The sequence below is a fragment of the Pogona vitticeps genome, chromosome 1 (assembly GCF_051106095.1).
Source record: "Pogona vitticeps strain Pit_001003342236 chromosome 1, PviZW2.1, whole genome shotgun sequence".
Lineage (NCBI taxonomy): Eukaryota > Metazoa > Chordata > Lepidosauria > Squamata > Agamidae > Pogona > Pogona vitticeps.
This window is the reverse complement of record NC_135783.1, coordinates 98,333,391-98,588,470: the sequence shown is the minus strand read 5'-3', so window position 1 is coordinate 98,588,470 and position 255,080 is coordinate 98,333,391. Positions and strand designations below refer to the sequence as shown.

Here is a 255,080-nt window from a genome sequence, read left to right as displayed (position 1 = left end):
CTCACAGTTAGTTTCTGTGAGGGAAATAACCTGAAAACATCTCATCAGCTATACAGTGGCTAGAGTCACATTATATTTAGAGATGTAATCTAATTAGTCACAGAAGAAAAGAAACAGTGAAACCAGTGCTAAGCTTGTTCTTTCAAACATCCCTCCAAACCACCACCACCACCAAATCTTACTCTGAGAAGAGAGCTTCAAGAGAAACAACATTATTGAGAAAGCACTAAAAATTAATTATGAGTCAAATTCATTTTGCTCAGTTTCTTTCACCTGCAAAGAGCTTTGTAGACATAAGTAGATTTTCCCCTCCCCACATTTACTCTGATTTCATGGCCGAAATTCTGATTCTTTCAGTGCCTAATCAACGGAAGCAGCTTTAAATTATGATCAAAAGACCTCTTTGAAAAGACATTAAAAAGAGGTTATTTTTACATGACATTAAATGTTGCGAGCATTGATTTCACACCTAGAATATTATGAAGGCTGAATTGTTATACATCCATATATAAACTGAAATTATATTATCTCTGAAGCCGAGGGGTATTGTTTGGACTGTGGACAATAGGAAAGAAAAGTAGCTCAGCAACAAGAAAACCCTTTCTCTGTTTGCTTGACACAGAGTCAGCTTAAAAATAATGTAGGATATGAACAGTGTAGTATTATGCCAGCGTTAGAAAAAGGCATATCAGTATCCATGTATACAATTTCATGTGAACACGAGGCACCTTTCTCTTTCACTTCATGTACATGTATGTATTAGAAATTGGGTCAGTAGCATAAATTTTCCATGCGCATACAGCAGAATACTTGTATACAACAATATTGTTGTAACAGCGCTGGTCCACCATATTTTGCTGCCTGAGGCAACACAGCATGGCATGAAAAGAAATAAGGGAAAGCTCTTGATTCCACTAAACTTAGTCCTTTTTGTCTTGCAATTGATTAGCATCAGGTTAACACAGGCTTTGTTTGCAAATTAGATTATTTAAACAACATGTAGTTCGGTTCTCCTTTAACTGAGCATTTTGGGAGCTATTCCCACTGCTGCAACCTACCAAAATGAACCCAGTAGGAACTTGGCTTGCCTTGACTTTTCCTGAAATGTAATGACCTGGCTGGCTCAGCCTGCTGATCATCTTAGAATGATCTCATTGACCACCTGGACTTGTTCAATCTAGCTTGCTGCTTGCCTTATAGACTTTAAACTCACAACCAGGACCTTCCCAAATCATATGATGAACGGCACAGCTCAGATTACGGTGCTCCCCTTTAAGATACGTCCTTTGGACATCCCAGTGGGGTCTACTATAGAGATGGGCATGAACCCCTGGTTCAGCAGTTCAGCCCAGTTTGTTTACTACTGCAAGAGGTGTTTAGTGGTTCAGTGCCTCGTCCCTCCAATGGCGCCCACTCAGAGATAGTGACCTAATTTCACTGCCCTGCCTCCTCAAAATGCTGTCTCTGAGTGGGTGCCCACCATAATACAGTACAATCCTAAAACATAAAATGGACAGACAAATGAAATAACTCGCGATACCACAGTGCTTCCAAATAAGGCAGCGAGGGAAGAGGCCAAACAATTCAGGTGAGTTCAAAAGCCTTTCTAAAGAGCAATGTCTTCAGCAGCCTTTTAAAAATGTCAGGGGAGGGAGCCAGGTCCAGCTTGACTGGAAGTCAATTCCAAAAAGTTTGTGCCACTGCTGAGAAGGCCTGATTTCTCAACAATTTCCGGATTCCTTTGGAGTGGAAACCTGGAGGAACATAGCCTGGCAGAATCTGGTGGCACAGGAGGAAGACCTAGGGACAAGATGCTCCAACAAGTAATGGGGTCCTAAACCATGAAGGGCTTTATAGGTGAGCATCAAAACCTTGAACAGGTGATCACTGCCGATGAGCCAGGATCATATTTACTCATACCTGCCACCAGCCTGGCAGCTGCATTCTCAACCTGCTACAATCTTCAGGTCAAGCTCAAGCTATGTGAAGCCTCACACAGGGAACATTACAGTAGTCAGTCCTGGAGATCGGCAGCACATCCAGCAACATCTTGAGGGCTCCCTCGCCTAGGTGGGAGCACAGCTGGGCTGGCGATGAACCTTAGTTGGTTAAAAGCTGACCTGGACACAATGGCAGTCTTGGAATCCCAAGAGAGAGCTGGGTCCGGGAGAATACCCAGGTTCTGACCTTGTTCCCTAAGTGGGAGGTCTGTACTATCTACCCTGAGAAGAATGCCCCCAAGCCTTTAGAGCCACCCCCACCCTGCCTGAAGGATGATCTGTCTAGTCCTGGTTAAAGTTGAGCCTGTCGGCCTGAGTCCATTCCAACACAGAAGCCAGATACTGCTCCAGCATCTGGCCAGCATCCACTGCAAAGGTAGAGAAGGAGAGATAGAGTTGCATATCATTAACATACTGATCACACCACACTTCAAATCTCCTGATGACCTCCAGCAGCAGCTTAACATAGATGTTAAAGGGCATTGGGGAGATTGACAAGTTCCCTGGGAACTTCACCATGGGGTCCAAGGGGCTGACAGCTCATCCCCAAGTTGCACTCCCTGGACACGTCCCCCAAGGAAGGTTGATCACCTTGCCCGTGAAAGGTATGCTGGTGATTGACCTCTAGTTGTTAAGGCTGTCTGTCGCCACATCCATATGGGACATCCATCTCTGAACTGTGAAGAATGTATCTTTGTTAATCTGCCCATGGACCTGATGGGGTTCATGTATAAATAACATCCCTGGAAAAGGCAGGTACCATGCTCAGGACACTCTGGCATTAACAGCCAGATGTCACCTTCCCCAAATAAATTGCTTATACTCACATATCCCCTTGTGATGTGAGGACCAGCAGGGGACCCTTATGAGCAGAACATCTGGGCACATTCGGGCAATATGATAGTGAAGATAGGAATCTTGCCATAACATTAGCTACACCCGGAGGTCATTCATTCCAGTAAATGCTATATAGACTGGCGAGGTGGTTCATGCTTCCAAGGGAGGGCCATTGTCGCAACGGATTTGGAAGGTAATGCTTTCTCCCCAGTGGGACCACTGGTTATCCCAGTTGAATGAAAGTGCTCCGAAAAAGGAGGAAGAATATTGCAAAGATGTGATCAAGGGAAGCAAAAGGGCTCTTTTCAAAGGAGTAATTTGTCACCCCACGTGTCACCAGGCAACACAGCCCACATACAGTATTGTCCTTCTCGTTGTCTTGTTAAAATGTGATTCCAGTGTTGACAAGGAAGTGTTTGACGTGTCTGTCCATTACTCAAAGGAACACCAGCTACAGATTTGAGAATCAAGGGACTCGGTCTTTAGAGACCATAATTTTCAAGAGAGACACATCACTAATAACAGACGAAGGGAGGCAACCCCCCTCCCCACTGCAGCCCTCTGTGCAATTCTCAAAACCTGTTCTGAACAGCTCAGAACCTATCAAAAGCTGGATTTGGGACAGTATGGGAGACTTGGGGGGGGGGGGGAGGAAGAAGAAAATAAAGTCCTGCTGCAACTACCAGTTTGACACTGGATCTAGCCCAAAGGGCTTATACAGTCATTGCTAAATTTCAAATTCAGATTAGTAACTCAAGTACAGTCCATACTAGAGCCTCTGAACCTCTCATGGATTCATATTTATTTCAAATGCAGTTGCTGTTCTGTGATCACCTGCATTCAGCCTTCAATTATAATCACTGAAAAATACAAAGAAACCAGATGTTTTAGCACACAGACACGCACACACGCACACACACACACCTCAGTGTTTATGGCATTAAGAATCTCTCAGACGTTTATGACTCACCATTCTTCAAAAAGTAACATTTTTCTTTGGGAGAGGGTCAAGCTTATCAACTGTTTGTTTATTAGCAAAAATCCCATAAGCACACTAAAGTTGGTTTTATATGTAGGAACCAAGCAGTCTTGTTGCATTGTTTTATTAGTTTGTTTACTTATTTATTAATTTCCCTTTTCTTTTAAAAAAAATCAAAAATCAAAACAAGATAAAACAATTCTTAATAGAGGTTCATATGAGAACCTTCTTAGTTACAAAGGTTTAAAAGTTCAACTATTGCAGAACTGTGTATTCTTCCAGGCAGGCTTTCTTCAAAATCTGCCTTTAATCCTGCAGTCAATAATATTGATCATCTGGAAAATGAAAGTTCAGCTCCCTACCCCTTTTGCTTAGCTTACCTAGAAATCAATTGACCCAAAATACAATCAATGAAATTTCCCTCTGATGTCAATAGAACCTTTCTACACAATTAACTATCCACATGGGCAACGTTCCTATTGATAGGTATTGCTAATTGCAATTAGATTTGATGCATCCCAAGATTTCCGTCATCAGATCTCAAATTCACGCTGCCAAGGGAACTGCTTCAAAAGCTAGAGGGCTGAGAAGCACATCTAAGCTTTAAGAATTTCATTATAGTGCCAACTTTTTATCATTACTTCAGTTTTTGTAGTAAAACTGTTGGCTACAGCTAATCATTTCATTTACAGAATTAATACATTTCCATAGGCAATATGAACAGTGTACAGCAGAGCCTGGGTTTAATTTTGAGCCAGTTTCACACATCCAATTTGTATACAATGCTATAACATAACTGGAAGTACTAAAATAAAAGAAACTGCCTCACAACTTGCATATAGTCAGTATCCCTTAGCACTCCAGCGCTCTTATCTCACTTGTGGTTAGACAACAGAATTTCAAGTTAAGGCTAGAGCACTGTACTGTACTGAGTGGAAACAAAGGTTGGAAACATTTGTGTTTTTTGTATTGTTGTTGTTGTTTTAAGATGAAACTCTCAGAAACCCCAACCCCAGCTTGTCTACTGTCTAGGGGTTGTAGTCAACCCTGCAGCTTTTCCAAGCTCCAGAAAGTACTTCCTTCTGTTATTCCAGCTGCCCAGGAGTGCCTTCCTATCAGCCTTCCCAATTATACGAATCGTCAAGGAAATATCTCTGATTAGTTTTTCAAGCAGAGATATGTATGGAGTTGAAGATTATTTGGTACACTTAAATGTCACAAAACACACAATGCTAGGCCATGTATCGTAAGATCATCTTGTTGACTGTCATGAAATGAAAACAGACCTTGGCAGCTTTTCTTGATCTTTAATTCAAAAACTGTACTTGGGAAGATGAAATTTAAAATGTAGTGGATAAAGCATACTAGGCTAGTAATGAAGTGAGAAAAAGAAAGGCCAATGATGGTTCAGTAACTGATACTAATGAAACAATCTGTACTGCTTTGAAGAAAAATGTGTATCTGCTAGTTCCTCACAGCTAAGTCTGAGGTAAACACTGTCCATCTGCAACTGCTTTCTACTGCTTTTCAAGCTTATTATCTCTTTACATTGAATGGTGGTATGGTTTTTGAGGAAGAGCAATGCATGGATCTCGATAGCTGAATCTGAGGTCCGTACCAATAAATATGAAGAGAAAATTTGTTGAAGAAAAATAAAATTCTCCATATCATACAGATGTAGAGGCTTGCTTATTTGCAGTGTATGTCTTGAAACCCTCAGAAGCAAAGATGTCTTAGACTTCCATGTGCATGTTTTGTGCCGTGACTGCCAGTCCCATGCCTAACATTATTACAGTGCCTAGCAGTATTAAAATTTGCTTTCTGCATGTCATGGGAGCGCATCGCTATTGATGTACTGCCTGCATCCTCTCCTGGCTACTGAGATATGGGTGGACATTGTTGGTGTGCTGTTCTTTGATTGGTGTCTGTCCGTAGTGTTGCCATGGTCACAAGCAAAATGTCTATTGCTGTTGTTCTGTTCTTTGTTGTTTTATAATGTGATTTTATTCCCATCTTCTCTGCTGGAATATTTTAGGATCCCAGCTAGTCTGCACTGCCTTTAAGGTAGTATAAACTAGCTTATGAAATTTGCTTACCCTATGAACACCTTAGTCAAGCCCTAGTATAAAATTGATTAACTTGGTATATTTGAGCATTCTTTTTTTAAGCACAAGCAACCAAACAATCCAAAGGCCATTAATATATATACATATTCTGATAAATATCCTGTTAAAAAAGTAAATATTTGCTGTTGATACCAGAGATTAATTTTTCAATTCACATGGAAAGGAGGGACAATTTAGGATATTTTATCCAGAGGTTTGCCACAAGATGTCAGTATTAGCAAAGTGCAGGAAAACCTTCGTTTCTAGAACTAGCACACAAAGAAAGTTATTGAAATATGTATCTTCTGCTAAATATGATGTTCTAGAAACATGTGATGGAAATGTTAAAAAAAAATCCTTTTAAACTGAACAGTGAAAGGAAGGAGATAAAGCAGCCATCTTCAAAGACAGAACATATACATTATGTGCAGTGCTTACATACATAGTTACCGTGATATATCTGAAACATTCTCTGAATCATCCATTCATAACACTTTGTTCATTCCAGGTGCATTGCTGACAATTTTGTTTCTCCTCATATTCAATGGAATGTCTCATTTCCCAGAATGTTATTAATACCACTGTTGGTCCTTGGACAATTCTACTGAAATCAACTTATAAAGGAACATTTTGTCCCTAGTGAACAAGGGCATTATAATGGCTCTTGTGAAACAAAGCAAAATAGCACTAGCTTTGAGTGCTGCTAGAGATATTATTTGGGACTAAGTACCTCCTGTGCTGCTAATGTATGATTTTATGTTATTTTATCAGCAGGTTCACCAAGAACCAAATGATATCCTGTGATAGACTTTCCAAATCTGCACCAGACTGGAGCAGGCTATGCTAACGAGAAAGCAGCCATTTTATGTGTGATGAGCTGAGATATTTTAGAGGCAGTTTGGTACTGTCTCAAGTTATATGGTATATAACGGTATATATACCGTTACTGTAACTTTACAATTACTCATTTAATTACTCTTTACCCCTCCCCCAAAACAAACTAATTACAAGTGAACATGTTACGTATAAACAGCAGATTCCAAGCTCTGATCCTGAAGCATTCCCATTGGGAATGCTTCAGGATCAGAGCTTGGAATCTGCTGTTTATACGTAACATGTTCACTTGTAATTAGTTTGTTTTGGGGGAGGGGTAAAGAGTAATTAAATGAGTAATTGTAAAGTTACAGTAACGGTAATGTAAAAAGTAGTTGCAGAGTTATTTCTTAGGTGTGAATAGTAATATTTTCTAGTTATTCTCAAAATCTACCTTCAAAGGGTACTTCTAGATGCAATTTGACAGGTCTTGTGCCATTTTGTTATCAATCAGAATAGGCCAGAGACATATTTCTTGATAATGTCTATAAAGTTTTGTAAATATTTGAAACGTGCAATATCAGAATTGGCTGCTGGAATAAGAGAGTGTTTTTCTGACCTACTGGTAACAATGTAACATGTTAATAACAAGCAATTCTGCAACTTTTAAATAAATTAGAGCAACAATGACAATATTGGCGCCATGGTTGACAAGAAATGATATAATTTGTTCCTTTTTAAAAAAGAAATAATGCTTGGAGCTCTGTTCTAGATGAGGGGCTGTGTGAGCAATAACAGGCAAAATACAACCAAAATTGTGCACATATTCCATTTTTTCCTTCTTGAACAGATTTATTTTAATATACAAATGAGAAAAAGAGAAGAACTAACAGGAAAAACGTAAGTTGCTTACAAGTGGAAGGCAGTGATATCTGGGCCTCATGTAATATTCCATGCAGGGCAACTGAGTCTTAAAAGCCACATCAGGAAGCACCAAAGGCAAACAGATAAGCTTTGTGAGAAAGAACATATAAATGTGGGATATGGTGTCTTGTTGTATTTCCTGTTTTAATGATTCCTGAGGGCAATATTAGGAGTCCAGAGATGTCACCAACATAAAACTAAGCTTGGAAGCTGGTCAAATTAAAATCGAATCCAGGACATGGATTGCAATTCTCATGTACTTATCTCCCTGTTGGTCTTGCACCATTGATCCTGCAAGACACCTTAAAGTCAAAATGGGTTCAGTCAATTGAGCAAAAAATAGCCTCTTTGGGTCTCTCTAGGTTGACTCTGTAAACCATGGGAATGGAACAGGCAAAGAAAATCATTAAGCAGTGTACTGAGGACGTCAAGAGACAAAATGATTTAAGCAGTGCCCCAGGATTCTACTTTAGGGATGACAAATTATACAAGGTTATACCAGCACCTTATTTTGCCCAGTTGGAGTAGGCATGGAAGGCTGTTTACTGTGGCCCGGCTTAACACACTGCTTTCAGCAGTGCAGGAGCGCCTTTGCCCATGTGGAATGGAGCAGATAGAAACAACTGAACACATCCTGTTGTGGTGTACATATTACAAGGAAGTATGTAAAGAACTTGTTTCCCCTTTGATTGGCTGATTTCTTGGTTGTACAGAGCAACAATGTATGCATGTGCTGCTGTCTGACTCCAATCCCATGCTTACATATAGTGTTGCCAGATTTCTTCCTGCTGCAATGGGCATTAGAAAAACGACCCTAAAAGTGGATCAGCCTCTGTAGTTACAGCATGGTTTGCTAGACATTTTGGAATTGCTTTAGGGGAGATGTTTTGATGCTGTTGTTGTTCACTTCAGAACCAATTATTGCTTTGCATTCGATCCCAACAATTTTGTATACTTCTGTATATTTATATATTTTGATGTTTTATTTGTGGCTGGTCTTTTGACCATAATAGAGTTGTATCTGTCTATCTATTTTAATGAGAAAATAGGAATGGAGTTAATTTATGCCAAGGGTTTGTTAAAGTCAAGTCAATTCGTGGCTGATGTTTTATGCACACTTAGTATGTGTGGGACTTTGTTTTAAGCAGCAAGTAAACATAAACATATAACTTAACTTATATGCAGAATACATCATGCGGAAGGCTGGACTGGATGAAACCCAAGCCAGAATTAAGATTGCCGGAAGAAATATCAACAACCTTCGATATGCAGGTGATACCACTCTGATGGCAGAAAGTGAGGAGGAATTAAAGAACCTTGTAATGAGAGTGAAAGAGGAGAGTGCAAAAAACAGTCTTAAACTCAACATCAAAAAAACTAAGATCATGGCCACTGGTCCCATCACCTCCTGGGAAATAGAAGGGGAAGACATGGAGGCAGTGACAGATTTTATTTTCCTGGGCTCCATGATCACTGCAGATGGAGACAGCAGCCCTGAAATTAAAAGACGCCTTCTTCTTGGGAGGAAAGCGATGACAAATCTTGACAGCATCTTAAAAAGCAGAGACATCACCTTGCCAACAAAAGTCCAAATAGTCAAAGCTATGGTTTTTCCTGTCGTGATCTATGGAAGTGAGAGCTGGACCATAAAGAAAGCAGACCGCCGAAGAATTGATGCCTTTGAATTGTGGTGCTGGAGGAGGCTCTTGAGAATCCCCTGGACTGCAAAGAGAACGAACCTATCAGTTCTAAAGGAAATCAACCCTGAGTGCTCACTGGAAGGTCAGATCCTGAAGCTGAGGCTTCAGTACTTTGGCCATCTCATGAGAAGAAAAGAGTCCTTGGAAAAAACCTTGATGTTAGGAAGGTGTGACGGCAAGAGGAGAAGGGGACGACCGAGGATGAGATGGCTGGACAGTGTCTGCGAAGCAACCAACATGAACCTGACACAACTCCGGGAGGCAGTAGAAGACAGGAGGGCCTGGCGTGCTCTGGTCCATGGGGTCACGAAGAGTCGGACACAACTAAACGACTAAACACACACAAACATATGGGCCACCACCTTGATGCCAGCATGGTATAAAAACTGTGGTTTACCACCCCAGGAAGAAGCAGCTGTTTACAGCTGCCACACGTTACCATCTCCTCCTCCTCTTCCTTCTTCTTTGTTAACTGTGATTTAAGTTTTTATACTTAACGTGTGGCTTATACTTAGACAAAACAACCAAATCTTGTAACACCCTAAAGTACTAGGGAAGAACAAAGGAAAGTCCAAAGCTGTACAGTGAGAGGGACTGAAGGAAGCCCCAGCCTTGATTTTTGCAAGGGCTGAGCAGGGCTGCTGAGGAACAGGACATTTTGCTCATTAGCAGGGTCACCATAAATCAGAGGTGACTTGGCAGCACATAAACAACAACAAAGCAGGAGCTGGAATTCTAGTCTATCCCATTGGCAACGACACCTGCAACGGTATTCAAAATGTTTCTGTGCTAGGAAACCAGCACCTATTCCAATGAAATACTTGCAACTGAAGCATCAATGAACAGTGTCAGTGCTTATTACTAAGGAGGTGCAACATCCGTAGGCTAGCTGCAGATTGGATTAGCACTGGATATCCAATAATACGTATGCGGCTCTTTAAGGTGACAGTCCTGCTTTAAAGAACCAGGATTAGGCATACAACCCAGGAGCAATTATTGACAACACAACTCTTTGCAGGTTTTGTGTGAAGGAATAATAGTCCTCTCAAGTTAGTTAGTTCATTCCTTGATTAAATTTGTTGTCAATGTGAGTGACCTTTTAAAGGCTGCAATATTTTACACTCAGTAATATTTTAAAGGCTTGCAATATTTTACACCTGTGACAAGGATGATGATAAAGAGTTAGAATTTATCCAATGAGTGTGCACAGAACTTCAGTATTTAAGTTTAAAGTTCAGTAATAAATGCAAATTAAACTTTCCATTCAAGTGTACAGTATTTTTACTTTGTTTTTTTTTTGTATTTTTCACCTATTTAGATGGTGAAACTTTTATTTACATTGAGATAAATGATTATTTGCTAATTACTGTAGATCAAGCTATCATTAAAGGCACAGCTTTTCACCACATAAAACATCACACATATTTTGCCTTGAAAGCGGGAAAAGAGAGTAATATGCTGAAAATCTGATACAAACACACACGTGTGAGTAGATCAAACAGAAGATTTTATTATATTTATGGTAATGTGTGTGTGTGATTACCTAATCTATGTATTTAAATAAGTCATGTGTTGGAGGATTATGTAAGAGTTAAACTGAAAAAAAAATAGAGTTCAGGGAAAATATGTACCTAATCAGTAATTCTAATTGTGATCCTAGTCTTTCTTCATAAGCGAACAGGAGGCAAGGAGCATGTGTATTGAGAAATGTATCATTTTGGCTTACCTCAGCAAAAAAAAGAAATGAGAATGTTTAAGAGGGGGGATGCCTTAATCTCGGGCCTCAAATGGAGTTCACATCTTTTCAGACCAGGCTCCTTTTGATCTCAGAGATAATTAAAGTGATAATTAATCCTTCATCTTCTTATGTTTGCTGTTTCCTCTGTCATGCCTTAATGACTACTTACACAAAAGGAAGAAGACAGGCTTCCTTTTCTATTGACTGGCAGCTGTGTCCCTATAATTGTCACTTGGATGTCCTTAGGTTTTGCTTATTATAGCAACAAGATGTCTCTCCATCATTACTTGAGACTTGTCTCTCCTCATTAGGTTCCAGTTCATGTCTGAGTAATAGAGTAAGAGGGTTTCTAAATTGTGGGAGAGACAAAGGACTAAAAAAGATTTTCTTCAGGCTATGGAGACTATGTATTCAAGACTGAGTAGGGAGAAATGTTAAAGAAGCATCTTCTACTCACCTCATTCCATTGCTATTTGATAAATTTCCATATTGTCATTGTTATGTACTGCTTCTAAAGTATGCTGTCAAGTTTGTGCAGATGAATGAATAACAACCCTATTTGTTTATATTAAAGATTTCAGGTGCATTTATATCCATCTCAATAAGCAGTCAGATTGCAATCCTAAACATCCGACCAGAAGCAGAGACATCTTTTAAAAATAGAAAATCGGATTTCCATAGACAATTTTTTTTAACAACAATGTGATTCTATACATATCTATCAAACAAGTATGTGTAGGATGTAGCCATAGAAACTACTTCGTCTTGTAAAAAATATTTCTAATTCCAGAAGACTAATGTTCAGCCCCAGACATCTTTTTTTTAATGATCTTGTTGAAGTACTAGTTTGAGGGCAATATTTATCTTGTTGCTTTTTAGTAAAGGTTCCCCTTGACATTTAGTCCAGTCGTGTCCGACTCTAGGGCACAGTGCTCATCCCTGTTTCCAAGCCATAGAGCCACCGTTTTCTCTGAAGACAGTTTTCTGTGGTCACGTGGCCAGCGCGACTGGACACAGAACGCTGTTACCTTCCCACCTATTTATCTACTCGCATTTACATGCTTTCGAACTGCTAGGTTGGCAGGAGCTGGGACAAGTGACGGGAGCTTACTCCATTGTGTGGATTCGATCTTACGACTGCAGGTCTTCCGACCCTGCACCACAGAGTCTTCTGTGGTTTAACCCGCAGTGCCACCACAACCATGTAAAAAGTGTTGCTTTTTACATTACTTAAATCTTACGGCTTACTTATAATGTTATTTTTATGGATGTCCAATATAGGGATAAATATAAGAGTTACAAAGTCACATTACAATGCTTTGGAGTGGATAATACCTTTACTGGATTACTACAAAACTGCAATTAAGGTGAGTTTCAAATTCTGTAGAACTCTTCTTCAAGCAAATATGGAGTGGAATTTGAGACTAAGGCAATCGTTCCGAACATTTCACTAGATGTTATACCTGTGGCTCTTCAAAGCAGACTATCAGCAAAGCAAAACAGAATTGGCAAGTTTGAGGAAGTAGATGTTAAACATATCACACTACTGAAATGTACACTATGAAGACTGAGACTAATTAACCAAGAAAACAGCAAGGACAGGAAACATCTTTTTCATTATTTGGATGTTACATTTAGCCCAATTGTTGCCATAGACCCAAATTTAGCTATCTTTCACCAATGAAAAGTTCTGGAGAATCTGAAAGCTTGCCCTATTTGTAACTTTTAAGTGATCCAATAAAGGTATCATCCTAGTCTTGACACAGCCAGATTGTTAACTGGGGCTGGTTACAGGGAACATATAACTCCCCTGTTACAGCAGCTGTACCGTACTGGCTGCTGATCCATTTCCGGGCAGAATTCAAAGTGCTGGTTTTAAACTATAAAGTCCTAAACAGCTAGAGTCTGAGCTATTTAAAATATTTTTATCACCCTTATGAAGCATTAAGATAATCAGAGAAGACCTTTCCCTCAGTCCCACCAATATCAGAGGAGTGCTTGATGGGGACGCGGGAGAGGGTCTTCTCTGTGGCTGCTCCTAGACTCTGGAACTCCCTCCCACAGGAGGCCAGATTGGCCCCATATTTGCTGTCCCTCTGCAAACAAATATTTTTCTATTCAAGCAGGCTTTCCTTTAAATAACTGGTTGATTTTTATTTTTTTTAAGAGAGCATTTTATTCTCTGTTTTACTTGTATTTTTAATATTGCTCTTATTATGAGATGCAATATTATATTTCGCGAAGGCTTTCACAGCCTGGATCTAATGGCTGTTGTGGGTTTTTTGGGATCTTTGGCCGTGTTCTGAAGGTTGTTCTTCCTAACATTTCGCCAGTCTCTGTGGCCGGCATCTTCAGAGGACAGCACTCTGTGCTCTGGAGTTGTCCTCTGAAGCTGCCAGCCACCGAGACTGGAGAAACGTTAGGAAGAACAACCTTCAGAACACGGCCAAAGAGCCCGAAAAACCCACAACAACCAATATGATATTTGTTTAATTATTTCTTAATATTGTAATAATTTATTATTTGGCTCTTAACTTTGTTTCTTTTAATGCTGTAATGCCTTTGATTCATATAAATATTTTAAATAAAATAAAATAAACGTATTAGACTTCCATAGAAATAACATTGTACAGTAATTAATAATTATGTGCTATCGAATGAACTTGCAACTTCTGGTGGCCTTTTCTATAGTTCCCTAGGTATAAAGAAAGCAGAAGAGGTTTACTTATCCCTTCCTTTGGTGGCTCTTTGGAACTATGCAGCTTGCCCTAGGTTGCCCAGGTTGGCTGCTGCTGCTGCTTCTTCTTCTTCTTCTTCTTCTTCTTCTTCTTCTTCTTCTTTGGCAGAGGAGTGTGAGCAGATTGTGATTTTTATTGTGAACCATGATATCCACATGCATATATTTTATTATTTTGAAGTTAAAAGGATTCACTGATGCAACATTTGGGGAATTGTTATGGGCTTTGTTACACTCCAGAAACCACAGTTCAATACAAATTTTGTTCCTCTGACGGTCCTGGTTTATGAGGTGTGTGCCATTTTAGAAAATGGCTTCCACAGACATGCCAATTAGAGCAGAACCAACTGTCTACCCAATTTATTTTTCACTTCTATATAATCCAAGTGAAATAAGCCCTAATAATGACTTCCTATTACAATTCCCATTAATGCAATATTTTCTTAGCAGCTTTGTATCATTTAGTTAATGTTCATTTAGCAATCCTTCTTCTGCACCTATCAATGATAGCTTTATCGTTTTTTAAAATAAATAATTGAGTAACATCTCTTTAATCTTTCTACAATGAATACATAATTAACAATGGGAGCAAATGCTTTAGGAGTTTGAGGTCACGACAACTGAGGCTGATTCCATTAGACAGCAATGGGATGTCATTGTTATCAATAAAGAAGTCCATGTTCAGATGAGAAAACTTCATTCACAGAAGTGGGCCACAGGAAATGATCACTCTTCCATTAACAGAGGGTGACTTGCAAGTATTAGCTTAAATGAAGGTCATAACTGACACTGTCAATATTGAATACAATAATGATTGAGGAAAACCACCAATGCGGTTTTATTAAAATAACGAATTAAAACTATATTGTTTCACCCTTTGTTATAGAATTAAGCTTTGCTCCCATCAGAGGATTTTAGCTAATTTGTAACATTGTTCTTCCCTCCTTCATTTCTTTCAATTTTTTTTAAATCCCTGTAACATAACAGAGAATGTTTCCAAAAACACAATGCTACATTGTTACATTCAGGTACAACATTGCAAGGAATGCAATAGTATATCTCATTGTTTATCCCAGCCACCATCAATTACAAAGTGTTATAACTAATTCATTTCTAGCTCACATTCGCCAGCTTTCTGATCGTTGAAGCTTCTTCTGCTCCCAACCTTGTTTAATGTGAAGAAAAAAAAGATACAAACACTTTTGTTGGATGTTGCGGGCTTTTGGGCTCTTTGGCTGTGTTCTGAAGGTTGTTCTTCCTAACGTTTCGCCAGTCTCTGTGGCCGGCATCTTCAGAGGATGCCAGTGTTCTAAGAGATTATCTTCCTCCTCTGAAGATACCGGCCAAAGAGCCTGAAAAACCTACAACAACCATTAGATCTCGGCAGTGAAAGCCTTCGCAAATACATTTTTGTTGGAATCATCTATGTACAACATTTTAAAGAAAACCATAACTAAAAGGTGCACTCTGAGAATACTCCAAAAATAAAATTATTATTTTAAAATACAAAATAATTTTATTTATCCAAGCTCATAAACAATAAGCAATCTATCAGGTAAACATAATTGAGCTGAAGTTGAAATGATATTAAGCATGCAGTGGTGCCTCGCTTAATGGGCGCTCCATTTAGCGATGAAATCGCTTAGTGGTGACTTTTTCAGAGCGTTTTTGTGCTTCGTTTAGCAATGGTCACTATGGGCGATTTTCGCTTAGCGATGGTTGGGACCATGCTTCACATAGCGATTAAATTTTGGGTCCCCTGTTTCGCTTAACGATGGTTTAAACAGCCTCATGTTTGCTGTTTTTTAAATGTTTTTCTGTTGTTTATAAAGTTAAAGTTTACTGTTTAAAATGTTTCAAATCATAAAGTGCACTTAATAAACCCTTTGTTGACCAAATGTGACTTTGTTCTGACTCTTTTTTAATTTGTTGTTGTATTTTTCCCCCATTGAGATGCATTGAATAGGTTTCAATGCATTTCAATCGGGGAACCGCGTTTTGCTTAGCGATGTTTCCTATGGCGATTTTCGCATAAGGATGGCAATTCGTTCCTATTGGAATGGATTATCCAGTTTTCAATGCATTTCAATGGGAAACCACATTTCGCTTAGCGATGAAATTGCTTAGCAGCAATTTTTTGGTATGAATTAACATCGCTAAGCGAGGCACCACTGTATTTCTTCTTTCTGTTCTGAATCGCATTCACCACCATTCAGATTCTACAGATGATGCCAGTGTTCTAAGAAATTATCTTCCTCTCCCTCCATTTTCCCTGCAATAATTGTATGCACTACTCTAAGTCACTTTTTTTCCCAAAGGAACTCAATTATTGTACTTTCCTCACAGGGTAGCTGCTCCATCCCCTTGATCTTTCTGCATTCATTCCAGCTCTACAATGCCTAGTCTGAGCTGTGGTGACCAAAACTGTACACAGCATTCTGCATGTGGTCACACAGTATATTTGTAAATTGTGTCATAATGTTGATAGTCTCACTTTGAATCCCTGTCTTAATTATGTCCAACACAGTTTGCCTTGTTCACAACAGCTGTACATTGAGGCATCAAGCTATCCATCATAATCCCAAATTCTTTCCCTCTTTCTCATTAAATGAAACAAGGTACTTGACCAAAGTCTAGGCTTAGATGCAGCCCCTGATGGGTTTGACCTGAGAAGAGCACATACCCTGCAATTAATCCTTAACAGTCATAAATGTACTTAAAACTTATGGTAAAACTTACCCTACCACTGCACAAGTATGGATGACTTCAGTATGTAATACAGTATGTATTGGTCTTTAAAGTAGCTTTCTCTGCTTGGCAGAAACGTAGGATTTTGTGTACAAACAGACTCCAGAATAAGCACAGTAAACATGGACCCCTAATAATCCTCTTTCTTTGAGATTGGATTTTGTGATATACTAATGTAATAAGCTCCACTGAATTCTATAGACACAAGCAGAACTGTGGTTTTGCTATCTCTTTCCTTTTACATTTAATATACCCAACCATGTTGGTCTTTTCTCAATATATAGTTAAGAAAGAAAGAAAAACTAAGGGCAAAGAAATACCAATGAGGAAAGTGACATACAACAAAGTGGGGTGGAAAGGGAAGTAATGCTCTTCTAGATACAGTATTGTTTTTACACTGCAACCACACATCTTTTCCTCTGGACAGAATGGAGTAAATTTGCATTAGATCATACAGTTAATTGAGAACTAATTGAAGGCAGTAAGGCTTCAATCATGTACAGATATCCACTGAGATAGTAGGGTTTATATCAGGATAAACACTCCTCATATGTTGCTGACTGACGTCTGTGGAAGTAACTCATTTGAACTCAGGTGGACTTGTTTGGAAGCAACCATGTACAGGGTCAAGTAGCATTAAATATTTCTATAGACTGCTTTGTCTGGCAGTAAGTAAGAAGAATGTTTATTTATTTTATGTGGAATTTTATTTATATATTTTTATATTGTAGCCTATTCATTACATTATGTACACTGTTGGCCTTATATAGCTCTTTCTAACATGCGCTATGTATTGCTGCCTTGAATTTCTGAAAAAGAGAAAGTAGGAGCTGAAATTGCCTTTTCTTCTCCTGCATTATGTTTTGCAAGACTTATAATCCTCATTCATTTGTTTAGGTTCGTATGAAAGCTTTTGTGAAGTGATGAAACATTTAAGAATGCATGTCACAGACAGATGGACATAAGAAAGGCCTTTAAATCCCATCACTCGTTTCTCCTTGGCAAGCTCCTCTGTTAGAAATGCTGACGTAAAATGTAATAATTTTGCAGTGATGAAAATGAAGAGATGACTCAGATGAAGAGCAAAGCTAATTTATTGACCAGCAGTGGTGTACCACCCACAGATTTCTAAGAAGGCACCTTCTGTCTCTCCTCCCTCAGATAACCACTTCCCATCTTAATTACTGAGTACTCTGAAATACATTCTCCTTCCCAACTAACAATGTAGCCATTTCTAAGCAGGAAGTTCCCCAAGGCAAGTAATTTATTCTATTTCAGCCAGGCAATAAAAGCTGCTTGCATTAAATAGCTTTAAGTGTGATGGTGAAGATGATTACTATTATTGTTGTTTTCAGCAGTTGGCTAAATCTTAGGGATTATTCACATTTTTTCATCCATATTATAAACTCCAGCCACTGCCACCATCACCCCTATTTTAAAAAACAAAACTGGCATGCTATATTGGAACAAACAAGTCATCACAAATAAAACAGTTGATTTTAATAAGCTGGATATTTTTATTTTTTAAATAAAGGACCAAACAAACAAACAAACAAAAAACACCCCACCAAAAAAACCCCAACCCCATGCCTTATAGAAGCTGGAGCTCCATCAACAAGCAACCTTAGAAATACAGAATGTATAACAATTGTAAAGTACCATTAAGGCAAGAAATTAAAATAGTATAGGAGCAAGATCAGGTGATCCTTCTCTATATATTAATTTCAATAACATGCTAATTGCTGCTAATCTTCTTCTTTAAATTAAAAAATCTGTGATTTTGCAAACATGTCATCACACCCACAAATTCTTAGGACTTCACTTCTAATTTTTAGGCTTGACACTTTGTCCACCACAGGCACCAACAATGCTGAGAAATAAATGCAGTATAATAATAGTAATACAATATAATCTGCATAATAAATTATAGCAATATCAGATTAGATCTTGGAAAAATTCTCTTTTTAGATTGCATATCACTCCCAGAATGTGCCAGCCAGCTTGGCCAGCTTGGCCATGGCTGAAAGTGGCAATGCAAAGAAAAAAAGCTACTGAGAGACAGTGGTGTCTGGTTTCATTTCACACCTCATAACAACTTATGACTCCTGTTTAGTATTAAGTTATTTTGAAGCTAGGTTCTGTAAACAGCAACATAATTAAAGGAAACAACAAAGGAATAAGATGTGGCAATATAGAGAATGGCAGACTCTACCTTTGAGCCTTGTTCTGAAAAATGAGTCTGGTAATTGAGAAGGAAAATAATAGCAGATAACAACATAATTAGACCCTGATGTTGGGAAAGGGTGAAGGCAAGAGGAGAAGATGATGATAGAGGACAAAATGGTTGGACAGTGTCATTGAAGCTGCCAACATGAGTTTGATCCAACTCCAGGAGGCAGTGGAAGACAGGAGGGCCTGGCGTGCTCTGGTCCATGGGGTCACAAAGAGTCGGACATTACTTAACCACTAAACAATAACAACAACAAACAAACAACATAATTATTACCTTTGGTGATCATTTAAGTATCCTTGACTGATATTTATCCATTGATATGGCTATCCAGCATGTGTATATGTTTTATCTCAGCTGTTTCCCTCTAGATGTAATCTGAGTTGTTCCTAATCATGACTAGCAGTGCAGACCCACAGTACAGCATCTTTTCCACTCTGCAGTGTCAAATGCATTGGTCTTCCTATCTCTGATGTCTCAGATATCTCAGTGGAAGTGAAGTGTTGAGGAAAACTCATTCTTACATATTGTATATCAATTTAGACTTCAGCAAGGAGAAATAACAATAGTTCCAGAACAGGAGAAGAGGGCAACATTTTCAGTCTTGTTCAAGGCCTCTTTATCAAAGTTGCTGTCATCCAGAATGCTACTATAACAGCAAAAGCTGGTGATATGTTAGCATGTATTGGAATATAGACTGATTATTTTTCAATGATTCAGAACATTTGAGTTTATGAGGTGCAGAAGTGTTGTCCTAGGATTGGCAAGTTATTTTCAAAAGGTGCAGGAAATTTTTTTTAAAGTGAATGTAAGGTACAAATACAGCTTGATTTTCATTATTTACAAAATAAGCCTAGTTTGTTTGGGAACACTGCTACTAATAAGATAACAAGACAGAAATAACTCATTCAGTTTCATGCCAGTTTTCACAAGAAAGAGTAAACAACAGAACAATTATGTAATGTGAACAAGAAAAAAATGACATACATTTTACAATGCCACTTGTGTTGTGTTTTACCTACAATGTTAATTAACAAAGAAATACCACAAAATATACATGTATAACTGTGTTAGTCAAATGAGAAGAATAACGGATTGTACAATGGAAGCATTTACAGAATATTATAAAAGGAGAAAAATACAAATATTATTTTAAGAAGTTTGTTTCTTGAAAAACAAGTAGAGAAAAAAGAGTGGCATTTGTTTTATGAGGCTTTAGCCACAAATCTGTAAAAAATAATAGTTTCAAGAAAGGGCACAATTATATGTTATCCTGTAACACTATGTATCATATATGACTTACATCTGATATGACTTACATCTGATGGTTGTTGTTCGTTTTTTGGGCTGTTTGGCCGTGTTCTGGAGGTTTCTCTTCCTAATGTTTTGCCAGTCTCTGTGGCCAGCATCTTCAGAGGACAGGAGTCTGTGTTCTGGTGTAGTGTGTGGGATAGTTGAGTATTTGTAGCTGTGGGATCAGCTTTTTGTCCTTTTCAGGATCCCAGAGGCAAAAGCCTTCAAGAATACATGACTTACATCCCTTGGCTACCTTAGCAGATTGATCTTACAGCAGACTGCTATACTTGCCCTGGACAGGAGAACGGGAATGCTCTCACAGAAATAAGCTCTGCCACCTGGCAGAGGTGTCATGGTGATGCCCTAGCCTTACTAGATAAAGCCTTGTTGTCTTTGACTTAAAACAGGACTATAAAAACAGGATGGAAATACCTAGAATATTATTGGACACACATGCCTTGTTTTCACTGAATGGAGAGACATCTTATCCAAAGAGGATGTAAAGTATGAGGGAGAGTGGAACTGGAGCCGGGGAAATGTCCTTTGAGCAGCAGAAAGATAACAGCAGGGCACTGAAAGCCAGCAATAGATTTTAAATAAGGCTGGGAGAGAAAATGTTTTTCAGTGTGTGTTAACAACATGCTTAGAGATTTAAGAAAAGATAAAATGAGAAACATTTTTATTATAAGAACTCCAATGTTCTTTCTTGTATTTTTAAGATTTAAAGGCTTTTTGGAGTTACACTGCTTTTTATTTTTAAATGAAGTGTTATAGAGAGGAACTGAATATCTCTTTAATGTGCTTTTTAAATGTGTCCTTTAAATAAGCTTTTTTTCTTTTTCATTCAAACATGATGAAAGTTCTTGTCTGGACATCTCTTCAATACTTTTGGATTTTATGTTTTTCATATGGAACCTAGAAGATGTAGAAATAAAACTTGTATAGAATTAACAAGTTTTGAAATTGCCTGGAATTATTGCAGCAAAGGAAATACTTATAACTGGATACCCAGATGAGTTCAAAAATGCTTGTCACTACTTGTGCGGTTTCATTCTGGGGTTAACCCTTTACTGGGATAATGTCAGGTATGGTGAATCATGGGCTTCTGTTCTTTGGCTGGGAGAATCTATAAATCTCTGTAGGACTCCTGAGGGAGTCAGGCATCCTTTTGAGTATCTGACATATTATCAAATGAAAATGAATAACATGTGTGTTTACCAACTTTAGGTCATAACAAATAATCATTTTAGAACTGCAGAGCCGGAAGGGATCCTATGGATCATTGAGTCCAGCCCCTGTCAAGGGGGAAATCTCCTGATGCAAGACTCAGAATTAAGGACAGGTAGTGAGATTGCCATGATTGCTTGCGATACTAAATCTTTTAGGGTGTTCAAGGGGGCGATGCATTGAAAAATACCCCAAAAGGATCTCTCCAAACTTGCATATGTACACTGACTGATTCTGAGCTGGCAGCAACTGACTGGGAAAAGGATTTTAGGACTGTCACAGACAGTGTGATAAAATGTTAACCCACCCAGGATGTTGTTCCTACAGAAAATACAAACATTATGTTGGGCATCGTTAACATCTGCTGCTTGGTTCATGTACCAGAAAACTTCTACATTAAGAGAAAAGAGAGCAAGCTACTAGGCTTAGTGACTTTTGCACTTTTTCTTTTGTTTATCATATGCCCCAGGTCCAGGACAGAGGACAGATTCCACATAAGGTTACCTCCCATCTGTTTGTGAGTTGCAGCTTCCATTCACCTTTAAAAGAGGAAGGAGTGGGGATGTGGTAGCAGCGAAGAGTTTAAGGTTTTGGATACCAAATAAGCTCCTTCATCAGCTGTTCATGCAAGCTGACTGTGGAAAGAAGCTTTATGCTTATATATAGTCCATTAGACCTGAGGAGTAGAGAATCTCCTGATGAATCAGCTGAAAGGTTGAAGGGTTTTTAAAAAAAATTCTGTTACATCCCCCCCCCAAAAAAAACAAATAAAAATGAAAGAAAAAAACTTCTCACACAAAATAGAACTCAGGTACTGCACATGCTAGATAAAACCAAAGAAGATCTGACAACAGACCAAAATGAAGAAGAAGAAAATGCAACTCCAAATTTGGGTTCATTTCTAATATAAAGCCTTTGTACCACCTAAACTTTTTCTGCAATCCCTTTGGCCCTTTCTAACTGCTACCGTTAACAATGTATCCCACTCAAAGACTGCTTCTGTGTCGATTGATTGTGATATCACTGTGACAACAGGCCAAAAATTTTATTATTCATTTTGGAGAGGCTAAAAGCTTATGCCTGACATTTACTATATGAATGCAGTCTTCTTTTGCCTACATCATTCACAATGTAATTTGAGTTATCAATGTCCATAATCACTGGAGGGGAAAAAAAGAAAATATTTTGCAGATGTTACTCATTTATGAGTCACTATATTACAGTAAGACTCCTTCAGTGGGGTTCATAGAATATAAATGGCTGCTATGAATTTCCCTCCACCTCTAGGAAGTAAGACCACCTACATCACAACTGGAACTAATGTTGAAGAGAAAATATCTCAAGGTTGGTGCTTCATAGGTCATTGGGGTGGGTGGGACAAACTATGTCCAACTGTGATCAGAAACCCCTCGGCTGGGCTGTCACAACAGCTATCATTTGCTTCTCTCCTGTCCATTGAACCAATCTCAAGATTACCTACCTTGACATCCCTGTCATGAGTTCAGATTCAGTGTTGCTTACTGCTAAGGAAGTGTTCATAGAGTTGGATGGATACAGCCTTTTGCAGGCTGAACCATTTTGATATAAGTACTGTATAATGGACACTTTCTCAGGGGACACAACTAAAAGTTGCCTGATTATTTCACAGGGCTCACAGGAGGGTGGGGGACTTAGTCTTAAAGGAAAGCTTGAGCCCCATGCCACTCCCATGCCACCATTCCAGGGTTTCTGAAGAAAAGTGGTAGTGGTAGGATACATGCAGAAAGGCCAGGCTGCACTGTTGTTTCTCTGGATGAAAAAACAACAGAGCTAAGAAATATCTTTGCCTCCATGGCTGGCCATCAGGCAGCAGATTTTAGATGTCATGAAAAGGTAATAAAGTAACAATCATTTCCTTTTTTTTTTCATTATTGTATTTTTACTCTTAGAAATGGGGATAGGTACTTGTGTGATTTTCTGCCTCATGGTCAATATAACACTGTCAGTTTTGAGTGCTATGCACTTTGATTTAGGTGAATGGAGGTGAGGCACCATTTACTGCTTTGCCTCAAGCACCAACATTTATTTGGTCAGTCCTCTTTGCCCAGCACCACAGGAAATCACCTTCTGAGTCTCTAAAACAATACTAGCAAGGCACCAATGGTACAACTATTTTATTTATTTATTTATTTATTTATTTATTTATTTATTTATTTATTTATTTATTTATTTATTAGACTTATAGGGCAGCTCACAACAGATAGAATAAAATGATAGTAATATTACAGCAATTTTACAACATTTTTTTAAAAAAAACTACCTATGTTTTATGTGTTCATTCAATCACATCCTTTTCTTCTTCCTCTTTAAAAATTGTGTGAGTAAGTAAGAAAATAAGACAGGAGATAAGAGTATTTTTATTCATGGGAAGAATCTGTATTTTCCCAAGTTATGGAGCAAATGAATGAGAGAGGGCATGTATGTGTGAAAGACAATGTTTGGATGCTTGCTCTGGGGCAGGGCAGAGGAATACTTGCCTATGCATGTAAGCATGTACATGTGATATGTTTCTATCAGTATCAACTTTTCCCTCTGGATCTGCCTAATATTGGCTACAGTACCTCCTGCCCTATCAACAACAGTCACTGCCTGCCACTACTCATTGCCTCCCATGTCTAAACTTTCTGGACAAAGCTGCACAGTCCCAGAAGTTCCTCCAGAAGAAGGGAATGGTAAACCACTTCTGGAACTCCTGGATAGCCCAATGGTTTAGGTATCTGGCTGAGCCAGAGTTTGAGAGTTTGATTCCCCTCTGTGATTCCCTGTTAGGACAGGAGGGAGGACCCTCAGGCTCTTCTAGTTTTGCAATTCAAGGATGATGGTGATAAGGATTGAGTACTCCCTACCTAGAAAACCATGAAAAGGGCTGCCATAAGTCAAGATTGACTGGGCAACACATAATTATTTATTAGGGTTGTCAAGACTATATCCCTCTTCCTATAACTAGCAACAACAGCAAGCACCACTGACAGGGCAGAAACAGATCTCATGCGTCTTTCCCCCTCTCATTTAGCACGCTAGTCATGCAGTTATTTTTACAAAGGGACAAAGGGGTGCTCCCGTGAGGCAAAGGGGGGGCTGCTCACCCAACCCTAAATGTATAGATTATCCAAAGATGCGCTGGCAGGCAGCTCTGTGTTGTAGTGGCACGTGTCATGCGGGCAGATGGCACTTCTCAGGCGCCCACCACCCAGATCCATGAAGTCAACAATTCCATGGAAAGGGATTCCAGGTAAGCATGCCTAGGATTACAGTCCAAGACTTTGGGGCGGAAGATCAACCGAGGGCAAGAAGGACAAGCTGGTGAAAAGCGGGGGCGTGGCTTCCGAGAAAGCGGGGGGGGGGGCAGAGAGAGAGAGAGAAGAGGAAGAGGAGGGAAGGGAGCAAAAGATGCGCGGAGAATCCCGGCGGCGAGGAGGCAGAAATGCCCCTGAAAGGCTTTTGCAACCAATGGGACAGGCGAGCGGGAGGGCTTAAGCAGGTGTGCGCCCGCGGCGGCGCCAAAGAAGTGGCCGAGGAGCCGCAGCGGCGCTTCGTCTCTCCTCAGCCTCCGTCGAGCTCGCCAGCGAGCGAAGCTTCTCCTCCCTTTCCCTCCACACCCACCCACCGCTTTTCCCTTTTCGACGCCTCTCCCCTCCTCTGGCGCGGAAGCCGCGCGCAAGCCCAGCCCGAATGAGCCGAGCGACCATGGCGCGCGAGAGGTAAGCCTGAGCAAAGCTTTCCCTTCGGCGAACAAGACGGGGCCGGAGGTGGGGGGGAGAGAAGAGAAGGCGGAGGCGCGCGGAAGAGCGCGAGGATGGAGAGAGAGAGAGAGCTCGGGGGGTGTCCCCAATATGCTAGAACCGGACGGAGGCGAAGGAGGGCGTGTGCATTTTTTGTGGGGGAGGTCGTGTCTTTCGCGAGGGAAAAGTTGTGGGGCTGGCGGGATCCGGCATTGTGTTGCCTGGGTGGCCCCCTGGGATGCTGAGGAGGCGGGTATGCTTCCGGGTTCACACCTTTCTTTCCCTCCCGCCCTCCTCTGTCAGCCCTCAAAGGACCCCGGCCCGGAGACTTCGCCTCGCCTGCACAGACCACCCAAGCGCCCCACACACACACACCGTGGCTTCCTGTCCGGCCTGGGGAGGTCGGAGCGGTCCCTCCCTCAGGCGTGGAGCTGCTTCGGGAGCAGAATGCCTTCACTGGCTCGCGCCGAGGTTTGCAGAGAAAAATAAACCCAAACAGGGGGGAAAGTCCCAGGGAATGCCCTCAGGTAAAGGTTCGGCCACTGGACGCCAGGGGGCGTTTCGCCTCTTCCGCGGCCTCGCAGTCCCCGCCCCGCGCCTTGTTTCCCCTGGCCCTCTCCGCCTGGTTGCGCGGAGGATCTTCTTTTGTATGTGCGGGGGTGGGGTTGGCGGGGGGGGGGGAGGAAAGCAGCCACGGAGGAACTAATCTTGCGGCGAGGGGGGGGAGGAGAGGGAGCAAGAGGGGAAGGAGGCTGATGTGAAAGGAGAAACCCAGCCCAGAACTTTGGGGGAAGAGAGCGAGAGGCCGGAGCGTAAGCTTGTAACGTGTACGTATGGAAACCCAGCCGAAGGAGGATAAAGGAGATGGACAGCTATATATGTATATATATACAGTATATACAGTACAGTATTTGCTAAAGCAGGGCGTGAGCCTTTATATTGACTGTCGCAAGAGCTGGATTTGGTCTTTCGAGGATTTGTGGATAACGATATTTGTGCTTTTTTAAAAAATGTATCTTGGTAACTATTCCGCCGGTGGGAATTTCTGTAGGGGAGGTGGAAGGGAGAGGCATCTTTTGAATAAGTCGTGGTCCCCTCTCTATGGGATTCTAAAATGTAAGTAATAGGCCGCCATCTTGAACTGTTTCATGCAACAGAAAATGAAATCCTAGTTCCTAGGTTGCCTTTGCTTTCCCTTCCCAGTGTTTTATTTCCAGGGTTGCTGTGTAAGTTGCTGCAATATTATGGTCTGTTAATTCTTAATTCCTTGTAAGATCGGATATATTAATGGCATGTATTGAATGAGGAAATAAAAAAAAAAACACCAAAACATATATGCTCTGTTGCCTGCTTTCTCCTTTTGGTTAACAAAAAAGAAAAGGAAAAAAAAAGAATCTAATTAGATGAACTTGATGATCATAAATTAGAATGCCTGGTACCAGGAGTAGAATTCAGTAGAATTGTGTGCTGTTTGTTTTGGACAAAGGAAATTGTTTTCCAGTGGCAGGTATCGATGATGATTTAAATCTCTCTTAGTGAATATTGCATTACTTAGGTGGGCTTACTTTACATTGTCATATTCCTCAGAGACTATATTTAAAACTTCCATAGCCATTAAATTGGCATATAGCCAACTTCTCTGTCACATAAACCTCTAAAATGTAATTAAGCAAGAAGTAAAAAGTGATTGATCTGCTTAAGATAAGTTAGCCAACACTTCTAAAGACTCCTGTCATAACAAGAATTGGTCTGTACTGCAGATTATGTGTTCAAAAAAAGACAAATGCTCATTTAAAATTGTAATTGTTGTACAGAAACATTTGTCTTCAATGTGTAATGCATCCTTTCCTCTTGACATACAGATTGCTTAATACGTACCTTTAGGGGCTGTGATGTAATTTTACCAAACAACTTCCCCTTTTAATAGAGACATATTATTTTTATAATTCAATGTAAAACGGCTGTTCTTAGAGTTAGAAACATTTTGATGCAGAGATGCAGCTGTCATTGAATACACCACTCTTAATGAGTTTTCAATTCTGCTTTATTGTAGAAATATAAAGCATTCTTTATTTGCATAAGGCAAGCCGATTGGCTGTTGAAATGGAGCAGTGATGAAGTGTATAGTGATACATAGTAAACAGGTGAAAGGACCAGGCTTATTATTTTTTTAATTTATTCCAATACATCCAAGATAAGTTATTGTTATTTTTAAGGTAATTATTTATTTCTTTGTATTAATGCTAAACATCCATTGATAAACACAAAATGTGAATACAGTGGTGGTTAAATACATGATTATAAAGAATGCAACATAAGTATTATTTTGATTTTACCATACCTTTATAAAAATACTTGGCTGTCATCATTCTTGTGTGAAAGAAAACTCACTGAACAAAAAGAGGAATTTAGTATTATCAAATTGTGGCTGTATTTATATGGGAGAACAAGATTTGAAGAAATCAGCCTTGTGACATGCTGATGTACATGCTAAAAAGAAAGGTTCAAAAATAATCTTACAAGACTGAAATTTTAAAAGCTGAGTTTATGTGTAGGACGTGGAATAGAAAGATGATAGCCTCTGTCTTTATTAAAACCACTGCTATGAATATAGCTTAAATACAATACTGCCTTTTCAGGTAAATACCGTCATACCACCTCTCTTCTGAAAGAAGTAGTTGTAAGTGCTAGATATTATATCTTCTCTCACATTTCCCACAATGAATCATTTTTTTCATGTACCTTACACAGAAAATATATTTTATAGTAAATATTTCATTTGATAGCTTGGATGCATACAAAGGATTTTATTGCTTGTTACTCATTGTAATAATATTCATTACTGCAATATTTATTACTAGAAGAGCTTCTGCAAACATTTTAGATAACGGAGTTAAAGCTGTCAGTCCTGTCTCCTGAGTCATTAAACAGAAGTGTGAGGGTTTTATTTTGTTTTGGGTTTTTTTTTGCATTTCTCCCCTCGTATACTTAGTGGCAAAACTTCTGTTTAGAATCACCAGATTTATAAAGCTGGTTATGGTTTGCAGAAATGTTGGAGTATGTTTTTACACAATAGCTCCTCCTAAGACATGATGCTGTATGATGCCGCTGACCAAAGTGCTGAAGCAAGACAGCCATCTTGATCGTTATTAAATATAATTGAAAACACGCTCAAGTTCTAAAATGCAAGAACTGCTAGAGTAAGTCAATACATCATTAATTTTATTCTCAGTCTTTTGACATGTTGTACTTATTGCACAAGGCTGGCTTGGCAAAAGGCAGATTTATTTGCCTGCTGCATCAGCTTTTGCTCTTGGATGGGAGATGCTGTGTTGGTACTTTGTCCATGTGGGTATACAGTATTATCATATCATAAGAAGGTCCACTTCTCTCTTGTTGTAATCCAGCAAACTAGATTGTCACAGTGATAGTTTTTTAGGTGTGAATTATTTTCATACGCTGGGAAATTTGAAAAGCCATGGCCAAAGCTGACACAAAAGCTTCTCTGCAGTGACAATGGAAATCTGTTGAGTGAGGGCTGCCTAAATGTTTCGGCAGAATTGTGCATGAAAGGACAGTAAAGTTGCTTAAAGATAAAGGGCTGACATAGTTCAAAATGCAGACTCTGCATTTCTTTTTTGCATGTGGAAGGGGAGCTCTTAGAAGCAGAGTATAGTACAGTATAATGGTGCTTTCCTTTTTTTCTAAAACAACACCATGCTAGTTCCATAATTTTAATGCTCTTTTTGGTTTATGAATTATAAATATCTCTCACAAGACTCTTCAGCATTTTGCATCTAAAAATAGAATGAATTGATAGTCAGGATTTTCAAATTAAAGGCCAAAGGTGACAAACAAGACAAAGGTCATACAGCTCATTTTCAAGCAATCAGTTTACACTTAAACAAAAGGCTAACAATACAATATATAATATAAAGCCTCTCTTAGCTGAAAAATATAGGTTATGTTGCACTGCCAGCAACAGATATTTACAGTTACTGAGAAGAGTAATGAATTTGTACAGGCCAGCTTGCAGCAAATATTCCTATAAAAAGAGCATAAATTTCAGTATTTCTATTTTAATGATACAATTTCAATGTACATCTTACAATGATTTTACCTATACACACATATTTCTGCATTATAGATTTCTTTATTATAATCCATGTGTTGTCACCATTTTCCCAAGTTATACTGAACAGGTGGATTCACCTGAACTCTGAAAGTTGGTACTTAAAATTAAAATACATTGGTGAGAGAGAAAGAACAAAAATGCTTCTAGGAATGACTTTGTTATCCTTTCCAAATTGATAGCAATTAAACTCTTCAAAATTGATGAAGGCTTTAATTAACAAAAGTTTAAGCCTCAATAGATCTGTTAGTGCCACAAACTGGGGTTGTTTAAAACTGGTTGTGTGTTTTTGACATGTTCCTCCAAGAAAAAATGTTAAAATTATTGACCTATGCTATGCTACTTATGTCTTGAGTTACTTCCTAAATTTTATAATATATGACACATTACTCACTTTAAATTTCCAGATGTTAGGTTTTTCTTTAATAAATGGAAAGTACATTCATAAAACTGTGCAAGAACAATACATTATGTGAAATGATCACTTCTTCCTGAACCATGAACGTCAGTATATAGTGATATTTTTACTGGAATCTTTTTAAGATAAGGCATGTATGACAAAAATGTTCACATCCTTAATCTGTTTTTTAAAGACATCTGTCAGTTATTCACAACCTATGAAATAACCTAATTATGAATTTAAAATAATACCTAATTTCTCCAATTTTACTACTTTGATGTGAATATTTTTATAATTAAATTGAGACAATTTAATTTTTTATTAATACAGTTATTTTTACTTTTTAAAGACATGTTAGCATTTGTAGACTAAAAGATACAGCATGTGAATGCTGATTAATCAGCATGTGAATGCTTGCTACCTATTTTTCTTCACTAAAACAATACATAAAACAGTAGTGAAATACTAGGATATCTTTAAAAATTATAAAATGAAAATCTTCCTATTTAATTTCCTACTATTTCTGATAGACATAAACAGAACATAAGTTAAAATGCTATGTCCCCCTTCTAATAATATTTACATATTTCGACATGCTATTAATTATTACACAACAAATTCTGCAACTATATAAGCAAAGTTATTTAAGCAGTGTGTTGCTGAGCAGGTTTACATCCTATATTTGTTTATTCAAATACGGTATATTGTGTTCACTGGGGTTACTCAAAAGTAGACATGTTTCAAAATGCAACCATTGTTTTGATCTCTCTTTTGAGATAAAATGAAAAGTTAATCTATAATACATATTCTAAAATTATACATAAATACAGCACTAACTGGACTAATACTTTGGTTGGCTCAGATATTTTTAAATGTTTTCATATAGAGCAGGTTAACAAGAAATTGATATTTTTCGTTGTGTCCCTGATAAATGGTGATGCATACCGGATCAATTTAAAGATGAATGTTACTATTATTTAAGGGCTATAAACTGCTTTTTTAATACCTAATTTTCTTATTGCTGAAACCATCCTGTGAAATAAAACAAAATGCATAGTTTATTTTCCTTTTTAAAAGATTAGATGGAAAATTATGTAGTGCATAGAGGACACCAGAGTCAAAATAAATGGGAATTTGATGCCTGCTTGGAAAACTATAGAAAATGTAAATGCACATTTTTGTACATAAACATCTTATACATATATTCGTATTAATATTTTATATTCATATTTAGATGATATATTATAAACACTGAAATAGTAGAAATAGTGTTGGTCATGTTAATGTAAAATGTTGTGATCAATCTGCAATTGTGGCTTTTGTCCCAACACATTTCAGTTTTAGCCTCTTATTAAGTAAATATAGATTGGATCTATTCTAGGTACTGTAGAATGGATAGTTCTATGGAGCACCTTTTGTAACACAATTTAATTTTAACACTGCTATTAAAAACAAAAACACTTGTAGTTCCATTACCACTGAGAGATCTGGATCTTTGCTATCAATTAAAAGATTGCATTCATTTTTATACTCATTTAAGTGATTGGACTTTATAATGGATGGGTGCCTTTCTGTAGCCTGCATATAGCTTCATTTGACTTTCATTTACTTAAACGACTGTTATAGTTTAACAAGAAGCAGAGGTGATCTGTCCAAAACCAAAAGAAAAAGAGCACGGAATAGTGACTTAATTACATTCATTGGGAATATCACAGGGTTATGTTCAGTAACTATTATGATCTGAGCAGTGAAAGTATAAGGGTGCAGTCTGATCAAACTAATATATGACTCTCATGAATTTCAATGGAAATGTTAAGATTGTACATATCTTTCCTGCTGTTCAAACCAAATAATCTTACATTTGGCTAGATTATCCATCTGTCCTTTAATTTTCAGTATCCTCCCAGTGGATTTGCATTTCTAGTAAAATTTAAGACAGTAGGCAACTCACATTGTCTCACACCTAGGATCACATCATAAAAAAATTTGACTTCAATTATCTAATTACTAAGAAGTGGAACATGTTTAACCATTGCAATTGGCTCAATTACACCAGTCCTTCACTAAATTACAGATCCTTAACTGGAGTACTACTTCTAAGTCTGTTATTCATTTTAAGATGATTTTGACAAGGCTTGTTCTTGTGTTTTTTTGGACATCAGAAAACAAAAGCAGCAAATTGTACTTTTAGGATATGGATATTAAAATGCATTTCCTGTGTGTTATTTTTAAAACATTTCATAGTTAAACTATTATTGGTCTTTTTCTTTCATTAACTCTAAGCAACAAAGCACTGGTGTTAATTTTTTTAAAAATCTCTAGGGTTCCTTTGGAGGTTGTAAAATGAGAATTTGCAAATAATCAAAACATTGTCATACAATTTAAATGGGTTAACTGGAATTTTTCCACATAGGAATAAGAATGTAACAAACAAATACTGTTTATGGGTTTTTAATATGAAATTTGTTTAACTCTTTTTAAGTACTTTAATAATGTATTTTTCTTAGCTTTTATACTCTCCTTTTTTGATACTGTAAGCTGCCTTGGATCCTTTTTAGGAGAAAGGTGGGATAAAAACAAAAGAACAGCAAACCAAGTAAAATAGAAGTTTAACTAAATATAAGTTTAACATAAATGTAAACTGTTTAGTACTTCTGGGAGACTTAGTGATAATTATTTTGCTTTTCATACTTCTGCTATTTCTTTGTCTCAACTGCTTCAATTTTTTAAAGTGAAAAATAGGCAAAACCTTTTTTTTCGTGTGCAGCCTAAAAAATAATCTCTTGTGGCTAATGTATAGTACTGTGTAGATCAAATCAAATTGAAGTTTTAGAACTCTACTCTGTAAACTTAAATATGTAATATAACATTTCTGTTTTATAATTGTTATTCCGTTTATATTTGTTATTCAGTATCTGACACTTTTAGCACTACACACACATACTATTAATACATTGCTTTACCAGTTGCTATAGTTTCAAATAACATAGAATTTTGCCACAGTCAGATAGATAGTTTACTCTCCAATGTCAAAGTGAAACAATGTGATGAATATACCTTGTGCTAGAGATAGAAAAAGTAAAGTAGCAAAGTGTAATTGCTAAATCTGTTTCCAGTTTTTCAACTCTTGAATTTGTCAGGGGATATCTAATAAATAAACACCAAATAAAACATTTCTGGTATTCTTTCTTACTTTAGTCTTCTGTGAAGTACTCTCTGGAATTGTTTCAGGAAAGTAATGATTAAGTGGTCAAATCTGTGCTGCCTTGACCTACACTCCCTGCTAATATAGTCAGGATTTTATTTCACTTTTCTATCTAGGTTCTTAGTTTCTATGAGAAATTATCCCAAGCTATTTTTAACTAGTTTGAAACTGGTAGAAAAACACACACATGCATACAGGCTGCTTGAAAGTTATTAACTTGCAAGTGCTTTGGATTAGCTAGTTTATATTGATCTATATAACATTATGCAGTATGCAAAGCTTGGTGAAATAGGGCAAGTGGAACTTGGCTTGCAAAGAAAATTGGAAGGGAATTTGGTAGAAATTATATTGTCTGCTGATAAATTCAAGAGACTTGTCCATCATTTAAAAAAAGCAGAAAACAAACCAACCAACCTATCTTTACCTCCAAATTGTGTAGCTTTCTGCTGTTTACAGTTTTCAGCCTTCTGATATTTTGACTTTAAGTATGGAAAGGTAAGCTTTAACATGCAAAATGAAACTGAGCTGTTTCTTGAGAAATAGGAACTTGATTTGAATTATTCAAAGCACATAACCTGAGTACTGTATCTTGGCTCTGTGAATCTTACACAGTAAAGATTAATTCTTCCCTTTGTCTATAAAGATTAATTAAAAATTTTAGATAAACATCCCCAAAGGAGAATACTAAGGAATGCATAGGACTGTACCTTACAAGATTATCCTTTTTCTGTATTGTTAGAAGGGGAGATACTGTTTGGCAGTAACTATTTAATAGTTAAAATAAGCTCTAGCATCAAGTAGCTGTAGTGCATAGAAAACAAACTAAAAATCACTATTTCACCGAAACCATGTAGTTTTCAATATGTTCAAGTCTAGTTGATTGGCAAAAAAACTGAGTATATCACAGTTCTTTATGTTAAGGTAGAATTACTTCCTTATTTGTGAGCCATAAATTTAACCTGTAAAAAACCAACAACACAAGATTGTTATATAGAAACCAAAGTCCTTGGAATGAATTACAAGATTTTAAAACTCCATTGACACCAGAATTATTGTCAGTCTGCAGACTTTGAACCAGATCTTGTGATCTAGGTCCCTTTGATTTGAGTAGATGGACATGGATCCCTATTAGGTTTTTTAAAATTGTTTGTAAAAGCTTAAAAGAAGATGTTGTTGGAAGAAAATGTTTCAGAAATTGAAAGGAAGCCATACAATGCTTTGAAATAGTTATTTAAATTATCAGTGATGGAGGGGGACAAAAAAAACATCTTAATAGCTATCACCTAGGGACATTTTGTGCAGTCCATACATTTAGAAATGGCTTCTTGAAATGTCACCTGATCCACCTGCATCAACCTAGTAACAATACAAATAACCTTTTGACTCAAGATTGCTGTGAAATAAAGTGTGTGGTATGCTTGAAAATTTGGACTTTGCAGTTGGCCAGAGTGAATTTCAGGGAATGTTCTCTGTGCATGACCTGACTGTGACTGAACGACTGAATGTATTTAATATTGTATTGATCACTACCTGAAGGATAATTCCAGTGACCAGAAGACTTTGACCTGCTTCTGCAGTTATTAAGTGAATAATGCATTGTGCTATCAAGTTCCCACCAGGTACTGTACTTTGCTTGTGGTTGGGAACAATTAAAGGACAACTGCTTTCATTATTATTTTTAAGTGCATATCTTCCTTCCTTCAGTGCATTAGTCTGATGAGAACACCACCTGGTTGCTTAATTGTGTCTAGGTAAGTTTCAACCTGTTAAAAGTTTACAGGTCACTTCATAGAGATGAGAGTTGGCATTTTATGGTCTTCTAATGAGCCATTAAACTGCAGAAGAGATAATTAAATACAGTGCTCTGCCAGAATTAACATAGTAGTGACTGCAGCTCTTTGATTTCTAGGTGCCTCAGAAGACTATGAAATCGTTCTGGGAAGTCTCTTCAGATCCAGGTTAGTACTTCATGTTCCCCTGTCCTCACTCTGCAGCTCTCTTGCTTATTTCCTCTTTGAATGAAATTGGGTGGGAGGTGGGGAATTTTCTTAAGTTGCAAAAAATCTAGTTTAACTAGGGAAAGAACATCTCCATCTATAGGACTTTCTCAAGGCTTGACTGCCGTCCCCTTGGATTTGGACAATATTTGAATCCTAAACAGATTTCTAAATGGAGTTCTGATGATTCTTCTGCAGGTCCATGTGTCTTACAGAATTTCTCTCCAAAGGAGGGGGCTTTCAGAGCCAAAGGGGATGGGACATCTTCACATTAACTACTGCAAAGTATGATTCTTTTGAAAGATGGAAGAATGAAAGGCTCCCACCCAGGATGACATGATGCCAACAGTGGTGTAAAAAGAGAGGAAATATATTCCAGAATACCGTTACGAATGAAACGTGACATCAGAAACTCCTGTAATGTCTTGCAGAAAAGCCACCCTGATGTAGAAAAAACACATTCTTCATGGAACAATATTGTGTAGGTGGCATGTCCTAATTCTGGCATATCCATTAAGCCCATGTGATGAGTTTGTGCTTCCAGGGCAATTCTTTCAATCTCATTTCAATCTCATTTGTTTACCAAGAGGTAGGTCAGTGTTAAAGAGACCATGCCATCTGAGGACTCCCAGATAAAGTGTGCCAGATACTCTCCTTTTATTTTTCTGGTCTGCTGCTCTCTACTAAGGATTCTTAGGTGCTGTATAGCTCAGTGGTTTAGGCATCTGGCTGCAGAACCAGAGGTTGGGAGCTCAATTGCCCGGTGTGCCTTCCCTGACACACTGGGACCATAGGGTCCCTTCCAGCCCTGCAGTTCTACAATGATGATAATTAGATCCTGATCTTGTCTACCCTGTACCCCATGTTTGCTTAAGTTCCCTGGAGGTGGATGGAGGCAGATGAAAATGTAGGGGAGAGAAGCAACTGGAATGGCAGTGCCTTCCATATAAGTTATCTGAACTCTAAAGATTTGTTTTTTTCTGTCTTCAGCGGTCAGTGCTCTCGTTTGGAATGCAGCTCATTGACTAGAGGCGTTTGCAGCTAATTTTTTCACTCTTTGACAGATGCCCTCTCCCGGTGGCAAGGTGAAATCTAGGGGTTGGGGAGAGAGGGCCTGATGCCTGCACACAGATCTCAGGTCGCAGTGAACGGCTGCTACCTTATCTCCACTCATGACAATTTTCAAATCGAGTAACAAGTTGATTGCTCCCCCTTCCAAAATGCTATCTTCAGCCCAGACTGGCTGTATCAAGCCTGTTATAATATCTAAGAGATAAGGGCCGATCCTCTCTCTTCTTTGAGCATCCTTGCTCCGAGGCAGGGCGCTGGCTCGACTGAGCTGCAGAGGAGGGGACAGCGAGCGAGTCCCTCCTCATTCGTGGTTGTGCAGCCTGAGAGAAAAGCAAGAGCTGAAACAAGATTGGCCGTGTGTGTCTGCTTGCACCGCCCCCTAAAAAGTCTTGCGGGAGGGGGAGTAACACAGGTAGCTGCTGCGGACGCCGGCTTTTATCTTCCACCGCCGAGCTGGCGCAGGCTATTCCTTTCCAGCGTTCTTCTCGAAACTAGTTTACAGGGTCAAACTCGTTCTCCCTCATCTATTTTCAGAATTTATTGGCCAATAAAACGCAAAGAATCTCCTGGCCGGCCAGTTTCCCACTTTTATTGCTGCAATCCTACAGGCACTTGCGTGAGAGTAAACACGGTACGGTACTTGCTCACGAGTTTACTTCTTTAAGGACTGCGCTGAGCTGTGGTTTGTTTTCGAGTCCATTCGGCAAACGTCTGTAAAACCTAGTTGATGTTAGCGAAGCTTCCTTACTCCCCACTGTAAACAGACCTCTTCCAATCACAGCGCGCTCCAAAAACTATTCAGTCTAGCGGTTGGAAAGCCGCACGCTTCAAGAAGAGAGGGGGGGGGGGGGAAGCGGCCAGTGCAGCCAAGGCCCCTCGGTAGCCGGGGCCGGAGATGCTACGGGGTCCTAGTGCCCTCTTTCCCCGTTTGTCGTTTGAAGCCGGGCTGCTGTTTTTGGTCGCCTCAGGCACAAGGTGCTAGCCATGAAGTTGGGTGTCTTTGGGGCCGACTCCCTTGACAAAGGCTGTTCGTGAAGAGAGAGATGTTCGGTGACTTTCGGCTTACTGGTGCCGGCATTGCTTTAGCTCAGTGAACACAGCTTGAACAATCCTTGTGTCAGAATAATTTGACACTCAGCGTTTCTCCAGCATTTTCGTTTCCCAGCCCCCTTCTTTACGTCAACAACACAGGGAGAACCGTGTTGTTTATTTTACATAGTTACGTATTTAAAATATCTTTGCTCCGCCTTTCTCCTAAGAAAAAGGACCCAACTCCTGTTAAGTTTCTGTTCCTTGAACTCAGTGGAACTTTCTTCTGAGTAGACATTTGTAGGGCGACAGTTTTAACCTTGTGGAGCTTATGGGTTTGGTTCCTCCTTTAATGCCGCCTAGAGTGGTCTGGCAGTCCAGATAGGCGGGGTATAAATCAAATCACATAAATAAATAAATGCCAGCGCAAGTTTTGGAAAGAAACAGGCGCAGTTAATTCCGGGCTTGGTTTTGTGCAGAAACACGCTATTGAACGAGGTGGAAATGATATGATGAATAAAGCAAGGTGCACGGCTTGCAACACGCCTGGCATAGGAAGTCCCGTGTGGTTTAGTATTGTACCTATGCAAAGAACTGAAGACCGCATTAAGTAAAGTCACTGTCTTCCGCCTGCCCTGGGAGATGAGACGCCCCCGCGTAGAAGAAGACCCATTAGGTGGTACACCGACATCCCCGCGCGTTCCACGAAGGTTCGTGCGGCAGGAGCAACGGGAATTCGGGGACTCTGCATCCCTTTGAAATAGGATCCTTTCGCTGAGCGGGGTGAGAGCAAGCCAGCGAGGAGCGGGGGAGGGGGCCTCCCTCCGGTATTCCCATGTGAAGATTTAGGAACCTAATTTCCACTGAAAGGTGACAACCCTACAGAGTTCTTGGGATTAAACGAACGAAACCAGGGGCGCCTGTGTTAATACTCGCATTCTTTGGAGACCTAAATCGAATAAAGCTGCAACAAAGCTGAAGCACCTTCACTTAGAAGCCCATTGATTCACTCCTCTGTGAACATGGTTGACATTTTAGTGCATCCTTCACTGTTGCAGAGTGCCACGAAAGGGGGAGGAAAAATGCTTTAGGCTTTGCGGAGCTACAGGTCTCTAGTCCGGTGGCTGCGCCAGACAAACACGCCGAGCTCTCTCTCGCCAGTTTTCGAAAAGAATGAAGAGAGATCGGGTCACTGTTTTACTTTTAATATCGGCACCCTTAGGTACTTTGTTTTTAAATGCTGGAGGGAAAATCTTGAGCGGAATCGGGCAGGGTCGTTGTTTACAAAGAAAACGGAAGGTCGTGTAACGTTCGTAGAAGGGGTTTCATGCCTTAAAAGTTCAATCTGAAATTATGTTCAGGTTGACACAGAGTGAAGGATGCCGCCATTTTTTCGATTACGAAGATGCGGCGCCGCTCCCTCGCGAGGAAGCGGAGGAGCGCAAGGCCACGTGCTCTTTCCCACTTCCCATTTGTTTCAATGGGCTTTGAATGGTTTGGTATTTATAATCGTGGAGGGTTTCAGAAACAATGTGGAGAGACTCGACGCAAAACAACTTTTATTTTGCTAACAAATGATTTTTTTTTCTCAGTTCGACGAAGAAAATTACTCCGCAACCATCGAGATTTTGCGCCCGCGGTGACAAAATTAGTTGTCATATCTGAAATACAATTTTTAACGCTTTCTAAAAAGGCTCCGCCTGGTCGAACCGGGCGCGGAGCTAGTCATTGGCTACGGCTAGAATGCATGCCGGGAAGGAAGCCCGCCATTCTAAGCTACCTTGAGGCTGTGGACATAGTTCAGCAGTGTATTACCATTGCTGGATGTCGTTGCCTTGCATTTCAGAGCACATCATTTTTTTAATTTTAGTTTTATTTTGCGAGACAGCACTGCTAGTTTCCGAGGAACACCTGCTTCTCGGTCCAAGGCGCGCTTCTTTGTAAAGTGGCTCTGAGGAAAATAGGGCTTAAGTGCCAGTAAATCTCACGTTCCCTCATATTCTAAAACTTGCCCGAGGCGATCGGGCAACAGACGACGATCAATTATAGTCTCCCCTGCGGTATTTAAAAATTGCCTACTCTGTTCACCTTCATGGGAGAAATCAGCTACTTTTCAACATCAGCGCAGCCAGGAAGCGCTGTATTTCCGTAATAGTCTACTCCGAAGTAAATTTTAGAGAATTCTTTGGAAGTCACTCGCAGGAAAGTGGGTATGCAGTTACAACAAGCGGATACATGAGGAATCAGTCTTTCTTCCAAGTCAGGAGGAAGTCCAGGATTTCCACAAACATTAACACAAATGGCATCATGCGCACGTACAAACGGCTTCTAAACTGGTTCAAAAGCTTTTAGAATGGCATGGATGGCGGTGGTGGTCTACTGTGTGTTAATCTAGTGGAAGACTTCTCAGAATATTGTACTATAGTCCTTACGACTTGTGGAAATAGTGCAAGATGCCTCTTCAGCGTATGTGGCTCCTGTTGTCACCATGTAAAGAGTGAGTTCGTAATAAATATGTAAATACTGTACGTACAGGCGCAGGAACTCCCGACGACAGGGCAACTTGCCGACATGTTCGCTGAGGCAACCATCTTATTGTTTCGTGAGGAAAGAAACAGACCCGGGACGTCGATAGTTGCGCTGAACTATGCGAAGTAACCCAAAAGGGTGCCTCTGAACATGTGCCGATTGCATCATCATCATCATCATTTAGGGGGGCTGGGATTTTTCTTTCTGACATAGTGTATAGATTCAGGAGGCGATGGTGAATCCATTGGTGCCCGGAAGTCTTCCCAAGGAAGCAGGGCTTTGCTGGGCGCCGGAGAGTCTGGGAGGTCAGCTTTGCAATAGGCCAGGTTCGGAAGGCTGAACCTTCATTAGGACCCTCCTGCCGGTCAGAAGCCGGGCGGGGGCGGGGGAGAAAGGACGCGGTCTGCCTGGACAGCACAGGGAACGGCCGCTCCGGGTCTCCGCGTCCAAAAAGCACACCGGACGTTCGTTCTCTTCCCTGCCACCCCAGGCAAGGCAGCGGGCGCGGTCTCCCTTTCGTCGGACCGCGGAGACGTCGAGGGAGGCGATCAGTGGCTATCGTTCACGTTAGCTTGACCTGGTGCTGTTAAACCACGGTGCCACCTAAGGAAATGCCGAGGCGGCTCCTTCCAAAGGCCAGTCCGTGTCAAAAGCTTCCTCTACTTAGTCGGAACACGCGCTTTGTTGGGAAGCGTCGTGGACGGGCGGGGGAGAGAAACCGGAAATAAACGTCCAAGCAAGAAGCTGGACGCCGCTGCTGGTTGAAGGGGAATTGCCCCCCCTCCCCTCCCAAGCTCGATCCAGTGCGCGCGCCAGAGAGTGACAGGGCAATTTTAAATATGTAGGTTTGGTCTAATCTTAAGCAAGTAGAATTTAGATTCCCTCCCCCTCCCCCGCGTATGGCTGGGAGGTTTGGCTTGTTGTGTGCTTTATCTCTGTTTTTTTGAGGCGGATGAGATGGATTCCGAGGGTTGCGAGAGTTCCCAGCTGGCGAGGGCTCTCTACCTTGCATGCAACTTAAAAGGCTGATCTCCTCTGCAGGAAATGAATGAGCTGATAACATCTGACACCAGCGACCAGTTCCTTGACCCCAACCTTAATTCCGCTAATACTGGAGGCCTCCAAATTTTAGAAGTCCACTGGGCATAGCGCACACCGTAGTTTTGAAAACCAACTGTTCTTGTGTAGTGCCGCCTGCCTGTTCCCATGAACGTCGTAATTGCGTCTAACTTGTCCCACAGTTGACATTTTCCGAGCTTTTAAGAATGCAACACAGTCTGAACAGCAACACAGATCTTGCTGGGGGGAAAAAAACTGAATTTCTCTATCAAATTACAATTCTTTAGTATCTTTGATACCTGTGTGGAATATTTTATTAGCACATCCTAAGGATACAGGAATGTAGGATGGTTAGTTCTTCATGGCTGATCTACCTTTTGAACTGGAGGCATTGTATTTTCAGTCTAAACGCATACAGACATCGATATGACAATCCTATACATAGGTATTGTTCTATTCATTTATTTCCCTGTCACTGTGTTTAGCATTTTGAGGTGGGGGGGGACATCATGGAAGGCACAGCCTTCTACACAGCTCATAGAATATAACATGTGCTGGAATATTTTGCCTTCATGTACATCTAAAAAATTTTGGAAAATGAGGCACTCACTGGAGAGTACGTATCTTGGGTGCTTGGGGAATTCTTAGATCAACAGATATTCACCATGCCACAAGGTTGAGTGCATTGGTCTCTTACAGCAAAAAGCAGGGTGCATATATTCTGGTGGTCTTGGGTCCCCTTCACCAGTGGCATACAATCATTGTAGACACTTATAGTCTAGCCTAACATGATAATAATTGCGTGCCATGGTGTCAGTTTGATTTTTGGCCACCCTTATTGGATAATACAGTACTCAGAAGTGATTTACCATTCCCTTCTTCTGGAGGCACCCTGGGGCTTTGCAGCTTGTCTAAGGCCATACAAGTTGGCTGATGCACAGTGGGAAATTGAACTCCCAACCTCTGGCTCTACAGCCAGACACTTAACTCACTGAGCTATCCAGCCACCTCCTGACTAACCAAACCCTGCAAAATTTGCTCATCTCTAGTGCTCTAGTTGGGCACTTTGATGTACAGATTCCACTAGCAAGTGGAAGTGTGGATGTTTTTCCTTTCAACTTCACCATGCTGCATCTGCCATAAGATGTATGTGTCAAATTTTCTGGCTCCATTGTTTTTAACAGGTATAAAAATCTAATCATCTTTTTTACTCTCCCACACACCGTTTTCTCCTGTTTTCCAGCACTTCAAGACCCTTCCTTTAAATCACTTTATCTTTTTGGTTATGGATGTGTCCCTCTGTATAGTGATATGGCAAAAATATAACTCAGCTCAGAACTGTATAGCCCTCTTTATACTTATTTTGGAGGTTAGAACTACCAAAACTGACTGGACTTTACAGTAAATGTGAATAGAGACCAGACGGCATGCCCTATTAGCGTTGTATTAAACGCTGTGACTGAAGAGGATCCCCCACGTGACTGAATGGGTGGGTGAGGGGGATCGCGCGTGCCCTTTGGTGGGCAGGGGCATCCACCGAAAAGGAAGAAGGCTGGCCGGGAGGCGGGGCGATAGGAAACGCAGGCGCGACTCGAAAGGGGAAAGCAAGACGCCTTCCAGTCCTGGAATCATTCATAGGGAAATTTAGGGTCGGAGGCGGCAAAGCCATCTCATGATTTAGGGTGGCTGCCGCCTTTAACCATCTCAATCGTATTTTGATTTTTAAAAAAAAATAAATCAAAATTTTAGTTATGTTAAGTTACCTCCCTCACGGGAGGTAAGCTAAAAGATGAGCACCTTGTTATCTTGAGGAAAATAAAATAACCCAACAGGAGAGAGACTGACAACTTTTTTTTCTCCCTGGAAAATACCGAGGGGAGAGGAGTAAATAGGCCCCTTTATGTAATGCGGAGGGCCTTTCCCCCTGTTTGTTCAGACTGCCTGTCGCCAGTTCTAAAACAGCAGCGGCCAACCTTGCAATTTCCTAAAAGGGTATTGAGGGGAAATCAGCCGACGGGTGAGCGCGAAGGGTTAGGGTTCGAGGAAGAGAAAATACAACTAGGAAACCTGTCAAGCCGCAGGCGGCCAGCCTTCAGTTTGCTCTGATAGAAGAAAGAAATAGGAGATAGCTGGCTGCCGTTGGCTGACAGGGCAGTCCTGGACGTACCTATTCCGGCGTAAAGTCCCACTGAATTCAGTAACACTGGATCTACGAGTGCCGCCTAAGGAGCAAAGTTCCGACTTGCTATCGCCATGTACATCGCCCGGAATGAATACATAAATACAATAACGGCTTTCGGAGGGCAATCTCGAACGCACTTTTCTCGAGTGGAAATTCAGAGTAAACAAATGGGACTTATAAGCAAAATGCTTAAACCAGGACAACATAGGGCATAGAGCGGGGGATAGAAGAGTCCTTGAATATTTAAAATATTACGTGTTTCCCTAAAAGAAAACACGCGCGGAATATCAGTCCTCTTACTTTGGATGCAATCATATAACTTTCGGGAATAAGTCGACTTATTTCTGAGTGAATATGCCTAAGGTTTCTTGGAGCGGGTGTACTTTAGATTGTAGCGACGCGGTCCGCCCTTCTTTCTAAGCAGCCCTTTGAAAGTGGATTAATTTGGAACTACATCGGGGCGTATTTTAAAAATAATAATGGGGTGGGGAGTGAGGCAGAGTGTCTTACCGAGCAAGGTATGTCTTTGTTGTTGTTTAGTCGTTAAGTCGTGTCCGACTCTTCGTGACCCCATGGACCAGAGCACGCCAGCCCCTCCTGTCTTCCACTGCCTCCCGGAGGTATGTCTACTCAGAAGTAATTCCACTGAGTTCTGCGGGGGGGGGGGAAGAGAGACATACGTGGGTATACTATAATAATACTACAGGGCAGAAGACTTAATATAGTTGAGCTTCCACGCGCGTGCGCCCGGGAGTTTAAACTGCATTTTGCCGGGCCAGTTTGTGCCTTTTCCTTTTGCTTTCCTCCTCCCGCACACGTTCTTCTTCCCTATCTACTCCCACCCGCTCTTGCTTCCTCTTCCCTGACAAATACTGTTTTTCCCTCTCTTCCACCGTCCTCCCGCCTCCTGGAGAACAATCGTTGCTGAGCGAGGTTCACTGTAATGCTAGGCTTGCCAACTGCTCTCTTATTTAGGAAGTAATTAATCACATCCCCTCCCCGTTACGAGATGGCTGGGGAAACCCGTGAGGCGCAATCCCTGCTCTCACCCCCCCCCGCGCACACGCACGCGCACACACACACACACACGCCTGAATCCTTTGAAACAATGGACCGCCTTCCCTTCGGAACCGAACTAAGGTGCCACGGTGTTTCTGGGAGGCGTTTCGTAACTGAAAAGAAATGAACGCTTCCCCCCCACCCACTCCCCCGATAGCTTGCATCGTAGATCAAGGCACCATGCTTGCGTATCACACGTTTAATAACAGTATTTATCTGCAGCGCACATGACTGATAGGTTAACATTTGTTTAACTTTACGGAAGTTTCTGATTGCTAAGAAGAAGTGGACTTTTTAAGTTCACGTGGTCCGTACCGTTGCAGTGGGCTCAAAATGAGCTTGATATTAACGGGAACACTCTGGGTGATATACGCCCCACCCAAACATTACCAATATGTACCTTTTTTTTAAAATTGGCTGTGCATCGCCTACCTTGATTGGATAAGGCACTACTAGAATTTACATTTATCGCTCCTGGCCCCTCTTATCACGTTTTGATTTTAATGACACTTCTGTGCAGCTCTGCTATTCTGTGCATGCTTGCGCGGGAGGGGACTCCGTTAAATTCAGTTGGGTATGTTTCTTAACTGTAAACTTCTGACAGCCGGATCTGATGTAAGTTAGCGTTTGCTCCGTGGAGTTTACTCCCATATAAGTGTGCATAGGAAAGACTGAGACTCTCCCCTCCCCTCCCCCAATTCGCGGGTTTCAAAACTATATGGATAGCATTCAGATGCTAGGACCCTAAGCATAATCTTCAAGGAAGTCCTAACTAAATGCAAGAAACGATTGCAAGTGTGTTTAGGATCGCCTTTCCCTTGAACCGGTTTCAGTTTAGGTACTCTTGTTTACTAGTTTGCGCATGAGCCGCAGAGATGAGGCTTTTCAGTGCCTTTGCGGGATGCCGCTGTCTCCACGAGCTACACCGGCGTCACATTCAGCCATTGCTGGGTCCATAGCGCGGGGGCCACGGAAATCATCGGCTGTGTAGACAAAGCTATTAATGCATGTGCGAATGTTCCTTCCTGGGTTCCGACAAAGGTTCCCTCCCATCCTTCCAGGCGCCCTCCGGATCTACGTAGAGAAACGTGCCAGCTCGCGGCGAGGCGAGCGTGTTTTGAAATTTCGTTGTTCATTCATAAATTATTCCGGCGTGTCAAACCAGCTTGAAATGCCGATTGGTTACTCCTTACTCTTGCCAAACCCCATCCGAGGACCCGAGGTGAAATTAGTCGCAAGAAGGCATGTAATTGACCGAGTCACGTGTGTGCAGGGGCCCAGAAACCGAGCCGGGGCAGAAGAGGTGGAGGGGGGGCGAAGAGGGGGGGAAGGAGGAGGAGGACTCAGATGAGGGAAAGCCCATTAGACTATGCGAGCGAAACGGGATCGTTCAAAATCAAGATGTTAAGCCGATTCAAACGATTGCTCCTCGCCCGCAAGGGGGGACTTTTCGTCTTGGGGAAAAGAGGGCGTGTAGGGCAACATGGCCGAAAGCCCCCCCCCCCATTGCTTTTCTTGGGCTGCCATTTAAAAAAAAAGGCACTTTCCTTTCCCCCTCCCTTTTTTTTCTAATTTTAAGGGGGGGGGAATTAATACAAGTTGGTCGTTCCGGCGGAGAGTTGCGTGGGGAAAGTGTGTGTTGGGGGACAACACATTACCGCGGGCGAAAACTCCCCAAGTGCTCCGCACCGCCCACTCCGATTCACCCAACTTGAAAAGCTTTCCGAGGGGGGCTTTTGTTCGGATTGTTCCCGTGCGATTGAGCAAGCAGTTGTGGAAGGGCGGGGGTGGCGGGCGAGTGAGCAAACTTTGAGTACACCTGCCCCCCTTTTTTCTACTCGCCTCTCTCTCGGAGCGGTTCCTGCGCAGAGGAAAGGGAGGTGGGATTGGCTGGAGGAAGAAGAGAGGATGAGCGCAGTTTGAAAATAATACGCGGCTCTTGCCGCGGCTGCTTTATGGGCCGTTCCAAGTGGTTGCGCAATCGCCTTTCCTCCCTCCCTCCCTCCCTCTCTCTCTCTCTCTCTCTCCCGGCTCGGTCGCCCCCTCCTCCCTCTTCCTCCCTCCCTCTCCTGGCCGGCCAAGACTCATTCGCCTGCGAATTCCTCTAGGGAGGGATGGGATCGGTGCTCAACCAGCAGTACCCAAGTAAAGTATCGCTTTCTGGGGTGGTTTATGTGGCTGAAAGATGGAGTTAAAGGGCAGAATCACACGTATGTACAGCACAACGTGGGCTGAGCTGCAATATGTGTGTGGTGTGTGGAGAGAGAGGCAAAAAAAAAAAAGCAGGCTGAGTGAGTCACAGCAGATGCTGCCTTTCCCTCGACGGTGCCCTTAAGCGTTGCTTTTGAAAGAAAGAAAAAATGCCATTGTGTTTCCTCCCTACACGCTGTTGGTGTGTTTAATGTTTTCGAGCGTAGGAAAGGGGGGGGGGGAAGAGGTTGATTTCGTAATATTTGTACGTGCGTGCATGTGTTTTCTGTTCTCTGTAGCAATCGTTCTTGTACAACCGCCAAAGGGGATGTTACTAAAATGTAATTCTCTTCCTTTGTGTGTGTGTATGTCCGTGTGTATGTACGTCCGTTCTTTTTCTTCTTCTTCTCCGCCATCCCACTCGGAATCAGCGGGGGCGCGTAAAGGTGGAGATGAGCCCGGGAAATTGCCGGAACAAGAAGAAGAAGAGGAGGAGGAGGAGGAGGAAGAGGAGGAATCCCAGGTTTTGCATGGAACAGGCCATTGCAAGTGGTTTAATGTGCGAATGGGGTTCGGATTTATTTCCATGATCAACCGCGAGGGAAGCCCCTTGGAGTCTCCGGTTGATGTCTTTGTACACCAAGTAAGCACGTTTTTTGTTGTTTTAGTCCCCGGTCTCACCCCTGTTCCCTGAACTCCCCCTTTCCCAGTTCTGTTTAGCGCCCTGGGGCTCCGTGTTACCTAAGGAAACCTCGCATCTCCATACTTCCCGTAGGTCCTTGTGCTGCCTGCTGTGTTCAAAACAAAACAAAACAAAAAAAACCCCCAAACAAACAGCTTCATAGAGGGATTGCGTTTGCCACTCTGTATCAGAGGGCTGACTGGCCGTACTGGGGGTGGGGGGGAAACCACCGTGTCTTCTTAGCAGGTTTATACTAGGCACACTTCCTTTTGTTTCTGTGCTCTTTTAATACATGGCATAGGATTTCATTATCTTTCATTGTTCACTTGTTCATCATCCGGTAGATTCTATACAGAAGTGATAGTGGGGGGGGGGAACAAGGCACTTGAGAGCTGTTTAATTCCCTGCATTCTTAACCGAGAATAAGGCCTGTTAAACACAACACAGTATTATGCTGAGAACTTTCTTTGCTTTGAAAATTATTAATGTGCTTGTTAAAAAGAACACTTCAGTGAGATGCGTACTGTAGCTGGGTTTTTTTTAAAGTGGCCATTTAAAACCACGAAGTATTAAGATTGTAATTATTTTGCCTCACTGTCGTTGGGAAATGAGAATAGCATGTATAGTGCAGCATAGTACTTCAAAGTATCATTTGCAGTTTCTGTCCTTTCCCCTGGAAACTATTCTGAAGAGAACAAGGCCACTCTTTGCTTAAGAGAAGCACAGCAGCACGAGGTGGCCATTGTCATGCATACATATGTATGCAAATATGTGCGTGTTTGTATGCATAGTGTGTGTATCAAACTTAAGACTGTGAGTACTTAAAACCACAAATTAACTCTAAAATGTTATTGTGGTTAGTGGAAAACTGGCAAATCATGTTGAACTGATACACACAAACATAGATTTGATAAGCTTTTGAGCTTTCTCTTGTATACCTAAAGTCTAAACAACAGAAATTAGCATTTGAATTGTACTGAATTTTTTGCAACATATATTCTGTGTGCTCAGAAGGGAGAATTTATTGAGTTCTTAACATAGATTAACATAGCTCTAATTCATATTAGTTACATTCTCCACTGATATTGGAAATCTTTAATTTTTCATGTATGATTTTAAGATTGGATCCAGTGTATCTGCAAAGTGTTTGGGCTTTGGCCACACGAGAACAGATAAAATGTAATCTTTTGTAACAATGGTGATCTCTTTCTAGTAAACTGTGATGCTTTTTATTTCTGTATTGAGTTCAGTTTTTAACCCATCTATCTTGGAAGCCTAGTTTGATAAAAAAAAATGTACTGATTGCTGTTTGAAGGGGGGAGGGTGGCATCTAGATATTGTTTTGGAATGTGTTTGTAACAAAACCAGCTTCCAGGTAACTGAAAAACAAAGGTTCATGATTTCAGTTCTGAAACAACTTACTTTTGCAATAGTTCTATTGAATTTATTGCTGTGGAATAAGTGACTTGAGAATTTCTGTATCTGACTCTCAATGGAATTTTCTTTTCTTTTTCTTGGTCTTGGGATATAATGTTATTTCATCCTCCCCATAAACTGGGTGATTCTGATATTTGACATCTGGTTTCTAATCTGGAAATATTTGTTTTATATTATTTATAATGTAACTGAAGGTACCCTTTCCTTGGAGGTGAGCCTCAGGGAGTAGTGGACCTTTACTTCTAAGTAAACATGTGTAGGAGTGTGCTGTTAAACTCTCACCTTGCTAATGCGAGCCCTTCAGAATATTGTGTGTATAGATTGTGTGAAAATCTAAATATTTTTAATAACGAAAATTAAATTGTTTTTATTTAAAATTCAGCCTTTTCTTTTAAGGCTCATTGGACATATTACTTTTATCTCAAAACATCCTTTCACAAATTCAATAAAAGAAATATCAGTTAAATGAATTCAGCAGTTGTGGAGATGAGATATGTACCTGCACATACATGCATCCTGAACAGTTATGATTTCCCTAAATAAATGACTAATAGTAGATCAGATATTGCAGATGGAATTTTGAATCACTTTAATCAAAATCCTCTTCACTGAAGGGAGTTTTCACACATACAGCACTCCAGGTCAGGAAATGAATCCTCAAGTGATGTAGGTGTACAGGTGAACTACTCTGATAGCTTGATGCCTAAGCAGTTCAGTGGTAACAGGTTTATAAACCCAGATATCTCAGATTCAAGTTCCGTTTTCTGTCCAGTAAACAAAGTTAGCCACAAACAAGGCAGCTGAAGTATGCCAAAGATAAAGTAAGTGTGAAATGATTATGGTATTCCCTAGGTGAGAGCAAGTAATTTGAAAGGTCTGTGCAAGAGAGAAAACTGAAATGTCAGCTTATTTAGTAATCTATATATTTATATTTTAATCTCAGTGGATTTTATCTAATACTGTTCTCCCACCAGCATGAAATTATCTCTTCAGTATCTGGAAAGCCTCTTGTTTTTTTAAAAAAATTCATTGTGACAAAGAGCTGTTTTTTTTAAAAAAAATAAGAAATGAATTGTGGGTCTTTTGTTCTTTATACATCGAGTTGTAATGATTCTTTTGAATAATGACACCCCATGTGAACTTTCTGCAGTTCTGCAAATGAGTTGTGTGCAACTGTGAATATAGGATTGTTAGCCACTTAAAGATTTTGACTTCATCTGGTTCTGACTGACTTGTTAATTAGGGCTAAAAGAGATGGTTTCTTCTTTAGTATTGATGTTGAAGCAATTGATTGATGCCTTCTTCAGACAGGTATGCTGAGCATCTATTTAGCTCCTCCCCCTCTCACACACACTACATGTTGGCTAACATTGCTCAGACTTAAGAAGAATATTTCTGCCGTAATCATGCCAAGAACCAAAGAGATGAATTCACTGAATCGAGATATGAATTTATTTCCCAATTCTGAACATGTTTGCACAGAAACTAATTGACCTGGGTTAAATTTTGGAATGCATCAGATATTTTATACAGGTGGTGTGAGATAGAAAGCACAAGTAAATTTTCGTCTTACTTTCCTTACAAGGTAATGTTTGAAGAGGAATTCATGTGTACAAACTATTTCCGTACCTGCTCTTTTTATATTTTCCTCACAAATATTCTTTTGAAATTGTAAGTTACAAGTGAGGCAGACATGAAATACTATTTATTTAACCCATCTCCCTTCATCCTTTCACTTAAAAAAGAACTGTACAATGATAAATCGCATCCAACCAAGTAAATGTTAGGAAAATGTGAAGGCAAACTGATTTAGAGTCAGTTTATATAGAAGTTCTACTTCCATATTTCTGCAGAAAATCCTAATATAATTCCCTGCTCTGAATTTCACTTATTGGTGTTTTTAGCACAGATTAAAAATCTTAGGAGTTCTCATTATTCCTAATTTTTTTTTGCCCATATCAAGAGAATAGCTATTCAAGATACTGTATTCTGTATCAAAACTGACCTGATACACACATAACAATAAACCATAACTAGGACTTACCCTCAGCTTGTATGTCACCATCTTCCTTCCCATAAAGAGAGAGTTTCTATTATAATAACAGAGATTATGTTTACTGTGGTGCAAATATGGAGGTTTTTGTACCATGTAGATTTCTGCCGTGAATTCCAGGGTTGTGCAGTCTGTAACGGGAGCATCATGTGGGCTACATGCATCTATTGTGGGTTTGAGACCTCTCCCCAAACACCCACTACTCAAGCTGTGGAATGCAGTTAGTCTCCCAAGTTGGGAACATGAGAAGTGGATAACTTATTTAGCACTTCTAGGAAGCTTTTCAGAGTGATAATGTCCATAAAAATAAGGCATTGTGGAAAATAGAGGCAACTATGCTGATCACTAAACAAAGGCCAGAATCCTGCTCATTGTGAGTGAAGTGTGTCTGTAGAGCTCCCATGATCTTTGGCTTGCCATAATCTGAGACTTGCACTTGGCAGTATTGGATTGTTGTTTAGTCGTTAAGTTGTGTCCGACTCTTCGTGACCCCATGGACCAGAGCACGCCAGGCTCTACTGTCTTCCACTGCCTCCCGGAGCTGGGTCAAATTCATTCTGGTAGCTTCGATGACACTGTCCAACCATCTCATCCTCTGTCTTCCCCTTCTCCTCTTGCCTTCACACCTTCCCAACATCAAGGTCTTTTCCAAGGAGTCTTCTCTTCTCATGAGATGGCCAAGTATTGGAGCCTCAGCTTCAGGATCTGTCCTTCCAGTGAGCACTCAGGCTTGATTTCCTTTAGAATGGATAGGTTTGTTCTCCTTGCAGTCCAGGGGACTCTCAAGAGTATTGGATAGATTGGCTAATATTGAATACATTTAAATGCAATGGTTCTATAGCAGTCTTGCACTGATACAAAGATAAATTTTGCTGAATAGAGATAGGTAGTGTTAGCAATGCTATCATAACTGCATATTCTTCAGAAAAGCCCTCCTATACTTACCTGGCAGGGGAGATACCATGATCAGAAAAGCCCTCCTGCATGGGTAGTGAGTCATTGTAGGTATGATATAAGGCAACAGGATTCTTGTCAAAGTTTAGTATCCTCCCTTTATTGTTCCTAACCTTGGGTAACCCAGGTGTTCTTGAATTGCAACTTCTTGAAACCCTGGCCAGCACAGCTGGTGGTGAAGACTTCTGGGGAATCGCAGTCCAAGAACACCTGGGTTACGCAGGACTGGGAACCACTGCTTCATTAGATCAAGTTAGATTGTTCTCTACATTGTTTTTGTTAAAAGACAAGTTAAGGTTTATTTTCTATTGCATTATCAATGTTGTACCATTGTGGTAGGTAGAAAATTGTAGGAGTTTCCCACAGTGGCGTATGAGCTGGTGCTTCATAGGGAAAGAATAAAAAAATGTATTTGTTTCTTTACTTTATCAGATAGGCAACCATTTTTAATGACTTGGCTGCTCTGAAATTCTGGCACTGGGTAGCCCAGTTTATCATTTACTTGAATCAAGAATTGCTGTTTTAAAATGTTAGCTTAATTACCTCATAGCAACGTGAAGTTACCTTGTGTGTTGTGTAAGTAGCTTTCTGCATCCTCTAAACAGAGGGACAATTCCTTGGTGAATTTTGCTGTTGCACTGAGGTATGGATTAGATCTTTGAAACAAAACTGGTAGTTACAGGATGACGATGTTACTGTTTATACTATCTAAACTTCTGTTGTATCATATGGTCCTAGGTAGAGCATTCTGCAGATTAGTCCTGCTCCCTGACCTCACACAGAGAGAATTCTGCTCTTAAGGGATAGGCACAGAGTTTCCATCCAGAAGGTTTTAGATGTAATTCCCAGCCTCTCCAGGTAAGGCTAAGGAAGAAATACCAGTGAGCTACTGCTGATCAGTCTTGACAATACCAGATGAGACGGACCAAAGTGATAATGTGGAAAAGAGCCATTCTCCCAGTTCTTTATTTTTAAATGACCACTACCCCTCCATCACCTTCACGTCTGGCCCTCTGCAACATTGAAATACGACACTACAGTGGTGTCGCGCTTTACGATCCCTCCTTTTAATGACGAAACTGCATTACGACGAACTTTTTGCAATCGCTTTTTGATGTTTCCTATGGGGGAATTTCGCTTTGCGATGATCGGTTCCCTGCTTCGGGAACCGATTCTTCACAAAAAGATGATTTTTCAGACAGCTGATCAGCGGTTTCAAAATGGCCGTCCGCTGTTTTCTGGGACGGATTCCTCGCTGCACAGGCAGCGAAAATGGCCGCCCTATGGAGGATCTTCACCGGACGGCGAGTTTCCAGCCTATCGGAATGCATTAAACGGATTTTAATGCGTTTCTATGGGCTTTTTAATTTTGCTTTACGACATTCTCGTTCTACAGCGATTTCGCTGGAACAAATTAACGCCGTAATGTGAGGGACCACTATATAGGGAGGGCGAATGGAGGCATCCTAGGAATATGGCAGCAGGTGTGAAGGAAAGACTGTTGATCCAGAGCAGTTCATTCCACAATTGGAAGCCCAAATGTCATTAGACTGAAACTTCTGGAATTATTAGCAAGTACAACCAAGTGGTCATCACTTCTAGGAGTAGCACTCCATGAAGCATTTGGGGCTCCAAGTTTGGAATACCCTGCTCCAATGGTTCTAGGAATCTAGAGTTCAATATACAAACTCATTTGAATATTTTTACTTACTGGGATTAAAGCGCCACTGAAATGAACTATTAAATTGCTCAGGATTATAAATTAAAGCAAAGAAAAAAAGGGGAGGGGAGGAGATTTACTTTTCTTTCTTTAATTTGGCTTTTTAATATTGAATTTTGTTTTGATTATGCATAAAATGCTTATGTGGAATGTTAATGTTACAAAAACTAAGGATGTTTAAAGAGGTATTTGTGGTCTCTTAATCAAACCCACAATTTTTAGTAATATTTATGCTCTATCAGTTCACCTTCTGTTTCTTTTGGTCTGTAAACTAATATATTGTGTTATTAGCATTTACTGTAATCTGAATGAAGATGTTTCTTTCTGAGGTCAACAATGCTTTTTCCTTATGTATGACAGCGTTGTCACAGGGTGTTGAATGGAACAGGTGGGTGTTGAGGGTAATGCATCCAAAATGCATTGTGCTGCTTGATAGGTACTGTATATAGTAATGGATATGAACCTTTTTATTGTGCTTGTGATAAATTTGCATTTAAGTGCAAGGAATTATCCCACTGAATTTTAAACAAGCTTTAATCTTGGAAGCTTTAAATTCCAGTGTGTATAACATTTGGAGGTAACCACTGTGTTGTAGTGAATAGAATAACAGATTAGGACTCAGGAGACCTGGGTTCAAATTCACCCTTGGATATGGAAGCTCACTGGGTGGAGTTGTAAATAGTAAAATTTATTTTTATATCTAAAATATTAAAATATTTCATTTCATTTCATTTGAATACCACCCAGTGAGTGAGTTTATACTACTCTAGGCAGTGCACAAACAAAGCCTCACAACTACCACCCCCATCATTCTCATAATAACATAATCCAAATGGCACTATAACCAGCTCAAGAGTGGTAATTTACAGAAAACCTAAAGTTTAAACATAATGAAAGTTAATATATTTAAAAATGTTTATACCCCATCTTTCTCCTGAGAAGGACCCAAGATAGCTTACAATATTAAAACAAACAAGCAGTATTGAGTTAAAAAATAATAAATTATTACACTACTGGAAAAGAAGTACAGTAAACAGATGTAATAAGAAAATGAGTGGAAAAACAGTACAAAAACACAGCAGCCCCATTTTAAGAATCCCATCCTTGGTGGCCATTCCTTAAACATCTCACTTACCATGAAAGCTCTGTTAGGCTTGCTATAATTCAGTTCTAACTTGATGGCAGATAAAGCATACATACATAACATTTCGGATATATTTTTCGAATCCTACATAACTTCTAGGTTGGGGTGGGTAACCATGGTGAGGATTTAATTTTTCATCCCAGAATCTTTTTTTCAATATAAACAGGAAATCAGACATGACAGCAAGTCCACTTTTTGTTTTGGGGAAAGTGGTCTTTAGTTAGTTATGTGCTATAGAGTTGCTATAAGTTGGAAATGAGTTATAGCAACTGTAATAGGGCTTTCAAGATAAGGTATTTAAGGAGTGGTTTTACCAGTTCCACTCCCTCAATAAGTTTCCAAGGCCAACCGGGGATTTGAATCCTCATCTCCAGAGTCCTAGTCCATCACACTATCCACTACACAGTACTGGGTACCTAAGTGATTTTTGGGAGACGCTAAATGCCACAGTGGAGCCCTTTTAATCTATGTAAAAGGCAAGTCACTGTCTCTTGAATCTTCCAGGAGTCGCCTTTTTCTGCAAAAAGAGGAGATTGTAGAAGAGCTGAGGGCAATAACAATAGTATTAAGGAGCAGCATGTAGTCTTTTTGCCCAACCTTTTGTCCACGTGCTGTGAATATATTTTCCTTTGGAAAAAGTATTGACCAGAATCCTGTTGAATATGCTGGTGTATTCATACTGCTGTAACTCCATTGGTGTGAAGCCATGAATTGCTGCGAGTTAAGAAGTCATGACTGATGTGCAACATCAAATGCCTGTTCTGATTTCTTAACTTGTGACCATGAGCTGCCAAAAATTATGCTGATGAAATTATGCTGGCAGGCGTAACCAACAGGATTCTGCTTATGATAAGGATATAAAAATAATCTGAAAACTGTAGAGCTGGAAGGGACCCTATGGATCAACAAGTCCAGCCTCTGTCAAACAGGCACAGTGGGGAATCAAACGTGACAGTTCAGTGGTTTAGGGAGCCAGAGGTTGGGAGTTCAAGTCCCCGCTGTACCTCCTTGGCAGGGGCTGGACTCAGTGATCCATATGGTTCTTTTCAGAGCTGCAGTTCTGAGATGATGATGGTGGTGGTCAGATGTAGATTTGATAGCTTACATTGTACTGTTCCTTTGAATATGGTTTTCTGATTTTTATTGCACTTTAGAATGCGGAGATTGACACTGTATTCTTTGCAATAAAATAAGATACTGTTGCAGATCAGTTGCTATAGTTCTACATGTGATATAACCGAAGGTTCCAGGAAAAATTAGTTAGCAGAAAAATCAAGAACACAGTTGACTTCCAGGAATATTTGAACCTATACTTTGATCATAATTGATATTGTAGTAAGAATCTTACTGATCAATGTGGAATTTTATTAATGTTTCAGATAGGGAGAGCAGAGGGTTTAAAATAACTTTAATAAGAGAAGTATGGTCATTGTAATTGCTACCAGACATAAAAATAGATCGCTTTGAGGCACTGACGTTCTATTTAATTGCTAAAATTACGTACAGGCAAGTTTTTTGAAAACTAAATTAAATTGCAGCATCTTGTATTGTATTGGTTTTTCATGCTTTTGTAGTAGCTGTCAGATTTTGCTTTTTATGACATAGTTTTGCAGGTTATTAATTCAAAGTTCTTTCAGGATTTTATTGGCTAATTTCATCAATAGTCTATTGGCTGGTACATTGCCCATATAAATCATTTACTGTGCTGCAATTTATCAGGAATGCTGACTATACATTTGAGTGTGACTATACGATTGCAAAAAATGTATAGTGGAAAACACTTCATACATATTTTAATAGACTATTTAACCAAGCCTATAATTAAGCCTTGCCAGTTTTTCTGTCTGTCTGTTCTGTCATATAAAATTATGGTATATAAATACACTGATACTATGTTCATGCCTTGACAGAAGGATCTTAACCCCCTCTGGATGCATAATAAGGACAGGAATAAGTGTGTCCGGTGCCTACTCTGGGTTCTTCAATTGCACCTAAACCTTCACAGGTGTGAATGTACTGCCAATGAGGGTCTATTACTTGTGGGAAATAAAACAGGTTGCCTTGAATGCCTTTGTCTGAAGCCCCACTGGGGCTGGTGTCTGTACTCAGCCTTCTCCATTGTTGGAGGGGAATATAAATAACTTTTAAAAACCGTGACAGGAAGCCAAATAAGCCCCTCCATCCCTTTTGAGATTGTGCTCTTATTCTCGTTTTTGTCTACATGATGTAAATGTTCAGGGTCCAATTTTCTCCCATCATTCTTGAAGCAGAAATGTGAAGTAACATGACCTGTGATGTGACATAATATGGGTCTTTACCTTGGCACAGTATATTTGTGTGGTAAATACTTAAAGAAGGAGGGTACTATAGAGCAATTGACCACGGTGGCATGTTTGGCAGAGTTTGTGTGTGGACAGTAATTGGTTGAGAGAATTATGGGGGCGGGGAGTGCAGTGGTATGGCATGAGTGAAAACGGAAGATGTTTATAGGGACTTGTTTTCTTAAAAAAAGAAAGCCCTATCTGAATGTTCACTTTCTTGTGTATGGGTAAGGTCAGTGGGTAGTACGGGAATGAACCTCACCCCTCCCAACATCCTCACGTACCTGGCAGTGTCCTAGACTTTCATACATTGAGCATGAAGGTCTGAAGTGGCTTTATGGTCTGTTGAACACACTTAGACAGCGTCCATATTTGGGAACCATAGTATATTTGGGCGGCTATGGTTCCATATTTGGTAGTGTGGTGGCATATAAATTAATTACTTAAATAAATAAATCCTGATTACAGAAACCTCTTTAGACTCTTCCACTGAAATTCACAGAGAACTGGAACACTGTTAGTGATGTTTGGGACAGGATTTACATAGCCCTGAGTAGTGCTATACTCAAGAGAGGTGATGTATGAACTGAGGTGAAAGCATATTTAAAAGTGATAGGATTAAAATGAAGACAAAGTGTAGTATCTGATAAGGTGGGTTTAGGATATGAAACTGTGGATGACCATTGTCTACTTAGTATAGCTAATACAGTAATGAACTGTATCATGGGTTGTAGGGTAATGAGGAGTCAGCTCTGCTCTATGTATGTAATGTTTTGAGACTGCTATGAATAAAATTTTCATTGTTTCCTTTAAAAAGAACCTCACACTTACTGTTTCTTCACTGCCAGAAGGAGCAAGTAGCTGCACTGCCAGAATTCCACAGCACACCTAGAAGCTGTAGTTGAAAAAAAATAGAAACTTTAAACGTTTGTATGGAACAACAGATGAAGTGCAGTCTTCCTTGCCTAACTTCTTAAAAGAAATCTGGGAATCCAGACCAATTGTACTTTCTTCAACTTCTGAATGTAGGCTATCTTATGTCTTCAAATGGGGACAATATATTTTGCTTCCTTTTCTTTTGACAGCTTTTTTTTTTTTAATAGCATATCAGATTCACATGAAAAGAGATTGGGTCCAAGGTGAAAGGCCCAGTCTACATATGGAAGAGCTTTTCCTGATTCTAGCATTAGGTCCTTCCATGTAAGAACACATTTAAAATTTAGAAGTGTGCTTCCACTTGAGGGAGGGGGCATTGTGCAATCTCTTGCCTAGACTCTTGCACAGGATCATAAAAAGTCTTCTTCTGTTATTTCTTACACAATGATAAATAGGGAATGGCACCAGTGCCTGAAATTTTTCTGACGGGACTTCTCTTAAGACCTGAGAAAATATTGTCTCCAGTTTTATGTTTGAAAATTGGTCCTGGTACATTTGTGGTGTGTGTTTGTTAAAAGAAACTAAAATATTTGATTTGATTACTGGATTGTGGAATAATCTGTTTCCTTGTGTTTAAAGTACAGTGGTGCCTCGCTAGACGATGATAATCCATTCCACTGAAATCACTGTTTAGCGAAATCATTGTCTAGCGAAAAGCATTTCCCTATTGGAATGCATTGAAACCTGTTTAATGCGTTCCAATGGGGAAGAATTGTCGTTGTCTAGCAAAGATTGGCCATAGGAAAGCCGCTTTGCGAACTGCTGATCAGCTGTTTAAATAGCTGTCTTGCGAAGCTTAGGTCCCAAAAACACCCGTTTTGCGAACGCGGAGGGAGCTGTCAAAAATTATTGTCTAGCGAAAATTGGTTTGTGAAGCAGGGACCAAACACTGTCCAGCGAAATTCCCCCATAGGAATCACTGTTTTGCAAATCACTATAGCGATCGCAAAATGTCAATGTCTAGTGAAAAAACTGTAATGTGGGGTAACTGTCTAACCAGTCACCATGGTATAAATTTAGATCCTAGGTTGCTCATCTGTCCACAAAGGGGGCAGATTTTTTACCAGTCTCTCCATTTTCAGCCCCAATCCATGTCACTGGTGGGTTTCACCAACCCCAAAGACTAGGTTTTGAGAAGCTGCAAAGAGAAAAGGGCAAGGAAGCCCTTTCCTGTGAACATTTATGAACAGAAACAGAAGTTAGAGTTTCAACCTCTTTTCTCTGGGTTTTAATAGCTGTATTTTCTCATACAATAAATGTTAGATTTTATAATCAAGTTGATTAATTAAGTTGCATGGAAAAGCTTTGCCTCCCTTCTTGTGGAAGGAGCAGATTTAAAACAAAAAGGGACATGTTCAGCACTTTGAAGTATCATTGATTTTTTTTAGTGAAATCAAATCAATGAGGCTTCAGAATTATCCAATGAAAGTCAATAGGAATTGAAAGTGTTATCAAGTCTCCCATGCTTTAAAAAACAATTCCTTTAAGGATAGGAACTTTTCTGTACAGTTTGCTTCTTCAAACCTGACCAGAAAATGAGCTTAATAATAACAGTTTGCCAACTAAAGAATTTGAAAAGTGGATTTGGTTTTCTTTGTAAATGAAAGGAATATGGCCTCTTCCTGCAGTTCCATTCCCTTGTGGTTTGCCTAATTTACTCATATCTTTCTACCTGTTTGCTGTCTAGTTAACCTACTTTTTGTGTGTCATAAAATATAGCCTTGAATGATTGGCTGTGTACATTTTGAAAAGCCAATGTAGTGTAGTTATGTTGTGGTTAGTAGAAACAAAGAAAGCTATTTTTCATCAAGTCAGGCCATTGTCCTGTGTAGCTTAGTATTCATTGCACTGATTGGTGGTGGTTCTGATTATGAAAGCCAGGTCTTTTTAGACCGATTGGGAGATGTCGGGCACTGAACCTGGGACATTCTGCATAGAAAGCATGTGTTACATCAGTGTATGCTTTACAGCATGGATATTGTTGCTGCATTAAGGCAGAGCGTGGAATAAATTCAGTGTTGTTGTTGTTTTAGTAAATGAGAAATAGAAGTTTATCTGATATTTTCAAAGTGATGACTTAAAAGCAACATCAACAATTTTTCCATTTGTTGAAATCATTGATAGTCACGTCTATGTCCTCTACTACGAGCACTTATGCATGCACACTTTCTCCTCAAGAAAAAGATACCCAGATAGAAGACTAGTTCTGTATAGAGCTAGCAATATGTTGGTCACCTTCTAGCGCACATAGGGCATAGAAGCCATTGCTGAAAGTAGACTCTTCTGATGTTATAACTCCTTAGCCTCCCATTCTAACACTTCTGCACAGTAGCCAAAGTTCTACTACAGAAATTCTACTACTTCAGTGAGGCTTTAACAGAAGTGAAGACTGCTTGCTGCTAATCCCCAATAGAAAATTTAGTTTGAAAAATATTTTAGAGCTATGCATTTGAAGGATTTGCACCCTGTGACATCAGGTGGAAGAATAAGCTGGGATGGTTTATGGGGGTCTCACATGCAGCCGTCCCCAGCCATTTGCTACCCCCTAATTAAAAAAAAAAAAACCAAAAGGTTCCCCTGTAGCTTCTAGGGGGCATATTTTGCAGCTTCCAGTATTTCTGCTTTAAAAAATATGCCACTTAAAGGTGCAAGGTGGCTTTTAATGGACTTTTAAAGAAAAATATTTCTGGAACTAGGGGCCAGTTACAGGCTTCTGAAATATGGGATGAGCATCTACGGGCCCTAGACTTTTGAAAGTGTTTCCCTGTTCTAAATCAAGTAAAGTTTTGCATTAAAAGGAGTCTCTCCAAGATTATGTGTGTGTGGTAAAATACTTCCTTTTCTGAGATGGGGAAATATATTATTTTTGAAGCATTTGAAATATAATGTACTGTATTAAGCCATTTTTATTAAATGTAAAAGTGATGTATTAGCTCTGAGGATCAACTGAAAAACCAAAATAGTGTCATATATTCATTGTATATTTCCAAAACAGATGACTTTTATTAATTTCTGTAGCATTCCTATGTATTCAGTGTTTAACTATCCTTTGTTTCATTTAATTTCACAAGAGTTTGAAGAAACATAATGGTCAAAATCCATTCACATATGCAGTTACATAAATGATTTCCCCTCTGACCTTTGTGTCACATAACACAATACTCACTTGGGTACAAGATGGTTTATTCAACAAGTAGATGCAGGATGTGCATATGTGTGCAACAGCTAGCCAACTGAAGAATGGTCAGCTTGTGCAATTGGTCTTACAGGGACCTATAAGCTAACAAGATTCTGGTTAATATGTGTGCATCAATAAAGATGCCTGCTTCCCCCAAAAGAAAGCCACCTTAGAAAACAATATATTTTAAAGACTGCTAGAGAAACCAAAGATTATGAGAATGTTGAGTTTCAATGAGCTCTTGCTACAATGAATTTCTCAGAGTGACAGTAACAACCTCTTTGGTTGATTAATCACAGTGGCATATGTGGACAAGCATAAAAACATGTATTATGCTGCCTGTACAATTGCTTCATTGCTGGTTATTTATTTGGGCTTGTAAGATTTTATCCCTGAAGTAATTTAATAATGTTTTTCTATGAATGTCTGTGATGAGGCACTACACTTTTTTAAAAAGGAAAAAGCAGCTACTGTATACTAAGGGGTGCTTCCTAAGAGGGAGGTGTACTGGTGATGGCACTACAAATTCATCAAGCAATGGCTGAAAAATTGTTGTTTAGCATAGTAAGTCATTGGGAACTTTAAAGTCAAAAATAAATGCTATTGTTCAATATTACTCTAGTATCTGTATCCCACTCTGATTATATGTTCTCTGTATATATAAAAATCCCCCATGCATCTGAAGAAGTGAACTGTTTGTTCATGACAGATCATGCTGTAATAAATCTAGTAGTCTTAAAGGTGCCACCACAATTCTTTATTAGTTGATTATCAATTTAATACATCCATTGCATTCTGAAGATCTGAATTTCAGCCTCTACCCCTTTAAATGCAACTGGGCAGCAGGTGATCAGAAAGACCACTTCCTGAGAATGTGGAGAGCCATTTCTAATAACCCAAACCAGACAATACTGGGATCAGTGAACAATAAGGCACTGCTTTGTGCCAAATCAGACTAGACTTCTATATGTCCTATTTACCTCTTAGACTCTGACTTTCCAAGGGGAGCTTTGTTCACTATCCTCAAGCCATTTTCAGCCCATTGAATATTTTACTCTTCTGTGTAACTCATGTATGATGTTTAAAAGCAGTGGTTGCCAACCTTGGGTCCCCAGATGCTCTTTGACTAAAATTTCCAGAGGTCTTCACCACTAGCTGTGCTGGCCAGGAATTCTAGGAGTTGTAGTCCAAGAACACCTGGGTTATTCAAGGTTGGGAACCACTGTTTTAAGGGATTGGTTTTTTTATTTTTGAGAACTTGGGATTCTTCTTATGCTTGCTGATTTTGTTTCTTGGTGGCATTGTTTTAGTGCAGTGGTTCCCAGCCTTGGGTCCCCAGATGTTCTTGGACTACAGTTCTCAGAAATCCTGGCCAGAACAACTAGTGCTGAAGGCTTTTGGGAGTTTTAGTCCACGAATAAATGGAGACCCAAGGCTGAGAACCACTGTTGTGGTGTGTTGTTTTGTCTCCTTCTGGTGGGGCTATTGCTGTTGAGCTGAATTGTCAGCCCATACACCCTTCAAATGCAGTCACATTCAAGACTCCAAAATGATGTCATTCTTGAGTAGATGGTTCTGTATTGATGGCAGAGCTTCCTGTTGTCCTTGTCTTTCTTTATAATATAGCATTTCTGTGCCACATAAAAAGACACAACAAGCCTCTAAGGATAATACACAACTTACATTTTAAAAGGCTTTAAATACTTGTTTGGTTTTTGGTTTTATTTTCCTGTTGCTTAAACAGACAGGTTTTTTTTTTTTAAAGGATACATTTCAGTGTTTGTGTTGTATTTTAACTAAGGCACTATGTTCCCATTTGGTTCCTTAGAGAGAAACATTGGTTGATAGAGAGAAGCATAAGTTGATAGAAAATAAATTAAACATGTAGCCAATATATTTAATGAGGAAAAGGCAAAAATGGCCTAAAAATCTTCTAGAAAACCTCACTTCATGCTCAGGAAATTTATTGAGTTTCTTGAATTATTCTATTTTTAAAGATACTAATACAGTTGAGGGACATGGTGGCGCTGCGGGTTAAACTGCAGAAGCCTCTGTGCTGCAAGGTCGGAAGACCAGCAGTTGTAAGATCGAAACCACGTGATGGAGTGAGCTCCCGTTTCTTGTCTCATCTCCTGCCAACCTAGCAGTTTGAAAGCATGTAAAAATGCAAGTGGATAAATAGGTACCACCATGGTGTGAAGGTAACAGCGTTCTGTGTCTATTCGTGCTGGCCACGTGACCATGGAAACTTGTCTATGGACAAACGCTGGCTCTACGGCTTGGAAACAGGGATGAGCACTGCCCCCTAGAGTCGGACATGACTGAACAATTTGTAAAGGGGAACTTTTATACAGTATTTACCTAATACAGATGAAAATAATTTGCAAACGTTAATAAATGATCTGAATTTTTAAACACAATGATTGAAATATATATGAAATTCAGCCCTACACACTTACATTGGAATTTTTGTGGAAATTTTGTGGGCAGCACCATAAAATTAGTGCAAAGTGGGTGGTGTAAAAGTCAAATAAAAAATAAATAAATAAATGTAATGGTAGCTGTGTGATGTGGCTATTTGTAAAAGACAAGCAAATGATTAAGAAATCAAGCAAAAATGTGTTCCTCCAATGTAAGAGGAAGGTCACATTTGAATTTATTTCTATCAGATTTATTCTCCCAGGCTATTTCTGCTTAACTATCACTTCATACATTTCCTTCTGCTAGTCTTCTCCGTACCTGCATATTGTTCTGTCTTTCTCCAGATCATCAGCCATTTGACATATACACATGTGGAGACACTCATACATATGGATCACATACCTTTGTCCTTTTTTCAGACTCCATCACTCCCTACTGCTCTATGTGCCCTACAATCATCCTTAGCCCATGTACCTTATCAGGCTCCAAAAAGCATTTTTTCATGGCCTCTAGGCAAACAGCAAAACACAGAGTTACCTGACGCCCTGCCATGATAATACTCCCATTAATGCTCCAGGGATCATGTACTTTGTAGTGCATGCAGCTGCCTGTTTATGTGTGGGGTCTTTGAAAATGCTTTTTAAATGGGAGGAAGGCATGGGCCCTGCACTGTGGAAGCCTTAAAACATGTGGCACCTTAAAAACTATTATATTTTAATGTGAGCATTCATGGACAACTTCACTTTGTCAGACATATGGAAATGGCTACCTCTTCCAAAATTACAAGTATAATATCATAAAATTATATCATTCTTTATGATATAGTACATGCTGTTTGTTTACTAATGCAGAATCAAAGTTAAAATGAGCTTAGAGATATTGCAAAGTAGCCAACTAATTGGCCTGAGAATTTAAGACACACTAACATCCTTTTCAACACACTATGCTTGCTCTTGATGCTGGCTAATAATAGCAAGACCTTTTATGTCTGAATACAGTAAGGATGTCATGTAGTTCACATGTGTTGGGGGACTTGTTCCTTTGGTTTCCTCAGCATAAATTAGATTTTCATACAGAATCGCAGACTTTATTTTGTGAATCAGTCATCCTTTTTGATAGTCTCCTTGGGGATTTCCTAGAAACTAACTCTTACATATTTTATAGATACAGTGGGGTCTTGACTTGAGAACTTAATCCGTATTGGAAGGCGGTTCTCAAGTCAAAAAGTCTGTAAGTCAAGTCTCCATTGACCTACAGTGCATTGAAAACCAATTAATCCCGTAACAGGCCGTTTTTGTTCCATTTTGGGTTTTTTCTGGTCTGTAAGTCAAATCTCAGTCTGCAAGTCAAACCTAAATTTTGCGGCCAGAGAAGTCTGTAACTCAAAAAGTCTGTAAGTCAAGCCGTCTGTAAGTCAAGGGTCCACTGTAGTTTATATTTATATGCATTTTGTAAGCTTATATATTTTGATGCATCATTTTTTACCAGCTTACAAAATTGGATTTTTGAAGTGGCAAGCAAGTATCATTTAGGGATGGGACTTCTGAAAATTCTAGGACTTACAGTCCCAGATGTCACCTGGAATCCCTGAGGCCAGACGTCCAGGACTAGAAGAGGAGAAACCAGAAGGCAAAAGAGATTTCTACTGCCATTGTCTACTGTGTTCCATGTGCTTAAGCTGGGAAGAAGAGAATGCCCCCTCTATCCCATTGCATCCTGGGAGTTTTCCCAGTGTCCCATGGGAAGGATAGTCTCACTACCCATTAGACTATGGGGGGAGAAACCTCTCATTAATTACCTTCTCATGAAACATTGGGATGGCGCCCAACAAGCAGTAGGACTAAAACAGTATTCCCATTTTCTCTGCATTTGAAGTACATGGAATTAAGCAGACATTGGCAGTAGTAAGACATCTCTTTTGCTTTTGGTTTCTCTCCCAGTTCAGATGTCTGCCTCAAGTATTCTAGGCAGCTTCTAGGGCTAGAAATTTAAAATTCTGAAAATCCCATATCTGGTGTCATTCATCATACAGACAAGTTGTAATAGTCATATTCTTGGTACCAACTATGAATTATTAAGACTGATATGTTGTTTGTCCGTATTCAATTTGTATGACAGAAATTAAATTCTTTAAGTCTTTTATACCTCAGAGTAAAACATCAGTTATAATGCCAGAATTCTGTTGATTGTTGAAGATTCACCTAATGTGTTATGCTAAGTGTTGATAATTAATGAAATACTGTGTAGAGCATGTTTGCTGTACTGTTAGTCACATGACCAGGTACAGTATGTGACCAGTGTGTGCTCTGGCACCTTGTCAATTAATTGCAGTGACATATGGCCTTATGAAAGCATAATGGCTAATTTTCTTTAACTTAGCCAACTGTGTTGGGGTACCCAGTGTAGTGTAATGAAATGGGTGATGGACTAGAACTCTGGAGATCAGGATTCAAATCCCCACTTGGCCATGGAAACTACTGGGGGAGGTGGAACTAGTAAAATCATTCCTTAGATATCTCCTATCTCAACAGTGACACTGTTAGGGTCGCTCTAAGCCAGTTTTGACTTGACAGCACATACCTAACCATCTGTGTTATCCTGAAGTACACTGTCATATGAAGGAGTAAAATTGTAGTATATAAATATCCTTTTTATTCTGAGTGTTTTTTTAAAGACATCGTGTTTTTGCCATCTTGGTGTTTAAAAATATTAGGGAAATCTAGAATCAAACTATGAAGTGTTGTCCTTGAACAGCTGATATCTTTAACCTAGAGATTCTGGTGAGATTTCGCAACATATACTATTTTCCTGTAAGTTTTTTCTGAACATTAGGGGATTTTCTTTTGTAAGTAAGGTTCTTCTTTTGTAAGGTCTAAATATTTTAATACATACTCTAAATATTTTGTATGAATATTTATATAACATAATCATTTCTTAGATGTTCTGATGATAAATTCATATGCTATAGTAGTTAAGTAATTACAATCTGGTTACATTACATGAAGTTACATCTTTGGCTTAGATGCTGATTAAGCTACCTTAAATAACTAGGCAAACCAGCTGTTACATTCCTGGAAATTTGTCATTGCCTTTTCATAATGACTCTAGCCATTACGGATTGATTGAAATTGATGCAATTTAAAGCAAAAACTATAGCTTCACTTTCCTGTGTAATTTATGTGTTCCTTCAACAGGCATGCATATGAATAGGTTATTAAAGCAGTTAAATCTTGCTTGTTTGCAAGAAAATTGAACTTTTATATAACCCAAAAGCATAATCCAGAACCTTCCATATACATATGGTTTACAGATCTCTTACAATCTACAGATTTAGCGAGTTGAAAGAGAAAGTAGGCATCGGTGAAATTAATATTTTTTGTTTCTCACTTCTTGCATTTTTTTCAGGGACATTTACCAATATTATAATTAATGGGCAACCAAATAGAATTTTCCATAGGCTGAATCTTGTATTTAATGGGAAGAACAATATTTGCCCATTGAAAAATAAGGATATAGTCAGAAAGCAGCATTTAACTCCATTGATTTAAGAGTGAAGAGTGAAGGAAAACCATTTTTTCCCTTACAGTACAAACTGATTGACTTTAGTTGAGCTTCAGATGAACTGTGTCTTTTCCATTTAAGAATCATAACAGTTTATTGTAGCCTAATATAATACTTTATTATAGTTATTTATTTCAATCAAGGTGTGCCTTTCTTTCAGTTCAGGTATACCAGCTAGGGAGGAGGAGCAACAAAGAGATGTGTACTGTATATCATAATCTTGAAAATGCACTTAAGGTTTGCAAGAGGTTAATCTCAGCAGTAAGATATCATCCTCCCCATACATTGTTTCTTACATGATCAGATATTTTGAATTAAACATATTTGAAAGAAGGCCATTGATTTCATTTTAAACCATAGTGTGTTTAGGAAGGAGAGTTTAATAGAATTGAAGAACCCAATTTTCAGTAATCTTATCTAATAGTTAACTTCTTAACTATTTGAGTAGACAATGAAGTTCAGTCTGGGCTGAAAGGGGAGCTGGCTGGTTTTTAGGCCCCATCTTCTCTTTGTTTTCATCTTGCATCAAAGATTGATAAGACTTTAGATGAAAACATATTTTCTCACAATTGTGTGACTGAAAACATCATTTTTTTTGTTGTTGCCAAAGTCCTTTAAATTGTTTAGAGATGATTCCTCACAAACCTTCTTTGGCATAGCCGCAACATTGAAACCATAGGTCAGCCCTGAAAGGAAGTGGTTACAAACTGTTAAGAGGGTAACATTGTTGCCTTTTGGACTTGGATACTAATCTATATACTCTATATCTTATCACTGCTTGGCCTTTTTCTCCTGAACCTCATTTCATTTACTCCATGTGGAGCAGAAATTAGATTTTATATATCAGGTGTCATAGCTGCTGTACATGACAGATACCTTCTCTGTCTTAAAACCAGGTTTAAATTGAGATTCCAACTTTATAAGTCTCCTTGAACTTTATGAATTTTGTCTGCAAGGAAATATGTCTAGGTTTGGACTCTTCATTAAAGTCTTCCGCTGATATTTTATCTTTATTACTGCAGGCTCCCTGAATTCAGGTTGCATAGTTTCCCTAATGATGGTACTTTAAATTCTTCTAGTCAGTGGTGTTCTTCCTCCTTAGCAGACAATCAGAACAGATCAGCTATCCTCCCCCTGAGTAAGACTTCCCATCCTCAGAGCTAATTCTGAACCAGGGCTAGTAAAATGTAGTGTTGTGAAGTATATTTTTTGTTTTTTGTTTTTTGCTCTTTTTTTAAAAAAAAATGTAATAGATCTAGAAAGTCTTCCAGTTTCCAGTATATACTTAATTAAATGTTAGTTGTTGAAGATAAAAACTGTTTGTTTATTGACTTCCACAGTTGTGATAGCAAGGATATGGTATTTCTAAATACTGAGTTGAAAATAGAATTTTCCTGTGTCGTGCTTCACTGCGTTTTACTCTACTTTGCACAAGATTTCTTAATGGTGAGGTATTTCTGTGTACTCACTTTGTGCGGGTTCTAGATCCTCTTGGTCAGTGCAAGAAAGTCAAGAATTTACTGACTTCGATATCTTATATCGATACCTGGCCATTTTTATCTCATTCTTCTGCTGGCCATTAGAACATTGTTTGTCACTGACAGAAAAAATATTACAATCCTCTTTTTATTAAAGTTTTAATATGACTTTCATTATTAAAAAGAAAAGATTGCATGTATATCTAAAATGCATGTCTAGAAGTAGGATTCTCTTTTAAAAAGGCTGAATTTTAACCCTGTATATATTGGAGAATATGGTGAGTTATGCACTGCTTTTCTGTAAAGACCAGAGTAAATTACCACCAGGACATTATTTACAGTATAGACAGAGGGAATGTTAAATTGATTTGAGTTCAAAAATTGCCTCAGTCATGGGTTAATTTGCAGTGGTAAAGTATGGCACAGATAGGCCTGTCTGCAGTGTGATTGTGAAGAAAACAGTAGCTATTCCAAAGCACTAGGCAAAGTAAAGTTGTGCATGAAATATAAACAGTACTATAGGTTCATCATTCGCCTCTTAATTATGAACTTTCTGAATATCATGATACTAAACATAACATTGCAACTTTAAAGCAGTGTTTGAAAGTCTGCTTGATTTCAGTAAGGGAGATTTAAACGTGTGCCGATCCCACAAGGGAAGTCAGCAAGACTGGTCATGGTTTAACTTTGTCTGGATCATGCCTACCATGTTGTTATAATTGTAAGGAAATTGCCACATTGAGGAGGAGCTATAAGGATCCCTAATATGTCTGCCTCCCCGTTAGCATATTTCCCTGACACTTTTAAGTTCCGATCACAACCTTTGTTTACAAGGTGCTGCAGTAAAGCCACAAACAGTTTAAACTGAACCCTGAATAAAACAAACAGCTGCTGTTTTGTTCTTATCGCTGCATCCCAAACACAGCCTTAGAGCAAAACCTTTTCGGACCACACATCTGTCTGGTTTATCTCGATATCAGATCCTCCTCTATTTATTTAAGAAGCCTTTGAAGCATATGTGGGGTTGGGAGGAGGAGAGCAGGGTGGTGTGTGTGTCCCCCCCCCCCAAATATCTTTTAAAATGGCAGCACGAGTTGTGGTGACTCTCAAAAGCAGAGGCTGTTTTGTTTGGAAATGATGAATTGATGCCTCAACCAAAGTCTTTGATTACAGCTCTGGCTTTAGATAAAATGGTTGAATAATTGCTCTTCAAGTGGGCCTAGGGAAGATGTAGATTCAGATTTTTTTTAAAAAAAATTGGTGCATTCAAAAGGTTAAAGTGGGGCCTCCCGTTAAGATTAACTCTCAGCCCCATTATAGCTCTTTGGTATGCAGGCCCCACCCATGAATAGCCCTGTGCTGCTAATACCAGGGCTTTGTTTCTTTTGCTGGAAGAGTGTTTCTAAAATACCGCCACCCTCCCCCAGAAAGGAAAGAAAGCAGTTCTTTCCCCTTTCAGTGCCTTTGGTCATGTGACTTCCCCTTTTCCATGCGTCATGGCTAGGGGTTGAAGGTGAATCAGAATGATTCAGAGATTAGAAATCCTATTTTGACATTTATGAGAAATTTGGGCTGAAATGGTTTATAAGTGAATTCATAACGCAGGAAACAGGACGCATGCTCACCTTTACTGATGTTTGCCTTGAAATACTAGCACATTGAGAAAAAGGGAGGGAGAAAAATCAACTAGTTTGATTTTAATAAGGCTAAAGTAGTAGAATTCGGTTAGATAATGTAGTGGGATGGAGGGGGATGAGGAGGGCAGTCCAGTCCAAACAGTTGCAGTTCTTTCAAAGAAGCAGAAGGAAAACTGTCTCCTACTCTGGATACCTTTGAGGTTACTGAATGCAACCCTGTTCTGTCAGATTGTACGTGGCTGCTGAAGTGGGGGAGGAGTACTGACCCATCCACCTAGCTTCTGTAGGGGGAGGAAGGGTGATGTCTTTTATGTCAAGCTGAAACCTGATGACAAACATGTTTGAAAAGCAGTATTGGAGCCTTCCGATACTGCTGTTCTGCCTGTTTAGAAACTAGAGAATTCTTTATGTGCATTTTTCTGTTTTGGACAAAATAGCAATTCTGAATTCAATTAAAATAATTCTTAAAATGGTTGTGTTGTTCTCTCCTTTCAATGCAACTTTTGCCTTATTTCAGCATTAAGGCAGTGAAATGTCTATCCATTTTGTGTTGCTCTTACATTTATGTGTAATATTTTTGAAGGGCTTTCTCTTGTACTATAGAACTAATTGGCTTGATTAACAATGGGACAGTTTGATTGTCTAAACTTAGTGGTAGACAAATAAATAAGGTTTTTTTGCAACATCTGGAAAAGTAAGTTAGTTTAGTGGACTACAGCTCCCAGATGCCATGTTAGTGTTCATGTTAGCTAGGGGATTCTGGGAGTTGTGATCTAAAAAAGATACTTTTCTAAGATCTGTTTTTGAGGAATTTTAGACAAAAACAATTTTTTGAGCATTCTGCTATAAATATTTTGTCCCACCCCAGCAATAATGCATTTCTCCGGGAAAATAAAAATGTCTCTATGCACATCCATGCCCAATTAATTCCTGGTGTGTGTGTATCCTACCCAGAAAGTGATTTGCATTGCCAGCAGAACACTTTGAGAAAGATGTGAGGATTGAATTCCAAGCTACACTCAGTGAATGGTACACCCTGTCAAAACTGAGCACCAATTACACTTATTTTGGGAGGCATTAGAGAGAGATGAGAGATTTTTGCAACCTCTCTTTATATTCAGGATCATCAGTCTTGGAGAGTAGAGTATAAAACAGCTGTGTGTGAAAGAGAGAGAGAGAGAGGAAAGTTCTTGTTAAGGTTGTGTGCCAGAGATGAGAAAGTGCTGGCTGTATTGTTACTGTTCTCATTGTCGTTCGCTATTGGCCATGTGGGCTGGGGACAATAGATATTTGGGTCCAATAGTGTCTGAAGGGACTATACATCTAAATAGTTTCCTCAGGATGAATTTGCTGTCAGCAGTGGGACAAACATAGCCATTATTATGTTTTGCAATGTGATGGTCTATACTGATTAAGGTTGGCAGTTTTAAGGAGGTAACAGTTTTAATTGTTGTGATGATTACTACTACCTGGTTATGTTTTCATGTTTTGGATCAGAGAGCACCTCACCAACAGTACCTTTCTTCAGTGAAAGCCCCTAAAAATGTTTCAGGTGATAGAATTATTTTTCTACTGTATTTATGGTTAAAATCAGCCTAACTGTTGCATATGTCTAGATCAAGTGCGTAAAGGAATAATGTTTAAACTTTGCTAAAATCTCAGCATCTAGTATACTTAGTTCTTGTACAATATTGTAAGCAGAGCATGATGAGTAAACTGTGTCCAGGAATGATTTGTGTTTCAAACTTCATATTCTAGTTTTATATTTTAGTCATGTAGATCAGGTTTTGGAACACATTTTTACTGTTTTCTTCAATATTGCTTTGAAACCCTCAGTGAATGCAAAACTGATAAAATGAAAGGCAGACTCAGGAGATCAGAATTCAGCATGATACAGAGGGGCTGCCCTGCCATTTATCTTCATTTCAGGTTTATCCCACTCTTCCTCCAGGATGGAAGATCCTGTGCAGTAACTGTAAAAGTGGGTGTCTCTGCTAGATAAGGAAGGGCTGTTGTTAGGTTAACTCGCAGGATGCAAGTCTAGTTTCTGGCTCACATTGCTCAAATTATATTAGCATATAGAACTGTTTCTTTGTGAACAGGCAAACACCATCCGGTTTCTTTTATGTTGGAAGTGAGCCTTACTGAGATGTTGATGTCCTCAAATCTAAATCACTTGCAAACCCTGTAACTACATTTGTGTGTGTGTGTGTGTGTGTGTGTGTGTGTGTGTGTGTGTGTGTGTGTGTGTGTGTGAGAGAGAGAGAGAGAGAGAGAGAGAGAGAGAGAGAGCTCTAGCAGAATACAAGATGAAGCAACATTTATCCTGAAGTCAAAGGTGAAATCATGGCTGCTGCTGAATAATCCTTTCTCACATAAATCCAGTGAAGTTAAAATGGAAGCTTTTTTAATCAAGAGTTTATGACATCAACAGAATTAAAAACAGTTAATATCTACTTATTTGAGAGAGAACACAAATACTGTATATTGCAGGGCCTAAAAAGTCATCTCTAGTTTTGCATTTTGATAAATCTTAAACAATGTAGCCAATGTTTCATTGTAACTGTTTCTAAAAGAGTTCCTTTAGCTTCCCGGTATACATGCAGTTGGTAGGATGGTGTATAGGATAGACAGGGTCCCTTTTGTTTAACTGACCATTTTTTTCACACTTATGTTAGAATGGCCTTACACAAGCCTAAAGATGTTAACAACTTTTTAATTTGTGGTGTGTGGTGTGATCTGGTGCTAGCTTTAGCTTACCATTCTTCATTTAGTATACTACTAAACTGAAAAAAGAAATTGCTAGTTATTTTGAACACACATACACACACAGCCAACTGGTTGTTGTTGTAGTTGTTTTTAAACTCTTAATTATGATTTTATATTGTGTGTGTGTCTTGTGTCTTTTTCAGAAAAGGAAAGCTTAAATAATAGCTAGTGCAATGGGGAGGGGTAAGAGGAGAGGGATGAACAGAAAAAAATTGAGCTGAAATAATGCTGTTATAGGAATACCTGGTGTTTTAAGAAAGAGAGAGAGACAGGAATCGAGATTTTAGGCAGCAAGAAGATAAATTTAGTTTAAATATTTAAAGCAAGCAAGCAGTGGAATATTTTAATCTCTTTTGCTAGACAATTTTAAGAGAAAGCTGGATAAAGCCTCAGGTCATAACCAGTTTAAGAAATCCCTCTAAGTTCAAATGGAGCTGGCTTGTACATTTATAGAAGAAAAAGCCATTTTAGAGGTGTGAGATCTGTATTCTTAGACTACAAATACCAGAAATCTTCAGGGTACAGTATATGGTAAATGGCCAGACTGCTTGGGAAAAGCAAAAACATGAATTTACACATCTTTAAAGCAAGAGACCCAGACATTCCTCTTTCTGTTTCGAGCACATTCCCGACCCTTCCCAACAAAAAGCAGGATCCATACTGGACTTCCATTGATAGAAGAGCAGAATCCAGTGGGAATAAGAGAGAATGATCTTCCCTTCCCACTACAGCCATTTATGCCTCCTCCTCGATACTTGCTTTCAAATACTGGAAACCACGTGGAGCCAGTTTTCTTACATATAAGAGGAAAAGGGAATCATAAAAAAGTGAAGTTGGAAGGGGCCTACAAGGCCATTAAGTCCCAACTCCTTGCTCAATGCAGGAATACAATCTAAGCATATCTGCCAGGTGGTGATCTAAGTTTTTCTCCACTGCCTCCAGTGTTTGAGCACCCACCAACTCCCAAGGTAACTGGTTCCACTGTTGTACTGCTCTAACAGTTAGGACGTTTTTCCTAATATTCAATTGAAACCTGGCTTCCTTTAACTTGAACCCATTGTTGCATGTCCTGCACTTTGGGGTGATTGAGTTTAGCTCTTCCCCCTCCTTTGTATGACAGCCTTTCAAATATTTGAAAAGTGCTGTCATATCACTCTCAGTCTTCTTTTATCAAGGCTAAAAATGCCCAAATCTTTCAGCCTTTCCTCATAAAGCTTGGCTTCCAGCCCCCTGATCATCCTTGATCACCCCTGATCATCCTTGTCGCCCTCTTCTGAACTTGTTCCAATTTGTTAGCATCCTTCTTGAAGTGTGGTGTCCTGAAATGGACACAATACTCAAGGTGAGGCCTAACCAGTGCTGAATAGAGAGGGACTAGCATCTTGTGGGATTTGGAAACTATACTTCTATTAAGGCAGCCTAAAATAGCATTTGCCTTTTTTGTAGCCACATCACATATTGATGTTGGCTCATATTTAGCTTGTAATCTACAACAATTCCAAGATCCTTCTTGTTCATAGTTTTTCTGAGCCAGTTTTATCTTGCAGCTGTGCAATTGGTTTCTTTTTCCGAGGTGAAGTAATTTGCACATCCTTGTTGAATTTCATTCTGTTGCTTTCGGCCCAGTGTTCCATCCTATCAAGATCATTCGCTGAAAAAGTCCAGTGGAAAGGCAAGAGCCAATACAACTGGTTCCAGCAACGTCACAGGAGTTGCCAGAATGATATGAACTGCCTCCGGGACTCCAGCTCTGGATTTTGCCTCGAGGTTTACTCCTGAAGCCTTTTCCATCAGTGGATATAGCCACAAGGCAGTAGAGGTTTGAAATTGGAGTTTTCCTTCTCCTAGATGGGCAGCCTTCCAAGGCTAACAAGCCCCACCTACCTGGTCCAGGTGGATCGCATTTAGTCAGAACTCTCCATGATTACCTGTCTGTCTTGGGTGTCCCTTGTGACACATTTCAGTTTTAATTTCTTTGAGAGAACATTTAGAGAATACACATCCACAGTTTCGAAGAAAGCAAAACCAATGCCTTCTGTTCATTTCCAACACAACTACAGGGCAAATAAAACGGGCACTCTGGATGTCATCATATTTGTCCCCTTTTGTATTCCCCTTGTCACCAGTCCAAGCTCGATTGCCTGTGAGATTCAATTCAGTGACATCCAAGACATTAATAAAACTATTGAAGATCACCGGGCCCAGGACTGAGCCTTGCGGTACCCACTTGTTACCTCCTCTCAGTTAGAGAAGGACCCATTAGTCATCACCCTTTGAGTACAATTCTGTAGCTAATTGTGTATCCACCTGACACTTGATCTATCCAGCCCACACCTAGTTAGTTCGCTAATCAGGATATCATGGGGCATTTTGTCAAAAGCTTTGCTGAAGTCAAGATATACTATGTCTACAGCATTCCCTCTGTCTATCAGCGAGGTGATGTGATCAAAAAATGAGATCAAATTAGTTTGGCAGGATTTGTTCTTGACACACCTGTGTTGGCTTCTAGTTATTGCTGCATTGTTTTCTAGATGCTTGCACAATAATCACTTTATGAGCTGTTCCAGAATTTTGCCTGGGATTGATGTCAGGCCGTTTGGCCCATAGTTCCCAGGTTCCTCTTTTTTTGCCCTTTTTGAAGATAGGGACAACATTGGCCCTCCTCCAAGCCTCTGGCACCTCACCCGTTTCCCATGATTTCAAGAAAATAATGGATAGCGGTTCTGAGAGTTCAGCCAGTACCTTCACTACTCTTGGATACAGTTCATCTGGCCCTAGAGATTTGAATTTGTTCAAGGTGGTAAGGTATTTCTTGACTATTAGTTATCAATTTCCAGCTGCAATCCTGTCCCCTTCACTTGCACTTCCAGTTTGTTTGGAAATTCGTCATCTGTCTTATGGGAAAAGACTGAACTAAAATAGGAATTGAGCACTTCTGCCTTTTTGTTGTCTTCTGTTATCATTTTTCCATCACAATTGAGGAGCTCTGCCACTATGTCTTTTCGTTGTCTTTTGCTACTCACATATCTGAAGAATGCTTTTTATTGCTTTTAGTGTCTCTAGCTAACCTCAGTTCATTCTCAGCTTTTGCCCTCCTAATGCCATCCCCACATTTCCTTGCTACTTGTCTGCACTCATCCATAGTGGCCTGGCCTTCTTTCCACTTCCTATACTTGTCTTTTTTTGGTTTTTAAGTCCTCCCTGAGCTTTTTGTGTAGCCACACTGGCCTTTTGTGCTGCCTCCCACCTTTTTTTTCTTGTTGGAATTGTTTGTAGTTGTACCTTTAGAATTGCTTTTTAAAAAGCTCCCACCCTTCTTGGACTCCTTTTCTTGTTAGAATCTGCTGCCATGGGACCTTAACTTGTTCTGAGATTATTAAAATTGTCTTTTTAAAAATCCAGCAGAAGTATGCAGCGACACTCCACTTTCGTTTCCTTTGAAATCATGAATTCTAGAAGGACATGGTCACTCTCACCTAGAGTTCCCCTTATTGCCACTTCCCCCACCAAGTCATCTCTGTTAGTCAGAATCAAGTCAAGAATAGCAAATCCTCTAGTTTCTTTCTTCACTTTTTGTAGGAGAAAATTATCAGTCACACAAGCTAGGAATTTCTTCAAAGGGCCATACTTGGCAGAATTTGCCTCGCAGCATATATCTGGAAAGTTGAAATTTCCCATCACTACTACGTCATGTCTCTTTGAAAGCCCTGCAATTTCTTTTTCAAAAGTTTTGTCAGCTTCTTCTCTTTGATTGAACAGTTGGTAGTAGACTCCAGCTACCAAGTTCCTTTTGTTTTCTGCCCCAACTAGATGTTCTCAGTGGGACAGCCAATCTCCTCCTCCTGTATTTCTATGCAGGAATGCATATTTTTGACATATACTGCCACTCCACCTCCTTTTTTATGCTCTCTGTTCTTTTTGATCAGTTTATATCCTTCAATTGCTGTACATTGGAGTCATCCCAAGTTTCAATAATTCCTATCAATAGTAGGAATAGTTACCCTCCTGAATTAAAGTTTCCAGTTCTTATTGTTTCCCATACTCCTGGCATTCGTATACAGACACTGGAGGTTGTGTGATTTGTGGCCTGTTTGTCTTTGTACATTTTTATGAATATTATTATGAATATTATTATGATTATTGTTATGATTATTATTGTTAATGTTTTTGTTGCCCCTTTGATCAGTTTGGTCCATTCCTCTTATTGTGTGTAAGGCTTCATCTTCCATTAGCTCTGTACTTGCATCTCCCACCCCCTTCCAATTCAGTTTAAAGCCCGCCCTCCTGATGAAGTTTTTCATGCTATGGGCAAACACATTCTTTCCAGTCCTTGTTAGATGCAAGCCGTCTCTTGCTAGTAGTCCTTCCAGGAAGCTTAGATCATGGTCCCAAAAACCAAATCCCTCTTATCAAGTTACATCTACAGTATATAGCATTTTACTCTGAGGAACAAAGACAAACATAGCACAAACTTTGCAGGTAACCACAACTGAATTGTCTCCCCTCTCCATAATCTCTTCTAGCTTTATTACTTTCAACTGTTTGTTTAGGATACCTGGCCCTCTTGTTTTGTTAGTTTAAATTTAGATGTACATATACCCAAGAGAGCAAAAAAATTGTTAGGTCCCTCCCCCAGCAAATTCGCCCCTGGCAAACTCCCTGTTCGTGAGCTCCCCGGGTCTACCTTTAACTTTATTTATCAGCTGTACTTGCTGGGAGTCAGGAATCAAAAGGCTCTCCCAGAACTCATTAGCTGCTACTTATAGCCCTCAGCAGTAATCAGAACACTCCCTTTTCTGTTAGACCAATCACATGCCTCTTCCTGTTAAGGACACACCCCTTCCTGTTCTGCAGAGCACAGGGCTCTTCCTGTTAAGGACACACTCCAGGCCCTTTCTTGGTGTTACTCTAGAGAAAATCCGCTTACCTCTTTGTCTCCTTGGTCTTCTTCCTATCTCTCCCTTGGCAAGTTCCCTGTTTGCTCTCCTGGTCGCGAGCTCCCTGGGTCTGCCTTTAGCTTTATTTGTCAGCTGTGCTCTGCCTGGAGTCAGGAATCAAAAAGGGAAGGATATTCCTTTGCACTGGTACTACAGCACCAGCACAATACTAGATTTAGAGGTAGTTCAGTAAAATTAGTCATTCAGACTATCAGAAAACTTTTATTTATTCTCTTTTCCTTCCTCCAAATGTGTGTGGTCTGAGCTGGAGAATAGTGTATACATTTTATTCCTGGGAAAAATCAGGAAGTTTGCTAATTTTTTTGGCTTTTGTTTTATTTTCTTAATGGCCTAAGAAAGGTATCACGTATTCCTGCATTTGTATGTTCCTATTTATCATGAAAACATTTTTCTTCTATGTATTCCAGACCTCTAGCTTTAAGTTTAATTTCAATGGCCAGTATCCTGTTCCATATTTGTGCATACAATGAGCTACAACTGCAAGAGCTGCTGGCATGGTATGATGATGCTAGTTGCATCTGACCAGGCACAAAACAAGCACCTCATCAGATCATGCTCCATATTCATGAGTATTGAACAAGATACTAGCCATTCTTTGTTTCTGTTCACAGATCTTATTCCTTTAATTCTACCCCTTCTCCTTGATACTCTGTCTGTATCCCCTTTTTTAAACAACTTTTCAAATAAAATACTGTGATATGTGTTATTTGTGCATGCTAACCTGGTAACAGTGGAGCATTAAGGGAGGTACTAACAGTGTGGTTTTGGCAAACATGATAAGGCTGGGAGTGCTTGACTTAACCATTGTGACAATTACTCTAGCAGCAAATTATTCATTATTGCACTATATTTACCTACCACGAAAGGCAAAGGTGTTTGCGATGTTTCTGCCTTAGTTGCCAAAAGCCTGCTGAAATAATTTCTGCAAAATGTTTAGGGTTGGCCCTCGTGGGATTTACACATGTTCATTATTCTGACCAATTACTAAGGAAACACTAAAGGTTCAAGTAAATGTACAATATCTTGCCCACCTCACCTTTTCCTCTATAATGTTTTCCATGTATATCATTTATTTATTGGTCTGCTTTTAGTACAAAGAGTAAGTGGCTTGTGTACCTGACTCTTGTCTTCCCACTGTATCCTCATAACAAACCTGTGAAATAATTCGGGCTGTGAGAGGTTGATGGGCCCCAGGTCACTTGGTGAGTCTCATGGCTGTACAGAAATTGGAACCCAGATCTTCTGTGCCCTAATCTGATGCTCTGGTCACTGTAGCACATGGGAAAATAAACGGAAAATAAATAAAAATAATATAAGTTTCCTATTGGATCAGGACCAAGTCCATTGTGTGTGCCCCCCAGATCCTCTCCATGATGAGGGGGCATCAGAGGGCCTCACAGGTCCAGACGTAAGGGCAGAAATTGAGGCTTCCTCCCAACATCATTTTTATTAATTAAACAAACAATGTAACTCAAAGTATTCTAATCACGTAAGCTGTCCTTTGGTCCACCCACATCAGTCCGATTCTGGCAACCCAAATGTCTAAAGGTGGAGTGGTTACTTCACCCTCCCTTGTGAGTCCCAAAGAGCTCAAAGCTGTCCTTTCCCCTGCCTTCTGAATTGGGACAAAAACATCATTTGTTGGATGGCTCTCACCTCAGCTTCATGTTGGTGGAGGTCACTGTGGTCACTTTCTGCCTCCTCCACCAATGCAGCTGTATTGGGACAGGCGTTGTAAGAATAGATTTAGCAGGTGGTGGCTGTCACTTTTTCTGCACTATGGCATCCCTCCTCCTCTACCGTTTGCTGCCACCCATCATCTGCCTTTCTGCTTTCTCCCTCCCCTTTTATAGCCTCCATCCCCCTCCTCCCTTCCAGATTCTTCCAACCCCTATATCTCACTCTGAGCCTTATTCCTTCAGAAGGTTCCTAGCCCTTTGGACAGTCAGGACCTCAGGATGTGAGGAAGAAATGTTTAATTTCCAAAAAAATTGCCCTGGCTAATTACTTCATCAGCCTAACATGGCATAATTTTCAGCAAAAGGATTTCAGGTGTGGTCTGCCTAGATTTTTAGATACTAGCACTGAATATTTTACAGTGACAAACTGCTGTATTTTTGTTTTTAACACTGCTGTTTCCTTTTTTTAAGGAAACAGGTGTTTCCATTTGGCAAAATATTGTGATATAAAGGGTGCCTTAAGAAATATGTTGTAGATTTTCAAGGAATTATCTGTCCCCATACACATTTAGACATGAAGTATTTCAATTTTTTCAGCATTGCCTTTGGAAAAAATAGCTGGATTGTAAAAGTTCAGTTGTAAAAGGTTCTGTTAAATGCACATTTCTTTGGGATATGGGCATACATAATCTCAGATTTTGGAATATTTGCTTTTTAGTACAGTATATTCTGACAATTGCAGGTAACTTTTTCATGTCACTTCTGCATACCAAGCTGGTAGAGAAGTAGATGTATAGAACTTTATTTTTTTTCATCCTGAACTTTTGTGAACAAAATATAGCAGAGACATCAGTCTCAGGTGTTTTTTTTTTAAAGAAAAATGGACTTTTCTTTCTTAAAAATGAAAACTTTAAAACACTTAACAATGAGAGAAACCTTTTTAGAATATTTCCAATTTAGAAAATATAGTTTTCTCCTTTGGTTATACATTCCCCTGTGCCCTACCGGTGGTTGTATGCTATTTAAAATAATACAAAATAATGGGTGGTTTTGTAGTTTTGAAGAATGCTAAAATTAAAATAATTTGTGTGTTGGTTCTTTCACTGTTCCTTTTCCTTTTTTAAAAAGTATCCTTTTTGCTTGATTGCTTTCATGAAGGCTAACCTTGTAAATGTAAGGAATTATGAACACGTTCCTCTTCTTTCTAAAGTTGGAGTTCTAATGGCAAAAATCAGAGGACATCACAATGAAACAGAAACCAAAGTTCTAAAATGGAAACCCCACATCTTAGTAGCCGCCATGTTGCCCCCTCTGGTGCAGCAAACGAACAAATAGCTGCTTAATTGGCTCAGCAATTTGTGGAGTCTTTTGCCAGTGGCTGACTTGGAAAGTAACCAACAGTTGCTCCTGTTAGGCCTTTGCAAAGGAGATTTGAAGGTCAATGGTTCAAATCTGGTTTATGTCAGGAGATGTTAAGTGTACATGTGTTTTTCATTCTTCAAGCATTGCCTGTGGAAAAAATAGCTGGGTTTTTTAAAAGTTCAGCTCTAAAAGGTTCTGCTAAAGGCACATTTCATTGGGGTATGTGCATATGTAACCTCATATTTTGGAATCTTTCCTTTTTGTATATTCTGAGAATTGCAGTTCACCTCTGCATGCCTAACTGGTAGAGGAGTAAATGTTCAAGTCCAGCTTCACGTTTTATGATTGCTAAAGAAAATTTAGTCCAGTCCCCATAGACCTCAGTCCTCTTCCCACATACAACTAGATTTTTTTTAGTTCTGTAGTTTTTTTTATCAAAACCTACACAAACAAATGTGTTGAACTTAACATTAAACCATCTCATTGGCTTTAAAAGAACACAGAATATTTTAAAAGTGCAACCATAGTGAAGTATGAAGATAATAAATAACTAGTTCACAGTCAGGAAAAGTGATAGTTGTGTAAACAATAAGGGCGTGGATTTTGTAACATACCCTTTCCTTTCATGGAATAGTCTCTGTAAATGTTTCTCCATCCCCCCCACCCCCATTTTGCCACATATAGTTTTACTTGAATAAAATAGACCAAGATTTTATTTGATAAAATTTGGCTTTTAATGCTGGAAGACTTCTTGGTAAAAGCTATGTATTCTTTTAATTTTTAGCTTAATAGTAATTTACTAATATCTTAATTGCAGGACTTGCAGTGCTCTACAAAAAGAGAGTAAAAAGCCACTGAGTGAAATATAATATAGGGAAATGTGGAAGAAAGATAGAGGAGTGTTTATGAAGGAAACATTTGGGCAAAACAGGATGTGTATGAATGGTATGTGACTAACAGTTTAATAAATGAAATAAATATTGTAGGGAAGAGATATGATATCTTTGGTTGAGATCAGAATAAGGTATTCCTTTTATGATAATAAAGCAGCAATAGTATTTGCAACTAGAGTAGGTCCATTGAATCAATGGAACTTACATAGATGTTGACTCATGAAAGCACCACTGATTAAATGGGCCTACTCTAGTTGTGACTTACTACTGGATTTCAATGGATGATTCTAAAATGTTTTTGGCATACTTGTTATTTTAAAATGTATGTTAAAGGGGAGATAATTTTTAGGGTGTGCTGTTTCATGTTTTTGGACTTCACCCCCCCCCCTTTCCTGGCTGCTGCCATTGTCTAAGAATTCCCCAGACAGAGTGCTGGGAGTTTTAATGCACAAACACAAATCAAAAGACCCCCATTATTTCACTTTCCTATGGGACTTACCTCTGATGCTCCATGGGCCTCTCTGATCTTTACCTAATGTTTCAGTGTAGATTCTCAGTCATTCAGGCAAGGTGGAGCCTGAGTCATGGCAACTAAACAGCTCATCCAGGTAGCTTCTTCAGTCTGAGGAGAGTTGGTAGAAGACCCCTGATATATCCTCCACAGTGGTTTCACTTCCCCCTGGTCTGATTAGGTTTGGGGGGGGGAGTGAAAATCCCACTTCTGCAGTCCTTCTCCACCCATTGTTATGTTTGAAGGACAAAGGACACTAATTTGATGACCAAGATAGGTGGTTTGAGAGAAGGGTCAGGGATGCCATACATGTGCATATAGAAAATCCCTCACTCAACAGGGGTGGAGGCCTTAGATACAATCTGTCTCCTATTTATCACGCTGCCCTTTCATCCGTCCCCAGAAAGATCAGAAGCACATACCAGAAAGACCATTAATGAACCAAAGACCATAACCTGGAGGATAAATCAGGGGTCTCCTACCAACTCTCCTCAGACTGAAGAAGCTACTTGGATGAGTAGTGAAATGTTTCAATTTAATAAGAATGACATCCAGTTGAAATGATGCAACTTCCAAATTTCCTTAATGTTTTTAATTTAGAAAGAAAGAAAGAAAGAAAGAAAGAAAGAAAGAAAGAAAGAAAGAAAGAAAGAAAGAAAGAAAGAAAGAAAAGCATTTGTGCGGTTTCCTGGAAGTCATAGTTCTTGGTAAAGTACAGTGGTGCCTCGCAAGACAATTTTAATTCGTTCTGCAAAAATTGTCATCTTGTGAAAAAAATCATCTTGCGAGGTTCCCTATGCATCGGTCTAAAAAAAAAGTCTTGCGAAGCATCAGTCTTAAAAAAAAGTCTTGCGAAGCACGGTCATAGAAAAAAAGTCTTGCGAAGCACCATAGTGATCGCAAAAACCAATTGTCTTGCGGGTTTTTCGTCCCATGAGGCAATCGTCTAGCAAGGCATCACTGTACCCTAAAAGGTAGTAGGACTATGACTGCCAGCATCCTCTGTACCCAGGAGGTCAACCAGTCTTGCTGTCATGTGATTAACCAGCAGAGGCCAGGTTCTCCTGGGCACATCAGACTCTGGAATTCATAGTATTGCTGCCCATTAGGCTGTACATAGGCTACCTTCTGAACTGTGATCCCTAGGAACCTCTTCAGCAGCTAAAAAAAACACACCCAAGAAACCAACGCTGGAGATGCCCATATAGTGCCAAAGGTAAGTCCTTCTCTGAATGGGTGGAATGTAGGAGTCTTTTGATTTGTTTTTGTGGATTAAAGCTTCCCAAATTCTGCCCTGGCCATTCTTGAAAAGTGCACACCACTAGTAATCTTGATGAAAGTTTGGTCATTACAGCAGTTTTTTTTCTGATAATAAAACAAAAAGTGACATTTACCAAATCAAAATGTTAACAAGTTAATGGCAATAAGGAATGAATTCTAGAAATGTTCTAGAATGCAGTTGGTAATACTGTACTGTAGTATAAGTTAGAAGAGTCAGGCATAGAAATCAAATATCTCACAATTGCATGCTATAATGAAAAGATATAGCACAAGCAAAGGGCAAAGAAAGAGAATGAGTTGCTGTGAGAGTATAGGGGGACACTGGAGAATTTCAGCTTTAGGTATGTTTACTGTAGACCAAAGCCAAGATGAAGCAGCACAAGCTTAGACTATGGGCAAGAATCTTAAAATAAAAGAGAGAATTGCATCTGTCAGAAAATTAATTATTAATCCTGAATGAAAAGTTGTCAAAGGAGGAAAGATAAATACAAAGAAGCAAAGGTCTTCCAATGATCCCTGAAAGGACACCAGAAGAATGGCTAAAAAAGAGAAAGAGAAAATAAAAACAGTCAGATAAATATGAAAGTAATCAGTTGAAACACTATGAAAACATTAAAAAAGAGAATATAATAGAAAATGGTAGAAAATAAATGGAATGATCAGTAGTGTAAGCAGTATATCACTAGAAATAAAAGTCAAAGCGGATTTAGTGGACTCATGAGCTGACTGGAACAGACTGACTGATCAGCGGCCAAAATCTTCTAGCATTGTTATGTTGATGTAACACTGAAGGCATAGCTTTTGAAGGTGAATTGCCTCAACTTATGAAATCAATGCAGACATTATCTATGGCAAACTGGGTCACTCAATGAAATAGGTGATATTTACACTGGCTTTGGGTTATTTGCCCCCACAATTATGCTCTTAGCATTGTACAAGAGGATTTGGGCCTGTGATAAGCTAGAAAAAGGCAGACAGATTTTTACAAAGTTTCAGAAATAGAAGGCAGTATGGAAAGTAGGAGCGTGCATGAGGAACATGTTTGGTTTGAATTTGATTTTGGTTCTTTCAGGACATCTTGAAATCCTTCAGTGAACCTGAAAAGGGACACTTCTTATCGGCCCATTTTAGATCATTTTAAGTACCGTATTTTTTGCTACGTAAGACGCACCTGACCTTAAGATGCACCTAATTTTTAGAGGAGGAACACAGGGAAAATATATTCTGGACCAAATAGTGTAATAAAATATTTAATAAACTATAACAGAATAACATTTGAACCATGTAAAGTGAAGAGCAGTCAACAGTGGCATTAATATAGACCAGTGGTTCTTAACCTTTGTTACTCGGATGTTTTTGAACTGCAACTCCCAGAAACCCCAGCCAGCACAGTTGGTGGTGAAGGCTTCTGGGAGTTGCAGTCCAAAACACCTGAGTAACCCAAGGTTAAGAACTAGTGATATAGACCATTATCAGCCAGTGATAAGACCTATACCACTCTACCTATATTTTACATTTCCTTTCATCCACCTCCTCCCCATGCTTATAGAAATGTCTCAATGACAGATGAGATTGTTGTGCAACTCTGCCCAGCTACAGCTCAAGCCTATATTAAGTTAGAAATGGTTTGTCTGATTTGGCACTGCATTGAGAGGCCCCTTTTAGTTGGGTGGAGGATAAATAGTGGAATTAAACTATTTAACAGCTGGTTTTCCTTATTTACTTTAGGTTATGCAAAGGAACAGCAACACAAAGCTTAACCGGATCCCATTCACCAGCAGTAGCACATGCTCAGCATAAGACCAAATCTCCATTTTCTGACATAATTGAACGTTTATAGCATGCAAGGCACAACAGGTTAAGCCACACAAAGCCATGAACAATGTTCTTGATGAGCCAAAAAAACTGAATAAAAACTATAGCAGCTGAAATCGGGAAGCAGGTACTGTAATCCAGTTAGAAGTCACGAGGCACAGTTAGTTTCCTTGCTGCAACACCCTTTGGAAATACATTCTCTATTAGATGCCCAGAACTAGTTGAACCCAAATTTCCCATAGAAATGCATTGAAAATTAATGCATTTTTATGGGGGGGGGGAGGTCAGAAACGTTTAAAAAACTTAAAAGAAAGTCACTTACCAGGTACTATACTGTAGACTGAGCCTGGCTCTTCACAGTGCCTTGGTAGACCCCAGAACAGCCAAAAAAGAGCCCTAAACAGCTAAAAGCCAGCAGGCAGACGGCAGCCATTTTGTGCTCTTCTCCGCTCCTGCTTCTGCCCCTTTCCCCTCCCCTCTCCCCACCTAACAGCTGATCGGCGCTGGTCTGAACACTTCCTAGGCAGCTTTTAAAGCAAGTATGCACATTTCTACACAAGCAGGTTTCAACTCAAACAGAGCACCTTTTCACCCAAGCACTAACCCTAAACAAAGAGCTTTTAAACTAAATTTTACATTTTAAAATGACAATTCCAGGCAGTCCCAGATCTCTCTCCCAGCTCTATAACTGCTTGGACTAGCAAGGAAGCAGACAAGCAGCCTCTTCACTAACTGAAAGTTTGAATTTCCCCGCTTTCCCTGCCTTCCCCGCATATTAGGTATGCTAATATCTGTGCACTGGAGGATTGTGGGAGGAACATCCAGCCCCCGATGGGGGTCCTGTGGGGCACCCCAAAACACTGAGTAGCTCTCTTGGCCTCTTTCGGGATGGGCTGTGCAGCCCTGTTCTGATCAGGAAGTGCAGCCAGGGGGTCACCATGCCTTTGGGGGACAGGGCACAGAAAGGGGTAGGAGGTTCAGGGGCCATTCTAACTCATACCTGGCAGGGGAGATACCATGATCATCAAAGTGGTTTTCCCAGGGTGAGGCTCATCTCTTGCACTTTGGATGTGCTGACCCCTGTGATTTCCCCAAATATGGGAAAATCAACTGCCTAAGTGGGGGACTGTGTTTGTGGTTTCCCCTGGTTTTTCTAGAATTACTCTTTCCCCTTTGGTCCTTGGCTGTTTTCACTGCCTGTTGCCATAGGCCTGTTGGCCTTGCTGGTTTTCCAGGTGGGCTCCAGGAAGCAGATCCTGGAAAGCCAGCAGTGCAGAATGATGAGGTCCAAACAGCAAACAGTCTCTGGTGCTAGTTCAGAGGCCTCCCAGCATGGCAGTGGGGGGCTTCTGGGTGGTGGTGGTTAAACCCCTTTTTTACTGTATTTGTTCCATAAGACGCACATACTTTCTCCCCCACTATTTGGGGGGGGGAGTGCGTCTTATGGAGAAAAAAATACGGTAATTTTGTAAAGCAGTAGTATAAGGTTTGGCAATGAGAAAAGGAAGGGGAAAGAATACCACAGGAGAGGAAGGAGCACAGCAGTGGTGACAGTGAGAGAAGGAGGGTGACAAGAAAGAACAGGGGCTGTGGGAGCTGTGGAAGGGGTCTAAGAGGTGAGTGAGCAGTGGCAGCAGAAAGTGAAGGAAGTGGATGAAAAATGTGGAGCTGGCAGAATAGATTTTTCAGAATATAATTCTAACCTACCATATTAATGTTAATATAATACAGTAATACATTATGGAGAGCTGTAAATTTGCACCTACCAGATAAAATTTGAGAAGGCAAAAATGTCAATAGGCTTTGAGTTTAATTTACTTTTTTTTTTGATGAGGAAATGGACCTCTTCATTTCTCTCCCCCCCAGTGAAGAACCCTACATCTCAACCTCAGTTAAACCCCTCCTCCACAGCTCCCCTGCACCCCCCTCTGGTTCTCCTCCACCTTTTTGCCCCACTTGCTTTCCTCTTCCATGATTCAGCCCCCTCTCACTTCACTGCTATCACCATACTTGGAACTCAACAACTTTTCAATCTTGCCACCATCTTGGGCATCAGAGTTCCCAACATGAAGCGCGAAGATACCATCACATTTCTCCTATTCTGGCCGTGCTGCAAAGGCTGCCCATTCGGTTCCACGTTGACCTCAAAGTTCTGACGCTTACGTTTAAAGCCCTAAACGGTTTAGGACCTCGATACTTGGTGGAACGCTTACTCCCACCCAGTTCTACCCGTGTCACCTGTGTGAGTCAGGAGGTGAGACTGAGGAACCTGACGCCGAGGGAGGCCCAGAAGGAAAAAACAAGAAACCGGGCCTTCTCGGCGGTGGCTCCTCGCCTCTGGAACAACTTACCTTCTGACATTTGCGCAGCTCCCTCGCTGGGTATTTTTAAGAAACAACTGAAAACATGGATGTTCAGGCAGGCCTTCCCCCTTTCCACCTAATACCTAATTATTCTTTTTACTTTCTGCTATAATATACCCTGTTTCTCGCCATCTTTGGGAAAAATTTTATTCTATCTTTTAATTATGCAAATTATGTTATGTTATGTGATATGTTATGTTTTTTTAATGTGTGTTGTAAGCCGCCTAGAGTGGTCACAATTGACTAGATAGGTGGGGTATAAATGAAATGAATGAATGAATGAATGAATGAATGAATGAATGAATGAATGAATGAATGAATGAATGAATGAATGAATGAATGAATGAAGTGAGTGGCTAATCCATCGTGAACAACAGAGCAATAGGAAGGCATTGCAGAGGCTGCAGCAGTGGTGGAATCGTGAGTGGTCAGTCTAGCCCCAGGAGGCCGGACCCTTGTTAGCTACACCTGTGGGGGGATGTTTGTGTACGGATACCCCCATCTTTAATCCTAGTCTTTCATCTGCTCACCACACCACATTGGGTATCCCAGTAATACTGTATCATCTGCACATTTGATGTTGATTATAATCTCTCCAAAGGATTTCTGATCTAAATCAGCAAGAGTTTTTCTTAACAGATTCTAAGAGAAAAAAAACTGAAATACAGTATCAAGAGTATACATCTTTGTCATATTCTCCTTCATATCTTGAGATCTTCCCACATGATCTTTAGTTTTCACTGCAGCTTTCTGTTGCCAGAAGAGTTGCTACTGCATAAATATCTCTTTAGGCAAGCCCTTTGTTTACCAAAAAGTTCATCATTGCTTAGTAGTAAATAAAGGTAAAGGTTCCCCTTGACATTTTAGTCTGTCGTGTCCAACTCTAGGGGGCGGTGCTCATCCCCATTTCCAAGCCATGGAGCCAGTATTTGTCCGAAGACAGTTTCCGTTGTCATGTGGCCAGCGCGGCTATACACAGAACGCTGTTTACCTTCCCACTGAGATGGTACCTGTTTATCTACTCGCATTTACATGCTTTTGAATTGCTAGGTTGGCAGTAAATAAAACAAGTGTATAAATCTGCATTTATGGTGTGGAAACTTTTCCTCAGTACAGGAATATTACCATAATTTAATAGCAATATTGTGTTTGGGGTTTTGTACAGTAGGACCCCATATCTGCAGGGCATCGGTTCCAAGGCCGCCTCCCCAATACTGGAAACTGGAGATAATTGCAAACTCTATATATAATATACTGTACTCTGTTGGACCCTGTAAGGCAGAGGTCCCCAACCCCTGGTCTGCAGCCCAGTGCCAGTCCATGGCCTGAGCCAGACTGGGCCGCAAAGACAGACCTCCTACCCCCCACATGCACTTACCCCTGCACAGCCTGTCTGCGCCTGTGCGTGCTCCAGCGTGCCCGTGCAAGTGCTGTACCGCTGTTTGTGCATGTGCACGAGTGCATGCATGCCCGCACAAGTGCTGCACTGCCGCTTGTGCATAGGCACAAGTGTGGGGGGTGCCCTGCCTTCCCCAGCCGGGACACACGGTGAAAAAGGTTGGGGACCTCTGCTGTAAAGACAATAACCAAGGGTGGCTAGTGATGTTGACACTCTGCAAGGCAGATGGAGTCTCCTCAAGGTGGTGGGATACTAGGTGATATGGCAGAGAGTTACCTATATATCATGGTCTCTGGTTCCCTCTAATTGCCATATCTGGTAATTACATCATGTCAATATGTAATTCTGGCTTTTCAGATACAGGGGACCTACTATGCTACTCCACACTGGGAGATTACCCTTGACTTCGTATAGAATTACTGCTACCCATCTTAGTGGGCACTGGCTTTTTAAAAATATACTGGCTAACTCCTTAATTTTTAAATGTGTTTTAAAGGAACTGTGGATCTTCACTGGATTTTCTACTTCTGCATATTGTTTGGACCACCGTCCTTCTCTCAAATCCCATTATTTTGCTTCAATCATTCTTGTTTCTTGTATTTGATGTCATCTTTATCTTCCCATTTTGTCTGTTCCCCTAGCTCACTGGTTCTTAACCTTGGGTTACTCATGAACTCCCAGAAGCCTTCACCACCAGCTGTCCTGACTGGGGTTTCTGGGAGTTGCAGTTCAAAAGCATCCGAGTAACAAAGGTTAAGAACCACTGCACTAGCTCAAATAATTTGTTTGGTTATTTGTTTATTGCCTCTCTCTCCATTTCTACTTATGAGGTAGTTGCCATCATCTCTACTAAAAGCTTTGTAGAACACATAACATATCTGAGCTATTCTAGTTCAGTCTGTGACACTCTAAATGCTTTGGGGATCTGGTTATTTAAGAGAGTATATTTTCTCCCTATGAACCTACTCAAGCATTTGGGCAGGTATGGGGGACTTTGGGGGCAAATTTATACCACCTGCCCTCCCTAAGAAGTAGTACCAGAGCCAGATTTGGCCCCAAATGACCAAAATTTGGGGGAGGGGTAAAAAACAGAGAATGATGGGATGTCTCTACTTCTAGTCTTGGTAGTGGAGGAGGACTGTGACCTCCCTGCTGCAGAAACTACTGTTTTGAAAGCATCAGAAACCCCTGTTTTTTGGCAAACTATTTCTTTGAAACAGAAAAGAGCCAGGGATGATTGGGGAAGCAGAGGGAGCTCAAACTGGTGTTGAAGGATCGCATGGGGCCCACAGCCTGCATTTGCCCACCCTAGATTTAGGGTTCTTTTCTTTTTAGAGGCATTTTTCTGTGCCTTGTTACTACTTGAGGGAGGAAGTCAAGCCCTCCACCCATGTTCACACCTTGTAAAACACTGTAGTTATGTGTATCTCAAAGTCCTGTATCTTCTGTTCACAACAATCAACCTTATACAGTGGACCCTCTACTTAAGGAATTAATCCGTATTGGAATGGTGGCTGTATGTCGAAAAGTCTGTAGGTCGAATCTCCATTGACCTACAATGCATTGAAAACAGATTAATCCCACAACTGGCAGTTTTTATTCTATTTTTGTTCCATTTTGTTTTTTTTCTGGTCTGTAAGTCGATTCTCCGGCTGCAAGTCGAATCTAAATTTTGCAGCCAGAGAAGTCTGTAACTCGAAAAGTCTGTAAGTCGAGGGTCCACTGTAATTTACTTGAGTGTGGTACTGTTTAAAAGCAAACAGTTGCAATAATTTTTGTTAAATATGATTTTAGTGCTAATGAATAGATGGGATAAAATCTGCCTTTGGAAAGCAGATTTTTTTTAAAAAAAATCACCCAGTCCTTCATACATATTCCCAGCCTGATTTACAAAATTCCAAAAATTAAATGCAATTTCAATATAAAACTAGAGATGGGAAGCATGAAACAATAAGGCTTCGTGCTACCCAACAATAGAGAAATAAAAATATCTTCACTTGACATCATTGTACATACGAGACGATTGAAAGTGGGAGAGACAGATAAGGCTTTGATTCAGTTCACCATGGCTTTTCTTGTGCTGTTAACATCTGAAAGGGGCTTTTATTTTTGGGTGCATATTGGTTAAACAAGCTGAAGAAACAGTTCTAACGACAATAAAACTTAACATGTGCCAAAGTTTTAGAGCAGCCATTCTCAACCGAAGGTGGGAGTCATATGTTCCCTTGGGGGGGGGGAGCTGGCACAGTTGAAGGGGGCCACAGACTGGAAACAATTCTTCACACACCACTGTACAAGGTTCACTATGTGATTTATACAATCCAGGTTCAGCCTATAATTCTTTCATATTCTGTTTATGGCTGTAGCCGAAAAACAAAACAAAAGATTGAGAATGACTGTTATAGAGGACTTGTTGTAGATGATCACTGCCTATTCCAAACTACTTTTTTTTAAAATATGAAAAAGTAGTAAACTGATCTGAATCTATGGAGATCATGCTACTGATATATTGTTTTCTTCAAAAAATATATCAGATCTTCTGTTGTGTGTGGGGGAGTAGGAGGAGAAAATACAGGAGGGCAAGTGTTTGATATTGACATTAAAAAGTAGGCGAAGAAAGCATGAAAATTTCATAATATCAATTTTGGAATGAACCGAATCACATTTCAGTGGACATATTGTTCTGGGTGATGATGGAAATAACTTGAGATTCAATGTGAAAAACAAAAATAATTAATATTTGTTTGAATGACCAAAGTGGTCAAAACAACAATCATCTGCTTTGAAAAGAACAAAAATAAAGTATTTTATTCTACTCTAAATAAGTAATAAATATTACATATTCAATAGTTTGGATTTAGTTTGTGGGAGGGGCACAACTCACAGAGTTTATAATGTTTTTTATCCTACTGGAACTTCAGTCTAAGGAAATAAGCAGAAATCATCCCCTTTTGCCAAGTGAATTCTTGAATCGGATAAAAAATATTCAGAAAGGGAGGAAATCATTCAGTTCATAGCAGTTCAGTTTAAGAGCTAGTTTCATAAAATACTGGGACAGAACTATCTGCTTGCCAGTGAAAGTGACAGCAATGGCAGAAGAGATTTCCCCTACAACTGTAGCCATCCAAGTTGCTTTGGAGATCTCCTAAATTGGAGCAGATTGGAAAATGCAAGAGGAGAGAGAAAGGGGAAGTTGATGTTGAACGTGTACATACATATGCATGTCTAGGTATTAGAACAGAACAGAAAAAATTAGCTTTGTTAAATTCATCCAACAAATCCATGTCTTGATTCCACCTAGTCTAGTTCAAGCCTTCAAGTCAAAAGTTAAGAATCCCTTGATGGAATAAACAAGAGCAGCTTTTTGCTCAGGGTTTGCATTATATTTTCAAGTCTTTTTAGTGAGAGACAACCCATCCATCCATTCAATGTACCATCATATCTGTAATCTAGTAAAACAAGATTAAATCATGTCTACTGATGTACGTAACACATAGGAATTACATTATTTGATTTTGATTTTATTTTTTAACGGCAATCCTGCATGTTGAGAATGAAACTAAAACCCATACATTACAAGCAGTTTGGAATTTATCTGAATTTATCTTACATTTACCTGTAGCTGGTCTCTTCCAGAAGCTGTTAATCATTATTATAAACTCCCTGGTGAAGTGCTTGTTGGATACTGTATTTATGCATGCAGAAGAGGCATTACAGAATTTGCCATAGTTAATTGATGAGATGCTGGGTGTGCACTGGGGGTGTGACTAAATGCAGGATGAGGCATGCAACTAGCACCTCACTGGTATCAAGTTCTGTGATTTTTCTTGCACACGTGTTGACTATCCAAGAGGGCTCCTGTGTTGAGATATTTGTTACATAGCTATGTGTTGTGTCATCCCACCCACCCCACCCCAACAGTCTGCACAAGCTGAGTTATAAATTATTTCCTGCTCTTTTTAAAGATGTGATGCATTTGTACTGCTAATCTAGTTACATTTCTAAAAGAGCCAGTCACCCAAGGTTTTTGTAAAATCATTTCCTCTGAACTAAATGCATAATTAATAAAATCTGCTTTGGCTATAAGCATCATTCATCATGAGGTAAAACGGTGTATTATATATTTGTCATTTTTCTACACTCCTCTTAAATGTCCCATGGCAAGCTTTTCTCTAAGAATGAACCATAAGACAGGATATAGTTATTTAAAAAAACAAACAGTTGGGCTGGATAGCCAATTGTAAACTAACAATGCAGTGCAAATTATGCTTATCTATTTCTATTAAATGAAAACAAGTTCAGTCTGTCTCTAAAATATAACTAACTGCATAAGAAATAATTCTCAAAAATTAGTTTTTCATTTTGGCTCTGTATTTTTAATGTGAATATGCTGACCTACCTAATTTGGCAACTCTCTGGTTTTCTAAGTAGTTCATTAGCTTCATTCAGACCTCGGCTAAGAGGGATTTAATGGGGTAGAGTCTCTGTCAAGAGGACTTTAAAGGAGGAGCAGAGTCCCAGCTGTTACATGTGCCCCCACAGATCTATGCCCAAGTAATTTCCCTCTTAAGCCCATGAAACGTTTGGTTGACCTATAGAAGAAGCAAAAGTGGAGCTCATAGGATATGAATACTGGGTAATACTTGTAAGATTCTTTTTTACAACAGGAGTTGGTGGGCAATACAACTTTAATTTAGGTCAAAAATCTCCAACTGGCTTGGAAATCTAGTTCAGTCTTAGTGTTACGATGAAAACAACCTGGATTTTGTTGTAAAGTATCCACTTCTTTGGATTGTGGGTGGTAAACTGAGCTGTGCTGCTGGGAGCCTGATCCATTAATGTAGTCCTTGTGATGCAAATAGTTTGGTGGTTCATTACCCTTGCATTGAGAAGATTCTACAGGGAAACAACATTGCCATAGTTAAGCTTTGTGAATTCATAAGTTCACTTACCAAGCAGCCAGATACAGTTTGTCTGAAAACAGAATGTCCTTTGGAGGAGGGTGTGGAAGTGTTGTGATCCTCATTCATAGAATTAATTTAATTCAGAAGACAATCTGGAAAGTGGCAGATCTTCATAGCAGCGTGTTCTGTAAATTCTTAATGCTCTTAACTACATTATTAAGGTCAGAAAAAATAATGTGGTTTGATTCCCTGGCTTGTGTGTTGTGTTGCAAAGAGAGATGGCAAGATCTTGCCCAAGTACAAAAAAGTGCTCCAGTACAAGATCTAATGAATCTGCAATACCTATTAATAATTGACCTTTTTATTTAAAATTAATAAGTATTAATTTTGTTTGTGGAGTTTTCTGTAAAGTTGAGACAAACAAAAGAAGATGCAGAAAAAAGAGAGCTGAACATAAGTAGAATTTCTATAAGCATAATGTGGTGTTATTCTTTCTTCTTTCTTTCTCCAAAGCCTTCCATCCTGCACCAGCAGGTGTTTGGACCCTGACTGAAAATCTACAAAAGAGAGGAAATTCTGAATTAAGGCTCATTATAGGAGCCTTTTCTCCCTTCCATATGCGCATGCTAATAAGAGTGACACGCGCATATCAAGAGGAGAATAGATTGCCATAATGAATCCCCGACTTGGAGTTTCCTTCCTTTTGTGAATTCAAGTCACATTTTGAAGCACCCACTGATACAGGGCACAATGCAACAGGAACTTTTTGCTGTGCAAGCTGACAGGTATTAATGGAATTCTCAGAAAAGCATAAACACAGCTGAGTTGCTCAAGGATGCAGTTGGTAGAATATGGAAGCCAACTCCTCCCCCCCCCCAAAAAAAGAACATACTTTGAAAGATGGATTTGTCAAGTGATAATTTTTTGTATAATTACTTCTAGGTTAAATGTATATACAACTACCACCTAAAAACCATGAATTATTTAAATATTGTATTTATTTTAAGATTCCATCAATTAAAGAATATCTTGCTCCCTAATTCAATCATTGTATTTTTTTAATGGCAATCTGGTTTTTATTTTCTCAATATGCATTTCCCTTTTAAATTGAAAACGCTTTAGCTTAGAATCAAGGGGAGATTTCAGAGGTATTACTAGCTGGCTGCTACCTAATGCAATAAGAAACTAAAATTAAGAATTTTGGCATACTGTTGCATGTGAACTGGGTCTTAAATGTAGCAACAGAAAAAAAAAACTATAATATGAAGAGATGCTGAGAAATGTCCCTTAAAAACCTCTCCCTTAGCATTGGTTAATTACATTCTTCACAAACAGTATTTTTTCTGTTTCTCTCTGCAATTACCTGTGTAATGTATTGCACAAATAATGCTTATTAAATTTATTTTGGTGGTTTCCTTTTAAAAAATAGGATAAATTTAATCTTACTGCAAATCATCCTTTGGCAGAACTCACAGTCTAAACTCAGGTAGTTTCCTGTTCCCTTGCTTCAGGGTTGAAGAAATGGTTTCCCAGTTTTTGTATACAGTATTTATTTAGTGATCATAGATTTCCTCATAGTTTAGTCTTTGTTGGCTAAACATATTTTCTGTGCAATGCAACAAAATCCTTTTTAAAAGCATGCTTTATCAAACTTCTTTCTTTCTGATTAATTCTGATAATTTACCCCTGCTTCTTCTTCAGACTAACAAACTGTAAAAGACAGATGCTCATTAGGGATGTGCACAGAACAAATTATTGTGTTTGTTTCATTTTTGGTTCTTAATTTTTGTATTTTTCATGCGCAAATCCTTTTGTTTTACATGAAAGGGAAAGCCTTTTTCGGATTCTTGCATTTTTGGTTTCTCTTTTGTATTTACTGGCACTCAAAATCTAAAGAACCCTTTAAAACTATTTCAAAAAAGGAGAGGCAAAGCAACATAGAATAGGCAACAATCCATGAAAAAAAACCCACCGAAATATACCCCTTCCGCAGAATTAAATACATAGCAAATGTATGCCCCCCCGGGGGGGTGGCAAAAGAAGAAGAAAGGCTCCAGGAAGGAGGCACAGGTGGTAGATAGGTAGCAAAAACTCACTTGATTCCAGGCTCTACTTAAAAACACCACCCACTCCTGATATAATGACTGGCACCTGACAATCCTAGTTGATCACACCGCCATATCTTTTCAATAGTCCTCACAATGCTATTGGACAAAGAATTTATGAGGTGAGTCAACATATAAAGGGTGAAAGAAGGGTTACATACAAAGGTGAATGAAAGGTCATACCACCATGTCTTTGCAATAATCCTCAGGGTGCTATTCGGTGAAAAAAAATATAAGACAGTTTGACACATGAAAGGCAAAAGGAAGGTTAAATGAAAGAGAGAACACAAAACTTCCATGTATCCCCCTTTTGTTAATGGGTATCAATTGTGTTTTAAATGCCTTTGGGGGATCAACAGAACATGGGCAAAAAAAGAGCATTTTTTGCATGGTTTTCTTTTCTGTCAACATGAAAGTCCATTCCTAGTGCACATTTATGAAGAACGCATTTCCAATGGAAGAATTGGCCCAAATGCTAAAGGAGGGCTTCAGTTTTTCTGGCATTGGTCAGAACGTGCTCATACCTGTGTGGAAACGGCTTCTGCTTATGAATGGAGCTGTCTCATGCCATTCCAGAGGGTCTTGTAGTTCTCAACAGTGGTTTTCAAAGAACAAGGGAGACCTGCAGTAGAGCCCTGGGATCTAAGCCTACATTAGTTTGGATCAACTATGCAACATACACATATAATTTTATGTATTTGTATTTTGTGAAACGGCACATTTTGTATTTTATATAATATAACTCTTAAAACATATTAATTATAGTTATTTCTTCATTGGAATATTTGTAATATGTTCACTGAATTAGCTACATACAGATTTTACCTAGCTTGATTCAAAATAATTAATCCTAAACCCTATTTCATATATAGTTTCCAGTCCTAGGTTATATAGACTCAACATATATGTCAGGAATTCAGCATCCTTAGAAAGCTGCCGTGCTTTAGATTCGAAGTAAATTTCTAGATGATCATTGATGATCCTGTTTGGTTTGAGGATGATGATGATTGTACGGGTCAAAGAAAAAGTGCAAATCAAATTCATGGTATCATAACAGATTTACTGATTATTGATATTAACCTGATTTTATTTTCATTAAAGTTTTCTCTCTAACTTTCTTTTAGCTAATAATATAGTAACTGTTCTGATTTTGTCTTTGTTTTATTTTATTCATTTCTTAAAAAGCTATTCAGTGAAAAACCAGAGTTTTATTAGACATAGAATGTAGGTTAATTTAGATCAATCTCTGTGTTGTCTTTTTTTAAAAAAAGAAGCAATTTGTCCTTTTCAAAACAGATGGGAAGTCAATTAGAATTTTGAGTGTCAATATTTAAAAATACTGATAATTTAAGTGCATGTATTTATATGTTTCAGGGCAGGAGTGATCAGCATTTCTTTCTTTGGGGAGGGGCTAGGTTTAAATAAATCAGCAAAAAGAAGGAACTAACTCTGTTTGTAACATGTCCATAAAGAGAGCTGTTTACTTGAGCCAAAGCAGCAGGGCAGCTAGAGTTCCTAATCCAAAGATTCATAAATTGTTCAGATGCATGTGTGGTATTTCCACTTTTGTGAGATACAGTACATCTTGGTGTAAGAGGAACTCTCAAATGCAGTGGTGGTCATATACCCTGCACTCACTCCATTGGGGCATTTTGTACCCTGATCCATGCAGACACCGCATAGAAATTTCAAGTGCTGGTTATTTGATTGGGCTTTATTTAGGAAATCCCACACTAACTGTACACTTAGGGAAACTAAAATTGCATTACAAATATAACTCTGTATAATGCTTTGTTTTTGACAGACTTCAGTATGTCTTTATTATTATTATTATTATTATTTAAAAAAATTGGTAACTAAGAATATTTTTCCTGTTCACAGAGCAAACTTTATATGGAAGGATTTAGAAGCCTAAAAGAAGGAGAACCAGTGGAGTTTACTTTTAAGAAATCTTCCAAAGGCCTTGAATCAATACGGGTAACAGGTCCAGGTGGGATTCCCTGTTTAGGAAGTGAGAGACGACCCAAAGGAAAAACAGTACAGAAAAGAAAGCCAAAGGGAGATAGGTAATTCATTTATTACAATGTTTTATAATTGTATGTATTTTTTTTCAAAGTTTTTGTTCAAAGCTCACATTTGTTTGTTTAAAAAATGCCATCTGTTGGTGGTGATTCAAGTCATATAAGGCTATGTTGTACAGTATGAGGAGCTTTACTTCCAAAATGAACATTAATCATTTTCTGGACTACGCATACTCCTCACTTCAGAGTCCTTGCAATCTCAGATGCTTCACATCACAGTTGATCTGGGGGAAACAAAAGGAATTCTTCATCTGTTCAAAAATGCTCTTTTCATGAGGATAAATTGTCATATGCAGGGTTGTAGATGTAGATTTACACACCAAATGTTTGTACAGTTGATGTAGACATGTGAGTCTAATACATTACATTGCATGGGTAACTTAGTATTTGTATTGTGATTTTTCTAATAACTTGTGCCTTTTTATATCTGTTGATTTGGTGCCTGCATGGAGACTTTATGATGCCAATGTGCTGTAGATGAGGGAAGGCTGTTATCATGTGCATTGTGTTCTGTCATAGCATATTTGGGCTTTTGAAGTATTTGTAGTTTTATGTATGCCAGCCAATTAGTTCTCTTTGTTAATTTGGTTCCATCGTACTCAGCAAATTGATAACAAATTCTGCATATTTCATATTTCAACGTGGAAGTTAGATCAGAATATGGGGCAGGGGGAGCAGGCTGCTGAAGGAGATCCTACCAGAGACATGTAGGATTGAAGGAGAATGCTCAGCAGAGGGTAGAGTGTGTTGAACACATCTGTGTAGATGTGTAGCAGTTGTTATGTGGACTCTCTCTCTGTGTGTGTCTATGCTGAAATCTATTTGTGATGTTACTTGGATCCAGGAGCATCTAGAACACAAAGATGTCTGTCAGCATCATCTTCAGCTTTGCTATTTATATCCGTTGGTCAGAGGTGGATAACCTTTGGTTTTCCACACATTTTGGACAACTACTCCCACAGTCTCACAAAGCATGTTGGCTGGGGCTTCTGTCACTTGTAGGCCAAAATATCTGTAGGCTTAACACTCCCCACTCATAGAATCATAGAATAATTGAGTTAGAAGGAGCCTATAAGGCCATCGAGTCCAATTCCTTGTTCAGTGCAGGAATCCAAATCAAAACAAATTGACGGATGATTGTCCAATTTTCTCTCGAATGCCTCCAGTGTTCGAGCACTCATCACCTCCCAAAGTGATTAATTCCATTGCTGTACTGCTCTAACAGTTAAGTTTTTCCTACTATTCAGCCTAAATCTGGCTTCCTGCAGCTTGAGCCCATTATTACATGTCCTGCACGCTGGGGTGATTGAGAACAGATCCTGCCCCTCTTCTGTATAACAAAGTGCTAACATATCTCTCCTCAGTCATCTTTTCTCAAGGCTAAACATGCCCAGTTCTTTCAGTCTTTCCTCTTTTCCTCCTAAACTTACTCTGAACTTATGCCCTCTGATAGAGGCTGCAATGTCAAAATGTACACTAATGGATTAATCTGAGCCCGCACAGAGCAACCTCGGAACTTTCCAGAGCTTGAGCACATGGTGCTGGGACCTCCCACACGCTGGCTATAACCCACCCCTGGCACTGAGTGCCTTAGTTTCTTTCTTGCCACCACTGCAGCAGCTTGGTTAGGAACTTCCATGCTTGTTTAGTTACTTTCCCTTACCTTTTTCTTCTATCGGACCTCCCTGGTTTCGTTCTCGAACCGTGTGACATTGCTTCATCTCTACGAGTTAGAACAAAAGTATAGAGAAGGACTATTTTTCTATAAGCGCCTTACTTTGTTTATGACTGCTTCGGGCTTCTTTGAGGTGTGAGTCCTGCACTAATAAGATTGCTCTTTCCGATGGCCATTCCCGCTGTTTATATTGGTTTGGGGAGGAATACTAGCCGTCCCTGTGTGCAGTGTGTAAAGGCTTTACTAACCCGGCACTTAAGTTGTAGCTGCAGTGCCTCCGCTCCTATTTGTGGGAGAACTCCCTATCTCCATCCCAAGGGGCCCCTATGGACTCTCCCCCAGTTGAGTTGTCAGCTCTGATTTCTGGTTCTTCGCCATCATCAAAGGCTCCCAAAGGGCATAAAATGGCATCCAAGCCACAGGCGTCTTCTTTGGGCTTGAGGTCAATGGCCACAGTATCGGCACCGAAGCCTCCTTCAAGCTCGACATCGAAAAAGAAGACACAGAAGTCTCCACGTGTGGTGGAGATAGTCTTTCCTTCTATCCTGCTTCCAGAGATGTCCCGGTGAGACACAGTATAGATCAGTATACATACCATCAGGGGACGAGGATGGTCCACCCTTGTGGTCATCAGCTATGGGAATGCTAACTGTTGTTGCTTTTGTAGTGATCATGTGAAGAGATCTTCTGAACTTTAGGCCAAAATGCATGAAATTAATTTAAGACATGCACATTTCCCACCCTGATTTATGTCACAGATAAAGAAGGGTTCTAGTACATTGAATCATATTTAGTAGCCAAAATCCTATTGCTTGAGGTAGTAAATCACACTAGAGTAGGCCCATTAAGTCATTCTGGATTGGTGAGCCAACTCCTCTTTAAGTTCCACAGATTCAAATAAGCCTACTGTAACTGATTCGCTGTAATATGGTTAGTATAGTATGGAGAAGTTGATTCACAAAATCTCCATTGATTCATTGGGCCTACTCTTAATGTGATTTACTGTGCTAAACAACAGGATTTCTGCCATTGTGTCATTTTTCTGGAATTGTTCCAGATCACAAAGAAGTACACATGTAGTCCATCCTGTTCAAGCTGTTTATAGTGAAACTCTTTGGCAGTTTATCTGAATATAGGACTTTTGTCAGTGAAATACCTGAGATACTAGCATGTCTATCCCTGTGTGTCTGATCTTCAGATTTGATCTAAAAGGGCAATAATCAGTTGGTGATGAGTGTGTGAAAGAAATTGGCCTCCTTCAATGGCAAGTGACATGTGCTTTCAGCTTGCTGAAATGTCTAGTGGTTACATTTATATAGTAGTTAATGCATGCTACTATGGAATACGAGTATTAAGAATGCAATTTGTATCGATGGAGAGAGGCAAACAAAGTAAGTGATGTCCTTGTAGAGTATTTCCAGGAAGTAATTTCACTTCAGGAAGAGACAATACAAAAGGAAGGTCTGAAGGCTAGTGAGGGAAGACAGAGTTGGACCTACTTCCCAAGCAGAAGAAAATGAAATTCCAGCACAGCAGGGAGAGAGAGAGGTGGGCTGTAAAAGACTACTGTGAAATACAGGCATGAGTTAGGCGATTTTAGTGTCTTGGATCCATGAGCGTTTATAATTTAAATTTTGTTTTAATTCTCACAGCCTTTCCCAAGTGCCACTTAGAGAGCACAATGTAAAATGTAATTTAAATTACTCTTGGTTTGCAAGAGAATAGCTTTCCGTGGCTTAGAAGTGACTAAAATGGGTTTCTACTCTTTAACTCTTGCAGTTTAAATGCTAATCAATTTACTTTCTTTCAAACAGGTTTGCAAACAATGGGAAACCACAGACTGCTCTCATTTCATTGTCTGCAATTAATTTTGTAATACCTTTTACATCAAAGTTAACTGGGGTGCTTTGATTTTTTTTTTTCTGTGATGTATTGTTACATTAGATTGATGCTTGATGGATAAATTGCTTATATGCAGCAATGTGATTTTATTCAAAATAACCACATTTTATTTAAGTATTTTTCCCCCTTCATGGTCATCTGAAAGAGTATTAAGAAATCTGCTTGCTAATATATATTTTGGAGAGAGGAGCTATAATCCAAATCCCATTCTCATTGTCAAAACAAAATGAAAGCAGTGTTATATTTAAAATAATCAGTGGGCATGTGTGGAATAAATTAGCCAAATGGAATTTTCCTCTCCTGTTTTTCTATAGGTGACTACTTGTAGATTGTTGCCCTTAGGTCACTTTTCTGTCATCAGTACCCCATTCTTTTAGAAAATAGACTATTCCTTTATTCCCCAACTTCTGAGATGGAGAACCAGCCATGAGGGTGTCTCCAGGTAGGCATTCAGCACATTTACACACATAGAAGCTAGGGGCTTCTGTGTCAAACTAGATTTTAACCTGTTTTATCTTGAATTGATTTCCTGGAACAATAAGTGTAAGCTTTTCCTTTCCTTTGCCATGAGCATCCTGAGTGATAGCCATATACTTACCTTATTTGTCTACAGCACTCTGCTAATATGATTATCATGAGTCATTAAGATTATAAGCATAACATTAATACAGAGGTAGTTGAAAAAATAATGTTTGTGAAGGACCCATGGGAATCAGGATGGCTCAAGCAAGCACAAGTAGGTGTACTTTGGTTCACAAGCTGTGATCAGATTATTTCCATGCATGGCTATTGTGAATAGAGAACCACATAGAAGAGGAAGGAATTTGGGAAGTTCTGGAGTCTAGAAGATCAACTCAGGGTTACAAGAACATCACAAGATGTGACCTGAGAAGCCCTAGAGCAGCGATGGCGAACCTATGGCACGTGTGCCACAGCTGGCACACAAAGCCCTCTCTGCGGGCATGCAAGCCATAAGTCACCAGATCACTACTCCCCCCCCCCCCCCAGCCAAACCTGAATAGGAGACTGCAGCCACAGTGCTGGCACCCTGACAGGCGGTGGGCCAGGATTCGGAGCAGCTGACGCTGGCGGCAGATCTGGAGTGGGGTCTTGAGAGACCTCCGTGCCCAGGATTCCCCCTTCTGCCACCACTTCCGGTACCACCACTTCTGATTCCGCCACTTCTGGTTCTGCTGCCACTGGTCCTCCCCCCCTCCCCCCGTTTGGGCACTTGGACTCAAAAAGGTTCGCCATCACTGCCCTAGAGTAAAGGGGCTTACAATTAAGTGCACAGTTTGTGTGTGTGTGTGTGTGTGTGTGTGTGTGTGTGTGTGTGTGTGTGTGTGTGTGTGTGTGTGTGTGTGTGTGTGTGTGTGTGTGTGTGTGTGTGAAATGATTCAGTGTCTGAACAATATGTATCAATAGACAAATACACAAGAACACATTGAACTGCACAGAGAGCTATTTGCCCTCCAGTTGAGAGATGCTGAAATTCTGCTCATCCAGTGGAGAAAATTATATGTCTAAAACAGTGGTTCTTAACCTTTGTTACTCGGATGCTTTTGAACTGTAACTCCCAGAAACCCCAGTCAGGACAGCTGGTGGTGAAGGCTTCTGGGAGTTGCAGTCCAAAACTCCTGAGTAACCCAAGGTTAAGAACCAGTGGTCTAAAACATAAGTTTAGTTCTGCAAGATGAGATTTCAACAAGTGCTAAACAGAAGTTTAGCATTTGTTGGCATCTTGGCCAGAAGAGTCTTCTGCTTATATTTCTGCTGTTAAGAGTTTCCGTATTCAGGGGTGTATTAAATGGCTTGAAGCAAGAATCTGATCTAAAGATGGTCCAAAAGGAGAAAAAAAATCCTACCAGATCAGATTACACACCTAGGGAAGAGCAAACGAAAAGAAATTTGAATGTGGGTTGTACAAGGGTCAGTAAGAGATGGATAGACTTCAGATCCTTCTTCCTTTGGTCAGAAGGATCACATAAAAAAGATTTGCCAAGCCAGTGGAAGATCAGAACAGTGAGCCAATGGGGCAGTACTGAAAGGTGTGCCATTCTCTCCCCCCCCTCAACTGCAGCTCCCAAAATTCTCCAAGGATGCATGAGAGGATACTTCCTGGAGTGTGTTCTGCTTTAAAGAGGGCGCTTCCTGCAATTTTGAAGGCTTGTGGTAGTGGGGACTTAGGGAGTGTTAGAATCAGAATTTGCCACATAAATGAATTATAGAAATGACAGATGGAGCTACATACTGGCATAAGATGCCGGTGTAACGTGACCCAGAAGATCCCTGCCAGCGCTGCCCGAGTTCATTTTGGTTGTGATGTTGAGGTCACCCAGACTATAACTGGGGACTTCAACATCCATGCTGAACTAGAACTTTTCGGCCTGGCCTTGGAATTCATGGGTGCCATGACAGCCATGAACTTATCCCAACATGTCATCTGCCCTACACATTCAGCTGGCCACACTCTAGACCTAGTGTTCTCAACTGCAAAGATGGATAGTGATCTGAGGGTAGGCACTGTGAACTCCCACCCTCTGTCATGGACAGATCACTTCCTACTGAGATTCAATTTGTCTGTTGCGACCCCACTTCCATGGGGAGAATGGACCCATGAAAATGGTCCACCCTCACAGGCTTCTTGAATGGATCGTGAACATTATTAATTCGTCACCAAGGGATGGAATGCTTCCCTCCCGCTTAAAATAAACCATAGTATGACCCATCATCAAACAGCATCGGGCAGTGTTAACAATTTCCATCCAATCATTAACATACCATTCCTGGGCAAGGTGATCAAGAGGGTGGTGGCCAATCAGCTGCAGTCCTACCTGGAGGAGCAGGATTGCCTTGAACCATTCCAGTCTGGATTCAGGCCATGATGGGGTGCTGAGATGACATTGGTCACGCTGCAGGATGACCTTTGAAGGGAAGCTGTCATCTGCCCGGCCCCATTTTCCTCCATCTGCTCTTAGATGAGTTGGTGCCTTCTGGTTTTTCTTTTTTCTTTTCTGAAGGTTTTTGTTATCATTTTTAAAATTTCTATTTTCATTTGTGTTTTCTATTTTTTGAGATTGTAACCCTCCCAGAGTAGTGCTACAACACTAATGGGAGTGTGATACAAATTGAATACAGTGGTACCTCGATTTAGGAATTTAATCCATATTGGGACTGCATTCTTAAGTCGAAGCACCATTTCCCATAAAAATGCATTGAAAACCATAATCCATATCTGCTGTTTTTTTTGTTCTTAAGTCAAGGCGCTGTTCTTAAATTGAAGCATTAGTTCCCATAGGAACGACAGTGGAGTCTCGATCTACGGACTTAATCTGTATTGGAATTGTGTCCATAGGTCGAAAAGTCCGTAGGTCGAAAATGCATTCCCCATAGGAATGCATTGAAAACCCATTAATCCGTTCCAGGCCTTTCTCCCCACCAGGCAGCTTCTCTGCTGCTGAAACCACCCTCGGGGCAGCCCTTTGGGAGAAGTCGGGTGGCGGGGAAGAAAGGCAGGAGCCGACCCGGTCTTTCTCCCCCACCGCGAGGCTTCTCCCAAAGCGCTGCGCCTGATGGAGGTTTCAGCAGCAGAGAAGCCTTGCGGTGGGGGAGAAAGACCGGATCAGCTCCTGCCTTTCTCCTCCATCGGGCAGCTTCTCCGCTGCTGAAACCACCATCAGGCCAGCCCTTTGAGAGAAGCTAGGTAATGGGGACGAAAGGCAGGAGCTGATCTGGTCTTTCTCCCCCACCGCGAGGCTTCTCCGCTGCTGAAACCTCCATCGGGCGCAGCACCTTGGGAGAAGCATCGCAGTGGGGGAGAAAGACCGGGTTGGCTCCTGCCTTTCTTCCCCGCTGCTCAGCTTCTCCCAAAGGGCTGGCCCGATGATGGTTTCAGCAGCAGAGAAGCTGCCCTGTGGGAGAGAAAGACCAGATTGGCTCCTGCCTTCCTCTCCCACTGCCTGGCTCCCTCCATTTTCCAAACCGTTGGGGCAAAAGAGCTAAAGAAGCAGCCTCTTCGCCACCAACAATTTGAATTTCCTGCCCCTTTTCCCTGCCCTTTTCGTCCGTACATTGAAGCTCTGGCCGCAAGTCGATCCAAAATTTTGCGGCTGGAGCTGTATGTAGGTCGAAAAGTACGTAAGTGGGGCCATTTGTAGCTCGAGACTCCACTGTAATGCAAAGCCAGTTAATCCGTATCTACCACTAGGGGGTGAATTTTTTAAATTTTTTCTTCTTTTGACCTAAGTGGTGGAAAATTTCCCCATTAATCCAAGTGGTCTCCATTATAATCCAAGAAGGCATCCCTACTTACTACAGCACTTGAGTCAGACTTAACACTCCCCATTTGTCGTGTGTACTCTGCCCAACCACCATACTTGTGCTGCTGGTTCTGTTGTTCTACCAGAGGCAACTATCCCTCAAACCTCTCTATTAATTGTGCCTTTCAGTCACTGCCATGTTTGCCCTGCTTATTTTACTTAAAATAACACAAACCCCCTGGCCATGGTTTCATTTAATATACCATCCCTACTGAAACTACTGCTGAAGTCACTAGCATAGCCTCTTGACACATGGATGTAATTCCTTTCGTGACAGCTTTGTTACAAAAACTAATGAAAATAAGGATGAGAGGACTTTAATTTGAACAAAACAATAGGAATTTATTTATTTATTATTTATTTATTTATTTTTATCTGATTATTTGATTTCTATACTGTCCATCTGGCAACCCAGGCTACTCTTGGCGGTTTTACACAGTACAATAAAACAAAAATATAAAGAAAAAACAATACAATAACAGGACAATAATATAAAATAACATACACTATAGACAAATGAAAGTAATACCAATAAGACATTAAAATAAAATAATGAAATAGATATCTGGTTGTTTAAGTGCAATTGTATCAGGGTGTAATAGAGTCTCGGAAGGTCTGTCTAAACAACTGGGTTTTAAATAATTGCGTAATGATTCCCAATGAAAGCACCTGTGGATTTCGGGTGGAAGACCATTCTACAATTGTGGGGCTACCGCTGAGAAGGCCTGGTTTCTGGTCACAGTTTTCTGAGCCTCTCTCGGGAGTTAAAACTCTCAACCGCCCAGCCTGGGAAGATCTTACAGGACAGGGAGATCTGGTTGGAAGGAGGTGTTCTGCCAGATAACGAGGTCCCAAACCATTTAGGACTTTGTATGTTAAAACCATTACCTTGAAGCTGGCATGGAAACGAACAGGTAGCCAGTGCAGTGCGGCCAGGGTGGGGGAGATATGTTGATGTCTCCTCATCCCATTTAGTAATCTGGCAGCCGGGTTTTGGATCTGCTGAACTCTCTGTGACAACACCAAGGGCAGCTCCATGTAGAGATCATTACAATAGTTAATCTTGAGACTACCAGTGCATGGACCAGCATAGTGAGAGACCCATTATCAAGGTAGGCTGGTGATAGGTCAAGGAGGACCAACAAGGACATTTTTCCCTTGTCGGTCTCCCTCAAGAGGTCATTTTGCAGGGTAACTAGTGCTGTCTCCATGCCATGATGTGACCTGGACTGGAAAGGATTGAGGGCATTGGTCTCCTCCAGAAGTGCCTGGAGCTGATCTGCCACCACTCTCTCCACCAGCTTGCTCATAAAAGAGATGTTAGCGATGGGTCTATATTTGTTTATGTCATCCATTGCCAAGTTGGGCTTTTTTAAAAATTGGCCTAATGAGTGTCTCCTTGAGGGCAAGGGGCACCCTGTCCTCCAGGAGAGACCCATTCATAATGGCAGTAGCCCACTCTACTGTTATAGGTCTGGCTGCTTTCAGCAACCAGCCCAGACAAGGGTCTAATGACCAAGTGGTGGCTCTACAGTGTTCAAGCACCCTGTTGACCTCAATTAACATCCCAGGTTGAAATTGGGTCAGGTTCTCCAGGGAAGGCAGAGCAGTGGACTTCTCGGCTTGACCTACTGGCAAAGAGGAGGAATCCAGTTCCCTGTGGGTGATGTCCACTTTGATTTTAAAGAAGGCTGCAAATTGGTCAGAAGTGATACTGCTGGGAGGCTTGTCCTTGTGACCAATGCCAGATAAATCATGCACAATACAAAAAAGTTTGGATTGTTGGTCACAAGTTTTGCTTATCTTGGAGGCGAAGTAAGATCATCTTGTAGCCTTCACTTTAGCTAAGTAGATGGTAGATGTGATTTTTGCAGCTTTTAGATTAACGTACATCGGTCCTGTCTCCAAATGCTCTCTAGCCTCCTGCTTCATCACACGTAGCTGCTGGTTATACCAAGCAGCTGAAGGGGCATTTAGGTGCAATCTTGTCAGCTGCCCTGGTAGTGGTGGTATGCCACCAGAGTTCCAACAGGAGAACCAACTAACTCAGATGGTAACCCCCCGCATTGGAAACCAACTGGAACCAATAGCCTGCATGGGCGGACCATCTTAATGGGTCCCTGTTCCGTTGGGGGGGGGAGTGCCACAGAATGGTTGCATTTTATCAGGTGGTGATCCGACCATGACATGGGGACTGATGTCAGGTTGGTCACTCTTGAATCAATCTCTCCCTATCCAATTGAGAATACCAGGTCTAATGTGTGACCAGCCACGTGGGTGGAGCTGTTAACATGTTAGGACATGTCCAAGGAAGCCATGGTTTCCAAGAACTCAAGAGATGGACCTGAGGCCCGAGTCTCATCATGGTCATTGACAAGAAGGACAAGAAGCCTGAGGGACCTCAATCCCAGCACCGAGATGAAGCCTGTCATCTCCAGAAAGGAGAGTGCTGGGTCGCAGAGAGCATGGTAGGGCAGCACCACCCCAAATCTATCCATGGCTCCCATCAACACGTGGAGGGCCTCTAGGCCTAGGATTGTCAGGGCAAAGAGCCTGACAACCTCTAAGGTATTTTTTATAAATAATGGCGACTCTCCCTCTCTGACCCTCCAGTCTACGTTGATGGTGGATGGAATATCCGGGTGGACAGATGAGTGATAGGGCTATACCATCCTGTGCAGCCACCCAGGTGTCAGTAATACATGCCAGATCTGCTGCTTCATCCAGGATCAAGTCCTGAATAAGTTTGGCTTTTATTTAAGACAGATCTGGCATTTAACAACATCAAGGATAGAGTGGACGGCTGGCTGAACGAGTTACCTCGGTTCTGACTGTTGGCAGTAGAAGCTAGAACGAGGGATAGCCTTCAAACATCTGACCCTCATTCTTTAAGATTTAATTGCTACTGTGCCAATATTGGAACAAGCAGGTAAGGAGAAGGTAAAGCTTGAGCCACTGGATATGTAAACAAGAGCCAAAATAGCCTTCACCTTCACCACACCACACTATACTAAAGTTACTCAGAACCAGAGTCTCTAACCAACTGCCAGTCCTCTCATATCACATCTCCGATTTATTCTCAGTAACCATTCAGCACCCAGCTCCACCCATGAGCATTTCAACATCCACCTGTTGATCAGCACTTTTTCCATGCATGCACTTCCAACATGTATATATCCATATACATAACAACATACTGACATTATAAATCACATATATATGCAAACTCCACACATACTGGCATCACTATAGTTCCAAAGACCACATCCAAATCCTGTGTGAGAAGACAAACTTGATACGCATGTTGCATAGAACACGTTAGAATAAGTGCAGTGCCACTGTATTTGTCTGAACTGATTTTTTTTTGAAACCTCAATTCTATTTGTCCCCTTTGTGTCTTGCCATGAGCATCTTGAGTGATTATTGCTAATTCATAGACAAGTTTGCCTTACTAGCATGCTGTGTTTTGCTAACATGATTAACTGCAAATATCTGCCGTGTGACTAGAATACTGAATAGTTGCTGATTTGCAGAAGTTCTGGGGAAAAGGCTGTGGATGAGACTTAGTCAATTTAATCTTGGTCTTTGGCCCTTTAAATTCTGCTGAGCTATTTTCCTTGGCACAGACATGCTCAAGAAGACCCAGTGAAGTACGTTAGTATTCTGCATGTACTCAGTGCCACCTTGGTCTGCATATCTGCCTCTTGTGGATTCTTTTCCAAAATTATGTTTTGTTTTGTTTATTCTTTATTAGTTTCACTCCTGGCCTGCCTTTCTCCAGGTGAGAGGACCCTTCATCTCAACCCATATATATTTTTTTTAAAAATTGAAAAGTACAGATTGCTTCACTGTAGAGCCAATCACCACATATATGATGTAAGAATGATTGTGATGAAGGGACTCAAACTTCAACACAGGAGGACTAGATTCCATTCAGGTAGAGTGCTCACTGGGTGGCCTGAGTAGCAGGCTCCTGTCCATCAATTAGCTTACCTTAAAACTCACTGGTAATGTTTGAATTATACTTTGAGGCCCACTGAGGACACGTAAGGTGCAAATGTAGCATTTCACCATTCAGTCATTCAGAGTCAGAAAATTAATTTGGGGGGTAGATTATAGGTTTTTAGAGTTGTTATCCTTCTTTGTGTTTTAATGTTAGGAAGGGTTTACTTGTCTGTATTAATTAGTTCTGTCAGAAACTGTGCTTAATTTTCAGAGATAGATGTTTGTTGTTTGCGCACACAACCCAGAGAAAGTCACTAGATCATTCTTAAAGGAAGAAAAACTGAAATAGATGGTACTTGGTTTTTGTGTTCTGTTTTTTTGTTCTGTTTTCACTGAGAGGTAGACAGAAATGTTTCCAGTCTTGCCCTGCACCCCAGCATTATTAAGAAAGCCAGTGTTTAGAAACTGATTTCTCTAAAGGCATATAATTCACAGCTGAAAACCACCAGTAAACAATAATGAATGAAAGAAGATAAACATTTTGAACAAACTAACTAACCTTTCATTATATTTCAGAATTTTAACAACATAGTTTAATTTCTGTCATCCCCCCACAAATAAAGGTCATTGGTATTAATTGTTTCAAAAATGGAAACATTAAAATGCTGGCAATTTAAAAAATAGTAACATTTCAGTAAGTTCAATTAAATGTAACTGGTTTGTGCTTTCTAAGACTTGTTTCTCATCAGATTTTGGAATTTGCTTTTTAGTAGCTTCTTTTGTGAGAGAGAAATCTTTCAGGCATGAATTGATAGTCCAGATCTTTTGCGGTCTGCCTGTTCTAACCTATGACCCCTGTTCCTACAAGGTCAACATCTGAGGGCAGGAGATTAAGATAGTTTAAAGACTGGAATGGGAACTGGAATGGAAAAATTAGCCATTGCATTTTGGTTGCAGAACATCAAAGTCTTCAAACAATTTACTTGTGTTTAAATGTAGTTTAAGTGCAACAAGCCAATTTTACTGTTTTTTTTTTTTTTTTACAAATACATGTGTAAAACTAAGAAATCCAGCAAGGAATACATTAAAATTATTGAATATTTTTATCAAGAGTATTTTAAAGAATTCCTAAGCAATTTGTAGTAGAATGTTGAATCTGGTCTTGCAACTTATATTTGCACAATTATTTCTCACTCTCATTAGTTGTAGTATTGACATGGGTAGCTGTGTTCCCGGTGATTCCTGAGAACCAGTGCCTCTTCTATTATTACTCTAGAAAGGCAAACAGTTTTCTATGTAGTGGTTTTGTTCATAAGAATTGTCATGAATAACATGGGGGAAATGCTCCACATAATTACATTTAAGGAACTGTTTGCACAAAAGAATCTGTGCACAAATGTGCATGTTTCAGCATCAGAACACATAGCAGCAGATAGATTGTAAAAATATCCAGACTACATTTCCCCCATTAAAAATAAATAAATCATGAAAATGCAGAAATATTTTCTGATTTTGCATTGAAAAAGAAAGACATTGGCCAAAATCCTGTTGCACAACTTTATGCTGCATGAGACTGATGGTCTTATCAGCTGTAGCTGTTTTTCATATATTAAGTTTCTAATTCCCCCTCCCAAGGTTCTGAGGCTCCTGTGGGGGGGGATTCACCTTGGGGAAGCCATTGGGGGCTGCAGGATAGGAAAGAAGTCTTTATTTTCCAAAAATTGCTACCAATAGTAAATCATCCCAGCACTGCTGCTTTTAGGAAATTACAGCCTCTCCCCCCCCACACACACATATCCTGCAGCACTCGAACAGCTTCTCCAGGATGAGAAGGTTTCAAAAGTTTGCCTTGGAATCTTCAAGGAAGGGAATTGAAATTGTAATTTCACTCAGAAAGGGAAATAAAGGCTGATGTTATCAGGATTTCACAGAGTAAAGTTGTACAAGAAAGTGTCAACCAGTACATTGGCATATAAGCAGTTTTTGTACACAAATGTGTCAATATTTATTTATTTATTACTAATGATTTACCATGAAGGAAGGGCTGGCAGAGCGAAAAGCAAGGCGAGGGCGAGAAGAAAGCTGAGACGAATGAGCAGAAGAGAGAAAAGCTATGGAGGGGAGGAGGAGGAGAAGGAACTTGTTGCACTCCCCCATTTTGAATCTCCCCTCACATCGCATTCCGCTGGTGGTGGTAGCGGCAGCGCAGGGCTGATGTTCAGATCCCAGCCTAGTGAGGGGGACGTGGAGAGACAAGAGAAACCCAGAGCAGGGGGGTCGACAGAAGAGGAGGAGTACAGTGGCATGGGCTCGGGGGGGGGGGTCTGCACCATTTTTTACAGTGTTCGCACACACTTTTCTCCACACTTTTTTTTGGAGGGGGAGTGCATCTTATGGAGCGAAAAATATGGTAATTGATGGATTGGTAGTGAGTTTCATAATATTCTGCTAAAATTTGGGAGATAAGACACTGAAAAAAAAACCAGTGTCAACTCTTTAACCTCATTTCACTCCACTTTTTTGAGAGAGTCCAAACTAGAAAACAAGAGGCAGGACTGGATTGCTTCCCTCTGCAAATATAATTGATTTTAGTAAGAAAGGAATATGGATATAGATTAAACAAATTTAAGAAAATTTCCTCTAGACAGTAGTACAAACCAGCTTAGATTAGCAGCTGCAGATTTGCAAAGCCTGGGAGTCCTTGTTTAAAAATATCTGCTATGTAGTCACTGGATAATATTAAAGAAGGCCCTGCACCTCTCCTGTCTCAAGTCAGGGGATGATTATAATAATGGCCTGCTTTTTGACACCATTGTGAAGATTACTAAATATATGTGAAGTGCTATTTAATGCTAGTGGTATTATTTATACTAGTTCTAGTCAATCATGTAAAATCAGTGGTTCCCAACTTGAGTAACCCAGGTGTTCTTTGACTGCCACTCCCAAAAACTTCGGCCATTACAGCTGGTGGGAAAGGCCTCTGGGAATTGCAGTCCAAGAACACCTGGGTTACCCAAGGCTGGGAATTACTGAGATAGATGAGAACAAATGAGATCAACAGTATTGCATAGTAGAGCAAATTGATTTAAACTGAAACAATGTGGCTCACCTTAAATATCGTATTTATTCAGGTGCTGAAGAAGTGTAACACCATATCTGAAAGCTGAAATAAATTTATGAGTCCTGAAAATTCAGCTATTTTTGTTTTTGTTCCATATTCTGAAACGGACTACTTCTCTGGAAACTACAGTAATGAATATAGTACATAACTATATTAGTAAGAATATTTAAAAAATAGAAATTTTGTGGCACACTAAAGACTATTAGATTGTATTGATTTTGATTCCTTCGTTGAGCAGAGAGTTGGACTCATTCCTAATGTGAACATTTGTGTATCATGTCCACTTCAGACATTGGAGTGAGACTATATGAATGGCATATGTATACATAGCCTCATGGCAGTATAAGAATACAGAAAACGGACAGTGGTTTGTTAGTACAGAAAAAGTACTATCCAGCAATTGCTGGATATGGCTCTAAAGGTAACGATAGTGTTGTGCCACCACCACAATATCATGGATTTACATGATAACATTATAAATCAGTCTATACACACACTGAGCCCAGAAGAAGCATCCATCTTTTTATGAGGCCTGTTCTTTTGTCCCACCAAGATCACATAGATGGTTGAAGAACAAATTAACTGGAAAGACGGGTATCCACAAATACCTTAGTATAAGAAAGTCCCAGAAGAGAAAATGACTAAACACCACTCATTGTCACCTCAACCCACAACTGAGGCCAATTACACACATATTAAACAATACAGCTCATTCTAGACGAGGATATTTCACTCTCTTGAGCCCTTGGTGGCAGACCTGTACCTTCCTTACAGACAACTTCCCCAGCCCAAAGCTATTATCACCCTGCAGACTACATAGCTGAAGCACTTACTTTGAGAACCAATTGGAGGTTGAACAGGAAGCTGAGTTGGCACTCTGCTTCTGTCTTGCTGTCTGTTTTCTCCAGGGGGAAGCATTATAATTCATTAAGAAGTATGGAATATGAGATAGTATTTCTAAAAACAACCCAAAACGTACATGCCTGATACCTTTATTGCAAAACTAGGAAAGGAAGAAAATGAGTTACAGATGAAAATGAAAAAGAAAATAGGAAAGAAAATTGAGATTTGATAACTTAAACAGCTTTTGATTATGAAAGTGATAATGATCTCTTGCTTCTTTTTGAGGTTTGTTTTAAGTTAATTGCTCTCCAGATTTTTTCTGACACAAAATTCTATGGGGTATAATCTCAAAAATCCATCTTAAAACATATTACTCGAAAGATTGGCTATTTTTTATTTTCCTGGAAATTTTCATCTCTGACTTTTTTGTTATTTCTGAATATAACTTTCAGTGTCTAAATATAACTTGCAATGCTGAAGTTATGATAGTAAACAATGATAATTATGAAAGTTAAAGATACATCTCAATTATTATAGTGTAATTTAGTTCTCTATAAGCCATTCTTTAAAAAACACTTTAGCATACACTGACTCTTTAAAAATAATGATAACTGAGTCGGACACAACCAAATGACTAAACAACAACATTAATATGTTAATATTCCTTAATAAATAATACTTTTCAATAATGACAATATTAAGAGAAATGTAAAATGCCTACAGTTCAGTAAACAAGCTTCAGACAAGTTTTATACATGAAGATTAAAATGTACTGTAAAATATGTGAAAAGCAATTGACTTTCTGAAACTATTAATATTATAATTATAATCCTCAGCATTGTACTAAATTCAGGAACAGGAAGAAACATGTAGTAGTATAATTTTGTCAAAATAAATCTTTCCTTTATACAGCTTGACTGCACAGGAAATTTGATCTGCCTTTGAAGCAGACCATTTGGTGGCAGAAGGGAAGTTTATTAGCTTTTTTTAAAAAAGTGTTTGCTCTGTAAAGAAATGCAGAAAAACAGAGGACAGGGTCTTTGAAAATCCCAGGATACAAAGAAATAATCTTTGTGTCCAGTAGTGCTTTTTTACCCCAATAGCATCCTCAAAGGCAAACACTCTAAAGTAATTGGACCATTTTCACCTCATATGTAACACCGCTGATTTTATCGCTAACATTTATAGATTCTGACTTATAGCATCCATTATATATATAAAAAAATCCAGGTAGAGAATACTCAGAAGTGGCTTGCCTTTCCTTTTTTCAGAGGGCACCTGGGACTGTGCAGCTTGCCCAAGGCCACACAGATTGGCTTTTCTGGGAGGCACAGTGAGGAAGCAAACTGCCAATCTCTGGCTCTACAGCCAGATACTTAACCCACCGAGCTATCCAGCAACCTAGATTCTTACACAGGGTCATTTACATGTTTTTATCATAGAATCTTACAATTGTTTTGTCTTAGATGAATACATATTAGATTGTAGATGTAATTCTAACCAGAATCTTGAAAAGGAAGATCAATATTTCCCAGAATAATTTTAACATAATTTATAAAAGTGCATAGGAAGTTGCTTTTCTTTTTTAAAAACAACACAGAGACATAAAAGTTTCCCCTTTCTAAAAAAACAAACAAACCCAAAAGTGGCTTCTTTACTTTTATAACTTTTCCTTTCCTGACTAAAACAGAGTTAGCAGCAGACCTTGTTTTAAAGGAGGAGGACTGTGCCCCTTTAGAGGTATGAGTTTGCTGGTGCTGTTTTTAAAGGAAGGGGCCTCGGAGGCTACAAAAACAGCCTGGGGCCTGTATATTTCTTATCTCCCCATGAAACGTCCAAAAAATTACCTGGGGCAGAAGTAGCATGTAGGTGTCGTGTGTGTGTGTTTTCTCATGGATTTCCTATGTTTGGCTGACATTATTTATATTCATTATTTCATATAATGATTTCTGAAATGTGACACACAAATATGTTGTTGTTTAGTCATTTAGTCGTGTCCGACTCTTCGTGACCCCACGGACCAGAGCATGCCAGGCCCTGCTGTCTTCCACTGCCTCCCACAATTGGGTCAAATTCATGTTGGTAGCTTCGGTGACACTGTCCATCCATCTTGTCCTCTGTTGTCCCCTTCTCCTCTTGCCTTCACACTTTCCTAACAGATATACAAATATAGCACCAATTAATAGATAATAAACTGTGGAATCAGTACTTTAGAATCAAAAATATGCAACGTACATTTTAAAAAAACCTCTGAAGTCAAAATGTATTCCCCCAGTGCCAGAGAAGGGAACATGTAGCTCCCCAGAAATTTCTGCACCACATCATCCTACCATTGTCTGTGCTGGTTAAAACCAGAGTAGCAGGAACTGAATTCTTAGAAAAATCATCTTTCTTTGAGATTATTATTATATAATTACTTGGGTCATATAGAGCAGTGGTCCCCAACCTTGGGCCTCCAGATGTTCTTGGACTTCAACTCCCAGAAATCCTGGCCAGCAGAGGTGGTGGCGAAGGCTTCTGAGAGTTGTAGTTCAACAACATCTGGAGGCCCAACGTTGAGGACCACTGATGTAGAGCACCTGACAGTTGCACTGATGCAAAATCTGGTCACCTGTCAACAGGGCTGGTTGAACCATATACTCCCTCCCTCCAAAAATTATTGTTCCCCTAAAAGACTGTCTGGAGCAGAGCCTTTCAAATGAATTACAGCTCCTGTAATCTCTCAATCAGAAGTGCCAGCTGAAAAATATGAGGCAACACCAGCTTTGGGAAGTTTGATTTGGGGAATAGTGGTCAATATAGGTAGAGAAACAGGGCATCCTTTCTGGTACACATTATCAGCCTAGAAAGAGATGTCACAGAGCAAATGGATATGTTTGGTTGAAAGGAATGTTTACTGGATTTCCTTATTATTTATTTCTTATTTGGTTGTTATTGTTAACTGCTTTTGACTATTCCTTATTTGTCTGGTAACCTCAGAGACCAAAACAAAACAACACTAGTAATCACAGAGATGCACTTTGTGGCGGAATGCCGAAGTCATGCCTGTCCGTCATATGGAGCTCTAGGGCAAGGAGCCTATGGCAGGACAGGAGGGGCAGAGTCAGGAGAAGAGTTGGAGACTGAGAGGAGTTAGAGAAGGGTTTTGAAGGGTCAAGACAGAGATTGGAAAGCTGGTGTGTATTAGAGAATAGATAAGAGATAAAAGTAATAGAAAATAGATAGTCTTGAGATATTGTTACAGTGGTTAATGTGAATGAATACAAACAAGCAAACGCGTAGTCCTATCCATGTTTAATGACTGAACAATAAAAGAACATCTATGGCTTTACTTCTGTGATTTACCAATCCAACAATAAATAAATATTTGGCAGTCCGGGTCTAAGAAACATATTTGTTACAGTGTGGATAATCCACTTGTGGCAGCATGTAAAGGGAGAAAATAGTACATTGTGTCCAAAGGTGGACCTGTGTTTGAGGGAAAACAAATGGGGGACACTGGGGGAACGCAACACACTTGATATGCAGTAAAGTTATATTGCCTGGTAGCACTATGCAGATGATCTAGTTATCCAATACTAAGGAAGTGTTGCTGTTTCTTTGATCTTCACATTTTTAAATGTTTTATTTAATGTATTTTTATGCTTTGAGTTTATTGCTTACTTGTATTTTTTATTTCTATTTTTTGTTATGTTAAATTTTACTTGGCGGTATTTATATGGCCTCTGCCAGATAGGCGGTATAAAAATGAAATGAAATGCATGCATGCATGCATGCATGCATGCATGCATGCATGCATGCATGCATGCATACATACATACATACATACATACATACATACATACATACATACATACATACATACATACATACATACATACATACATACAGTGGTGCCTCGCAAGACGAAAGTAATTCGTTCCACAAGTAGTGCTGTCTTGTGAAATTTTCATCTTGCAAAAAGCAGTTTCCCATAGGAATGGATTGCAATGCATTCCTATGGGAACTTCGCAAGACGAATGAATGATTTTCGTCTTGCGAGGCATTGGTCTTGGGGGGAAATCATCTTGGGAAGCACGGCCATAGAAGAAGCCGTCTTGCGAGGCATCATAGTGATCGCAAAAACCATTGGTCTTGTGGGTTTTTCATCCCACGAGGCATTCGTCTTGCGAGGCACCACTGTATGTGCATATATAAAGTGGTGCCTCGCTTGACGAGGATAATCTGTTCCAGCAAAATCGCTGTAGAATGAAATTGTCATCAAGCAAAAGCAAAAAAACCATTGAAATGTATTAAAACCCAATTAATGTGTTCCAATGGGCAAAATACCTCAGTGTCCAGTGAAGATCCTCCATAGGGCGGCCATTTTCCGGTGCCTGTAATGCGAGGAATCCATCCTAAAACATAGCGGGGAGCCATTTTGCACAGCGGGTGGCCATTTTGAAAACCCGACAATCAGCTGTTTTGATCGTCATTAAGCGAAAAATCGGTTCCTGAAGCAGGGAACCGATCATCATCAAATGAAAAAACCCCATTCAATCATTGTTTTGTGATCACAATAGCGATCGCAAAAAACTACTCTTCAAGCGATTTCCTTGTCTAACGAGGTAATTGTCAAGCGGGGCACCACTGTATGTGCATACATACATACATACATACATACATACATACATACATACATACATACATACATACATACATACATACATACATACATACATACATACATAGTGATTGGGAATACAGAAATGGATGATCTTGGCCTTGGTCTTCAGTGATACATTGTCACATTTGATGATATTTTCTAATTCTTCATTGCTGCCCTTCTTAATCTCAGTCTTCTGATTTCTTGCCCAATAGCCCTCTTCCAATGATTGTGCAGTTCTTGAGAATGGGCATTCAGGATCATATCTTGCCCCTTGCTAGGCAGAAATAAGGGACTTAGAGTTCTGCTGTGTCTTAACTGTATCAAACAGATGTTATGAGTAAGAAACTAATTCATGAAAGCTCATGGGCTAGCAAAAGATACTAATCTTCAGCATTTTATCAAATATCTTGCCACCTCTTGTGTGCATCAGCAAGGAGAGGTCAAAAAAGGTCAATAACCTGAGACAGGAGAGTTTTTTTAAAAAAGATTTGATCAGTATCACTGCTCCATTTCTAAGACTATTCAAGAATCCCTTGCAGTGGGTAAATAAACAGTAGCCATAATTATTTCAGTAGCCTGATGCAACTATGCAAGGTGTCAAGAATGAAGCAAGAGCTAATGCAAAGCCAATCTGTGCATTTTTAGTTCTTAGTTTTTTTTTTCTTCTCCTTTCTTTCCCTTTCCTTTTTTACCCCAGCACTTGGTTTTTCTTCTGTTCTGAACCTGAAGCCACTTTACACATGATACTCCCGGGATTACAACTATTCCCCCCTCCCTCTTCCTTTGTTTCTTCAATCAAAGAGTTAAACAGCATTGCTGTTTTTTTTTAATATTGGTTACTATATTCATTACAGTAAGTCAGTGTCTGAATTGGTGCATATGTGTGTTTATAATAATTCAGATGGGAACTGATAGTTATTAGTACTTTTGTAGTGTCACCAGGAAGGAACAAGGAGATTCTTTGTTTATGCTTCCTTTATTGTTTTGGGATGGAAATATATTTATTGTTGAATTTGGATAGGGCTTTTAAATTAATTCAATAAATTTTATATCATGTGTCATTTTATATTACCTTTTTACCATGATTGCATTTTACATTTTGTGACTTCAGTTTGATTTGGGGGTTGACATTATTGATTGCTCTTAATTGGTTTTGTATATATACTAGTTTCAGTTTTTATGTTTAATACGGTACTGTAGAATGTAAAGGGGCTGTAAGATTCCAGCAGGCATAGCAAGATCCTTTCTGAGCTGAAAAATCTCAAGGCTCATGTGGCTTTTAAAAAACCCTAATTTAATGGAAAATGGTAACTGTCTGTGTAAGGATTGGGTTGGTAGGTTTGTGTCATGAACAGTTCCACTTAGTCTAAAGATATGGTTGTGTTGATTCACAAATGTGTATTATGCCATCCTCAGTAAATAATAACAAATCCAAAAAAATACATAATTAGACATGGGGATGCTCGTATACAAATACACACACAGGTGGACATAATGAGGGATACATGCTCCCTTCCTATTGCTCTGGAGCGCCCAGTTGGCCAGCCACTCTTCAACCTGGCAGAGAGGCTCATCATCCTGCCTCCTGCCAGGTGTGGCTAATCGACCACAAGCTACGGGGCAATAGGAAGGGAGCACGGAGCCCACGGCAGCAGTGGATGGTGAGTGGACAGTCCAGCCCCAGAGAGGTGGACCTTTGTTATGTCCACCTGTGTGGGGATATTCGTATCAGAATATGAATACCCTCATGTCTATATGTAATGCATTGTTCTGAGTCATATTATTATGGTTAATGCGTCAATGATTATAGCTGAAATATGGATTCTCTGGTCATATTTTGTCAATGTTTTAGGCATCTGGTGAATATTACATGTGATCATTTACTGGTGGGAGATTACTTTAATTACATTCTAGACCCAGTCTTACAGTAGGTTAGAGGCACAACTTCATGGAAAGTGTACTTTCTGGGGTGGTCCATGCTTAAACCTAATATAGCTTCCTCATTGTTGTTCTGTTTCAAACCCAAGGGAGAGAGATTACAATTCCATCTGCTCTGTGCATCATAAGTGTTTTTGATTAGATTATTTTCTGCACCAGATTACAGCATGTGCCATATATGTGATTGCAATCTCTGACAATGACCCTGTCTAATTAACCCTTCTGTCTCAAGACTGTTAGTTCATTAAACCTCTAATGTTTCCTATTCTAATGTTTCTAAGTTTCCTAAATTTCAATCTATTTCTGTCATGTATGCTGGTGCTGTACTTGTAAATAGATGTCAAAATATCAACACACCCTTGGTCTATTGACATCACACAGGATTTATACAAAACAGATAGGATTCTGACAATCACAAATTAGTTTTTGATTTTATTGTCCTGAAGTAGCATGAGAACCAGTCAGGCTGTTTTTCTTTCACTTGATCTGAAAAAACATTTGAGAAATTACCTTGGCAATTTATCTTTCTCATACTGATTAAATCTGGTTTTCTTAATTTTTGAAATGGTGTAGGGTTCTTTGTTCATTGCCAAGTACCAGATAAATTGACTAATAATACTGCTTTTTTGTACAATTTTTCTTGGATGGGGTAACAGGCAGGTAAATATCATTCTCTCATAATATTTGGCTTACATTCAGAAACTGCCCTGTGCCATTAGACAAATTAACAATATGCAAGGCTTTGTGCATAATTTAAAATTTAAATGAGTCTTGTCTAGATCACATTTTGTTGTTTATCTCTGAAACTCAGCATTGATGAAAGTGATGACTGCTTTGGAAGATTTATATGCTTATTCAAATAAATGGGCAAAATTGGAATTGCTGCCAATGGTAAAAATATACCATGGAGTGTTTTTTTCTGATCAGCAGTTTCAGTGGTAGCCAGATATCACTGCCTATCTTGGAATAAGGATTCTCGGGGATATTTCACATATGTTCACATTGAATATGTTGATTTCTGAGATACCTTTGGATTTTGTCAGATGGGCATCTTTCATCTTGTTCCTTTTGGGGTGAAGTAAATGTGCTAAGTAAGGGACGTGGTGGCGGTGTGGGCTAAACCGCAGAAGCCTGTGCTGCAGGGTCAGAAGACCAAGCAGTCGTAAGATCGAATCCACGAGACGGAGTGAGCTCCCGTCGCTTGTCCCAGCTCCCACCAACCTAGCGGTTCGAAAGCATGCAAATGCAAGTAGATAAATAGGGACCACCTTGGTGGGAAGGTAACAGCATTCTGTGTCTAAGTCGCACTGGCCATGTGACCACGGAAGATTGTCTTTGGACAAAAGCTGGCTCTATGGCTTGGAAACGGGGATGAGCATCGCCCCCTAGAGTCGAACATGACTGGACAAAAATTGTCAAGGGGAACCTTTACCTTTACCTTAAATGTGCTAAGTAATTGCCAAGGTGTGTAATGGTTAGGGTGACAGACTAGGATTCAGGAGACCTGGGCTCAAATCCCTACTCAGCCATAGAAAATCACTGGTGTGGGAGTGGCACTATAAAACCACTTCTTTAATATATCTTGCATATCTTGAAAATCCTATTAGAGTTGCCACAAGTCAAGTGCATAATGCAGCACAACGATAAATACACTCAAAACATCGGAACATAATGCACCACCACAACAAATACACTCAAAATAAACAACCTTGGATTGTATATGTTCTTCACACAGTTCTTCTTTATATGCTTTGCTGTTATTAACATAAACCTAAGGTTCTGTTTTAGAAATCCATCTGGGTTCTGCCAGATTTCATTGAAATGGAAGCAAATTACATTTAATAATGGTGGATTTGGCTTCCCTGATCTCAGTGTATGTCATAGGCTGATTGGTCAATTTATACTCATTACTGAGACTGTTCCTCTCAGAAGAATTATCCATCTTGGACCCTTTTGAAAAGTTCCTGAATGGATGGCATTAGATTCTACATACATTACAAGCCGTTAAGAGAGTTACAGCACATAATGTCAGAACAGTTCCAGTCTGATCCATTTACTGTACATATGCCAATTAAAATTATGGAGCAATCCAGCCCTAAACATTGGAAATAAACTTTCCTTATAAGGACAATTCTTATTTTGGATGAATTCAATGATGAGTTGTTATTTCCTAGACTGAGAAGTATGATTTGCCCACCTTAGATGAAGAGTTACAACATTTGAGGATATTGAAATACAGTCCTAAAGCGCTAAGTGCCTCAGAGTCATCCTCCCTCTTGGAAATGCTGTTTGAATCGGTGGTAAAAGAAACATACTATATTTGTTCATATATATTTGTTGTATGTTTATACATACAAGGCATAGGGGTTCAGGAATTAATGGAAACAAGGAAATGGATTGTTCTGTTTTTTCTAATCAACAAAAGGTGGCCTTAGTTCCATACCTGCTGTAATCAAGCCTCTTAAGGTGTTAAATATTTAACAAAAAAAGTGCTTAGAATGTATTAGACACCACAACCCCTTTTAAATTAAAATCTGAGTAAGTCACCTAATTTTTGACAGTGCAATTCACCCGATACATCTCTTAAACACATGATCCCTCTTTGTCTGGCCACATGTTCTGTCATTAATTTAATGTTAGAGAATTATCTGACTTTTGTTTATTCTTAAATGCTTTCAAATTTCTTTTCTCTTCTAGAGGTTAATCCCACTGACCAGTGAAAATGGACTCTAGTGTAGCTAGATGAATTTTCTTACGACACTGGAAAGATAAATGCACACCTTCTGTTATTAAAGTTAGTCAGATGGCTTAGAACATACTGACATATAGACAACTGTGTGGGTCTATTTTTTAGACATTTAGATACCTTTTATAGAAGCTAATTTTTTAAAAGAAATATTATTGGTCTATCTTTATAGTGTCTTTTATGTCTTTGTTATATTTTTAGCATAATAAAATAAATGTTAAATAAAGTTGTGTTGCAGCAAGGAAGATTAGTCATGGATTTTTATATATGAATAACAGCATGGATGACTAAATCCGTGCCCTGTTGTTCAGTCACTTACAGTTTCACTAACCTTCCTTGCTGCAACACAACTTTATTTAAAATTTATTTTTATTATGCTAAAAAATATAACAAAGTCATAAAAGATACTATAAAGATAGACCAATGCTGTATATATAGTCATCCTTCCACCCCAGAGGATTTTTTTTTAAAGGGAGGGAAAGCTGAACACAAGAGCAGAATTGAGAGGCTGGAGATTATTGTTTAAGTATTTATATATATAATCTCTTGTTTAAGTGTGTGTGTGTGTGTGTGTGTGTGTGTGTGTGTGTTTAATAATTTTATTTTTTAACATAAGGGATGACAAAAAGGAAAAGGGGACTTGGGAATTTATGGGGAAGAGGAGAGACCATAACATGCTAACAACCATTCTAAACTTAATGCCATATCATAGTTTTAAATTGTTCTGTTTTCTCTTTTCTGCCTTTTAGATTAAGCACTCATTTCAGTATATGCTATTTACACGTTGCCTGTTAATTTAGTCCATTTGTTGAATAGGTCCCATCTTTCTGTTGCCTTTTGTAGGGGGTAGTCCTTCATGACTTCTGATAAAATGTCGATTTCTGCTATTTCCCGTATTTTTTCAATAAGATCTTCTTGCTTCGGTATCGTAGGACTTTTCCAATTTTTTGCATATAAAATTCTAGCTGCCGTAACAATATACATAACTATATGTTTCTTTGACTTATCTATGTTATCAGGTATCATACTCAATAAAAACAATTCTGGAGTTAATGGCACATTACAGAGGATTATTTGTTGTAACATAGTATGTACTCTTTTCCAGTATTTTTTCGCTACTCCACATGACCACCACATATGATAATAACTTCCCACTTGTGCTACACATTTCCAACACTTATTTGATACATCTGTATACATCTTTGACAGTTTTTCTGGGGTCATGTGCCACCTATAAAACATTTTATATATGTTCTCTTTAAGATTAACCGATTTTGTAAATTTTATCTTACTTTGCCATATTTTCAGCCATTGATCAATATCAATATTGTGCCCTATGTTTTGTGCCCACTTTATCATACATTCCTTAACCATTTCATCCTGCATTTTAAATTCCAACATATAGTTATACATTTTCCTGACAAATTTTTCTTTGGTACCCAACAGCAGCTTATCAAAAGTCGTTTGCTCTGAGTAGAAACCCTCTGTTTTGTCTTTTGCATATCTAGATTCTAACTGTGCTCTAGGCCACCAATCTATATATACATTCTGTGACTCTAACTCTTCCTTAGACCTTAATTCACCATGTGTGTGTGTGTGTGTGTGTGTGTGTGTGTGTGTGTACATACACACATACATACACACACATACACACACACACACACACACACATACATACATACATACATACATACATACATACATACATACATACATACATACATACATACATACATACATAAGAGATTGTTTAAAATAATTTCCTCTCTACCTCATATATATGTATATAAGTATATAAGTATATAAGTATATATATACTTAAACAATAATCTCCAGCCTCTTAATTCTGCTCTTGTGTTCAGCTTTTCCTCCCTTTTTAAAAAAAATCCTCTGGGGAGGAAGGATGACTATCAGCTGTTCTTGATGAGTTTATCTGACTGCACAGACATGAACTGGCCCTTCCTTGCTCAGAGCGAATAATAGAGGAAGACAACAAAAGTCTCAAGTACTGTAGTAATCTTGTTTTTTAAAGTAAAGATAGTTTCATTTGTAAGATTGGGTTCTTAGAAAAGCCAAGTTTTACTTAGAAACAAGCAAAAGATACAATTGGAGATTATACGTAATATCTGAATAGACTGTTAAGTGATTAACTAAATTTTGATTGCACCTGAGGCCAGATGGAGCAGTGTTTGCTGCTTGGAAGAGGAAAGATGCAAGGAGAGACAAAACCTGCTCCTTACAGTCATTAAAGAAAACAGCTGCTCCCAAAGCAGAGCCTGTTTCTTTTCATAAAGAGGAGAATTCATGATGCTCTCTGGACCCGTATCCTGGCACAGCACACATACACAATGAGGGAGATGGCTATTCATTCTGGCTTATCATTAACACCCTTAAAACAAAATGTGTGTGCATGAAACAGAGTGATGGACACGTACATTCACACTGTCTCTTCTTTAATGCTCCGGTCTGGATGTAACACGGATGGCATTGTCTGGAAAATACTTTTACAGTATATGTAGGGAAATCAGTGCTAAGATTTAGAATTGCCATACACTTAATATGGAAGTGTATATAAAAAGAAAATTTATTATTATAAAATGGGAGATTTTTTTCAGACTTTTCAGAAATAGGCATGCTCTTTGGCTGATATTACAGCGCACCGTATAACGAAGAATCCCCTTTTTGGGGATCGCTATACGGAGCTGCCCCAATCGTCGCACTGCCATTAAAATGGCTGCGGACGACCCAAAATGCCCCCCGCAGCGTTTTCGCGACCTCGGTAAGCAAGGGGAGGGCGCGAAAACACTGACAGGGGGCCATTTCGGGTCATCCGGCGGCCATTTTGGAGCCGCCGAACAGTTGATCGGCGGCTCCAAAATGGCCGCCGGACCGCGAAAACATCGCTGGAGGGGTAAGTTTTGGCGCCTGTTGGAACGCATTAAACTAAGTTTAATGCGTTCCAATAGGCTTTTCCTGCCCCCTACAGCGATGTTTTCACATAGCGAAGGTTGATCCGGAACGGATTAACCTCGCTATGCAGGGCACCACTGTACGTGAAAGGAAACAATGTTTTGAATAATACAGTATTTGGTCTTTTGGAGATATCAAGCTGATTAGTGGGATAGAGGTCGGGGATTGAAAAAGAGGCATTTCACAACAAATGGGCATATTTCATAATAAAATAAGTTAGCTATCAACCAATCCATACTGCCTTCCCTTTTTTCTCTCTAAACTCCCTATTTTCTTGTTTTCCTCCAACTTTGCTGGTTGGTTAGAGGAAGGTGGGGATTCAATGCATCACTTGGGTCTTCCAAGACCCAGCCTGTGTACCCTTAGTGTGGGCTACATGGTTCTAGGTCACTTCCAGAACAAGGGAATGTTGAACCACTTCTGAATTTTGTGTGTGTGTGTGTGTGTGTGTGAACAAACTTCCGACATTTGTTTCCCAAGCCAGATATCTAAATCATTGAGTTGTCATTTATGTATAACTTTGTATTATTTCACAAAATAATTCTTACTTCTCCAGTCATAGTCTTCCTTTAAGTTTTCAATTACAGTGGGGTCTTGACTTGAGAACTTAATCCGTATTGGAAGGCAGTTCTCAAGTCAAAAAGTTCTCAGGTCAAATCTGCATTTCCCATAGGAATGCATTGAAAACCATTTGATCCGTATCTGCTCTTTTCCATCCATAGAAATTAATGGGAAGCTGCTATTCCTCCTTCAACCACTAGAGGGGGATATTTTGTTTCTTTTTTTCTTAGGTCAAGAAAGGTTCAGGGAAGTCAGGGAAAATACAGTCCAGGCAGTACAGTGGACCCTTGACTTACAGAATTAATCCGTATTGGAACGGTGGCTGCAGGTCAAAAAGTTTGTAGGTCAAGTCTCCATTGAGCTACAGTGCATTGAAAACCGATTAATCCCGTAACAGGCCGTTTTTGTTCCATTTTGGTTTTTTTCTGGTCTGTAAGTCAAATCTCAGTCTGCAAGTCAAATCTAAATTTTTGCGGCCAGAGAAGTCTGTAACTCAAAAAGTCTGTAAGTCAAGCCGTCTGTAAGTCAAGGGTCCACTGTAAGACATTGTTATACAACACTCTTATATAAATACATTTTAGAGCAATGACATTGTACATGCTCTTGGTATATTAAATTATGTGTTGCAACTATAGAACATTTCAAACAGGTTATGTTGTACAGAGAAGGTTGGCACACAGCTTTGTTCGTGCATATTTGCCCTAGTGCAACTTTTCATTAATATTCTGGGAAATACATTTCTCATACACAGTCCCTTCACTTGAATCAAAATGTCTGTGGAAACTAGTTAGAAATTATGGCCCCAAGCATGATAGATAGATAGATAGATAGATAGATAGATAGATAGATAGATAGATAGATAGATAGATAGATAGATAGATAGATAGATAGATAGATAGATAGATAGATAGATAGATAGATAGATAGATATAGATATATAGATATATAGATATATATATATATAGATATATAGATATATAGATATATATATATATTTAAAAGTGCATTGGAACAGCCCTGTTTCCCTTTCCCCTGCAAACATGACTTTAAGTCTGCCACAGTATTTTAAATGGTTAGAGTAGAAGTGTTTTCACATCGGAGAAACTGGCATAACCTCAGTTCTACCTGGTGATGTTTAAGATCTTCTAAGGATGCAGGTATCCTACACTCCTAAGAGACTATCTGTGTGAGATACTGTAGAGACCATTGTCCTCTGCAGGCATATCAAGGAAGGCTTTGGATCAGCTGGAGTCAAACTCCCTCCCTTCTCAGGCAGCACTCCCCACAGCAGAGGCTGAGAGAGCTCAAGTAGCTATTTGGTTGAAGTGGAACCAATGTGATAGGAATTTTTTATAAAAATAGAGAAAGGAGAAAAATGGAAAGAGAAAAGAGGAGGTGAGAGATTAAAAGCTTACCTCCCTTCCCCATTTGTTATGTTTGTGAAGACTTTAGGGCTTAAGAAGCAGCACTTCCAGCATATTGTATCCTGTCTAGTGTTAAATGCACCCTCACCTTGCAAGTTGGTACATTTGAATTAAAGGCACCTGTCTTGGTCACTCCAGCAGCTACTGTGGCAGATCATCCAAAAGGGGTTGCAGAAGATGGGAGACAGTGAAGAAGAAAATAGTAAAATGGTTTTATATGTTACTCTGATCATAGCCATCTTAACCAGATATTCACTATTGACCATTTCCTGGTAAGTACAAAATCCTGGCCAGTTTGAATACTTGCCAAGTACTCTATGTAAGCTAATTGATGAGGCACTGAGGTGACCTTTTGTGGTGTGATTGGTCCCCTGCCTAATTATACAACCAAGGTGTATCCTGGTGCCTTGATTATTGCAGTAGAGTGTGTAGGGAACTGAGTGTGGCTTATAATTAAAAATAAATTTCCTGTAATTACACAGTGGATGAAATGATTCAGTCAGGAATCTGCAGAACAGATTGGCATCAAGTCTCCCTCAGCACCCCCCCCCCAGTTTGTTAACTTACCTCAACTGGCACTTACTGTCTCAATCCTTCACTCAGAGACACTGGCAATGAGAAAGAATAAAATGCTTCTGTTTACAGTTCTTCATATATAACAAACATCAGATTGTGTAGAAAAATATTAACTTTTTACATCACTGGTCTTAACTGGTTAACTAGCTTCATTATTGGCTAATTGACTGGTTACATAGCTGACAGAACATTTCACTGTTAACTGTCCACTTCTGACAGGCTCCATTGCTAGCTGACTGGAAAAAGGCAGGGAAAAGAACATGAGGTAGAGAGGAAATTATTGGCTGTTACAGGAGTGATTGACTTAACTACAGCTCCCTCCCAGCCAAAACCTCTTAAAGGCATCATATGCAGGTTGCAATATGTCCAACATTGATCAGCCGCTAGCTATACAAACTTCATGTAAACACTAATATGTTTTTGTTGCAGCGTTTAAGAGTAGTTTGATATTGAAAGGGTAGATAAGAACCATTTAGCAATTGTGGCCTCATATCTTTGAAATAAATTACTATTACAGATCCACCAGGTGCTCTCCATCCCGATTTTTAAGAAGCTACTTAAAATGGAATTGTTGAATGCTGCCTTTTATTAATGTGTTCCATTTTATATTTAAATTTGTTTACTTATGTGAGATTCAGCAGGTGAAATGCAAATTAAATTGAGAGAGAGGGGGGATATATATGAAAAATCTGCTCTTGATGCAAACAACTGCTGTCACTCACTTATTTTCCTGGGTCCATCTAGGAGTCAGCGTTTGTTTTTTAATTTTCTGGGCAAGGGACTGGCTATGGGAATTATGTCATGCTAAGTACTTGGATTCCAAAATCTGCTACAACACCACGATCCTAACTTGAAAATTAAATACACCTGGTATCCAGTGTATCAAGGAGTCCACTAACAACTCCCAACTCATTTCATTTGTTTTATCTAGTGTCTCTTTATTGCTGAAAGGCTCCTGCAATGATAATATTGTTTTTCAGTATTCAGTGAATTTTTCCCCCTCTCAGATGCAAAATGCAACTTCTTGAAAGGAGAGGAGCCCAGTTGGAACTGCCACCCAACTTAGTAGGATTGAGAATTTGGAGGATTTCTCTGTGTTCGTTTGGCCTGCCCTCCCAGAAAGCCCAAACCGCATTACTATTGGGCATGCTGGCTGGCAGATTTTGGGAGGTGTAGTCAAAAAACCTGGCTTTTCCTACTCTACACAGGAGGCATATTCTGCCAGAACATAAATCTGGATGGTCAAAGTAATTCTCCCTAGCCCCCTAAAATGCATTTTCTATTTCATCATGGGAGCACACTAATTCTTCACTGTGTCACCGCCTTATAAGACAAAGCTGCTCCTATGTTCATTGTTGCTCCAGGGACATCATCACCTGCTATAAGCTGACTGCTCATAGAGTTCAGAAAGCTATTAGCAAGCAACCCATCATCTTTCTTCACATTGCTGCTTTCCTTTCACTTTTTTATTGGTATTGGTCCCGGTCAAGGGAACCTCCTGCAGAGGATCCCAGCTCCTTCCACTTAAGCACCCAGAAACTAATCCCTCAGAATCAGCTTGAGCAGGCCAGCATCTGTCTTTCACATTTCAGTCCCTCTGGTGCCTCCGATAATGCTGTGCATCTCGGTTTGGGCTGTTACTCCCACCTTGGGATCTGCTGTTTGATTCGAAGTCTTTTCCCAATCCCCTTTTTTCTTTCTTCCAAGTCTTACTGCAGTGGAACCAGTATCATTTTTCTCTAAGGAGTACTCTGCTACATAGAGATCTGAAGAAAACACAAGCTTGAAGTTGGCCTTTTAAATCACAATATCCATTCATTTTGCCATATCCCTTTTACATGGGTAAAAGGACTACAGGAGAATATCCAGAGAACATGGTTTGCTAGATCTTGCAGTTATGGCTACTTTTCATCTCTGTCTGGAAAGGTTTTTGCAGGAGATTATAGAAGTTCAGGTTCACATTGCAGGTATATGGTTGTTTTTCTCCATCATTGTATTTGTGGATGCTCGGTTGTTTTTGAGTTCTGCACTGTCCTTGAGAGGGAGGGAGGGAGAGAGGTGGCAGCTGGACCAGTTGGTTGACTTTGCCAAACCATGTAGTGGTCAGTTTTAAAGAGTAATACAGCCCCCTTCTTGCGAGCTCATTTGCCTTCTTTGTGTGTATCTTGTTTGAAAGAAATCCATATATATGCATATTGCTGCACTTAATGTGGCATGTCTCTATTTGGGAGGAAAGTCCCAGGATTAATAGGTCACTGCACTCTCTTGAGGAGATTTTGAGGGCACATTTGGAGTGTAGTGGTGGTGGGGAGGGATTCTTCTCCACTAGCAGTGATTATTCTGTTGCCTGTTGGGCTAGTACTGGATGAGTTTTAAACCTAAATGAAGACGTTGGTACTTCTGGGTACTTTATTTTGGAAATATGTGCATTTTACAAAGTTCAGTCTGTTACAATTCTACTTTATATTGTTTTCTGCACAGATACTTTGTCAGTGTCCAGGACTTCGTTATGCACACTCACTTTGGCTGTAATGGTGGAGCCGTTACCAAGCCTCTCCTGGCTTTTAGCATTTCCTATAAATCCATGAGACATCTTATCAAAATCTCCTGGTTCACAGGTCATCAGTCATGCTGGGGAAATTGATTCCTGACCATATTAAGCTTCCCTCCCTCCACCACAAATGGTTTCCCCCTTAACAACAGACTATAGCAATACTGTATTAGGTAAATGCTAGCAGAAAGAAACTTCCACTTGGTTTCCATTCCCCCTCACCCCCTGAATAATTTGTTGTGTTTTAAAAGTACAAAAGCGACTTTATCATCTAAGCATCCAGAGATATTACAATTCCCTCCCAAATTTGGAAGTCATGCCATTTCTGAAGACTCATCTTCCAAATTTGGGGGGGGGGGGGGGGGTTAATTCCATAAAGTGGAATTTCCTGGTGATAAATCGCTTTGTTTTTAAAAATAAGAAGGGGGAAGGGATACAACTTTCTTTGTCTGCATGTTGCTTTGAGATGTAATGTGGAGCAAGGGATTGCAGATTCCCAAAAGTCTCTTATCAAGCGATAAAAGTGTTAGGTTTCATCCAGGATGGCCCCTAGCCTTGCTGGCAGAAGGAAAAACAAAATAGCTCCCAGTTTTGAAAATAAAATAGTATTTGTACAGAAAAAGTTAACCACTGACATTGCGTAATGTACAATCAGGGTTTGTTGAATAAGCTAAGATCAGAGAATCTGAAGCTTATTTTTTTTCAAACTGCCTTTGTCTTTTCACATACCTTTGCCAGTAAATGGCAAATAGGCCATAACTTTTCTGAACTAAGACAGCCTCATCAGCTTGCCTACCGTTGGCAAGTTTTACTTTCTGCTCCTAGGAGAGATTTGGTTCCTTAGGACAAACCATATATGTTCTAGGCACCAAGTAGGAAGGGCACCCCTAAACGTAAGCATTTGAGACTGAATGCCTACAAAATGGTCTGCTTTTAGATATAATTCAGATTCAAAATGGTAGTTCCTTCAAATCTATATTGTCAAATGACAGTGTCTGTACCCATGTTTGAAAAGGTATAGGCATTTCTACCAGGCAAGCAGATATTTTACAGACACCTAAATATGAATCACCTAGAGAAACACTTCAGCTAGAAGGCCTTGAGGCTTACTTAGCTAGGCCTAGTTCTGCCTGATCAGAAAGAAAGCTTCCAGTTAGCTCTGGAGAAAGAACAAGAACCTTGGGTGGTAAGTGTTTTTAGGAAGTGGCATAGTGTATTTCATGCTTCCCCATTCTGTCCTGCTTGCCAGCTGTGGCCGTTAGACATGCTTTTCATACAGTGATGGTGAGGATGAATGGTGATTGATAAGAACATGGGGTATTTAACCACCCTGACTTCCTTTCTTCATATGAATAATTTATTTTAATGCTTCTCAGACAGGAACGCGTGCCTTTTCTGTGTCTTTAAGTGCGCTATCCAAGTTTCATTCCTAATCCTGGAAGATTGAGACTGCCAGCAGAAGCATCCTTCTTTGCCCAAAAGTCAAGCGTATGTGCACTTCATATGCATGTTCACCAATAATCAGTGCTCAGATGGATACTGTTGAAGCAGATTTGTTCTCTGCAATAGATTTTTTATAGAATGCAGTTCTCATTTCTTGCAGACATGACCCCAAAAATATTCGCTGGAGGAAATAGGGAGGCAACAGAGAGATGGCAGAAGAGGATGGCAAAAAAGTAAAGAACAAATAAGGCATAAGATTCTTTGTATAGTTTTTCATTTGTTTCATAAATAAATAGGTTTATATCAGAGATGGGACCTGAATCAATTTGGGTCCCTTCTTTCAGTTACCTCTCCATGGCAGCATAACTGCCATGTGGACCCTCACCCCTCCCCCTCAGACCAGCTGGCCCACTTACCTTTCGTCATATGCCACTGGGGTCCTGCTCCGGTGCCGCGCCAATCCAGACAGGAGCTCAGCTGACCTATCCCTTCATCCCCAGCAGCCAACCACTTGTCAGCTGCTCAGGGAGAATCCCAATCCCACCTCCTTGTCATAGTGCTTGGCTACTGGGGGAGGTGGGGCCAAGCTGGCTGTGTGTCCTACTTGGATTGGTGCACTCCCGGAGCAGAAGGACACCAGAGGTGTGTAACAAAAAGATAAGTGGACTAGCCGGTCCAAGGGGAGGGACGAGATGCATCTTTATTTTATATACTTTTGACATCTAAAAATATAAATTTCAAATTGGCCACAAACAAAATTTTGACCAAATTTTACGATGCCGAGGTTACCAGGATGGCATTAGCGTGATGCCACAGGAGTTACTACATTTCTTGCTTCAAAATTTATTTTTTTAAAAAACTGAATAATTTATTTTACAATATTTTGTCTCTAATAAGTTCAGTTTGTCAGTGTAAACTGTATAAAAGTGTCCAATCATAATCCAGTTGTAAGTATGTTTTTAAAAACTGCTGTAACTGACTGGTATTCAGTAGTAATTGCTAGCCTTGATGTCATTAACATGAAGTTCAGAAGAGATTTTTCAGGCTTGGAAATCTTCCCACATTTTGATCAGCTGTGCCATAGTCAGAAATAAAATATCAATTCAACATTTGGCTTGCACCCACATACATTTTCTTGAGCAAAATTTCTCCCCATTCTCTCTAGTCCCTCCCCAGAACTGTATAGTATGTTTTGAAAGAGTAGTTAAAAGTTTGGGGGGGGGGGGTAAAACTGGGACTCTTGCCTTACCACTCTGCTTTTCACATCCTTTAAGACACCTTTCAGTACAAGCCACAAAATATCTGTTTGATCTGGGGCTACAGATAGCATCCAGAACTTTATTCCATTATTGTATCTATGTTTCCTGGTGTTACTCAAATCACATATACAGTGGTGCCTCGCACAACGATGTTAATTGGTTCCAAAAAAAAAACGTTCTGTGAAACATCGTTCTGTGAAACACCATTTCCCATAGGAATGCATTGAAAACTGGTTAATCCGTTCCAATTGGAGCAGATTGCCGTCCTTAAGCGAAAATCCCCATAGGAAACATCGTTGAGGGAAACGCAGTTCCCCAATTGAAATGCATTGAAGCCGACTCAATGCATTTGAATGGGTTTGCGAAGTCCCTTTTTGCTCCTGTAAAAGTGCCTTAAACTGTTTGAAAAGTGTTTTAAATGCTTGCAATCGTTAGCCCACCTCCTGAAACTTATGCAAACTTAATTTGGTGTTGTTCTGAGTCTTCGTTAATTTTTGGTGATTTTTTGTTTTCTTCATTGAAAGCCCTTGGACGGACAAGAATACATTTCCTTGTTCACCTTGGAGTGTTGAGGAAGGGGGCTGGCTGGAAGGCAAGAAGTGCAGGAGGTGGGAAACCTCTCCCAGGTGGCAATTTAACTTAGGTTAGCATCCCTCCTCTGATCTCACCAGCCAACCCAGCTGTAGGTTTTACAGAAGAACAGGTGAAATGATGATGGCTAGCCTATAAAGCATAATGTCTGGTTTCCTCTCAGGACCAGTTGTGATAATTACATTTTAAAAATCCATATTTCTAGGTATAGTATCTTCATTTAATATTTTCAGACTTTATATAAGTAAAACTGTGGATATTGATCCTGTGGATAAGGGGGGGCTACTGTATGTCATGTGATAGGAGTTACAGTCTTAAGACAATCAGAAATGCCACAGTTGGGAACAGTGCACTGTAAAGAGGCAGTTGACTATTCCCACTATTCATTTTATTTTATCTGAATCACTTGTAGGTTGCCTTTCTGTCAGTTAGGGGACCCAAAGTTGGCTCACAATGTTAAAACAAATATTAAAAAGCAATAGAATATGCAAAAATAATAAAAACTCATTAACTAATTAAAAACCAGTTAAAACATTAAGAGCAGACTTAAAAAACAAAAACCAATGCCAGTATCCAGGGACTCGGTCATAGCTATTAAAAGCCTGCCTGAATAGATAGGTGTTCAATTGTCAGCAGACTGGGGGGGGGGGCAGCTGACCTCCCGAGGGAGAGCATTCCATAACCTGGGAGCAGCCGCAGAAAAGGCTCTCTCTCTCTTCCATGTCCCCATCTCTCATGTGACGGCAGTGGAACTGAGAGATTTCTGCTCTGGAGATCTTGAGAGCTGGGAACGCTCATAGGAGGGAGATATGGTCTTTCAGGTACCCAGGACCGAAACTGTATAGGGCTTTATAGGTCTTAACCATCACTTTAAATTGTGCCCAGAAAGGTTCCGTTGTTGTAACCGAGTTATATGCTACCTCATTGTTTATCCTCGTCCAGCTCCTTATTGACACCAGGCACCAGTTTAGAACCAAGACAGCTTCCTTGGAATTGGATGGAAAGAAGAGATAGAGTTCAGTGTAATCTGGATATTGGTAAAACTCTGGACAATCTCTGCCAGCAATTTCATGCATACATTTCTTTAACATAGCATTAAAAGAGGCTTTGCTTAAAAGGTGCTTCAAAGAGCTATTGGTCTGTCTGGTTCCAGACTTCTAGTGAAGTTATAGCACTTCCATTTCTTTCTACTGCACCCAAATCAGGTAAGCATTACTGCCCCAACCCACCCCCAAAATTTCTGTCTTCATTTGCAGCCAACAGTAGGATGACTGGAAAGAACTGGGTTCAAAAATAAAATCTTAGTTGTCAGTGTTGAGCAGTTAAATCATACAGCTTTGGCAATAAGAGCTCCTCCCTTTACCAGTAAAGATTTTGTTATTTTTCTTCTCTGTTTTTCATTCATTAATCATGCTTGTGCTTTGTTTTGGCTTGCCCCTTTCCCACTCACAATATTGGATAGGAAATAATAATATTGACTGGGGTGGAACTTTCAAGCAAATACCAAAGGAAAGAAACAACAAAAGAAGTTCTTTTGGTCTTTTTTTTTTTTTTCATTTTCATGTTCTTTCACTAATTTTCTGAAAAAGAGCTTTTTCTGAGTGTGGTGTGTATGCTTTTTCCTGTCAGATTATTTTTAAAGATTGTTATTTTTAAACTGTTACTTCGTTGATTTACTCCTTATTTTATTCTGTTAATGGAGGATAATTTGGTGCATTTGTTGACATTCTTCTTTCTCATGTATCACTGACTATTTTTAGAGTAGATTGATTGACCCCTTGCCTCTCTGGTTTTGCATGTTTTTTGTTTGTTTGTTTGTTTTTTGTTTTGTTTTTATTGCAGTACCTTCTAAATATTATTCAGGGCTTTTGGACTAGTGCCATAAAGAACATGAATGGAAGAAAATGAAACAATGTCAAAATATGTGGGTTTTTTTCTTGTTTAACAAAATAAACTGGTACACAAAGGACACAAAATGGAAATAGCCTCCCCCAAAATACCCAAAACAAAACAAAAATGAAAGGTTTTGTTGTGCACCTCCCTAATAATTGACTTATAAGAACTACAGCTAGATAATTTATATCAAGAGTGTTGAACGCACCGACTGAACACACCTTTTGCACAATTTTACTCTGTACAAATAGGATGTCATCATCCTGCAACCGTAATGACTAATTAAAATTAATTGAAAGCTCCCTATCCAGCCCGCTTCAGGTTCTAAGACTCTGTCTTTGACAGCCTTGAGATGTCGTGGGAAGGCTTTAATAGTTCCAAAGTGATCTCTGTTGTGATGATCCAGTAACAAATTTTGGCCATTAGAGCTCCCCCACCTATATTTCAAGACTCCTAAGAGTCCCAGAGAGCCTTCTGCCTTTGGTGGAAATACCTACCTACCTACCTACCTACCTACCTACCTACCTACCTACCTACCTACCTACCTACCTACGTATTGTTTTGAAACATATCCTGCATATTCTTTAATGTTGTAAGATGGCTTACAACAAATGCATATTTAAAAATTTAAAGTCCTGATATGCAAATCCAAATCAGTCGTACCTGTTTTACTTTTCCTTTGGAAAGGGGACAAATTACACCCCTCGCTTGGTTTCTTTTTCTTCAAACATGCTTCTTTCCTAAGTGCCACATTTATATTCCATATATAAAAGTACATATAACTCAGGTGCTAAGCCTCTCTTAACTTCAAAGCAAAATTTTACAGCTTTATGTAATAACATGTTTCTATGTAAGCACTTAAAGGAAAATAACTATCACCAGAGCAGTCTTTTAAGGTTTGTGCCTGGGTGCATTTATGCATTGTTCAAGTGAATCTGTAAGGTGACTATGCTGTACCACCATGAACCAGCGCATCTGTTCCAGTGATTGCCTTAATTTGTTCAGATCTTAGTATCTGGGAAAATACCAGTTACCACACTAGCAATGAAAATTATTTTTGTTGCTGAGAACCTTTTTTTATGACTGCCAATTTTGGCTGTCTTGTCCTCAGTATTAGGACTGTATTGAATAGCTGAGATTTTTGTCAGAGGGCTGTACCACTTAAAGAAAAGGTAGCTCTCTCTCTATCACTCTCTGTTTTTGTATCATCACTCAACCGCACTGGCTGGCTATGTTTAATGTTTAAATGCATGGAAAAGTGTGGGAGGATCACTTAAGTTCTACTTTTTAGCTGAAAGGTAGTTTAGAAATAAGTTATGATATACCATGATGCTGTATTGTTTAAATAACAGAATCCCCAAAAATCTGATTTTATCCGGCATCTTTACAGTATTGTTTGTGAATATCATTGAGGAGAAAAACTACTAGAGACAAAAACAAAATGAAAAGAAAGAAAGAAGCACTGTGGCACTTTTAAGAATTTTATTATTTCAGTGTGAACTTTCTTGGATTACAGTTCATTTCTTGAGACACACAGAGTACAATATATAGATTTTTTTATATACAGTCTATACATGTAAACCTGAAACATAAATATCCCTGTTTTTCTGAAGAAGTAAATTGTAACCCATGAAAATCCATATTAAAATAAATCTGTTAACCATAACATTTCACAACGTTTCTTTTTTCATTTTCTTTTCGTTATAAATCCTGAAAGAGACTAACGCAGTGACCTGTCTGAAAACCATTTTGGATTGATTAGTTACTTTTGTGTATCATGGTTAAAATCATGGTTAAAAAGATCCATGTTAAAATTTGAAAGTTATTTGGGTGTAAAATGAAGATGTCTAGGAAAAAATTAATTCAAAAATGTTGTGGGTCTCCAATTTAGACAAAATAGATATGATATTTAAGTATCTTTTACTGAAGTGTGTTGTATTTTTTTAAAAAAACCATGCATTCACAAGATTGTAATTTTTAAGCCATCAAATTAATGGTTAGGAAAATGTGAATCTAACTTTGACTATATATATATATATATATATCCTGGAAATTTTGAAGCCATGGTGGGAGGGGAAATAATATTGGAAAAACAAAATTCAAATCATGGAGATTTTGGGGTTAACTTGTATCCTTTTAAAAACACATGTTCAGTTACCAAAGAAAAATATGATATTCATAGATTATTTCATAGACACAATGGAAAGTTAACATTACAAAAATACAAAGACTATTTTATGATTGAGACTTATGCTTATTTAATCCTCCATCTCTAGACAAAATGAGATACCTCATGTTAATAGAAAACAGAAGTTATTGATTTCTTTATGTATATTTTACATGTTGCCCATTTATTTTAAAAAAATTAAAAGAAAAAAAATTCGATGCCATTCTTGACATTTTGATTGTGTACATTTATTTATTTATTTATCATTTCCATTTTGTTATAACCCCATTAGTGTTGTCGCTCTCTGGACAGCTCACATTATACAATAAAATCATACACTAAAAACACCATTAATAAATACAATAAACTCTGTTGCTAGGTAAAACCACCTTTGAATAAAAATATAATAATTAAAACTCATTTCAACATCTCAGGACAATATTCACACTAATAGAAGGTGGATTTATATAATTCAGATTTAATTAGCTTCCTAAAAACAGAGAGATGCAACCTGACAAACCTCTCTAGGAAAGTTGTTCCAGAGGGAAAGGACCACAACTGAGAAAGCACGATTTTTACCTCCCTGGATGTTACAATTTTTAACATCAAGGATTGTGAGAAGTGTGTGACACTGTTAGCTATTTTGTGGGAAAGATGTTCTGCCAAAATAGCAAGGTCCCAAATCATTAAGGGCTTTATAGGTTATGGCCAGCACCTTAAATTGAGCATTGAAACTAACAGAGAGCCAATAAAAGCATGTCAAGACTAGGGATATGTCTTTGCATCTGCTGGTACCTGTAATCAGTCTTGCCGCCACATTTTGGACAAGCTGAAATTTCTGTAAAAAGCTTGTCTTAAACAGCAATTAATTTATTCTAAAGATGAAAGTTTTTACCGGAGATTTCTTCCTCCCCCCTGCATTCCCCAATTTTTCCACAGGCAGGTTCGATTTCCTCACATGCACACCTTCATTCTTCCCCCCCCCCCAGCTTTCCATCCAATTCTTTTTGATACAGAAGACAGCAATATTTGTATAATTCACCTTCGTGATATGTGTTCTGCTTTCTTGTTGTGTTCTGCTTCCTTGAATACCAATTTTAAAAAATGTCTGTGTTCTGTACGTATCAAAAATGTCTTTACAGAAAAGGAGAAAAATAAAGCTAAAAGCTGAATGCTGAGTAGTATCAAAAGCTTCCATGAATCCATCCTTGTTTGCTTAATTTCTCATCCTTATCTCATTTTGAACTTCATCATGTCTTTACAGGAATCTCAACTTTTTGAACAAAATGTGTACTATTTACTTGTAAGCAGCTGACAGAAGTTTTTCTCCATTGATAACGGCTTTTTCTGCTCATTGTGGATTGTGTGGTATATACTCAGAGCATTTAAAAAGTTGTTCTGTGCCTCTATATGGTATAAGAGATGTGTATATAATTATATTTGAATGTTAATTTACGGTGTGATATTAAAATTATTAATTTATTAAAAGAGGAAATATGTATACTAAGAGAAATGTGTTTTCCTTTTGCATAATACTCCAGGAAACAATCTGTGAGAGTTTTCAGATTCAAGGCCGCAGTGTGTGAAAAATAACTAAATAATAATTTCTCAGCCTCTGGCCCCTTACATAAGTAGTAATAATAATCTTGATGTTGCAATGAAATACCAGATTAGCCGTAGCTGCACAGTTGCACCTCCCTTATTTGTTTTTTCCCTATTCTGGTGCTAACTGAACAACCCACTAGGTTTGTCATTATTCATGTAATAAGCCTGAAGGTATTTTTACTCCTAAGTGAACACTTAACCAATTAATTCTTAGTTTTTAAATCTGTGTTGATTTTTTGTCATTTCATCTTCCATAAAGTTTATCTGTCACTGGAAATGCTGTTGAATTTTGTTTTGCATAACACTGATGTCCTTAAGTGAATATCATAGACTTGATGATTTGGTACACATTTTTAATAAACTATGGAGCCTTATTTCACATTAGAAATAAATCGTGCTGATTTTAATTACTTATTCCTGAGTAAGTATGTATAAGGTAGCATTCCTTTTTGATATATTGGCTTCTAATGTGAAATTGTTCATTAAAATCTCAATTGTAAAAAAATCTTTTAAAACTTATGGTAGTAGGAGAATAACTCTAAGAAACCACTGTTTCTCCAAATGTTGTTTTGTGAACACTTGAGAAAATAATTCAAAGTTCTCTGCCTGTTGTCACCAGTGGGCAACTTCTGAAAACGTTTCCTGGCAGCTTGTGATATAGCAAAACAGCACAAATGTTATCACTCTACTTGCCATGTATATTGGATTAATGGTCCAAATCGTATTATAGATCAGCATGAAACAGACTTTCCTTGTTGCTTAGGTCAGCTGAGCAGTAATTAAAGTCCCTTTCCACTGGAATATATATAGAGAGAGTCTCTATATTCCAGTGGAAAGGGACTTTAATTACTGCTCATTAATTATATTATAGACCATAATAGGTGTATATCAAGTGTTTAAAAGTCATCTTCTTAGAAGAAAAATAAGTTAACCAAATGTAGTCAAACCTCAGCTTCACTTCAAGTTGCTGCCACAAGTCGTTTAGGTCTTTTATTTTCTTAGTTTTTCCAATCCACCATCCTGAATAGCTCATCAGGGAAAAGAACCATTCCCTAGCAGGGGAAAAAAAAGGATCACATTGCATGAAAAAAATTATCATATTTTAATAAATCCCATTCCTTATTTTTTTTTCCCCTGAATTAATCCAAGTACTGCAAGCAGAGGACTTCTACAAGATCCAGAGACTGGGAATTGTTAGTTGAGATTTTTAAGAAAAAGTTATGAATTGTGTTTTGCATTCTCCTACCGAGTAATGGGCAAAAAGGAGATCAGGATTTATTGGTAGACCTCTGGGTGATCAGAAAGGATTATTTTTAAAAACAAATTGATGCCATTTCCCAAATTATACTGCTGAAATGTAGACTAATAAGGCAGCCAGAAGCAGATTTTTTTATAGAAATTGCAACATTTTTACCATTTATTGTGTTAAATTGTTTTTGTTCACTCGGGACAGGTAGCAGACATCAAGGTTTCCAGTTAAAGAAGAAGTAGACCCACAAATTGAGAATTTTCCTGCTGCAATGTGCTAATTTATTTTTTTAAGTAAACTACAAATATAAACAGCAAACAAACAAAAAGAAACTGAAACTGAAAAAGTCTTTAAAAACACAAAGCAACTTAAGCAATATAATACTACACAATGTGCTCCCTACCACTGGGACCATCTGGAGATATAGCAATTTTCTTTTCTTCATTTACACCAGTGGTTCTTAACCTTGGGTTGCTCAGGTGTTTTTGGACTGCAACTCCCAGAAGCCTTCACCACCAGCTGTGCTGGATGGGGTTTCTGGGAGTTGCAGTTCAACAAAACCTGAGTAATCCAAGGTTAAGAACCACTGAACAGTCCTCTTCCCCTTCCAAAAGTGCATTGATTCTTGTGAAGGTGCACAACCCTTCTCCTTTGTTAATAAAATAAATTCTCCCGAGATATCTGAAAAAATATTTATCACACTCTTCTTTAATCTAACATTACATATTAACATATCAATAATAGTTCTTTTCCAAGCTTCTGTATACCATTCATTTAATTGAAAATCATTCTTTATTTTTAAATTTGGGTTTACTGGGTGTTTCCAGAAACATTTTAATATTTATAAATATATTTTACAATTAATTGGCATTAATCTAGTTGAATAAGATCTAGTAAACTGTAAAGTCTACACACCATTGTACCTTGTTATAGAACTTGACATCAAATGGGTTGTTGTCAAAGAAGGCAGCATTCCATGTTATTTTTACTAAATGAGTTTAACTTTTAGGATTCAGGTGCTGATCAGTCACTTGCATACATCATGGTAAATTGCCTACTATGCTAAAGTCAGGATTATGAGATATTTTATTTGCAGTCATTTGGCATGACAGAAAGATGGATGGATAAATGGCTTGATCTGCTATTTTAGGTCTATACGGTTTTAAATGTTTGGTAGACTACTATCTCCTTTAGTGCATTTCTTTGGAGCCCTTCAGAGCTTTTTTTTTCCAGTGAGGAGAAAGAGCTGTTTCTGTTTTGTTTTGGAATCATGTTTCATAATATATACAAAGTTAAGGGGCTTGAGGTTTCTGTGTCAGATATTAAGTTAACTATGAAATAATATCCAAACTTTATAAGTGGCAACAGACAAATTGATCATCATGACAGCTGCTGTGATATATAAATTAGAAATACTGAGGGAAGTGCTACTCTTAGAAAAGATAGTGTTAATTAAAGTAACTTAACACTATCTTCTGTAAGAGTGGCATTTATTTCAGTATTTCTAGAACACCACAGGAACTGTCATGCTGTGTTGTCACTGATTAATTTCCAGATGTTACAATTGAACGCACTGGGATTCAACTGTTTTGCATCCTTTAATCCCCATCTTAATATTGAATTGTTGGGTAACTCAGTGGTTTAGGTATCTGGCTGTGGAGCCAGAGGTTGGTAGTTCAGTTCCCCTACTGTGCCTTCCTAACAGGATCTGGACTTAGTGATTCATAGCGTCCCTTCTCTATAAATCATCTAAGATTATTAATATTTGTACTTGATGATTCATGCTGTCATTTTCTGCACTAAAAATAATATTCTATTTTTATTGTGCTCACATTCATTGAGAATGAAACTGTTTCAAAACAGGAGTGTGACCTGGCTGGATGCCATGATTGGTAAGACTTGCATAACAAAACTCGGAAGAATTGAGTAAGATCACACATCTGCTGTGGCAATGTGTATGCAGAAGACTGTGCCTCACACAATGCAGTTTCTTGGATATAAAGCTTGTTTGTTTAATGGCAAACAAAAACAACCAAACTTCAAATTATAATGCACACTATTTTATAGTGGAAAAATAAAAAATACCAATGAATGTAGAAAGTTTCCTTTGCAAACAACAAATAAGGATGGATGGAGTTTTCCGAGGGGGGGTAGGGATATTTACAGACAGGCTATATCTATGATATCTGAAAGAGATTATGGGCGCCCCTTGATGGGATCGAAAGTCCAGACAGTTGTTTTTTGGTCATTTGGGAAGGTGAAATGATTCACTGAATTGGATAAAATAGTGCATACCAAAGGGAGTGAATAAACTGATATGGCAGGAGCTGCTGCCTCTCATTTGCTGAAGCCTTTTAACCTACTATAGAAACTCTTAAAGAGTATGTGGAAATAACTGCTCTTCTGGATATACATGAACCAAAACAAAATTGGCCTAAATTAAAGTTTTTGCCATAAAAGTTTTTTTTCCCATGTTATTATTGAAGTGAAGCATATTCTTTTCTAGTAGAGATTTCTTTCTTTGCTCAAAGTAATATTTAAAGCTTATGTTCAGCAGATCAGAGTAGCAGTCTTTCCTTACATTGTCTTAACAATCTCTTGTTCCCTGTTTCAAACTACATGATCAAATCCTTTCCTTAACATTCTTCAAGAAAAAGTCTTCCTTGCTGTGGTGAAGAGGATGGTTTTAAAAGGCCCCAGTAGATCTGAATAGATAAGGAAAAAGTCAAAGTAACAGAATGCTTACGTAACTGAGAAAATAAAAAATTGAGGTTTCATTGAGATTATTGTTATTTATACAAACAGTTGATGCAAAGAAAATGTAAGAAACCCATTCTTTTAAGTTAATACTGCATTGAATAAAGATCTGGCATGTTGATCTCATAAATAGTGTATGATTATGAAGAAAAAAGTGCAAGGGAATATATTTCTATTTTTATAATTTAATCCATTGTATTTTGTATAATAGAAATTCTATAAAGAAGCTCTACCTTAAAATTGTTCAAGCCAATCAATTCTTTTATAAAGCTTTTTTAAAATGAAATAGTAAATGATGAAAATTTGCATATATTTTTAGTCTCTCAACAGACAAAACAGTGATCTGATTGGTTTTAAATACAGTAGCTGCAAAAGTTAGATCTCATTGGGTCCACTGGTACTTTTTGTAAGGCAAAATTATTTTTGTTCTGCCAAATCCAGACTCTCTGTTGCTCATATTTAATGTAAATTAGGTTTATGGCCTGCTCTCATGAGCTACTCCTATGCTAACAAACAATGGATTAGAATATGGCAAAAGGCTATTTCACCACCAGATAAAATGCATCTTGGCACCTTTCCCTGAGATTGTTCTGCTATATAGACTTAGAATGGTGTGGGGAGCCTAAATGGAAACCGTCTTTTACAAAAAATATCAGGGTCACTATAGAGCCTCGGGACAGGGTGAGGGGGAGGAATTGTAACATGCAGCCAGGTACAGGAAGCTCCTGGGTTTCACCTCTTCACATAGTGACAGCTGGGTTTGAGAAAGGAATAACAAATATATCACTGTAAACCCCTTGGGATCTTAGGGATTTTCCCATGTGTCAGCTCTAACCATTATGCTGATCAGTCTTCCCTAACATGGTGCCCTCCAGATGTGTTGGGGGAGGGTATGGCCAATGCATCTTGACCATCTTCCCCCCACCCTTTTTTTGAAGAAGTACCAAGGTATGATTAATAAACATAGACAATTGCCACCAAGTGAAAAGGCAGCTAACATCGAATTTCCATAGTACACGTTGAGTAGCATAGAGTACATTGACACAGAGGTGAAATTGCTTGTTCTTCACAGAGAACTCTTGGTGCAAAACCTCCTTCTGCCAGATCCAGTCTGTATGTACCCTATGAGGTGACTTCTAGGTAACCCATTTCTTGGTGTGGCTTTGGCCTAGACTTTCCCATTTTAAGAGGTGGGCAGTTTTTTCTTTCCACATTATAGTCCTGGTGTTCTCAGCTGTGATGATGGGAATCGCAGTCCTACACAGCCGGGGACGTAGATGTCAATTTGAGAAAGATCGATTAGATTGGTTGGCAGAACCACAGCTGATGATTTCATTGTTGTAGAAATCCCTGGCTGGTAACTAGGTACCTCTCCCCCCCCCCAAAAAAAAAAACACCTTGGGAAATGATTCCTAAACTGCTGTCCTAAAGAGCTCCTGATCAAAATTTGGTTCTTTTGCTGGACTTCAGGCAGAAGCGCTCCCTCTCTCTATATGCCTGTTAAAACATGGAGAGGTGCAGGTTTAGAGAATGGCATGGAAGGGAATGTCTGTAAGAGAAGGCTGCCAAGCCCATCTTCAGCTCTTGGCACACGTGGCAGCCAGCATGAGGAAGTCTTTGTTTCATGGGCTTATGTACACCAACCATTCTCTATTGGGGGAAAGATGGCATATAAAGTAAATTAGAAGATAATTTTTAGTAGTAAAAACACGAGGAACCTCCTCTGAGAGTTCTGATCTAGCAGCAGTTTTATACTTTTAAAGGCTTTCTTTCCTCCCCCCCCCCCAAGGTTCCCAAATGCTTTCCATGGCAATAGGAGAACCCAGGGAGCCTCAGAACCTTAAAAAGGCACATAGGAAGCTTTTAATTAAATGCTTCCGGTGCCCAATACAGGTCACATCAGCACAAAGTTACACAACATGATTTTACCCAATATTTCTCCCCCTTCCCTCAACCGTTTTTCTTGGACAGCCTGCAAGGGGCGGAGGGGGGGATCATTATTAACCTAAAACTCAGTTGAGGCTAGAAATTTAAGCCCAGTCATCATGAGCTTAAATGACTTTTCTCCACTGCTTCCTCATGGGAGTACCTAGACCAGCACATCCAAAGGCAGGATATTTGTTTGCAATGAAATGGGTATTTATGTACAGTGTTGGAGTTCTGAGACAATTGTTTGAAAACTTTGTGAGGGAAGCAAATGTTTAGATACTTACTGCCCTCTAGTGGGCTCTGTTTAAACGGGTGAAAAAATAAGGCATGGTGTCTCAGAAGCCACCCTTCCACTTCTCTGTTTCTCCTGGAATTACCTCAGTAACTCATTGCCAAGGAAGTATTTTTCTTACTGTCGTTTACATATTGTATTCATCTACTTACACTTCAAGTTATTTTCTCTTGAGCTCTGCTAAGTTTATTCACAATAGTAATCTTGTGAACATTATTAATCTTTTGTGTGTGTGTGTGACTCATACAATACTTTTGGTACCATATGTCACGAACACAAGGGCAGATTTATTTAAATCTCCTTGGAAATATAGACTCCACCGCCAACAACCTCTCTATTCATTGACACTTCCAGTATCTCAAAGTGTGTACTTTCAGAGAGAGGAAGAAGTAAGGGTTTCTTGTCCTCTATATCAGTGGTTCTTAACCTTTGTTACTCGGATGTTTTTGAACTGCAACTCCCAGAAACCCCAGCCAGCACAGTTGGTGGTGAAGGCTTCTGGGAGTTGCAGTCCAGAACTCCTGAGTAACCCAAGGTTAAGAACCAGTGCTCTATATCTTCCAATCCTCTTTGGTTGGTCAGGGACCCATTGAAAACATGTAGGGTGATGAGCAAGTGGCTAGGTGGAAGGAAGGATACAAAAAGAGTTCCTTCGGCAAGCTTCCTTATGTAAACTATTTCGGGATCCAGGCTGTGGCATTGTACCACCCAGGGTGTGTAAATCATATCCAGAGGCATGTTTTTCACTGTCAGAGCTAAAAACCTTGTCTTACAAGAGGGCACAAGTAGCCATATAAAAATACAGCTATGAAATGTCTTTTTTGCTCAAGGTTTATTTTTATGTGTGGAAGACCTTCCATGACTATTCTTGAATAAACCTAAACAAAATCTAAATGCTCATGTCTGTGATTTTCCACTTTGGCTCCTTCAGTTATTCTTGCTTTACCTTCTTTGCTGCTGTTATTCTTGCTTATCCTCTCCTTGTACTCCCTGACAATATCCTAATTTTTATCTTCTTAGACAGCTGGCTCTGCTATTCATCTGTAAAGTATTGTGCATATACATATTTATTCCGTGCATAAATAATAACTTTCCTTGACCACTTTATTTTCCTAGTGTCCATATATCTCACCATTGACCTCTGTATTTCATATCCGGAATTCTGTGCATTTCTGTGTTTTATGTGATTTGTTTAGAATTCTTGATAGACTAGAGAGGTGGCCTTTTTGGCTGACTATGGATTTAAGAAAGGGTTGCTTTCTGCCACTTTTTTGTTTACATTGTATTATTCATTTCTTTGTTTTGGACTAAAACAGGTAGTAAGAGAAATTACAAATATCCCAATAACAGACTCTGATAGATAGGTGTGTATGCGCTAAGTTTATGTTCACACATACTTGTTGTTATGTGCCATCACATCACTTCCACCTTATGTCAACCCCAAAAGGGATTTCAAAGTGAGGTGTTTGAGGAGTAGTTTGTCATTTCCATGGCCAAGTGAGGATTTGAACACTTCTCTTAATCTGATAACGTTTCCCCCTACACCACACTGGCTTTCTCACATAAATACAGTACTTGCCAGCCCTCAAAACACATTCATGCTGACAGCTTCTGGGGTAATGCATAGTGCGGTTTCACCAATAGTTTTTAAGGTCAGTAGAAAATGGTTGAGAAAACCCAGTGTGCCTGTTTCTTTAATACCTGGAAGGAGGCAAGGAAATAACACACTCATTACCATCTTATGAAGAAGCCAAATATGAGCTAAGAGTGAATTTTGCTAAACTTATGTTTGCTCTAAAATGAAGTGCAGGATTTGCTGACCTCATTATTTTATTTTTTATTTACTCCCACCTTTCTCTCTGTAGATATGCTTTCAGGTAAAAATTCAAGAACTTTTGAATAACAGAGAAGTCACTTCTATTTTTGAAGGCGTCTCAACCATGTCTTCTCTAGGATAGAAAGTTGATAATTGCAATGCCTTTTTTTATTTACTGCTTAGCAGGGGGAGGTAGGATCAAACATTTTTCCTCTAAGCCACTCCAATTTTTTTTAATTGAATCTTACAGATGCTACAACTGTGGTGGCCTCGATCATCATGCTAAAGAATGTACTCTACCTCCACAGCCAAAGAAGTGCCATTACTGTCAGAGTATCACGCACATGGTGGCAAACTGCCCACACAAAACTGTTCCGCAGCAGCCCACTAGTTATCAGGGAAGATACGAAGCAGAACCCCAGCCCTCCACATCAGCATTCCTGAGAGAAGTGGGAGGGGCTTATGGCTACACATCTCCATCTTCTCAGGAAGGAAAAGCAGAAACCTTAGAACGTTCAGGCAGATCACCTCAAGAAGCTGCTTCAAGGAAGGTATCACCATCACCTGAAGAACAAAGCCGGAAAGGGCCCTCCATTCAGAAAAGGAAAAAAACTTAAAAGAGCTTTGATCCTCACTTTTCATCTCCTTACCCTCTTGGGATTTCTACCTCACTTAAGCACAAGGAGAGTAATGTCACATGTCTGTTCCACAAGCGACCTCAAATTCTTAACTACTGTTGAAAAACTGCGGTCTTCTTGCAAACAAAAAGCAGGCCAGTCACTCCAAGCAAATTTCATGTGAGCTGAATGTCTTGTATTTTACTGAATTGATTTAGACATCATGACATACTATGGTTTGTTGTGATGGAAATGAGCCACAAAGAGTTAGGGACTGTGTCCCCCTCCCCACTCGCTGACTCCTCAGCAGCCGCCAAGAGATGTATGAAGGTTTTGACTTCATTTTTAAAAAACGAACCACAGCTTGTTGTATTGTCTAAACCCAACAAACACTGGCTGATCTTTGCAGTGATAACCAGCCAATCTGAAATAATGGATGATAAAGTTGGCTTGTTTTAACAGACCATGGTTAAAACCAATCACACTTCAGAATATAGGGTGATGAAAACTAAACTGTTTTTTTTTTAAAAAAAATGGAAGTAAAATTTTCTGCTCTCTTGGCTATACTGGAAGAGAGGAAGGGGGAGTGAAGTGCATGATTTATTGAGTGATTCTGAACTAGCCCTTTAACTGAGTGTTTGATGTCTTGAATGTATACATTCAATTTCCTTGGATGCATTGTTCATTAGCAAGCAATAGTTTGAGTAATTTTTTAATAATTATTCCTGTAATCTTTTCCTTTTAATATGCCATTCTTTGTTTATTGTAGAAGAAAACAGGAGGAAAAAGAAATGACAACTCTTATTTAATGGGAACCTAAAGAAACTTTACTACACAAAATTACCATGGTTGTGGTACTGACGATATTAAGACATCCCTACAGGGTCCCGTGGAGGGTTTTGTTTCCTCCTCCCATTACCTTGGTCACCATTTTCTCTTTTTACTTCTCACATTGAAAGGATAATGCCTTGAAGATGCCTCCTTGTTGTCTTTTTTTAAAAAAAGGATTTCCCCTCTCTTTCCCCTCCCCCAAAGACGATGAATGTGTACTTTTCTGTGCTGATATTTCAAATATTGTATTAAATTAATATGGTTTAAATGCAGGTTAATTGACTATGAGGGAGAATGTATACATAGAAATGATTGTTTGAGGGGTATTGAAATACCACCTTGATTCTTTGTATTTTGTGCATACCTTGAGGTGTTATGAAAGCAGCAATAGCAGTAGCAACAGCATCTCACCAGGCTATACTGGTGCTGATTGCATAAATTGAACAGATTTCTGTGCAACATCATAAGCAAAAATGTCATGTGCATGTTATTTAACAGTTTTGTGAGGCATTCATCTAAAAAAAAAAAGCCCAACCCAGTTATGTAATTAAGATTAGAGAATTGGTTTCATGTCAGCGTATTGTTTGGCCATGATTAGAGACACTCATTTGTTCTATCAGCCAAAGAATTATCACAAACCAGCATCATCTTCTGCTGTGCTGTTGTGATTACCATGTGCCTGTTAAGGAAATACTCAACGTTCTTCTTGTCAGCTAGTACTTTCGACGCCTTCATGAGTGATCTCTTGGCCACACAGCAACTGCCCAAATGCTGTATGGTTATAAATGCTGCTGCTGCTGCCACCTACCCACCCCGAAATGTGTAAGTCTCGAAAGCCTGAGGAGCAGGCGCAGATCTATATAACTTTGCTTGAATTCCATGACAGTGTTTGAGGAAAAAATTCCAGTGGTTTATACTGAAGTTCTCAGTGTGCTATAATGCAAAGTTGTTTTTTTGACGATACTGAATGTGATATGTATAGCAGAGTACTTCCTTGCCTTATGTAAGGTTTGTAAACTTATTTAAGTTATGTAGACAAATCAAAGTGACAATACGTAACCTTCTAGCAGGTATGGTCACTGAGTTAAACAGCAATGATGCAAAACTCAGTTCACTTTGAAAATGTAAACCAAAGTTTCTTGATTCTTGCAAACTAACCATTCCCCAGTTTATATACTTTAAAGTTCTAGATCTTATTATTGTGAAATAAATAATCCCAGCAGCCACAGACTGAATTGCTAAGAGAGGCTATCAAACCTGTCTTATTATTCGAAGTTTACATTTTATTTTTATATATTGCAGGATGGTCACTATTACAAAATAGCCTTCTCAGGACAAAGAACCTTGCTCAGGGAAAATGCCATGTGATTCCTTTTTCTTTTACAGATTTACTTGCTTACTCAGAACAAACCCCCACTCCCCCCGAAAAAAAGCCTTTTATACTGCTATTTACTACTATATACATGTTATGAGCTGGTGATAGTAACTACCTCTGTTTATGTAAAAATGAGTTTCCAACAACTTGTATTCAATTTACTGCATTGTGTTTTCCTGTGAAAATGAAAGTACAGTATTTCTGTACAAAAGTGAACATTTCTGACTTGATGGTTACAAATATGGCTGAATTTCAGAGTTCAAGGCAGAGAAACTCCTTCTTCCTGAAGTTCGAAGCCAGATTGTTTACATAGGGAGTAATAAAGTTATTCTGTTTACAGCAAACAACTACCTCATACTTAACCATATAAGCAACATCTTTGGGCTGCTCAAGGCTTAAAGCTGGCTTTTGAACTTATGGTACATACCTGTTGTTGCTTTTTTACAACTCTTCTGCTTTTAATATTCTCCGTTTCTGTAATGTGCTTTCATTGCAAATTTGAGGGCAACTATGTTCTTTAAATTCAAAATGATGCATCAGCTTGAAGTGGTGTGAAAGTCTCTCTTAAAGTTTATACAGTATTTGGTTTTCTGCTTGAAGGGTAGATGGATGCTCTTCACAAATAACACAGAAAAGCAAGTGATTTTTCTAAGAAATTTCCAGCAGCTCTGCCTTGTAATAAGATCATACCATTCTGTTTTAATTTTTGCTCCCTGTTATTAAAGGTCAAATAATCTGCTTGAATTAAATGTAAACATAGCTAGGGTATATTCTTAAATGTAAAGACTGTAATATTTCTCTCATTTCAGCTGATGAAGTATACTTACAATTTTAAAGCTAATCATATACAGTAGTTGAGCTGTGTAACACTAAACAGTGTAGCTTGTGCAATTGCTGTAAAAGCATCTGATAAAAGTACACATTTCTCAGTTTTCTTACTCTAGCATTGGGCAAACCTAAGTAAATACTGATTTTATGGCTCCACATCTGGTGTCAGAAATTAACACCAGTTGAAATGTTAGACATCAGAGATTAATGTCAGTCAAATAAGCTGTTGCTTGTCAGACTGACAATGAGCTTTGATCGGCTTTGAAGATGATATTGTGATTTTTGAAATCCTGGTTTGTTGTGGCATCTAAATCAGTAAACTGGTTTGAACAGTGCTTGCTCATCAGGATCCAATTCTTTTTCTAGTTTAAAAGCAGCACTCACATCTTCCTGTGACATGTAAATCAGGAAAATAGTTTAACGAACCACAGTAGTGATTGTCAGAATGGGAACATGGAGATGTCCCCACTAGCTATCCTGTACTGGGGGAGGAAGATCTAAAGACAGCTGGCATAAGTCTGTGGATTAGAGCATCTGTCTGTGAAGTGACTTCCAATCCGTACTGTACATCCTGGGAAGAGGGCCCAGCCAAAGTAATCTGGAGTGTATGTGGTCAATACCTTGCTGATACTTGTGTGGCCTTTTTGTCAATTGACACAACCCTATAGCTCCACTAGAAGGAGGGACTGGTATGCTACTTCTGAGCACTTGGTCCCTAAGAAACCCCGATTGTGTCACCATAAGGTAGAATCAACTGGACAGTGTGTAAATAAATTGAAAAGATCTAAAGGGGGAAGGGGCCTGATCTGTGCATGGGGTTTTCCACTGTGATAGAGAGCTCTGTGCAGTTAGGTTCTCAGTCCTGAGATAACTTCACAGGCTCTCCTTTTCATGCCTTCTGTCCTAGATCCACATGTGGATCTCAGAGCCAGAGATAGGCAGGGTTAAGTAGACACAGCCTTGCTTAGTTGTAATCATGGGTTGGTATCCAAACAAAGTTAACATCTTCCTTGGTGTTGGTTATGGAGCAGAGTGACCAAATATGGGCAGCCGGCTTGTTCTTGGGTTAAGATTATTATCCCTGAATTGGATCAATATGAAGGTCTTAAAATAATAGGCATCTGTATCTTTAAATGTTGGGAAACAGCAAAAATGTCTCATTAATTGAAATGGGGTCCCTGCCGCACACCCAGATTGGAGCCTTCCTGCCCTCAGTATATGGACTAATGCATCATTAGACTCTCCAGACTCTATAGTAAAGTTGGTAAGGGTTGTGCCCACTGAATTGACCAATAATATTATGTGCACGCTTGTATAGCATCTCTTGGATATACCACTCTGGAAAGGGAAAGATAACAGAACCAGTAATTGGGTGCCATTTTAGTACGAAAATTAGCTCTAAAATATAATTAACTTGCCAAGTAAAGGCTACTCAATGAAAGAAAAAACTTTAATTTGTTCTAGCTTTATCCCAAAGTTACTTCTAGGACATAGTTTTGTGGATGGAGGCCCATAAAACTGTTTATAGACCCTTTGACCTTCTTTGTAAGAAAAATTATAAAGAATGTGGGAAGATCTCGTTAAGTCTTAAAGCTAATTTAAATTAATTTATCTCTAAGAAATTTTTATCATAAAAATATATGTATGTGTGTTTTTCTTCCCCTTGGGTTTTAAAGGATGTGAGAGTAATTGGGTAAAGGTGTAAGTGTGTGCAGATGCACTGAGTTTAATTTTACTAGATGTCTTTAATAAGATTTGATTATTTTGTCTTTGTTTGCTTTCTGAACACTTGTTAAATGTCTTGTTCTGTTTCATGACAGCTTTTTAAAAGGTATGCTGGTTGTGTTATTTCTGTCGTTACTCGTTAGTAACAAGACGGTGGAATAAGAACAATAGCTTCAGTTTAGGCAATTTACCAGGGGACGGGGAGGGTGGCAAGGAATTTGTGCCACGGGGCCAAATTCAGCCATCTGATGGCAGGTACCATCTGGTCAGTCCCACTTCCAAGCCCAGATTCAGAAGAGGGGTGTGGAAGAGCAGATTTGATGGCAAACGTGGCCAGACAGCAGAACATTTGGGGGCTTCCCTAATCCAAGGCTCCTCCAGTAACACTGGTTGCGGCCCAGCTTTGTGTGACTAGGATTGTAAGCTTAAAGCTGCTCTGGAAGCACACCACTTTTCTTATGAAGGTGCAATGTGCCAGGCAGAGCAACATAATGAGAATTAAGCTGAATGTTAGAAAATACTTGGACGTTAGCTATGATGGTTGCTTGCCTAAAATGGCAAACTTAAGGAAAGACATCATAATGGTTTTGACTACCTCTTGCATTTTACTACTTTTTATCTAATAAGCTGGTTAACATGTATTACCATAATGGCTTGAATCTGTTTTGTTCACAGTAGACTTAATAACCAGAGACCAAAGTGAACACTTGATATCTGTGTGTCTTGAATATTGTCTTCTTCTCTAGTGTTTCTACAGCTGTCCTCTGTAGTATATAGATTACCTCATGGTCCATTTTGATTCATATTTTGTTTACAAGTTCTAATTAAAAAGATCACTTGAATTGTTTGAGTCTTTGAATTAAAAGACAGTGAGTTGATTTTTGTTTTTTAAAGTTCATTTCCATGTGTACTGCCTCTTATATTGTTGGACTGAAGCACTGATTGCCTTTCTACATATCCTGTATTTTATATTTTCATTTAATGCCTATTGCCTAACATTTTTATTTCTGTGAATCACTGATTTGTGTCTGAGGTTTAAAAGGATTACTTGATAAAAATAAAACATATAATGTTGGCATTTACCAAAGCTTTCTGAAATGTTATTATGTTGTGCATGCAGGATGGAGGTAGAAGTGGCCTAAGCCAGACTTTGGAAAACTTCTTCTACATACCTGTTTGTTTCAGTGTGAACTTTAATGAATCCAAATCCATTTCTTCTAATCTACAAATGTGTCTGAGAAAGTAGATGCAAAACCATGAGAGTTCTCACTGAAATCAAGCTCTTATTTTTCAGGGTGCCATAATATTTTGCCCGCCCCTGCCCCCATGTTTTTCCTTTTTTAAACTTTAATTCTGCCAACATCTTGAAACACTAACATGGCTACCTTCTGAACATTTTTCCATACAGTTACAAAAGTGTCCTAAATCTGAGTAAAGTGTGGTTCTTTTAGTTTTTTCATTTCTGCAAATGATACATTTGTTCTTATACTGCCTTGGTATATTGTCATGTGTGAAACTACTTACACAGCTAGTTGTGCAAATAGTTCCACAGTGGATACTGTATTGGATTCCTCCAATACAAATGCCTCCTCCACAGATTATATCCACGGTACATTCTTACATGAATTTGCTGCAACTTTAACGTCATGGCTCCATCCTATGGAGGTCTGGGGTTTGTGGTTTTGTAGAGATTTACAATTGTCCATTCAAAAACTCTGGTGCAGGAAAGTGCACCAGAGCACTCTAGCAGAGAATTCAAAATCTCCTATCAAATCACAGATGACAAGATTCTTGTTCATGGTCTCTGAATGCACACCAGTAGAGTGTGCAGAGTATACTCTGAATACACACTTTACTGTGAGGGTGAAGTGCTTCCTCCACCCTCACAGAGTGTTCTGGAACCATTGATACCCATCAAGATCAAGGGAATTCTTCCCTGGTTCCTTCTACACTAAGTAACCTCCCTTCTACCTAGGGTAGACTAAGTCTATGCAGCTCTCCAATGAAATCAGTGCTCTTCTCCCCCGCTGTCCACTTCAATATTCCAGATCACAATACCAAATTTGCTACACAGAAGAACACTGACACTAGCCAAGATCTCAGCATTTTCCCAAGGAACATCATCATACCTTGCAGCCCATCTTCCCAGTATGTGCACTAGCAATACTGTTGCCCAGAGAAGAAGTTTCAAAGCTTATGGTGCTCCCAAACACTGTGATACCAACCAAACTTTCGTGGAGCTGCCTATACAAAAGGTCCATCACTCCACTGCCCTGGAGACTACACAGCTTCAGCCTCTCATACTGACATTGCCTCCCTTAATTCCTTCTCTATCACACTCAGTGCCAATAATCAGAGCCAATCCTGACCATGGCCATTTACATGGTGCTGCAAGTAATTAATGCCTTCTATGACTTTTTTATGGGCAGGATACAATGCCTCTCTGCAAGTGTGACTAACACGTAAGTTTCTGTATTGTTCAGATTTGGATCTACTGCAGGTCCACACGAAGCCTCCTTTTTCTTTTAAGTGCAATCTTATTGATCACAAGTGAAAGTCAAATACAGTGGTGCCTCGCATTGCGACAATAATCGGTGCAGCAAAAATCGCTGCAAAGCGATTTTGTCACTGTGCGATATTAAAAAGCCCATAGGAATGCATTGAAACTCCTTTAATGCATTCCTATAGGCTTCAGACTCACCTTTAAGCGAAAATCCTCCATACGGCGGCCATTTTCGCTGCCCGGTAAGCAAGGAATCCGTCCCAGAAAACAGCGGGTGGCCATTTTTTTTACCCAGTGGCCATTTTGGAACCACGATCAGCTGTTAAAAAAATCATCGCTTTGCGATGATCAGTAAGCGAAACAGGGTACCGATCATCGCAAAGCGATTTTTCCCCATTTAAAACATTGCAATGCAATCGCAAAAGCGATCGCAAAAAGTTTGTTGGTATGCGATTTCATCGTTAAATGAGGCGCCAGTTAAGCGAGGCACCACTATATGAATGAGCCTTGTTGCAAGTGTCCTTACTACAGGGCAGTACACTGCAGTTCAATAAACAACCCAGGCCCCCTTATTTCTCTGCCCCCTTTCCTGCCTTCTGCCCGCCTCCTCCCTTTTATCCCTGTTGCTGGCCCCTGGGCCTGGTGCCAGCTGGGGAGAATTCTGCCAATTTGTTCCTGTTCCCCAACCAGCAGTGGTCAATTTTGCAAAACGTCTCTAATGCATAGCCAACACAAATGGAATCCCCTGCCCACTCTTAATTCATCGGGTTGCATTTGTTTTGTTTTTCCCCTATAAGTGTCCTAGTACTAATTTGTTATAACAATATCACAGTTCGGGGGGGGGGGGGGACCAGACCAGTAGGTCCTGTGCTTGAAATCACATGCAAAGTGTTAAGGGCTGTACACAGGGATTGTGAAGTAAAAGGAGCTAAACAATGTAGTAGGTCCTAGACAACAGGATATTTGTATTCATTTCCTCTGGATATCGAATATCATCGTCACCACAGGTGGCTGGGCTGATTGGACCCTTTCCTCCAGAACCAGGCCATCCACTTACCACTCCCGGCATGGTTTGCACAGCTGTTGTCCTTTGTGCTGTGCCAGTCGTGGAAGAAGCCCAGTCTGGGCTTCTTCGCCCCCCTGTGCTGCTGACCCACCTGGCAACGAGATGGGATGATGAGTCTCCTCACTCAACTGCTGAGTGATCACCAGCGCAGGGAGGTGGGGAAGCCTGAGTCAGGCTACTTCTGTGATTGGCACGGTGTGCTGGAAGTGGTAAGTGGATGGCCAGGTTCTGGCCGGAAGGTCCAGTTGACCCGGCCACCAATGCTGGTGAAACAAATATCCCATCTGTAGTAGGAACGTTATGTCTGCAATACACACACCACTAAGCTAGTAACCCAATTTTCTTTGAAGTGTTTAATCTGCCTATTTTTATTCCTGACAAATTTATGACGCCTTCCACTAATGGTTGTATTTCTGTCATGATGCTTACAAACCTGAACTTTCACAATCTGTTCTAGTACCTTCCCATGTGTTGAACCCAGACTGATCTTCCTCCTACCTTCTCTCAACATGACACTTTTAAAAAAATGATTGCAATAGTTAACTATTTCGAAAACATAGAAGGAGAATCGTCACACAGATTCACAGCCCAATGGATATTCTTTGTAAATTGCTGGAATTAAAATTTCAAGTACACAATGAAATAATGTGTGCCCTGTTTCCCTGAAAATAAGACCTAACCTGAAAATAAGCCCTAGTATGATAATAATGCCCTCCACCATTGTGCAGCAACCAGAAGGTGACAGGACTGTATTTGAATAAATGTAGCTTGTTGTACATGAAAAAAATAAAACATCCCCTGAAAATAAGCCCTACAGCATTTTTTGGAGCAAAAATTAATATAAGACCCTGTCTTATTTTCAGGGAAACTCAGTATTTTTCTCCTTATTAAAGATGGGTATTGCCATAGCTTTGCAATATTTATGTACAATGGACATTAGCAAATGGGTGAAAATGGAAGCAATGTCAGTTTTGTGAGGAGAGATGAGAACTGCAAGTGTTTTATATACCAAAAGTTCTACAATGTCAAGTCCCTTATTACCTTATGGATTCATTGGTTAAGCAGGAATTGTGCTAGGCCAGTGGTTCCCAGCCTTGGGTCCCCAGATGCTCTTAGACTAAAACTCCCAGAAGTCATCACCACTAGCTGTGCTCATGGCTGAGGATCATACTGGACCAGTGATGTGATCATCCCCACCCCCCACCCCCATTAATCAATGTTTCAACCACTGCACAAGGCACTCTTCAAAAATGTACTTGTGGAAATCAGGGGAAGTGGGAAAGGCTTGGCTTCATTCCATTGTGTGAATTAGCTTTAGTGTATATTTTCTTGACAACATACTCTACTGTTCTGATACAGATGGATGGATGGAGGGGTCTTCGGAGAACTATAAGTGACACACTGTCAAAGCAAGTATTCAATCTGTCTCTGAAGTATAACTGCCTGACAGACAATTAAAAATCTTGAACTAATCTTACAAGCGTGTGATGGGTAACTTGTCTGTTTTGCTTCCAACAGGTTTGTTCTAAATAAAAGGTGTCAGAGCTATCACTCAAGAGTATCAAAAGCTCAAGATGAAAAGATGCAGTGCCTGTCACTTGACATTCATATAGTAAGAAAACGTAACTCAACATGAGTTTGGTAAGGCGGGATAGCTCAGCAGGGGGTGGAGAGGTCAATCCCATGCTGTGTCTTGTAGGAGAAGATCCAACCTGGGTGGCCTTGGACAAACAACATGGCCCCAGAATGCCACCAGCAGAAAAGAATGGTAAACCAGTTCGGAGTATGCTATATCTAAGAAACTTTATGAACTGTTACTTGATGGCACACTGTTGTTGCTGTTATTATGATACTATTAAATATATAGGCATAAAAAGTTGCTAGAGAGAGGCCAGGTGTAACATCATGGGTTTTTTAAAAAAAAAACACATTCATCTGCGCAAACATATCAGACAAAAAAACCCACAACAAAGCTTAAAAGAGAAAGAAAAAGAAAAATGAAACAAAAATGTTGTGGCACCTTAAAGATTAATTGCTATACTTCAATGAAATCTTACACTGATTCAGACAGCTTGCCACTTGTGTCAACTATGCTGCTGCTACCTTGTAGACTGATAATTGGCATTATTTACAGCCTGACAGCCCAGTTCTATTACTAATGATCCACTGTCACTTTGTCCATTACCTGTATTCCCACCTGTTATGGGACCATGGATAAATGTGACAGTCATGCAGTCTCACTCTTATGCCTGAAGAAGTGGACCTGATCGACAGAAGTTCACATTGAAATATAGCAGTGAGTTTGTAAGGTGCTAAAATCTCCCCCCCCTTTTTTTTTAAAAACTGTCAGTTGAACAGTTGAAGTGCTTTCAAAATTCAGTTTAAAGGTATAATCCTATCCAGCTGTGGTGGACAAGTTTTGTCCTAGCCAGAATAATCAATGTTGAGGAATTATAGGATTTATCATTCAAGACCATTCTGAAGGCCAGGATTCACTGTCCTGTTACACACATGTACCTGGGAATTAAGCCCATTGGGTGTTATGGAATTTAATCCTAACAGCCATACAACCAAAGGACTGCACTTTGAATGGAAGTCACTCTACTTTGCATGCAGGTGTCCTTTTCAAACTGTGGCATGGCCAAGAAGTGATGGGGGGGAACTCCTCACTTGATGCCCTGTAGAGCCACTGCTAGGTAAAGGTTCCCCTTGACAATTTTTGTCCAGTTGTGTTTGACTCTAGGGGGCAGTGCTCATCCCCGTTTCCAAACCATAGAGCCAGCGTTTGTCTGAAGACAATCTTCCGTGGTCACATGGCCAGTGCGACTTAGACACGAAACGCTGTTACCTTCCCACCGAGGTGGTCCCTATTTATCTACTTGCATTTGCATGCTTTTGAACCGCTGGGTTGGTGGGAGCTGGGACAAGCGACAGGTGCTCACTCCGTCACGTGGATTCGATCTAACAGCTGAAGATCTACAGAACTTACCGCACACAGGCTTCTGAGGTTTAACCTGCAGCGCCACCACGTCCCTCCAGAGCCACTGCTAGTCAGTGTCAACTGCATCACAAGCTAAGAGGGACACATTTTCTCACTCCAGATAAAGCTGCATCCCATGTTCCTATGCATGTCCAATTAAGAATTAACCTCCTGAGACTTTCCTCGACAGATAAATTTAAGATGGTCCTTCAGATGGTTTGTACTATAATTCCCATTAGTCCCAGCCAGCATGGCTGGTGGTCAGGGATGATGGGAGACCTATCTAAAACTTCTGAAGGCCGCCATGTTGGAAACTGTTCTATAAATACATTCAAAAACACTTTTGGAGGTTGTCAGCTCAAGATCTGAAGGTAAACTCTGAATCTGACTTCCATATGGGTGGGATATAAATCCATTTAAAACTAAATGATTGAAAGAATGAATACCAGTAAGGCTTTCTAAGAACTGATAGGTGCAGCATTGAACAGAGAGACTGCCCTTAAGGAACTTTTGCCTTATTTTAAAAGTACAAGAATCCTTCCAAGTCTAATAACTCTAACTAAGAAGGTACTATTAATGTTTCATGGTTATACTTGTTTTTCAGAACAAAATCAGATGTAATGTGAGCCCAGGGGCCACAGTCCAGCATAAGACCCACTGCTTTCACAGACAAAAGACCCCCCCAAAAACAGCCTATGCTTTTCTTATTATTGCCAAAATTGAGTGAATCCATTATAAGTGGGTTGCAGATCACATGCATTATTTCAGAGTGGGCAACATTTGTATTGAGTGCACCGCTTCCTCATGGCCACTGTTTTGTTGTTGTTTAATCGCTAAGTCATGTCCAACTCTTCGTGACCCCATGGATCAGAGCACGACAGGCCCTCCTGTCTTCCACTGCCTCCCGGAGTTGGATCAAATTCATGTTGGTAGCTTCAATGACACTGTCCAGACATCTCGTCCTCTGTTATCCCCTTCTCCTCTTGCCTTCACACTTTCCCAATGTCAGTGTCTTTTCCAAGGAGTCTTCTCTTCTCATGAGATGGCCAAAGTATTGGAGCTTCAGCTTCAGGATCTGTCCTTCCAGTAAGCACTCAGGGTTGATTTCCTCCAGCATCACAAATCAAAAGCATCAGTTTTTTGGCGGTAACCCTTTTTATGGTTCAGCTCTCACTTCCATACATCGCTACTGGAAAAACCATAGCTTTAACTATGCTGAGCTTTGTTGGCAAAGTGATGTCTTTGGTTTTTAAGATGCTATCTAGGTTTGTCATCGCTTTCCTCCCAAGAAGCAGGTGTCTTTTAATTTTGTGGCTGCTGTCCCCATCTGCAGTGATCATGGAGCCCAAGAAGGTAAAATCTGTCACTGCCTCCATATTTTCCCCTTCTATTTACCAGGAGGCGATGGGACCAGTGGCCATGATCTTGGTTTTTTTGATGTTGAGCTTCAGACCATTTTTGGCGCTCTCCTCTTTCGCCCTCATTAAGAGGTTCTTTAATTCTTCCCCACTTTCTATCATCAGAGTGGTATCTTCTGCATATCTGAGGTTGTTGATATTTCTTCCGGAAATCTTAATTCTAGTTTGGGATTCATCCAGTCCAGCCTTTTGCATGATGTATTCTGCATATAAATTACATAAGCCGCAGCATAATATATACCCTTGTCATACTCCTTTCCCAATTTTGAACCAATCAGTTGTTCCATATCCAGTTCTAACTATTGCTTCCTGTCCCACATATAGATTTCTCAGGAGATAGATGAGGTGGTCAGGCACTCCCATTTCTTTAAGAACTTGCCATAGTTTACTGTGGTCCACACAGTCAAAGGCTTTTGCATAGTCACTGTTTTGAGGAAGGGGCTATTTGGGTTTTGGGCAGAGTTAAAGTCAGCAGTGGATGAGGCCAGAGTACAAACTGGGCAAGACCACTTCCTTCCATTCTCTCCCTTACTCATTCTCTATGGCATCTTTCTCTTTTCCTCCTTGCTAGGCCACTGAGAAGGGAGCAGATCACACATGTAGAGAGCTGAACTGGTCACTTACAGGCAGCTTTTGAAATGGGGCAAAAAGGTGTAAGTTGCCTATCACAGTCTTCTTCTAACATTCTAATTTATTTATTTATTTATTTATTAGATTTTTACCTCGCTCCTCTAGACAATGTCTACTCGGGGTGGCTTACAACCCAGGCCTCCATTTGGAGACCAGAAATCAGAGTGACGATTATCTCAAGTGCACATGATATCCTATTATATAATGTTTGTTATTAGTTTAATAGTGAAATCCCATCTCAGAAATGTTGGGACTATGTAACAAACATTTATATTGATGTATTTGAATACAATGATTCTGTGTGTTTTATTGAACAGTATAAAAACATGTAGCACAGGACATGCTTCCTCAGCTGGGTTGACAGTTGTGCAGTGCCACTATAGGTTCTTGGCATATATTTCCATATACACCCAAGGTAAGGAAAGAGAATTTATGCGTATTTTCAGCCAGAGGTGTCTGAGCTAATCTTGGATTAATCTAAGTCAATACACTGCTGAAATTTCATTCCTGCATCACCTTTTACTTCAGAGAGGATGATGGGGAATTCATGTCCCAAGAGTAGTCTGGACAGGAAACAAGGATGTGGTTGTAATATATTATTAATCTCTAAGGGGGAAACAACGGAGGAACATTAGAAACTGAAGTGCAGTCAATTACTAGAGCCGGATGTTATTCAGCTGGAAATTCAGATAGCAAGTCTGGTTTGCAACAGTTTCTCGTTAATCTCAGGCCATCACACCTGTGCTGTGAACAGTTGCAAGGGAATAAATTTTTGCAGTTCTCACTGTTGTTAAGTGCTGTCAGGTGATTTCTGGTAACTCTTAAGAATTAACCTTCAAAATATCCTGTCATCAACAACTATGTTAGGTCTTGCAAACCAAAGTCTTGTGTCTTCCTTAATTCAGTAAAACCAACCCATGTTTTAGTCATCTTTTCCTACTGCCTTCAACTTTCTCCAGCATCATCTTTGTGTTTTGCCTTGTCTTGATATGTTCAAAGTAAAACAGCCTCCATTCAGTAATTTTCCTTTCTAGTGAAAACTTAGACTTGATTTCATGCAGAACCCATTTATTTCCTTTCTGATGGCCCAGCACATTTCAAATAATTTTTTTCCTGCCAGCTTTCTTCTTTGTTCAGCTTTGACATCCATGCATTATAATTCACAATATAGTAGTCTAGATAATGACATCTTCACAGCTGGCCATCCATTGCACATAAAAAGGAACAAACAAACTAAACTCATTTCCTTGAAGGGTGGGAGGCCCACTAAGAGAAAAGGAGTAAAGGACTTAGCAAAAGAATTAGAGGCAAAGACACCCAGTCTCACCTATTGATTTCTTTAGATTCAGTGTTTCTCTATTTTCTCTAACAAGCTTCTCTGCTATTTTTAAAGGATAAATCATGGGGTGGTTTCTATCTGGAAATCAGAGGTAGGGGACATGATTTTGAGGGCCTTTCCAGCACATCCTTTCTCAAATCTGCAATGATGATGATACTTCTCAGTAAGCTGAAATATCACCACAAATTATTATCTTTCGTTATTAATCTTTTTGGACTGTTAAGTCTGTCCCTTTTAAATTGGAAACAGCAGAGATTCACATGGTACAACAAGAAAATGTTTGATTTTATCCAGCAAGACCCCAGTTTGAAGTTGATTTCATGATTGCTCTTGTATATGTGTTTACTTCTAAAAACACAATCGTGTGATTGGCTTGTATGAGGACACATGGTCATATATCATGGCAAACCTGTCAACTAGATATGAAGAAATAGTGCATGTTGTTCTGCTTAAATTTTTCTAAGGTTTATAGTTCACAAGTAACTTCTGTGTGAGATATAACTTAACACTTGAATATTCTGGAAACCTAACTACTGTATGCTGCTTTCTATATGGCATAAGACATTTGTGGTAGCCTTAATTAAGGTTGCTATATACAGCTACAATTTGGTCATTTGACAATGACTAATTGGAGAAACTTCCATTCATTTATGCAAGCACCCAGCAGATAAGTCTTTTTTAAAAAATTGGTCAAAGGATCAACATTTGATGACTGAAAAGTCCAGTGAAAACCACATATTGGTCATTGAAAGAAGACCAATAAGCAGCCCTTTCCTGAAACATTTAGATGACTCACTTGAAAATACTGGTTAATTTTAATTAAATTCAACAAATAAATGGGTCATAGATTAAAAATTAAATAACACCCATTGATTCTATGGATCTATTCTATTTGGAACTATTAACTGCAATGGTCTATAAATATATCAGTGTCCTGTAGAAAATAAGTTGGCCACAACTTGGTAGCCTCTGTTCCTGCTTCTTTTCATTCATGAACTTTAGAAGAGCTTTTGCTTCCTGGTAGCTTCTAGTGTTCATCTGATAACTCATTTGGGCAATTCAGCAGCTGCCTGAGGTTCTCAGGTATTTCCAGCAAGAGCCTTCGGCACAGACATTTTAGTTATACAACACAGCAAGCCTGAAAATCTCAGCAGCAGGTTCACCTCATCACAAAGCAAGTGTGCCTATATGATGTATATGAATCCAAAGCTGTTATTTTTAGGTAGTGAATGGCTGGTAAAGGAAATGAATACAGGAGGAGGTATTTAAAAATGCAGGTGTTCAAAATGTTTTAAATAGATTTATTGTACACATGTTAAATCCATCTTTCTCATATGTACATTCATATTAAAAAATAACCTTCGGCCATTGTCTCTGCAGATATGAAACAACATAAAGTCTTATAACTGTGCCATACTAAATTTATTATTGTTCAAATTATAGTCAAATTGGTTAATCCAAATCAGCCACATTGATTTTTTTACAATGTTTGTAAAGCTGTAAGGGAACTTCGTTTCTATAAAGTCCAACTGTAGGAAATCTATTTACTTTATACAAAAGAGCAAGGAGTACAAATAAGACCACTGCAGAACAGCAGTTTTGTTTGGAAAAGCTAAGCACTTGGTTTAAAAATAAATATTAACTTTCATGGTTATTAGATGAGATTGTTTAAGCATATAGCCTTTAAAAAGGTATCAATTTACAAAATTTGTAGTTTCTCATTTTTGAGACATCTGCTAATAACAAGCATTTCCTCTCAAGCATTTTCTTCAAAGTTCTTGCCAGGACAAGCCCCGCTGATGCTTGTGATTTGTCTTCCAAACCAGTTGTTACTGTGATGACTTTAGAAAATTCAGTCACAATAAGATAACTTTCAAATCCTATTGATTTCAATGTGAGAGAAGACACACAAAGATCCAGTTTAAATCAACTCGGATGGAAGTGCTCCTTAATTAGGCCTCAACACATCTTTACAATGCAGCTAAAATAAAAATATGCTACAGTTGATTGTTGATGTTCCCATCAGATATATGTCAAAGAATCCATTTTACTATACAATAATTTGGATAATATCCAACTGTGTATTTAACAGCACAATGAATAATAGCACTAGATAATTCCTATTCCTGGGGAAAAGCATGGCACTATAAACATATATAAAACATTTATTAGCTCCACACCATTTTTACATTCAGTTGAACTCGTTGAAGTGGGCTTCCCTTCCCCCTCTGCTCCATGGCAGATTCTCTAGATGCCTGAGAATAGTACCTCCAGGTCTGGGACCCATGGCTGGTCATGGTGAGCTGTGGTACAAGGACTCTGCAATCCACTACCAGGCAAAGGTACCTTCCATGAGTGAAGCCCTCCCACACACTGAAAACTAATCCTGAATCAATCTCATATCATTCAGTAAGGATGGGATTACATTGTCATTCTTTTTAGTGTAACATTGCAAATAGTATAAGCCTAAGGTCCTGCTATAGTGGGCATGCTTATCTGCACCACACATTTGTACCACTTTTAAACACTTGGCACATTGTTGGACTGCTCAAAAGAAATGTAATTAACCTAGTTATTGTAATATTATCTCACTCCACCGAGAGAGAGAGAGAGAGAGAGAGAGAGAGAGAGAGAGAGAGAGAGAGAGGATTAAAAGTATACTTCTGATTAAACATTATTAAAAGTCTACTTTGGAGGAGGAACCTACCTCAGCATCAGCACTGTGGAAGGGAGCACACACATGATAGAATATCTCTATGGCATGCTGTGCAGCAGCTGAGCTAGTAATCTTATTAGGCAGGGCTGGACTTAGTCAATGCAACTCCTTTCCTCAGCCTGTTGTGAAAAAAAGTCTCATCCTGCAAGTGCACCACCAGACTTACAATGGTTGGAAACAACCTGCATCATATTTAAAAAAGCAGTCAAGTATCAAAGATCCATTTACTAGCAAAATGAACATGCACAACGGATGGCACAGCTTTCTATAGGATGTCACTGCAAAGTGACTTAAAATCAATGTTCTTGACATTTTTTATTTAAGACTTCAATTTCAATTCCATTTTCTCCAGTCCAGCAATTTCTGGTGGCTACAAATAATTCATTATTTTGAAAAGAAGAGACTGGACCTCGGCATGAATATCACTCACTAACAAAGATGAGACAGTCCACCCACCTAGGCACTGGGATAATTGTTCCAAGTCCCACGCACAGGCCCTATGAGTTGTGCCACGCACAGGCCCTATGAGTTGGGTCAACGTATAAAAATACACTAAGAAGCTATTTTGTGGCAAAAAAAAAACCCAAAGCAAAACACACACACACACACACACACACACTTTAATCATTTCATCAACATGTCTTTCCCTGTCTGCCATACTCGTGATCAGCTTGTGCAAATGACCAGAATTCAGGCCACTGAGGTCACTTGAGATTCAGATAGATCAGTAGATGGAACTTCAAAGACATCATCTTCCACACTTTCTTCAATAGGTTTCATTTTTTGTGATGTTCTTAAGTGAGGGGACGGTGGGCCTGCCAACGTTTTCAAAAGGAGACAAATTAAAATGACATGTTAAATTTAATTTAAAAAAAAAACACCTTATTCTAGGTATGAAGATATACACACTGAAGCAGAGAGGTTTTCAGATGAAAGGAAGGCACGCTGAATTAGGGTACTCTGGATGTCAGACAGACAAGGGGGAAAAGTGAACTACCTTCTGGATTGTTTCTCGGAATCCTAGTGTTACCATTCTCACGCTTGATTTATTCCATTTAATTTGAATTGACTGATTCTGGCCACGATACTTTTAGGGAATGCACATTCCTCCCAGTTCAGCCAGTTCCTCTTTGTGTGCCCAGCCTGGTACTTACTTCAAAACTGGTCACGCAGGGACCTTACACAATTGCCCTTCTGCTCCTAAAAGGATATTGCTATCTGCTGCTTTTTTTGTCTTCTATGAACTCAGATAATCATTGATTTTATCCACCCTGGAATCAAGACAACATATGGAGGAATTGACTCCCCAAATCCCCACTAATCCAATGGGCCTACTCCAGTTGCAGCTTACTGCTGGATTTCAGCCATTGAGTTATTGCTTGTATTTGTTTTTTAAATCATGTTGTGAGAAATCTTATGTCCAAGTACTGGGGGGGGGGAGAGAGGGAAAGAAAGAAAGAAAGAAAGAAAGAAAGAAAGAAAGAAAGAAAGAAAGAAAGAAAGAAAGAAAGAAAGAAAGAAAGAAAGAAAAGAAAGAGGAAACCCACACTGGACATCCTATCTCTCTGTCCTCTGTGGAAAAGTTTCAGTTTTCTCAAATAGTATGTTTTTATGTTTCATAAGCATCTAAAACAATGGAGTTCCTATAGTTTGTAGCAATAATAGAATATATTATACTCTTGCACTGAATTAATAAACAAAATGGCAGCTTTTTTGCTGATCCCTTTGCTTAGAAACAAACCCTCAAATCAAAAAGATACGGGTCAAAAATCCTATTGTTTAGCATAGTAAACTGCACTAGACTGGCCCCAACGAATCAACAGGGGTCTGGTGAATCAGCTCCTCCATTCCACTGATTCAGTTAAGAGTATTCCTACTTCTTTGGCAGTAGCATTTTAGAACATTGCTCATTCTTACCTATTGTATACTTACTATATCTACTAACATTATTTCAATTTCAGTCTTATACACATTTAGTTTGAACCACATTCCAGTGAGACCAGTGGGACTTACCTGAAAATAAAGGGCATGGTCATGTTCATCCCACCAAAGGCAGAGAATGCATGCTGAGCACTGACCCACACAGATTACTCAACTCCTCATTTTAAACAAGCCAGGCCACCTAGAGCAAGGGCAATAGTCTCCCTTTCCTAATTTTATTTGAAGTTTTTGGCAGCTCGTACAACAAGCATGTGTTGCCTGTGCAGTGAGATTCTGGGGCAGCACAGGTAGCTATAGCTTTCTGAGTGTGGAAGGACCCATGTTCACAATAACTGCAAAGAATACCTGGCTGGTGGAATGAGAAGGGGGAATGAGGGCCTCCATAAATTCCCTAAAGGGTGACCCTCTTCACGTGAAGAAGAAGATAGCTGCAGAGGTCCTGCGATGTGCACTGAATGCTCACCCTTTCTCTCTGCAAATCCTGGAGTCAGCCACCTGAATGCATTTCCTGCCCTTGGCAACCAGACATTCCAAGAAGAGAGACAGGGATATTTTTTTGTCTAAAATCAAATATCCAAGAAAAAAAAAATCACTTTCTCTCTTCTCCACAGAACAGTGCTGCCCAGAAACAGAAAGAGAATAAAGAACATGTACAATATCCCCTAGTTTAGAGTCAAGGTTAGACTAGAACTTATGGGAGGGATACGCTAAGCAGCAGAGTATAAGTTAAGAGTATTATGCAATATCTGCACCTTGAATATTGTAAAAATTAGCTATTAAAAGCAACTCATGGCATAATCCTATATATTACTTTTAAAAAGTGAAAAAGAGTCAATGTAAAATACAGAAAAACTATAAATTTAAATAACATTGTATTCTTTGTCTTCTTGGGTCATCTTTAGCTCATTATATCTTTCCACATAATTTCCACCATCCAGATATTAATATTCCTTTTCTACAAGCAGTGTGATATGCACTCTTTCAGATATGTAGGTAGGTGGTAAGATTTGAAAAATAAAAAGGAAAAAAACCATGAAATAAATGTATTTTTTATACAAGTGGCATGCTTGCTCATATTATTTAAAACTGAAATTGTTCGAAATTGTCTCCACGGCCAGAGCTTAAGGACAAGCAAGAGGAGATGGTGAAGATCAGTTCTGGACACTTCAGACAGCAAGTGCCTTTGCACTTTCAGTTCCGCTGAATTATGTCCAAAAACACTCTGAGACACCCTTAGGATTCTAGACTTACTCAGCTACATAGTTCAAGGATCCAAAAGTCCTGCCAAGGGCAGCAAGACAGAAGAAAGGTGGACTGGGGGTTGGGGCAAGAGTAGAGAACCAGAATGCCATTCAGAAGTAGGTTCACCTGCAAGTTAACTTTCCAGTGCTGTGTATTTGTGTAGCACCGAAACCCTGCCATGAAAACCTAGGGACAATATGTGTCTTTATCTCTTCACGTGAGCTGGACACCCAGGGCGTAGTTTCCTATGATTCATCATAGATTCTGCACCAAACAAACAAACCTGCTTCTCCTGTGAAGTGAGAATTATGTTGTTATTTTAAAAACTATTTTAGTACCTTTTTTTTTTGTTTGAGAATGTTCGTTAATATGTGATGCTATCAACAGAAAACATCATGCTGTAAAGGAGTCACTCCACAAGCATTATACAACTCTTGCTGGCTATTTCCTTAACATAAAAGCAGAGTTAGAGTTATATCAGTAAGTATTAAACACACATACATGTTTTTGTTAATAGTTATTAAGAGACTCGGACTGCAAAGCTATACACACATTTTAGAACTCACTCCCACCAAGAACAGTAAATAGTAGCCTATTGCTAGCCTCTGCTAGCAAGCAGATATATTGAATCAATTGCAGTATGGTGATTCTACACATCTCTAAATACCACCGAGTCGGTGGGTATACTCTCTTTGGGCCTAGAATTTTGATACTGGCCAGTGAAGCTACCTTCTGAGTAAACTCACATGATTGCACTACATGTAATAACTGCAGGCCTGCATCCTCTGCTGTAGAACTTAAAGATTAATTAATTGCTGACTAGTTTCAGTGGTTTAGCTATCTGGCTGCAGAGCCAGAGGTTGGGTGATTCCCTCCTGTGCCTCCGGTGAGTAGAGGCAGTCTGTATGGCCTTGGGCAAGCTGCACCGTCCCCAGGCACCCCCAGAAAAAGGGGATAGTAAACCACTTCTGAATGCTCTCTACTTGGAACTTCTAAAAAGGGTTGCCATAAGTCAGAATTGACTTGAGGGCACACAATTATTATTATTATTATTAGTTTGATAAGATGTAATCCAGTGTCTACTATAAAATGATATCCTCCGTGAAGTTTAAGCTTCACAAACTTTGACATTCCAAGATATTCCACGTTGCTGAGTTCCTGTCATGAAGCAACTCACACAACAACAAATACACAGGAAAGATTCACATGTGTGACTGCCAGATCTACAGACTCCTCCACCAGATCAAGTTCCTTATAATTTCTATTGCTTTCTCATGACACAGAAACAACCTTAATTCCTTTTGAAATTAAAAAAAAAAAACCAATGTCTGTTTTTCTCAACCAGCAGCATTTTTTACTGGCTCCTGCAAAGAGCAAGAGTCTTCTCAATAAAAACAGACATGTAAGCATAAGCATACCATGTGATAACTCACAGCTGAGTCTGAGAAATGCCCCCTATTGAGCAGTAATGAACAAGGAGAGATGGTATTAAAGAGTTTGATCAGCAGCGGCCTGTTCACATGTGAAAAAAAAAACATTTACTTGGCCACAGTCATTGAATAATAAACATGACTGTGATGACTGACCTACACGGGTACACTTGCACGTTTTGTACCCTCCTGAATTTGACCATTAGAAGACAGCAGCTGCATCCATATATGCACGTGCACACACCATTCCTTTCTCTGGATTTTGTCACAGACATGCAGGTGATTTTCCTGTCCTTTCTGGCCAAAGGAACATGATTTTTGCCACTGACTATGACATTCAGTAATGTCTAGGAGTGTTGAGTGGCTGATTAATGACTCACGGAGAGAGGAGGCAGTGGACGTCCCACGGAGGAAATGTTGCAAGCCCTCTTCACCATCACTTGAACTAGCCATGCTGTTTCTCATTTGCATCACAGAGAGCTGCGAACACAGACTGGGCCGCCGATCAATTTTTTGAGATGCCTGTGGAGACACACATCTTTCTAAGCCCTCCATTGTTAAAGCAACATTTAATAGATATGTGTATCCTATACTTCCTATCTTCACAAGAGTTTGGTGAGGTGGATGAGGCCGAGAGGCAATGGCTGCAATCCTTTTCCTTAACATCGTAAGCTGCCTAAAACTAGGCCCATTGACTCACTGGGGATTTGGTGAGTCAACTGTTCTGCAGATCCCCTTGGTTCAAAGGGGCAAACTCTTAAGCTGCAACGAGAGCAGGCCCATGTGAAGGAGCTGACCCACCAAATGGGCCAACTCTCGTGTAACTTACAACCCTAAGCAATAAGGTTTCAGCCAGTGACTCTTCCAAGATCATACCTACAGGTAATTTAAATCAGTTACTAATTCATAACTTAGTTCTTTGTCAAGGTCTGCACAAATACCTACATGCCAGTGCAACTCTGGACAGGGAACTATGTTTTACCAGCTGTATCCGCAAAGTCATTCGGACTAAGGAAGCCTTGTTTCAAGTCCCGCTACATTACTGAAGATAGCCAAGGACTTGGTGTCATGTGAATTGTAGTCCCCAAAGCTGGGAATTGGAGAAACTCTCACACTCCTCCAGAATCATATGACGGCCTGGATCCGCATGTGCCCGGTGCTTAGCAATACTTATAGTTCTATGGGGTCTAGTAGTGATAAAGTAAAGACATCATAGCCCTGTGATATGCCACCTAGAATTTATACAGATCACAAATCTGAATTAATTCCAACTAAAAAAATAAACAAAATTTCTATAAAACAGAACCAACAAAGTCATTGTTATTGTTGTTACGTGCCATCAAGTTGTCTCCAATTTATGGCGGCCCTATGAATGAGCAGTCTCCAAAATGTCCTGTCTTCAACAGTCCTGCTCAGCTCTTGTAAACTCAAGCCTGTGGATTTCTTTTGGGAGTCAATCCATCTTGTATGTGCTCTTCCTCTTTCCCTGCTGCCTTCCCTCTTCCCTTAGCATTACTGAACAATGTCTACCTATCCTTAAGTACTAAATGTAGTGTGACAAAAGCTCAGACATTTCCTCAGACATTTGGAAAAACAGGCTACAGGCCTATTTTCCCCCATCCTTTGGAGCTAGAGTTGTTTCACAGTACAACGTCTATCAGCAGCTATTGGTAATACCTGACTGAGGGGGATGAGATCTGAAGTCCAAATGACAGGCTACTAATTATACCAAGTGCAGACCTCTGAAGACCTTTATAAGAATATAGAATAATATAATGAATTGCTGAGCATAACAGTAATACTACACCAAGCTTGGCATTCCATCTACTGACAATGGCCCTCCGGATGCCTGAAAGCAGTTCATAAGCAAGACATGATAGCCATGGCTCTCTCCTGCGGATGTGCAGGATTAAAAGTGGCCCTCTGGAAGCTGTCAGCCTGTAGTCCTGACAGGTCAAGTCAGCATTCCCAACAGTGAAGGATTATGAGAGTGGCAGTCCAAAGATATGTGCGAGGCCTAGGGTGGATATGATTTAAATTAAACAGATTTCATGTATTCTCAAAGGCAAATAGATTTAAATTACAATTTCACTTTTTAAATACAAAATTTGATTTTTTTTGCAATTTAAATTTTAAAAAATCAATTTTAAAATTTAAGATTGCGATTTAAATCAATTTTATTTTTAAAAAAATCATTGATTTTGATCCACCCTTGGAGGGCCACTTCTCCAAGTGCATTCAGCATCATTAGATTTGAAACTAACTAGTACTACAGACAAAAGACAGTTGCAAGTTCTAAAATAAGTGAGCTTTAAAAAGGGACATGGAAAGGGAAGGTGAGAACATGAGAATAACAAAACAAAGCTGCAGAACAGTTACATAAAATACAAGAGTGTAGAAAGTATGCTTACCTTATCATTTAGAGTGGGATCATTCAATGAGTACAACTTGTTTGTAATATCCTTTCCAATAAGATACTTAAAAATTTCAAAAAGAAATGGCTCTGATTCCAGAAAATAAGCAAGTCTCTCTCTGGACCAGCACAAGAATTTGCAGTTATCATCAGCAGTAATAGAGACCTAAGGAGAAAGCACAAACATAACATTAGCTCTTATGCTCTTAATCATTTTGCTGGAACGTTTGCCAAAAAGATACAAGCAGTGCAATTCTACCTCAGTGATGCACCAGATGGAAGATTAGGCACAAGTCTCCCTTGTCTGCTCAACTCAAGAGATCTACAGTATTTGTATAGCAATCTGCTATCAGAACTGCTATGCTGGCTATGATCTGCTACCAGAAAAACCCAGGAAAGGGTTGAAAAAGGAGCAGGATGAGAGAGAAGCCATGGTCTGCCAAATTTATTTTATATTATTCATTCATTCATTCATTCATTCATTCATTCATTCATGTGGCTTTTACCCTGCGCATCTAGATTCAAACGAATCTACTCTGGACGGCTTACAGTCCGAGCAATATAAAACAAGAATTAAAACAGACAATGTACAAACGAAAAAGAAAAGTAAGCTAAGTTCATGATGGGAAAACACAGGAAACTAAGTGGTGGAAGGAGGGAAGGCCTGCCTGAAGAACCAAGACTTCAGCTTGTTCTTAAAAACTCCCAGCGAGGGTGCCAGGCAAATCTCAAGGGGCAAGGTGTTCCAGAGGCGAAGGGCCACTGCCAAGAAAGTCCGGTTTCTAGTTCTCGCCTTCCGGGCCTCTCTCACAGTCAAGTCAGCTGCCCAGATCCAATTGTCCTTAACCCAGAGACAAACCAAAATGGTAGCACAAAGTTAGGCTGAGGTGATGGCATCCCTATGGAGCATCCCAAGCAGATGAGAAGTCTGGATTCAGCACTGTTTCAACTCAGTAATTTGGGGTCGCACTCTAAGAATGAGTGTATCCACAGTACTTTATCCTATAAAGAACTTAACAAGCAGAATGTATTTAGTTAAGTTGAGGCCAGTGGGTTTTTCCAAGTTTTCTAAAATGTTGCAAGGAAGAAAAGTTTAGCTAAACAAACAAACAAACAAACAAAAACACAAAACAAACAAAGCTATACAGTATAGGGAAACAAATTAAAGAAAGCTATGAACATTTATTCAGCCACAACCTGAATAAAAAAATAGGGCTTAACACTCTGGATATAGGCCCTGAACTTTATTGTAATTATCCTTACTAGTTGAAATGGAAGAGACTCCGTAGTCTACAGAATACAAGTGGGTATCAGCTAAGGAGACAGCTTTTGCTGAATTCAGGGTTACCAGTGTTCTTAGATCTTTCACGGGAAGACAGATCAGAGTGTGTCAAGAGTGGGAGGAAACTGGGTCCACCAGAAAGGAAATAAGATTCCCCTGCCCTGTCTAGATCAGTTAAAAAAGAAAACCAGAAACTCAGTAATTTTACCTGTGGAGGATGAGAGGCATGTTTTTTTAAAAAAGATTTTTCATAGAAAATAATTAAACATTCAGATTTAAACCACTTTTCTTAATTGTAACAACTGTATGTATGTTCTAATTGGCTTTAATGGAACTTAAGCAAAATCTTTGGGAAACAGCAACAGAAATACAAATATGGAGGTTATTCTCAGCGTATTGCAAGGGCTTAAAATATCCACCTGCATCATAGTGAAAGGTATCACGTGTTTCAAACTGATGGATTCTGACAAAATAAACACACATGAAAAAAGCTACCCTTATTTCAATCTATGGCCAGAATCTGTGCTATGAGACAAAGTTGCACGGAAATCAAAATCAAGGCAAGATTTCTTTAATTAGGGGCAATCTGCCACTGCTGATGAAGGCACTCCTGCTGTGGAACTATGAAATAAAGTGCTGGCCAGTGGCTCTGAGACAACTGTATGATCACACACAAAATATGAAATAAAAAATCAAGGGCAATGAAGCTTTCTTCTCCTCTTATACGAGTACACACACAAACACACCAGATTACAGAACATTTAACTGAGGCAGCATGGTTTCAGACACATGGCAACAATTCCACTGAGGCACATACATTTAGAGTTGCAACCTCACACTACCAGGTCCATTCTAAGGACTACTTTTACCTACAGTCATGGCCAAAAATATTGGCACCCTTGCAATGCTGTCAGAAAATGCAATCCTCCTCTCAGAAAATTGTTGCAGTTGCAGATGTTTTGGTACTCGCATGTTCATTTCTTTGGTTTGCATTGGAACAACACAAAAAACAGAGAAGTCAAATCTGATAAATTCCCACACAGAAACCCCAAAATGCACTCACCAAAATTATTGGCACCCTTAACTTAATATTTGGTAGCACCCCCTTTTGAAAAAAATAACTGAAATCAATTGCTTCCTGTAACCATGAATGAGTTTCTTACACCTCTCTACTGGAATTTTGGACCACTCTTCTTTTGCAAACTGCTCCAGGGCCTTCAGATTTGAAGGATGCCTTCTCCCAACTGCTGTTTTGAGACCTCTCCACAGGTGTTCTATTTAGATCTAGAATCACTGCTGGCCATTTCAGAACTCTCCAGTGCTTTGTTTGTAACAATTTCTGAGTCCTTTTTGAAGTGTGCTTCGGTCACTGTCCCGCTGGAAGACCCATGACCTTTGGGGGAGACGCAGCTTTCTGACACTGGCCACAATGTTGCACCCCAAAATTCTTTGGCAATCACCAGATTTCATTATGCTGTTCACACAGTGAAGGCATCCAGTGCCAAAAGCAGCAAAGCAACCCCCAAAACATCTTTGAACCTCCACCATGTTTGACTATAGGGACTGTGTTCTTTTCTTTGAATGCCTCATTTCTTTTTCTGTAAATGGTGCCATGACGTCCTTTACCAAAAAGCTCTCCTTTTGTCTCATCTGTCCACAGGGCATTTTCCCAAAAGGATTGTGGTTTCATCACATATGTTTTGGCATACTCCAATCTTGCTTCTTTATGCCTTTGTGTCAGCAGCGGTGTCCTCCTGGGTCTCCTACCATAGCGTCTCTTTTCATTCAGATGGCGACGGATAGTGTGAGCTGACACTGTTGTACCCTGTGTCTGCAGATCAGCTTGAATTTGTTAGGAAGTTAACCTGGGTTCTGTATCCACCTTTTGAACAACCCTTCCTTGTAATTTTTCAATAATTTTGCTCTTCCATCCATGTCCACATTGAGGGAGGTTAGCTACAGTGCCATGGGATGTAAACCTCTTGATGATATTGTGCACAATGGACACAGGAACATTAAGAACTCTGGAGTTGAATTTGTAGCCTTGAGATTGTCGTTTTCCTCAAATTTTTCTCTGAGATCTGCAGACAACTCTTTACACTTCATTCTTTTCCCCATGCTCAGTGTCACACACAACACAAAGGTCGAGTCAGCTTTTCTCCATCTTAACTGGTTGCAAGTGGGACTATATTGCCCACACCTCTTACTTGCCACAGGTGTGTCTAAATACAAATTAAAGGAGTATCACATGCTTGAAAAGCAATTATTTCTTACAATTTAGACAGGATGCCAATAATTATGGCCAGTGCATTTTTGGGTTTCGGTGTGAGATTGTATCAGATTTGACTTCTCTATTTTTTTGTGTTTGAAGAAAGGAACATGTGAGTACCAAAACATTTGCAACTGCAACAATTTTCTGAGAGAAGGGTTGCATTTTCTGACAGCATTGCAAGGGTGCCAATATTTTTGGCCAGGGCTGTTATGTTTCCTTCAATCCAGCAGGTGGCACCAGGATACCACACAAAAATTAAACTGCTACAGTTTTTGGGAGAAGCAATCTATGAGTCTCAGAGAAGATGGATTATGGCTGTAAAGAAATTAGTGGAAGAGACTATATAGGCAATACATAAACATGCTAGGGGATACCATGCACCATAAAAATGTGCACATATCTCCACAATGATACAGGATACATTTGTATATTTAGAAACACAAGCTTGAGATCAATGTCTAGCAGTTAATCAAATGAAGTGTTTTATTCCCCAACATAAATAAAAGCAAAAATAACTGGTAAGCTGAACCAATCTTTTTGTTGTTCAGTAGAAATCCAAAACCCCCAGATCACTCTCTTTTTGTCCATTATTGGTCTTGCAAAAGCATAAGCAGACTGGCAGGACAGGAATACTAGGAATTATTCTTTCAAGTTAGTTAGTACTGATGATTCCTCTTCACTGTACAGCCAATCAATGCCCAAAGTGGAGAGTGTTAGAGGAAGTGTAAGAATGCTGTCACTGCCGCCTTCTGCCGAGATTAATATGTCTTGACAACATTTCCTTGGCAGTAGGCCTAGTTCTTGACTGGAACATACTGCATCAATCACCACTTTTAGACTCTGTTCCAGCCTCCTGACTCTATTTTACTATCAAGAAGCTACTGCATATTAAACACGTACAATGCAGGAAGACACAATTCTTCAGTGACATAACAGGAAATGAAAAGCACAGATTGCCACAGTTGGTCCTTCAAGATTTTTTTTTTTTTTATAAAAGGCTAAGTGCAATGGGAAGAAACTACTGAATGAAGACACTGGGAGACTGGACGGGACACAATGCAACACCCTTATTTTGAGAGATCATGTCCAAAATCATTACATGCATGATGATGTCCAGGCACTTGTAGGAGAGGAACAACAAGAAGAAGCTGTTTTAGAGACATGTAACTATAAAATGTGGGTGAAAGAGGAGAGCGCCAAAAATGGTCTGAAGCTCAACATCAAAAAAACTAAGATGATGGATACTGGTCCCAACACCTCATGGCAAATAGAAGGGGAAGATATGGAGGCAGTGACAGATTTTACTTTCTTGGGCTCCATGATCACTGCAGATGGTGACAGCAGCCATGAAATTTAAAGACGCCTGCTTCTTGGGAGGAAAGGGATGACAAACCTTGACAACATCTTAAAAAGCAAAGACATCACCTTGCCAACAAAAGTCCGAATAGTCAAAGCTATGGTATTTCCAGTAGTGATGTATGGAAGTGAGAGCTGGACCGTAAAGAAAGCAGACGGCCGAAGAATTGATGCTTTTTGCTGGAGGAGACTCTTAGGAGTCCCCTGGACTGCAAGGAGAACAAACCTCTCTATTTTGAAGGAAATCAACCCTGAGTGCTCACTGGAAGGACAGATCCTGAAGCTGAGGCTCCAATACTTTGGCCATCTCATGAGAAGATTCCCTGGAAAAGACCCTGATGTTGGGAAAGTATGAGGGCAAGAGGAGAAGGGGACGACAGAGGATGAGACGGTTGGACAGTGTCATCGAAGCGACCAACATGAAATTGACCCAATTCCAGGAGGCAATGGAAGGCAGGAGGGCCTGGCGTGCTCTGGTCCATGGGGTCACGAAGAGTCGGACACGACTAAACAACTAAACAACAACTATAAAATACATTTATTAGAAAACTTCAGCCTGTGATTTGGACAGCTCATGTAAACTTACATCCAAAATTCAATTCTTTCTCTTCCAAAATATACTTGAGGGACCTGGACTCTCTCACAATTAAACTTCCTGATTATCATTTGCTTTTCACGTAACATCTCACAATAAGCACACAAGATCTAAAAATAGTAAGCATTTTGCCACAGTTTGGTTTCAGACTTCTCCATTTATGCTTGTGGTTCCCAGCCTTGGGTAACCCAGGTGTTCTTGGACTGCAATTTCCAGAAACCCCAGCTAGCACATCTGGTAGTGAAAGCTTCTGGGAACTGTAGTCCAAGAACACCTGGGTTATCCAGGGCTGAGGAACACTGATTTATACTATATTTTCCAGCTTCTCAAGCCACTAGCTACTAAGCCTCTCTTTCTCCTATTCAGTTGCAATGCCTTTGACCCCAAACCTCATTTAGAACTGAGATGGCCAACCATCATCTGCCAGATGGCTGAATTACAAGTATAGAGCTGTTGAGATACATCAGTTCCTTTAGGATATGCACACCTGTACCTTTTGGCCACTCTCCTTGAAATGATTTGGTAGATTTCCAGAATGCATAAAAGCAGCCAAACATGTTGACCAGAGATGTGAATGGGATGGCTGCCTTCTGCTCTTGCCCTGTCATTTGTCATGAACCAAATTTACTTCCCTCACTCTTTTCCAATTATCCTCCCACCCTTTGATGAACCTTATATTAACTGCAGGCTGTTTCTCTATCAGGGGCAGGGGGAGCAGAGATAAGGAAAAAGGAACAAAAAATCAGCACTTCTTCCAGAATTCAAAATAAATATTGTGTGTGTGCAAGAGAAAAGGAGAAGGGCAAAGAGAGGGAGAGAGAATGTAGCATACTAGTTTTGAAATCAAAGCTCTATCAATAACTTTTGTACCCCAGTCCATGCTGTCAAATGTTTAATACTCCTCTCAAGAAAGTGGAAACTAGTGATGGATCTTCCAGGCACAATGTAAGTTCAAATGATCCTCATAGAATCATAGAAAAGTGATGATGGAAAGGGCCTACAAGGCCATCAAGTTCAACCCTCTGCTCAGTGCAGGAATACAATCAAAGCATATGTGCCAGGTGATTATCTAAGTTTTTCTTGAATGCCTCCAGTGTTGGAGCACTCACCAACTCCTGAGGTAACTGGTTCCACTGTTGTACTGCTCTAACAGTTAGAAAGTTTTTCCTGATATTCAACCGAAATCTGGCTTCCTTTAACTTGAGCCCATTGTTCCATGTTCTGAACTCTGGGATGTTCGACAACAGATCTTGCCCCTCCTCTGTATGACAGCCTTTCAAATATTTGAAAAGTGCTATCACCCCTCAGTCTTCTTTTCTTAAGGCTAAGCACGCCCAGTTCTTTCAGACTTTCCTCATAAGGCTTGGTTTCTAGCCCCCTGGTCATCCTTGTCGCCCTCCTCTGAACTTGTTCCAGTTTGTCAGCATCCTTCTTGAAGTGCGGTGTCCAGAACCGGACACAGTACTCAAAGTGAGGCCTAACCAGTGCTGAATAGTGGGGGACTAGCACCTCGTGAGATCTGGAAACTATACTTCTATTAAGGCAGCCTAAAATAGCATTTGCCTTTTTTGTAGCCACATCACACTCTTGGCTCATATTTAGCTTGTGATCTACGACAATTCCAAGATCCTTCTAGCTTGTACTTTTGCTGAGCTAGTTTTGCTGAGCCATCTTATAACTGTGCAATTGGTTTCTTTTTCTGAGGTGCAGTATTTTGCACTTACTCCTGTTGAATTCATTCTGTTGCTTTTGGCCCAGTGCTCCATCTTATCAAGGTCATTTTGAATTTTGTTTCTGTCTTCTATTAGCTATTCCGCCCAATTTGGTATCATCTGCAAATCTGACAAGCATTCCCTGATCCAGGTCATTAATAAAAATATTGAAGAGCACCGGGCCCAGGACTGAGCCTTGCGGTACCCCACTTGTTACTTCCTCCCAGTTAGAGAAGGACCCATTAGTCATCACCCTCTGAGTACAATTCTGTAGCCAATCGTGTATCCACCTGACACTTGATCTATCCAGCCCACACCTAGTTAGTTTGCTAATCAGGATATCATGGGACACTTTGTCAAAAGCTTTGCTGAAGTCAAGATATACTACATCTACAGCATTATCTCTGTCAATCTGGGAAGTGACCTGATCAAAAAACGAGATCAAATTAGCTTGGCAAGATTTGTTCTTGACAAATCAGTGTTCGCTTCTAGTTATTGCTGCATTGTTTTCTAGATGCTTATGAGCTGTTCCAGAATTTTGCCTGGGTTTGGTGTCAGGCTGACTGGCCTGCAGTTCCCAGGTTCTTCTTTTTTACCCTTTTTGAAGATAGGGACAACATTGGCCCTCCTCCAAGCCTCTGGCACCTCCCCCCCGTTTCCCATGATTTCAAGGAAATAATCGATAGCGGTTCTGAGAGTTCTTCAGCCAGTTCCTTCAGTACTCTCGGATACAGTTTATCTGACCCTGGAGATTTGAACTCGTTCAAAGTGGTAAAGTATTCCTTGACTACCTTACCACCTTGAACGAGTTCAAAGGTGAACAGTCTCTGTGAGACTGTATCTTCAAATGGAACTTTCAGCAGTAAAGCAACAAAAAATACTAGTACAAATACAATTTCTCAATTGGCAAAAATATTTCAAAATTTGGAAAAGAGAGAAATTGCACTGTAACTACAATTTCCAAGGGTGAGGAACCTCTAATCCTGCAGATGGTGCTGAATCACAGCTGTCATCGGCTCCTGACAATTATACTTCCAGAGTGAATGGAAGACCACAGGTTCCTCTTCCCTGTTTTAAGCAGATATCTCTGCCATGGAACAACCTATATCTCCCGCAGAAAAGGGGTCTTCCCACTTTATTCCCAGGGTGGTGTGGGGTTGGGTTGCCGCATAGCAGGGGACAAAAAAGGAGCATCATAATTTTGTTGTTTGGACTATTCCCTTTGGTGCTAAATTGCATTGACTGTCAAGTTATGCACCAGTTAGGGAAGTCTGTTACTTAGAGACTGAAGACGTGCTGCAACCTCTAAAAATGTGGGGAAAAAACCACAAAATTAATGAATGCATTTAAGAAAAGTCTACTAGGTGCACATAGGTATGCTATTACAGTCATGCCCTGCTTAACAATTACCCCGCATTACGACGAGTCCGCTTCACGACGATGTTTTTGCAATCGCAATTGCAATCACAAAACGATGGTCTAAATGGGTTTTTTTTTGCTCTGCGAAGATCAGTTCCCTGCTTCAGGAACCGATTGTTCACATTATGACAATCAAAACAGCTGATTGTCGGTTTTTCAAAATAGCCGCCGGGTGCTGAAAATGGCTCCCCGCTGTGCTTAGGGATGGATTCCTCACTATACAGGCAATGAAAATGGCAGCCGTATGGAGGATCTTCGCTGGACGGTGAGTTTTTAGCCCATTGGGACACATTAACTGGGTTTTAATGCGTTTCAATGGATTTTTTAAATTTCACTTTATGTTTTCGCTCTACAGCGATTTCGCTGAAACAAATTAACATCATTAAGCAAGGCACCACTGTATTGGTATGTGTGCTAAATTTAAGGTGTCTAGCTTTCCTGGTTCTGGATCTATGGCTCTGACTGACAAATAAGACAAATATTCTCTTGTATTATAACTGAACGCTACAGCTGAAATCCTGTTTGCTGAGCTACAGCTCTGTGAACTAGCTTTCAGCCTGTATCTTTAACACACAATAAGTTCACCAGTATAAACTTTCTGATTCTAGAGCTGTCAGTAACACAACACTGACATTTTGCTTCTGAAAGATTCCGATTGTATGTGTCAACATTAAGATTTTAAAAGGCTATATGAGGCAGATTGTGACTTACTATATGTTAAAACACAATGTGCTTTCTTCATTGGTGAATCTCCCACCTTCATTACTTTCACAAGCAACAGAAAAACTCCATACCTGGAACTTTTCACCCCGATTCATCTGAGTTGATCGATATTCAGGAGAATCTATAAAGGCACAGGGGTAAATATTATGCAGGAAATGCCCTCGATAGGAGACCTTCATTCTGATGACAAAAACACTAATTAGAAACACACACAAAATATCTGAGATATAAGAAGCTAATTTAAAGCAGAATACAACTATCTGTCAGGAAACATAATTTGGGATTAATTCAAATGAGAAATGATTATTTGTCCCTCTGTCCCACTGTCTGTTCAAATTCTGATATGCATAAAAGTTGTTTTCCACAAGACATGATGCAAATGTGATTTGCTAACCACAGGAATGACTGCTAAATTAACCAGGATTTGCATGTTACTTACTCCTCAGGACCAATTCCTCCCCTGGGTGACCCTCAAACCACAATCCCACTTTCCTAACCATGACAGGAACAATCTTATTTATGTTACAGGCCAGAATTATCATGGCAAACAAGCCATGAAGCAGCATTGTGCAATCTAGAAGAGCCTGCAAAAGTTGCAGGGTTTTTTTCTTTCTGAAACTCCCGGAAACTCCACCTACCTGTCAAGCAGCCAGAAAAAACCTAAGAGAAACCAGGCATGCATAGACTATGTGAACCACTTTTTACTGGGCGGCTCTGGTCAAATACCAGCCCAATTTTCACTTGTAAAATGAGATCAATACTAAATACAGTGCTATATTCTGAGGGCACATTAATAATGATCAGAAATAACAAAGCTGACCTGTTAAATAATAATAACACTTTCTTTACAACAATTGTTTGAGACCAAACAGAATGTGATTTTAAATATATTCTCTACATAGCTAATTGTTGATTTTGTACTGTCCTTGCAAAATCCTAAAGCCTATTAGTATTAACATTTCATTTTATACAAAACTCTTCACTCCAAAAACCTTGATTAATTCCTGAAATGATAGAATTCCATCAGCATTAAATTTATTCCAGATGAAAATGATGGGCAGGAAGAAACTAGGATGAGTCTGCTCTGGATTAACAACTGAGCTTCAATTAAGGTTTTCAAAGGCTTGTTTATATAAACAATAATCCAAATATCACTACACACTCGCTATGCTTCTGTTCAGCAATTAATCCTTTTATAATAAGCATGTGGTGTAACAACTGAAGGATTCTAGAGCTTGTTTAAACCAAACATTATGGTACAGTCTCTGTATAAGCAAACTGAAAAGGCAAGAAACCAAGAACTTCATGAAAGAGTGCTACACAGTGTTGGCAGAGCAAAAGCAGATGAGGCATAAAGAAACAAATGAGTTAAGTAGCATAAAATTCAATTACTGTATTAGTAAACAAGGTTCTTGTTATGTTAAAGAGATATATTTTTACAGCAGACACTTTAAATTCAGAAAGTATTTATCAGATTATCAATACATATATCCAATGCTGCATGCATACAGTATCAGTACAGTGGTGCCTCGCTTAACGAGCGCACCATACAACGATGAATCCGCATAGCGATCCCCTTTTCGGGATCGCTAATGCGGAGGCATACCGATCGTTCCAATGAGCAAAACTCGCATAGCGATGATCGGTAGGCGTTTCGCTTACCGATCTTCGCTTTGCGATGCCCGTGGATCAGCTGTTTGGCGGTTCTAAAATGGCCGCTGGACGCCCGAAATGGCCACGTGCAGCGTTTTCGCGCCCTCCCCTCGCTTACCGAGGGCATGAAAATGGCTGCCGCTATGGAGGAAACTTCACTGAACGGTAAGTTTAGGGCCCACTGGAACGCATTAAACGATGTTTAATGCGTTCCAATGGGTTTTTATGTTCCATTTAGCGATGTTTTCACATAGCGAGGGTTAATCCGGAACGGATTAACCTCGCTATGAGAGGCACCACTGTACATACAGATATATAGATCTGTAACTATTACAACTGTACACACAGAAATGATCAATAATTGCTACATATTTGACAAATCATGTATCAATAACAAAGTTTGCCTAAAACCTCATTGCTTGTAGTAAGATTTTAGTAGATGTTATTGTAGGCCAACTAAAAGGCAAGGCTGGAATGACCATAAGAGAGGAGGTAACGTTGATTTGGGTCCATTTCCTTGACCATCAGTAGGAACATCCCTTGCCTCCAGCAAAAGCTCCGTTCAGAATGCTTTTCCAGGTGGAAAGGTTCTCTTGGGCAACACCCGCTTCCTCTCCAGCCTCAGTATCCTTCCCTGCCCACCAACATTGCCACTACCTGCATTCTTCCAGTTGGCTACATCTGCATAAGAAAGAAGGGCTTTCCTCCATGAAGCCAGATTCTGGATCCATCCCACCGTTATAATACAATCTATTTTTGGAATTCTTTTCATTATTCCCCTCACAATTAAACTGTAAAAAGAAATCCTTTTCAAACTCTTTCAAGCACATACTTTCCTTTTAGCAGAATACTTAATCGATCATCCACCGATGTTTTGTCCTCTGCAGCATATGCTTGACCTGGTTTTAGCATCTGAATGTTGCAGAATTGTCCTGTCAGTCTTTGGAACAGCTCTGGAGGCACATGGAGTGGTTCGAACATTCTCTTATACAGACTGCTAAGTTCTTTATCTATATTTATCTGGAATACAACCACAAAGAAATGGTAAAGAAGGCAGCTTCAAGACATGACCGCGCATTACTTAAAATGGACTCTGCAAAACACCCTTTTTACGAAAACACATACGGTACATACAGGCAAATCAATAATCATTTATTTCACTGTAACGTCAAAGAAGCTGTCAATGGGTCAGAGGACAGCCTCAAAAGTTTACAAGATGCAAAACCTTATCCACATGTCCTGCTTCTGTAAGATATTTGCAAAGTGACTTCTGCCACAACCATCCCTTCCAGGGTACAAGATCATGTCACCCCCTGCATTACCTCTGCAAAGCAACCAACATGCCTCAGTCCTGATCAGCATTACCCTGCATCACCTGACTCACCTCTGCCCTCTGCAAATTAATATAAGCTTATTTAGCCCACTACCCCCGTATACAGCCACAGGAAAGCCAGGTCAGAAGAATAAACACTTCTGCTTCATTGCTAGGGATTTTGCCCTCTTTACACTTAAGTACTTCTTGTGTGTGGGCTTCTGTGGCAAAGAGGGTCAAGGGTAAACAGAGGGAGGTCTGCTTTTTAAAACTCATTTTTCAATGGCTTAATTTTTTTAATTTCTTATTTTCCAAAAGTGTTTTTATCTGTTCTATTGTACATTGCTGCTGCTGCTGCAAGAGTGGACAGAAAATCAGTAAGTACAAAACATTTTTTTAAAAAAAATATTGTAAATGAATAAATGGTGACTAATCCCTTTCTGAAATTCCCCAGGAAGGTAGATGGCCAGTGGTATGTCTTACAGCAGTGAATTCCATGTCTTGACCGTGCTGTGCATGAAGAAGCATTTCCTTTTATCTGACCTGCCTCTCCCACAGTTCAGCTTCATGGAATGACCCTGTCCTCTAATATCCTAGGAGAGGGTGAACAGTTCCTCCTATCCACTTTCTCTGCAACATGCTTAACTTTACACATTTTCTATCATATACCTCTTTTCTTGCTGTTCTTTTCTGAGCAACCCCAACCCCCCCCCCCCAATTTTACGGTTCCTAATACCGAACTTCATCATTTTTTACTGGCCTTTTCCTACAATTTCTCCAATTCAATAATATCCTTTTTGAAGGGTGGTATCCAGAAATATATACAGGATTCCAAGCACGGTCACACCATAACTTTGTGTAAAAATATTATGTTAGTGGTTCTACTTTCAATCCCTTTCTGATCCCAACATGGAATTTGCCTTCTCACAATGGCTATACAGTGGTGCCTCGCTTAATGATTAATTACCTTGTTAAATGATGAATCCGCTTGATGATTAGGTTTTTGCGATTGCTTTTGCGATCCCAAAACGATGTTCTAATGGGGAAAACCGCTTTACGATGATCGGTTCCCTGCTTTGGGAACCGATTTTTCACTTTACAATGATCAAAACAGCTGGTTGTTGGGTTTCCAAAATCGCCGCCTGCTGTGCAAAATGGCTCCCTGCTCTTTTTAGGATGGGTTTTTTGCTATACAGTTAGCAGAAAATGTCCACCCTATGGAGGATCTTTCCTGGACGAGCAGGTATTTCACTCATTGGAACGCATTGAACGGTTTTCAATGCATTTCAATGGGCTTTTTTATTTTGCTTAACGACGATTTCGCTGGAATGGATTAACGTCATCAAGCGAGGCACCACTATACATTATTTCCTATTGAGCTATTTGCTGAAACCAGAACCCTTTCTTGTGGCATAGTGATTAAGCAGCACTACTGCAATAAAGACTCTGCTCATGACTGAATTTTAATCCTAGGCCCAGGAAGCTGGCTTAAGGTTGTCTCAAACGTCCATCCTTCCATCATTAGTAAATTGAGTACCCAGTTCATGGGGGAGGGTGGGCCAATATGTAGCCTGCATAATTAATTAGTTAACTGCCCAGAGAGAGTTTTAAGCACTATAGAGTGGTATATAAGCCACACACTTTGCTTTTTTGCTTTATCACCACCAGCTGAGACCCTATCAGCATAGGCAGCAAGATACAGATGGCACTATACCCCTGTAAAGCTGGCAAAAATGTCAGAGGGTAGCAGCAATATTTGTTGGAAATTTAAAAAAAGAAAGTAGGAACTTATTATCATATGTGGTGTACATGTGAAAAAGCCAAGGGTTATTGGTTACAGCTGTGGGAAATAATAAAAGGAGTCACTCAACAGAAATTCAATTTCAAACTTGAAATAGCACTACTAAATATTATGCCAGAAATTACTGATAAGAAAATCAGATACTGTTTGATGTATATATTTATAGCGGCTAGGTTACTCTGGGCCCAAAAATGGAAAAGTGAAGACATACCTACGATGGAGGAGTTCCTGAAGAAGCTGTTGGATATTACAGAACTAGACACACTCTCAGAAGCACTATGAGAACAACCAAGGGACTATGCAAAACAAAGTTGGAACTTAATATATGTTTGGGCCCAGGGATAGATCTGAGGATAGGGCAATATGACTTATGTGGTTTTTTTTTCTTTCCTTCAATGCTCTCTGGAAACTTGGGAAATTTGGGACTTAATGAGGTCTAAATCTCTGTCCTCAAAAGGGGGAGGGAGAAATTTCTTTTCTTTTTTTCTCATCTCTTTTTCTATTTTTTTATCCTATATTGTATATTTGTTTGTAGTTGGTAGATTTATATGTTCAAATTAAATAAATAAAAAAAATAGGCAGGAAGATGAGATTTCTACAGTGGGGTCTCGACTTACGAACTTAATCCGTATTGGAAGGCAGTTCTCAGGTCGAAAAGTTCTTAAGTCGAATCTGCATTTCCCATAGGAATGCACTGAAAACCATTTAATCCGTATCTGCTCTTTTCGTCCATAGAAACTAATGGGAAGCTGCTATTCCGCCTTCTGCCACTAGAGGGGGATATTTGTTTCTTTTTTCCTTTTAACCTAAGATGACTTAGCTTTAAAAAAAGGAAAAAAAAGAGTTTGTAACTCGAATCTAAGTTCGTAAGTCGAGTCCATATATTCCTATGATAGCAGTTCGTAAGTCGAAACGTTCGTATGTCGAGCTGTTCGTAAGTCGAGACCTCGCTGTATTATGGCCTTAATGTCTATCACTATACACTTGCTTACACTGAACTGCTTTTGTCATTTAAATGCCAGTTTCTTCATTTCAAAGACTTTCATTCAGAGTGCTGTCTTCCTTTGTTTCAAATATGCTGAAAAGTCATTGCTGTGGTACTTCTTGGCCAATGCATTGTTCACCTTCAACACCAAATAACTTACTAATATGAATACATGAAAAAGTACTGGCCCAAAGCAAGACAGATCCTCAGCAGACTCAACTGTTCACATTCCTCCCTGTGATAACTGTCCATTTATTCCTACTCTTTGGTTCTTGTTCATCTACTTACACATCCATTAGAGGGCCTCACAACTACTATATTTGTTCAGGAGCCTTTGCAAAGTGACTTTGGCAAAGCCTTCCAAAAGTCACACTAAATTTAGTCCATGGGTTCATTCCTATCCATCTGTTTGCTAGCACTCCTGAGAAAGTATAAAGGATTAGTGACACAAGATCTATCTAGAAACCATAATGAATTATTGACTCCATCTATGTGACTTTTCTCTTTAATAATTATTTCAAAATTTTTTACCTTAAACAGATGTCAGCCATTATCCCATGGTTTTGTGTGTGTGTGTGTGTATACGCATGCAAGGTTTGCATAATTTGCCATAGCTAATTGTGGCTAGCTGATGAAACTTTGTTGCATGCCAGGTTACGTGCCTGATTAACTAAGATGTGCCCCAACATCTCCTCAGAGCCTTTGGGGTACAACTTGTAATGAATTAGAGAACTATTTCTGATGTTTTTCCCCCTGCAAAATAGTTGTGTTCTCACTCATGCTTTTATGCTGGTTGATTTAGCTAGGAGGACAGGAAAAGTGTATGGCTTAAATCCAATTTTTAATCCCAACCAGACCAGGTCCACTGAAGTTAACTGTCTTAACTTTAAAAAGGCATTCAGGGACTCAATCATAAAAATATAGGTCTTCAGCTGCTGGCAGAAAGGAAAAAGGGAGGGGGGGCAGCCTGATCTCCCAAGGGAGAGCATACCGTAACCTGGGAGCTGCCATAGAGAAGGCCCTCTCTTGTGTACCCTTGTGATGTAGTTTAGTTTTTGCACCAAATCAAGTCCAATTGAACACGAATACTTTAGCTTTGATGCAGATTTTACACTGATCATGAAGAACCAAGCTACAACAGAAGTAGTACACAAATCATTGACTCAGAGAGAGAGAAGGGTTGTTAAGGCAGGAGGAATGTTGATGGCTAGAAACAAAATTCTTTGTGTATGAAATATACAGTTTTTTGAGGCTTCAGCTTCTGAGTGGCAGCTTCAATGTTTGGAGCATCTTCCTTCTGACAAAAAACTAGAATGATTTCCACTTTGTATAATGGTTTTTATTATTGTTGTTCCCTTTGTTGTGAGCCGCCTAGAGTGGTCTATCGACTAGATAGGCGGGATATAAAATAAATAAATAAATAAATAAATAAATAAATAAATAAATAAATAAATAAATAAATAAATAAGATTTCAGCTTTTAATGTAGAGGAAAATAATGGCCCAGCAGTGCTATACAGCAGTGGTCCCCAACCTTGGGCCTCCAGATGTTCTTGGACTTCAACTCCCAGAAATCCTGGCCAGCAGAGGTGGTGGTGAAGGCTTCTGGGAGCTGTAGTCCAAGAACATCTGGAGGCCCAAGGTTGGGGACCACTGCTATACAGCATTCTTAAATGCAAAACCTGCATTATACATTAATTACTGTATGTCTTTAAACAAAATCATTTAAACAAGTAACCAAAAAGAAAAGTTCCAAGTAAAAATACCATGTCATGTAACGAGCTGATTCTAGGCTTTTTAGAACCATGTCTGAAGAGCACAATCCTTCTAAAATACCATCTTGGGCAATATCTCATTAGTGAGGTAGTAGTATACATACTGGTCTTCTCTTGTACAACAAGTACAGAAAATGGAGAAGGTTGATAACAAGAAATGCTGTATTCCAGATCATTATATCCAGACCACACCGGAAAAGTGTTGCCCAGATGATAAAAAGTGCACATCCTGCCAAAAAAAAAAAAAAAAAAAGGGATGTTAACTTACTGGACATAAATACACATTCACCTCTGCCTTCTCTGTCCCCACAAACCTACAGATCTAGGAAGAGAGCAAAATAATAAAATTGTATTTTCTTAAGCAGTTTGCTGTGTTAAGCCTGTACCAGCAAAAACTAAAAGACAAAAAAATTTGGTGGCATAGTTATGAGTAACAAGTTCTATGCAGCACAAGATTTTGTGGTCTATAGCTCGATTCTTGAAATGAAGTAGGATTGGGTTTATTTGGTTTGTTCCCATGAAAGCTTATGGAAAATAAAACTTTATAATCTTTATTTAAGGTGTCACAAGACTTGTTTTTATTTTTCTTTGGACATCATAGTCAGCTATTCCAAGAAAGTAAGAAAATGACCTCTTTCATTTGCTTGAAAATAAAAAAAAAATTCTGCTGTTAGGTCAACTATGATACAGTTCTGACATTACCCTTTCATGGGGTATGATGTGCAGTTCTGAATGGCTGTGAGCTATATTGCACGCACAATCCAATAGCTGAAATCCTGTTGTGTTGTTACACAGGCAGAAGGTGTAATATTCACTCATTTATAGCTGCCAATTAAGAAGTCGCCACTTGGATTCTTGCAGGGAGTAGCACGTGTGCAAAACAACCTCTGCAAAAAACATATTTCCCACCCTTGTTCTAAACTTATAATAGTATTAGTGAGTTCCATTCTGTGTAGAAAAGGGTCATTCACAAGTGGGGTGCCACCATACAGAAGTCCCTGTTCTTGGTGACCATCTTTAATTTCACCCATAAGAGTGACTCAAAGGAGGGCCTCTAAAGCAGAGGCCACGAAGTGGTAACACACCAGTCAGACTGACTTCTGTGGGTTTAACTGTTCCATGCCAAATTACAGAGTCCTGTGCTATAATGAAAACATCTTCTGAGAAACACAGGAGTATTTAAAAGCCACTTGCGATGTAACAAGGAAGCAAAAGGATGGTCAGTGTTCAACAAAACAGTGCCTGGCCAGTCATACAAGAGCTCATCAGTGTTCCTAAATAAGTTCAGTTCTCTTAGTTCTGGTAGATTCCCAACAGTCTAACTCAGTGGTTCTTAACCTTGGGTTACTCAGGCGTATTTGGACTGCAACTCCCAGAAGCCTTCACCACCAGCTGTGCTGGCTTTGGTTTCTGGGAGTTGCAGTTCAAAAACACCTGAGTAACCCAAGGTTAAGAACCACTGGTCTAACTCATGTATTGCTTAGCTCACCTATTGTTAGCATGGCTCGTAGAACAATCATATGAAGATGATATGTTGTCGGAATAACCAGTCCAACTGCAAAACAAATATTGGCCATATGAAAAACCAGATGGTGAATTTCTCTCCAGTGTTCACACATTGTTTCATTCAAAGGCACTGAGGTGGCATTTCTGAAATCTGGGACGGAACTTAAAGGGGTCACTGGGACTGAATTGGCTTCCATAACGCTCATCTTGAAGTGTCCTGTTGAATTTAAATATAAAGAATAATAATTAGAAAGATGAAGTAGAAAAAAGAAAACAGAGCAGCTCATACCTGTAACTTGAATGAATAGCTACAAGAATCAAGAATTATATTCTGGGGCTTACAAGGATTAGAGCTTAAAATTTCATACAGTGAGACACTAAGAAATTTCAGCTATGTCCATGCCAGGCTTCTTTTCTTAATTCTAAAAATATCAGATAGTTTCCTGCATTAAAAATAAAATGGCACACCATCTAGTGCCAAATTGGTCTGTATACAGAAGCTGACTTTTATTGTTTAAATAAAAAGATCAGCATAGCGGACTAAAATAAAGTTGCCAGTTCACCTTATCTATTCCACACCTATCAAACCGCCCTGTAGCACTGATGTTAAACAGCTGTACTAAATATAGCACTTTCTGCTGTGTTGAAAAGCAGATAGTAAGACTGCACAATTTTTCTGACAGCCAGTTTTCAAGTGCCACAGGGGGGAGGTTTATTTTATCTTCAAGCCTGGCATAAGGACAGATAGCTAATGCATTTCACTCCTCAGAAGAATTGCCTGTGCAAGGACATCAGTAAGGGGCCCTTTTAAATTACATATACAACCAGTTTCTAGCAGATGCCTTACTGAAAATAATTAGAAGGATGAAATATAGTTCCTGGTTTCCAAACTTTATTTGTTCGTAAATGACAACACCTTCTAGAAAACATGCCTTGACTAGAACGTACACTTAAATAATCTGCATTTTCTGCTGCACTTCAACTTTCATACTTGACACGTTTTGTACAAGAGAGGCTCACAGGTGTAAAGAACCTAAGAGTTAGTTGGGCCTAAGTTCTGCTAAACTTGAGCACAATAGTGAGCAGATGAGATGAAACGTGCCATTTTTCTGATTAAAATCATTTCCCCACCTGCAAGCAAAAAACAACGAATGCTTAAGCCTCATTCTACTACAAGGAGGTCTTCTAATTGCAATCCAAATATGTCTGAATAAAGAGTGGCTTAAAATAACAACAATAACAATGATGATGATGATGATAACCAATCTCATAATATAACAAGAACACAGCATGCTCTCATCTGTCACATCACACTGTTTGGTCTTTATATCCCCAATGAAATCTAAGAGCATACTGCCACACCATTTACAAATACATATGTTATAAATAGATATGGCTACCCAATAACAACTCTGTATGACTGCGTACTTCAGATTTTATCAAAGCAGTTTTATTGTGCGTGTTTTTTAAAGACTTTAGCTTTAGTGGCTTTAGGAGAGGAACAGGAAGGAGAGATAAACACTGAACTTTCAGTGTCATGAAATATTGATCTCTAAGCAGCATTACAGATACACAGGCAGTTAGAAAAAACCCCAAGGGATACCCCTTGTTTCTCTTGCTTCACCTGGCTTTGCACGGCTTCACAGAAAAATAGCTGCTTTGCCCTGTTTACAAACAAACAAAATAATGGTTGTTGTGGGTTTTTTGGGCTCTTTGGCGGTGTTCTGAAGGTTGTTCTTCCTAACGTTTCGCCAGTCTCTGTGGTTGGCATCTTCAGAGGACAGCACTCTGTGTCGTCCTCTGAAGATGCCGGCCACAGAGACTGGCGAAACGTTAGGAAGAACAACCTTCAGAACACCGCCAAAGAGCCCGAAAAACCCACAATGACCATTAGATCCCGGCCGTGAAAGCCTTCGCGAATACAAACAAAATAATATTTAGCCCCTCATTTTAGAAAGCTCTAAAACTAACTGTTACAAAACTCTCATTAGATGAAGTTTACATTTTCCTGCTAATGTAGGGTAAGCTCTTAAAAATGCCTCTGGGAACAGGGAAGGCATGACCACTAGTGTGTTTAGACTGCTGGAATTGGACTGCAGAGACCTCAATCAAAATACCCACTTAGCCGTGAACGTTACTGGGTGCTGTGTGTCCTTGGGCCAGCCACTCTCTCTACTGCTCATGCCAGGCTATCTTCCTTGACAAAAGTCATAAAATAAATATCATAATCAAATAAACCTCTAGAATGGAAAAGAACAGATGTTCATATTATTAACTCAGTGATGATCTTTGTTTTCATATTTTTTTGAACAAATACTACACTTAACAGTACACTTGAAACTTGTTTAGGGGAATTCTGAACATCATATTAAATAGATTTCTGTTTTCTCCTCTGTTCTTCCCCATGGTCGTTCCATACACACTTCCAACATCTGCTCTAGGAGGTTCTCCATCCTTCCAGAGCAGGCTTTGGAGGTCCACAGGGGATTTCAAGGGGGATTTTTTTCCAGAGTTCACTTTATTGATGGAAGCCATTCCATTAGTTGCACAGTCGATACAGGCTGATACAAGGCACTGCCAGGCTCTCAAACTACAAGTATGACATACAGCACTGCAACACACCTTGGGTAACCTGTGCAGACATTGCCTGTCTCTCAATATCCTTTCCCAAGTTATTCTACCTTCTGTGCCCCAAAAACATGTACGAAACACAACCTGCTTCCGGACCAGAAAACTGGATGACTCAGATTGAGGACAACCATCAGGGCTCAGCTTCCTCTGACCAGTGACAAGCCTTAACTGTCTTGTTTCCAACACATTTCCTCATAGGTTGGGATAATAAAGATGTCTGAATGCCTGAGCTTGTGCTGACTGCCTCCTTGAGGGCTTAAAACTTTTCTTTTTCTTATGTTTTTCCAATGACAGCTAAACAAAAAAAAAATCTTTATCAAGGCACAGATTTGTACCCATGAAGAGCGTCTGCCTCTTTCACACCTACTGCAGCCAACTTTCTCCAAGGGCCTTGTCTCCTTTTCGTCCCTGCTCTTCTCCACATCTGACTCCCCTTTTTCTCTGTTTGCGTGAGCAGGGGGAAAAAACTGAATAAAAAGTGTTAACCAAACAAAACTCTCAGCAATTCTGGTGGCTGGTTTTAACTGCAGGGCAAGGACTAGATGAAGGAAGCGTGGGGGGGGGGAAACAAATAGGGGAGAGATGTTACTGTTATTTTGCTTTCTTACTTTGAGCTCTGCTCTGCTGGACCCTAAGAGGCGAAGACATCCGTGGGACGGATGATGGCAGGCGATGCAGCAAAAGTGACGCCGCCACCTGCTGGAGGAAGGCAACTGGGGGGCAGGTCGGGAGAGGCGCCCACCTGCCGGCCTGACTCTGGGAAGCCGCTCGGAATTCCGCCGTGGAGGGAAGGAAAGCGGGAGGCCAACAAGACCCATGAATTCGGGAAGGGGGGGGGAAGGGCCAGTCACTCTGAGCATGTGGGAAGTGCAAACCTGCCTCGCTGAATAGGTCCCGCGAGGTCCCAAAAGCAAAAGGGTCCTCCGCTACGTTACTGCCGAGAGAAAGGTGCCCCATGCCAGGAACGACCTCGGGCAACAGGCGGGCCGTCCTCCGAGCCCGACACGACGGAGACCCTAGCACACACCGAAGTCACGCCGGAAAGTCCCCTCGTGTAAATCGTCGGGGGGGGGGAGCGCAACATTGGCGGGGGGTGGGGGAAAAACTCAATGGGAAAGGCGCGTCTGAGGCTGAGAGCAGCCGCCGAGAGAAAAGGGAGCAGGCGATCCAGGGCTACGAGAGCTTAGCCAAGGCGCCGCGGGGAAGGCGAGGGAGGCGAGGGCTCTGCCCTCCCCGGCCGGGCAGCCTCCTTGCCTGCCTCCCTCCCTCCCTCCATGCTCCGTCCTCTCCGAGCTTCTCCGGACCGCCCGGCACCCGCGCCCTCGCCCCTTTCCTGGCCAGCCACTGCCCGAGGCGAGCACCGCCGCCTGCCTGCCCGCCCGCCCGCCCGTCCTTGCCTTTTCACCGCTTGGCGCCCTTCCTCGTCCCGTCGCCTCCGAGGCTCCTTCTCCGGACTTTCTTCGGCGGCCCCTCGGGCGGCGACCGGCTCCTTCTTCCGAGGGCACCCTCTCGCTCTCCGGCGCCGCCTAGAGGAGCCTGCGGGAAGCGCGCTCCATCCCCCCGAGCGGAGGTTTTTGACTAAAATAGGCATCGGGCGCTCGCCAGCTCCCGCTCCGACGCCTGCCTGCCTGCCTGCCGCGTCGACCTCCGAGGCAGGCGAGAGGAGGCTGAGAGCGCAGGCGCTGCCCGGGCGGGGGGCCCCTTCGCGCCCCCCTCCCCCTCCTCCCGGTGGCTGGACGGCGCGGGGGTCACTGATCGGGTGGCTCTTATCTCCCCAGCCGTGTCGCTCGGTGGAGTGGTTCTGAAAAAGGCCGGTGGTTTGTCCAGGCGGCGTCCAGAACATGCTCGGAAGAGCAAGAAGACCCCGTACCTAAGCCTGGGATAAGCTACACAGGAAGCAAAACTCGAAGCGCTGGCCCAGATCGCCCAGGATGGCCAGCTCGGGCCGGCAGGGACTCTCCGGGGTTCCAGGGGCGCTTCTTTCCTGGCCCCACGTGGAGACCCGTGACATTCCCCCCCCCGTGGTTCCCGTGGAAACACTCACCAGCCCTAATCCTGCTCGAACGACAACACCGTGTGCCTATGTACATTAAAAGAATGGGATGTTTTGATCCCGTTCTCCCCATAAATACTGCCTGTTTTCCTGTTTGAGAAAAGGAATATGTGAACTTATACTTTCAACAGTTGTGTTGCGGTGTTGTTTCCTCACTTTTTAAATTGCATCCTTAGAAATTAAGTAGTGATTAAACTCAATTAATCCTTTACATGTTTACCCTGAAGTAAGTTCCACTGAGTTCAGTTGGATTTGCTCCCAGGTAAGTGGATACAGCATTGTAGGCTTAATTTATTATGAGTACTTAGTGGTGGGAGTGAGCCATAGCACTGCCTAATGCAGCAGTTTAAGTAGCAGACTTAAGTTTCTATGGCGTAAAGAAGTCTAACGACATAATTCAATGCATATCTGCTGAGAAGCAATTCAGTAGGATTCATTCCTACATGAATACAGGACTGCAGTTTAAGTGTATTCTAATCACACCCTCCTTTCATGCAAATATTGTCAAAAATATGTGTTTTGCTGAAAAGCTGATATACTGAAAATATAAATAACATATGTGGAGAACATACACACTATATATGCAGCTAATAAATAAATGAACCTATACGTAAAAGCATAAACAGCTCATGATCACCCTTCATAAATTAGGGTTACTCCAGGAGCTTCTCCTGTGTAGGAGTAAGAAGAAAAAAATAAAAAGTCCTTTCTGAGTAAATCTGTATCAGTTTGTACTGTTAAGCAACTAAATCCTGTTAACACTTTTCCCAAGAGTAGGTCTCATCAAATATTGAAATATTGCCTTGGTGCATGTGCAGAGTAAAGAAATGGAAGGGCATATGAATGAATGCAAGCCTGATAGCTTTCATTATTTCATTAACCTTACAGGTTAAAAGATTTTAAACCAACAGGCCATTAGGGCAGCTGGGGCAGGGGGAGCTGGTCATCTGTGGAGCCAAATGGTGCTCCTTTTGTGTTCTGTGTATGATACCTCCTGGAAAGTCCACGTCTGTCCAAGGAAGCTGTCCTTTGATTCCCTGAGGCTATGACTGGGATCTGCTTGGAAATCAATGGAGAGGATCATAAGGAGATGAAATTATAAGAAGAGGAAAGAGAGAGAAAAGATTTGATGGGGTGGGTGAGAAATGAGTTTCTAAAAATTCATGGAGCTGTTTCCTTCTCTACAAAGCTCAAAGTACGGATAGCAGGAGAAAGGGAATAAAACAGTGAGTGGGGTTTTTAAAAACTTTTTTTTCTGGCAAAGCTTTATTGTAGCCATTAACTTAAATGACAAGTTAGCAATTACAATTTGCTCCCTCCAAATTAGATTTATTTTTGGGCTCAACCAAACTGTTAAACTTCTATTAATTTTCTCTTCCTTGGAGATCCTTAAACAGATCTTCTATGATTGTGGATTGTCTCTCTGTCTGTGTTTGTTTGTCTTGGTAAAGGAGGGAAAGGGATCCAATTTATTTTCTCCCTCCCCCTCTGTAATTCCCTCCCTCCGGTGGTTTTTGTATGTTTTGCCTTGCAGGAGTGGAATATGGGTGCAGTAGGGGGAGAATGCATCTTAATCACTACCTTGCAGCTGCATTTTTAAAAATCATAATAAAATAAAGCATCTTCCCTATGGTGGGCCACTAGGGACTTTACAGTAGTTACTTTATCTGAGCCCAACCAATTCTACAGGGATACTGTGAGGACGAAGTGAGAGATCCATGTGTGCTACTACCCTGAGTTTATGGGATGAAATATAGTCTACACATATCATTTAATTTGAATGCATTATGTACATTCTTTATGTATGTTTAAGATGTCACTATCTAGCCCCAACTACATAAGGTAAAGGTTCCCCTTGACATTTAGTCCAGTCGTGTCTGACTCTAGGACGCGGTGCTCATCCCCATTTCCAAGCCACTGAGCCAGCCTTTATCCATAGACAGTTTCTTTCGTCACGTGACCAGCGCGACTAGACACAGAACGCTGTTACCTTCCCACCGTGGTGGTATCTATTTATCTACTCGCATTTGCATGCTTTCAAACTGCTAGGGTGGCGAGGAGCTGGGACAAGCAATGGGAGCTCACTCCGTTGCATGGATTCGAACTGCTGATCTTTTGACCTTGCAGCCCAGAGGCTTTTTGTGGTTTAACCCACAGCACCACCACCCACCCACCAATTACATTAGTACTTTAGAGTTCTGAAGCCATCTTCAAGTGAGTTCACAGGCATTTGTGGGAAAAGCTGGATTGTGTCCACAGCATGCTTCACCACAACACAATGTGCCTATGTACATTAAAAGAATGAATACATTTACAATTCCAAAGAGTGGCAAGCAATCCCACTTTGTCTCCCACCCCCATGGATGCCCACAGATACAATAGTTCTGATTACTGTGCAAGAATTCCCACCCCCATGCAGAAGAATTATGGTGTCTCTAAGCAGTTATATTTTACTTTTCTTTTTAAAGTACAGTTGCAAGAGCATTGTGCTATCAAGAATGAGTCTATCCACAATTTAGGAAGAAGGGGTCATTTCCTTGCCCTAACAGGACATTAGGAAGGGGTGCATATTAAATCAATCTATCACTCTCTGTCAGTGTCAGATTTTATCTTCCTGGGCTCCATGATCACTGCAGATGGAGACAGCAGCCACAAAATTAAAAGATGCCTGCTTCTTGGGAGGAAAGCGATGACAAATCTTGACAGCATCTTAAAAAGCAGAGACAACACCTTGCCAACGAAAGTCCGAATAGTCAAAGCTATGGTTTTTCCTGTCGTGATGTATGGGAGTGAGAGCTGGACCATAAAGAAAGCAGACTGCCACAGAATTGATGCCTTTGAATTGTGGTGCTGGAGGAGGCTCTTGAGAATCCCCTGGACTGCAAGGAGAACAAACCTATCAATTCTAAAGGAAATCAAGCCTGAGTGCTCACTGGAAGGACAGACCCTGAAGCTGAGGCTCCAATACTTTGGCCATCTCATGAGAAGAGAAGACTCCTTGGAAAAGACCTTGATGTTGGGAAAGTGCGACGGCAAGAGGAGAAGGGGACGACCGAGGATGAGATGGCTGGGCAGTGTCTGCGAAGCAACCAACATGAATTTGACACAACTCCGGGAGGCAGTGGAAGATAGGAGGGCCTGGCGTGCTCTGGTCCATGGGGTCACGAAGAGTCGGACACGACTAAATGACTAAATGAAACGATCACTCTCTATTCTTCTTCCATTTAAAAAACATCAAGTTTCATTTACAATTATTCTTATGAAATTAAGCTAGCTTGTTCACATTCTTATTCAAATTCATCCTCTATGCAGTTTAAATGAACTCTCCCACACTCCTATGGTAACTTTCAAAGTTATGTCTACAGCACAGAGCATAAATCACATTGCTGATAATTTTCCTTTTTACAAGGCTGAAAACACTGCTCTTTTAATAGCATTGCAGCCTAACAAATGGGACTCATCTTAAGTCCAAGTGCCTTTAAATTAAATTTAAGAAATGCAGTTTTGGGGCTCAGCTAAACTGCTAAACCTCTTCTAAATTTTTCTCATCCTTGGAGATCCTGGGGCAGATCTCTATGAGTGTAGATTCTCTGTGATAGTGAAAGATCAGGAATCATTGAGTTTCAGAAACCAACAGTATCATTTTTAATCTATGTTTTAACCCAGATGAAAGGAAGACAGCTTTATATTTTTTGCTACTGTTTCGTTTTTCCTAAGTAATGAGAAACTAGGTGTCATTGACTTGCTGTGCTGAACAATAAGATCATGCTTGTAAGGAGCTGGGGCAACACTGTCATGTGCCATCAAGTTGGAACTTTTAGCAGCCCTAATAAGGCTTTCAAGGCGAGATATTTAAAGAGTGGTTTTACCAGTTCCACATCCCCAGTGACCTTCCCTGGCTGAGGGGGATTCAAACCCAGGCCTCCTGAGTCCTAGTCCATTGCCCTCTCCACTATATCACACTGAGTATCCCCAGAGCCAACGTACATTAGGACTAAAGAAACTTCAAAGGAAGACAAAGATAATCCTGAATGGTACATATTCCTGTCTACAGCAGAAGTTTGAATGAGAATAATGGATTTCTGTCACACAGCATGTATTAACAGGCTTGTCTGGTGCCAGAGCATTTTGTATGAGCAGCAACAATTGCTTTGTGGATGGCAAATGTGAACAATGTGTTTTCCATCATCATTACTGTATGTTCTGCATTTTAATTTCTTTTTGACCTCACTATCTGGGATCACAACCCAAACGTGTGCAGTGTTACAAATACATGACATTTTGGATAACTCTTCATGTATCTCTTACAGACCACCATATCAACCTGAACATACCTGATCTCACCTGATTTTGGAAGCAAAGCAGAATTGCACCTTGTTCGTATTTTTGAAGGGAGACTGCGAATAAGAGGGATCCCAGGTTGAGATAGGACACATTCCTCTCTGAAATAGTGGAGAACTGCTGCCAGTCAGAGTTGACAATATTGGACTAGATGGGCCAAAGGTCTGACTTTGGGTTAAGATGCTTCTTATGTTCCTATGCAGTGGTCCATAGCCCACAGAAGATAATGCTATAATAAATTATTGTGTCTTTCAAGTGCTGCAGGACTGCTTGCTGGTTTTGGTACCACACACTAACACAGTGACACTCTTGGAAATTGTTAGGTTTCTGCCCCTACTTTCAACAGTGTGTGTCTCCCAGAACACCACCAGTGTTCTGTTTATGTGAAGATAGAGTTAAGAGGAAAGAACAATGAGGATGGGGGGGAAAAAACAGGTTTCCCTCTACACATTGATTGAGCTTCCTGGACCGGCCAAGGGCAAAGTGCTTAAAGCTTTCTCAGTTATGCTTTGAGTTTGTTAGGAGAGATGTTGCTTCATTGAAGTACAGTATTCATTACACTGCTGCCAAAAGTAACAGGCCATGTTTCTGAATAATGTTTATGTAAGGAGGAATGAAAGGCAAAACACAAAGGTGTTCCAATACCTTTAAGACTGGCAAATTTATTTCAGCATTCCTAGGTTTCCCAGTGAGCACAGGGAAATCCTTAGGGAGACACTATGCTTGTAAAATTTCAGTATTAAGAAGGGCTGTGGAAAAGAAGAGCTTCTGACCCCCAGGGGACAGAAATTAGGCCCTTATTGCCTTGGGTTACATGACAGAATATCAATTCATGTATACAGGAAGGGCAATGGAAGGGCAAATTCCTTGTGGTGTATTGTGTATTTGTACATATCCTTGTATTTCATTTGGGGCTTTAAGGATTTCCTATGGAGCTGTGCATCTCTGTGCCTTGGACCTTTTTACAGAAGAAAACTGTAAGGCTCAGGGATGTTCAGCTTTTTGGATTAAGGACATTAGAGGTTTCTCTGCAAGCAACTCACACTCACAGTTCACACTGAGCACCAATCTTCTCCCACTCTCTTGATTTTACAGGGCTATCTTTTAAAATGAGCATTATAAACACAATGGGCTTTCAAATCAGGTAGCAAGAATATCTTGTAGGCATCCTTCAGTATAAAGAGATTATGGTAACGTGCTCTGAATAGAGAGGTCTTGCAACAGCATCTAGTGTGGCTGAGAAGGCCAATTCGAGAGTGACAATCCCTTCCACACCGAAGACAAATACAAAGCAAAAACAATAATAACAGCAATACAAATGTAGACTAAATTAGATTCTAAATAATACTTGCTTTCTTGAGTTCCTCACACCAATGAGGCACCAGAGCAGAAGAACAATATGTTGGAAACTGTAGCGTCTTTGCAAGGAAATACAAATTCCACTGCAGATGGAAGTTAATAGCATAGATATGCTCTGAAATCTTCAAATTATTATACTACATTTGTAATAAATCTGAAGTATTTGCCAAAATAACGTAGTCAATCTGTTACATAGGTTTCATAACTTTTTCTTTTGTAAAAACATAATTGTGAGTCCAGTTTTAGGAGTATATACTATAAAAGGGCAAAAGCAACAGGAGTTTGTTTTGTAAACACATGGACTAAATCTAGTTGATGATCAGCTAGAGCAAATGTATTGGATGAACTGGCACTTCATTGACTCACCTGGCTTTAGCCCATGGTGAATATTTTCACCTTCCAGTATTTTTACAACTGAAAACATTTATTTTCAAATGTTTCAAACTATAACTTACTCTTCAACAATGTTCCATTTTCTTCTGCTTTGTAGAAGCCTAATCATGTCTATGCCTTTCCTTGTTTTATCTAATTTAGTTTACTTAACTATATCTATATTTTTCTTCTTCTTTTTGCTTCCATTTCTCTTCACTAAGATCTTACATAAATTCAGTCTCTTAGAATGTGCTGTATTTGATTGCCTCTTGACATCATTTTTATGCATAATAATACCAAATCTTATAATACACTTTAAGAAATAAAATGAAGTATACACATTTCAGCATAAATAAAATTTCTAATGTATCAGATCATTCTCCCTCTTTCTCCCTCTCTCGAATACAGTAAGTATTTCTATTTTCTCCATTACCTAAATAATTGTCGGTTCCTATGAAGGCAACAGTAGGGGCGAAGACTATTAAAATGCTAATCTGCCAGGGAGACCGACTATCACTGAATGCATCAAAACATTGCCTAGAGAAAGGATCTATGTATCTCATTAACTCAAAGCCAAGAAAAAACTATTTGAAAGTGTTGTATCCTTGAACATACTAAAATCCTTCATTTTCTTGAAGAAGTCTTCTGGACAAGACTTGTTGCTTCTGTCTTCCAGTGTTCTCTATGAAAATATGAAAAACACTTTATCTTGGCCAGAATCCTGCTGGTGATAATTCAAGATCTGTGTGATTTGCCCATGCTAATTGAGGAGGTGCTAGGGCATACCTCAGTTGCATAACTCGGCTCTTGACCAGGCATGCAATTAAAACACAATGCATCACCTTGTCAACTAGCTCCAGTTAGCCCCAGCAAGTTCCATAACCATATGCAAACACCAATGGGACTCTGGCCCTCATTTATTAAAGAAGGGGAAACTGTACTAGTTTTCACTGAGCCAAATCCTTTTAACTTTGCTGAGGTCTCTGCCTATAAAACAACAAATGTTACCATTATGTGTTGAGGCTTCTGGAAGCTGAAATCCCCAACGTCTGGGATATCAAAGGTTCAGCACTCTTTTTCTTTCTTGGACCTCTGTATTAGATAGCTTGGGGGATACTTAATTCTGCAAACATATGCCCTCTGTGTAGCTGGACATGCTAGAGTGAATGAACATGTTAAATGTTTTCAGAACATGTTAAATGTTTTCTATAACCATGAGAGTTATCTCTTAACATTTTAAAAGTGATTTGAAAAAAATTAATGTCTGCTTATGCAGTTGGACATACTGGAGTGACCCCATTGTACATGTCTTCTTCCACATACAGTACATGAAAGCTGTTTCTTAAAATTTAAAACATGTTTTTATATAATCTCATATATTAATTTAAGCATGGACAAAAGTATAATAATAATAATAATAATAATAATAATAATAATAATAATAATAATAATAATAATAATAATAATAATAATAATAATAATAATAATAATAATAATAATAATAATAATAATAATAATAATAATAATAAAACAGACCTGTTGTATCCAAAAGTGTGACATTTAATCTGCTACTGAAGAATGTGCCTACTAGCAGCAATATTGCTTTTATCAGGTTTCTCCCATTTCTTCAGATCTGTTTCTAATAATGTTTGCCATTAGGTGTTTTCATGTCATATACATTATGCAAAAATAATTATTCTGAAATGCTATGAAAATAGATCTTCTTTCTAAATATTCAATTTCAGCACTGGTAAAATATGAGTATTTTTACAAGACTGATGAAATGTGTTTACTACACAAAATTCAAACCGCAACATTTCTTTCAAATCTGATACCATATATAAACCACCTTGACCTGTTTCTCTCCAAGAATGAGTATCAACACACACATGAATGTACACACAAAGACAACAGAACTAGCAACTGATTCCAAATTCAATATTTCTTCATTCCATGACTCTTTATATTACTGTTGTTCCTCTCCTATCACGTACTAGACATCGGTTCCATGGCTATGTTGATTTTTGATGTTGCAGCTCTATCTAGACAATTGCATTGTGTTACATCCAAACTAAGCTTACAGATTCTTCAACCAACAAGGTCTTCTTCCTCCACTTCTTTTCCCCTTTCAGTTGTAACAATCTGCACATTTTGTTTCTTACTACCTGATTAAAGCATTCTATATTTTGTGATTCATGATTTGCATTCTATATTTGGTGATTTCTTGGTTTTTACTCGTTTGCCATGCTGTTTCATCATTGAATTAATAATGCTAGAATCTGGATTCTTAACAGGAAACAGAATGTTGATAAAATAAAACAATCCAGATTTGGGCAATTTAAAATTTGCAAGCAGGATGCTTAAAGGTAAATGCTGGAAGACATTCTTTCAGTTAAGTAAGGGTTGAGGAATGTGTTGTTAGATTGTAAATCCATCACCCTAGAATGCACAGGATGGTGTGATCTGCAATTCAATGATATCTTGAGGAGCACATGTTCCCCAACCTTAACTCAACTAAACAAAATATGAAGTTAGCTTAATGCTAGATAAAGAAATACTTTAATATTCAAATTACTGGATTATTTGATTACAAGACTCTGAAAACCCTTCATCAGACAGTCTGTAGCTTTAAGACATGGTTATAGAAATGATGGTGTTTGCCTTTCGTGGTAGGAGCATTTCTGTTTTTCAGGACAGCATCTTTCCAGAACCATCTACCACCAATAGTAAATTACAAATGTCTCCAACTCACTCCAGTATCAGTTTCACAAATATATATATTTATATTTTAAAATCTGATCACATTTCAATCTTGTTTCATAAGAAAGCAATAGTATGGTAATTTTTCTTGATGTATCAGACATGTAAGAAGGGCAGTCCATACTCCTCATCCTTCTTAAAAAGAAGTAACCAATTACCTCAGGAGGTGACGAGTGTTCCAACACTTAAGGCATTCAAGAGAAAATTAGACAACCTTCTGTCAGATCTGCTTCAATTTGGATTCCTGCACTGAGCAGGGTTTTGGACTCAATGGCCTTACAGGTCCCTTCCAACTCCAACTGATTCTGACCCCAAGACTGAGCAGCTGACAGCTGTGAGATAATAGCCAGATAACAGCATTAAGCATGTTTCTACTTTCATTACTATAAACACTTGTTCTTCCTTTGTTCTTCGTATGTAAAATAATATAAATAATTTTTATATATTATATAAAAAATAAATTTTGGGCACATTCCAAAAAATGTCTTCAGTCTCCCCAAGGCAACTTCGGACTTGAACTTTTCATGTAGCTGCCCCATCCCACATTCTGACAAATCTGTACCCTTTTCAGGTACAGGTAAAGCAGCTCTGCAAATCTCAGTCAGCACTTCCAGTCTTGCTAACTGAAGAATGAGATTAATATGACTATATCTATCCTGTATCCAATGCGTCCACCACGTTGATTCATTCCCAAACCTCTGCACCAGCAACATGTGTGATCTCACTTGCCATGTTGGGGTAACTGTCCGGATACAGGGTGCTATATTAAAAAAAGAGCTAGATAAATAGAATCTTCAATGAAAATCAGTTCTGGTATGCAGACAGATGGACGTGGCTCTCTGTCTACCCTGCGGTGTCCTGACTATGGCCTAGGAGGTGAGTCATTGAAGGCATCCCATAAATATCTCCACTGAACAGAACTGACACTAAGTGACACCTACGCCATGGAACTCTGCTTTTTTGAAACAGCCATCATCTATAACATATTGTTTTATTTTTTACATTCCTATTTCGTAATCTGAACTCAGCCCCTAAGAAAAATCATCCCCTTGACAAACATGCTTTCAGTGGCAGACTTTAATGAGACAACCTGTTCTCAAGTGATGCCTCCTGTGCACCCCTAAAACGTACTCCTAAGGGTTTTGAAACCTTCTGGAGTGAGTTTTTTGGCAGGACTAAAGGCCAGAGGATGGAAAAGAGAGGGAAAATGTTCTGTGATTCTGTTTGCTGACTTTAGGCCAGAGTGACTGAATGGATTTTCTCTAGTGTTGCAACAATGAAAGTGACTGAGAAGCAATCACATTCCTGTCTGCTGCTTTCATGTACTTCTCCCAAACTGCAAGAGAATTATGAAGTCATTATTTCATGGAGGCATGCAAGAAAAGAATTATTGTTTGCCTTCTCCCAAGCCTTACAAGTTGTGTAGCTTTCTCTTCCATGTGTCATTTTTTGTAAGATACTGCATGTTGAGAAGACAAGATTTGTGCTTTGTAATTATGAAGTAACAAGTGAGTCAGGATTACTCTTTGAAAATATGGTTTTCTTGCTGCTGTTCCAGAAGATGAAACTACTTGCATAATTCATGATGACAAGGAGGCCTCAATAAACATGAAGAAGAACTTGGTGCAAATGTCATTTAAAACACAATACACAAGACATCACAATTGCAACAAAGCATTATCCAATAATGATTCGTATCTGTCCCCCACCCACCCACTCCCAAAGTAGGAAGATGAGCAGAAGGAATAAATGGAAATAATCATAGTTCACAATTAGAGAAGATGTGTGACCTGCAGCCTCTACATACCACAAAAAGAGCCAAACTAGATGCTTCTTCCTGCAATGAAAAAATGGGCTTTTATTTTTTATTTTTTAATTCTTTATGAGAATTTTCAGTTTGCTTTTATTGTATCACCACAGTGATACAATCTAGGGAGCAGCAAGAACAGTAATCTCTCATTTTGTAGCAAGAGTTGTAGTTTACAACCTTTGTCAATGTTGTCTTGAATTGCTCTGAAACTCTGGAGGTTGTCTTTTAGGTGTATCCAGTACGGACATATGATAGAAGTTTGGCAAGCGGATGTCATATCGAAATCTCTTCCCCAGGTTCATTAAGTCATTCAAAGCATAAAGCTTATCAGCAATGTCATTCCCAATCAGGATAGAAAACAGACGTGAAATGAATCGGTGTTTAGCAAAGAGCAAATACAACTTTTTTCTTCTCCAGGCCACGTATCGACAGTCTGTTTCTGCTGTGAGTGTTACCTGAAAAAAAAAAGAGGGGTGTGTGTGGAATGATATGTGTTGTTATTTTTGTAAGTAAGATTTGTGAGGGAAAACAACTTATTTGCCCTGCCTCTCCTGCTTGTTTTGGGGTAATGTCTTCCAAAGACATACAAAGACATCACTAAAAAAAGATAGGGCTGGCTTTCCATGGATCTCTTTACCCGGACTGGGCACCAATTTGCTACTGCAACTCCTTTGCTAGCTCCATCAAGCACTTGTGGATAGGCACTCCTCATCCCACTCTGAAGTCTTTTGAATTGCACAGGGACATTCACCCTCAATTTAAATTATATTCAACTTTAAAAGATGTTAAGCATGTGGTGCTGGTGAAGGGAAGAACATGTTCTGTACAGATAGCAAATAAATAGAACTATTTCCATTTATATCAGATTAGGAAATGGCCTCACAAGAAGGAAAAGGAGGAGATGTTTGAAAATGTTCCTTCTTCAGCCAGTAACATTGTTGATTCCCTCATCCAGTTTTTCAAAATATTCCTTTATTTTATGGATATAAATGACAAATTTCCCCACCCCTTTTACAGGCATTAGTATCCAAATATTTGTTTCTTAGTATTCGCGGAATCTGTCCAGATAACTGTAATGCTGGGTAGCACTGCAAACTATTCCAGGTACCAGTCTGGATAGAACACTGTGTCTCATGCTGAAAGTTCTGCTTGTCAGTACCAATTATGACACTGCTGAAAAATGCAAGGGAAGGAGGAGGCAACTTAAAGCAAGGAAGACATGCCTCTAAATCTGTAACTGAGTCAAAGGTTTACTCTCGCCCTGAAGCTGGAGTTTCTCTTACATTAAATATATAGCAGGCGGCTGATCCTCCACTTCTTTCTTATTGAAGAGTAAGTGCAAATGAGCTAGGTTGAATCTGGGACCACAATATAGAGAATATGACTTGATAAGAAACTGTAAGAGAAGTTTTCAAGTCATAAGAAGTTTCCAGTTCCTCCAGATGAAGGCAAGAGAAAGGAATGCTATTTTTTCTCACTAAGGTCTCCATCACTTGTGCAAAATTGCCTGCAAAATGGTCTCCTTTCCCGTTGAGACATATACATCAACCCATGGGCACAGCAAGCACAGAATAATAACTGAATGTTAAAAGAGGCACAAATATGCGCTGTGATGCTTCCATATAAGGAAGCACAGCATGGAAATTGGGGAAGTTCAAAACGTCCTCCACAGTTACTCCCCCCCCACACACACACTCAAACTCATACAAAAAAGATAACCTGGGCCAAAAGGTTTTTCTTTTTTACTTCTTGTCCCCTATTATGGTGCAGGGAATTAAACCTTCCCTACCTTGTCCTGGCCCAGATCAGGCCTATCCACACTTACTTTGGAGCAAGAAGGAAGCTGAGCTGCACTCTGCGTGTTTAACCTATCATATAAATAAGTCTTCTATCTCTGAAATTTTAGGAAAGAAAGGTTATTAATTACCAAAAAGTATTCAAAATTCCCCTACCTGAAAAATGCCTTCTTCTGTGGGTCTCAGTGAATCCCATTCAGGTGAGTCCAGAAACTGGAGGGGGAAAATATAGTGCAGAAACTCCCCATCTACTGTCACTCTGATCCTAAGAAAATAGAAGTTAGTATTATTAATTATTCAGCACAGGGAAAACAAGCTAGGACTGAAAGAGCAATTTCTATAGATTGAAAAATCCTGTAAAAACCAAGCACAGAGAATGTTTAATTTCCATATACGAGTGCTTCGTAATTCTGTCAATCAAGAAAGCTTCTCTCTGATGCTAGGAGCTTACGAGCCATTCTGAAGATGTCATGTAGCAGCAGCCATGACACATCTTAAACAGAGTTCAGAAGATTTTTATTTTTACATCCAAGCATTGTATGCAACTGAATAACAAACCACATGCCTTCAGGAAGCTACTAATATTCACATACAGTATTTCAATCCTTATTACAAGTGATCATATAGAATAATATCTTTTGCATGGATAGAAGGCAGAAACTAATTTCAATTATCTTCCTTAAGAGTTTTTTAATCTCCAGTGATCATTTCCTAATATGCCCCAAAAGAAAAATATGAGTAGAATGTTCTCAGGGGCATTCAACAAGATAGGCTTGGCTCATAAGCTGCAGAGCCAGATAGACAAAGTAGACAGCAAGGAAATTGCATTGGTAGGGGGAAGTCTTTAGGAATAACTCAGCCTTTCAATGTTTGATCAGGACAATTTCCTGTGTCATTTCAAACACATCAAATATTTCACACATATTATGTGTGATATTTGCTCTAGCAGTTGTGATCATAATTTACTAGCTCAGACTGATTTTTTTTTTTAAAAAATGATTGTTCATACTTATACAGGACGTGCTAAATGATATTTTTATTGTTCATAGGAAGGGTACCTTTAAGTAATAGATCTGGTTGAGCATATTGGCTGAACAGAATTCTGGATTTCATAGATCTCTGCCTGGTCAAGACAGAAAAACATGCAACAGAAACCAGACCCCTGCATTCCTACAGACAGCATAATGTCCCTGTGACATGTTCATTATCTGCCAAATGGCAGTTGTGCCCGGTGTGCCACCAAGCTGAAACAGGAGTATTTAAAACAAAATTTAAGATCTCTCATTTCACAAGAATCGAGGGACATTAATCTTGTCATAAACAATTCTCTATTGTTTTCAACACAGACAGAATTTACAACCTTTCTTGTTACATTTCTCATTACAGTAGGACCTCCTTATCTGAGGAATTAGTATCTGTAGTTTTACTTATCCATAGTTTGCTGCAGCTCTATATACTGTACAACATAAATGGGCACCCCTTGTGGGCTTTGCCCCACCCGCTATATATGAGGTTCCTTTGTGTCTGTAGTTTCAGACATCCATGGTAGATCATGGAACCAATACCCTGCAGATATGGGAGTTCTATTGTACAACATTACTCATTCTGAGTTTGACACAGGATTAGATAATAATAATAATAATAATAATAATAATAATAATAATAATAATAATAATAATAATAATAATAATAATAATAATAATAATAATAATAATGATGATGATGATGATGATGATGATGATGATGATGATGATGATGAAGAAGAAGAAGAAGAAGAAGAAGAAGAAGAAGAAGAAGAAGAAGAAGAAGAAGAAGAAGAAGAAGAAGAAGAAAACAACTTTAAAAGTTCAGGCTGTAGATTTCCCTACACAACAGGAAAGAAATGGAAGAAATAAGTGAAAGGAGGATAAAATAAATGGTAAATGTGATTTTGTTAGTTCCATGATTTGAGGGTGTCAGTTTATTTTGTTAAAAGCAGGGCAGTAAGTACAAAGCCTTCACAGGGAGCAATCTGAACTTGTTTCAGGGACAGATACAAGAGCGGAAGTGTTGAGCCAACTTGGAACAATTGAAACCCACATTTTCTGCTCAAAACAGTTAATGTTACAGAGATACATACGAGATTTGTACTTCACATGATACAACAGAAAGCATAGATTGGGAGTGGGAGTACATATATACACTCTTGAGCTGGGATTCATCACACACAAATTTTGACATAAGGTGGAAGATGAGCCACCTAAGTTACAGACACAGAGCATAGTGTGAAAAATAATTTGCTAAGAGGAAAAAGAAAAATGCCAAGTACATCATAATCCCTTCCTGAGATCTGGTCTGAAAATATTCACTGCAGAAAAATCGGATCCACAGTGGCTCCTGTCACTGCACATGATGCCAAGCCCTGCAACAATTCAAAATGGTCCCTTATCTGCTCTTTTCTGCCGTTTATTATACCACAGTTTCAATCAGCACAATACCATCCCCTTTTTCTGTTGGTTGTATGTCTGTCCCTTCTCCATCTTCACATTCACCATAGCTTCTGCTCTTCCCTTGACTGCCCTTTACATCCCCACTGCTGTATCTTTGATTTTTTTTCATCCTAATTAAAACTGCAGATCCAAAGATGCATAAAAACACTTAAAAATAATAAAAAGGGCAGTGATGAGGCATGATGCTGCCATTTTGAAACACTGCACCCAGTCCCCAACATGCTTACACTGGCAGTGTGCACACCCACCCACACCAGACTGGGACAAAGAAAAAATTGTTGTTGTGACTTGGGCATGTGTTACAAGCCGGGTTGCATGTGTTTGCAGCTAAAAATGCAATAAATACACTTCCCCTGGGTTACACCTGGCAAAGGTGTAGTTCTAGCCATGGAACCCTTATCCATGACACCTTCATTTTTTGATCTGAGCTTTCAGTATCCTGCACCTTTTAAATAAAGTCATCTTTCTTCAAAGAAAAGGAAACCAAAGGAAACTACTTCTTTCATGATGAGAAATCCTGCAACAAGTGCCAATGTTTATGTCTTTTGATACCTCCATGATTTCTAGAATATGAGTGATAATTAAAACACCTTCTCTCTCTTTTTTTCAATTGCTACATCTTTGCTAATAGAGAAGCTTTACTCTCAGAATTACAGTGTAAAGTATTGGTCCTGCTTTATTCAGTTTAAATTGACAAAAGAAGACAATCCACAGGGAAAGCAGTGGATTTGACATTCCTGTGAATTGTTTTGTTTTCGAATTCAGAGTAAGAAAAAAACCCACAATACAAACCTTCCGGAGAGAAGCAAGGAGAGTTTATCAATTGGTGTTTTGCCCTGCATGGCGTAACAATGCTCCTTCTCCAAGGTTATGACCTCTTCATCACAGCACAAGACGATCTTCCGAAAAACTGGCAGTGAAATACCCAGGGGCTGGAACAAAGCACTGTAAAGTTCCTGGAACTCCTTGTCAAAGGCAACACTTCGAATTTGGTAGGTGACATAAATAAATTGTATGAAGCATATCACGAACAAGATGAAATTCCAAGAGAAAATATCAGCTGCGCAAACATCCAGCCAGGACCAAACGGATGAGCACAGAAAACCTAGTCCAAGCAAAAAGAAGATGTAGAGCAGGCCAAAAACCCCGCTTCCACCCATGAAGGCAATAATAAACAAAATGCTAGCCAAATGATAGATAGATCCTTCTGCATCAGGCTTCCAGTTTACACAGACAGGATGTGCAAATATCAAGCTGTCCCAAATGCTTGAGTTGCCTCCAACAGTTGAGATACTAGAATGATCAGCCATTATTTGGATTTCCAAAACTTTTGTTGAATAACTGAGGTTAGAAGAAAAAGGATTCCATCATCTTCCTGACCGTGCCTTAAGTGTTAGCAGGACATCATAGCAAACATTTCTTAGCTTAAAAATCTGCAGTAATTCATCGACAATGAAATGGTCTTCTAGGAAGCCCATCTTTATTCACATCAATTCTGTGAGTTCTTGACCTGTTCAGGGAAGAAATGAAGAGGGTGTAAGGACCAGAAAGTTGCCATTGTATAACTATTTATACTACTACTACTTCAACAGTATACAGTTTCCTTTGTCAAAGCTGTATGTTTTCAAGGAAGAAAGACTTCAACATAGGCCATTTAATTTTTTTCCTTCATGTTAGCATTATCCATGTTGATAATACTTTCACTGCTCATAATTGCACAGATATAAACATGTGAAGTCGCATAAAAGAAAGCATGCACGGGACTGAAAATGAAATGTGAAAACTTTTAAAAATCCAGTATCTAAAATAACGGTGCACCTAGTTAAAAGTATCCATGCTTTGGCCTCAGTCCAGTGCTACATCAATTGACCTTTGACTGCAAAATGAGGCTTGCATGTTGTTCCCTTCCCTTGAAGCTGCTTGTGCCCAAAAATCTACTCTGAATGGTCACAAAATCACTCCTCACATAAAGGGGCATATTGGGCACCCACACTTTTGCAACTGGAGAAATAAACCTAAGCTTTTTACAGTGCAGAAGAACTGCAAAAGCTGTTTGTGATATGCTAAGGTCAGTATGTGGACTGAAAACTCCCAGAAGTACAAGCTGGATTTTGAAGGGGCAGAGGAACAAGAGACCAAATTGCTAACATGCGCTGGATAATGGAGAAAGCTAGAGAGTTCCAGAAAAACATCTACAGCGGTGCCTCGCTTAACGGGTGCCCCGTTTAATGATGAAATTGCATACCGACGAACTTTTTGCAATCGCTTTTGCGATCGCATTGTGATGTTTTAAATGGGGAAAAATCGCTTTGCGATGATCAGTACCCTGTTTCGCTTACCGATCATCGCAAAGCAATGATTTTTTAACAGCTGAATGGCGGTTCCAAAATGGCCACCGTGTAAAAAAAATGGCCACCTGCTGTTTTCTGGGACGGATTCCTCGCTTAACGGGCAGCGAAAATGGCCGCCGTATGGAGGATTTTCACTTAAAGGTGAGTCTGAAGCCCACAGGAACGCATTGAAGGGGTTTCAATGCATTCCTATGGGCTGTTTAATATCGCATAGTGACGAAATTGCTTTGCAGTGATTTTTGCTGCACCAATTATCGTCGCTATGCGAGGCACCACTGTACTTCTGCTTCATTGACTATGCAAAAGCCTTTGACTGTGTGGACCACAGCAAACTATGGCAAGTCCTTAAAGATATGGGAGTGCCTGATCACCTTATCTATCTCCTGTGAACCTATACGTGGGACAGGAAGCAACAGTTAGAACTGGATATGGATCAACTGATTGGTTCAAAATTGGGAAAGGAGTATGACAAGGCTGTATATTGTCCCCCCGCTTATTTAACTTATATGCAGAATACATCGTGCGAAAGGCCAGACTGAAGGAATCCCAAACCGAAATTAAGATTGCCAGAAGAAATATCGACAACCCCTGATATGCAGATGATACCACTCTGATGGCAGAAAGTGAGGAGGAATTAAAGAGACTCTTAATGAGGGTGAAGAGGAGAGTGCAAAGTGGTCTGAAACTCAACATCAAAAAAACTAAGATCATGGACACTGGTCCCATCACCTCCTAGCAAATAGAAGAGGAAGATATGGAGGCAGTGACAGATTTTACTTTCTTGGGCTCCATGATCACCGCAGATGGTGACAGCAGCCACGAATTTCAAAGATGCCTGCTTCTTGGGAGGAAAGAGATGACAAACCTAGACAGCATTTTAAAAAGCAAAGACATCACTTTGCTGACAAAAGTCCACATAGTCAAAGCTACGGTTTTTGCTGTAGTTATATATGGAAGCGAGAGCTGGACCATAAATAAAGCTGACTGCCGAAAAATTGATGCTTTTGAATTGTGGTGCTGGAGGAAACTCTTGAGAGTCCCCTGGACTGCAAGGAGAACAAACCTATCCATTCTAAAGGAAATCAACTCTGAGTGCTCACTGGAAGGACAGATCCTGAAGCTGAGGCGCCAATGCTTTGGCCATCTCATGGGAAGAGAAGACTCCCCAGAAAAGACCCTGATGTTGGGAAAGTGTGAAGGCAAGAGGAGAAGGGGATGACAGAGGACGAGATGGTTAGACAGCATCATTGAAGCGACCAACATGAATTTGACCAAACTCCAGGAGGCAGTGGAAGACAGGAGGGCCTGGTGTGCTCTGGTCCATGGGGTCATGAAGAGTCGGACATGACTAAACGACTAAACAACAACAAAAAGGTGATTTGCTATTCTAGTACAAAAAGGAGGAATTTCATGGGCACCTCCCATCTTGAGTATATTTACATCAATTCCTGGAATTCCAATTCTTTTTCCTAGTATAATTCCAAATGTACTGTCCATGTGCTTCATCTGGAGTTTATAGATGAAAATATATCTCTTCGTCCAAACCAAAAGCATCATACACTTACTTTAGTGGGGACCAGATGCCATCTGCAATAGTTTTATATATAGATCTCACTTGCTGTTTACAGGCAAGTCCAACTTTAGACCAGAGAATTCCATGTTACTAATACAACATCCAAAAAGCCATGAATTGCATTGGACAAATGTGTGCATAGAAAATTGACTTTGCATCACCACTTTCCTCATAGTTGCTGACAACCCTACTAGGTGTAAATATGAAACAGCCCAAAGACAGTTAGAAAACATGTGTTCTGCTTTGAAGTCCTTCCTCCCAAGTTTACAGTGAGTACACTACTGATATATAGAAAAATGAAAATATAGTACAGTATTTGTTATTTATTTCAATGACATTATATCTTGCACTTCTGATGGTACATAACACATAACCCAGATCACAGGGTTAACTTCTGGCTAATATTAAGCATTGCCCCTTATGCTAACTTTCAAAGTACAGATTTTGCACTCAATTACTTCCACATGATAAACTAGGGCTCCGTTTACTTTGTAGCAACATTCTACATGTAGCTGTGTTTCTTAGGCATTGTAACCATTATTTTCTTGGAAATACATCTTTTGGATCTTACCCTCTGAACACAAGAAACTGTTAATTGTTCAGCTAAAATCTATAAATTTATGAAGATACCAAAGCAGTTCAACTTTGGAAGTTAAACTAACTTTGGACCTAATTTGGCACAATGTCCTATAAATATTTATTTATACACTAACGAGAGGTAAACAAATAAAGAGTAAAAACACGACCAAAGAGCCCGAAAAACCCTCAACAACCAGTAAAAATAAATTTTATAAATAAGGATATTTCTAAACCAAAGGGAGCTATGAATACAGACAAATTGAACATTCATAATCTGAAAGCACATAAAGCTGTTCTACGGTTAAAGTTCAGCAAATTCTGACTTTATAATCCACTTCAGTGGTATTTTAGGACCATGGCCTAAATTAAATTGTTAGTCCTAAGAAGAGTAGATCCACTGAATCAACTGAAAGGTGAATCCACACATATGTTTATGTAAGTGATTCAATGATTGTGTTCCAGTTGGGACTAACAACTAGATCAAGGATCATTTCCCCCCAAACAACAGAAGAAAAGAGGACTATTCTTTACTAGGAACCAGGCCTTCTTAGTGGTGGCTGCAATGTTATGCAACTGTATTGCCAGGCTCCCTCCCTTCTAGCTTTCAGGAAATAGCCAAAAAACATGCGTTTGAAGAGACCTTCAAAAACATTCTACCCCTTTGACCTCCTTGTGGATCCCTGGACTGGATATTTATTATTTATTTATTTTATTTATATCCCGCCTATCTAGTCGGTTAAGACCACTCTAGGCGGCTATGGATTCACCATTGCCTCTAGGTTTATTTTATATTTTGGGTTATTGATGTTATTGTTTGGATTTCATTATTTATTTCTTTTTGGGTGGGGTGGGTAGTTGTGTTTTTTAAAATAATTTTTAGATATCCAGAGTAGTGTCTAGTCACTAGATGGGTGGGACAGAAATGTAACTAAAAATATAACTGTCATACACACTCTAGTTACTTTCCGGCTGGATTACTGCAGCATGCTTTGTGTGTGGCAGCCAATGGAAAGTGTCAGGAAACTTCAGCGGGTCTAAAATGCAGCAGCCAGATTGCTGACTAGGGCTGGTTCCACTCCACCAGCTGCTGATCAGCTTCTGGGTGCAATTCAAAGTCCTGGTTTTAAAAGCCCTAAATGGCCTGGGTCCAAGCTATCTCAAAGACTGTCTCCCATTATGAGCCAGTTTGGGTGTTAAGATTATCAGGAGAGGCTTTTCTCTTGGTCTTGCCACCTTCACAGGTGCATGTGATGGGGACATGGGAGAGGGCCTTCTCTGTTGCTGCTCCCAGATTTTGGAGGCCAGGCTGGCCCCATCTTTGCTATCCTTCCTTAAGCAGGCAAAGCATTACTGCTTTGACTGGATTTTTAGTAGTACTTGTGTATTTTTTTCTATTTTGGGTTTTCCATTTCTCAGAGTGACATTTGGTTTTTTGGTTTCATTCCCCCCCCCTTTTTAAAAAAATATTTGTACACATTTTGTTCTTCGCTTTAATATTGCCTTTTAATTATTTAAGATGTCTCTTTATACTCATTATTCTTTGCTTTAAATATAATCTTTTAATGATGTTAACTACTGTTGTATGCTCATGGTTTTCAACTTTAAATATTGTCTCTCAATGTTGTAAGCCACCTTGGGTCCTTTTCAAAGAGAAAGGTGGGTAAAATTATTTTAAATAAAAATAAATAAATAAAATTGAAATAAATAAAACAAATTTACTATAAAATCAATATTCTGCAACAAGAAGTGACATTTTTGTGCTTGCCATCACAAAGACTAAAATTGCAAGAGTTAGGAAACTCCAATTGTGTATGAAGTTAAAGGCTGAATTTAGATGACTTGGCAAATTGCTAACCACCATCACCATCTGTTAGGGTTGATTCAAAGGAGGAAGATATTTTGGGTGATTTATTTTAAGTGTATTTTTGAATGAAAGGCAGCTGGTTTTCAATCACCAACAGTTCAGGCATCCTTCTGAATAAATGCCTTCACCTAAAAGGAAACAGAATTAGGACATTTGTTACGCTATGGTAGGTTTTCAATGTGACAAGATGAAATAGCATCACAACTACTTTCACTTTTGTACTGCTTAATTGTTCATGCATTCTTAAGATCTATGACTGGAATCCTTTTGCTTAGCCTCGTAAGTCACACTAGAGTAGCCCATTAAATCAATGGAACTTGAGGAGATGACTCACCAAATCCCCACTGATTTAGTGAACCTACTCTAGCATGTCTTACTATGTCACGGAAAAGGATTTCAGCCTTTATAGCGCTGTTTCCCCCCAAATTGGGGAGAGACAGATAACATGGAAACAAAAGTATTTAAAAGATACTTTTCTTTTCTTATGAAAAATCTATGGTAATGCCATAAACGAACTAACATAGTTTATATAAACAAAATCAAGTAGGATAGATTTCTTTAAAGTAAATTGCATAACAAAAATGATAAATGGAGCAATATAGTGCATTATAAACACAGACTATTCATCTCATACTTTTGAAATATATTTCTCAATAGAGGCTACTAAATATTTTAAGTTCTTCCGTGTTTTGTAAAATATATAGCACCTATCTTCTACTTTGTCTTTGTGCCTCAGAAATATGAGACAAATTTTGTTGTTGTTTAGTCATTAAGTCATGTCTGACTCTTCGTGACCCCATGGACCAGAGCACGCCACGCCCTCCTGTCTTCCACTGCCTCCTGGAGTTGGGTCAAATTCATGTTGGTTGCTTCGATGACACTCTCCAACCATCTCATCCTCTGTTGTCCCCTTCTCCTCTTGCCCTCACACTTTCCCAACATCAGGGTCTTTTCTCATGAAATGGCCAAAGTACTGGAGCCTCAGCTTCAGGATCTGTCCTTCCAGTGAGAACTCAGGGTTGATTTCCTTCAGAATGGATAGGTTTGTTCTCCTTGCAATCCAGGGGACTCTCAAGAGTTTCCTCCTGCACCACGATTCAAAAGCATCAATTCTTTGGTGGTCAGCTTTCTTTATGGTTCAGCTCTCACTTTTATACATAAGTACAGGAAAAGCCATTGCTTTGATTATGTGGACCTTTGTTGGCAAGATGGTGTCTCTGCTTTTTAAGATGCTGTTGAGGTTTGTCATCACTTTCTTCCCAAGATGCAGGCGTCTTTTAATTTCATAGCTGCTGTGATCATGGAGCCCAAGAAAGTAAAATCTGTCACTGCCTCCATATCTTCCCCTTTTATCTGCCAAGAGGCAATGGGACCAGTGGCCATGATTTTGGTTTTTTTGATGTTGAGCTTCAGACCATATTTTGCACTCTCCTCTTTCATCCACATTAAGAGGTTCAATTCTTCCTCACTTTCTTCCATTAGAGTGGTATCATCTGCATATCTGTGTTGTTGATATTTCTTCCGGCAATCTTAATTCTGACTTGGGATTTATATCAGACATGGTAGGAAGTAAAAAATCACAACTTGCTGTTGAAGTAACTGGATTTTTTTTAAAAAAAATCTTAGAAACATGAGTGGTTTTACAGTTCAGTGCTTTTCTGTATTTTTAAACCCTCCTCCAATTATTATATTGTACAGAAACTCACTAGAGCTTATTCTCCAACATCAAGTCATGCCAACATTTACTATTTATATGCTAAAAGGATTCTTCGCTTTAGAAGTACCATCAATGCAATGAATACAAATAGAAGCTCAAATGGCATGGGAAAAGCTAGCATCATATTTCTCAGGTAATATGCCTGAATTTTTTCACTGGTTTTCCTGAGGGGCAGTTCACAGTAGAACCTGAAGAAAACAGTGCTAGGAATATGTCCAATAATGTCTCTCTTCTTGGTAGTTTAACATATTATGATACATTATATAAAATTATTTAATGCATACCTGTGAAGATTCTCAGTCATCCAGGTGTGGTTATCTGGAAGCTGTCATGAAAGCTGGACTTCTTTCTTGTTAGGTTGAAATGTTTCGGTACTCATGCAAGTAGCTTCTTCAGTCTGAGGAATGTTGGTAGGAGATCCCCGATATATCCTCCACATTGGGATCTCCTACCAATTCTCCTCAGAATGAAGAAGCTACTTGGATGAGTAGCAAGATAATGCAACCCAACAAGAAAGAAGTCCAGTTGCCATGATTCATCTTCCAGATATTTAATGCACACTAAACCAAAGTGGCTATTTTCAGAGAAAATGCACTCTAGATATGTATGATGGAGTTCTTTACTCATTTATTGCAGTTAAAGGGGCATTAATTATACACATGGGACCAATCTGCACATAAAGCAATCTATGTGCTGAGTATGCTTGTACTCTTAAGGATGTTAGTTTGGTAACATCTTATCTTCTTTGCATTCTACATTTATCACAGTTTCTTTATTCCTAAGGTCTCCTGCTGTTTCACTGTCCTCTCATTTTTTTCTGTTATGATCCAACTCATTTTGTATTTTGGTATCACAAATTCGCCATCTTCCTTGTACTTTGCTACTACAGTTTTTTATATAGCAGGGATGGGGAGCCTTACACCCAGGGGCTCAATCTGGCCCTTTTGGGGTACCGATTTTGTCCTTTGGGCTTATCCAGAACTCATTTCTTTCTTTGCAGGTTTTCCAGCTTTTGCAGGGGGCTTCCCCCCCCCATTGTAAAAGGTTAAAATAATTACCAACATGGAGAATTCGAACCTAAAAATATGCTGGTATTTTGCTCAGTCCTTTCGCCTTTAATCCTGATCACTACTGGAATTCAGCCCCTGCCCCCATGAATTAACGAATCTGGCCCATTTGCTCTCTCATAACCAAATGGTATTAGGACCAGTTGCTTCCTTCATACCATCCCAACATATACACCACCTCCTTTGCTTTGGGGGATTTGTCTGTCTGTCTGCCTGCCTGTCTACCTGCTTGCCTACCTACCTATGATTTTGTTGTTGTTGTTGTTGTTGTTGTTGTTGTTGTTGTTGTTGTTGTTGTTGTTGTTGTTGTTGTTGTTGTTGTTGTTGTTGTTGTTACGGACAACTACTGTATTAATTTTCCATCTTAAACAATCATACCTACTGTTGTAGACCAGAACTGGAGCCGATTCATTTAGTAGGAGCAGAAAACAATACATTTTGCATGGGAAATATTGAACATGCAAATAGAATTGTTTTCCATGTTACTTTAGAATAGAGTCTTGCTCTCTGATCCAGACACTGCACGGCTGCCTTTCATTTTAAAGAAGTATTGTCACCATCAAGCCTTTTCTGCCAGTTTGTGCATTAGAAGGTGATGGCCTAAACCTGTCTATCTTGTAAGAGCTCAGCAAATAGCATTTTTGCCACAAAGGTATTGTAAGCAAGTGGAACAAACCTTGAAAAATCAATTTAGGGGAGGAAAGATGGTTGACGCCTCTAGGGCAGTCTGTTTTAACTCCATCCCTTTCTTTATAATCCCCTACACTTGTCTTTTTATAGCCTTTGCTGATTTAAGAGGTCTGAAAAGGTATACTCACAAAGCAAGAAAACACTAATACAACAACAACAACAACAACAACAACAACAACAACAACAACAACAACAACAACAACAACAACACTTAGTAACCCAAACCATCAGCAGACCTTAATGTGGAAAAACAACAATACAAGATTGCCTGACAGACATCATGATCCAATATACAGTGGGGTCTTGACTTGAGAACTTAATCCGTATTGGAAGGCGGTTCTCAAGTCAAAAAGTTCTCAGGTCAAATCTGCATTTCCCATAGGAATGCATTGAGAACCATTTGATCCGTATCTGCTCTTTTCCGTCCATAGAAACTAATGGGAAGCTGCTATTCCGCCTTCGACCACTAGAGGGGGATATTTTGTTTCTTTTTTTTCTTAAGTCAAGAAAGGTTCAGGGAAGGCAGGGAAAATACAGTCCAGGCAGTACAGTACCAGGCAGCCCGAAGACTGTCTCCCAATCCACTCTCTAAACGCTGGGAGGAGTGAGGAAGCAGACAGGCACCCTTTTCACTGGCCAACAGTTAACTGAAAGTTCAAATTTTGCACTTTCCCTGCCTCCCATGTGGGTTTTTTTCAGTTCTTAACTCAAATCTAAGTATGTAAGTCAAGTCAATATTTTCCTATGAGAGTGGTTCTTAAGTCAAAATGTTCTTAACTCGAGCCGTTCTTAAGTCAAGACCCCACTGTAGTGGTGCCTCGCTAGACAGTTACCCCGCATGACAGTTTTTTCGCTAGACACTGACTTTTTGCGATTGCTATAGTGATTCGCAAAACAGTGATTCCTATGGGGGAATTTCGCTGGACAATGTTTGGTCCTTGCTTCGCAAACCGATTTTCACTAGACGATGATTTTGACAGCTCCCTCCATGCTGGCAAAATAGGTGTTTTGGGGACCTAAGCTTCGCAAGACAGCGATTTAAACAGCTGATTGGCGGTTCGCAAAGTGGCTTTCCTATGGCCGATCTTCGCTAGACAATGACGATTCTTCCCCATTGGAATACATTAAACAGGTTTCAATGCATTCCAATTGGGAAATGCTTTTTGCTAGACAATGATTTCGCTAAACAGCTATTTCAGTGGAACGGATTATCATTGTCTAGCGAGGCACCACTGTATATGAAAGAGGAATTTCAGTTTCAGTGTTCCTATAGAGAATCTTGCAGACAGATTAGAAAAAATGTTTGTTTGTTTGCCTTTAAACATCTCCAGAATGAGTAAGAACATGCCATTTTGTAATGCAAGCACAACATTTTGTTATCAACTTTACTGGGACCCCAATTTAAATAAGTGACTGAGTAAATCTCAGTTGGCTTGGAGAGTTCCATGAGTTATAGTCCTCTTCCCAAAACGGTCAGAGCATGAAAAAATAAATTTTGCAATGGATGCTATTTTATTTCCCAGCTGTAAAATAACCGGACAGTGAGACTTCAACTGGCCCTGTTGCCTGGGAAATTCAGGAAGTTATAGACCAAAAAAGTTACCTGGGGGATTCTAGGAGCTGCAAATCTCTTTCCGGACTTTTGAAGCTAAAAACTACAAAACTTTGCACAGATACCACTTATTTCCCAGATTAAATAACTGGATTGGTAACATTTAAACTACGCATCCTGACTGAAGTATTCTGGGAGTTGTAGACCAAGGATGTTTTACTGTTATTCTATGACTACAGTGCTGAGTACTGCCTAAATACAGGAATGGAGGGAGAGAAAGGGCCAGTGTTAAAAATAAATGCTAGGGTGGAAGAAGATGAGCGATACTGTATGCAGTTGGTGCAGGTGGGGGGATGATTGAGCTGCTAATGCTAGCACAACAATGGGTGGCTGCAAGAGTGGAGTTGGGAGAGAGGGAAAAAAAGAGAGCAAGGCAATAATTAGGAAAGAACAGTAACAATGAGAGAGAGCACTTGGGTGAGGGTGGGATATTGGTTTTGAAGCCAGCAGAGGGTGGACTCACTTGCTAATGTTTAATATTTACTAGCATTTTGAAGGTCAGATTAGACACTGTGGGGCCAAAGCTTCCTACAGAGCAGGTCACCCTCTAAGGATTTTTTTTCAAACTATTGCCGCCTTTAGCAAGTTTATTGATTGATTGATTGATTGATTGTATTTTTACCCCACCTATCTGTTCAGATGACCACTCTTTAAAGTTAGTTTTAAAGAGCCCATTTTGTTGTTGTTGTTCTCCAATTGGACTAATATTTTTTTGTTGTTAATGGTACACTTTGGATGTCTGGTTTAATTTGGATAACACTGTAATCTTATTCTAAAATGCTATTCAGATGTAATGGTAAATAATGGTTAATGTCATCACTTCATACCATGTGTTCCCTGTTTCCCTTGCTTGCTCTCTAAACTTGCACAAGTAGTGACTGAAGCCAAGGAACATTTCCATTTCTGGATTTAATAGCAAACATAGCTTAGTGGGTTCTTAGTATCATTCAAACATCATTGATAATATTATGTAGAGATCTTCTAGAATATAGAGTATTTAGCAATTTTCAAACTCTTATTTGCCCCGCAACACTGCTACAAAGTTTGAGTGGCAGAGCGTAAAATGATCAAGAAAATAAATGACTGAGGACCGTCCACTGAAAGTCATTTTCTGAGCTATAGAATAAATTCATTTCTCCCAGAATAATACTGGACTCTTTGTTTTTGTTTACACTTCATTCTTAAAATAAATTATCAAAAATACCATAAGATAGGAAATCTATATAAGCAACATAAAATAAAGTCAAATAAATCAACAAAAGTTTAATGGCTAGAGGGAAGAAAAATCAGATCTTTCTTTGATGCCAGAAAGACATCAGAGAAAGAAGGTATCTCCAGAAATCAACTCTGGAGAAGCATTCTGAAGTCAGGATGGCACCACTAACAATGTCCTCTGTTAGGTACCAGACACACTTTGGTTGATAAAGCAGCCTGAAATAGCTGAAGATCATAACATGACATGAGCAAGTAGAGACAATGGTCCCTTGTGAACCCTGCTGCTAAGAGACAAAAAGCTTGCAAAATCAAAATAAGCACTCTGACCAGAAATGGCCAGGAGCCAGTGCAGTTAGTGAAGTGCCAGCACAAAATGGTCATAATGTTCAGTCCCAGTTTAGGAGCCTTGCAGTATGTATTCAGAAACACCCCCATGTACAACACATTAGCGTGGTCTAATTCTTATACACTGGCTAAAATTCTATTGCACTGCTCCATGTGCACTGCATGAATGATGTCATTATCAGTGGCAAACCACTGCTCATTAAAGGTTTCGCAAGGCTACTGTACACAACAGGATTTCAGCAACTGTTTCATATATTTGCCTCTTAATAAAATGAAATGTTTATAAGCCTTACCTCCTTGATCATGGCTTTTCAAACTATGAGCAGCAACTAGTCTGAAGAGAGGCTTTTGTCTGCATGTAGGCTTTCCATACAAGCAAGACCCCATATGGTCCTGGTTTCTTGAGCACACACAAAGCCTATGCAGGAGAAGGAGCCTCTCCTTCAGATTTACTACAGTTTGCATGGAGAAAACAAAAGAAGCAGCTAGGGTAGGCTATATATCTAACTATATTGACAACACTGGATATAGTAACAGCTAGAAAAGACTTTCCATCCATCCTGCGTTACCCTGATAATAACCCTTGTAGGTTAGATTTTAGAAATATTGACCAGCCAAAAGTCTGAGTGAGGATCGTCACCTGGATCTCCTCAGTCCTAGTCTCGCACACTACAACAAAATATATTCCTTCCCCCTCTGCAATGCTTTGTTTTTAAGTTGTATGAACCATGGTTAAATGTGCAGGAATCCTGATGTAATAAAGCTTTGAATAGTTTATTACAACATTTTTAGAAAATACCTAAGGTTTCCAAGACATAATGAAATCTAGAGACAAACGTAGTGGCTGAAGTCCTGTTGCGCAGTGCTAAGTGCACAACAGGATATGTGAGCAGCAGAAAATCACAATTGATCAAACGGAAACTTGCCACTGATTAAAGTGATTTCAAGGTACATGCAGTTCTGCAGTACACATCCCAAAATCATCAAAGAAAGCATTAGTCAGTGGTGATTAGATGATGATGACATCAGCAGCAAATCATGTGCTGCAGTATTTCAGACATTAAAACAGGATACAGTAAATGACTTTAAAAAGGTAAAAGCAAAAGTTCCCCTTGACATTTAGTCCACTCATGTCCAAGTCTAGAGGGCAGTGTTCATCCCTGTTTCCACACCTTAGAGCCAGCGTTTGTCTGTAGACAGTTTCCGTGGTCATGTGGCCAGTGCTACTAGACATGGAACGCCGTTACCTTCCCACTGTGGTGGTACCTATTTATCTACTAGCATTTTTACATGCTTTCGAACCACTAGGTTGGCAGGAGCTGGGACAAGCGACAGGAGCTCACTCTGTCACATGGATTTGATCTTACAACTGCTGGTCTTCTGACCTTGTATGGCAATGGAGCCAATTTCTTTAGAAATTGTGAGTGCTCCAATGCTGGAGGAATTTTAGAGAAAAATAGACAACCATCTGTCAGATCTGCTTTGATTTGGATTCCTACACTGAGTAGGGGGTTGGGCTCTATGGCCTTATAGGACCCTTCCAATGCCACTATTCTATGATTCTATGAAATATTGACTTAGCTACGTCTATGTTGGAAATTGTACATTGATCCTTGTGATGTATCCCTGCATATCCCCAGATTATTTCACTAGCCTGAGGCCCACAACACATTCCCTCCTTTATGTTGCCACCAGTTGATCTCGGTCAATAATGTTCAGTTTGAAAGTTTGAGGTCCATGCTGAGTGTAATGTTTAACAAAATCAGGTTTATTGGATACAGTTCACTTAAACAGGTTCTTCAAAGACTTTAAAGTCTTCAATAGTTTAGTAATAACTTGTTTCACTCTTAACTCTCTATAGGTTTCACACTCTTAACTACCTCCCTTAATTCCACACTCTATCACTCTCTCTAACTCCCCCAGACTAACTGATTAACTGACAAAACTCTCTTCTCACCCCTTCCTTCTAGTTTCTCTGGCTCTACCTCCCAACAGCTCACATTGGTGAATGCAAATAACCTCCTACATGAGCCAAAGCAAGCTGATCACTACAATCCTTTATTTCCAAATATGTGCCAACTGCATAATTGGTGTAAAGTACATAAGAGAATCAAAAGTTCTTGGGAGCTGAATGTGCAAGCCCAAGTTTTTGTATAGCTTCAGTCAAAACAAAAATCTAGAGCAAAGAAACATTACCATCAGGTGATGGTCCAGGAAGACTGGATGTGAGCAAATGTTGTTCCCATCTTCAAAAAGAGAGGGAAAACAGGAACTGAGTAATCCAATTAAATAATCTAAATAATTGATACCAGGAAAGTTCCTATAAGATACTGATCACTACAATTTAAAAATAAAGCAAACCAAAATCAACTAATAAATATATTAGTCCTCATGATTCATTGAAACTTTTCATGTGTTTTAAAAAGCTTGGAATGAAGATAAACTACAGACTGGAAACTAGCTTTCAATTAGTGAACTCTACTTGAACCCTTCAAATTCAATATAACTTAACTTTGTTAGTAAATTACATAACCATTGATAATCCCCATGCTGTTTGCTTACAAAAAGTTTTGAAGCTTTTAAAACTGTTTCTAAAGCAGGCATGCAGTTGTTTTTTTTTAAATAACAAGGGGAAATGCAAAAAATAAATAAATAAACAAAGACAAAATGTTCTTATACTCCCACAAACAGTTCACAGAACTAATAACATTAATATTAAAAGTATATGCAGGAAAGGCAGTAATTTTCAAAGGGATCAACAGTGTAGTCCTAATCTAGTTTACTCAGAGAAACCTCACAATGGGCAAGTTCAATGAGGCTTACTCCCATGTAAGTGTGACTAGGATTGTATCTAACTGTATTATGAAATGAAGAGGGGGGAAACTCAGAAAAAATAAACTGTTTTGGAAGTAATCAAGAAAAGTATACATTATTCGCGTGTTCATTCAAGATACAACATTGTTGGTTAGAGTTGCTGCATCCCAGGTCAGAATAGTCATGATGATGTCAAAATACCAGTTGGAGAAGAGGAGAAAAAGAAATCATTAAATATGTTAGAGCAGGGGTCTCAAACATGCGGCCCGGGGGCCATTTGCGGCCCGCCGGATGATAGTTTGTGGCCCCCGCCTTGCCTGCCCCCCTGAAGTCCCCACATGTCCTCTGCTGTCAAGAGTCAAAAAAGCCTTGCCTCGCTCGCCGGCTCTCTCCCAAGACAGTGCCTCTTGCACCCTCCATCCGGAACTGCAGCCTGCCAGCCATCCCGCCTGAGTATGCCTTTTTTTGAGGGGGGCCCTCACAGGAAGGATGCTGGACCTCCGTGTGTGTGTGTGTACGCACGTGCACCTGTGGGGGCCCACCCCATTCTAATATCGCGGGTACCAATGGAGGCTTTTCTCCTTTGGCAAGGCATTTCTGTGAGGTTTTAAAAAAATTATGTTGTGCCTTCCTCCCCCCGCCGATGCTCCCTTCCTTCTCCGCTTCTTCATCCTGCTGTCGCTGGTGGTGATGGTAGTGAACAAGGAGCCGGAGGGGGTCATGGCTGGCGACGAGGGCTCACACGCCCCTCCTTCTCCTCCTCGGAGCCCCTCGGGCCCTTGCTCCGCTTGGCGGAAAATCTGATGCAGCCCAGCCTCACCCAGACTCTGCCTCCAGCGGCCCCCAGGTAAATTGAGTTTGAGACCCCTGTGTTAGAGCAATATATTAGGCATCCCAAAGGACATGTACCAGGAAAATGTGGACACTGCTGCAATATCTATGAATTACTACAGGTACATTTACTAAACAGCCATCCCTTAACTTGGTTTTACTAAGCATGGAGATACTGTACAGATCTCTGTAGTCCTTTAATCCTTTTCTATTAATTAGTCTTCTTAGATTTCACTGGGTGCAATTGTACATTAACACATTCCCATGTAGGGGTTTTCAATGTATGACAAGGTATGTGTCACAAAAGTGAAGTAAGGAAAACAAATCAAAAGAGGCTGTAAATCAGTGTTGTTTTTTTTAAGCTTCCCTTGTCCTCTGAAACACAGAAGGCTTCAGCTTGCTAGTGGTTCTGGTCTCATAGGAAGGTGCATTTGAAATGCAGAGAAAATGATTCTCACCATACTCTGTGGTTTTACAGTCTGAGTTTCATATGATGATGATGACCCCACCATCTGAAAGGAATACAGCTGAGGATTTGTTGCTATATGCATCACAATCACATATAGGGAAGCATCAATCCCAACTCAGTTTTGTTTTGATCATTTAAAAAACAGCTTTTAAAGGGGCAGACATGCTTTGTACTAAGTGAAATGATTTACAGTTCCTCCCCACCTCAGGTCTATATGCAAATCAACTTGCAGCCCATCAGCTCATTGGCAAGAATTCTTAAATGTTGACTTTCTTTACTGGTACCTTTATGATGCTATCAGGTGGCCCTGAAATTCAACATTGTAAGAGCTCTTTCAGTAACATGTTCAAAGTTAGAAAGAGTGGCAGATTCCCTGTACCCAAGGCTAGAAAGAACAGTTGACTTTATAAAATATTCCATCTAGGATGAATACATTTATTTTCTCACTCTGTCATCTCACCCTTTGTTTCTCTTCTTTTTAATCTTTCTCTTTTTCTCTCTGTGTGTGTATCATATCATGTATATATACAGTACATATCAGGACACACTGCATTTCAGTTGATGCATTCTCCAGCATTTACTACATTCTCTATTATGAATATCTCCCTCTTCTACTATCATCCTGATGAAATTCAGCAAGATATACTTGTTAAACTATTTATTTGATTTTTTTTTATACTGGCCATCTGACCAGTGGCCCCAGACAATAACAAGAACAAAATCAAACGTGGCATAGGCAAGTGCATTGCATTAAATTAACAAATTAAACTGAATAATAAACATTTAAAACAGAACTAAAAACAGGCTGTAATTGGACAAAAGGTTGATGCTCTTAGGAATCTTAGGTTGGCAGATTTTGAAAGGCCTGATGGAATAAAAATGTTTTTAGAAGCTTCTTAAATTGCCAATTAATTGCCAAGTACTGGTAAGGAAGGACACATCTTTAATTGGTTCCCCTAAAACGATTTGTCTGAGAAGCCCTGTGTCAAGTATGTCCTTTATTTTGGTTTCTAACCTGGACCTCTTTAAAGTTTTCTAGACTACAGTACATAACGTGGATAGGGGTAATATGGTGGTGGAATATTCCTGATAAATACACAATTATCAAATTTTTAAACAACCGCACTGCAGATGATTATCTATAGCCAAACATGGATCATGTCTTTTATGATATGGTTCTTAAAAATCACTTCTTACTTGATGATAATTAATAATTTGAGCATAAATCTTTTGAGAAATTGGTTGTTAAAAGGTTATTACTTCCCTGGTAGTCTGTGCTCTAAAATGATGTTATGTGTCAGCTACTGCGCAGGATAAAGTATAGATATGTCAAACTTTGAACCAAGTAAGTTAGTCTGACAAAAATAACAGATCGGTGATAAGTGAAAAGAAAAAAAAAACTAAGACAGAGGGCTTATAGCAAGGATTTGCTGCATCAAATATAACACTCCCTGTCACAACAGTACAAAGCTTTGCAGTGCCTGCAACTGAATAACTGCACTATACTATACTTTAGTGTGAGATGAATGAACCGAATCTCCTTCTGGCTGCCAAATATACAAGAAGGCCTCTCTCATTCAGCTGGCCTGGCTGCCTGAAAGAACTATAACACAAACACACATAATGAATGAAATGATTAATGAGAATTTAAAACCCTTACTATTCAATTCCATATTTTATTTAACCTTAAACTCTGCTCTTACTTATCTCAGAAAATAACATTGGCCTTCTTTGTCCAGGGCGGAGGACAGGAGGTGTCCATGCAAATCAAACTAGGTGGATGAACTTACATAGAAACAGCTGAACTTTCCTTTTGCTTCAAAACAAACAAACAAACAACAACAAACCACCCATGATTTTGCAGATATTGGGAAGCTGAAGTCAATGTTCCCCACTCACAGTTGTTCTATAATTGTACTGCATGGAATTGAGTATCGGGAATTTGGAAAGAAGAATAGCTGCCAGAAAGTAAGGCAAAGCTATGCTCTATTAAAGTGTATGTGGGTCCATCATTGATGTTGTTTTAGAAACACCTTTTAATCATACTGTATTGTCTTATAGTGTTGTGCTGAAGTAGTACAATGCAGAAATGATCAATTCGCTCTTTACAGAAACCTTCAGGCTTCTGATGCTTGTCGACTCTAATTCCCAGAAGACGTAAGGAATAGCTTATTGGCTTTGTGAAGTAAGACTTTTAGGTATTTACAGTATCTTGCAATTACTGGGCCAAGGTTGGGCTACCCAGAGTATATTTGATGTTAAAGGAGAGTTAATGCATCACTCTCCTTTCAGAGATGGGAAGAATGGATTGGCATATGCCTTCAACAGACACTAAATGATGGCTTTATGTTGTATGTTAACATGTTAAACAGAATGGCAATGACTTATTCCTCCAATTTATAAAATTTAATTTGCACTAATTATTTTTTTGACTTAATGTTCCAAGCTCTGTTGCAAACCTGCATGGAAATTAAGATCTTAGGATAGACCCTCTTGGAAACACTCATTCCTGTGGAGATCCAAATGACAGACACATGGGGAGGGCTTTCTCCTGTCTCACTCCCAGACTGTAGAATTCAAAAATTACAAAGCTGCAATAATCTTCCACTCCCACTGCTTTTAGGAAGGGTGTAAGAGATATCTTGTTAAACTGATTTATGAAATTATATATTTACTGTAATTTCCAAATAAAATTAAGTTTTTAAAAAGCATATACATTTTAATCTGCTTTTTTGTGGCTAATGATTTGTGTATGCCACGTTGAAAATGATTCTACAGTGGAAAGTGTGGATAAAATATAATTACTACTACTAATATTACTCATTCCATTCATGATGACTTTTTCATCACAAATGTGTGATATTCCTCACTAGAATCCTGAGATAAAGGCATGGACTGACTTCCAGGGGTCATTTGCAACCATGAACTTTATTCTGTGTATTTTAAAAGCTAAATTCAAAAAGTGTAGAAAGTAAATTGGGTTCCAAAAAACATGGATTGAAGGCCAAGCCACTTCCATTGTCTCACACTTGACTTCCAAGCTGCTAAACAAGAAAGTAGCTATAATTCTTATTTTAAAAGTACATTCTAAAGTACATTGGAACAACCTACTGTATATAGATTTCCCACATGGTTGGCCATGTTGACTGGCTCATATGCCTTAGATCAGTATGAGGGCTACATCATATATTTTACATATTTTTGAGGGCCAAAGGAGGGAAGGGAGACCCAAGCAATCCCCCATTCCCGCTGTCTTTGCAAAGACAGTGGGGGTTGGAGAATCGCTTAGATCAGGCTTCACTCCTCTTCCTATCCCCGCTCGGGCATAGGAAGAGGAGTGAAGGGGGACCCAAGCGATCTCCCTGTTGGTTGTTGTAGGTTTTTCAGGCTATTTGGCTGTGTTCTTTGCATGTCATGTCTGATTATCTTTAAAGTGAGCAGACTTGTCACAGAATCATAGAAAAGTAGAACTGGAAGGGATGCTGAGAGCCATCAAGCCCAACCACCTTCTGAAGCAGGAGATCCACAGCTAAAGCATGCCTAACAGGTGGCCATTCAACCTGTTCAAAAACTTTCAATGAGGTGAGCCACCATCCTTTGAGGCAGTCCAGTTCATTGTCAAAAAGGTCGTATTGTCAGGAGCTAGTTTGGTGTCATGTGTCAGCTTCATGAGCATCCACTATGCCCTCTTCTCCTGCCATAGACTTCTGTGATCTAAGGTCTAGGAAGTCTTCCACTGTAATAAACATTATACAAACTCTACAAGCATATTGCCACCATTGGCTTTTGTTTGTTTGTTTGTTTGTTTTTGCTGAATTAACACTTTCCTGGATGCTGTTAAGAAAAATGTGTGAAACAAGACTGCAGCATACAAAAGATTCTGGATATAATCAACATATAATCAACTCCCACCTGCTTAAGTTAGCACCCCCCACACAATTGGTCCATGAGCCATCAATGCTATAGAATACTGACACATGGTGTTATGATGCTATGATTTTAGGTGGTTCAAAGGCTATTTTGCAGTGTAGGGAACCCAGGCATTTATTTGTAACTGCAGTGTTGATGTCACAGACCAAGAACCTCTGAGCATGAACAAAATGTCTCTCTCTCTCTCTCTCTCTCTCTCTCTCTCCAAGAACTTTTATGTCAGAAAGCAGTAATTCCAGGGATATTCAAGCTATGAGTTTTCTCATATTAGAAGCTTCAAGATCACACATACAGTTGAAGGCTAATAACATGTCAAAGCAATGTCTGTTATATGTTATCCTCCCCATCATGCCACTGGAGCTGGACAAAGTTACATTTCATTAAGGAGTTTTCCAGTCCTGACATAGTCCAGCAGGTTGGAGAACCTGGCTCAGAGTTCAGATTCTCATAGTGTCTCCTACCAGAGGGGTCAGTCAAGGTCACCCAAAGCATCTGTGACTGGTGGGAGCTACCTGTCCTGCCATCTGGGCATCCTTGGGAAAGCTGCCCACTCTCAAAATTCCACCAGAAGCAGGAGCTGGTTTAAAACACAAAGACAAATATCCAAAAACACTTTGGAATGCTTCATCCTTAGGAACCCCTAGAAAAAGTATGCGTAAGTTAGAATAGACTTCCTTCCATTCATAGCACCTGAATGCCAAGGTTTATTTAGAGTCCGTTTTAGGGATCGCAGGTGACTTCTTCAGATGAATGTTCAACTCCTTGTTTCTGCTGCAATATATATATTCCTCATTCTACTCGCCGCCCCTCCGTTAACCTGACGGGAAGTTTTTTCCCTCCTATTTTATTTCATTTGCTCTGCCGCAGAATGAGGAAGAGCCTAAAACCAAAAGCTCTGCATGCCTGCCAGCCCTCTTTTATCTCCCCGAGGCAGACGGAAAGGGCTGAGGAGGGCTGGTTCCCCAGCAGCAGCACCGCCACCTTCCCCTTCTCTCTCTTCCTTCCTGGGGGCAGGAGACGGGCACCGCAACGCGCTCGCCGAGACGCCCGCTAGCCTTGCCCCTGGAGGGGAGGCCGAGTCGCGCAGCGGCTGAGGAGAAAAAAAGAGAGAGGCTCGCTCCGCCGAGGGGGCTTCGCGGGGCAGAGGTGCTTCTTGGCGGCGCCAAGAGGGCGAAGGAGGTCTCCTCTCGGGGCGCGTCGAGAGCGCGTTTCTCCCCTCTTTCTCTCCCCTCCCCCACGCCGCCCCTCACGTCGGAGCTTCGGGCTGCCGAGGGTGGGGCTCCCGGGGACCCTCCCCAGCCCTGCAGGCTTTCCCGCGCGGGCAACAGACCGTGTGGCAGCGCTCGGCTGGGCAGGGAGTCCCTATATGGCGAGAGAGGGGAGAAGGGCAGCGACAGCCGGCGCCCGCCTCTCTCTCTCTCTCGCTCTCTCTCTCTGGGTGACTTCGGCAGGAGCCGCGCCGGAGAGGGAGACCCGCCTCGCCTTCCTTTAGTCCCTCAGGGTCCGCTCTTGTCCTCCCCTCCCCACCCTCGGTTACCTTCGCCGCCTTCCTCGCTTTAAGTTTGTCCGCTCTCCCGGCGTCCCTCTTTTTGCAGCTCCTGCTCGCTGCCGCGTCAGGCGCCACCGCCGGGGCCGGTGCGGGAGCGCGGCGCGACGGCGTTGACTAAAATAGGCAGCGAGTGTATGCCGCCGCGAGAGAAGCAGCGGGCGGCACCCGCCGGAGGGTCAGCGGAGGCTCCGGCAGTGGCCGGCTTTTTTGCGGGGGTGAGGGTGGGGGTGGGGGGTTGAGAAGAGCGCCCCGGTCACCGCGCCCAAGGGCTCCCGCCACGGCGGCTACCCCCGCCTCTTCTTTTCTCGACGGCCCCTTTTGGTCAGGCGGGTGTTTCCCTCGCCCCTTCTCTCTTCGGGGCAGTGCCTAAGTCGGCTGGAGAGCGGGCGTCTGGAGGGGGGACGTTTGGCCGTGTAACTGCGTGGAAGCGGGAGAGCCAGCGGCGGACGCGGCTGACTCGCTCCTTCGTGGGATGAGCCCGTGATTGTAGCGGGTGAGGTTGGCAAAACAAAAGGAAACCCCAGGTAGAGTTGCTAGACCTGAGGTAAAACGTTACCTCTCTTGGCTCCCGGGAGCAGCTAATTTCAGAGCCATGGCTCCAATCTGCCGACCCTGGAATCAAGTATAAAAGCGGGATTACCTCTGAGCATGTGAAGAATGCATTTTTCTCTGTGCTGAAATTAAGCGTAGCCTGCCTCACCCTGCTGGACAGAGCTTCCAAGACAAGATTGTCGCTGCTCTTCCCAGTTTGAAGGAACTTCCTAAAAACTTATCTTTCTCCTTTGCACTTACCCACTCTGATTATTTTCCTTTTGTTTCTCCTATTTTTGTCTCTTCAAAAGTGTCCTCCAATTTTTGATTCGTTTTTTAAAAAAATTAGAAAATTTTGAGACTGCTTGCTTCATTGTTGTGCAAGTGGCTTGTAACAAAAATAGCTACACCTGCTTGAACTTCCAGCAGGGTGCTTTTCTTCAGCAATTAAATGCTTTGGAGAAAAAGAGGAATGAATTTGTTCTTTAGTTTTAGTTTTATTTTTAACTTTTTTATTTATTCTTAACTTCAAAAACTGTATGAGGTATATCATATGTTGCAGTCTGGAAAGTTCCCTTGTTAGAGATTTTGGAAGATTCAGGGTTCAATGGACGTGCAGGAGATCTTATGCTGGATCAAGCCAAAGGCCTTTCCGGAACAATATTTTATTTTCCACAGTGGCCTACCAGCTGCAGCTGGGAAGCCCAGGGCTGGACATGAATGCAATGGCATCTTTCCACTCCTGTTAAGTACTTCTTCAGAGAATACTGCCTCTTAGAGATAAAACGGTGTCATCAAGATTTATAGCTATTGTCAGCCTTATCTTCCTTGAGTTTGTCTAATCTTCTTTGAAAGCCATTCATGTGATTTAGCAGCCATCAGCATGTCGCAGAGTAGGAAACTATGAAAAAAGTATACACTTTTGTCTATCTTGGATATCTTTATTCATCCAATTCATTGGATAACCCTAAATTTTCAGATTATGGGCCAAGGATTAAAACGTGTTGTGTCTATTTTTGGCGGACCATGCATAATTTGATAGACTTCTCTTATGTCCTGTTTTAGTTGCCTTTAAAAAGAGAGAGAGAGAGACCCAGTTGTTTAGCCCTTCTTTGTAAGAAAATATTTCTGGGTGTAGCTACTCTAGCTTTAGGGAGTGAGCTAGTGTGAGCCATTTTGGAATGCCTGACTGTTCCATAGCCAATATATGAAGTAGCTCATAAGTGAACCACCTCTAAATATTGGCAAATTAATCACTTCCCCTGCTCAGCAGAGGGCAAGGTAAGTGAAAAATGTTTTTATTCTGTTTAAGACTATCATTGATGCACTACAGTATGTTAGATATCAGACATTAAGAGAGACCTTTTTCTCAGCCCCCGCACCTTCACAGCTGCATTTGGTGGGGACACAGGAGAGGACTTTCTTTGTTGCTGCCCCAAGACTTTGGAACTCACTCCCACAGGAATTCAAGCTGGCCCTGTCTTTGCTGTCCATCCTCAAGCAGGTGAAGACCTTTCTCTTCAGAGAAGCTTTCCTTTAATGACTGGCTGCCTGTGTGGGGGTTTTTAATGCATTGTTGTGCCTTACTGCTTTTAATGTGTTTTTGATGTTGCTTTTATCTACTATGGTTTAGTATGGCATTTGTTTCAATCCTTTTAGCATTTATATTAGCTTTAAATAGTGTCTTTTAACTGATGTAAGGAAAATAAATAAATAAATAAATATTATATTATATTATATTATATTATATTATATTATATTATATTATATTATATTATATTATATTGGCCTGAGGATTGGAAAAGATCAGTCTACATCCCAATCCCATATCGTACAATTGCACTCATTTCACACACTAGCAAGGTTACGATCAAAATCCTACAGGGTAGGCATCAGCAGTACGTGGACCGAGAACTCCCAGAAGTACAAGCTGGATTTCGAAGGGGCAGAGGAACTAGAGACCAAATTGCTAACATGCGCTGGATTTTGGAGAAAGACAGAGAATTCCAGAAAAACATCTGCTTCATTGACTATGCAAAAGCCTTTGACTGTATGGACCACAGCAAACTATGGCAAGTTCTTAAAGAAATGGGAGTGCCTGACCACCTTATCTATCTCCTGAGAAATTTACGTATGGGACAGGAAGCAACAGTTAGAACTGAATATGGAACAACTGATTGATTCAAAATTGGGAAAGGAGCACGACAAGGTTGTATATTGTCTCCCTGCTTATTTAAATTCTATGCAGAATACATCATGCGAAAGGCTGGACTGGAGGAATCCTGAACCAGAATTAAGATTGCCAGAAGAAATGTCAACAACTTCAGAGATGCAGATGATACCACTCTGATGGCAGAAACTGAGGAGGAATTAAAGAACCTCCTAATGATGGTGAAAGAGAAAACTGCAAAAAATGGTCTGAGGCTCAACATAAAAATTAAAAAAACCCAAGATCATGGGCACTGGTCCCATCACCTCCTGAAAAATAAAAGGGGAAGGTTTGGAGCCAGTGACTGATTTTACTTTCTTGGGCTCCATGATCACTGCAGATGGTGACAGAAGCCATGATATTAAAAGACGCCTGTTTCTTGGGAGGAAAGCGATGACAAAACTTGACAGCATCTTAAAAAGCAGAGACATCACCTTGCTGAAAAAGTCTGCATTATCAAAGCTAGGGTTTTTCCAGTAGCGATGTCTGGAAGTGAGAGCTGGGCCATAGGCTGACTGCCGAAAAATTGATGCTTTTGAATTGTGGTGCTGGAGGAGACTCTTGAGAGTCCCCTGGATTGCAAAGAGATCAAACCTATCCATTCTGAAGGAAACTAACCCTGAGTGCTTACTGGAAGGACAGATCCTGAAGCTGAGGCTCCAATACTTTGGCCATCTCATGAGAAGAGAAGAATCCTTGGAAAAGTCCTTGATGTTGGGAAAGTGTGAAGGCAAGAGGAGAAGGGGACGACAGAGGACGAGATGGTTGGAGAGTGTCATCCAAGTGACCAACATGAATTTGACCAAACTCCGGGAGGCAGCGGAAGACAGGAGGGCCTGGCGTGCTCTGGTCCATGGGGTCACGAAGAGTCAGACAAGACTTAACAATTCTGTTCTATTGTATTCTATTTTTGGTATGTGACGTATGCATCAGCCATAGTCCAAAAAAAAAGGGGGGGGAGTTCACTTCCACTGCCATTTGCAAGCAGAGGAAATGATTAATTTGCCATTACCTGGAAGTGTCTTGCTTATTAAGCTACTTCACGATATTGTCAAATTGATACTGGTGATCATGCATGAAGAAAACCGTGTTTATTTGGACCAATCAATAATTCTAAATAAACAGTTGGTTCCAATGCTAGACTGATAGGGGAGGGATTAGTTTTCCTTAGGGACGAATTGGAATGCAGTAACAAAAATATTGTGTTGTTGACATTTTTTAGAGCAATTCTGACCATTCCAGCAGGGGGGCTACAGAATGCAAGAAACTCCAGTGTAGCTGACCTCTATGTCTCTTCGTTATTTTGGTTTCCCTGTTCCATGCTTTTTTCAGTGCTTCAGTATTGCTTCTGAGATGTGGTAACCAGAATGGTAGATAGTATTCCAATTATGGTTGGACCATGGATTTTCAGAATTGCAGACTTCAGGCTTGTGAAAACTATTTTGTGTTGTTGTTGTTTTAGTAGAGTGCCTGGTACCAGTAATGGGCTTACACTCCCTCTGAAAACTCTGTTTAGGTGTACTCCTGGATGCCCAGGTTTCAGCAGTGAACAAGAGTGCTTTTGCACTGTTAAAACTGTTGTCTTGTTGCTCCTGGTTCCTTGAGGTCTAATTTGGCTACAGTGATGCATGCCTTAGTGACATCCTGCTTGGATTACTGTAACACACTCTATGTGGGGCTGCCTTTGAAGATTGTTCGGAAACTTCAGCTGGTTCAAAATTCATCAGCCGGTCGACTGACTCTGGCCAGTTATAGGTAGCATACAACGCCCCGGTTACAATTGCACTGGCTACCAGTTTGATTCCAAGCTCAAATGAAAGTGCTGGTCATTACCTATAAAGCCCATAACGCTTGGATCCAGGCTACCCGAAGGACCGTATCCCGCCATATGAGCCTTCCTAGTGTTTAAGACCATCAGAGGAGAGACTTTTCTTAGTTCCTTTGCCAGCGCAAGGATGGCTGATGAGGACTTTCTCTGTGGCTCCTGTCACGTTATGAAATCCGGCTGGCCACCTCCATTTTATCCTTTTGCTAACATTGAAAACCCAACTTTTCAGGCAAGCTTTTGACAACCATGATTGAATCCATGAATGTTTTTTTTAAAGCTGATACAGTTTTCAATGTTTGCTTGCTTTTAGTTATTCAATTGTATTTCAGTTAGTGTACGGTTTGATTGTTTTGTAATGTTGAACTTATTGTTTTTTTATTCATTTTAATATTGTGAGCTGGCTTGGGTTCCCTTATCAGCAGAAAGGTTGCTTATAAAAGAAACAAGCCAGCAAACAGAATGGGGCACAGCCCTCCAGCACAAGGTTGTGCTCCATTTACAAATGCAAGTAGCAATTGAGGTGCTATGAATAAGACATTAACAAAGCTGCATTAGTCAATGTGAATAAAACCAGATCATAGACAGGTCTTTGTGAGGACCATCTAAATTCCTATGAAAGATTGCAAGCTTCGCATAACTGTTCATTAGGCAGGATGTTGGAGAAGTCATAACATTTGGCCAGGTGGTAGCATGGTTATGAAGTCTGCTGTTAAATCAGTTCCATACTGAGTGTTCAGACTGCATTTGTACCCAGAAGCACACATTGGGTTGAAAAAGCAGTGGTGGTCTTCCGTCTTGAAAACTACAAATCAGGGATTTTGACAGTCTGTTTTAAAACACTTGTTAAAACAATAGTTGGAAATACTTTCTGCTGAATGGCAAACCATCCAAAGATCTACGAATAGAACCTAAGCTACTTTCTGTCTATGCCTGGTATAATGTCATTATGGTACAGGGAATGTTAGTGTTAATCTTTTCCCAAACAATCCAAGAACCTAGGTATTCCTTGTTCCATCAAGAAAAGAAGATAAATGTCTTTCCAAATTATTGCAGTATTTCCAAAACTGTTGTTGTTTTAGCAAGGGGGCATCCCTTAGTCCTGCAGGGACAAATATTTGCATCATAAGAAACATTAATTAATCTTATCCAAATATATCATCTTCTCTTATAAAATATCTGATATACCAATATTTCAAGTTAACTGTAACAAATCAGTTTGTATAATGTAATAATTACATAGTGTTTTACTTTCTCAGTTTATAACAATTTTAGGTCTTCGTAATGAATTATGTAATGGATAATTTGTTTTTGCATCATAATTCACAGCAATTTATTTCTATTCTTATTTGTTGCATCTTCCCAAAGGTTGAATGGGAAATGTATGTCCCTCCTTTAACATTCATATAAAAGTTCCCTTTGTAAGGGTTGAACAAGTACAGTAATTTTAGAAATCCAAAGATTTGTAGCATAGACCTGTGTATGTCTACTCAGAAATAAGCTCTGCTGAATTAAATTAGTTTAATTCCATACTGAAGCCTTAGATTTACTTTACCTTTAAGAGTATTACTTAGTTAAGAAACTTAACTAAGAAACGTTTGAATGATATAATAAAACAGAAAAATCCTCCCTAAGGGAATAAATCAGGCTCCAGCTTGCAGTATGTGGAACTTTCAAATGCTACCTTGCATTAAGTTCCAGGGGAAATAGCCATGATAGTCAATTACATCAACAGCAATAAAGATTGTTATGGCACCTTAACACAGCTATTATTTGTCATAAATGTTTGTCTCTTCTGAAGAAGTGGACTAGCCTCCATGAATGATAGTAATAATTTCATGCCATCTAATCAATTCCAGTTTATAGTAAACCTTCTCAGGAGTTTTCATGTATAAAGTACTCAGAAATAGTGCTCTGGGATCATGCAGCTTGCCCAGGGCCACACAGGCTGATTCTTTTAGTGGTGGTGGGGAGGTACATTGAGGAATTGAGCTCCTGTCCTCTGCTCCACCTTCATAAGCTAGCCAGCCAAGCTTATTGCAAATAAGATTTGTTAGCCCTAAAGATGCCAGAACAATCTTTGCTTTTATCTTGTCTTAAGAATATCACATGTGATAAAACTGGTTCTTTGTGGTTTGTTTGTTTTCGGTCATTGTGGCTTATGTCATTTTCCTTATCCACGTGGAGATTTTCTTCTGCAACTTCTTTATGGTATGAAATTATGATCTCTTCATACGTGCTGGATAGCTTTGTGGTTTAAGTCTATGGCTGCAAAGCCAGAGGTTAGGAACCCCAGGACTTACTGTGCCTCCTTGGCAGGGCCTGGATTCGATTGATAAGGTTTCTTCCAGCTCTGCAGTTCTAGGATGATGATGATGATGATGATGTATCTAAGTACAAAAAATGCAGTAGTTATTTGATTCAGATATTTGCTGTTGGGAACTGTGAGCACAGCATCCCTTTGTATGCTTGGTTCTTTTGTTTTTCAAATAGGCTTGTCCTCTGTGATCTGGAACTTGTGGATACCACTTGTAGTATGTAGACAAGTAGTGTCAATTACATTCATCACCATCTTTCCAGCATTCACTAATTTGATAAAAGCTAGTACCCTCGATTAGTTTGGAAACAAAATAACAGGCAGCCCTGGCATTGTTATATTTAACTTAATGATATGAAAATTGGAGCATGGACCATTGAAGAGCCAACTGGGCTTATTATGTTGCTAATGAATGGTAAATTGATTGACATCAAAAAAATGAACAGCTTTGAAATTGCTTTCTAATGAATTACTCTTAGACAATATGCCTGCTATGTTGCTGATTAAATTTGCTCTTGTTCTTCCTTTCTGAGACACAAGATAAAAATTCTTTTGTTAGAGGAGGCCTGTAGACAATGAAACAACAGGACCATTTTATAGTCTAACATTTAATTCTGAATTGATTCAGTAGCCTATGCCCTAGTTTTGGTAAATGCTGACAGTGTCTAAGTTGAACCTCTGAGATAAGTATCTGATGAAATGGGCCATAGTATACAAAAGCATTATTCTTGTTATGTGCTATCAAGTTGGGCCTGATTTACAGAGACCCTAATAGGGCTTTCAAGGTAAGTGAAAGATTTAAGGAGCGGTTTTGCCAGTTCTATTCCCTAGCAATTTTCCATGCAGAGTTGGGAATCAAACCCAGGCATCCTGAAAGCTAGTCCATCACTCTATCCACTGCTCCACGCTGTATCCCCCTCCCCAAAGCTTACGAAGTACTAAATTTGTTAGTCTTTAAGGTTTCACGGGATGATGTGTTGCTCTTGTTACAATATGGCTGCTACTCCCCTGGAAATGAGCTATGCATAAATCTTGAAACTGGACATCTAAATAGCCGGAAATCCCTAAGAATATTCAGGATGTTAATCATGCTAATGATGAGCTTTAATGTCGTGCAAGAACAGTAACCACAGAATTAGTGAAATAGATTCGCTTTCTCGACAACAGAGCTAATGTTCTAAAGGTTTTCCAGTGAGAGTCCATTGCCAGATCTGCCAACTGATCTTTTTAAACTAGATATGCTAGAGAAGAACTGGACCTGGATCCTTTTGTATAGTCGGAATCCATGCAGATTTCCAGCACACCAACCCAGGGGCCCAGATTGGTTTCTGGCTGCAAAGCTGGATTACCACCCAGGAAACCTTCTGGGACACCTTGTTACCAGAATGTAGCTGTGGCTGAAATGGGCATAGACACCTTATTTTCCAACATGGCATTTACGCTCGCATGAGCACACCACGGAAGATCCCCATTCCTTCTAGTGTCTGTCCCAACTCAGCTATCTATGCAAATCGTATGAAGCAAACAGGCTTTTCACTGTATGGAGCTCTGAAACACAGCCTAGCTGAGTGCTACAGTTCTTCCTTCTGATGACTGATTGGAAACCAGAGAGCTTTCTGCATTCCACACAGCCTTTCCCATCACTGAGCAAAGATAAGAGAATTTCCCCTCTCCTCCGTTCTTTGAAAGGCAGATTTTCTGAGTGCCAAAGTGGGAATGGCAGCTTTATCTCTGACTATAAGAAACCTTTTACATTCAGTAGTTCCAGGAGGGCCACAGGAGAGCCCCTGTGGGCTATAGTTGACTCTTGGGTTGCATGGCCTAACTCTAGCCCTATTGGAATAATATTAATGCAGTAGAAAAATAGGTACCACCTCGGTGGGGAAGGTAAACGGCGTTCCGTGTCTAGTCATGCTGGCCACGTGACCACGGAGGATTGTCTGTGGACAAACGCTAGCTCTATGGGTTGGAAACAGGGATGTGCACCGCCCCCTAGAGTTGGACACGGCTGGACAAATTGTCAAGGGGAACCTTTACCTTTTACCTTTTTAATGCAGTCTAAGATCACGTTTGGTTTTGACATTTATAGTGGGATATGTTCTATGGATCCCCATTCTTGTTAGTAACACCAAGGTGGTGGCAGAAAGCTCCAGTGAAATCAGTTAGATTTAATTCTAGTTGAATATGCCTTCAAAGGAATATGCCCTAGTTCAATATGTTTGGGATTCGATCTGGGTAGAAATCTACCTGGGCTTCAGTCCCATGGATCTCTGCTGTTCTGCCTAGTGCTGGTTACTAGCTGCAGATACTGATTTTTCTTCCCTCTCCACCTGCCCCCCGCCTCCCAAGTATCTTTGAATGGTCTGAATAACTGAATTGCAGTTGGGAGTTATTATTTAATATGTATTAACTGTAAGTTGGGGGTTGGGGACACTGACATTAATGTTTGCAGCCGAACATCGTTTTAGGCAGAACCACAGTAATACATCCATTGAGTTTAATCAAGCAATAAACTCACAACATAATTTTTGCAAGACATTTCCTGTCCTCTGCAATATCTGTTACAGGTATATATATTAGGAATGATCTTTTTTAAAGGTAAAAAAGTTGCACATACACAGTAGTTCTTGACAGATTCTTGCCTTGTATTGATTGGTTAAGGCAAGAAAATGTATGTGGATGTAATTACATTTTGCTATATACTGCCTCAAGCTGCATAATCATTCTGGAAACATAAGGAGGAAGGTGAAGAGCAGCAAGCATGAGAACATTTTCATTTATATTTATGATGACAATATTGGTACTGAAAAATATATGGAGAATAAACATTCTGATATGTTGAAGCTTGTCAGACAGATGGTGGTAGTGGGGGAAATAACGGCCCGTGTGGATGTCAGAAAATATCCAACAGTGCCTAACTATATATAGCTCAAAGAGCTGATAAAGCATTTTGCTGAAGTTTAAAAATCATTTATCATTTTTTTGAAACATCAATGGGGGGAGACAGCTTTAAAGTAAGGAAAAATTTCATAATCACTTATACATAAATCATTTTCCCTTTGATTTTTTTAAAATCTAAACTCGTAAAAATTAAGGTGATTTGCAAATATATAAGGGTGTGTTCCAAACAATCACATCAGTGAGTTGTATATATGCTTGCTTTTTCAAAAAAAGTGAAGGCAAGGAAATATCTCACAATGCATGATATATGTCTGATTCCTGCAGTGATATTAGTTAGAAATAAAGTTAAGCACCAGTAAGAAGAAATCTATCAGCTATATACCAAGTTAACAAGAACTGGCAGAATGGGAACATATAGGCAACATATATTTGCACCATTCATGAGCTCCTGTGCATTCTGATCTGTAGTGTATTTGCGAGTGAGAAAGATTTGTGGGGAAACAAAACATATGATTAGGTGACTTTTGCAAGACAGAGCTGGGCTCAATTTCAAGTCAGATTTCCACACTTGTAAATATGACCTGAAACATGTGCAGCACATTTCTGTGGCTGTCTTTTATGTAATATGTATTAACTGTAAGGTTAGCGTTAATAAGATTATGTGGCATTCATGCATGACATCATGGGCTTTAAAAGCATGTTTTAGACATAATGGCCCAATCCATTTGTGCATCAATAATTCGAAACAATTCAAATCACATGAAGCAAGCAGGCTTCAACAAGACAACCTAGCCAAGAAATGTGACCAGGACACTTTTTCAGGTGGTCACAAGGTTGGGGTTCTTGGTGATGTCCCAAGAAAGTTAGATGGATGAATAATGAAAATATGAGAAGATCTTGCAATAAGGTGTTCTTGTTGCTTTCTCATCCCACATTCCACCTTCAACATTGGCCACCTCAGCAATACAGAAAACAGAGGAAGGACGTACAGTACAGGGACATAGTACAATGGGTCCTTAAGATCCACAGGCTGTGGCCAGCTGGCCAATTGTGTTAAGCACTTGCATCAGCCACAGTTGAACAATAGAAGACATAAGTCTTCAATTCTTGGTTGCAGCTAGCATTTTCCAGTATATCTATCTCTTTCTGAAATAGTTATCAGGCACTAGAAGTTGATCACATATCTTGTCCTATAGCTAGAACTTTGTGTAAGTAACATATCACAAATAACATAGATATTTATAACTAGTTTCTTCTTGGAATAACAAGGTTGTTACAGAGTTACATTTCAAAAGTAACATAAGAAGCAGGAATGAATTTAATTTACCAATCTGACAAGAATCTAATTGGGATTTTACTCCAGAACAAGTGAAATTTTGGGATTTGTAGTGACAATTTGCAAGTAATTAACAAACGCCAGTCTGAATAAAATCTTGCCAGTTAGCTGCAATCCAGCACTATATTTTACACAATTCCCCTTACTCTAAAATCCTAATAGGAATGTGGCTAATATGTAGTTACTTTCAGAAGTCACTTTTAAAAGTATTTTAAGGACTTTGAGAGGAATTTGTAAAGTGAGGTGCTGTCCTTTGCTCAACTGTAATTTTTTTTGTTTTTAAATAATGGAAAAGTAACAATCAGCAGAACAACAATGGAAACATAACAACAACACTATCAACATTGTGACAAATACTGAAAACAGGTTACTTTCCACCTACTATAACAAATGATGGGGGAAATAGCTGTAAAAAATAACTTTCCAGGCTGTGATGCTATCTTGGACTGTACCTACAGGATGTTTAGAAAATACCTCTGGGCATATGAAGATATATATATATTGTACTCCTAGAACTGACCGGTGCACTTTTAAGGAAAGTTTGAGCCTAGACCCATTTTTATGTTGTCTTCTTTTGCAAAATGAAATGGGTCCAGAAAGGGCTCCTTTCAATACTGATTAATGGTATTTGGCAGTGTTATTGCTTGCCACACAGCTCTCACCTTTACATCCAGAGTTAAGGACATGGAAGATCCAGTCTCCCGTTTAATTGCTTTGGAATGGAATCAAAATCTATAAAGGTTAAAGTTCAGTCCAGTGTACATTAGCAGATGAATAGTCCACTAGCCATCACTGACCTGTGACAGAAACCTCAAAATATGCACATCAATGCAGCAACTAATTGCTGATCAAATTGTATGAGTATGTTCTGTGTGCAGAAAAAGTGTGTGTTAGGCATTAAATCTGCTCCACTTCACACATTGACTGAAATTCCACTGTTTAATGTAGTAAGTCGCAACTAGCACATTTATTACATTAATAGAATTTACAAAGGACTTGACTCAGTAAATCTGCACTGATTCAGTGGGCCTACTTTAGTTGTGACATACTGCATCTAAACAAAAGAATTTGAGCTATGGTTTATTTAGGTACCCATTTAAGGTATATACCTAGCAGTGTAAAATGTGAACACTGCAAATTCATCTCACTGCTAACACTCTTATGATATGGGTTGTGGCTCCTGGGTGTGTATAGACCCAGTGTGAAATCTGTTGCTGTCTGATGTATGCAGTGACATTCCTCCTGAAGTCTTACAACTTCAATTCCTACAACTTCATTCTGAAGAATCTGGGGCACAGCAGGAGAATCTATGGAATCTACAACTCCCAGAATCCTATGCCATTTGTTCACTAGATCAGCCATTCTCAACATGGCCCATATGGCCCCTGGAATACCCTGGCATATTTGATGGGGGCCTCAATTTCATCTTTAGCATCTGTAGTTGGAGCATACATTTGAATGACAGTTATGTTGATAGGCTTGATATTTCTTCAGTCAGATTTTGCATTATAGCCTCTAATTGCCTATGCTACATCATGCCACAGTATTAAAGCCAACCCCTTTCTTCTTGTTTTTCATTTCTAGAGTAGAACACTTTGTAGTCATCTGACTGAAAATATCTCTTTCCAGTCCCTGTTAGTTCATTGACATCATGTATTGCAATGTTTCTGTGTTCCATTTAATGCTTTATGGTTTCCGGTTTGCCTTGATTCATACATGTCATGTTCCATGCTCCTATTGTATGTGCTGTGCAGCATCTCCTCTGTGCATGTGAGCTGCTAGACATCCTTTCGACTTCACTCTAGTTGTGTTATTAGCAACAGCACTATGCGTACTTGCTCTTTGCTCTTCCCCAGTAGCTGATTGCATGCTTTTTGATCTGGGAGTCTCATCTTCTGGCACTATCTCTTGTTTCATTTTGGACCATCTCATCATAGGATTTCCATGGTAAGGAAAGTTCAGTAGTGCTTTGTCATCACCATCTTCTTCACAGTACTAACAAAAGTCAGTTTGAGTGTCACTGTGATTGCCTCCTCTACCAGTGTCATTTTCAACTATCACTGCTGCCCAGTAGTTATGGCCTTCATCAGAATTAGAGGAATACATTCTCTTCAATTGATAAGGCTGTTACTCCTGAAGATGATAGTGGTGCAAATGATGGTGGCAAATTGTCCAAATTACCACTCATATTCCTAGGTGTGCCCCAAGTCACACAAGTGCAGTGTGACTAGAAATGCAAGCAGCAAATCCTTAATTGGTGGCACTTTGCCACCATGATTTACGTCACTATATATATACCAACTAGGATAGAATACTAGTTGTCACAGAACACATTTTCCAGGGGAGATGTTTCATGTTACTCTGCTGGAACCAAAAGTACAAAAAGTTTTTATGGCACCATAAATACTCACAAGCTATATACGGCACAATCTTTTTGCAACCCAGAGAAGTTGATTCCAAATAAATTCTGTTAGATTTTATGATTTCACAAGACTCACTGTTGTGTTTAAATTGAATGTGTAAACCCTGTTTCCTTGAAAAATTATGTCCAGATAAATTTGAAACAATCCAATAATCTGTGGCTTTAGCCTACCAAGTTCTGTTTGGGCTGTATTGTTTAAAATTGTGCAAGACAGACGAAATTATAACTATTTTAAGTAGATATAATTATCCCCCAAAGCGCAGTACTCTCTGCAGGTGTGCACATTTCAAAGTGTAAAGAGATATTCATAGAGAAGTAGAGTGGAAATAAGCAGCTGGGAATAATTTATGATTTGCAGGAAGATGTCTGTCCTGTCCTTTGATGGCACTACTGGAAGCGTTTATGATGGAATACTCATTTGTAAGCATAACAGAATATAACCTTTTCTTATCAATTTACTGAATCTTGACTAGAATTATGTAGGGCAGTTTTCCCCAGCTATGGCAAGTTGTGAAGTACAGAATCATTTCAGTTCTAGGATTGAAAACTGAGCAGATCACAATAGAATGCATCATAAATAAGGGTCAACAATCTCCAACTAAGCTTTCCCACTCTATTAAAGATTTATTGCTAACAAACAGAGCAATGCTTGCTGAGCAGTTTTGTAATGCTTTGCAATCCTTTGTAATAAATGAGCTGGGCAAAGCCATATGTAATATTATTTTATTAAACATTTGGAACAAACTGCATTACAAATCAGAATACGAGCAAATACAGTAAATCCAGATTCCCTTCTGAAAACTAGTTGAGAAAGTCAATGCAAGATTTTTTTTTAAGTTAAAGGACATTTAGGTAACTGTACTAGCTTCATATGTCTTATGATAGATATTCAACTTATACTGAATTTCTACATAAGAATGGAAAGCAAATAGGCACTGATTACTGTTCCTAGATGGATCTCTGGCCACATTCATTTTCTTTCTGAAAGAGCCAACCAGAGATGAGGGGGAGGGGCACCATTCCGTATAAGGAAGCCAACCAAGCTTGCATTTCAAATTTACAGTGGACCCTCGATTTACAGACGGCTCCACTTACATACTTTTCGAGTTACAGACTTCTCTGGCTGCAAAATTTAGGTTTGACTTGCAGCCAGAGAATCGACCCACAGACTGGAAAAAAAGGAACAAAAATGGCCAGTTACGGATTAATTGAATGCACTGTAGGTCAATGGAGCCTCAACCTACAATATCCTGACATTTTCGACCTGCAGCCACCGTTCCAATACGGATTAATTCTGTAAATCAACGGTCCACTGTATTTCAGTGTTAGCAATGAAACACCATTCCCACCACAGCAGGTCACAAAACATGAACAGCTCTGTCCTCCAATCCCTACCAGCTGCTTTCTGCCACTCACTCAGCATCTGCTTCCTGAGGTGGCTGCCTTTGTCTGCCTAACAATAGAGCTGGCCCTACAAGGTAGTCTAATACCAAACTGATCTTGGATAGCTGATTTTTGATGAGGCATGTTATGGCTCCCATATACGCTTGTACTTCATGGAGGTTTGTAGAAAAATGAGAGATATTTCCATGGTATTAATACTGTGCCAGATCCACCCTTACCGTTCCTTGCTTTCCATATAAAACATGACTGTACTGGGAGCTGAATCTTACTCCCATGCTGGTGCTCAGACAACATGCCTCACTATCCCTGAAGGTAGCAGGAGATCTTACAGATCTCAGGGCAGGCTACTGCACAGCCATTGTGGATGGGCAATACCTTTCCACTGCTCTCTGTCTATCCATATCCTGCTGCCTGAAGTAGCTGCTTCACTCTGCCTTCTGGTGGGACCCATCTTGCTGGTGGTCTACACAGAACATCACTGTAAACATCACTACAGGCCAGCTTTTCAAGCAAAAAAGCAAGCTTATATCATACACGCCATCTATGCATTTTTCTGGTTTCTTACGAGAATGTATTTTAACAGATGCTACAACCGATTATGTTCATCTCAATTCATCACCTTTTTTTTCAGCACTCCTTTCTTAATTATGTTCCTGAGTTATAAGGCAGAAGTTTTTAAGTGCGGATTGTGCGGATACAGCGGATACAGTGTTTTTTTTAGAATTTCTTTTTTGTGTAAACAATTCCTGAGAGGAAGGAAGCAGATATGCATGTGAAATGCACAGGATTGGTGAAAGGACAGTGAAAGTCAAAAAAGAGATGGAGTTAAATACAAGAAGAGTGCCAGTCAAGTCGGAATCCAGTCATCACATTGTCTTAAGCATTTTTAAATAAGTAGAAAAAGCCAGTTAAAAACCACATACAAAGATAAGCGCTAGCTTTTGACAGAACTGAAGTCTTAAGAGTGCTTCAGAAACCTGAAATCCTGGTTGACAGAAGCACTACTGTAGCTTTCCTCAACCCAGTACTTTCCAGATGACTACAACTCTCATCATCTCCACCAAAATGGCCATGGCCTGCTGGGAATAATGAGAAATGTTGCCTCAAGGAGATTGGGTTCAGGAATGTTGCACTAGTAAGGGAAAAAGAAAAAAAAAAGGGAAGCCTTTAGGAAGTAGTGAACTCTGAAGCCATATATAAAAATTACTTCTTGGGTGATATGTCCTGAAATCTCCAAGGAGCATGGCCAGAAGCCATACCACTCTTTGTGTTGGCGGCAAGGTTCTGGGAACAATAGATGAAAACAGTAGCTTTTCCAAGCTCTGCTTGAGATGATTTATTTACCTCCAGCCTGCCTATACATGAATATGAAGCAGGAAGAAGCAAACTTGTAAGAATTTGTAAATTAAGACAGAGAATGAGATTTAGAAATCCAGAGATTCATGTGGAAGGATCAGCTTACAAACCTTTGTAAATCAGGAATGTATTGGTACTGCCAAGCTTAAGCATACTACTGATTGGCTGTTTTGAGCATAGACTCTTAGGTTCGCCAAGGGAAACCATGCATGTGGGACTGTGAATACCAGACCCAGGGGTCCAGCTGATACAAAGCTCTGAACAGTATTGAGCATCACAGGGAGGATGTGAACATTTCCTACTCAACGGTCATCATTGCTGAACTGAAGTAAGAGGGATTAAAAGAGCTGATGACGCATAGGATTTCTTCCAATTTTATGCCTCTGCAAACATGGCGCTCAAGAGGACAGCCACACTGACATTTTGAGACATTCACAATAACAGCAGGCTCAGTGAAACTTTTAGGAAAATCTTGATATGCCTTCTAAAAGTGTCATCCCACCTTCCCTTGCTGATGTACTTTCATTTATTATGGATGATGTTCAGGAGAATGTCTTCCATCTTCAGTGCAAAGATTCTTTAAGCAGCATTGATTAAACATGTGAAGCATCTGCTCAATTGGAAGCATATATCACTCTTGGCAATATTATGATTCTAGCAATATTACTATAGGAATAAATAACTTTCCTTAACAAAACCCAAATGAGAGCAAAATATCGTAAATCAAAATATTCTTTAAATCTATTACAGTATCTCCCACACATGCAGCAAGTCTAGGTTAATTTGCTGGACAAATATTTATTCAGTTGGATGCATCTCAGCAGGGTTGAGAAAAATCTTCAAGACCTTGGGGAAAAAAACAAAAGATAGGACAACGATATTGGGATATGTGGACTAGTTGGCTAACCTCAGAATAAGTTACTTTTGTGTGTTACTTGGGTATGCTGTTGCATTGTTGCTGCATTTCACTCTTGTCTAACCTAGTGTAGTAAGCTTGGACAGTAGGAAACACACTGGAAAAATAGGATCAAGCTATGACAGGACCCCTCCCTCATGTATTCTTTACTTTGTTTTCACTTCTGGTGAGAGCAGTTCTTCTAATTTAAGCCTAAGTCACTTGGTACAGGTTGGGAATCTTTCTTCCATTTCTCTCTAATTCTTTACTTTCCCCCATTGAGATTCCTGCTCCGTTCTACTCTTTCCTTTCAATGAGTCTGTTAGTATGTCGATTAATATTAGTCCCTGTAATTTTATTAAACACCTCCACCAAAGGTTCCTCCTTGTCTTTCCCCATGTATTCTGTCATTCTAACAGAAACAGAAATTTATCCATTTTGGTAGAAGCTTCTCATAATCGGAAGCCCTAAGCTATAGTTAAGTGTATGACTCGGCCATATGTGCCACAGAACAAGAAAGAAAACATAGTGTGGAAAGCTGACTATTCCATGCAAGATACATAGCTAGTGTTTCTGATTTGCTTGGCAGACTGATTTAAGAAGTGTATGAAGAGCTGTACGAAATCAAAACAAACACCTCATCAAGCATCCTGTTCCCACGGTGGCCAACCAGATGCCCTTAGAAAGCCCACAAACATACATGAGGGCAGTAATTCTCTCTTAATTATGACGATGACTTACCTGCCTTGAATTTGTCTCCTCATTGAGGCTTGTCTGAGAGTTCTGCTTCTCCATTCACTTCCTCTGTGGATTAGTTCACTTGATTGATTTCTTGGAAACAATAGCTAAAATCCTGTTGCTTAGAGTAGTAAGTTGCACTAAAATAGGTCCACTAAATCAGTGAGGATTTGGTGAGCCAACTCCCTCATAATTTCCATTAATTCAAACAGGCTTAGTCTAGATGTGACTTACTTTAGCACAGTAAGTCACAACTAGAGAAGGCACATTCAAATCAGTGGAACAAACAGAGGAGTTAACTCACAAAATCCCCACTGATTCAGTGGGCCTACTGTAGTGTGACTTACTAAGCAACAGGATTGTAGTCACCTTTTCTGCCAGCACCTTTTTCTAATGCATGTGCTCTTCCCTTCAGAGGTCTTTTACCAACTCTGGTGAACAATTTGTAATGCACACATTAGGATGCTGATAATGGTAATGGTCCAGATTTATGTAAGGTTGCTGGAGTAGATCAGGATTGGGAAATGTGTGGCTCTCTAGACGTTGATAGACAGTAACTCTTACCAACATTAACTGGCCATCAGGTTAATGGTGAAAGCTCATAGGAATTGCAGTCAAACAACAAATTCGGAGGGTCTGGATTTTTCCATTTGTCATTATACCGTATTTTTCGCACCATAAGACGCACTTTTTCCCCACAAAACAGGGGGGTGGAAAGTCTGTGCGTCTTATGGAGTGAAGAAAACAGATTAGATTTTCCTGTTTTCTTCTCCTAAAAAATTGGTGCGTCTTATGGAAAGGTGCGTCTTATGGAGCGAAAAATACGGTAATTCTTAAATCAGTTTTTGTTTATTCAAAGTCCATTATAAAATAACAAAGGGGGTGGAGTGAAGGTGTGGGGAATCACTTTCCTGGTTACAATTATTGTGTTGAACATGAAGTATGTTAAATATTATCAATTGCAGCATAATTTGTCCCCATGCTTTTTGTGCCACTGGCAGCCAATTCTGCAGTCAACTCTTGTGGAGTATTAACCTCATGAGGCAGGGCTTCTCGGACCTCAGTAGCAGACATGAGCAGTGCAGGTCTCAATAGACATGCATTGCCAAAGACATGCACACAAATGAGCATGGCGCTCCGATTGCTGGTTTGTTTTTTGTCTTGCTGACTGTGTCCTAAAGTCTGCTCTTGTTGGTTTCTTCAGATTACCAGCACGTCTCCCAAGAGCCCTGGCAAGTGCAAGGCCCACTGAGTCAGCATCCCTGTCACTCAGAAGAGCCTCCATCTAGAAGTGCCCCCCCCATATGCATGACGGTGTCCTCATGTGATCTGTCAGCCTTTGCCAACAACTGTTGCTAGGATTTGTTTATCTTATTGTAAGCATAACATTGCAATAATTATATCTAATCATACACCAGCCGAATGTAGTCTGAGCTTGAAAGTTACTTTTTGGTTTACAATTTGCAGAAGCTGGTAGTTGTTTTTTTTTTTTAATCCCATAAAAATAATCATCATCTTTATTTTACAGTCACAGACTCAGCAAAACATAAAAATACATCTCCCCCCCCCCGTGCTCTAATTGTACCAGTGAATGTCTGAGTTCTAGTAATGGTACATTCTTTTATGATGGATTTATGATTTTTAATGATAAATGTAACCATATTTTGTTGGAAGGAGAGCAGAGCAAAAAATCAGACCAATTTATTCAATTTTATAGCTGAAAATAAAGTGATAATGAGGCCTATATGCGCGTGCGCATGTGTACACGCGCGTGCGCACACACACACACATGCACACACAGAGCATAAGAAGGAATTGGCAGTAGGGTCTATTGAGGTTTTACACCTCTGATGCAAAAATGATGACAGCAGATGTGAAGGAAGCATGTATACTAGGTGCAAACCTGATTTATCATGCAGACGTTTATGTAAAGGTGTGTGAGAGAGTTATTAGAAAGAGATTTTTACCCTTCCCAGTAATACAGTAATAGACTTTACACAGCTGATTACAGACTTCCAAACTGATTACAATGCCAAGGCAGAGCCAACGAAGCTATATCACTGTCTGTTCCAGCTCAAGGAGCCAAGAAGAATTAAGCCAGCCAGGAGGAGGAAATCAAATCATTTCTGTAAGCACTGGCTGATTCTGTGTGATACTTACAATGTTATGATCCTGTATGGGTGTTAAGAATATCAAGGGAGGCCTTTTTGTCACTCCCACCAACTCATGTGTTTCATGGGGACACAGGAGAAGGGCTTCTCTGTTGCTGCTCCCAGATTTTGGAATTCTGTCCCACAGGAGGCCAGTTTGGCCCCATCTTTGTGGTTCTTCTGTAAGCAGGCGAAGACCTTTCTTTTCTGGCAAGTTATCCTTTTATGACTGAAAGGTTTTTTTTAATGGATTCTTGTGCCTTACTGCTTTGAATGTGTCTTTGGTGCAGTGGTTAAACTGCTGTACTGCAGCTCAAACTCTGCTCAGTCCCCAGTAGCTGACTCAAGGTTGACTTAGCCTTCCATCCTTCCAACGTCGGTAAAATGAGTGCTCAGCTTGATGGGCAGGGGGCAATATGTAGCCTGCATAATTAACTTGTATACTGCCCAGAGCTTTAAGCACCATGGGGTAGTATATAAGCAGAGCCCTTGCCTTTTTTGGTTGCTTTTTTAAACTGTCTTTTAGTGTGGTATTTGTTTGATTCTTTATAGCATTTGTATACGGTTTTAGTTTTAAATATTGTATTTTAATCATGTAAGTAACCGGTCCAATAAAGGAAACTAATAAATGTGTCACAAGTAAAGTGAAAGCAGGAGGTTTGTCTCTGAAAGAATTATGTCATCTATGTATTCTAATGGTTGGCATAATTCAAGGTGCAGACAAGTTGATCACACCTAGAGGACTAACTGGTGACAAATGAGACCAGATAAATGTTAAAACAAAAGGGGGAGGGAGAAGAAGGGCAATTTTATGAGCTGCAAATGGCATCCAACAATGCACTTGTCCAGTTGCTTCTCTGAAGGTTGATGCAAGCCATCAAGTAAGGTTAATAGAGGGGCACGAGACATGTTAAATAAGAACTACAGTATCTATGCCATTTTTAAAAAGTAAGACAGTCATGTTTTCTTGAGCACCATTAGGAACGTCCTATTGGGCCTTTTGTGCAGAGATACATTGTGGGATAATTTTAACCATCGTCCATAGTCATATGCCCTGAATCCTTTTAAAGAGAAAGGTGGGATTAAAATATTTTAAATAAAGTAAGTTAAATAAATATGTTTGAGCAATTTGTTTTTCTTTGAGTTATGCCTTGAGCAGCAGTGTGAAAAGTGTGTAGTAGACATCTCGTAACTCAAGTTACACGAACCTTGCACAAATACCAATGTCTCCAGCCAGTATATGAGAGCTGTGTCTCTCTCCTTCCATGCTAAAAACATCAGAGGTTTTCCAGGACCCAAGAGTGTTGTTGTCCAAGTTTAAATGAGTTGACATTTCCTGCTCCATTTAATTGATGTGGTGACTGATCACTATCTTACTATACCCCTTCCTTCCTTCCTTCCTTCCTTCCTTCCTTCCTTCCTTCCTTCCTTCCTTCCTTCCTTCCTTCCTTCCTTCCTTCCTTCCTTCCTTCCTTCCTTCCTTCCTTCCTTCCTTCCTTCCTTCCTTCCTTCCTTATTCTTATTT

The 255,080-nt window shown here is 39.8% G+C and overlaps 3 protein-coding genes, 1 long non-coding RNA gene and 1 pseudogene across 12 annotated transcripts; 3 read left to right on the top strand and 2 right to left on the bottom strand.

Moving 5' to 3' along the window:
• Positions 1–24,813: 24,813 nt before the first annotated feature.
• LIN28B (lin-28 RNA binding posttranscriptional regulator B) lies at positions 24,814–150,027 on the top strand. 6 transcript variants are annotated; one of them, XM_020780369.3, is made up of 5 exons: positions 24,814–25,074; positions 34,742–34,790; positions 46,380–46,591; positions 97,391–97,575; positions 148,061–148,700. In XM_020780369.3, exons 2-5 carry the CDS (start codon positions 34,757–34,759, stop codon positions 148,425–148,427), a joined length of 798 nt encoding a protein of 265 aa, XP_020636028.1. In that variant the 5' UTR covers positions 24,814–25,074; positions 34,742–34,756; the 3' UTR covers positions 148,428–148,700. The 6 variants fall into 6 exon arrangements, with proteins under 6 accessions (XP_020636028.1, XP_072854444.2, XP_078241518.1 ...); XM_072998343.2 differs by lacking the exon at positions 24,814–25,074 and adding an exon at positions 25,496–25,622; XM_078385392.1 differs by lacking the exon at positions 24,814–25,074 and adding an exon at positions 25,811–25,922 and having other exon boundaries at positions 148,061–150,027.
• LOC140703343 (U1 spliceosomal RNA) lies at positions 85,731–85,885 on the top strand (annotated as a pseudogene).
• Positions 150,028–164,409: 14,382 nt separating the features above from the next.
• POPDC1 (popeye domain cAMP effector 1) lies at positions 164,410–195,446 on the bottom strand. Of its 4 annotated transcripts, XM_072998321.2 has the most exons (9): positions 195,291–195,446; positions 191,238–191,471; positions 189,853–189,977; positions 184,709–184,896; positions 182,295–182,403; positions 172,863–173,030; positions 170,832–170,973; positions 169,360–169,469; positions 164,410–166,653 (listed from the first exon to the last, which is right to left on the bottom strand). In XM_072998321.2, exons 2-8 carry the CDS (start codon positions 191,458–191,460, stop codon positions 169,402–169,404), a joined length of 1,023 nt encoding a protein of 340 aa, XP_072854422.2. In that variant the 5' UTR covers positions 191,461–191,471; positions 195,291–195,446; the 3' UTR covers positions 164,410–166,653; positions 169,360–169,401. The 4 variants fall into 4 exon arrangements, with proteins under 4 accessions (XP_072854422.2, XP_020635691.3, XP_020635774.3 ...); XM_020780032.3 differs by lacking the exon at positions 169,360–169,469; XM_020780115.3 differs by lacking the exon at positions 169,360–169,469 and having other exon boundaries at positions 191,238–191,303; positions 195,291–195,399.
• Positions 195,447–206,601: 11,155 nt separating this feature from the next.
• POPDC3 (popeye domain cAMP effector 3) lies at positions 206,602–233,596 on the bottom strand. Its single transcript, XM_020780238.3, has 4 exons — positions 233,460–233,596; positions 211,658–212,375; positions 208,533–208,641; positions 206,602–207,035 (listed from the first exon to the last, which is right to left on the bottom strand). Exons 2-4 carry the CDS (start codon positions 212,173–212,175, stop codon positions 206,763–206,765), a joined length of 900 nt encoding a protein of 299 aa, XP_020635897.1. The 5' UTR covers positions 212,176–212,375; positions 233,460–233,596; the 3' UTR covers positions 206,602–206,762.
• A 488-nt stretch (positions 233,597–234,084) lies between these two features.
• Positions 234,085–235,724, top strand: LOC140706786 (uncharacterized). The gene is made up of 2 exons (XR_012086649.2): positions 234,085–235,283; positions 235,376–235,724. It is a non-coding gene; the product is annotated as an uncharacterized LOC140706786 (long non-coding RNA).
• The last annotated feature ends 19,356 nt before the right edge of the window (positions 235,725–255,080 follow it).

Excerpts from the sequence above, each read along its gene's own strand:
- LIN28B (XM_078385391.1), top strand. The coding sequence starts at position 45,944 with ATGGAGTTAAAGGGCAGAATCACACGTATGTACAGCACAACGTGGGCT. Across the intron at positions 46,050-46,379 it reads AAAAAAAAAAAGCAGGCTGA|CGGGGGCGCGTAAAGGTGGA; the intron begins GTGAGTCACAGC and ends ACTCGGAATCAG. Across the intron at positions 46,592-97,390 it reads TTGATGTCTTTGTACACCAA|AGCAAACTTTATATGGAAGG; the intron begins GTAAGCACGTTT and ends TCCTGTTCACAG.
- POPDC1 (XM_020780032.3), bottom strand. The coding sequence starts at position 191,460 with ATGAGCGTTATGGAAGCCAATTCAGTCCCAGTGACCCCTTTAAGTTCC. Across the intron at positions 189,978-191,237 it reads ACGAGCCATGCTAACAATAG|GATGTGCACTTTTTATCATC; the intron begins GTGAGCTAAGCA and ends TTTTTTTGGCAG. Across the intron at positions 182,404-184,708 it reads AGTATTCTGCTAAAAGGAAA|AATGAAGGTCTCCTATCGAG; the intron begins GTATGTGCTTGA and ends TTTTGTCATCAG.
- POPDC3 (XM_020780238.3), bottom strand. The coding sequence starts at position 212,175 with ATGGCTGATCATTCTAGTATCTCAACTGTTGGAGGCAACTCAAGCATT. Across the intron at positions 208,642-211,657 it reads TCCTTGCTTCTCTCCGGAAG|GATCAGAGTGACAGTAGATG; the intron begins GTTTGTATTGTG and ends CTATTTTCTTAG. Across the intron at positions 207,036-208,532 it reads CAGAAGAAGGCATTTTTCAG|GTAACACTCACAGCAGAAAC; the intron begins GTAGGGGAATTT and ends TTTTTTTTTCAG.